General features: G+C 35.2%; 13 protein-coding genes across 24 annotated transcripts; 8 read left to right on the forward strand and 5 right to left on the reverse strand.

The window, feature by feature from the left end:
• Positions 1 to 14,924: 14,924 nt before the first annotated feature.
• On the forward strand, positions 14,925 to 17,047 carry LOC135841486 (deubiquitinase DESI2). The gene is made up of 7 exons (XM_065358461.1): positions 14,925 to 15,082; positions 15,270 to 15,393; positions 15,657 to 15,769; positions 15,966 to 16,038; positions 16,110 to 16,203; positions 16,284 to 16,425; positions 16,578 to 17,047. Exons 2-7 carry the CDS (start codon positions 15,366 to 15,368, stop codon positions 16,737 to 16,739), a joined length of 612 nt encoding a protein of 203 aa, XP_065214533.1. The 5' UTR covers positions 14,925 to 15,082; positions 15,270 to 15,365; the 3' UTR covers positions 16,740 to 17,047.
• LOC135841487 (serine/arginine-rich splicing factor 2-like) lies at positions 16,475 to 19,561 on the reverse strand. Of its 4 annotated transcripts, none has more exons than XR_010557929.1 (6): positions 19,452 to 19,561; positions 19,175 to 19,365; positions 18,953 to 19,099; positions 18,692 to 18,876; positions 18,553 to 18,617; positions 16,475 to 18,023 (listed from the first exon to the last, which is right to left on the reverse strand). XR_010557929.1 is itself a non-coding variant. In XM_065358463.1 (5 exons), exons 2-4 carry the CDS (start codon positions 19,360 to 19,362, stop codon positions 18,726 to 18,728), a joined length of 486 nt encoding a protein of 161 aa, XP_065214535.1. In that variant the 5' UTR covers positions 19,363 to 19,365; positions 19,452 to 19,561; the 3' UTR covers positions 18,227 to 18,617; positions 18,692 to 18,725. The 4 variants fall into 4 exon arrangements, 2 of the variants coding, with proteins under 2 accessions (XP_065214535.1, XP_065214534.1); XR_010557928.1 differs by having other exon boundaries at positions 18,553 to 18,621; XM_065358463.1 differs by lacking the exon at positions 16,475 to 18,023 and having other exon boundaries at positions 18,227 to 18,617.
• A 233-nt stretch (positions 19,562 to 19,794) lies between these two features.
• Positions 19,795 to 21,116, forward strand: Ski6 (exosome complex component Ski6). Its single transcript, XM_065358460.1, has 4 exons — positions 19,795 to 20,145; positions 20,217 to 20,423; positions 20,502 to 20,711; positions 20,789 to 21,116. The coding sequence occupies exons 1-4, from the start codon at positions 19,984 to 19,986 to the stop codon at positions 20,954 to 20,956; spliced, it is 747 nt and encodes a 248-aa protein (XP_065214532.1). The 5' UTR covers positions 19,795 to 19,983; the 3' UTR covers positions 20,957 to 21,116.
• A 610-nt stretch (positions 21,117 to 21,726) lies between these two features.
• Rok (Rho kinase) lies at positions 21,727 to 31,016 on the forward strand. Of its 3 annotated transcripts, none has more exons than XM_065354073.1 (28): positions 21,727 to 22,131; positions 22,647 to 22,770; positions 22,853 to 22,928; positions 23,000 to 23,100; positions 23,175 to 23,234; positions 23,323 to 23,458; positions 23,523 to 23,640; positions 23,715 to 23,799; positions 23,883 to 24,166; positions 24,247 to 24,338; positions 24,418 to 24,574; positions 24,662 to 24,704; positions 25,655 to 25,852; positions 25,924 to 26,082; positions 26,155 to 26,401; positions 26,485 to 26,721; positions 26,843 to 26,869; positions 27,142 to 27,302; positions 27,394 to 27,648; positions 27,738 to 28,007; positions 28,089 to 28,182; positions 28,297 to 28,514; positions 28,598 to 28,820; positions 28,901 to 29,060; positions 29,140 to 29,218; positions 29,315 to 29,531; positions 29,607 to 29,820; positions 29,891 to 31,016. In XM_065354073.1, the coding sequence occupies exons 2-28, from the start codon at positions 22,672 to 22,674 to the stop codon at positions 30,102 to 30,104; spliced, it is 4,224 nt and encodes a 1,407-aa protein (XP_065210145.1). In that variant the 5' UTR covers positions 21,727 to 22,131; positions 22,647 to 22,671; the 3' UTR covers positions 30,105 to 31,016. The 3 variants fall into 3 exon arrangements, with proteins under 3 accessions (XP_065210145.1, XP_065210146.1, XP_065210147.1); XM_065354074.1 differs by having other exon boundaries at positions 29,903 to 31,016; XM_065354075.1 differs by lacking the exon at positions 26,843 to 26,869.
• Positions 31,017 to 31,668: 652 nt separating this feature from the next.
• Positions 31,669 to 33,778, forward strand: LOC135840402 (uncharacterized). The gene is made up of 4 exons (XM_065356925.1): positions 31,669 to 32,133; positions 32,383 to 32,470; positions 32,821 to 33,051; positions 33,139 to 33,778. Exons 1-4 carry the CDS (start codon positions 31,904 to 31,906, stop codon positions 33,259 to 33,261), a joined length of 672 nt encoding a protein of 223 aa, XP_065212997.1. The 5' UTR covers positions 31,669 to 31,903; the 3' UTR covers positions 33,262 to 33,778.
• A 486-nt stretch (positions 33,779 to 34,264) lies between these two features.
• On the reverse strand, positions 34,265 to 38,725 carry RN-tre (Related to the N terminus of tre oncogene). Its single transcript, XM_065356929.1, has 9 exons — positions 38,241 to 38,725; positions 37,926 to 38,154; positions 37,608 to 37,827; positions 37,253 to 37,532; positions 36,986 to 37,146; positions 36,746 to 36,892; positions 36,498 to 36,671; positions 36,254 to 36,386; positions 34,265 to 36,182 (listed from the first exon to the last, which is right to left on the reverse strand). The coding sequence occupies exons 2-9, from the start codon at positions 38,078 to 38,080 to the stop codon at positions 35,743 to 35,745; spliced, it is 1,710 nt and encodes a 569-aa protein (XP_065213001.1). The 5' UTR covers positions 38,081 to 38,154; positions 38,241 to 38,725; the 3' UTR covers positions 34,265 to 35,742.
• Positions 38,726 to 39,006: 281 nt separating this feature from the next.
• Positions 39,007 to 79,308, forward strand: TrpA1 (Transient receptor potential cation channel A1). Of its 3 annotated transcripts, none has more exons than XM_065356926.1 (25): positions 41,444 to 41,778; positions 41,883 to 42,047; positions 42,117 to 42,227; positions 42,326 to 43,863; positions 44,425 to 44,592; positions 44,882 to 45,052; positions 51,594 to 51,750; positions 54,984 to 55,074; positions 55,611 to 55,806; positions 55,905 to 56,114; positions 56,222 to 56,458; positions 56,567 to 56,767; positions 56,863 to 57,041; positions 57,130 to 57,242; positions 57,321 to 57,487; positions 57,576 to 57,745; positions 57,864 to 58,008; positions 74,728 to 74,823; positions 74,921 to 75,148; positions 75,267 to 75,541; positions 75,639 to 75,765; positions 75,960 to 76,241; positions 76,326 to 76,485; positions 76,569 to 76,696; positions 76,792 to 79,308. In XM_065356926.1, the coding sequence occupies exons 5-25, from the start codon at positions 44,458 to 44,460 to the stop codon at positions 76,930 to 76,932; spliced, it is 3,609 nt and encodes a 1,202-aa protein (XP_065212998.1). In that variant the 5' UTR covers positions 41,444 to 41,778; positions 41,883 to 42,047; positions 42,117 to 42,227; positions 42,326 to 43,863; positions 44,425 to 44,457; the 3' UTR covers positions 76,933 to 79,308. The 3 variants fall into 3 exon arrangements, 2 of the variants coding, with proteins under 2 accessions (XP_065212998.1, XP_065212999.1); XM_065356927.1 differs by having other exon boundaries at positions 42,326 to 43,859; XR_010557738.1 differs by lacking the exons at positions 44,425 to 44,592; positions 44,882 to 45,052; positions 51,594 to 51,750; ... (16 more) ...; positions 76,569 to 76,696; positions 76,792 to 79,308 and adding exons at positions 39,007 to 39,241; positions 39,313 to 39,372; positions 39,446 to 39,554; ... (3 more) ...; positions 40,340 to 40,512; positions 40,595 to 40,713 and having other exon boundaries at positions 40,797 to 41,778; positions 42,326 to 43,557.
• Positions 41,641 to 42,496, forward strand: LOC135838925 (uncharacterized). The gene is made up of 4 exons (XM_065354750.1): positions 41,641 to 41,778; positions 41,883 to 42,047; positions 42,117 to 42,227; positions 42,326 to 42,496. The coding sequence occupies exons 1-4, from the start codon at positions 41,641 to 41,643 to the stop codon at positions 42,494 to 42,496; spliced, it is 585 nt and encodes a 194-aa protein (XP_065210822.1).
• On the reverse strand, positions 62,403 to 68,006 carry LOC135840404 (uncharacterized). The gene is made up of 2 exons (XM_065356928.1): positions 67,918 to 68,006; positions 62,403 to 65,124 (listed from the first exon to the last, which is right to left on the reverse strand). The coding sequence occupies exon 2, from the start codon at positions 65,080 to 65,082 to the stop codon at positions 62,983 to 62,985; it is 2,100 nt and encodes a 699-aa protein (XP_065213000.1). The 5' UTR covers positions 65,083 to 65,124; positions 67,918 to 68,006; the 3' UTR covers positions 62,403 to 62,982.
• DopEcR (G-protein coupled receptor DopEcR) lies at positions 78,629 to 93,741 on the reverse strand. 3 transcript variants are annotated; one of them, XM_065356931.1, is made up of 3 exons: positions 93,433 to 93,741; positions 91,891 to 92,231; positions 78,629 to 85,772 (listed from the first exon to the last, which is right to left on the reverse strand). In XM_065356931.1, the coding sequence occupies exons 2-3, from the start codon at positions 92,111 to 92,113 to the stop codon at positions 84,937 to 84,939; spliced, it is 1,059 nt and encodes a 352-aa protein (XP_065213003.1). In that variant the 5' UTR covers positions 92,114 to 92,231; positions 93,433 to 93,741; the 3' UTR covers positions 78,629 to 84,936. The 3 variants fall into 3 exon arrangements, with proteins under 3 accessions (XP_065213003.1, XP_065213002.1, XP_065213004.1); XM_065356930.1 differs by having other exon boundaries at positions 91,891 to 92,234; XM_065356932.1 differs by lacking the exon at positions 93,433 to 93,741 and adding an exon at positions 92,481 to 93,049.
• A 5,981-nt stretch (positions 93,742 to 99,722) lies between these two features.
• On the forward strand, positions 99,723 to 197,772 carry stet (stem cell tumor). Of its 3 annotated transcripts, none has more exons than XM_065358456.1 (12): positions 99,723 to 99,838; positions 100,581 to 101,105; positions 101,272 to 101,499; positions 102,184 to 102,207; positions 108,390 to 108,554; positions 177,897 to 178,009; positions 182,229 to 182,346; positions 191,269 to 191,408; positions 192,429 to 192,541; positions 192,756 to 192,856; positions 195,320 to 195,374; positions 196,099 to 197,772. In XM_065358456.1, exons 3-12 carry the CDS (start codon positions 101,326 to 101,328, stop codon positions 196,383 to 196,385), a joined length of 1,290 nt encoding a protein of 429 aa, XP_065214528.1. In that variant the 5' UTR covers positions 99,723 to 99,838; positions 100,581 to 101,105; positions 101,272 to 101,325; the 3' UTR covers positions 196,386 to 197,772. The 3 variants fall into 3 exon arrangements, with proteins under 3 accessions (XP_065214528.1, XP_065214529.1, XP_065214530.1); XM_065358457.1 differs by having other exon boundaries at positions 99,738 to 99,875; XM_065358458.1 differs by lacking the exons at positions 99,723 to 99,838; positions 100,581 to 101,105; positions 101,272 to 101,499; positions 102,184 to 102,207; positions 108,390 to 108,554 and adding an exon at positions 152,301 to 152,853.
• A 3,599-nt stretch (positions 197,773 to 201,371) lies between these two features.
• LOC135841484 (uncharacterized) lies at positions 201,372 to 203,548 on the reverse strand. Its single transcript, XM_065358459.1, has 4 exons — positions 202,946 to 203,548; positions 202,679 to 202,803; positions 202,432 to 202,593; positions 201,372 to 202,219 (listed from the first exon to the last, which is right to left on the reverse strand). The coding sequence occupies exons 1-4, from the start codon at positions 202,968 to 202,970 to the stop codon at positions 201,515 to 201,517; spliced, it is 1,017 nt and encodes a 338-aa protein (XP_065214531.1). The 5' UTR covers positions 202,971 to 203,548; the 3' UTR covers positions 201,372 to 201,514.
• A 4,751-nt stretch (positions 203,549 to 208,299) lies between these two features.
• LOC135840841 (uncharacterized) lies at positions 208,300 to 214,363 on the forward strand. The gene is made up of 3 exons (XM_065357561.1): positions 208,300 to 208,383; positions 208,988 to 209,061; positions 212,201 to 214,363. The coding sequence occupies exons 2-3, from the start codon at positions 208,999 to 209,001 to the stop codon at positions 214,142 to 214,144; spliced, it is 2,007 nt and encodes a 668-aa protein (XP_065213633.1). The 5' UTR covers positions 208,300 to 208,383; positions 208,988 to 208,998; the 3' UTR covers positions 214,145 to 214,363.
• The last annotated feature ends 932 nt before the right edge of the window (positions 214,364 to 215,295 follow it).

Genomic DNA, 215,295 nt, shown 5'->3' on the forward strand with positions numbered 1-215,295 from the left:
CATATAGCTATCTCTTTCTAACTTGCTCGACCGGGTAGTTTAACATTGGACCATATGCAGCGTAAGCGTTCCAGTGTAAGAGTATAGAGTTCAGTGTCATTTTGTGCAGAAATTTATCAGCTTTTCGATGATATGAAATTTTTTGAAATCCGCATAGTTTTTCATTGCTAAAATCGCATTTTTACGACTCGAAAAAGGCGAATTTGGACCATTTTGAACTTTGACGCATCAGAACTTTTAAACTAGATCGACAAGCCCAACATTTTATCGCGTCATTTTGTCCAAAATTTTATAGGCTTTCCAACGATATAAAATTTTTTGAAATCCCAGTAATTTTACGAGCGGATCGCCGGAACTTTCCGGCTACCAATCAGAGACGAGTTCGCAACACAACGTTAGTTTTCACTCGTTTTGTTTTCAATTTCTTATGAATTTTTATTTTTTACAGACATCTCACGCCATTTTTTCGATTTTAATATTTTTCTTTCAAATTTTTTTTTAAAGAAACACGCGGGGTGCGCGCTCGGCTTCGCCTCGCGCGTGTCCGTATCTCCTACTTTTGCTACGCGAGTACTCCTCGTGAATCGGGCGCACTCGGAGCAAGAGCTCGCTTCGCTCACTCTGCACTTATTCGGTCGGGCGCTTCGCGCCCTCCCTCAATATTAACATATCGGCATTTAACCTAACCTTAACCTAACCTCTCTTTAATAATTACAAAATCATGCCGAATACGAATATGCTGCTTTCTACAGCAGTCAAAAATTCATTATTCATAGTTTAAAAGCAAAAAATAATTATTAAATTGAATTTTCTGTGAAAATTGAACTCGTAAAAATAAAAATCGTGAAAAAAAATTTTGAAAAAATTGGTGCCCTGAGCTGGGTTTGAACCCAGACCATCGGCACAGGGATCCAGCACCTACACTATGTGGCTATCGAGGCCAGCTTGCCAAGATGCGTTTTTTAGCAGTATACATGTTGACAAACTACGACAAAAGCTACCCCCCCACGCGTACGTATGTATATGCGTACGCATGCCGCGATTTCATTGGTAGCCGGAAAGTTCCGGCGATCCGCTCCTGTAATTTTTCATTGAGAAAAAAGCATTTTTACGAGATAAAAAGGGTTGAAAATAAACAAAATGACCCTTAAATTGAGTAAAATTTATTAAAATTCATTTTTGAGGATACTGTATGGTAGGAAATATGTAGCAGTGCACAACGATACTAAAATCAGAAAAATTCACCGAATAGTTCGCCCAAAACTGCAATTTTTTGTCTTGAGCTTATTAATTTCTTGTTAAAATTACAACTTGACAAGGTACACCACAAATGTAGACCGGGAGGTTGCCTTTTGAACTTTGAGGCGTTAGAACTTTCGAAGCAGATCGGGGACCCCCATGTTTGATGGCGTCATTTTGTGCAGAAATTTATCCTCTTTCCAATGATATGAGATTTTTTGAAATCCGCATAGTTTTTCTACGAGAAAGTAGCGTTTTTGCGAGTTGAGAAAGGTGATTTTTGTCGATTTTGAACTTTGACGCATCAGAACTTTTAAAGTAGATCGACGAACCCAACATTTTATAGCGTCATTTTGTCCAGAATTTCGTCAGCTTTCCAATGATATGATATTTTTTGAAATCCGCATAATTTTTCATCGCTTAAATTGCAATTTTTCAAGACGAAAATGGTAGAAAATGAGCAAAATGGCAGTTATTTTGAATAAAATTATCCAAAATTTATTTTCGAAGGTATTGTATGGTAGAAAAACTCCACCTCGACCAAAAGGTACCAAAGTAATAAAATTCCACCGAATAGTTTGCTCAAAACTGAAATTTTCCTACTTAAGCTCTTCTTTTTTTTGCTAAAATTACCACTTGAATCACCCAGTAAGCATTGGAATGTCACAGTGACATCACATAATATCACCGCGGAGATGTGTAATATCACTTTGTGATGTCTCTGAGATTAACTGGTGATATAAAATGTACCCATCAAAATGGTCTCACAGACATCACTCAGAAGGGCCCAGTGACATTTTTTAATGTCACAGAATGTCACAGATATGTCACCAGGAAATGTCTATGCAATATTGATGTAAATATTTCTAAAATATTCCCATTGAATGTCGTTGAAATACCGATTACTGGGGTTCATTTGAATTGTGAAAATAATAAGATGTATTTTCTGCAAAAATATTCTCTTCTCTCAACTCCAGAAGTTTGGAGTTGAGATTTGAGGCTGTTGACTCCGCCACATTCGGCAAAGTCTCCAGCGCCCATCATTAAGGAGGGCAAATTCGTATGAGGCAGTATCTTCCTTATATACTAATTGTCAACATACTTTATCTGCGAGAAGTAAAAATGGTATAGTTTGAGGCAGAAATGTCACTGTAATATCTTTTAGTGATGTCTATGTGATATCATCAAAGTTATATTTTTGAGACATTGCAGCATTTGCAGCCAAATATTTCTTTTTCCATTCCAAAGCAATGTTGCAAAAATGTCACAGAAATATTACTTTGTAATGTCCTATACACATCACAAAATTACATCACTGTGATATTAATGTCACAGCATGCTTACTGGGCAGGTACACCGCAAATGTAGTCCGGAGGTTGACTCTTGAACTTTGAGGCGTTAGAACTTTCGAAGCAGATCGATAACCCCCATGTTTGATGGTTCCATTTTGTGCAGCATTTTACCAGCTTTTCGATGGTATAAAATTTTTTGAAATCCGCGTAGTTTTTCATCACTAAAATGGCATTTTTGCGAGTTGAGTAAGGTGATTTTGGGCTATTTTGAACTTTGACGCCTCAGAACTTTTAAATCAGATCGACAAGCCCAACATTATATCACGTCATTTTGTGTAGTATTTCATCAGCTTTGCAATGATATAAAAATTTTTGAAATCAGCATAATTTTTCATCTAGAAAAAAGCATTTTTACGAAATAAAAATGGTTGAAAATGAGCAAAATGGCCGTTATTTTGAACAAAATTTACCAAAATTTATTTTTGATGATACAATATGGTAGAAAAAATTCAGCGCAACATAATCATACCAAAATTGGAAAAATTCACCGAGTAGTTGGCTCGAAACTGCAATTTTTCGTCTTGAAAACTGCAATTTCTAGCTAAAATTACAACTGTGCAGGTACACCACAAATGTAGACCGGGAGGTTGCCTATTGAACTTTGAGGCGTTAGAACTTTCGAAGCAGATCGGGGACCCCCATTTTTTATGACGCCATTTTGTGCAGCATTTTATCTATTTTCCGATGGTATAAAAATTTTTTTAATCCTCGAAATTTTTCATCGAGAAATTTGCAATTTTTCAAGATAAAAAAGGTGACTTTTGGCTGTTTTGAACTTTAATGCACTACAACTTTCAAACCAGCTCTGGGACCCCCATGTTTTATGGCATCATTTTGTGCAGAATATTATGAGCTTTCCAACGATATAAAATTTTTGGAAATCCTCATAATTTTTCATCGAGAAAGTAGCATGTTGAAAATATGCAAAATGAAAATGACCCTTCTTTTGAATAAAAAATTAATTGAAATTCATTTTTGAGGAAAATTGAGAAAAATGAATTATCACGAGGGTAATTCATTTTGTGCTGTTTATTTAAAAGTACGTGTTGGTAACTGGTTAAATGCGTTTTCAGTAGTTTACTGTTAGTGCATTCATCCATTGTGCACTGAATGCAGAATGTGAATGGATTTAGACTATTGGCGCGACGCGACGCTCAGCGGGGTATCAAACAAAATGCAACGTATTTCTCCTATTGACAAATCTTGTTATTTTCTACATTGCTGTTAGACAATAAAAATACATACATCAAGTTCGAAATCGACCATTCGATTTTTCGTTGCCAGAGAAAGTATCTGCTACATTATTTTCAGTTCGCTAATTGCTGGGTAGGAGGACAAACCAGCGAATCTCTTCATGAGTAATGAAAAATTTCTGGTCAAAAAACAATCGCAATTGATCGTTTTAACCATCATCACAGTAAATGGAGTAATAAAAACACGACATTATCAAAAAAAAGTTTTGATAATTTTATTCAAAATAACTGCCATTTTGCTCATTTTCAACCATTTTCGTCTTGAAAAATTGCAATTTTAGCGATGAGAAATTATGCGGATTTCAAAAAACTTTATATCATTGGAAAGCTGACGAAATTCTGGACAAAATGACGCTATAAAATGTTGGGCTCGTCGATCTAGTTTAAAAGTTCTGATGCGTCAAAGTTCAAAATAGCCCAAAATCACCTTTCTCAACTCGCAAAAACGCTACTTTCTCGATGAAAAACGTTGCGGATTTCAAAAAATTTCGTATCTTTGGAAAGAGGATAAATTTCTGCACAAAATGACGCCATCAAACATGGGGGTCCCCGATCTGCTTCAAAAGTTCTAACGCCTCAAAGTTCAAAAGGCAACCTCGCGGTCTACATTTGTGGTGTACTTGCTTCAAGTTGTAATTTTAGCAAGAAATTAATAAGCTCAAGTAGGTAAATCGCAGTTTTGAGCCAACTACTCGGTGAATTTTTATAATTTTGGTGTCATTTGGTTGGGTTAAATTTTCTCTACCATGCAGTACCTGGTTCAATATGATTTGGGGTAATAAAATAATTTATTTCGTTAAAATTATCGAAATTATTTAATATTAAAGGATAAAATAAATTTAAATTAATAAAAATTCATAAAATTATAATTAAAGCAATTATATCTTTAATAATTGAATAAGGATTTAAATTAATTAAATCTAAATTATTTTTTAAACCTAATGGATTAGATGTTGTGTGGAAAATTTGCAAATTTCTCGATGAAAAATTATGCAGATTTCAAAAAATTTCATATCATTGGAAAGAGGATAAATTTCTGCACAAAATGATGCCATAAAATCATAGGGTTCTCGATCTAGTTTAAAAGTTCTGAGGTGTCAAAGTTCAAAATGGTCCAAATTGGCCTTTTTTCGAGTTGTAAAAATGCCATTTTAGCGATGAAAAACTATGCGGATTTCGAAAAATTTCATATCATTGAAAAGCTGATAAATTTCTGCACAAAATGACGCGATCAAACATGGGGGTACCCGATCTGCTTCGAAAGTTCTAACGCCCCAAAGTTCAAGAGGCAACCTCCCGGTCTACATTTGCGGTGTACCTTGTGCTCAGTTGTAATTTTAGCTATAAATTGCATCAATCAAGACGAAAAATTGCAGTTTTGGGCGAACTACTCGATGAATTTTTATAATTTTGGTGTCGTTTGGTTGGGTTGAATTTTCTCTACCATACAGTATCCTTAAAAATAAAATTTGGACAATTTTATTCAAAATAACGGCCTTTTTGCTCATTTTCAACCATTTTCGTCTTGAAGAAATGCAATTTAAGCGATGAAAAATTACTAGGATTTCAAAAAATTACATACCGTTGGAAAGCGCGTAAAAATCTGCACAAAATAACGCAATGACATTTCGGGGTTGTCGATCTAGTTTTAAAGTTCTAACGCTTCAAAGTTCAAAATTGCCCAAAATCAGCTTTTTCAACTCGTAAATATTCAATTTTAGCGACGAAAAACTATGCGGATATCAAAAAAATTTATGCCATCGAAAAGCTGATAAATTTCTGCACGAAATGACGCCATCAAACATGGGGGTCCCCGATCTGCTTTGAAAGTTCTAACGCCTCAAAGTTCAAGAGGCAACCTCGCGGTCTACATTTGTGGTGTACCTTCCTAAGTTGTAATTTTAGCAAGAAATTAATAAGCTCAAGTGGGTAAATTCCAGTTTTGAGCCAAGTATTCCGTGAATTTTCTTCGTTTTTGTATTATTGTGCGGTGCTGAATTTTTTCTACCATATAGTACCTTCAAAAATAATTTTTAGTAAATTTAATTCAAAATAACGGCCATTTTGCTCATTTTTAACCCTTTTTATCTCGCAAAAATGCTTTTTTCTAGATGAAAAATCACTAGGATTTCAAAAAATTTTATATCGTTGGAAAGCCCATAAAATGTTGGACAAAATGACGCGATAAAATGTTGGGCTTTTCGATGTAATTTAAAAGTTCTGACGCGTCAAAGTTCAAATTAGTCCGAAATCGCCTTTTTCGAGTTGTAAAAATGCGATTTTAGCGATGAAAAACTATGCGGATATCAAAAAATTTCATATCATCGAAAAGCTGATAAATTTCTGCACAAAATGACGCCATCAAACATGGGGGTCCCCGATCTGTTTCGAAAGTTCTAACGCCTCAAAGTTCAAGAGTCAACCTCCCGGTCTACATTGGTGGTGTACCTTACTCAGTTGTAATTTTAGTGAGAAATTGCATCACTCAAGACGAAAAGTTGCAGTTTTGAGCCAACTACTCGGTGAATTTTTATACTTTTGGTGTCGTTTGGTCGGGGTGAATTTTCTCTACCACACCAATACCTTCAAAAATAAATTTTGGAAAATTTCATTGAAAAAAACTGCCATTTTCCTCATTTTCAACCATTTTCGTCTTGAAAAATTGCAATTTGAGCGATGAAAAATTATGCGGATTTCAAAAAATATCATATCATTGGAAAGCTGACGAAATTCTGGACAAAATGACGCGATAAAGTGTTGGGCTCGCCGATCTAGTTTAAAAGTTCTGATGCGTCAAAGTTCACAATGGACCAAAATCACCTTTCTCAACTCGCAAAAACGCTACTTTCTCGATGAAAAACTATGCGGATTTCAAAAAATTTCACATCATTGGAAAGAGGATAAATTTCTGCACAAAATGACGCCATCAAACATGGGGGTCCCCGATCTGCTTCGAAAGTTCTAACGCCCCAAAGTTCAAGAGGCAACCTCCCGGTCTACATTTGCGGTGTACCTTGTGCTCAGTTGTAATTTTAGCTATAAATTGCATCAATCAAGACGAAAAATTGCAGTTTTGGGCGAACTACTCGATGAATTTTTATAATTTTGGTGTCGTTTGGTTGGGTTAAATTTTCTCTACCATGCAGTACCTTCCAAAATAAATTTTGGACAATTTTATTCAAAATAACGGCCATTTTGCTCATTTTTAGCCATTTTTGTGTGGAAAATTTGCAAATTTCTCGATGAAAAATTATGCAGATTTCAAAAAATTTCATATCATTGGAAAGAGGATAAATTTCTGCACAAAATGATGCCATAAAATCATAGGGTTCTCGATCTAGTTTAAAAGTTCTGAGGTGTCAAAGTTCAAAATGGTCCAAATTGGCCTTTTTTTGAGTTGTAAAAATGCCATTTTAGCGATGAAAAACTATGCGGATTTCGAAAAATTTCATATCATTGAAAAGCTGATAAATTTCTGCACAAAATGACGCGATCAAACATGGGGGTACCCGATCTGCTTCGAAAGTTCTAACGCCCCAAAGTTCAAGAGGCAACCTCCCGGTCTACATTTGCGGTGTACCTTGTGCTCAGTTGTAATTTTAGCTATAAATTGCATCAATCAAGACGAAAAATTGCAGTTTTGGGCGAACTACTCGATGAATTTTTATAATTTTGGTGTCGTTTGGTTGGGTTGAATTTTCTCTACCATACAGTATCCTTAAAAATAAAATTTGGACAATTTTATTCAAAATAACGGCCTTTTTGCTCATTTTCAACCATTTTCGTCTTGAAGAAATGCAATTTAAGCGATGAAAAATTACTAGGATTTCAAAAAATTACATACCGTTGGAAAGCGCGTAAAAATCTGCACAAAATAACGCAATGACATTTCGGGGTTGTCGATCTAGTTTTAAAGTTCTAACGCTTCAAAGTTCAAAATTGCCCAAAATCAGCTTTTTCAACTCGTAAATATTCAATTTTAGCGACGAAAAACTATGCGGATATCAAAAAAATTTATGCCATCGAAAAGCTGATAAATTTCTGCACGAAATGACGCCATCAAACATGGGGGTCCCCGATCTGCTTTGAAAGTTCTAACGCCTCAAAGTTCAAGAGGCAACCTCGCGGTCTACATTTGTGGTGTACCTTCCTAAGTTGTAATTTTAGCAAGAAATTAATAAGCTCAAGTGGGTAAATTCCAGTTTTGAGCCAAGTATTCCGTGAATTTTCTTCGTTTTTGTATTATTGTGCGGTGCTGAATTTTTTCTACCATATAGTACCTTCAAAAATAATTTTTAGTAAATTTAATTCAAAATAACGGCCATTTTGCTCATTTTTAACCCTTTTTATCTCGCAAAAATGCTTTTTTCTAGATGAAAAATCACTAGGATTTCAAAAAATTTTATATCGTTGGAAAGCCCATAAAATGTTGGACAAAATGACGCGATAAAATGTTGGGCTTTTCGATGTAATTTAAAAGTTCTGACGCGTCAAAGTTCAAATTAGTCCGAAATCGCCTTTTTCGAGTTGTAAAAATGCGATTTTAGCGATGAAAAACTATGCGGATATCAAAAAATTTCATATCATCGAAAAGCTGATAAATTTCTGCACAAAATGACGCCATCAAACATGGGGGTCCCCGATCTGTTTCGAAAGTTCTAACGCCTCAAAGTTCAAGAGTCAACCTCCCGGTCTACATTGGTGGTGTACCTTACTCAGTTGTAATTTTAGTGAGAAATTGCATCACTCAAGACGAAAAGTTGCAGTTTTGAGCCAACTACTCGGTGAATTTTTATACTTTTGGTGTCGTTTGGTCGGGGTGAATTTTCTCTACCACACCAATACCTTCAAAAATAAATTTTGGAAAATTTCATTGAAAAAAACTGCCATTTTCCTCATTTTCAACCATTTTCGTCTTGAAAAATTGCAATTTGAGCGATGAAAAATTATGCGGATTTCAAAAAATATCATATCATTGGAAAGCTGACGAAATTCTGGACAAAATGACGCGATAAAGTGTTGGGCTCGCCGATCTAGTTTAAAAGTTCTGATGCGTCAAAGTTCACAATGGACCAAAATCACCTTTCTCAACTCGCAAAAACGCTACTTTCTCGATGAAAAACTATGCGGATTTCAAAAAATTTCACATCATTGGAAAGAGGATAAATTTCTGCACAAAATGACGCCATCAAACATGGGGGTCCCCGATCTGCTTCGAAAGTTCTAACGCCCCAAAGTTCAAGAGGCAACCTCCCGGTCTACATTTGCGGTGTACCTTGTGCTCAGTTGTAATTTTAGCTATAAATTGCATCAATCAAGACGAAAAATTGCAGTTTTGGGCGAACTACTCGATGAATTTTTATAATTTTGGTGTCGTTTGGTTGGGTTAAATTTTCTCTACCATGCAGTACCTTCCAAAATAAATTTTGGACAATTTTATTCAAAATAACGGCCATTTTGCTCATTTTTAGCCATTTTTGTGTGGAAAATTTGCAAATTTCTCGATGAAAAATTATGCAGATTTCAAAAAATTTCATATCATTGGAAAGAGGATAAATTTCTGCACAAAATGATGCCATAAAATCATAGGGTTCTCGATCTAGTTTAAAAGTTCTGAGGTGTCAAAGTTCAAAATGGTCCAAATTGGCCTTTTTTTGAGTTGTAAAAATGCCATTTTAGCGATGAAAAACTATGCGGATTTCGAAAAATTTCATATCATTGAAAAGCTGATAAATTTCTGCACAAAATGACGCGATCAAACATGGGGGTACCCGATCTGCTTTGAAAGTTCTAACGCCTCAAAGTTCAAGAGGCAACCTCGCGGTCTACATTTGTGGTGTACCTTCCTAAGTTGTAATTTTAGCAAGAAATTAATAAGCTCAAGTGGGTAAATTCCAGTTTTGAGCCAAGTATTCCGTGAATTTTCTTCGTTTTTGTATTATTGTGCGGTGCTGAATTTTTTCTACCATATAGTACCTTCAAAAATAATTTTTAGTAAATTTAATTCAAAATAACGGCCATTTTGCTCATTTTTAACCCTTTTTATCTCGCAAAAATGCTTTTTTCTAGATGAAAAATCACTAGGATTTCAAAAAATTTTATATCGTTGGAAAGCCCATAAAATGTTGGACAAAATGACGCGATAAAATGTTGGGCTTTTCGATGTAATTTAAAAGTTCTGACGCGTCAAAGTTCAAATTAGTCCGAAATCGCCTTTTTCGAGTTGTAAAAATGCGATTTTAGCGATGAAAAACTATGCGGATATCAAAAAATTTCATATCATCGAAAAGCTGATAAATTTCTGCACAAAATGACGCCATCAAACATGGGGGTCCCCGATCTGTTTCGAAAGTTCTAACGCCTCAAAGTTCAAGAGTCAACCTCCCAGTCTACATTGGTGGTGTACCTTACTCAGTTGTAATTTTAGTGAGAAATTGCATCACTCAAGACGAAAAGTTGCAGTTTTGAGCCAACTACTCGGTGAATTTTTATACTTTTGGTGTCGTTTGGTCGGGGTGAATTTTCTCTACCACACCAATACCTTCAAAAATAAATTTTGGAAAATTTCATTGAAAAAAACTGCCATTTTCCTCATTTTCAACCATTTTCGTCTTGAAAAATTGCAATTTGAGCGATGAAAAATTATGCGGATTTCAAAAAATATCATATCATTGGAAAGCTGACGAAATTCTGGACAAAATGACGCGATAAAGTGTTGGGCTCGCCGATCTAGTTTAAAAGTTCTGATGCGTCAAAGTTCACAATGGACCAAAATCACCTTTCTCAACTCGCAAAAACGCTACTTTCTCGATGAAAAACTATGCGGATTTCAAAAAATTTCACATCATTGGAAAGAGGATAAATTTCTGCACAAAATGACGCCATCAAACATGGGGGTCCCCGATCTGCTTCGAAAGTTCTAACGCCCCAAAGTTCAAGAGGCAACCTCCCGGTCTACATTTGCGGTGTACCTTGTGCTCAGTTGTAATTTTAGCTATAAATTGCATCAATCAAGACGAAAAATTGCAGTTTTGGGCGAACTACTCGATGAATTTTTATAATTTTGGTGTCGTTTGGTTGGGTTGAATTTTCTCTACCATACTGTACCTTCAAAAAAAATTTTTAGTGAATATTATTCAAAATATCGGCCATTTCGCATATTTTCAACCATTTTTGTCTCGAAAATGTGCAAATTTCTTGATGAAAAAGTATGCGGATTGGAAAGCCCATAAGATGCTGCACAAAATGATGCAATAATATGTCGGGGTCGTCGATCTACTTCACAAGTTCTGAAGCATCAAAGTTCAAAATGGTCCAAAATCGCTTTTTTCGAGTCGTAAAAATGCGATTTTAGCGATGAAAAACTATGCGGATATCAAAAAATTTCATATCATCGAAAAGCTGATAAATTTCTGCACAAAATGACGCCATCAAACATGGGGGTCCCCGATCTGCTTCGAAAGTTCTAACGCCTCAAAGTTCAAGAGGCAACCTCCCGGTCTACATTTGCGGTGTACCTGCTTCAAGTGGTAATTTTAGCAAGAAATTAATAAGTTCAAGTAGGTAAATTCCAGTTTTGAGCCAAGTATTCTGTGAATTTTTTTCGTTTTGGTTTCGTTGTGTGGTGCTGAATTTTTTCTACCATACAGTACCTTCAAAAATAATTTTTAGTAAATTTAATCCAAAATAACGGTCATTTTGCTCATTTTTAACCCTTTTTATCTCGTAAAAATGCTTTTTTCTTGATGAAATATTATGAGGATTTCAAAAAATTTTATATTGTTGGAAAGCTGGTAAAATTCTGCATAAAATGATGCCATAAAATTATAGGGTTCTCGATCTGATTTGAAAGTTGTAGCTCATCAAAGTTTAAAATACGTGTATAATATTGTGATTCAAATAGACACTCACTCTTCAGTCTTCCTAAAATTCAAAAATAATGATTCGTAATCGTATTTTCTAAATTACCTTTTAAATAATTAAATGTAATGAAAAACAATTGTGAATAAATATCCGTGCGAATAATAATAAAATAAATAATCTGGAACTGAGACACACTACAGTCATGATAGAATTTCACCTCCGCATGAAAATAAAACCATCTTTCTTTATTTAATAGGAACGGAAGGACTTGTATATGTATTGAATTTGAAATAACCGGTTTTACAGTAAAATACGCGGTCTACACGCGGTGTACCTACGTAGACCAATACCACCTATAGTAAAAGGCCTGAGCGCTGTTTTGTGACGTCATCGCTACTTGGTAGTACTTACGTATCTAACATTATCATAATACACTATAGAATTGAATGAAAAATGCACTCAAACGAATTAAATCCTGCGAAAATTTTATTTTTCATATTTTATCTACATGAATAATGAATTTATGATCATGTAGGAATGATTTTAATGAAAAAAAATGAAGAAATTAGGTTATAAACAACACTGTTTTTCAACATTAAAGATGAAAGTTATACATAAACTTGACAAAATTATACCTTTTGGCGGATATTACAACACTCACTGGTGAAATATAATTAAATAATCGTCGAATCTTGTCAAAATCCCACTAAAATCATCTAATTGGTTTGAGATGTTGATGGTTTCTTGATTCTTGATTAGATAACCTTATCCATCCATTGTAGTTGGATGGTTGTATTCACAATGCAGATTTAAAACGCATTTTAGATTATATGGTTCACTATTCATTTCACTGCGATGTTATTCCAGTAAAACACAGGCACTAATACACATCAGTTTTCATTTTTATGCACTTCACAAGATATCTACACATCCGAATCACACAATGTCACAACACAAACAGATCGCGAAAAATTCACTTTTGTACAAAAATAAAGTAATCCAACACCACCAGTAGTTGAAAACAACAATATCTCATCCCTACACCACATTTTAGAACGAATATTAATTAAAATGTCATCATTTTAATAACGTTTTTAACGAAAGTTTTACTCTATTTCACGAACTCGCCATTAAATGTACGTTAAAATTCAAATGGTAAACACAATCGAGCCATCTACTAGTGGTGACGTCAGAAGGTGATAACGATTCAGCGCTCAGGCCTTTTAGGCCTGTAACACACTACTGCGATGCAATGCGATGCGATGCTTTCAAAAACGTAGCATCGCATCGCATTTCAACATAAGACAACACACTACATAATATATCTCCGTGGTGTGCATGTTTTCAACGTTATCATGTACCCATCACCCGAATTAGATTAACAATTTTGATCTTGTAAATAACGTAGAAGAATCATAAATTTGTGGTTTGTCACTAAAGAATAATAGCGAGAACTGTATTTCCATTGTAGGAAGTAATTTGGAAGTCAAATTTTGTGATCTTGGCCAACTCACTTGCACTTCAATCATTTGTCTGTGTGCTTAATATTCTCAAGTGTTGCTATTATTTTTCAATAATACTTATGTGATGAAGAAATCTTTTCAAAAAAGAATAGAAAATAAATCACAATAATAATTTTTCCGTTCATGTACTGCTAAAATTACAAGTGCATCTCTCTTATCAGATTATCACAATTCGTGGAGGTAAAATCAACCAATCACAGGAAAGCATCGCATGCGACGTCTCAGACTTTTGTACATCAACTACAAACCTTGCAACGCGTTGCAAGGATTTAGCCTTCTGAAAAACGTCCCATCGCATCGCATCTCATAGTGTGTTGTCCGCCATATACTTCAATGCAACTAACATTGCGATGGGACGTTTGAAAACGTTGCATCGCATCGCATCGCAGTAGTGTGTTACGGGCCTTACTATAGGTGGTATTGCGTAGACCGATAAGGTTGCTTTTATGGAGGCGCCTTCCCTATAATCTGACGGATTCAACATCAGTGTGGGATTGCGTATATGGATTCCTTACTTGGAAACTGGTCATGCTAAGAAATATAGCCCTATGATTGGCCAAAATGCCAGTGGGCGTTTTCTAAGCACTTAGTAATTTGCACCTTATCATTTTATCAATATCAATTTTAATTTTTATCATCTCGCATTTCTGTGAAGACTGAAGTGTGAAACGCAAATAATTCATATAATGAAAAATGTGTCATCTGAAATATAAACATTGGCAAATAGAGGATGTTTTTCTTTGTGAAAATTGAAAAAGGAATGCAAATTGCAAACACAACGTAATTATACGATTTCGGCGGCTCGATAAATCAATCATTCTTCATCCATCTCAACTCTCAATCGATATACGAATAATTCTAGCTTGGCAGGAAGCATTCTTATTTCTTTTACAGACCTCGTTTAGTTTCATATTTATCAACTTAGGTGAAATAAACGCATCTTATTCAAGTGCAATGTATAATGCACTAAGCAAGTAGTGTGATTGATAGCAAATAAGTATTGATAAGTATTGAGTTGAATTAGTGTGAAGTTTGAAGTACTGACCATATTTTATTTTACAAGTTGCTTTGCTTACAGCTTAGGATGCGAATCTCACGTATTCCATTGCGTTTGTTTTGTGTTGATTCACTAAATGCATTTAGCCAAACTTCAATAATATTATCTTGCATAGATTTTGATGACAGAACGTAGCACACATTCGCCAATTCTAATTCATCATCAAATTCTAGAATTTCTCTTTCAAATGAGCCATATAAGATAAGTTAAGTCTTCCAAATTTCAATTATTATTGTATTTTGATTATTGTTATAATTTACGCGGAATCCGAAAACAATTCATATTCGATAATCTGACTGATAACAGCTGAGCAGGTTGCTACAGCCAATCAGAAAGGCGTATTTTTCAGCATGACCAGTTTCCAAGTAAGGAATCCATATACGCTGTGGGATTGAAAAAAAAAACAAAACAAAACACTGCTCATGCTCATGGAAGTTACAGAAACAGAAACTAAACAGAAACAGAAATCAGGATCGTACCGTAGAACGAAACGAAACCGAAAAGACACCGTCACGCGGTCACGTTTCACGAAAGAACGGTGAACGGAACTAAAACGGAACGAAACGACGTCACAAGTGTCGATCGAAGTCGATTTTTGATTCGATCGATGATGATGAGACGAGGTATTTTTGAGATAAGTGCGGGTAACGAAAAACCTGGAAATAAATAAGATTAATAATAATTGATAAAAGAGTCCTTCTTAATTATTAATTACGATAGAATTCATTACAGGAAAAACTTGAATAATTCATTTTTCATTGTTAAAATTGTTTTCATCTGTTTATACAGTGACTAGTGAGTACGAATGTAATACCAACTTGATTGTTTATCCAATTTTATACTTCTCAAATCATATCTCCGATACGATTCTACGAACGTGATAATTTTGGATTATTTATTTCGCTTAATTAATATTAGAAGTTACTCTGTTGTTATCCGTGTCACTTTTTTTCAACTTGTTTTTCATATTTTTCATGTATAGTCGTACTATTGCTTTTTCAACTTGATCCGTTTTGTACTCAAAGTTGATTCGAAATGGCAAACACCATGTTCGGAATGGATTGAGGTGTTATATGGAATGTGGTCATCAAATTTCAAGAGATTAGGTGAGTGATTTCAGCGAACAAATTGATTTTGCTTGAGTTTTATGTACATTCTTCGTGACGTTTTGCTTTCTTCCTGCAACGCACATTTGGTTTTCTTGAACGAATTGATTTTTACAGAATGGAAATGCGATTATATCTTTGAGCGATTAACTACGCTGTTGAAATTGAAAGCACGTTTTTGTTTCGTTTTTGAACATCAACACGTGGTGATTCAACTTTGATTTCATGTAATAATCACATGTTTTACATCCATATGTTTTCAGGAATAAATCTTCAATTGTCCAGTTGTTTGAGAAACGTGAGCGAAAGCGAAGAATTATTGTTGTCAACCAGCGAAATGGCTCGAGAACCTGTTTATTTGAATGTGTACGATATGGTTAGTTTCATTTTCAGAATAATTAATAATTAAATTCATAGGATACAAATTATGCGGGAATAGTAGTTGCTCGTGAATTAATATTTCCACTCAACATAGTATATACATTTATTATTGATGCTAATGTTGCGTTTTTCTCTCTCACGATATCTTATCTATACGGTAATGAACAAATTTTCTTTCGATTTTCTTCTAGTATTGGATCAACGAATATACAACACCAATAGGATTAGGCGTTTATCATTCCGGTGTTGAAGTCTACGGCGTTGGTAAGCGGCAAATTCGCTAATTTTATGATTCACGATGTAGGCAATGTAAAAAGTTTACTTGTGATTTTTAGAATACGCTTATGGAGGACACCCTCTACCCTGTTCTGGTATATTTTCAATCACACCTAAAGATGTTTGCGAACTTGGCGCGCAATTTCAGTTTAGGTATGTATAAGGGTGATACCTATTACAACCTAAAACGTTTACTGGACGGTCTAATTTGCAATGTTTATTACTTTTTTTAGAGAAACTATTTTAATTGGTTATACTGATTTCGCCGAAGAAGATGTGAAAAGAATATTAGTCGAATTGGGTAAAGAATACAGAGGCGATCGATATCATTTGATGAATCAGAACTGTAATCATTTTTCCGGAGCTTTAACGCAGGTATTATTGATATTAATTGTCCGTTGCTTAGGAATTAGTGTCTTTTCAAAACGTTCGTCCGTTCATTTCATGTATTCGTGTATGTTATTATATCGATAATGTACGAATTGCACGATTTTTCGTAAATGAATCTTGATAAACTTTGTTCTTAGATACTGAGTGGACAAGAAATACCATCATGGGTGAATAGATTAGCTTATTTCAGTTCCTGTGTTCCATTTCTTCAGAGGTGCTTGCCTCGTGATTGGTTTACGCCATCAGCTTTACAGCAGTCCATTAATCAACATAAACCGGAATCATCCGGAACGTCTTAATCTAAGAACATTTTCGCATTTTCCTCTGTGTACGTTACAGTAATGTTTGTATGTATTATTGAATTATTTTTCGCTTACCTACCTGTAATTAAGTACCTATATACGTTTTGTAAATCTTTTGTATATACAGCTTTCTATTATTATTATTTTTTGAAGATTTCTTTTTTTTTTTTTAGTCTATATATGAGACTCGTTCATTGCGCGTATTTTTCTCAATTTTATAATTCTAATGTTAAGTTACAGTTTGTTATAGAACATTTATATTAATTAAATCAACGAAATATATTTTTCATTATTTTATCAACTCATTTATTATGTATTATTCGGATACAATAATATTAGTAAACCATGTGACATTTTACTCGTAATCAGAAGATATCATGCGATTCACAAACGTTTTCATTAGTACTTAAAATTAACCAAAATTATGGTAGGAAACATTCGGCGGCACAAATTTAGGTAAGTAATTGTCTGGCAAGAGATGAATGTGTCGCTGACGTTAACCAAATGAAAACGATACAAGATGGTGGTATCCGGCTGAGATGTAAATAATACTGCTACACGTAAAGGTTTAGCACAGCTACACAATAATCACCGACTCAGATAGAAAAAAATAATCAGCACATCTTTCTGCTCACAGCACTCCTATGTTTAGACAATAATTAATTAGTTGAGATGCCGAATGCTAGAAATTTTATGATAAAAGAACATAAACTCGAATAATTTTTTGGAACTTCATGTAGAGCGAAGCTAATGCATTTTTTTACTCGATCAACTTTAAATGCAATGATACATCAAAAGCTCATCGTTTTTAGCCGCGGTGCAAGATATCACTGAATAGGTATCTTTATTGGTGTTTAGCAACTTTCTTAGCATCAGCAAATTATTTTTTGCGTTTCGCACACGATGAGTTTGTAGTGATGGATTTTGCATATAAAGTTGTGAAATGTAATACGACTAAGTAAATAGGTAGGTACTTAAAAAGATATAAAACCTACGATCAAACATACATGATTAAGTTTCATACTTTAACACAAAAGACCCGCGTACTCCAGAGCTACCGGTACACCGCTACTTCAAAAATACACTCTCCATCACTGCTACATTTTATAAGGCTGCATATTCTGCTTACTGAGTACTAAACGGCCATTTTTCAGCCTGCACTCGTTCGTAATTTTTGTTCAAAAAAATAAAAATAAAAAAATAAACAAAAAACAAAAATTCAGCTAAGCAGCAAATGGCAGTCTCTGCGTTCAACGGCAGCAATGCAGCAGCATTCACCCCCTGCGGTTAATAAAATTAAAAAATACTACAAGTTTACGATACAATATACAAATAATACAATACCAAATAGCTTGACTACAAAAAAAAGAGCGTATGATCAACTTTTCTCATAATAATTCAAATTATACCATCTAAATTATTTTATTCGCAAAAAAATCTAAAAATATATGTAGTTTATCAAAAGACTGTCATTCTCACTTAAGTAGACTTTTCCATTGAACGTGTATTTTTAATAGCCTGCTTACATCCTGATTTATCACAACAACATCTATCTATTTGATGAAAATCTAAAAATAATTATGCGCCAAAAATTAAAAAGTCTACTGTCATGACTCGAAATTTTGATTGGAGATAAATTTTCAGTTTGATGAGAGAAGCGACAGTGGTCGGTAAAAATTCAATTGAAATAGCAGTAAATTTCGATTATGAAATGGAATTTACAACAAAATCGAGTCATTATGAGCAGATATGGGTATAAAATCTGTAAAATTCAAAAACTGTAACTACGCAGAATACATTGTAGGTATACCTTATCGACGAATGGATTGCATAGATTTTGTACAACGAATGTAACACAACAAAGACAACGAACAGCTTCCTAGAACACAATAAATAGTCAAGCGAAATTTACAAATAAACTAGAACAAAAATGAAACCTCCATTCTAACCCAGGAGAAAAGAACACGTATTAGTAGCTGAAAATTATGGAGTCTTGGAGCGCGATCGCGAATATTTCCGGGGTGGACTTCTACTTCTTGACCTCGGAGAACGTGATTTTGATCGGCTGTACGAACGCTTACGAGAACGAGACCTCGATCTGGATCGAGAATACGAACGTTGGGATCGTCCGTAACTGTAAATTGAAACATATTTTATAAGAAAAGTGGCAGTTACAACCAGCTAATGTGCAATGCAATGCTAAATGTTACCTCCGACGTCTATAGTTGCTTCTGCCACCATGTCTCGTTGGAGCGGGACGTCCATAACGTGCCATCTGCACCCTTAATTCCCTGCCGTCCATCATTCTACCATCCATAGCATCCAACGCATCTTCGGCATCTTTCTTGTCATAGAACCTGGAAATTGAGGACAGAAAAGTTTGTCGTACGAATACAATTTATTGAGGAAATTACTGATGAAAATTCTATTACCTCACGAACGCAAATCCTCGACTTTCATGAGTGAATCTATCACGAGGAATATAGATATCGCCTACTTCACCGCATCTTTCAAAAACACGTCTCAAATCCTCAGAAGTAGTGCGATAAGTGAGGTTATCAACCTTCAAAGAAATCATGTTTTCAATCCTTGGTGGCGGAGCACGACTTCCACGACTCATTTTCTTGAAACAATGAAATACAACTTTTTAAACAACGTTGCAATAGGAAAAATGAAAGAAATAAAATTTCAAAAATGAACACTACTCACGAGTTTCCGAATGATATTTCAACAGAAAATTAAAAATTTTAAGAAACTAAAAAGTTAAAAAGTTATCACTTCACTTCACAACTTCACTTCTTCAGATTTACCGGTCACAGACTCAATTCATCACATGCGTCATGCTCACAGTTAAAATCACAGCATTTTATTTTTCAAAACCCGAAACGGAAACGAAATTGAGAACAGAAAAGAAACGTGTACGTACGTCATGACGTGCCTAGACGTGACTACTCCCCGGAAGTCCGAAACCAAATAATTACTAGCCGGATTGGCCGGAACTAGCCGGAACGTATTCAGAAACCGTATTTTCTTATCAGAATTTTATTTTTTTTTTAAATTTCCTCAACATCAACAATGCGGCGTGATAAAATATTCCTTATTTCGATTTCGTTCAACTGATTTTTTCAATATTATGAGTGAAATCTGAAATGATTTTGATGATTTTGAAATGTGCGGTTGTAACGATTTAATCCAGCTCATAATAATTTCATAACATTTAATAATTTTCAATTTTATCGAAATGGATTTGATATCGGATCAAGGTCTCAGAGCTGACGGTAGGAAACCTCACGAATTGAGAAAAATTCGATGTAAATTGGGTGTTTTCAGTCAACCAGAAGGTAGCGCGTATTTAGAACAAGGGAATACGAAAGTGCTCGCAGCAGTCTACGGTCCTCACCAGGTAAAAGGATTGTTCTCTGTTTATGTTCAAAAAATATGGTCGTGATAATTACTTAGAAATGATGGTTCTAGATTCGAGGAAGCCGTTCCAAAGGTTCGCACGAATCAGCGATAGTGAATTGTCAATACAGCATGGCAACATTTAGTACTGGTGAAAGAAAAAAAAGACCGCGCGGTGATATAAAATCAACTGAGATGACTCTTCATTTGAAACAAGCATTACAAGCTAGTATTAAAACCGAACTGTATCCTTTTTCTCAGATCGACATTTTCTTGGAAGTATGTTCTACAATACTATATGAACTTTCCCCTATTGTTTTCTGTTTTAAAATTGAAATAAATTGCGAATTTTCGTAGGTATTACAAGCAGATGGAAGTAATTACTGTACGTGTGTAAACGCTGCTACTTTGGCTTTAATTGATGCCGGAATTCCGTTAAAAGAATATGTAATAGCTTGCAGTTCAAGTTTAGGAAATGGTGATGTTCCTTTGATCGATGTCAGCCATTTAGAAGAAACAATGGGAGGATCTAATTTAACGATAGCTGCACTTCCTTTATCTGGCCAAGTAAATATCGTAGTTATTCAAATTTTTTCCTTTAATTCTAAATTTTTGACTAATGATTAGTATTTTTGTTTACCTAGATTACTGTTCTTGAAATGTCTCAAAAATTCCACATCGATCATCTTCCTAAAGTTTTGAATGAAGCAATGAATGGGTGTCAACAAATTTATAAAATTTTAGATGATGCTATCAAAACTCATTTAACAGATGTAGGAACCGTTTCCGGTTGGGGAAAATTGGAGTTTTAATCGTTTTCAAGTCCTTCCCTCCTCCGTGATGATTTTTAAAATTTTTCTCCATGTTCCTGGTGAAAATTATGCAAGTAATTTTTGTATCGATTTTGTTATGTACGTTGTATTATATTTATGATTTCTCGAATTTTTCAATAAAGCCTTTGTCGATCATTAATTATTAATTTCCATTTTCATGCTTCGCTTACATGAGACTGAATTTCGCGTCCTGCGTTGGAAATTGGAATCGATTTATGTGTTTCTGACAGGGACTGATAATTCAGTAGGTAAAGGTATGGTAAAGAATAAAGATAAAGAAAAATGAAAATCACCGGCAAAAGCTCGAGGATGCCTCTGCCTACCTTCAATCCTTTTGGAGTGATTTTTTAGATTATTTTTAATATTTTCAATTTTAAAAAAATACGTTTTTAAAATTTTGAATACCTCCGGCTCCCAACACATTTTAGTTATTTTCCATGATTTAAAAATTCAAATGCTTTTTTGTGTGGTTTAAGCGTTTTTTGCATCGTATTTATTTAATTTAATTGAATGAATTTATAATTAATTTTTTCTCTCGCCTCCTCCCCCAATCCAAGAACAGAATCGCCAAAAATCATCATTAGTTTTGGTTTCTGGTACGTGCTGCAAACGCACCGAGGAAGGAACGAAACGGATCATCCGGACGGACGGAACCCTTGTTTCATGGCACGAACGAAACGAAACCTGAAACCGGAACCAGTACCCAAATTGAATATTTACAGCCCTTTCATTTCACATTCATCTATCTTCATTCTTCTTCATAAAACAAAAATGGTACAATCGTGATTTGAGTGAAGTGTGCATCATATAATTTTATTAAAATTAAAAATTATTCGAGTTTAAAAATGAAAAATAATGTAATGCGAAACATAATTGTTAGTGTAATGTAATAAAACAATGGGCAATGCCGAACGCTGTGTGAGTGCGACGCGAATGACGGTTGTTTCTATGTTCAGTTCTCGGTTTGTAATCACTAGTAAAGTTCAAAATACTGACTACTAGCTAGAACTTGGAAAAAATTACTTATAAATTCTCATACCTTTACTGACAAAATGTCCTACTTTTATTACTCAAATCATTTCTTTTGATAACGTTATCTGCTGCGTGGTTTATTGTATGTGCACAATCGAGTGATCGGCGATTCATTTGATCAGGTTCGTAGCTACATAAGTTTCATTGTTGTATGAATTAATCTCATTTAATGGTTCTTTCAGGTTTATTTCCAATTTACTAACCCTTCTTTAACATCTTGCCAAGAAAGTGCATGAGCATTAATTGCAGAAGACTTTTCCACCGTTAGCTTGGCAGCCGCTAACTGCTGCATACCTAAGTGTCATTTAAGATTTTGAAAATTTTGTTATATTGCTCCCTAGTATTCTACTGGAAAGATTTTCTGAAGATTATTTCTGTATAACGCTTCGAAGTAGCTTTGCGTTGAGTTAATTCCCAGTTTGAGTGTATACGATCGATGAAGCGTTTTTGTGTGACATGTGATGAATCGTGAAGTAATGAAAATAGTTTTCAAACATTTTTCAATCTTATTCGAGCCTTGTTTCGTAGTCGTAAGAATCACCTTTGAAACGACAACATACATTTTTAGTGAAACATTATTCAAATTGTCCATTTTTCGATACTTGAAATTTCACCGCGATTTTTTTTTTGGTTTCAGCTATTTTAGTTTTTAAAGGAATGAAATGGATAACATACACGATGAAGATCGAAGGAGCAGACTACGTCGACTGGAGGAGAGAATGTTGGACAAGAAAAGCGTATCCAACGTCGATTGCCTACTGGTAAATAAACCAAGCTTTGCGCTCGTTCTCTTGTGTATGCATTAGTCGACCATGTAATTAATATGATTCTTCTGCTTACCAGGACACAGTTCAGGCGTTGGTTGCGGATTGCGATTCGATTAAAAATTTGCGAAATATAGAAGCTTATTTGAATCGATGTGAGTATATTATCTATAAGTTGACGAATTTCTATTTTGTTCGAATCGCTAATTCGTTGTACGTATTTCAGATAATACACTCGCTAGAGAAATACATAGCTTGCGTATGAAACCGGATGATTTCACTCTGATCAAAGTTATCGGCAGAGGGGCATTCGGCGAAGTTCAGTTGGTATGTTATTCGTGTACTTCATCTGAATAATATTTCTGCTCGCGTACTCTAAACAATCGCCTACCATTTTCTAGGTTAGACACAATGTTACCAGACAAGTGTATGCCATGAAACTTCTCAGCAAATTTGAAATGGTGAGCTGAATAATTTTGGAATCAAATTTACCATATTGTGCTAAACAAAGAAAAACTATATGTTCCTATGTGTAAATTCTAATTGCAGATAAAACGTTCGGATTCGGCATTTTTTTGGGAAGAAAGAGATATCATGGCGCATGCGAATTCCGAATGGATTGTTCAGTTGCATTTTTCATTTCAAGATGCCAAATATTTGTATATGGTCATGGATTATATGCCTGGTAAATATAGCGAGTTCTCCGAATAATTACGAAGCGAATATTTAAACACGTTTGTTGTTCTCAGGTGGCGATTTAGTTAATTTAATGTCTTCCTACGAAGTGCCAGAACGATGGGCTAAGTTTTATTGCGCAGAAGTTGTACTTGCTTTGGATGCCATTCATTCGATGGGATTTGTGCACAGGTCGATTATCACTTTCTCTAAAACATCTATCTGCGTCGAATGTTTGCTAATGTACTTTCTATATCTACCCTTAGGGACGTGAAACCTGATAACATGTTGTTGGATAGAGATGGGCATTTGAAACTGGCAGATTTCGGCACTTGTATGCGTATGAATTCGGTTAGTTGGTTTCGCATTCTTCATTTTTACGTTTATTGGAAATCGAGGCGATAAGTAAAATATGGTTTTTTATTATTCCGTAGGATGGGTTAGTAAGGTCGGACACAGCCGTTGGTACACCGGATTACATTTCACCCGAAGTTCTTCAATCTCAAGGAGGTGAAGGTGTATACGGTAGAGAATGTGATTGGTGGTCCGTAGGAGTATTTTTGTACGAAATGCTGGTCGGAGATACTCCTTTCTACGCCGATTCGTTGGTCGGCACTTATAGTAAGATTATGGATCATCAAAATACCTTGAGTTTTCCTACCGACATCGAAATAAGCACCGAAGCCAAGGATTTGATATGCGCTTTCTTGACTGATAAGTGCGTACTTTCATACAGTCATTATTTTAGGTACAAAAACTTTTTCCATAATCGACGCGTTCGTTTTGAAAATATTTTAGATCCGTCCGACTGGGAAGAAACGGCGTCGATGAAATCAAAGCGCATCCGTTTTTTAGAAATGATCAATGGACTTTTGATAATTTACGCGAAAGTAAGATATACTTACCCTTTGGAGTTCGGTTCCCTGTTAGGGATGTGAGCTACCATTCAATACGTTTGATCTGATTTAGGCGCACCTCCTGTGACGCCAGAATTGAGGAGTGACGATGATACATCAAATTTCGACGATGTTGAAAACGAAGCTTCCGAAGAAAATTTCCCAGTTCCTAGAGCTTTCGCTGGAAATCATTTACCATTTATTGGATTCACTTATTCTAAAGATTATCAGTGAGTAAACACCGATGTGTTATGATGAAACTGCGCGTCGTCGTGATTATTTCGTGGTAATTTCTCTTTTACCTGTCTCATTTACAGATTGCTGAGCCAGTACAGTAGTGAACCATCAGTTGGCGATATGGTAAGTATTCTTATTCGTGACAATTTCTAACTAACAATGGTAGAGTACTAGACAAATGTGTTTTTTTTTGTTTTGTTCCATGTTGTTTTGTTTGTTCGATAATGGAAAAGGTGGACCATGTAAGTTATGCTTTTTGAAATGAAAATCCAACCGATCAGAATCCCGAGTTTATTGATGGCATTTTTTTTTTTTTTGTTCTTTTTTCCTCGTGTTTGGAAAGTCTTGGGCGATGTAATCGTGTATCTTTTGATTAGACGAAATTTTGGAATAGATTTATAAATAACTTTTTTAGAAATTTTCAAAATTTTATAATAATTTTACTGATTAGTTAGCAGTTAGCGTTGTCTCGTCGTCTTTTTATTTTTGTATTTTATGTACGGTTTAATTGAATTGTAGCCACAAATAAGGAAACCTTTGAAGGTGCTACGCCAGCCTCCCATTTAAACAGAACCGTGGTTCTTAGAAAGAGCATGGTCTGAAATCCACACACCCAATATTTCGGCTGGCCATGGAGGGGAGTGGAGGTTGATATTAGTTTCAGAACTAGTTTATTTTCATCATTTTTACTGAAGAAATATGTCGAGAAAAAAATGCATATAAATCTTAAAAAATTGTTGATTTTGAAGTCTTTCAAAAAATTCGTCAAAAATCGAGAAATCAATTTGCTCAGCTGAATTTTTGGATACGGGGATTTCAAACTACGGTCTTTCCAAAAATCTTGATTCCTTTCAAATCAGAATCAAACATTTCGAGAGATTCTTTTGTAAACAGAAAACAAGCGGATTGAAGATCCGAAATACATGAAATTTTTTTCGAATGAAACCGTCCAACTTTCTTTATATCGCTCGTCAGGCATTTGAAAATTTTTCACCAACGTTTCTTCGAGTTCTAATACTGTTCTTTGCAATCACCGTTGTAAATTAAATTCGAATTGATTTATCTTTGCCCAGGAAATGCAGTTGTATGATAACATAGATAGTCTGAGACAACAGATGGAAGAGAAGACGCGTCAAGTAGAAGAATTATTACAGAGACAGAGAACACTGACTGACCAATTGGACACAATGGTTTTACGCGAAAGATCTATCACCGAAGAAACAACGAATTTAGAAAAATCATTAGCTATACTGAAACACGATTTAAAAGAAGTAAGTATTCGGAATGATGACCAAAATTATTCGCGAAGCATCGACGCTAATTTTGTTGAATTTTTTTCTAGTCGCATCGTAAGATGGAAAACGAAACCGAATCGCGTCGCAAGCTAGAAACTCAGTTGGCCGAAACGCGCCGTAAATTAGAAGACGAGCAGAATAAACGAACTAGGGAGTTGTCGAATAATCAACAAGTCAACGATAAAATCAATATGTTGGAAAAACAAGTAAATATTACGTTATCATTTTTCGTTTCGAGAAAATGCGAAAAATAAACTAACCCATCTTGACCGCCGCAGTTATCAGAGTTGCAAGAAAAATTGAAAACCGAAGGCGAAACTAGTGCCAGATTACGTAAACAAGTTACTGAAGTAACGATGGCCAAAGTAGCCAACGAACAACTGGCCGCCGAATTGCGTCAAGCCATGCCCGGTTTACAAGCCCAACGTACTAAATTGGAAGAAGAAGTGAGTACGTTGCAGAATCTGCTTTCGCAAGAGCGTACTTCGCATTCGCACTTATCGCGTCGTCATGTTGAACTGGAAGGTAAGTTTCGCCGTTTTTGTGCGCGAACTGATGTAGCGGCGATGAAATAAGTTGATCTAATGCGAGCATCCGTATCTTCGTAGATCGTATCCAGTCTTGCCATATGGAATTGGAACGCGGAGCGGCTCGCGAAAAGAAGCTTTCCGAAGATAATAGACAATTGGCCGAACGTATATCGCAATTGGAAAAAGAATGCGCGTCTTTGGCTCTAGAATTGAAAGCCGTACAGAATCGCTACCAGCAAGAAATAAGGTCGCGAGAAAGCAACGAAAAAAGTCGTATCGTTGGCAAAGAAGAAGCCAACGTCGAAGTAGTCAAAGGTGAGCGATCGTTTACGCTGCTATATTCATCATCATATTACGTGTAATTCTTCGACTAGTAGTAGTAGTCTTATGTTATATTGACTTTGGGAAATAATGTATTTGCACGCGGCCGCCACAGTACTATGTTTGGAGCAGTTTCTCGAAGGTTGGTAATGTACCGGAGTGTAGTACAAACCGCAAACTTGCACATCGGTCTTAGGCACTCGTGCTATGCTATTCAACGCGACGGAAACACGATACACTAATCTTAATTAATTCGTACTTAAAACGCGAATTCGTTTTGTTAAATGTGAAATGTACGCTTTTATCGAAGATATAGTTTTCTTTCGTTTATTTTTCTTCGTTTTTCCCTCTCGTATCGACGTTTTCCCATCTGCATTGTACAATGTAATTGAAGTACTCGATTTATTATTTTAGCTCTTCAAACGAAGCTGAATGAAGAAAAAAATGCTAGACAGAAAGCGGAAATGGCTAGTCAAGAAAAAGAACGACAAATGTCAATGCTTTCGGTTGATTATCGTCAAATACAACAACGACTGCAGAAACTAGAGGGCGAACACCGACAAGAAGTCGACAAAGTATGCGATATATTCCTTTTTTTTCCTTTCTTTAAATTTATAAAAAGAATAATATTTAATATTTTTTGTATTATTCGTTATTTTTTCTCAGAGTAAAGCGTTACAAATTCAAATCGAACAAGAAATAGGCAAAAAATCGTGTTTACAATCCGAACTGAGTTTATTGATGACAGAATGTTCGCAACAAAAATCTAAAATCGAGCAAATCAGCGGAGATTTATCCGCTCTATATAAAGCAAAAAAATTAATAGAGGAGGAATTGCAGCGGTTACGAGCTCAACATTCAGTCGACGAATTGCAGCTGAAAGAATTGCAAGAGCAATTAGAAGCCGAGCAGTATTTCTCGGTGAGTTGTTATTACAGTAGTACGTATGTTTACCTGATTTTGACACAGAAGCCTCAACTAAAACACGACGAATTCGTTACAATTTTTAGACTTTATATAAAAGTCAAGTGACCGATTTAAAAGAAGAACTAGAAGACCGCAGTAAATTAGTCAACGAATTAGAAGAGGAAAGAAATTCACTCACGCAGCAGGTGCAAATCGCAGTGGCTCGAGCCGATAGCGAAGCGTTGGCTAGATCGATCGCCGAAGAAACGGTCACCGATCTAGAAAAAGAGAAAACCATCAAGGAGTTAGAAATGAAGGATATTATTAGTAAACATAGAAGCGATTTGTCAGCCAAGGAATCGTCTCTGCTTTCGGTAATTTTTTTCATCGATATTTGCGACTGGTGCGTGAACAAAAAAATGTAAGGAAATTACACGTTTTATTTGGGTTTTTAGATGAAGGAACGCGAAACCGATTTGAGAAAAATGGTAGAACAGTTGAAAAAAGAGAAGGAAGATACTAGCTATCAAATGCGTGTCTTGGAACAAGGTACGTACGCCGAGTGTTTAAAAGATTCGCGGTTATTGTTCGATATTCGTCGTTTCCATCGATTAAATTACCTAATTCCTCTTTTGTATCGTTATTTTATTTTACAATTTGCAGAAGCTTACAAAATCAATTCACTCGCCGAAGAACTAGAGAAAGTACAAAAACAACTGAAACAAGAACAGCTTCTCAAAGCTCAAGCTGTGAATAAATTAGCCGAAATCATGAATCGTAAAGACATGAATCATCCCCTCGGTAAAAATAAGAAAGTATCGTCGACTGATTTGAGAAAAAAAGAAAAGGAGTGCCGTAAGCTGCAATTGGAACTCACTCAGGTGATTATTACGAATAATTTTGGTCGTGTTTGTGATTTACTGTTAGACGAATATTTCTTTATTTTGTCGCGAAATTTTTATAGGAACGTGATAAATATAATCAGATGGTCAACAAACATCAAAAAGAAATCCAAGAATTGCAATCTCAATTAATGGAAGAGAATAGCTCTAAAATACGTCTTCAAATGGAATTAGATTCGAAAGATTCGGAAATCGAACAAATGCAACAGAAACTAACCATTTTTGGTAGCGAAACCGCTTCGCTTAGTAGCGCAGATAATGAAAACGACGAACATAATTCTCAAGGTTTGCTTCGAATCAACTTCGTTGTGTTCGGTTTCCATTTCTCGTCAATCTCCCGATTAATTTTTTTCTCCTCGTTTTAGATTATAGATTAGAAGGTTGGTTGTCGATTCCAAACAAGCAGAATATTCGTCGTCACGGATGGAAAAAGCAATACGTCGTTGTGTCGTCGAAAAAAATTATATTTTATAATTCGGAAAGTGATAAACAAAACACAGATCCGGCGTTAATTTTAGATTTAAAGTTGGTGGAATATTTCAAACCTAAAAACCAAGTTTTCCCGTTCCGTACACTAATTATATTTTTGTTTGTCCGTTCGCAGAAAAGTATTTCATGTACGTTCGGTTACTCAGGGTGATGTGATCAGAGCAGACGCTAGAGACATTCCTCGGATTTTTCAGGTAATTTACCAAGAATCACTCGACTGATTGAAGTACTCCAAATTTCAACATTTTATCTAATGTTTTTGTTTTGTTTTGTTTCGCGTAATATTATAGTTGCTGTACGCTGGTGAAGGTGAAGCCAGGCGTCCAGACGAGAATGTCACCGATACTTCGTCTTTACGATTATCGGATAAAGACGAAAAACCCGGAACAACTTCGTTAAAGGGTCACGAGTTCGTGCAGATTTCTTATCATATGCCAACGAATTGCGAAATTTGCCCTAAGCCATTGTGGCATATGTTTAGACCACCATCGGCGCTCGAATGCCGACGTAAGTCGAGTAAAGTTATTTTTTACGCGAGTTTCGCATCGGTTTTCTGAATGGTTTTTCCGGCTCTGCTTGTAGGTTGTCGAATTAAAGTACATAAAGAGCATTTAGAGAAGAAAGAAGACGCTATTGCACCTTGTAAGTTGCATTACGATCCAAATTTCGCTAAAGAATTGCTCCTGTTGGCAAATACCACCGATGATCAAAAAGTATGGGTTCAAAGATTGAGTAAAAAAATACAAAAATGCGGATATAAAGCGAAATCCGGCGGTGCCGATCGAGGATCTCCCAGGTAAATACCGACAGTATTTGATAACGTGTGAAAAATTCAACGTAAATGTACCTACGTATTTCTCCTTCAGGGAGACAACTAGACGAATTTGTTCGATGAAAATAAATTCGAGCAACGCGGCTGGAGCCGGAATGAATATGTCATCGGTCAACAGTGTACATCAAAAATGCGCCACGTTACCGCCTAATGTGGGTTCGTCGTCGTCGTCGTCGTCATCTTCGGTATCATCGTCATCATGCATTTCATCATCGAATAGCGCCGTAAATGTTCCTGTATCAAAATGATTCGCGATATTGGCAGTCAATCGATAAGATTTATGGTATTACGCTAGTCCAGTTATTTAAATTTTTATGCAGAATTTTTTTTTCTTCTTTGTACATACATATATCGTATGCGTATGTATTGAACGTACATCAACGTTTGTTGTATACTGTCCTCGTGTATTTCTCCTCCCTTTCTCGCGCCCAATTTTTTTTTTTTGTCTCTCTTTAACCCTAAGAAAAAAATCATAAAATATTAATCTTTTTACCCGCTACTTTTACCATTTATACCTATTGTATTGTTTGTATGTACTCGTACTTATAGTATACCTAAATGTGAATTCATTTTATCATCGTATAATAGTCACGCAGCTCGTGCTCATTTTTTTTCTCATTACATAAGTACGCGTATGTGTGCATTATGTATGTTATTATTCTCGTTAAATTCTGTTGTTTCGTTTTTTTTTCTCGCGTTCTTTCTTCACTAATTAGTGTATTTTTCATGTGATATATTACGCGTACGTGTATTATTTTTTCGTGTACCGAGTTACACACAATGATATTATTGGATGCTTGATGTCATCTGAGCTTGAAAATTTTTCGCGGCAGCTACGTATTTTTTTTTTTTTTTTTTTTTTTTTTTTGAAAAAGACCATCTCCGATTTATGACTGCAAAGTTGAAGTGTGCATTATTTCTTTCTTTCTTTCGTCCTGTCCCCTCCTTTCTTGTGATACCGTCTCGTCGACTACGTATATAAATATACATTACATACATGTAATAATGCTACATGTACGATGTGATTCAACATTTTACCTGTTATTTAATAAATAATTGTACGTACTTTTTTAAACTGTGAGATATTATGTTTTTATCAATTTGATTTCGCATTATTTTATTTATAATCTTATTTATTGTATTATACGATTTTTTTTGAACAGTTTCTTTTTTATTTGGTGTTGTTTTCGATGCGCCTACTTGAATTTTTTTACTCCATTCGAAATATTAGACGAAGTTATTTCGCAAATAAAGATGTCGAACTCGATGGATGGAAAGAATTAATTGTGTTGAAAAAATAAAATTTACCTATTTGGCGACGCTTTACTAATTTTTTAGTTTTTTTTATTGAAAAAACATATTTTGTACAGGTAGATTTCTCAATCTAATTCAGTAGGTACTAATATAAGATCATTTCAAGTTTTGTTCTTCTAATGTGACTGGCGTTGTTCTTGTCATTTGTTGATTTTCTACGACATCAACACGTTATATAACTATTTTTCTCACGAATGATCGAAAAATTCCGTTGATATTCGATACCTATCAAGTATCCGTTTTTTAATGTCAAAAAAAAAGCATTTATTTAAAACCTTCGAAGCACTCTCATACAGTATTTAAAAATTATTTCATTATTTGCCTGACCTACTGACGACTACTGTTCGAACTTTGAAAATTAATGTCAACATTTCACACACAAGCTCCAGCCCATCTAACGAGAGTTGAACTGAATTGAGGGAGTACAACTTTATAAAAGCATCAACGAGCAGCAGCATGTTGGGTTGGTGGTTCGCAATACCAACTTTGCAAGTATCGATCAACGTACCACCCCTCGAGTTGGTGAAAAATACTACATAGACGAAACGAAAAGTATACCACCATGTAATACACATTCAAAACTATAATCCGTTCACCCCATCGTGCATTTGCAATCATATTTTTAATTTATTTATTCGTGTACTGGTTTGTGTTGTGAAACCTGTGCAGTGAGCAACCTTATTTGTTATAATTATAATGCTTTATTAATCAATTTGATTTTTACCCAATTACCATGGAGACCTCGTTAACGTTAGTGGATAAAGTATGGAAAGATAACGTTGAAAGTCGCGGTTCAGCTCGAATAGCTGAAGAATGGTACGCCAAAATAGTCGCTCAATATAACGGTCAAGCGAGAAAATATCATAATTTGCATCATTTGGAGACCAAGCTGCAGCATTTTATCGAAGTTCAAACTAAAATAAAAGACAGAACTGCGTTCGTTCTGGCTTTATATTTTCAATAGTGAGTACAATTTGTATTATTAATATGTATTTATAAAACGCCAAGTTTTGTTGGAGTTAATTTATTATGTGGAGTTATATTCGAGTGTTTTTTTCGAAAGTTTATTTTTTGAACGATGCCTAATTGGGAGCGATGTGTACTTTCGTGAAAGTGCTTTATTTCTTACGAATTAATACATATCTTACGAATGAACAAAAGTACCCTACGTAGGTACCTGTACTTAATTGTCCGATTATGATTAAATTTCAGTTTCGAATACAATCCTAAAGCATCGACGTCTCACGAAATTAATATCGAAGAATTCAAAAAATTTGCCTCAGAAATGGGATATGATCAAGTAAGAAATTTTTTCATATTACCTATATTTTATGAGATGTTTCAAATACTTACTTCGATACTCCTGCACCAACTCACCAAGCATAACAAATACTGTATCCCAATTTTGCAAAAAAAAAAAAAAAAAAAAAAAAAAACGCTTACTGCAGCAGATTTTGACTTGGTAGGTAAATAATCTGAAAAAAATCACAACAAAATCTGAGTTGGAGTGCATCGAGTTGCAGATTTTTGACGAACCATTACTCTCTGATGGAAGTTGAGTAGGTGCAGGAATGATTACAATACTCACGTTAATTTGAATTTCTACGATTCTCGATGACATTTTTAACGCAAAAATTTTCTATCAAACAGAATTTGGATTTATGTGAAAACGTAGAACGTTTATTAGAAGCTACTGGAACCAATATAACCGAAGAACACATGGCAAATAATTTGTACGGTAACGAAGATAAGCATTATTTTTTAGACATCGATATGGCAGTATTGGGAGCTCCTGCTGACGAATACAATCTATATACTAAACGTGTAAGAGAAGAATACGCTTTTCTCTCCGACGAGTTTTACAAAAATCTACGACTTAAGGTGAATATTTCTTTCATCGTACTTTTATTTGTTCTACATCGTTTTTTTTTTCATTTCATTTTATTCGTAATGATTGTCTATTTACAGGTTTTACAAAGTTTCCTACTCATACCAAATATATACGCAACCAAAGAATTCAGAGACAAGTACGAAGATTTGGCTAGAGAAAATATTCAACGCGAAGTTGATACACTTTTGGAAGTACATTAAGTCGCACCATAGAGTCGAACTACCTATACCCAATTTACCTATTTCTTATTTTAAACTATTCAGCGAGAATAAAGCGTCCGTCGTTCATCGCATAAACTTTTACCAAACATACTTATTAACACATTCTTATTTTTCTCAAAATAAATGATATCTTTATAGTTTTAAATGAGGCTCTCCTAATCTGAAATGCATATACCTACTCTTAAACATTATTCATAAGTTTTTGCCAACGAAACACGAGTTTCGTGTAAGAGAAATACGTCTGCGACTACGATAGCAGTATTATAATTTTAACAGCAGACCAATGATAATTATTTTGATTTAAATGAACCTAATATAATATTTAATGTGGTATACTTACATACTTACCTTAGAATCTTCAATTAACCATGGGCAAATATTACAGGACGTAATTAAACATATAAGTATGTACCTTGCTTATTTTGATTTTGCCAATTTTTATACTCGCTATTTTTGTAAATAAACTCTTTGCTGGGCGATATGCAAATTAATCTGATTACTTTGTTTGATTGAAAGTTACAGGTAGGTACTTCTTGCTGAAAAATAATTGTAACATGAAAAGGAACTGAACCATACTCGCGATTTTTTGGCTGCGCCTTCGATGCGAGTATAGGCAATTCATTATACAGCATATCAAATAATTTAAATGTAAGGAGCAGCTTCTTTCCAGAAAGGGTGGGTAATTTTGCCCTGAAATTTTAATTTTTTGTTTCTGAAATTATAACAAGCTAAAAACGAAATTTGATTTCGTTGCATTTTTTTTTTTTTACATACGAATGTTGAAAATATTCGAAGATTTTACTGCTAACTTTTTCTCAACTCAAAAATCCTACGCAAGGGTAGGTAGGTCCTAGGTACTAGTAGTAATTTGATTAGCTTTGATAAAAGTTTGTATTCATCAAAATATACGTATAATGTCTAATAAATCCGCACTGAAGAGCGAAGTAATTCTTCCAATCAGCACCAAGGCACACTTATCGAATTCCTATTTCAATGATATATTTAGAATAATGATTTGTATCGAAGCGGATAGGTAATAACGAAAATCACTCTCAAGTATCCACACACCGTTTTATATGTAGGTAAAGATTAAAGTTAAGGTACACGTACACTACTAATACACATACATCAAACAATATGAAATATTAATTTTAAAGATTAACCAACGCTAGTATCACAGATAAAAAAGTAAATACCTATGCAATCATTCGTGTTACGCACACCATCTTTGTAAATAAACTGAACCGTTCAACTATAAACATTTAAAACAATGCAAGTATAGTATTTAGGTACTGTGATTAAGAAACGAAGAAAAACTATGCTCAATTGCATCAAACATGGAGAATATTTGACAAAATTACAAATTTTGCAATAATACAGGTAGTGCACGTTTGTGCGATCATTTTTATGTAACAATATCAGAGAGTATTTTGTTTGTATGTACATTATGTACATAAAGATAATTATACGTCGTACAGTCCATCAGAGCGGTGGTAATTTTAAGTCATCGTTGAATTAAGCTCAAGAAAATTACCATATTAAAAAAAAAAATGCGAGAAAATGAAAGGAAAATAGATAGACAAGTACCTAGAAGCAATACCTACGCATCTATTGGTACGAGTATAAGAGACAAGAGTATAGTATATCTTGAAAAATCTAATCAACGTCGCGATGAAAATGCAACACGTGAAATAATATTATCACCGATACGAATATTGGTGCGAAATGACTAAAATAACGATGGCATATTAACTTCATATTCTTTCAATTTGTTTAATGAAAAAGTTCGTTGTTGCAAAGATGACTTCAAAACAAAAGTAATCCTATAGTTTGAAACTTCGAAATGAATATATAAAAAAAAAAACGTATTCGTTCTACATCAGTCTACGACTCCGAATCGTAGATCAACGTTCTTTGATACGTTTTACGAAATTTTAACGAAGTTATCTTCCACAAATTCTTTTGGAATCACATCACTATCAAGTCCAGAATCCTACGTAATACAAACTAACTAAAAGCGATCCTCTTGTACTACTTGAAATCACGAATTTACCTTAAACTACATATTCGTAAAAAAAAAAAAGAGTAACAAAAACAAAACTAATGCACTAATACATAAAACAATATTAATAGGTAATAATAAAAGTAATTTAATAGTAATGATAATTGAAAATTGGAAAAAGAAAAGTAAAGAAGTACGATCGTGAAATTGATAACAACAAAGTAACAATGATAATATAATCACACAATCTAGGTATTATATACAAATATCGGCAAACGAGAAGAATAAAACGTTTTCATGGAATGATGTGTAGCGTAATAATTTCATAAATTAATACTGTTTCAATGGGAAAAGACGAAGAGAAACAAACGCATCAGCTAAGCTGATCGATAGCTAAGGATAAAAACAGTAGGTTCGTCCTCGAAAAACCTTCCAACATCGAGCTTCAGTTGGTCAACTCATTTTAGATCCACCACAGACGATTCGATATTGAAAATAGAATTTTGTTCAATAATAGGTGTTTGAATATCTTCTAAACTGGATTGTTCTTCGATCTTAATTCTAATCCTATTCTCTTGATTGAACAGATCGCCATTTTGAGGCGAAGACTGAACGGAAGAACGTGAAGTGTTCACGTACGGAACAAATATACGTACTACATCTGGACTAGGTGAATGTTTCGGTACGGCTAGAGGTGTAGCTAGACCGCTGGAATTACGATCGTCGTCGTCCGATTCTACTTCGGCTGCATTCAAACTGCCAGCATCGACGGCTTGCGACCTTGTGGCAGTGGAAAATATCGACAAATCGGCTGTAGACGTGATACTAGTACCGGCTAATGATTTATGAGATCCTTCTCCCAGTAATGAACTGCCGTCGTCAAAACTGGCTTCGGCAGCTGAAAATAAAAATTTCAGTTTTAGAAAAATCTCGCACCTAACGTTTTACAGGAATAGATGCGATGTGAACCTGATAAATCGGAATGTCTATTGTTATCTTGTTCGTTCGGAGAGCAATTGGCCAACGCTTCTTCTTTTCGGGAAAGTACATTGTCACGAGTTAATTTTTCAACGCTGGTGAATTCTCTTCTGCGACCAACAGTCTGAAATATTATTATATTATGTATCAGTATCAATCAACACTCAACCATAAAACTTTTTAAAAACTGTCTAGCAATAAGTAAATTTATTTATTTTCATATATATCCGCAAACCTTTTGTTCGAAAGTTTTGTCTGGTTTAAACAAACCGAAAGGTTCTTTGGGCAACTCGTTCGTTGGCGGTAGTCCGGCGTAATCTAATTTGCTTTTTCTTAAATCTTCCATACATTTTTGTAAATTCTCAATGACGATGTCATCACTCAAGTCAAAATTTTTGGGCAGTTTAACCTTTAATTTGAACAAAGAAAAAGGATGAATTTTTCACTTCAATTTAGCGCAAAAATCGTACAACTTTTCGTTACTTGTAAATACTGCAGAATGTCATCCATTCCTAATCGTTGAATTTGCTTTCGATGTAGCTTTAAAATATTAAATGCCATAGCGGTTAGAACTTTCTCACCTTCCCATATAAAAATATCCCACACTCTGAGCGTTAATTTAAACGGTATCTGAAAACCAACAATTATTCACACGTATATGAGATTAATACGTAATTGATTACGCAATTGGCGCTATCAATAAAAAAATACGGCAATACGCACTCGATCTAAGAAACATTGGAAAAACCATTTTAAAGTATAAATTCCTGTATCGACGCCGTTTCGATCTAAATGCTTCTTCAACTTGGGAAGAAATTTATTCATTATTTTATCGTGATGCTCTTGATAACGAAGCAACTTCGGGAATCCTGGTATATAGAAACCTACCGATGATAAAATATTGCTCATATTACAGGAATCTTTTTTTTTTTTTTTTTTTTTACCAGGAATTAAAAATTACTCATACTACAACACAATGTTGATTCATACCATGCATATTGAATTTAGAATCAGAAACGAGCGTAGATAGCGCCCAAAAGGCATCTTCTTCGTCCAAATACATGAGCAGTAAGGCGACGATCTGAGACATACCTTGGCAGTAGCCGATTTCTAAATTATAAACGCTGTACGCGCCGAGAACGTTGAACAGTTCACATTGTTTCGAACAGTATCGTTCGCGAAACATTATGTGTTCTCGATACGTTCTATTAACATCTAAATCGATCTGTCTGATATCTGGCGAATACTTCCAGGCTAGATCACACATTTCCTGAAACCATAACGTAATACCAGATTCATAATATACTAGTTCGAGAACATCTCGTAGGTGTTATTGCGATCTTACTTTATATTTTCCTCGTTGCTCTTCTCTCGTTTTATCTAAACCAAGTATTTTAGACCAGACTCGACCTCTGATAGCGATAGGAATTCCTTTGTATATGCGGCGTTTCAATTTCTCCGTATCAACGTTTTCCCACTGTTTCAACATTTTTAGCCATTTTTGCTCCCTTTCTCTTTCACGTTGGATTTCTTGTTTCGTTTCGGCATAAATGTCATTTTTCTCACTGTATAAACAGAACGTCGACAATTACACGTTACACGTATATTCACTTGTACGATATAAAGTGCGTGCTCTGATTCCAATTTGAAGATGGTTTACTACCGTCTGAATCCGTAACGATCCAAATATCCGTACACTTCCAACGTTGCGTCTTCCCACGGATCGATATTAGCACCATTTTGACGGCCACTCTTGTATTTCTCTACGATGGATCTTCGTTCTTCGACCGCTCGGGCTAAGAGATCTTCTTCAGTCATAACGCTTGCTACATCCCGCCAACGCGGCTTACATTTAAAGATCTCCAACAAGCATACGTGTTTTCATAATTTCACTGAAAATGTAATTCATCAACGTGAAATTATTATTATTGACAAGAAATAGCAAAAGTAATGTTATCGTGTTTCATTTCATACGTACCCGGTTACGATAAATACACGAGTAAGCCCATCGGGACCGTTGATAATAAGCAACAAAAATAGACGAATTAAGTTGCATTTATCTCATACACGCGAATAATTACAATTTCATACGCGGCGTAGTTGGCATATTTTGAGGTGCTAGATTCAACTGAATATTATGGTACGGTGCGATAATTTCGTCGAATTCGAGTCGGAGATATTGATATTTAAAAGTAACACGGTGGAAGTAAATAATAAGATCAATTAAAACGCTTGTGCTAAAATATCAATGTGATGTCTTTTCTATGAAAATCATGTTGAAACGAACCATTACTCGAATTAATTAGGGCAATTACAAGTTGATCATCTTCGTACAAATGAAATAACAGTCGTAAATCATTTTTAGTCATACAAAAATGATACACATTTCTTTTTCAAAAAAATGAACACTATCTCAGTTTCCGTAGAAGTGTATACAAACACACTGCAAAATGAAAAAGCTCGATAATTTTGAATGAAAACTTTATGGATCATTGCCCTATATTTGGACGCTGGAGCATAAAAACATGTCTTCAACATCATTATTTTTTTCCTGAGCACATGCGTTGTGCGCATGATCAGACTTGCAGTACTTTGGTCAAGTGTTCGGAAGGGTAAGGAAAATGGCTGAGGTGAAGCTGAGGAGCATGCGCAGTTACGCGCGACGAATATTTATGTCAGCATCGCTAAACTTTTTAGCTTTCTATCAGCTGCCCAAAAATTCAACGTAACATACCAACAAAGTTTTTTATCACTAAATTTTCCAAATTTCGTGCGGTGGATTTCGATTTTACAAATTTTCACTTTTATTTTCTCATTTATTTCATTATTATTTATGGAAAAGTGAAAATGGAAATGAGGAAGCTGATACCGATCGATTGATGAATACGTCAAGAAATACAATCGCACCATATCAATCCGAGGCAAATGGAAAACAGGATGAAACGTTATGAAAAAATTGCGTTCCTTGGAGAGGGACAGGTCAGTTGTGAAAAATTTTTCTGCTTCTTTTAAATAGTTACTATGAAATTATAATGTCTTGAATTTTGTAGTTCGCCACCGTATACAAAGCCAGAAACGTGGAAACCGACGAGCTTGTAGCTGTTAAAAAAGTATATTCGTCTGTTCAGTGTACATTCGTAAATGGTATAGGTCTAGTTATACTCACATGTTTACTGTTTGTAGATCAAAATTGGTAGTGCTCAAGACGCAAGAGATGGTATCAATAGAACGGCATTGCGTGAAATCAAACTGTTGCAAGAAGTCAAGCATCCGAACATCATCGGACTATTGGGTAAATTTTCTGAGCAGCTATGTTACCTAAACTTATCTATTGCTGAATCTAATTTCGTTTCTTTTACGGTATTATTTCAGATATTTTCGGATATGGTTCTAACGTTTCTTTGGTATTTGACTTCATGGATACAGATTTGGAAGTGATAATCAAAGATACTAGAATAGTATTCAGTCCTAGCCACATAAAGGCGTACGTTTTGATGACTTTGTTAGGCTTGGAATATTTACACGATAATTGGATTCTTCACCGAGTAAGTTCTCGGTTTATTCGCTAGAATTTTAATTTCGAATAATTAGCGTATTGATTGTCGTCTGTGCTTGTTAGGATTTAAAACCAAACAATTTATTAGTGAGTAAGCAAGGAGTACTGAAAATTGCTGATTTCGGCTTAGCGAAAACTTTTGGTTCGCCCAATAGGATATATACTCATCAAGTAGTCACCAGATGGTACAGGTAATGGCCGCCCATCAATCACACGATTCGAGTATAAATTTCCAAATTTTAACACCTAAATCGACTTCTTAGATCTCCTGAATTACTGTTTGGTGCGAGAAAGTATGGCGTTGGAGTCGATATGTGGGCTGTCGGTTGCATAGTTGCCGAGTTGCTACTCAGAGTGCCGTTTTTACCTGGCGAATCAGATTTAGATCAATTGACTAGAATTTTTCAAGCTCTTGGTTCGCCTACAGAAGAAACTTGGCCGGTGAATTATAATACTTGCGCAGTGTTCGTGAAAATAGACACTATGGTTCTAAATAATTTTTCTATGAAATGTTACAACAGGGAATGACGTTACTGCAAGATTACGTACAATTCAAACCGTTTCCGGGCACTCCTTTGAAAATGATTTTCACCGCTGCTCCCGATGATTTACTCGAACTTATTTCCGCTTTATTAAATCTGAATCCTTTGAAACGATTAGACTGCAAACAAACTTTGAAACTACCTTATTTCAGGTTAGAATGCGTTTTTGCGAATCATATTTTGCGAATTGTTCTCACTTTGTGATATTTAAATGTAATGATTTTCTCTGTGCAGCAATCGACCACCTCCTGCCAAAGGCAATCAATTACCTCTTCCAAGTAATTTATTAGAATCAGATACTGCGTCGCAGCGTTTCAACAATCGTAAACGTAAACTCAGTGATCCAATTGAAGGTAGTTTTTATTTTTAACTGTTCATTACGTCGCTCAATACCGTACGATTTAAAGTTTTAATCTTTTTTTATTATATTTTTCAGGTTATCAGCCAAAAAGATTAGCATTTTCTTAAAATGTAGCTTAACGTTATAGTCGAATCCCACGTATATTATTGTGATCGTTTCGTTGTTATGTCGTAAACTTCACTGTTGAAAGACTGGCTTTATATTTTTATTTGTAGTAATTTTCACAATTCGTTAATAATATGTAATTAATTTTGTATTTAAATTGGTATGAAAATTATTTTTAGTTTATTTCTATTTTTGTATACCTGTGGTAAGTTTTTCTGTTATAAATTTCGTAATAAAATTTCTGTCATCGAAGAAAATTTAGCCTAAATTTGAAAATTTTCTGTTTGCTGCAGGATTCTTTTAATTTTATGAGTAACAACGTGAGTTGAATATATATTGAGCGTTCTTCATAATTTTTGTTAGAGAAATCATTCGGCGATTCAAATAACGTCGAATTTCAAGCGTTGATCAGTTGATCATCTTGATCCTCAAAAGTCAAAAGTGCTCAGTGCTCTGCAGGAAAATGCATTGCTGAACATTTTTTAAAGAGTTTTTTCACACATTTGTGTTAAGTATTGAAAAAGTTATCGAAACTTTGAAAGTTGAAACTTGAAAGCTTTGCAGTCTGCAGAAAAAAGTTGTTGGTACTTCTGTTTTTTTGGCGCTCATTTTCTTAGCTTCTTTCGTAGTGAAACAGCTGGCAGTGGCAATATTGATCGCTGATGATAACAAACACTGACTCACTGATAACAGATCGAAATTTTGAAAATTTCTCAAAACACTCTCGTCTTACATAAAAATGAATCCAATTTTTTATACGTAGGAAGCAGTTTTGTATTTTTGCGAAATATCCTGCACTATTGTCATCTGAGCGATGGATCCTATTGATCAAGAAATTAGAAGACGATTGGATAAACTAAAAGAAGATAGGCCTCCTATTCCTTCGGAAGAAGAATTACGCTTGAAACTCCAGAAGCTGAAAGGAGAAACTCCCTCTGCATTAAGTAACAAAGTAACTCGATGAAATTTCTTTTACAAATATCACTAGACATAATACTCCTATACTCGTAGTTGGAAAGATACATAAAAATAACGCCATTTCGTATCGTTTGGCAGTATGTACTTCTCCCTTGTGTTAAATCTAACGAAGAGCAGATAAATGATTTGATGAAACAGTATTCCGAGGAAGCAGCCATGGGACAACGTTTAACTACGCCAATTCATGATATAGAACAGCGTTTGAACAATTTAAAAATGTTTCAAGTTTCTGGTGATAACAACGTTAGTGAAATATAATAAGCTTGATTTTACCTGCGAATACTCGCTACTGATATGATTTTCTCTGTACAGAGCTCTCAATCGGAAAAAAATACTAGTACTTCGCGAGAATCGAGTAGAAAAATTCCAACGATGATTGCTGATGAAGACGAAAGTATGGAATGTTCTGATTCTCATCCACAAGTAAGTCGATCGTTTTGTTTTTCCAACTTTTCAATTGCCTATTTTTCCACTGCAACTGCAATTTTGGGGTTTTGATAATTTTTGTATTTCTGCGTTAGGAATATTTTTGTTACATTTGCGATCGAGTACCCAAATGGATATGTTACACTTGTGATGATCAGTTATTCTGCCCTGCTTGTTATAAAGAATTTCACGAAGATGAAGATGAACCACATAGAAGAAAGCCGTTTAATGTTAAAAAAAAGTATCATGATTCAGATTCAGATTAAAGTGGTCGAATTGAATTATTTTGCAGTACATCTCACTATCTAATCAAGTCTCGATAAAGATCCTTTATTGAGAAGAAATATGTCAACGCCTATGTTGTTCCTTATTCATTATTCTTTGTACTCACGGTGTATTACATACTTAATACACTTTTCGGCGAAAAAGGGTTCACTTTCCATTTGTTCTGGATGAAAATTTCAGTCTAGTATTGTTGGAACAAAAATATGCTGTTGTTTCATAATATTGAGGTAACCTACCTACTCACTAAATGATAAAGTATTTTCAACCGATATTGCTACAAGAGCTATTGTTGGAAAATTTTCATCATCTTTCTATCCAATGATTGAATCTGTGAGCTCTTTTTTGTAGAACGATCTTTTTAAACTCATCGTCTCTTTTTTTAAACGATATTTTCACCTATTTTCTTTTATTGTAATCGTGATTTTATTGTCGGAGATTTATCGTTAACTATAGTCAACCGAACTGCAGCTTTCCTTTGTATTTTCATTGCCATGTAATATTATGTAATGTTACCAACGTGTTTCGTGTGGTTTATAATCAGTTTAGATCGCTGTTTTTATTTTATCCGAACAAAATTATGAATTTAAAACTACGCTATTTTATCGCAACCAAAATTCATTACCTATTTTGATTCTTTCAAAAGAATTGTGCAAAGGTGGGAGTGAATGGTCGTCAACCTTGTAGTATTTTGTTAACGTTACCATATAATGAGTAAACAACCATACAACACACAAACTACGCGAATGATTCGTAACCTTTTTAAATAGATGTATAACTTATATAAGAGTATATTGCATATTTTGCAGAAATTCAGAAACCTTATAAAATTTTCCAATTAATTTAACGCGAACAGAAGAGCGAAATTGTTAATTTATTTTCACTGCATTACTATGGCAGTATCAAGTCACACGTTTCAGTTTTGATTATAAAAACAAATTAATTATACGATTATTTTTAGAAATAATCAAGTTTTTGTAAATTATCACCGTAATTTTATATCGGAGAAAATTTTTCATCGAATAAATATTTTTTCTGTTCATAACTCGGATGTATGCTTTATTGATATAGTTGATTTTACAGATTTGTACTTTTGCGTGTAGAACGTGCTGAAAACAGCGCGCATAAATGCGCCTTTGGCTAAAGTCGCAATGTATGAAGGATTGCCATCGTCAAATACACAATATTCCGGCAGCACTCTTGTCGGTTTCGTATTTGCCGAATCTTGTGTTTTGTGCATTCGTCGATAGCCGATACGGTAGCGAGAACGATCTCTGTTCTGTTCTTGTTTAATGATGTGAATTTTCACTTCGATTTGCGGTAACGTGTTTCTTAGATTTTTGATAGGTAGGTAAGTGAAATTTGAAATTGTTTATTTAAAATTATTATTTCATTTCAGTTGAAATTGGTTATTTAAATTATCGACTGCTTTATTATTTTTTTTTAATTTTTAATTTTGAAACCATCTACTGAGATAAATTTGTAATTCAATGAAATTTTTTTGTAATAAGCTTATCAACGAAATCATTGAGTCAACTATTTAGGAAAAGAAATGCGGGATGATTTCGTTTTTATTCAAAAAACTCAGTTTTATTTAGAATCATGATTTGGTTCAATTGAGTATTTGAAAAAAACAAATTGAACTCGAAAGTCAAAACTTTCAAATGTTGAATTCTCGAAGATTGGATATGAAAATTAATATGGTAATCATAAAACAACGAATAAATTCAAGATAGCCAATGGCTATATTTTCTCTTGGGTGTCATAGTTCTGTAAAATTTGAATAGTCTACGTTTTTTTTTTTTTTTTTTTTTCAAAATAAGAGAGAGCTATACATATTACTTACATTACTAAAAGTAAGTGATAGGAATATCATGTAGTATTATTCCTTTTTTTAAATACTTTTATGTAGTGAGCTTCATGTAAAGAGACCAAAGCAGTGGGTATGCCTTTTGAACCAACGATTACGGCCCAAAAACCTTGGTATTGCCATTTACGAACGTTGATGTTACAATCAGTTTATTCTTCTCGTACAACGAGTTTCGAGCGTAATGAAAATAAAGAAAATGTCGCAGCTGAGGTTAGTAGTTACCTATTTCGTTATACTTATTTAAAAATACTCGATATTATTTTGTTTTGATTTGTATTTATTGTTATCGTTTTTGAAGCTGCGTTTTTTCTTCAAACCTATACCTATATGATCTAATTTTGATGAAATCCTTAATCGAAGTATTTGAAACGTCTGTTTTGTGCAGAGCTTTTGTTTCGCTTACTACCCGTGCTAATTGTTGAGAATGTTTGCGTATGAGCAAACATTCGCGTAGTTGTATACCTACACTTGTAATAAGCGAATCGTAAATTTATCGTAGAAAAAACATTTGTGGAATATACGAGGCGGTTTTCGTCGATTACTTTCGTCGAACAAAGATGACACCATTGATAAAGAACAATCTTTGTCTCTGAGTATTATTGACTGGCAAGCCAAAATGTTGGACGGTGAAGTGTGCCTGTTGAAAGATAGCCCTTTTCGAATTCTGCGAGTAAGTTTTCCAAACGTACATACCTATTAAGCTTATGTAAGTGTATTTTAGTTGCATATGCATTTACGTGTTTTTGCAAATACCCACCTACTTTTATGTATAATAATTATTGAACATATAAATCATGCGCTATTATTACCTACTCGCCTATAGTTGTTATACAAAACACATACTTATAGCCTATTTATTTTGGTTAATTTGGGTTTTTAAAAAAAATACGTGTAGCTAAGCTAGAACTTTTAAGCATAGACGCTTGAAATCGCTTAAAATCATAAGGTCGATAGCTTCGTTTTAATGCGTAAGTAACAACAACAACTCTGTACCTACCTACTTATAATTCAATTGAGGAGCTGAGAATCAAAACTCACATTTGCCACCATAAACGATTTTGAGAAAAACGCGAAAAACTGAGTTAGTAGTGTTGCCAGTTGAAAAAACTTATAATACCAAAATGAATCATTAGATAGCGCTACTAGAACACGATTCCCTGTGTTGACTGATTTTCACCTAGCTCCCTTCTGCTTTAATATCCAGACAAAGAATGGCAAATGTGAGTTTTGACTCCAAGATTTGCAATCAAATTTTTTTTCACTGTTTTAATTACGACGATAGGGAAAAGTTTGATAACAAGCAGAATTTTGGTACACGGGGGTTTTTTGATACGCTGAACACGAATTTGGGGTGTCCAGGTGAATCCGGTGTACGCTTCCCCTTTTTTTGTGGACCTTAAGCCCCCAAATTTGTTTTTTTGCGTTTAAGTCTGAAAATATGCAATTTTATGCAAGATTTATGTTTTTTGGGTCGCAGAATACGAATTTGACAATATTTTTTTTGTAGGGGTGGGGGATGAGGGGGTTAGGGGGGCGAGAAATTCAAAATTTGACTATAATGATGTGTGATATGTCGAAATGTATGTTTTTGAGGGTGTAGATCACGAATTTGACAATATTTTTTTTCGTAGGGGTCAATGGTGGGGGCTGAGGGGTGAAAATGGTTAAAAATTCAAAATTTGACTATAATGATGTGTGACATGTCGAAATGTACGTTTTCGTGGTTGTAGATCACGAATTTGACAATATTTTTTTCGTAAGGGTTGATGGTGGGGGATGAAGGGGGTGAAAAATTCAAAATTTGACCATAATGATGTGTGATATGTCGAAATGTATGTTTTTGAGGGTGTAGATCACGAATTTGACAATATTTTTTTCGTAGGGGTGAATTGTGGGGGATGAAGGGGGTGAAAACGGTGAAAAATTCAAAATTTGACCATAATGATGTGTGATATGTCAAAATGTAAGTTTTTGAAGGTGTAGAAAAGGTGAAGGGTGGGGGATGGAGAATTTTCTATTGGAGAGCCGTCAAAGTCCCTGGAAGAAAAAATTTGTAACATTTAAACAAAATTCACCATGATTTTTCACTATAATTGACTGTTGTCGTCGCCGGGGCATTCGGGGGCAAAAATGGCAAATGACATCTTGAAATACACTATCTGAAGTACTAGCCCCTGGGATTTCCCGTGCATCTACGTGCAAAAATTTGTTCTATTCCTATTTATGTAGCAGAATAGGCAAAACACGGAGTTTTAACGTAAATTAAACCTCTATAACGACTTTATAACAAACTAAAATCGAGTAAATTGATGAAAATTACTCACTTTCAGTTGAATTATTTATACTTGGTACATTTCGACATATTACACATCATTATAGTCAAATTTTGAATTGTTCACCGTTTTCACCCCCTTCATCCCCCACAATTCACCCCTACGAAAAAAATATTGTCAAATTCGTGATCTACACTCTCAAAAACATACATTTCGACATATCACACATCATTATGGTCAAATTTTGAATTTTTCACCCCCTTCATCCCCCACCATCAACCCTTACGAAAAAAATATTGTCAAATTCGTGATCTACAACCACGAAAACGTACATTTCGACATGTCACACATCATTATAGTCAAATTTTGAATTTTTAACCATTTTCACCCCTCAGCCCCCACCATTGACCCCTACGAAAAAAAATATTGTCAAATTCGTGATCTACACCCTCAAAAACATACATTTCGACATATCACACATCATTATAGTCAAATTTTGAATTTCTCGCCCCCCTAACCCCCTCATCCCCCACCCCTACAAAAAAAATATTGTCAAATTCGTATTCTGCGACCCAAAAAACATAAATATTGCATAAAATTGCATATTTTCAGACTTAAACGCAAAAAAACAAATTTGGGGGCTTAAGGTCCACAAAAAAGGGGGAAGCGTACACCGGATTCACCTGGACACCCCAAATTCGTGTTCAGCGTATCAAAAAACCCCCGTGTACCAAAATTCAGCTTGTTATCAAACTTTTCCCTATGGAATTTTGCAAACAAAACTAAGTTTTCATCAAAACTCACATTTGCCATTGGCAAATGTGAGTTTTGATTCTAACCCTTGGTTTTGAAGGTGAATTTCACACCAAAATGACTTTGATCCAAAAAAACCGAATATGTCACATTATAGAGTGTAAAACGGTATATCCAAATCTGCCATAAAACGTTTTTTTTTTTTTTTTGGCAAATGTGAGTTTTGATTCTCAGCTCCTCAATTAGGTATTTTCGAATGATACATCTTCGGTATTTTTTTTTTTTTATTATTTTGCGAATTTGGTTATGTAAAATATTCATCGGGAATTCTCCTGAGACCTGAGATTGCTGAAAATACAAATGTCATTGAATATCATCTGATCATACTACATACGTAGATGGTAACGTAACGTCGATGGAAATTCAAATAAGTTGATTCCTTGTCAAAGATTGTACATAGTCGCTAAGGAATTCGTGCTTACGTCACGCCATATTATGTCTTTCAGTGTTTCCTATTTGCAATTTTACGATTAGGTATTTTGTTTTTATAGTTACCAATACCATATACCTACGCCCGATAAGTGCTCATATACCACATTAAACTATAGGAAAAGTTTATTCAAAGGGTTATAAATCAGTTCAGTAAAATTCACCCGCAAAAAAGACATTATTTATCAACACAAAACTGGGAAACTTGAAAGGGCTAAATGAAATAAAGAGATAAATATTTGAACTGTGCGACTCACCCTCGAAAACCTAATAAACGATGTAGGTACGAGTTCGTTACCAGTGGCCATTCTAATTGGTAAAGGGGATAGAGAGTTCGAGGCATCAGCAAAAAGTGAGCCAATATTCAAACTCAGTGCATTCAAAATTGACAACCCTTATCATGCGACCTCATTTTTAAAATTATATTCGAATTTCGGTCAAAATTTGAATGTGAATTCATATACAAAATGTTGAGATTTCATTTCAAAAATTATCTAGTTCAAATTTTTAAATGGTATCTAGCGTTCAACTTTGGTACTCTTTATATCGCGTGACATATTGTTTTATACGATTTAAAGACGAGCGCCGAATACGAAAATGGAGATCAGACCTAAAATGAAAAAGTCATCAGGCGGGTTAATTTTCGTAAGATTTCTTACTTGATTTATTAATTTCCAAACGCGAATATGTACCAACTTGACTTAAAAATAGTGGGTAGGTATTAGTCCGGCATATGACAATAGGAGTAATTGCACCCCCCCCCCCGCCGATCATCCGGGACAACTTTTTTCTTAAAGGGGACATCCTAAGGAACATTTTAAAGCAAACTTTCCCCAAAAAAAGTTGGCCTTCGTTACAAAATGGCGGCCATTTTGATTGACAGGTTGGCCGAAATCGCAGATTTTGCGTTTCAACATAGGACTTGCACGAAATTTTTCAAACATTACAAAGGTAGATCGAAAGTTCGTGCAAAAATTTATCTCCTGTCAAAATTTCAAGTGCTAAAGTGCGTTTTACGATTTTTTTGGTGAATTTTTGAAAATCGAATTAAGGCCAAAAATGAGGGAAAAAATCAAAATTTTACCAAACTGACCAAGAAAGCTGAAATTTGGGATATACCCTATTCTAGACATGCCAAATCGATTGGAAACCGTTTCAACCCGTTTTGAGCTGTTCTGGAGCCTCCAGCAGATTTTTGAAACTCGAAATGTCCACAAAATTCCATCAAAATGGAGTTGTAAGGCTGAAATTTATTCTAAAAACTAATTTCAATACGCTACGAAGTACCGCAGGTGAATTTAAAAGTCGTTTTGGAGCCTCCAGCAGATTTTTGAAAATTTAAATTTTCACAAAATTTCATTAAATGGAGATGGAAAGCTGAAATTTACTCTACACTCCAATTTTAACACCCTCTGAAGACGACTTCAGGTGGGTTCAAGTCACTTTAGGGCCTCCAGAGACATTTTTGAAAATTACTGGAGCCTCCAGTAGATTTTTGAAACTTGAAATTTCCCCAAAATTGCATCAAACTGAGATGGAGAGTCGAAACTCATTCTGCAAACTAATTTTAACTCCCTCTGAAGACGACTTCAGGTGGGTTCAAGTCATTTTAGAGCCTCCAGCGACATTTTTGAAAATTACTGGAGCCTCCAGTAGATTTTTGAAACTTGAAATCCATGTAGTCTGCGAAATAAATTTCAGCTTGCCAACTCCATTTGATGAATTAATGTTGGGAAATTTCAAGTTTCACAAATCTACTGGAGGCTCCAGTAACTTTCGAAAAAGTCGCTGGAGGCTCAAAAACGACTTGAACCCACCTGAAGTCGTCTTCAGAGGGTGTTAAAATTAGTTTGCAGAATGAGTTTCGACTCTCCATCTCAGTTTGATGCAATTTTGGGGAAATTTCAAGTTTCAAAAATCTGCTGGAGGATCCAGTAATTTTCAAAAAAGTCGCCGGAGGCCCTAAAGTTACTTGAACCCACCTGAAGTCGTCTTCAGAGGGTGTTAAAATTGGAGTGTAGAGTAAATTTCAGCTTTCCATCTCCATTTGATGAAATTTTGTGAAAATTTAGTTTCAAAAATCTGCTGGAGGCTTCAGGAATTTTCAAAAAGTCGCTGGAGGCTCCAAAACGACTTGAAATTCACCTGCAGTACTTCGTAGCGAATTGAAATTAGTTTTTAGAATAAATTTCAGCTTTACAGCTCCAATTTGATGGAATTTTGTGAGAATTTCGAGGTTCAAAAATCTGCTGGAGGCTCCAGAACTGCTCAAAACGGGTTGAAACCGTTTCCAATCGATTTGGCATGTCGAGAATAGGGTATATCCCAAATTTCAGCTTTCATGGTCAAATTGGTAAAATTTTGATTTTTTCCCTCATTTTTGGCCTTAATTCGATTTTTAAAAATTCACCAATAATCGAAAAAAGCACTTTAGCACTTGAAATTTTGACAGGTGATGAATTTTTGCATGATCTTTCGATCTATCTTTGTAAAGTTTGAAAAATTTCGTGCAAGTCCTATGTTGAAACGCAAAATCTGCGATTTCGGCTGACCTGTTAATCAAAATGGCCGCCATTTTGTAAGTAAGGCCAACTTTTTTGGGCATGTTTGCTTTAAAATGTTCCTTAGGATGTCCTCTTTAAGAAAAAAGTTGTCCCGGAGGATGGTTGTGGGGGGGGGGTGCAATTACTCCTATTGTCATATATGCCGGACTATATATAGGTAGCGAAAAAAAGAATCGAAAATTCTACGCAGGTAGGTACCTATGCGAAGTTATAAGAACGACTTTCGATATTTTATTTTTCTCTTTTTTAAATCTGCGAGTAAATATTGTATTTATATTGGGGAACAGAGCAACAGTTAATCAACTAGCCTACGCATTTCGATATATTTTATTGCCACGTCCAATATACCAGCCATTTTATAGGTTTCACTCGAAACCGAAACGAATGTACGCATTTGAATCCTTATTTGTAATATCGACGAGACGTATAATGTTAATTAATTCAATTTTGAAAACGTTGCTCGAAAAACGAAGAACATTTTTGTGTAATGATAGACTACACCTATACAAATACAACACGTAATATTCCCACATCTGATCTGAACGACCGTAAAGCTGTTAGATAAACAATTTCAAATATGCGTGCAATTTGCAACCTTTTGCAATATAGGTACCTATCCATACATGAGTATTTTTCGTCGCTCAATTTGCCCAGCTAATTCGTAATGAAAATTAATTCCACACCAAGACCGAATAGTACCTACTCGTAATAAGTAATAAGGGAAAAAACATTATTACGAGGACTAAACACGCATCATTGGTAGGTACCTAATTCATCTAAATTTTTACTCTAACGACAGGTCGTCGACGCAATATGATGCTTGTTTACAAAAAGTCTAAAACTTCTCCCCACACGCCACACAGTATGGTCATTTGAAAAAATTATCCATTTCGATACATTTCCTTATTACAATCGCAAATATCGCGCAAAAAATTGAATTAAAAGGACACGTAGGTACCTATGTTAATTAAGTAAATTTGTCAGCTGAGTTGCAAATACGTAGGTATTTACTCGGTGTAAATTTGTCGAGCGAAAATCGCGAAACAAATGCCGAAGGATTTAGCCTAATTTAAATTACGAAGGCGAGAATTACGAGTAGGTACCTGTTACACATCGATGAATTTTGTTTTAGGCGGCCGAAAGCGGTAATTTGGAAGATTTTAACCGATTGTACCAAGCAGATACAACACGACTTTCGGTCCGAGATTCGAAAGGACGAGCACCAGTTCATCAAGCAGCTGCTCGCAATCGTGTCTCGATTTTACAGTTTATTAAGAATCACGGCGGAGGTAATCTATAATCATATGGAATTTGGCCTATAAGAGCTAATTTTTCTTTTAAAATAACCGAGGGGTCTTTCGGTCACTTGACTATAGATTTTAATACCTACTTTTTTTTACAACCAGAGCATTTTTAGTTTCCAAACAAGAAAGTGCAGTAGGATACTCAATTTTTCGTTGGGGCACTTGAAATCTCTTCTGGAATGTACCCTACATGAGTACCTCTACCTATCCATGTTTTGATGAAAAAAATAAACAAAACTGATGACTGAATGCGCACCAAAAGGTTCCTTTAGGATGATGATAGAAAAAATCAGTTGGGTCACTAGCGAGATTTTCCAATTTTTCCAGAATTTTGAATTTGCTCCAGAAGGCGTGAATATGCCGTTGGGCAGCTAAAAATCGAGGTGTGTATCATATCTACATTTGAGCTGATTTCGGAAGGGACACCTCAAGAGTGGTTTTTTGACCAGCTTTTTTCAAAATTAAAAAATCCAAAAAATCAAAAGATAACCGTTTGTGAGGAAATTTTTGGAATTTGTGCAAATTGCAGTATTTCTTCAAGAACTAACCCCCGGAGTGCCAATTCTACCATTTCCAGCCGTTTTGGAGCGAGAGTGACACCTCAAAAAAACACTGGCTAAAATGTGGGTAAACTCGTTAAGCAGGTCGAGTGTAATATACAACTCGATTTTTAGCTGCCTAACTTCATATTCACACCTTCTGGAGCAAATTCAACATTCTGGAGAAATTGAAAATCGCGCTGGAGGCTCCAGAATGGCTGGAAATTGTAAAATTTTGATTTGGGGGGTTAGTTACGGACAAAATACAGCGATTCGGGCAAATTTCAAAAATTTTCTCACAAACGGTCATCTTTTGATTTTTTGGATTTTTTAATTTTGAAAAAAGCTGGTCAAAAAACCACTCTTGAGGGGTCGCACTCAAAATCCGCTGAAATGTGGATAAACTCGTTAAACAGGCCGAGTATATTACACAACTCGATTTTTAGTTGCCCAACTTTATATTCACACCTTCTGGAGCAAATTCAACATTCCGGAGAAATTGAAAATCGCGCTGGAGGCTCCAAAATTTGCTCGAATTGGTGAAATTTGGATTTGTGGGGTTAGTTTTGGACAAAATACAGCGATTCGCGCGAATTTTAAAAATTTCCTTGCAAACGGAAAACGTTTGATTTTTTGGATTTTTCAATTTTGAAAAAAGCTGGTCAAAAAGCAACTTTTAAGGTGTCACTCTCAAAATCGGCTCAAATGTAGATAAACTCGTTAAACAGGTCGAGTGTAATATACAACTCGATTTTCAGCTGCCCAACTGCATATTCACGCCTTCTGGAGCAAATTCAAAATTCTGGAGAAGTTGAAAAATCGCGCTGGAAGCTCCAGAATGGCTGGAAATCGTAAAATTTGGATTTGGGTGATTAATATTAGTTTTGGGACTTATTTCGACCATTTTCCATTTTTACTGATCAAGTACGTACTTTTAAAAAAAAAAGCACGAATCGCCAAAAACAGTCAATTTTGAATTTTCAAAAATTAGCCAAAAATCGAAAAATGAACTTGGGCAGCTGAAAATTTGGTTTTGGGGGTTTCAGACTATGCTCTTTTCAAGAATCGCGGTCCCATTCAAATAGGAGTGTGACACCTCAAGAGGTTCCCTTGTAAGCCAAGTTTTGGATTTGGGCCTTTTTTCTTGGAATTTTTTGTAAATTGCTCGAAACTGCCGCAACTCGGAGAACTTGTTTTCGTGACGTTTGAATAAAGGTGATTGAAATTAGGTACCTATCTAGTTTTAAACTTATTCGCCAAAAATTTCAAAGGTTCAATGTCGAGCTTTTCTTTGAAACTCAATTTTTCAAATCTTAACTAAATTTTAGTACATTTTTATGATATTTACAACACTAAAAACCAGGGTTGAAGGAACTTCTTGGAAATGAATCAACTCTTCGTTCCGAGGTCGCATATTACTGTCCAAAAATCGTATTTTTCGGACAAAATGAAAATTTTTCAATAAAAGAACGACAGGTGGGTACGAAAAACAGATGTCGAATTCAGACTCGGTGACCTCGATTTAGTAGGAAATCGCCTTTAAATAATGGAAAAAATAGCTACTTCCGACCGAACCAGTCAATTTAGAACGTTCGTTGAATGAGCAAAAGAGGTGTTAATAAAATTGCATAACCAGTTTGCCGTAAATACGTACGAAGTGTATTTCTACTGGTAATCTCTCATTTCAACTCTGTGCAATTTTTAAGAATCCCCCTTAACTCCATGAAGAAGTTCAAAGAACCTACAAAAGAGAATTTAATGCTTCAAAACACAGCATTTGATTCCTTCTTTTTTTTTGGTAATTTGGACAGCTGGCGAGGAAAAAACAAGGTCAAAATGTTGGATGGGTTTTTAATTTTGAAAAATTCTCGAAGCCTTGTGGACTTGAATTAAAAATGGATAAATTTCAATTTTTGATCGCTTTTATAAAATTATTTTTGGAATTGAACTTTGAAAAGTTGGCGATTTTTAAATTTTTATATCGAAGTGAGATGCTTGATCTCATTTTCCCTTTCAAATTTTAAAATGAAGTAGTCTAATTTTTAAATTTTTTGTTCATTTTCGCTCCACAAAAAATGTTATTTTGCCCGAAATGGAAATGTTTCCTATTTTAGAAAGGTAACATTTTTTTGGGGACAATTTTTACGATCTGATCTTTTGAAGCTCCGTTTCCCCCTTCCCTCCTAATTTTTTTGCGAATATCGTCATGAAAAATTCGCAGTTATATAAACGAGTAAAATATGTATTCTTCCTGCATTTTTTTTTCAAATTTTTCAAGTGTGTGTAACTCCAAAACTTATAGCAAGATTTTGAAAATTAAGTTTTAAAAAAAAGCTCAACTTTGAAGTTTAGATATGTTTAGCAAATAGGTATTTTAATAACTGCTCATAATTATGTACCTATATAAAACATCGCAAGTAGATTTTCTCCAAGTCACAACAAATGTCGAGCGATAAAAATTCCAACAAACCACCACCCACCCCCATGTCCCACCACAACAGCACCAAGGGAGGTTGAAGGATCAATTATGGCAATTTCCCTCTTTTTCCTGATGTCAGTTAATGATCAACAAAAAAATTCTGAATAAACTTGAAAATGGCCGTCCCAATTTGATGTGGAATGACCCATCTGCTTTTTACTAATCTGTGATCTGATTAGCAAAGCTTATTTCTTTCGTAGATTTAAACGTCCAAGATGCGGCTGGAAACACTCCATTGCATGTTGCAATCGAAAATGAAGCTTTGTGTGCTATCGAATTTCTTTTACAAAAGTGCGTACTGCTAACTTTGTTTGTTTTAGGTATTAGGTATGTGTTATTGTTTTAAGTAAGTACCTACATATTTAAACAGTACTTTTTTTTAGTGAATTGACAAACGCTGACTTATACATAATATCATAATGAATGATAGGGATGAACCACTCGAGGTGTTCTTCCCCAATTTGAACGAGAATATTATTATATTTCTGGAAAAAGCATCGTCTAAAACCCTCATAAGTCATGATCATAATTTCAACCATCAAAATTGATTTTCGAAAGTTATTGAAACCCTGAAAATAGTTGGTAATTTTCTGAAGTTTATGTTCTGATTTTGGAACATCTTCATCCTTATTCTATCAGATTCGAATAACCTCAAGTGGACTGCATCGTTGCAATTTTTCATTTACTTATTATGCGATACCTGATGGTGTTATTTTCGCTTTTCAATTACCTATCATAGGAACCATTATTCACGATCCATCGTTATTATTAGAAATTATTGATAGTCTCATAGAGGCACAAGTGTAACTTTTTACGCGTGATTTTAGTAACGTGGACACTACGATTCAAAATAATAAAAAACAAGCGGCTCTGCATCTCGCCACCGAACATAACAAAATCAGTGTTTTGAAAGTTATGTCTTCGTATCATACGAAATTCAATCCACATCAAGGTGGCGAACATGGCAGGACAGCGTTGCATCTCGCAGCCATCTACGATTACGCCGAATGTGCCTATATATTAGTACGTATCAGTGCCTACGAGATCAAATTACACAAACATATTAGGTATTGCGTTGGTAGCTATAGGTAGGTTCATGGTACATTTTAAACTTTCCACAGATTACCCAGTTCGGAGCAAAAACTCGACAACCTTGCAATAACGGCTACTATCCGATTCACGAGGCAGCAAAAAATGCCTCGTCTCACGTAATGGAAGTATTTTTACAATGGGGCGAAAGCTGCGGTAACACGAGGGAACAAATGATATCTTTCTTCGACGCCGAAGGAAACGTCCCTTTACATTCGGCCATACATAGTGGTGATTTCAAAGTAGGCGTATTATAACTGCAGCGACCCCCATCGCATCACAAGTGTAAAATTTCTCAAGTTGGTATACCTAGCTGTAAAATTAATACCTTTGTTTTTTTCTTACTCAGGCAGTGGAACTGTGTTTGAAATCGGGAGCCAAAATTTCTACCCAACAGCACGATATGTCCACTCCGGTGCATCTTGCTTGCTCTCAAGGCGCCATCGACATCGTCAAATTGATGTTTTCTCTGCAGCCCGAAGAAAAGAAACAGTGCTTGTTTTCGTGCGATGTTCAAAAAATGACACCTTTGCATTGCGCTGCCATGTTCAATAGATGGGAAATTGCCAAGTACTTGATCGAAGAGGTTGCGATTCGTTTTATTACCTACCTACTCATACATATTTCTTAATGCTCTACGAAGAAAAATGTCGATGGTTTTATTGATGAAATTGAATTCCGCAATATTGTTTAGGGAGCAGATATAAACGCCATTGATAAAGAGAATCGTTCGCCTTTGCTTCTGGCTGCATCTCGTAGTGGTTGGGAAACGGTCAGAATTCTTGTACAGCTCGGCGCTAATATCCACTTGAAGGATGCCAATCAACGAAATATTTTGCATTTAATAGTAACCAAAGGAGGTAATATCGAAGAATTCGCCGAGAATGTACGTCAGGTGAGTGGAAAAACTGATGAATCGTCCTTGGTCATGCACATCCTCGAGCTTTGCATGTTTCATTGTTTTCAAAATACCTTTACCTGTTCATATAGTCTCAAAACATCGAAAGTTTCAAGCAACTACTGGACGAGAAAAATAATCAAGGTTGCACGCCGATGCACTGTGCGTGCGAAGGAGGATACATTAAAAGCTTGGAAAGTTTGTTAAAGTACGGAGCATGCATCAATTTGAAAAATAATAATAAAGAAACGCCGTTGCATCTAGCTGCTTGGTAAGTAACGATACCAACACCTATAGGCATATGTTAGTCAGTCTGGTGGCCTTTTATAATCCGATTTACTTATAATATATGTACTTAGGTTTGGTCGAATGAACATTTTAAAAAAATTACTAGACAGTGAAAGGGGAAGTTTCATTATAAACGAGGCCAATGGAGAAGGTCTGACACCACTTCATATAGCTTCCAAGCAAGGTAAATACGAGTACACGTCGTCATAGGATTGTCTGTGACAAATTACAACTACCTACGAGTACCTATCAATTATTTCAGGACACACCAGCATGGTACAATTGTTACTCGATCGTGGAGCTTTGCTTCACCGAGATCACAATGGAAGAAATCCACTGCATCTCGCTGCCATGGCTGGATATATGCATACCATGGAGCTGTTACATTCGGTTCATTCTCATCTTTTAGATCAAGGAGACAAAGATAAAGTACGCGTATAATCGAGTACCTAGTTATGCACTATTTCAGTTCTCAACGCCTGCAAATTCACTGAGAAATATGGTTATTTTTTTATAGAACACTGCTTTACATTTGGCAACTATGGAAAATAAACCGAACGCCATTTCTTTATTGCTTACAATGAAATGTAAATTGTTACCAAATATTCAAAACCTCAGCGCCATCGATTACGCGATTTATTACAAATTTCCAGAAGCTGCTTTAGCAATGGTCATTCATGAAACTAGGTAAGTCGTTTAGACAGTATAAATAGGGACTTACGTGTAAGTACCTATATACCTACTAGCTTATTAAATTCTGATGTAGCCTATACCTAATATGTATTTGTTTGTATATCCGTTGCAGAGGAGAAGAAATAATGGCTTTGAAATCGGATAAACATCCGTGCGTTACTTTGGCTTTAATAGCTTCGATGCCCAAAGTATTCGAAGCAGTTCAAGACAAATGTATAACCAAAGCAAATTGCAAGAAGTATTCGAAACTTTTTTATGTAAGTGGTACAGGCAGCATGATGAAGGAGTAATTGATATGACTGGATTTTACTTTTTAAACCATAAAACGAAGTAATGGACTTTTTTTCTCTTGTCCGGTCGGCAATACTAAGTATCTAAATTCCCTTCTTGTCCCAATACTCGGGGAACTTCATTCCCTCGTCATCAATTGTCCGGTCCAGTTTGTCTGCGTCAAAGTCACCATATAATCGACACCTGAAAAGGTGTCTATCATCTTGTACCTCGCCACATTCCCACAGATCATCATCAGCCAAGTACCATCTGTGAGCATGTTGTTCCGCTTCTAATTCTATTCAGCGTTTTCCAGAAGCTGTACTTCGGTTGGTTGCCTTGGGGCAATGATTCGCTTATAGTATTGCTACTTGATGCTGTGTTCCAGATTTGACAGCGTTCAACTTCGGCAGGAGCACTCAATTCATTCACTGTTCTCAGGAAACTGTGTCTAGATTTTAGTCTGCTCTCTGGTTATTTGTTGTAGCCATGCATGGGGTGTAGGGGGTTGTGTGTTGCTTTAGTTTTTTCTGCTCTGGCAGCCACCTCCCTATGCACTTCCAGTGGTGCAATCCCTGCAAGACAATGCAGAGCTATGAGTGGAGTTGGTCTGAGGTATCGTGTCACCAATTGGCAGGCTTCATTCAGGGGCACATCTACTTTTTTAGCATGTGCTGATTGTTCCCATGCTGCGCAAGCATATTCTGCAACTGAGTAACACAGCGCTAGTGCTGATGTGCGCAGGACCTGTGGTTTAGCTCCCCATCTACTACCTACCAGCTTTTGGATCAGATGTAGCTGCCACATTCATTTTGGTTTTTTCACAGTGTTGCCAAGGACACTTCCCTGCCGCAAGCCATTCTTTTGCCTTCTCCAAGTGCTGTTCTTTCCATCTAAAGTCACATAGAACCTCCGGTCTTTAAGCAGTGTTGTGATGATTTCTGTAAATTTGTAGTTCCTGGTCAGTTCATAAATCTTGTATCGAAGTAACTGATGACACACTGTGTCAAACACTGCAGCGAGGTCCACAAACATAGCACCAGTGACCTTGCACTGTTCAAAACCATCCTCAATGTGCTGTGTTAAACTCAGGATCTGACCAGTTCAAGATTTCCCAGGTCTGAAACCTGCCTGCTGACTGATTAGGTTCTTGTCAATATGCTCAGCTACTTGATTTAGGACCATTTGCTCAATTATCTTATATAGGTGGCATAGTAACAATATAGAGTGGTTACTTTTAGGGTCATTTGGGTCTTCGCCTGGCTTCTGGATAGCAATGACATGGGCCTGCCTGCACGATCAAGGTATTTTTGATGTTTCTACACACGTGTTGTACAATCCCTGGATCCATAGGCGTGACTGGAGCTTTTCTGGAGGTAGTGCCAAGATGATGTGTGGGAGACAGGGGAGGGATATTCAATGTTCTCACAAGTTCTAAAACGTCACTATTCATGAAAGTATATCAAATATATAATTACTTATTTGAAAAATAACACATTCAAAACATTAAAACAAATTAAGAAAATAGGTACCTACTTGAAATGTAATCAAAATTTATTATTTAAAGTTTTATTTGGCGATCTTTTTTATTTTTAAAATCAGTGATGACGGACTTCACATTCACATTTTTGGCTAAATCTTGTTCTACATATGGCAGCATCAAATTATCAAGCCTTTCTTGTGACATCCTAACACGTAATTTTGATTTTACACGAGTGAGCTTACAAAAACATCGCTCACATGAGCAACACTAGTCACCTGAATAACTGTGAATTCTTGTAATAACGTATCAAAGGTTGAAAAAGTTGCACTTCTGTTAAATTCACTCATCCATTTGATCCAGTTGTCCACAAGGTATATCTTGAACTCTTCTTCTGGCTCACAAGTTTGGCAGGTGAATTTTCAACTCTTTTGAGTAGGTAAGGCTAATTCAGCTCCAAGTGTCTCAGTTGAAAATTCAAAATTTTCTGATAAGACTTTCAATTTCTAAGGAAGTTATAGTCAAGTGAAATAAGTTTTCCATAGAAACTATAATATTATTCGTTTCTTGAGAAAAACGGTTATCTATTCTGGATATGTATTAGAGAATCTAAGAAAGGGTAATATGTGCAAATTCTCGTTTCCTGTTCTTTACTTTCATAAGAATTGATTTTCTGGATTTTCATCGATTTTTTTGGAACACACCTTGTATTTGCATGTATTTCTGGGATTTCAATACCAAAGCTTTCACATGTTTGGACAACCAATCAAAATTTATTTGGAAAACTATCAACATCATTTGGGTCATCTTTGTTTCTCAGTTTAAGTGGTGCACTTCAGAGGAGTTTTACATTATAATACTCGTACTTATGCTGTGCTGAGATTTGAATCAGGATCTTGGAGAGATTTACTATGACTAGTCAGCAAAATTGAATTCAACTCTGGCGATGCTGTTTCTAAACATAATGAAATTACTTTTTAAATTTTTCTTTGATAAATTGAAATTTTTGAATTTTACTTTTTTTTAAAGTGAAAAATGAATAGGAATTTTTAATTTTTTTTTATTGAGAAATGATAATCGAGAAAGAAACTGGAAAAAGTAGGCAGTGCCAGAACATGCCTGGCATGCCCTGCAGTCACGCCTATGCCTGGATCCATGTAACAGTTTTTGGCCCAAAATGCTTTATCTGCTCCACATACATTTTATCAACACCTGCTGCTTTTTGATTTTTGGCTGAGCATATAGCTGCTGCGGCCTCGGGACTTCGGGAGTATGTGAACAGTGACAAAAAGTTATTCACTTCCACTGCTTGATTACAAATAATTTTCTTGCTTTTAATTCTACCATTTGTCTTTCCATTTATGAGCAACTGGTAAGCAATCTGGTTTGCTGTTGACTGAGTGAAACTCCTTGCTTGACTTTTTTCTCCATTCAGTCTCTTGAACAGATGCCATGCTGTCATGCTCTTCGACTGTCCTTGCCAAAATTGAAATCTTCTACCAGTCCCTGCCAGTTCTCCTGCCTTGACTGAGCTATCTCCGCTGCAAGTTTATCTCCAAGCTCTATGGTGTCATCATCAAAAGGATTTTCATTAAAGCTGCTCTGACCTCATAGATTATTGGCCTGTGCTGGGTATGAGGTATAGGATTGGCAACCAGTTTCTGGCAAAGATGTGACATTTGCTCTGACACAAAGATGTTATCTGGGTTATAGCCACGTTTCCAACGCCCACTGTTGAATGAGGCTGGTAATTTAGGATCAAAGATAAGGCGCTGTTGGTTTTCATCAGGCCATTTTCCCACCAAATCTTCATTTGAGTCATTCTCAGTGTACCCCCAGCTCACTCCATGGCTGTTAAAATCTCCAATCACAATATGTTTTTGCTGGGTGCCTATGTTAGGGTTGTTTGGCCTTTTGAAATCAGCATTTGGTGGTTTGTAGATTGATGTTATCAGGCAGTCTCCAATGTCCACTGTCAGAATCTCTATATCATCATCATTGGTGCAAGAGGCAGCAAGTATCTCCACATTCTGTTTGACTGGGATGGCACTACCATATTTCTTGTGTGGTCTGTTGATTGCCATCTTCATTCCAGTGATTTTTGGCTGGTGTGCTGTATGAGGTCTGTGCGTTTCTTGAATAGCAACTATGTCTACATTTAGGTCCTTGACCATTTCTAATAGGATTTGTTCCTTCGCCTTAGTTTTACCTTCGATATTGACTGATCAAATTCAGAACGGAGTTATCATCCTCGTCAGTGTGTGATATAGATTGATTTGAAAATAGGAAAATTTTTGGACTAGGGAACGTAAGTGAGTAGGAATAGGTATAGGAATTTTACTGTTGAGATAACTGGGGTGAGTTTATATAGGAAATAATAACCTACCTATATCAACATAAATTAATGCTCTAATTAAATGGAGATAGCTTTCGAGTAATCTCAAACCAAAACAGGGGAACATATCTATTTACAAGGTAGACAGAGTCTACAATCATAAACCATTTCCGGACAATGTCCTAGTTTTATCTAACTCGAATTAGTAATTAAAAATTACGTACATTTTAATTCCAAAGAATAAAATGAGATGGTTACATATTGAAATCTTTCACTAGATTATCTAATTTGAAAACTAGGCGAATTAAATCCTTAACTGGATTATCTAAATTGCAAGCTTAAGAAAAAACCATCTCCTTGATTATCTAATTAATAAGTTGCGACTACAATTCTTAGCTGAATTATATAGTAGCCTAGTTTGAGAAAGCCCTAAATACTGCCCGGAACTATGGCATGAGGAGTTACCTCAGCCTAGCCGGTTTGCTCGAATTAAGAACTTACTCCATTTGATGCATACTCAGGAACTAAAGTTGAAAATAAATCATTTGAAATAATTCGAACTCGTGTACCGAAATATTACACCATTTAATAATTGAAAAAAGAATGTTCACTTATTACATTATCAAAAAGATAAAATACATTCGAACAAACACGTTCATATACTCGAATTACCGAAAACATACTGACGTTAGGTAGGTAAGTACCTAACGTCATAAGCTATCAATTTTCCCACCTATGATTTTAACCTTGAAGAGGATCGTCGAATTTATGCCAATGTAATTGCCTAACTATTTCTATTTAGGCATCCTTACATGACATAAACTCTCCCCCCGACAAAAAGAAAATCGATAGGAGGGGAAAATTGACACTATACAAAATTTTGGAACAAAAACATTCTATCTAATATTACATCAAACATTCGGTTAACAACATATTTACATTTTTATCAAAAAGATACAATTAAACGAGTACAAAATCAAAAAGATATGAAAAACGATTAATAATCGGAAAAACACATCATCCAAAAAACAAAAATACACGACAATTACAAAAAGTTAGTACATAGATTCAAAACATAACCGAAAACCGATACAAATCACTCGAGTACTAAACGAAGAAAAAATCTAAACCATTACATTTCTTTGATTATCGACTGCCACGAGTCTGCTTAATTAGGTATCTTTCTATCGGCTGAAATTCGAATTGTAGTTGGTCTCGAGTCATTAAGCTTAAACTCCTCATTATGCCAATTGATCGAACTTCAGGAATCTTGACTTTACATCGAGCTGATCGAGACAAAGGGTTTTGAGGAGGTCCACTCAGGTTGAGAATTACCGTTGATGGATCGTAACTAATGATGTACGGTTCAAGTTGCTGCCGGCCAATTATTACAGTACCATGGTGAGCTTCATGTTTCCTACGAGTTTGGAAATCCACCACATGACACTTAATACTGTGGGTTTCATTGACGTGAAAATGAATATCCGGTGTCAACTTTATCGGCACGTCAGTGGTTCTTCGCGATACCAATCGGAATTCATCTAGCCAGGGCACGTATATCGCTTTGGCATGATCGAGCACCTCAAAGTTGAAAGAGACGTATGGATCGAAGAAAGTCAAAGCAGCATCGTTGACCAGAGACACTTCGAGGGTAGGATCGAAAATAATTTCCAAATTATCGTTATGTATCTTCCCCAAAATCGTCAATAAGAAATTAAAACTCGAGTCGCGATTATAAGACCATATCGGTGGTACAACGTGAATTGCTGGAAAAATCTCATTTTTGAATGTACGTCTAACCAGGTTCAAATGATTCCGCCAAGCTACAGCTTCTATGTGAATTCGAGGCCATTCGAATGTCTGCCTTTGTCTATACAAATGGTAACGAGGTATGACTATTTTAAAATGCACGTATGTTCCTCTCGTCATCGCATTCCACAACCTTAAATAATGGTTCGGGAAATCTCGGTCGGATGGATTCCAGTTAATCGTAATTCGTTGATATTCAGCTGGGAAGTTATGTGGAATGTAGTGTACGATTTCGCAAATTGGAATTAATTCACGATCCACCAAGTCATTTGAAAAAATCTGTGGTCCATCGATTTCACCGTAATTCAAATTTGGGAATCTCACAGAGAGGTATTTTGGCGATGGTTGAATTGGAACAGCCGCAGGTACTCGAATTGGATTATCCGTATTAGTAGCTTCATCATTAGTCGATTTCGATTGCGAAAAAGAAGTAGTAGGCTGACTTGACGTAGAGGCGACCGGTTTGATGGACAATTCTTTATTCGCTTTAAACTTTGCCACTACTTCGTCAATGGTCATGGTGCTCGAAATTGGTGCGTGTGAAGGAGGTAGGAGCTTCGTACTATTCTCAGGAATTTTGACAGCTGGTATACTCGAGTGTTCTTTCTCTATAGCCGACTTTTTCGGATTTGGAATACCTTCATCGGGACTCTTGAGTTGGTTTACTACTTTTCCATCACATCGTGTTAATTTGACTTGTAATTCACGAACGCAGCGCTGATCATTGGTGACGGTGACCTTCAAATTATCGATTTTTTGGCAAGTTTTATTCAGGAGCTCGATTACTTCTTCAGACTCAGAGTCAGTGACAAAATCCTCGTCACAATAGTCGTCGTAATCACCGGGTTTTGTATCGTCCGTAAATTCTACTTTTTTCTTCTCTTTGCTGTTCGTTTCAGGTGAGTCTACCGGGTATTCAATTGCGAGCATTTTGGCTGGAATTTCGGATTGCAAATTGGATACTGATTCGGTTGAGTTATCCGCTCCATGACTTACGTTCGAACTCGTAGGCTCTGGATTCGGCGTTACGCCGTTTACGGACGGTTTCCAGAGGGTTTTGATTGAATCATCGATGAAACTCGCAAGACCCAAAATCTCGAACGTGACAGATGATATAAAATTCGAATAAGCAGGAACGTCTGAAGTTAGGATCGGTTTTAACTCCTCAAATTCTCCGGCGGCGAGTGACATTGCGATGAAATCACGTATATAGAGTTCGATACGATGGAATTCACTTTCTACGTAGACTTGTTCGATATCGGCAGCTAACTTCATCTGTGCAATAGCATTGCGTATTTTGTATTCAATTGGGCAGTCGACTTTGGCGAAGATCATTCGTAGACGGCGATTTTGGTTCGAACGCGTAAACAAAACTCGAGTCTCAAGATTCTCTGGCATACATTCGAAATCACTGTAGCTTTCTTTCGTCGTCTTCATCGGATGAACATGATTCCGATTACAAATCGAATACGCTTTATTCTGTGAACATAAAAATATTTACAAATGTACAGGTTAGAATAATTCTATGAGGCTTGTAACGATTTACAATCTATTCAATTTACAAATAAGATAAAATAAAAGAGAGACAAGAAAGAAGACTCAGACAAGAAGGCAAAGACTCCTATTCTTTTGGTGGAGGCTTTATATCATCAGTTGTGTGGTCATATTTTTTTAGATGTCGAATATTCTCTCGTATTATATGACCTGGTCGATTTTCGTCTTCTAGTTCATATACGTTAATGAAAGGTTTCTTAATTATTTTATAAGGACCTTTCCATTGATGACATAACTTTGCAGCGACACCTTTAGCTTTTGATGATCTTGGATGATTTCGTACAAAAACTCGTTCACCTTTCTCCAAAATAATAGGCTTACGATATCGACTAAAATAATCGAGTTTTCGGTCTCGATCTTTTTTCATATTTTCTTGAATCTTTTGAAGAATATTTGATGGTAAAACTCGCTTTTTTACAATGTCGACCAATGGATCTGGAACTAATCTTCTCTTCACAGCTTCAAATGGTATATAACCTGTTACAGTACTTTCTGTATAATTAAGTTTCTTTTCAATATCAGGCAATATTTGAAACCATGATTTTTGTTTGTCACTTAAATATTTCCTGATACTCGAACCAACAGTACTCATAATTCTTTCAGCTGGATTGCTATTTGGAGTGTAACGTGACGTATATCGAACTTTAACATTCATATTTTTCCAATAATCTCGCCAATAATTTGAAGAAAACTGAGGTCCATTATCACTTAGCACAATTTTCGGAATTCCAAATTCATTCATCCATATTTTAACTTTTTCGATCAAGTTAGTCGAGTTATTGGCTTTAATCGGGTACAATCGAACATATTTTGTAAAATGGTCTTCTACTACGAAAATAGTATCACATCCAGCTGTACTAGGAGGTAGTGGACCAAAATTATCAACGCAAATCATTTGATTGAAGTACTCTGAAGTTATAGATTGAATTGGTCCATATAATCGAGTTGAAGTTTTTTGAGAAACTTGGCATGAAATACATTCGTTCACGAACTGATAGACCTGAGTAGTCATTCCAGGCCAATCAAAATGACGTCGTATTATCTTAATTAACTTGGTAATTCCAACATGGCCGTATTCGTAGTGATAGTGTTGGATGACTTCACGTTGTAAACTTTTGGGAATAAATATTCTCCAATCATAATCATTTTGGTTCTGATACACTACTAATTTCAATTTATCATCAACTCGAGTTTTTTCTGGAAATTTCAAAATGTAATGACGTACTACATCATCATTATTTTGAACAGCTCGAAGACGTCTAAATTCAGTATATAAACACTTTGGTGGTACATAGTCAAATAGAAACACCGTGAAATTCTTATCATTTTCAGTGATGTTGAAAGAATACCTTGAGAGGAAATCTGCGATCGAATTTTCACATCCAGAAATATGTTGAATATTCACTCTGAAGTTATCTAGGTATAATAACCATTTCATAATCCTATTTGGTAATAATTCATTTTTCTTCAAATAGGTTACAGCGATATTATCTGTATATAAGTTTACTTCATTTCCAGCTAATAGGTAGTAATTTTTGGCTAATAAATGTACCACTGCTAGTAACTCGAGTTCCATCACTGAATAGGATTTTTCATATCCTTTCAAAACTCGAGATGTAAAGGCAATTGGCATCATCCAATCAGTTTCATCTGCTCGAATTGGTTGCATAACTACTCCTGCGATGGCCTTCGTTGAAGCATCAGTATAAACGTAAAAAGGCTTTGTAAAGTCTGGATATGCTAACAACGTTTCTTTCGCCAATTCTTTCTTCAATAACTCGAAATGCGCAATATTTTCTTTCGTCCAAACAAATCCACCTTTATCAGTTGTCATCGCATAAAGGGGAGCGCAGAGTAGACTGATTCTGGGCATGTACTCTCGGTAGTATTGAAACATGCCCAAGAATTGCTGGAGGCTTTTTACGTCTTTTGGAAGCTCAAAATTCAGTATAGGCTCGATTTTTTCGGGATCCACCTGGACTCCCTCATCAGAGAAAATCATTCCAAGGTATTTAATTTTACGACGACACCATTGCGTTTTTCGAAGATTGAGTGTCATTCCAGCGGCTTTTACTTTTTCTAGGAATATTCGAATGTGTTCAAGATGTTCTTCGATTGTTCTTGAATATATGATAACGTCATCGACGTATACTCCTGTGAATTCTTCACATCCACGAAGTACCAATCGTAATGCATATACGAATGCTGCGAGACTATCCTCAGTACCAAATCCCACAACGGTCATGACAAAAGGAATACCGTCAATGGTAAATGATAGCACGCATTGTTGGTCTTCAGCAAGTTTAATTTGTAGAAAGCCATTGTTGAAATCGAAAATTGTGAAGTATTTCATGTCCTTGAACTTCATACGCATGTGGTTAATATTCGGAGGTTCAGTCGAATGTCTCAAAATAAATTCATTCAAAGGACGACCATCTAGGCAAATTCGCACTTTACCGCCACCTTTATCGACAAAAACGAGACCTAACTTATAAGGAGATTGACGTTCTACTACCTTACCCTCTTTTTTCCATTTTCTTATAATTTCGGCTACACCATCTTCATATCTATGAGGAATCGGTCGAGTCTTACACCATACTTTATGAGGTGGTGGCAATTTATTACCAACGAATGCAAATCTATGTTCATAACAATTGCATAATCCTATCCTATTCTCAAAAGGCTCACAATTGTTATAGATATGTTTACGCAACGTACCTTTATGCTTAGTTGAGATCTCGGTGCCTTCAACTGCTTCTTCTATTTTGTACTGCAGTTCTGTCTCGATAACGTAAGCTGGATTCTCACTGATCGAAAATATTTCTTCAGGTTTCATCAATGTAATGAACTGGACCTCTTTGAGTGGCTTCTGTTTAGGATCTTTGTTTAACTCGAAATTAGCTGGATTTTTGTCAGCATCTTTGTAAGGAATTTTAAACGTTCTATTTTGCATAATCGTAACATTTGGATCCGTGACTTCGACGTAATTACCAGCGGTATGGATTACCATTTCGAATTCGCTCATTAAATTTCTGCCAATAATTAAGGGAGTATTCAGATCTTTCACAACGAATACTTGAATATTGTAAACTCCCTTTTGTGGCTTTTGGCATGGAAAACTCATTGGTACGTATGCCATTTTGTTGATCTTCGGATGAGATTTCGTTGCGGCCAAAGAGAATTTTTGTCCCATCCCTTCAGCTCGAACTTCGCTTTTCCTCAATTCCGGGTACTCAGCTACTATGCGTTCGAATACATTTTCATTCATCAGTACGTGGGAGCACCCATTATCAAGTAATGCATCTACATCGATTTTGCCAAACTGGACAGTAATTTTCGGTGATACATCTTTGTTTTTATACTCGATCTCGATAGGATTTAAGACATCAATTATGCTATCGTTCAAATTGAATGAAACTGGCTGGTCACTTTTTCCATAAGTTCCATCGAGTAGATTATCGCGTTCTTTTGATTCTTTGTCTCTTTTTGGAAATAAATTTACTTTGCAATATTTCTTGAAAAAACTACACATTTCGTAATGCAGTTTGCTAAGTTCACAATATTTCCATTTTGCATAACCAGGTAATTTCGAACTCGATTTTCCGCTATCATATAATTCTCCTTTAGGTTCATAGAGAATTTTGCCTTCAGCGACGTACTTGAACCATTTATTTTCAGAAGGAACCAGTTCATTTCTTTTAACAAATGGTGAAAAAGCATTCCAAAAAAGACATTTTTCTTGATTTCGAGTTGTAAAATAAATAGTTTTATTTATTTCCTCAAGAACATCCCAATAATCTTTTGTTGGTGTAGGAAAGTTTATCGGAGGAATCAACGCTAATACGATATTTGGTATTTGATAATAATCTCTAAGTTTTGATACAAGTTTATTCAATTCATTCTGGAACATTGAACTGTCGAATTTCTTGAAAATCGATTCTTGCAAACCCAGATGAACTAAAGCGTGATCAGTTCCAAAAGGAATATCGAATGTTTTTTCTTCAAGCAATTCATTAGCTCTTTTCGCTGTTAAAGAATCACCAACTAACAAGTATTCTTCTTCTTCTTTTGCGATGTTGGTATTCTCGTGGAATTGTAAGAATTTGAACATTTGTTGACTGCCAATATATAATACACCTCCATTAAAAAGAAATACTTTTTCTTTTTTAGGTATTTCTGGAACAACTGGAGGTATCACTGGAGTATCTTTTTTGTTAATAATCGCAGCCTGATGAGAAGAGGTCGACTTTGATCGATTTGAGGTAGCACCGCGACCGTTGGTGTTACCTAATTCAAGTTTAAATCATCGATCGATATTTCAATTTCATTACATTCGAATTCTTCGTCAAAATTTGGAGGATTTTCGACATCGTAATCTTTGATATTTTTATTCGCGTCGACGTAACAAACTGAAACTCCTTCTTCTTTCATATCGATTTCATTAACACTGCCAACTGCTTTAAATCGAGCTTTTCCATCACGGTCAGTACGCTTAAAAATTTGACCTTTATCAAATTTCTCAAAGGGATTAAATTTCTTTGATCGATTATCACTAGAACTACTAGTTCTATTCGAGCTACTTGAACGAGAATCGTCATTAGTTGAAGACGATGAGCCAGATTTTTTCATCTTACTAATTAATGGTTTTACAGCTTGGTGGTAATATATAGAAGCGTCCATATCTTTTTTATTTGATATTCCACCATCTTCCATTTCACGAATTTCTTCGATAATATCTTCAATAGTATCACTGGCCGTGCATTCTTTAAAAATTTCGCGATACTCTGGTCCAATTTTAGTCAACAAAACTTGTACGATCCATTTTGCTGTGACTGAGGTATTCCACCTCATTCTTCTCAACCAAAATGTAGAAAAGTCGACGACGCTTTGTTGAGGTTTCTTCTTGTCTTTCTCGAAATTTCGGATATCTCGTTGCTGATTGTTGATTGTTGAGAATTGCTTTACTAACTTTATAGCATTCTCGTGCCATGGACCGTCAAATTTTATGGCTTTTTTGTAATTCAATAATTCAGCGTGTGACAAGAAAAAATCGAGTGCTAGATTATACTCCTTGTTTGTTCGTACAAGTTGGCGGATTTCATTCTCGAACTCAATTAAAAATTCCTCGACAGTTCTATGATCATCTGAAGCTTTCCAAGGAGTAACTCGAGCTCCTTCACAAATCACTTTGATCGATTTATTACTAGCTGAATTATCAGTACTCGAAAATTCCACTTCATCAATTATTAGTAATGATCTCGAGCCAGGAATACCAATCTCAAACTCTTCTTGTTTGACGTTCAAATTAAAATTCCGTTGTGGAATTGTAATACAAGTTGGTTGTGGAACAAAATCTCGACCTCCTGCTGAACTTCGATTTGGTTTGTTATGTATAGCAAATTGCATAGCTACAGATTCAGACATTCTTTCATTCGTTATTTCTAAAGCATCAATTAATTGTGCCGCAGTCACATTATTCGAATTCTGTGATGTTCCTGCTTCATCAGCACCGGGTAGTAACGATAATCGTTTACGATTAATCTCTTCTAACTCCTTTTGTCTTTGTTTCAATCGAGCATTTTCAGCAATCACGGCTTCGTATTCTTGCTGAGTATGAGACATTTCTGCTGGTTGATATGTCTCGTCGAATACTTCGTTATCTTCCGGTGGAATCTCGACTGGAATTCGTATCACGTCACTACTCGTAGAATCGTGCGTTTTTTGCGAGCGTGGACGAAATTTCGATTTAGTTTCTTTATAGAAACCTACTGGCAGTTTCTTTGGTCGCAATTCACGTTCGGGGAAAAATATTTTGGCTCGTCGACGTTCTTTCTTCTCGGCTGAATTTAAATCGAGTTGTTCCGAAGAAGTCGATAAAGATGATGAATTCGAAATTGTTCGAGCTCGATGGTATTTTATATAACCGTCGGAAAATTCAGGATTGTAAACAGTTTCGTTGAACTGGTCTCGAAAACCACTTAATTCTTTATCTATCGAACTATCTGCTTCGTTGGATGTAGTTGTAGTATCGATTTTGTCGTTTGGACTGATAGACAACTCAAGTACAAAACTATCAGATATCGAATACTGGAGAACTGCAGGGTCAGTATAATGAATACTAACAGACGGAGATTTCGTATCTTCGTTGATCTGGATCACAGGCTCTTCTTCGTTATTCACTATGGAGAATAATCAATAAGTACAAACTCGAGCGTTTACACCGACTTGTTCTGGGCAGTATTTTCCTAACTATCTCTAAAATCCCTAACTGAACTATTTCCCTACTTCAATCAAGGCGATGGTCTAACACAAACATTTTAAAACTAAAACTAACCTAAATTGTCCAAAAACACCTTACGTTGCATGAAAAATTCCGAAAGGGATTCATTACCACGTCAGGCGCCAGGTTACATTTTACATAACCAATTTTGGCAAGTAAAATGCCTTTGGACAACTACACAACACAATAATAGTATAGAAAAATCAAATTCAAACGGTTTCTAAATCTTTACCTCTACAAACGCCATGATAATCGTAATGATAAAAATTCCCAAGTATACAACAGGATCGGATTGATGGAAAATAATCGAATTCGACACAATCTCGCGAAATACTCGAACCACACTTCACTTCAAAGAAACGAAAATTCAATTAAAGATTTACTCTCAAAAGTTCGAAATCGATCGCAAGCACATTACTCGAATTAAATTTCAAATCAAAATCAAAAAACCGCATAAAATACAAACAAATTGCACGTAAACGCAAATACATACGAAGACGAGATGTTTACATTACAAAAGCGAGACAAATACTTAGTAGTAAAACTCAATGTTGCGATCGTTGGAGACTAGAAAGATAAGAAATATAAAATGGCGATCTAATACAATAGAGAAACGAATGCGTACGATTCTGAGAATTTAGTCAACACGATGTTGATTCCTCTATACTCATATTTTTTTTTTTTTTTTTTTTTTTTCGATGAATTTTATTAGAAAAACATAAACTTAAAGCTAAGGCGTATTTCTTATACTCGGGTACACGAAAATACGCAGGAGAGGGGAATTTAATTTCGTGGCCTTTACCAAAATCCTTCCTAGCCGAGGCTATACAAAGTAATGTATGTAAAACTACATGTATAAGCGTGTTTTATTATACGTAATATGATGATCGATTTCTGGTACTTTGTCGATGAGGTACAGATGGTTCGAATTATACGTGTCGTTATCTAGTTTGATTCTGGTACTCGAATGCTGGTACTTTACAAAGTTGGTACAACGAAAAGACTTGTATAATTATCGTTGCTTTCTGCTTGATGTTAAATACACTCTCTCACAAACTCGTTCCCTAAGTAGATAGGTACCTACCTATTCAGTACCTATCCACATGCGGACCGTACTTCACTATCAGGCGAGAGTGTCTCACAATGGAATATAGATAACGCGAGTTATAATTCTATTATCGGCCATATTTTATTACTCGAAACCTATCTTCATGCCTACATTTTGAACACATGTTCGAAGATGAATTTTGACACAAAAAATTTCGAAATTTAAATTTTTGATAGGATTAATTAATACCTATTAAACACACTAAGCCCTAGCCCCACGTTGGGCGCCAAATTAATTTATGTGATATAGATTGATTTGAAAATAGGAAAATTTTTGGACTAGGGAACGTAAGTGAGTAGGAATAGGTATAGGAATTTTACTGTTGAGATAACTGGGGTGAGTTTATATAGGAAATAATAACCTACCTATATCAACATAAATTAATGCTCTAATTAAATGGAGATAGCTTTCGAGTAATCTCAAACCAAAACAGGGGAACATATCTATTTACAAGGTAGACAGAGTCTACAATCATAAACCATTTCCGGACAATGTCCTAGTTTTATCTAACTCGAATTAGTAATTAAAAATTACGTACATTTTAATTCCAAAGAATAAAATGAGATGGTTACATATTGAAATCTTTCACTAGATTATCTAATTTGAAAACTAGGCGAATTAAATCCTTAACTGGATTATCTAAATTGCAAGCTTAAGAAAAAACCATCTCCTTGATTATCTAATTAATAAGTTGCGACTACAATTCTTAGCTGAATTATATAGTAGCCTAGTTTGAGAAAGCCCTAAATACTGCCCGGAACTATGGCATGAGGAGTTACCTCAGCCTAGCCGGTTTGCTCGAATTAAGAACTTACTCCATTTGATGCATACTCAGGAACTAAAGTTGAAAATAAATCATTTGAAATAATTCGAACTCGTGTACCGAAATATTACACCATTTAATAATTGAAAAAAGAATGTTCACTTATTACATTATCAAAAAGATAAAATACATTCGAACAAACACGTTCATATACTCGAATTACCGAAAACATACTGACGTTAGGTAGGTAAGTACCTAACGTCATAAGCTATCAATTTTCCCACCTATGATTTTAACCTTGAAGAGGATCGTCGAATTTATGCCAATGTAATTGCCTAACTATTTCTATTTAGGCATCCTTACATGACAAGTGTTGGTCCTGAGAAGGACCGTTTTAGCCTGCATGTAGGGTGCATAGTCGACCGGCGTTGGGATGATTGGCCAGCAAAGTTGCTGTTTCGGGGGGGGGGCACCAGCTGTTTTGTAAATGCTTCAAACTATAAAATTAATAAATGTTCTTAAAATATACAGCATGCGTGGAGGCTCATCCATTGCCCCCCAAGTAATGAATAGAATGCACTGATAAGGCGAGAACCTCTCGAGTTGTCTGCCCCCGATTAGAACAAGACCTCGATTTTTGAAAAGGGTATCGTCAGTCTAAAACCCATATAATGCAATCAAATTTTAATTTTTTGAAAAATTGTAATTCTTAAACCATCGTATTTACGGCGAACTGGTTAGGCAATTTTATTAACGCCTGTGTTTCTCGTCCAAGAAACGTTGTTAATTGGCTGGTTTGATCGGAAGAAGCCATTTGATTTTTCCCAAATCTGAAAAATATTTCGAACTGATTTGAGTTCACTAAAATTTGAACCAGTTGCTCTTTCATTGAAAAATATCCCAAATTGTAACGAAAAATACGATTTCTGCGTAAAAATGTTTGACCAACGATGCACTAAGCTCATTGTGCTTAGCGACCCTTAAATTAGTCAAAAATCACGACGAAAAATACGTACAATTTTCGAGAATGGTGGTTTTAGACCATGTTTTTTCCAGAAGTTGGGATGGCGTTCAAATCAAAGGCGGATACTTCGAGAGTCTCCTTCGTAAGTTTTCGAAAAAAGGGCAAAACAATCTGCATTCTGCAGGTTATGGGCTCGAATGATTGCGAATTTACGTTTCATAGTACTATAAGCTGATAACGTTTCAGTTTTCTCCCTTATTGATGAATATCTATAATTCAAACTCTATGATATGACTAGTGAAGGGTGAGGGGGTGTTGAAAGCGCTGTACCCAATATATTGAGAATAAAAATGCTTAGTTAAAAAAGAATATTTTTACTTACACCTATAGTTTGGCATTTCGAAAAATTACAGATTCATTACAATTTCTCGTGCTTACAATGTGTGACCGAATCGAATGAGACGTCAACTGGAGCTCTGCCGAAACCCGAACCATTACCCGCATTAAACGTAAGTCTTTGTGATTTTGTAATTTCGAGATCTGTTTGATATTATGAAACCGAAATTGAGTTCTATATTTACAAGCACAAATATCGTGTTTATATAGGCAATGGTAGCCCATCGAAGAGTCGAATTATTAGCCCATCCGTTGAGTCAAAAATACTTGGAGATGAAGTGGAATTCGTATGGAAAATATTTCCATTTAACTCATTTATTATTGTACAGCATATTTTTAATTTTCGTCACATTTTTCTCTTCGAATTTGATGAGCAATGATGGCGAATCTGTATTATATAAGAACAACTCTTCCACTTCGCTTCCTCCAAACGATCATGTAAGACGTATAATCAGAACTTTTATATCCAATTTCGTACACGAATAGTCCAATTTTTTTCAAATGGGATATGATCCTGCGATTTAATAAATTTTATTTATTCTGCGTAATTTTTCAGTTGCAGAGAGTTCAACAAACTCCATCGATGATTATAGCCGCGTCGGTTATTTTAATTTACATCATTTTAAATCTTATGAGGGAATTGATTCAATTTTATCAACAAACTTGGAATTATTTGCTGGATCCGACGAATATAGTTTACATTTTGTTATACATTTCCACAACTATTTTGGTGACTCCCGGATTAGTTGGACGTTCCACCGAATTGCAAATTTCGTGCGCTTCGATCACCGTATTTTTATCTTGGTTTACATTACTGTTAAATTTACAAAGGTGGGTTATTGTAATTAGGTACCCACTACCCATGCGGAAAATGGTCGAATATCATCAGATCTGGACATTATAATTAGGTAGTTTTGATATTTTGCAGATTTGATCACGTTGGAATTTACGTCGTGATGTTCTTGGAAATATTACAAACCCTGATCAAAGTTCTAATCGTGTTTTTCATACTTATCGTAGCGTTTGGTTTGGCTTTCTACATTTTACTATCTCGAGTAAGTACATATATAGACTAGTATAGGTACACTTGACTTGAACCACGGTCACATATGTCATATACCTACCCGCGTGAGAATGAGAAAAGATTATCATTCTGTGTATTACGTACCTATTTGTATAGCTAATAAGTTGAACTGTTGAACACTCATGTAAATAGAGAAAGGAACAAATCGACGTTAAATTATTTCAGGGAAATCACCTGGCATTCAGTTCGGTACCAATGTCCGTGTTACGAACTTTCGCCATGATGCTGGGAGAAATTGATTTCTTGGGAACCTACGTATATCCTTACTACGCCGTGGAGAATGAGAATGATCGTAAATCGATTCCGTATCCGTTGCCTGTGTTCTGTATACTAGGTGTATTCATGATCCTGATGCCGATTTTATTGATGAATTTACTGATCGGTTTGGCCGTTGGCGATATCGAATCGGTGAAACGAAATGCCAAATTGAAACGATTGGCTATGCAAGCAAGTCGATTTACAATCAATGATGACTTTAGTTAGATAGGTACCTACTCGAATATCTACGTATTCTATATCGTTCGTTTTTAGGTATTGATGCATTCGGAACTCGAACGAAAATTACCAAAAATATTATTGGAAAGGATCGATAAAAAAGAATTGATCGAATATCCGAACGAACGAAAATCGAAAATCGGATTCTTGGATTTCTTGTTCAGAATATGGTTTCATCATGCATTCTCCGAAGAAGGTCAGTACCTACCTATTTGCATCACAAACGATCAAACGTAGTACGTGCCTATTAGATACTTACTCGTCAAATTTATCAAGTAGGAATTGAACATGTGTTGGAACGCAAAGAAGATAATGAAATGAGCGAGCTTCAAGAAGTCAAGTCGAGGTTAAAAAAAATTTGCGCATCGTTGGATAAACAAAGAGTGCTCATCAAAACTATGACCGAAGTAATAATTGTTAATTACCACAGTTTTATACACGTCTCTTAATCGCATGTATGTAGGTAATCATTGATCGTCATTTTCTCCGTTAATAATTACAGAAAATGGGAATCAAAGCAGAATGCGAAGAAATCGACGAAGGTGTCTCTTCTGACGAATGTTTGCAGAATAAAGTTCATCCGTTTCGATTACGTTACAAATTGAAATCTGCTCAAAGCATGAATAAGTCAATTTCGAGGTAGGAAATTCCAATACTTGGGCAATATTTGTTACCTACCTACCTACCTACCTACCTATATAAATACTTATTCTAAAGTTTGTCATAGGTATTTGCTAATAGAAATTAAAAATGATAACGCGCTCGTATTGTTAGGTTTAGATACCTATATCTAAGTACCTACTTAAAAACTGTATTCAGTATTCACGTTCTGTATAAAAAATAATGTCACGATTCTCACAATTTTACTTTGAAATTTTCTCTTCTTATATAGCCTGTAAAAGTTTTTAAAATATAAAGTTTTATAATGTAGATATGTCGAACTGGTGCTCAATATTAATTACTAAATCAACATCTATACCTATTGGATGAAGAATACATTCGTGTTAATAAAATTGCATAACCGGTTCGCCGTAAATACGACGACGAGTATTTTTTCGGAAAACAGAACCCTTAAATTTGCAGATGGCGAATCTAGTAGAAATTTCGACCACGAGTTATCATGAAATGAAAAGTGTGAAAATATTATTTCAAGGTAGCTAGTAAAAATCATATTTTTCAAGCTGCAGGACTCAAAACGTTGCTCCACTTTGTGAATTACCTACTGATTTAATACCCGTCTAATTTTTCTGAATGAAGTGTAAATATAGGAAACTACCTACCTAAAATGCATCACGATGCTTTGTATTTAGCTCATATCGTGGAGAATAAATTTTTGATTTGATTCCAGGGAAAGACAAATAAGTTCAAACGAATTGTGAAGTGTTGCATATTATTGTACGTTAGAAAGATGGTCGAGGATTTTTTATATGCCTGACTGTTTATAATTTGTTATTTAGTGGTATTATTATTATTATTATTATTATTTGAATATTCGCGTAAGTAATGCAGAAGTATACCTACCTGGTGCCATCGATGAAAGAATAACGAAGTAAAAAATGCAGAGAGTAAGTAGGTAGGTAGGTGCAGATATGTATCATTATACGTACTTTCAATGGGTAAGTACATATTATATTGTCGATGGTAAAAATTTTGCTTCAAAGTCTGCGCATAAACATCTTATTCTTGAATTTATACCACTAAATAATATTTTTATTTTCAATTTCGATACTTTATTGTGCGACTTGACTACTTGTGTTTATTTCAACGGTTGATATTTAAGCAGTTGTAATATTTTGCAAGTACTTAGGTACCTATCAAAATGAATGTGATTTTTTCAAGTAGTAGGTAGTTATTATGTAAGTATTAAGGTATTTAAATCTTACTTGTGCGTTTCGTTATTTTTGGTTTCTTGTGACCACCAAATTAGATATAGGTAGTTTATATTACCAAGCGCTTGAATTCTTTTAAAAATGATTTGCTAGAAATTTCGTATGTATTATAGATATAAGAAAACAATCAGCTATGTATAACTCAAAGAAAATCAAAGACGATGTTACAGGGATTTCAGTCGATCGTCAAATTCATCATTTATAGGTACCTATATACGAGTAGTCGTAGTTATATACCTAGGTAGAGTAGGTACCTCGTAAAAATATACGCTGATAAAAAAATACCCTCGTAATCAGTCACCAATAATATTTTATTTTTCAACATTTCATTTCTCTAACTAACTAATTAGGTAGTCGTACATTTTAAAAACAAAACACTCCAAAAAAAAGTAGTGTGAATAAAACTTGAAATATTCAAAACATTATTTTGAATAATAGGAAAAAACTCGATAAAAACCACAAAATAAAACAAATTTATTACATAAATACATAACGAGACTGTAAAAACGTAATAACATTTATATTATACGTTGGTAGGACTACGGCGAGACGTGAAAACTTGAAACTTTCACGCTCACATATCTACCTTTTTTCACTTTGAGATTAATTATTATTATATGCTTGAGCATGCCTAAATACATATGAAAACAATTTTAAAAAAACAAAACAAAAGGAAACAACAAAATTGAATCGATTTAAAAACAATAGTATATATCTTCACACAAATTAAAAAGGAAACATCGTAGATGCTATAATTATCGTTTTTCTACGAACAAAAAATTACCTATGGTATATCATATTAAAATGTGTCCGCAAAATCAATCTTTTATTTTATTACACTTTTATTGCGCTTCAACAAATATACCATACCAACAATAAGTAGGTATCTTTCGTAGGTAGTAAGGTAATTTTACAACGTTATTATTTATGTACAATTTAGAAAGAGGGAAAAGGTATCAAGTGTGAATAATACCCAACTAAATTATTATTTATAGGTATCGTAATGATTCGTATGCATACCACATACATCTTCATAGGTAGGTATACGATTTTATTTTTAGTAATTTAATCATTTTTAGGTATGGGAATTTCATTAAAAAAAAAAAAAAAAAAAAAAAAAAAGATTTTTAGTAGGTAGGAGTTAATAAATTATTCGTTTCTATCTCAAATGTAGATTTTCAATCACTAATGAAAAGTCTGTATTCGGTTCAATAAAATGAAATAATAATATGTTTAATACATATATTTTGAATGGGTAAAATTGTACTAGTCTATCAAACTGAGCTTCGGGTTGTTTAACCAAAGTTGCTAATTTGTGAGCAAAATGAAAATAATTGGAACAAAAATATTTCCGGATCTGATCTGGTTTGATCAATCAAGTATGATCAGATCCCCCTTGTGAGGAATGAGGACAATAAAAAAAAAAAAAAAAAAACTGTTCAGATCTGCCCTAGTTTGAATTGAATTTAGGAACATAGTCTGCTAATTTGAATTCATATACCTGCATATGCGATGCATGCGTTGCCTACTTATCTTTTTCCATTTAATCATTTCAATTATTACGAACACAAAATTATTGCACAGTGCAAAACACACGTTGACAAAAAAAAAATCATACCTTATCTACATACATTAATATACCTATTAGGTAGGTACCGACATAAATTAAGTACATAAGTTGCGTAGGTATTTTTACTTAATTAATACAAGACTTTAGTACGGTATCGTTAATTGTAAATATTTTTATTTTTCCGCTTCATTATTCACTAAATAGTCTTAAGTATTGTAAAAGTAAAGGTAAAATTTAAAAATTTTAAAGAGTTAATAATTAAAAAATAGAAAAATCCTTTGAAATAACGTCGCTGTATAATTATGTATTTTTCTTAATTGAAAAAAGAATCACTCGTATACCTACATCTCTACGAATGTTGGATCTGAACGAGTAAGTATACATGACACGACACGACATCGACACCCCCATGAACGTTATCGCTATCTACGCGCTTATTTATGAGTAAAAAAAATTTACTTAAAATATACAATAGCTAAGCTTAAATATCACCCGATACGCGAAGAATAGAAAAATTCATTCGCATACATTGTGATTGCCACGTTGCGTCAGTTGAAAACACAGAAACGAAAACATTTATTAAAAACAAAATTCTATATAGTCGAGTATTATTATTATTATTAGATAATTAGGTATTTTTATGTACGTAGATTTATTGAAAATTAATCGTAAATATATAAATAGGTATTACCTATAGGTATATCATCGAACGGCTACAGGTACGGAGCTTTAATTTTTTTTTCTTTTACCTATTACAAAATTTATACAACGTTAGGGGTACCTTTGGACGGAAAAGAGTAAACCGTTTGAAAAAATTTATGTTTAATTTAAAAAAAAAAAAAAAAAAAAATGAGTAAATAATTTAAATCGCGTCGAGTATTAAGAAATAAAAATAGGTAAGTAATAAGTAAAAACAAATGTAGGAATTCAAAGATTATAATTTTACATAATACTAGGTATAGTATAATTCTGTCTAGAAAAAGAACAAGAAGGAAAAAAAAGTCAAAAATACTGAAACAGAGTAGGGTACGTACGTTGGCGAAAACATGTTGAGAAATCATTTTCTAAAGTCCTCGCAAAATTACTCGTAATTTTAAGAGAACAGATTTTTACCGAAGAAAATAACAACGAAATAACTTTTTAAAAAACATGTTTCTAAAAGGCGTGTAAAATAATTGAAAATAAATGTTTATACTTTATAGATATCGGAATTTAATTGAAAATGATACAGAAAAAAAGATTGCAAAACCGTGGTACGTACGTACTGGCTACCTACGTTACTGTTGCAGACATTATACGTAGGTAGGTAATTTACAATGCACAATGCGCATAGTATAGGCAATTATAAGCTGGTAACAGTTAGATTAATAGCCAGAAATTATATTGCTGCGATAAGAATAATCATCGACAACAATATTTCCAACAAAAATATCAACAATATAAGTAGGTAGGTACCTAGTGACTTATCTACTATGTTCGTTTTGCCTAAAAAATTATAAATCGAACTCGAATTGTTGTTTTTTTCAAATACCAATACGCGACGATTTCAATTATCGTATTACTCGAATACATATGTAGATGAATCAGAAACATTTTTCAGACAAAGCGAATTTAGCTAATAACAAACGACAACAACAAGAACAACAACAACAATAATAGTTAATAATAATAATAACATCAACAATGTTAGGTATGGTATAGCAGCAGTGATAGTAGTGGTGATACAGATTTTAGGTAAAAGATGGGAATTTGTGCGCTTTGGGCTTTGCTTGAATCATCTGTCGCGCCTAATAATCATACATTTCATCGAATTTTGGAACAGATCTAGTAGATTTATGTGGTTATGAAACTATTTGTAGAAAGTTCGCGCTGTGTCGGAATCATTTAATAGGTATTATACTCGCGTAAACAGGTCGAGATATTTTACAAAAGAAATTAAACGTACTTACAGCTTTCCTAACTGAAACTTCAGTTTTTAATTTTTGACAAGTTTTTTGAAAAGTGAACGTTATTTTAAATTAAGTACGCATTTCCGTACTTGAATTTTTTTCGAAATTCAAAAATGAAGTCAAAACGTGATTAAAATTTATTGTAAGTATTGAAATCTTTTCCTTTTTTTTTTTTTTTTTTTTTTTTTTTTTTTGATTTACAGATGTTGCATTTTTTAAGGTCACTAAATCAAATTTAAAATCACACTCGATACCTGTGTAATAAAGGGAAGTTGACTTGGAATCGACTGAAAAATACAGAATTTTCGGATTATTTGTCTCGAACGCTGTGGTATATCTACCCTATTGGAAAAATTGTCGAATGTAATCGAAGAATGCACATTCCAAATATTAAATTCTCAGTCAAGTCTGAAAAATAATGCTTTTTAATTCGTTCAACAACCCGTAATTACGAATATTTTCCTCGAATCCGAATTAAACATGTACCTACCTACACAACATATACGCGGATATCATAAAGTAATGATGAACGATTGAAACAATATTGCAATTACAATAAAAGATCTTATAAATTATAACAATAAAAACAACAGCAACAGCATGAATAACGACAACAACAATAACAACGACAACGTTAAAGAAAATACAATGAATAATAGGTCTACATACGTACTACAGATGTTGCTTCGTTATAAACGGGAAAAAAATTAACGTGTAACTGTGTAAGCAAATATTTAACGTAATATCGCTGCTCAAAAAAGTACATACAAGATTTCAAAATTCGTCTTTATAATTTGACAGCGTGTAAAAATATCTAATGCGATCGATTTAAGACTTTTTTTTTTTTTTTTTTTTTTTTTTTTTTTGAAAGACTGTTGATATTTACTCCTTGTGATGGAAGTCATTTCAAATTACCTATCGAAGAACTTATCTGTTTCGTTGAAATAAACCTAATATGTTGGTACTAAATTCAGAAGTCGAAGTAGTTTTCAGTAAGTCAACGTTTTCCAAAATCGCAACAAGGTTAACAGTATCCAATATCCATGTTTATAAGTTTCGTTACCTAAATTACATATCATCTTCCAAGTTTTTATATTTCTTTTTCGGTTTTGAATATCTTTACTTTTTTTACTCCAATGCTCAAAAACTTGTTAATGAATCAAAAAAAAAAAAAAAAAATAGTAAGTATTATTCAGGCAACGTGTTTTTTTTTTATCAGGTAGACTCAAAAGGGAACGAAATGATCTCGTCAATATTAATTCTATTTATTCGAATATTGAAAAAAAAAAAAAAAAAAAAAAAAAAGAGGAAGAAATAATTAAATTAATGTTCAAGTGTACTACTACATGTACCTTCAATACAAAGCGTATAGTGACTTGTTTCTCATCGTTGCACAATTATTTGCCTAGCGGTGAAACCGAAGGATCATTAATTCAACGCTGAACGTTGAAAGAAAAAGATGAATTAGAAAAATTGAGTCGCGTTTTTGTTTTTTTAGGTCATATTTGTAACTCGTTCGAAATCTGCTCCTCATTTCTCGAGTGAATGCAAGTCGCAAGTGCCAATTAAGTGCGTGAAAGCAAGCCAAATATGTAAATTTTCTATCTATATGGGTTGATTGCTACGTTAGAGGAACCTTTTTCAGCTTCGTAGGTAATCACTTCGTGTACGATGACATTTCGACTGAAATTTTTGTCGTAGAATCATCGAGCGTTAATATGTAGATGTACCTAGTTTGGGTATTTTTTAGCGAGTATCTCGTATGTATGTATTAAGCGTGTGTTTCAAAAGTTACTCGCCGAAAAATTAATCGCGAGGAGAGTAGTTGTACGTGTGTGAGATCTTTAGGCCTACTCTTAATTTAAATAAAAGCTTACCTATATAATCAGGTAACCATCTATATATATATAATTGAAAAAACAAAACGATAAAAAACAAACAAACAAATGTTGTATCTATATAAACAGATACATACCTAAATCTATAAAAGGAAAGTCTATCATACAATAATGAATCGTAGTGATCCGAATTTATTAAATTTTATCAATTTGTTATATTTCGAGTCGTACGATATTGCATTTTCAAATAGAAATACTTAAGGTAACGGACAGTCTTTCATTTTTTATTTGTATTAACGCCATTTTTGTAGATACCACTAACCACCGTAAAGTGAGTTAAAAGTACGATAATTATTTTTGAAATGAAAAAAAAAAAAACGAAATTGAACCACGCGATTATCGAGAGTTGTGCCAAAAATGATCGATATCGTTGATCTAAGTTCGCAGGTACCTACTAAATCTCGTATTCATCGACATAAAATCATAAAAACTACGTCGTCGCAGACTCCTGAAAAACGTGAAAAATACACTGTCAATTTTATTTAAAAATATAAACAGAACGTAAATCAAATTTTAGTAGGTGTTTCTCGAGACACTCAATTTTACTGGAATTTTTGAATTTCGATAAAAATCAGTACCTATATGAAAAACACGCCGATTCGTCTAAAATAATCTCACTTTACAGTAGTTAAATGAACTGGTATCTCTAACTTACCTACCTAGCACCTTACCCACCAACTTAATGTAAATCTACTCCTAAACCTATTGCATTGAAGCAGTCGGCATTGCACAATGTTCACCTCCATTCCTATACTCCCAGACACGCGTGTAGAGCATTCATTTTGACTTTTGAACACTTTGGAAAAGCGATGATTCGCATTCTGATCATTTGCATAAAATACGAAGCATAGATGACCGACGAATAGACTCCCAAGGGACGATTTCTTCGCTCTGTTCGACGTTACAGACTTTTCCCCCCAAGTTACTCGTATTCGGCGTAATACTCATTACTCGACGACGTACAAGAGGGCGATAGAGGGCTATAAGTACATTGCAAGCACTTCTGACTTCCACACGACCCGAGTGCGTAAATTTCTTAAGTATTAGTTATATATAGGTACGTATTGCGATTGGATCAACGAAGAATTATAGATAGGTACATAATATAATATACCTTTCCAAAACGTGGGCAAAGGCATAGAAGCGGCGCGGCAGGGCGGGGTAATGTACAAGTACAATGAAGACATTATATTTTTACGTACGGTACGGTATGGCATGGTATCGGGTATAGCCTATAAATGTAGGTATAGGTATAGTGTAGACTCGATGAATCGAAGGATTAAAATTAGAGTATAGGAGAAGGAGCGAAGAGGTCGAAGAAAGAGAAGAGAAGAAAAAAAATCAGTCTTCTATTTCCATATTCATTAATTCGATATCGTGCGCGGTTCTTTGACGACAGCATAACGTTATACACAACAAACGTAACATAACTCTGAATTGCGGACTGTACGTGACTAGTATGAAAGCTTTCCAAGCGGAATGCGAGAACCCTAACCAAACGATGACGAAATGCAGATGCGGTATGGTTATTTTATGGCCGGATAATTGCTCGTAGGTTTTAATCGCCAAAAACGGAATCCACAATATCCAAAACGTAACGATCAGTATTATGGACAAGGTGTGATTAGGGTTGGCCAAGGCTTCCGTTAACGCGGTCACGTATTCTTTATCGTGCGATAAGTCGCCTTGCTTGAGTCGTCGTACGATCACGAAAACGTAAGTGTACGTATAAACGATGGTAATTAAACTCGGACCTAAGACTAGTATGATTAAGGTGGCGGAGTAAGCTATCATACGTTCCCAGTTGAGCACGCAGATATACGAATCTTTGTCGAACAACGCCGGACTGTACTCGAGCAGCGGCGGACTGCACATCATCGCCGAAGAAATCCACGTGAAAGCCATCCAACATTGGCAGCGTGTCTTGGTCTGCACCGTGTCGTATCGCAGAGGCTTGCGTATCGCTATGTATCGATCAACGCTGATCCACATCAACGTGTACGCGGACACGATCCATACGATGGATTCGGTGTATCCGACCACTCGACACATCAAGTCTCCGTACACCCATTGGCGCACCAAAGCTGGATACACCGACAGAGGTACCACCAGCAGACCGCACACCAAGTCAGCTATCGATAAAGATAGTATGTAAATGTTCAATACGTTCCCCGTTCCTGCAACATGTCAAAAATCAAATAAAACCCTAAATACGTACGTACCTATGTAGGCACCTATCGTACCTACGTCTACGTCTACGTCTACCTAACACTTATATCTGCATACGAGTATGTGCCTACGTAAGATAGGTAACATTTAGTTAGTTTGGCTAAAAAATTCAAACCACCATCATAGTCAACTTAACCAGGGAATGGAGTTTAGAGATGACCATGCCCTGAGTGAGATCCTCCCCTCTCCCTTCCCCCGACATGGCCAAGTATGAATCCAGTATTATCATACACCATACCAACCCTTAAACACCCAGGTAAATTCTGAAATACGATGTAAAAATGCTTTCAATTCCTTGAATTAGATCAACACAAGTATTACTTTGACTCATATGTACAGTTCATCCCTCCACCTTTCAAAACCATTTCGGAAATGGTGGGCTTATGTAAGTATTTGATTAATTTTCAAATCCGAAAAGTCAAAAAATTCTTTGGGAACTTATTGATATGGTTTCATTCGACGTAATGAATCAGTGAAAGCATACTTTGAGTGAAAACATTGATTAAAAGCACTTTTTCAAAAAAATAAATATATGTGTAAATTTGAAAAAATCTTATTAATCCGGCATATGACAATAGGAATAATTGCACCCCCCCCCCCCCCCGCCGATCCTCCAGGACAACTTTTTTCTTAAAGGGGACATCATAAGGAATATTTTAAAGCAAACTTGCCCCAAAAAAAGTTGGCCTTAGTTACAAAATGGCGGCCATTTCGATTGATAGGTCAGCCGAAATCGCAGATTTTGCGTTTCAACATAGGACTTGCAAGAAATTTTTCAAACCTTACACAGGTAGATCGAAAGATTATGCAAAAATTTATCACCTCTCAAAATAATTTCAAGTGCTAAAGTGCGTTTTTGAAAATCCAATTTAGGCCAAAAATGAGGGAAAAAATCAAAATTTTACCAAATTGACCGAGAAAGCTGAAATTTGGGATATACCCTATTTTCGACATGCCAAATCATTGGAAACGGTTTCAACCGTTTTGAGCAGTTCTAGAGCCTCCAGCAGATTTTTGAAACTCGAAATTTCAACAAAATTCCATCAAATTGGAGTTGTAAAGCTGAAATTTACTCTACACTCCAATTTTAACACCCTCTGAAGACGACTTCAGGTGGGTTCAAGTCATTTTAGAGCCTCCCGCGACTTTTTTGAAAATTACTGGAGCCTCCATTAGATTTTTGAAACTTGAAATTTTCATTAAACTGAGATGGAGAGTCGAAATTCATTCTGCAAACTAATTTCAATACGCTACGAAGTGGAATGCTGGTGGAATTCAAGTCATTTTGGAGCCTCCAGCGACTTTTTGAAAGGTTGTATGGCGTTTTTTTGGAAAATTTAAATTTTTCTAAAAGTAGCTAAAAGCTTCAAAACCATTTTGAAACCACCATGTAGTCTGCGAAGTAAATTTCAGCTTGCCAACTCAATTTGATAAATTAATGTTGCGGAATTTCAAGTTTCCAAAATTCTGCTGGAGGCTCCAGTAATCTTCAAAACAAGTCGCTGGAGGCCCTAAAATGACTTGAACCCACCTGAAGTCGTCTTCAGAGGGTGTTAAAATTGGAGTGTAGAGTCAATTTCAGCTTTCTATCTCCATTTGATGAAATTTTGTGAAAATTTAGAGTTTCAAAAATCTGCTGGAGGCTTCAGGAATTTTCAAAAAGTCGCTGGAGGATCCAAAACGACTTGAAATTCACCTGCAGTACTTCGTAGCGTATTGAAATTAGTTTTTAGAATAAATTTTAGCTTTACAACTCCAATTTGATGGAATTTTGTGGGAGTTTCGAGTTTCAAAAATCTGCTGGAGGCTCCAGAACTGCTCGAAACGGGTTGAAACCATTTACAGTCAATTTGGCATGTCGAAAATGGGGTATATCACCAATTTCAGCTTTCTTGGTCAATTTGGTAAAATTTTGATTTTTTCCATCATTTTTGGCCTAAATTGGATTTTCAAAAATTCACCAAAAATCGAAAAACGCACTTTAGCACTTGAAATTTTGAGAGGTGATAAATTTTTGCATAATCTTTCGATGTACCTGTGTAAGGTTTGAAAAATTTCGTGCAAGTCCTATGTTGAAACGCAAAATCTGCGATTTCGGCTGACCTATCAATCAAAATGGCCGCCATTTTGTAACTAAGGCCAACTTTTTTTGGGGCAAGTTTGCTTTAAAATGTTCCTTAGGATGTCCCCTTCAAGAAAAAAGTTGGCCAGGAAGATCGGCGGGGGGGGGGGTTGCAATTACTCCTATTGTCATATTCCAACATCGGGAGGGACGAACTGTGAGTCAAAGTGCTACTTGCGTTCGAAGAATTTCGATTAAATTCAGTGTATAGATCTCCATTTTGAATTGAATCTTAAAACAGAAAGTCTCCCAGAAAAAACTTCTACTCCAGCGGTGCCTCAGGAGAGGAGATATGGGTCCTAAAACAGGAGGAATTTCTGAAAAAAATCTTTTGCTCCAGATCCTAAATTTTCTTCTCACTTAAGGTGAAGTGCCTATACTTGATCGGGGTTTTTGAAGCCCCCTGGGGGAGTCTGTGGTGGTGGGGGGGTAAATTTTGAACTGCCATACGAAAATTTCATCCTTTTAGAACATTTTAAGGGTGGGAGGGTGCGATTTTTTCAAAATTACCTCTTTCCCTCCCCACCATCGTTTGAAAACACCTCCAAAAAACCAAGATTTGGCACTGGGTACCAAATCTTGGTCACCCTCCCAATTTGGCGATGAAGAAAAATTTAGAAATGGCAAATTACGATGAAAATCATTTCTTTGATGTATCTACATACATCATAATAATCCATAAAGATAGTCAAAATAGTGATTTCACTTTTTTTACACATGCGATTTTCGGGTGGTTTTGAAGTACCAATTATCAAACTGCGATAAAAAGCACTCAAGATGCATTATTTTACCCGCCGGGTGGTTTAAATCAAAGATAAAGGTCTCCTCTACTACATAGTTAAGGTAGGTAGCAGTACCATCAGATCATTAGGTGTGACGCCACAGCTTGTTGAAAATGTGACCAAGCTTTGGTATCTCGATTAAGTATTTGCACTTTACCTTATATCGAAATATCGAAAAACAGTGTTTCTAAAAGCGAGGAAATATTTTGGAATACAATGCCCTCAAAGAAAATTTCAAAAATGTCGAAAAATGCCATAAGAATGGGGAAAAAAATTAGAGAATACCGGGGGGGGGGGGGGGTTAAAATTGACCAAAAAAGATTAAGCTTTCAAGCAATTTTGTAAAAAATAGGACTTTTGTTTTCCAAACTTTAAAACAAAAAGAGGAAGGACTTTTGACAAAAATCAATGCTTTTTGGACGTTTTGGCGAAAAAACACAAATTTCTTAGTAAGTATTGGCAAAAAAAATTACATCCATTTGACTAAGTATTTTTTTTTTTTACAAAAACCCATTACGACTTTTCGACTATCGAAAACTCGCCAAAAATTGTCAATCTCCGGCAACTTTGACATGAAAGGGAAAATTTTTGACAATTTTGGCAAAAACAGAATATTTTTGGGAAATCTTGACAAGAACGGAACTGTTTGACAATTTTATCAAAAACGAACGCTTTTTGACATTTTTTCCCAAAAATGAACTTTTTTTGACAATTTTCCCAAAAATTGACACTTTTTGACTCGGGCAAATTGGACTTACAACTTTCGAGAATCAGCATGGCCACTAAAAAGAAGTGACCAAAAAAAGTCTGTTGGTAATAATTTTTTGATCATTATTGTCGATTTTAAAAAATTAAAAAAATATATCCAAAAACTTATCAATTTTTTGGTAGTTTTTCGAAATTAAAAATAATGATAGAAAATTGGCTCCAGTGTATTCCAAAATATTTCCCCAGTTTCAGAGAAGATATCTTTCAATTTTTTGCCCTCAAAGAGGAAGAATTTCCGAAAAAAAATCGTGGTTTATTCGCTTGTGACGCTAAATTGCTTATTTTCAGATACCAATTTATGTTTTGAAACTTTTCTCTTGACAATTATTTCGCATTAATTACGCCAAAATATTGAAAGATATAATTCCTGAAACTAGGGGAAATATTTTTGAACGCAATGGTGTCAATTTTTTTATCATTTTTGCCAATTTTTAAAAAATCGAAAAAATTTCATAAGTTTATAGTTTTTGGCTATTCCCAATGATTATATATCTGGTCAGATCCAATTGAATCTGGAGAATGCTCGAATCTAATCTGATCTGATCTGAGTAATCTGGTCCATTATTTAATAGATAAAAATTTTTATGGGTCAAATTAGATCCATGGGATGTCCGGATACGATTACATCCAATCAAATCAATATTTCCACTGGGAAGGATACTGAAGGATGTGTACTATTGCAAGTGTGCATCAATCAACTTGAATAATAATTTTTAAGCATCATTGTCACGTATTTTGGAACTGAATTGACCAAGGTCTAGAAAAAATCGAAACGATTATTCAAGGGCCTGTATATAACGAAATGAAACTTCCTACATAAAGTATGTACCTACGATTAATTTTACTATGTACTAAAATCAAAAAATCGATCGGTCTATTAATTAAAGAGATGAGTTCTTCTTTTTTTGATTTTCCTAGCGTTATACGAAGCTCTCATATTCAAATTCCTCGCGATTATTTCAACTTTTAAAAAATAAAATCGTCGAACAAATGTAAAATGGCAAAAGGTGGCAATTTTTAAAGGTAGAAAACGACGAAAAACAGTAACATAATATGGCAATCTATCCATCTCACTCGAGACTCGAAACTATATGACCTGACATTTCCTACGCGGAATTTATACCCGTGCTTTTTGAACAATGCTTCGATTTTGTAGGGATTCGTAAGCCGTGATAAAACGTGATAAAGTACGACAAAAAAACCACAAAATACGTAAAACAATGATTCCGACACGAGAACTGACAAACTACACTAACCCAGTGATTTTTTCCCTACATCGTTTCAATTCTCAAATTACTATTTCTTCATTCGAAATAGGTTGATGATTAGATATTAGATTTTCAATACGATTTTCTAGAATTTAATTGTTACCTCTATCAAGTTCATACAGAGAGGTTAACATTATAAATGCTCAAAAAGGAATACCTGCATTTTTTTTTCGTCATTAGGTATCTGCTGGGAATCGTAATTATCTGATTGACACAAATATTAAGCCATCTAGTTGACAAAACCAAACTAATAATTTACATACTGCTCAAAAAACCGGACAAACAAGTTGCCTGTTATGAAAACTTGAAGGGGAAAATGGTTTTCGAAGAAAGGCCCATTTTATACGAGTTTTCAGCTATGGAATTATTGATAATGTAGGTCGAAAATCTGGGAGATGTTCCGCTCAAATATTTTTCAAAGACTTTGCCAACCTTTGCATTCCTCATTCCTATAGGTACTCGAGTATGATGGATGCATTCTTTGGAGTTACTACATTAGAATTTCCATCAAAGTAAGCTAGGTCAGTACATCAGTAAAACATTCCTTTTTTAAAGGAGAATATTTTGAACTCAGTTCCTTTCATATTCTAAAAATAAAGAATGCGTCTAAAAATAGCAGGAGTCCGTTTCACCCCTGACCTCCCTTCTATTCCTTACAGGGCATATGTACCAAGTACAGCAAATTTCACCTCATTTATTCGAAAGAATTTGCAAATTTCTATGTTTTCTCAAAGTGGCTATAAAAAATAACACCCTTTTGAATATCGTGCATCAATTTTAACGGAGTGATAATGTTTATACCTTCATGAAGAATTCGAAAAAGTTTTCTATTTCTCAAGGATTGCACGAAAATCGAAAACACGAATGACACGAAAGATGAAATAAGACCCTCCAACAATTCTACTCCTACCTCGAGTCGTCAGTTGCAAGCGTTGCTAGTCATGAACCCTCGATGTCAACCTAAGCACTTTTTTTTTACGCTAATTACAACAGCGAAGAGTTATGGGTATGAGATGTACTCGTAAGCATTTTGTAAAGTAGGATTAGGCGATACACACACACATATTCGCAGGTATCTATATACGTAGATAGGTAAAATGGGAATACATATATAGTGAAAATTTACCTCGAAAATTTGAAAAGCTAGTTATAATGAGCGTGTTGAGAACTATAATGATAACAGCGATAGTGAGAATGATAGTCGCTTGAACGGACGCTTCCAATGTGAACACAGCTTCTTCGTGGTGATGATTGTGATCGTCGTTGGATGATTTCAGACGATCGACATCCACATCATTGCTGGATGCGACAACCGTTAAGACGACCGCCTCCACCAATAGTAACAGCATAATGATCTCGTGTCGTCTTTCCGTCTTTCTTCTCTAATAATTCGAAGGGTATATACTTTGAAAATGAATTTTTTCCCGGCTTCAGCATTGCTATCTACAGAGCATTTCATAACCACTTCTGCTACAACAAAATACCACACTCTTTAAATACACCAATACGAAAACTAATGGTAAACTATGAGTACTTATCTAATAGTATACGTTAACGTATGCATACTATCCTATCCTATATTCTATCCCTGTATAGACTGTAATGTACCTACTACGTATACGTATACGTATACATTGGCAATGCACCAAAATCGATCAACTATGCAAGTACATTACATATACGCGTTCGATTAAGTACTAATCACCACTAAATTACCTATGTATACGAGTACCAGTGTCCTACACGAACCGAAAGTTTGCTATACTGGCTCTGTCGTCGCCACGATTTCGTACAAGTTTACGAAATTCTTTCAAATTTGCACGAACGTATTGTTACACACGTAGGTACTTACTGCATATACGAGTAATGTACTCGTAGCTGCCTACTTATCAAAAGAAACCGTAAAAATGGTCGACTGTTTTGTTTGCGGATGAGTATCGAGTAAAATAGAATATATGCACGTGTAATTACAACGTTACTTCGTATCGATCCGATTATTTTTTTTCCTTTGAAATTGATTGTGGAACGGTTGTATACTTGTAATTAATTCTAAATATCTAAATTTAGATACAGGTGTACCTAGGTATGTCTAACTACTTACTATACCTATTCCTATTTTCTAATTTACTATCTGACTATACGTACAAACCGACCCACATTTCACTTTAATAAATTTCTGTCCTCGAGAAAGATTTGCAAAAATATTGCAAGTACAAATACGAGATTGATTTCATCACGATTGTTACCTAAATATATTTCACTCGACGTGTAATAAAACGCAGATAACAACGGATGCTTATTTTAAAAAAAAAAAAAAAAAAAAAAAAGATTTATCGTACGAATACATTGGCTAATATATACTTTGTATCCGTGGTTAAGGAACAAATGGAGGAAATAGATTCCGACACGAAGTAAGTATAAGAACACTATGTATAAGTATACCTAGAAATATTACTAATAAATTGGATAACTTGACTAAATGCGTATCTCTATTCGTAAGATACTGTATTATTGTACCTAACAACTAATACCTAATACCAAGATAATATAAATAATATATGTATAATATTACAAGCTGTAGCAATAAAACAACATTATTCAGCCCTTTATAGTGAATGACTAAGTACGTATGTAAGAAAAGAGAAACACTCGTTTAAGTACTATTTACCTGCGATATATCGACGACTTATTTATCAATAAAATTTATTCGCGATGTTAGTGTTATTAAGCTACGCATTTATTTTACATGATAGCACAACATCGATAACGTAATAAACATTTTGATGGAAACCATTCTGTAGCACGTAAATATTTAAAAATTTCACCAACTGCGCGCAAGATTTTCGGGTTAGGTGTATTTTCGAAAAAAAAAATAATAAAAAAAATGCTTATACAAACAAAATTTTTCATTTAACACAACACCGCATCTCCACACGACGCTATTCTATCGTCATTTGAGTCCCCCCTTTTTTTTTGTTCATAAAGCTCGAACATTGCTAGGCCTTTGCGCCCGCGCGTCTGTCCGATCGTTGACTCGGCAGTGTAAGCTGTTTCGATGTTCGCTTTCTTTCCATGAGGGAAAAGAACAAAAGAAGCGCGTGGATCCGTTTTTAGTAAATCGTTTAGCATGGCTGGCTCAATAACAAGAACATGTACCATCTCACACACACTCACACACACACACACGCAAACCATGCACAATTAATACTCATTCATAAATATATAGGTAGTCCATACGTGAACCTATATTTGAAAAAATGCAGCTCAGGTTCTTGAAATTTAAATTTCAGCCGTTTAAATGGCGAAATTTTTCGTCATCTTGTTCCACCATTTACATATCACCTCGAAATCAACCGAGTCTTTTTCGCAGCTGCCGAGAAGGTTGTATACTCGAGCGTTTTGCCAGGCGCCCAAAATCTCTAGGCATTTTCTCCTTGAACGTTTCGTTAGTACCGTGGCGCCAAGACTTTTTTCAATTTTTGTTCGATTGTTTCGTTGTTTGTCTGGTACTTTTTTGTATTTTTTTAGTCGTTTAAATTCGTACGGATTTTTTTGGAAATTTTTTTTCAGCTACAAATATATGTACATATTGCTTTCGTTACGAAAGTTTTTCAAATTTAACATGGCAGTCAAATTATCTACTTAATATGGTACTAAAGTATTCTCCTATAATTTCAAGTACATACCTGAAATGCAAATAGGATTAGTATAGATATTTACAAACAAAAAAAAATTTTTTAAAATAGATTTCAAACGATATGATGCGTACATAGGAACGAACTTCTTGACTGAAAATTTTATTTTTTTTAATTTTTAAAAGGGTGCCCATTTTTTAAAAAAAAGTTGTCCTCCTCAATCTTAAAACTGTTCAGTAGGCAGAAAAGTATTAGTCTACATCTACATAGTATTTATTACTTGGAAGAAAATGTACCTAGTTATTTCATTAGAGAAAAAAATATACCTAACGATAACACAATTAATTTATTTAAGTGAATTTTATTAACTGCAAATGTTATTATTTTTAGTGTAAGATAATTTTTAAAAAGGTATATATATTTTTTGATAGCTGTTGTCCTTCTATCAATTTTAGAACTGTTTAGTTAGCATAAAAGTATCATTAGTGTAGTCTAAGTATCCTACGTAGGTATGGAGAAAAAAAGTAGAATTTTTATTTAAAAAAAAAAAAAAAATAGAACTTTCCTATATATCTGCCTAAGTTGTATTTTTTTCTGTTATTCTTCCGGTTCAGCGAATTTTATTATTTGTTTATTTATTTATTTATTTATTCGAATTATACCTCCTTCAACCTTTTCGAATAATTTCGTCGATAATCTGAACTACTCAGTTGTAGGCCATATAATCCAAATTAGTGAGTAAATAAATAGTTACGTGACGAAATTGAAATCACAACAGAGAACACACGAATTGAACATCGATTAGACGTTCAACTTGGATACCTATTAATTATATAATCAAGTACCTATCTTAAATCTATACTTTCGTATAAAGAAAGCTTCAAATTAATACAGACACCATCAGTAGGTAATTGCTAGAAAAAAAAAATGAAATAGACTATCCCAATAAAATGCTACGAATTATTTTGATTTAAATTTTTATTTTAAATTCGTAATTTGTAACTTTTTTCTTCGTTCGGATACAAAATCGGAACAACTACCTGTCATTAAATTGAATCCCGTAATCTTTCGTCGAATGTAAACGAAGCGTTACTTTAACCCTTTTAATGACGTCATCCGTGACGTCGTTTGCCAGTTGAATCGATTCGATTTGTTGGTACGGAAAGCAGAACTGTCCACTATTCGTCAACAAAAGTAGGGCAGTTTATTTTGAGATTATTTCAGTTTTTTCACTCATGACGTCATTCGTGATGACCTACTATTGCATATTCTTTGAAGCTTGTTTTGTGTGTTTGTTTCAGTCATTTTTGAGGTCTTACGTGGTGTTTTTTCATTAATGAATTGGGGCAATTTTTTTCAGAAAAATCGTCTGAGAAAACCTATCTGTGTTTTTATAGCTTGAAAGTGTCTTTATTAATAAGAGGTTCGTTATGATGGTGCAGCATTTCCCCAGAAATGTACCATTTACCTATTTATCTTAAGTATGTCATTTTTATGAAGTTTTTACTTAAAGTTATATGTACCTAGGTCTACCTACAAAAGGTTTGCTAGTCTGTTTTTTTTTTGTTTTTTTTTTTGTAAGTAAAACTTAAAAAGTATAACCTGTCAAGGTTGTAGAGAGAGGTGGGAGGAGGAAATTTGACCGAGCACCGATTTCCTGGAAAGCACCAGAAATTCATGAATAAAGGATCTACGACAAATAGGTAATGAGTGAATAGGTAGTAGGTACCTAATAGAAATGGTAAACTTTAAAAATTCATCGAAACATTACTTAGTCTAGGTACCTAGGTATTTGAAAACATCTGTAGCAGAGTACCCTCACTATGCAGAGATAGGTACCTATTTCAATAAACCTCGTTAAATTTTTCAAGAAAAGTTTTTTTTAAAAATGCATACGAATACTCCAAAAAATGATTTCAAGTTTCAACCTTTACGTATATCTGGTAAAATATCACGAACAAGACCTAAAAATTATACTAGCAAAATTTCCTGTGATGTCTGAATATAATAGGTATTAAGTATAGGCTTCAAGAAATTTAAATTAGGTAACCGATTTCATGTTCGCTATTCGCACTAACCATTATACAGCAGAGCATAATGTATACGGGGAAAAGGAAGAGGAAATTTGAAATAGGTAATATTTATGCTATGCATATCGATTGTATGGACGATAGTCTATAATGTTTCCAAAAATACAAAGTATCCTCACCGTAAGCGGGTTAATGTTTCGTGCCATGCAATTCAGCAATAAACCTTCTACAACTAATTCAATTTTTGTGTGTATTTTGAGGTCAGTTCATTTATATGATCAAAAGTACTCGATATAGATGAGCCGGAACGAAGGGCATCTGCAATTGCCTTCACTCCTTCATCTCGAAAATTGAAGAAAAATTTCAGAACTGGTGAAAAATCGTGTAGCATCTTTAACGATGAAGAACGAAACGGATCAGCGATTGGTATTTTATCATGACGATAATAGGTACAATTTTTTACTCAATAATTACAGTCAAATTTCATCAGTTTTGAGCGATTTACCTATACTACGTGCAGTTTTTTTTTAAACCTGTGTTTATTTAGAATAATATGTTTCAACGATTTCTGTGTAACTTTTGCTAAATTTTGTCCTTTTCATCATTTTACAATGAGAATTTAATTTTTTTTCACGATCAATTTCTTGGTGTTTTTTACATTATTTTTAATGCTTATGCTCGTTATAGTCCGGCATATGACAATAAGAGTAATTGCATCCCCCCCCCCGCCGATCATGCGGGACAACTTTTTTCTTAAAGGGGACATCCTAAGAGATCGAAAGATCATCCAAAAATTTATCAACTCTCAAAATTTCAAGTGCCAAAGTGCATTTTTCGATTTTTGGTGAATTTTTGAAAATCGAATTTAGGCCAAAAATGAGGGAAAAAATCAAAATTTTACCAAATTGACCAAGAAAGCTGAAATTTGGGATATACCCTATTTTCGACATGCCAAATCGATTGGAAACAGTTTCAACCCATTTTGAACAGTTCTGGAGCCTCCAGCAGATTTTTGAAACTCGAAATTCCCACAAAATTCCATCAAATTGGAGTTGTAAAGCTGAAATTTATTCTAAAAACTAATTTCAATACGCTACGAAGTACTGCAGGTGAATTTCAAGTTGTTTTGGAGCCTCCAGCGTCTTTTTGAAAATTCCTGAAGCCTACAGCAGATTTTTGAAACTTTAAATTTTCATAAAATTTCAGCAAACTGAAATGGAGAGTCGAAATTCATTCTGCAAACTAATTTCAATAAGCTACGAAGTTGAGTGTTGGTGAATTTCAAGTCGTTTTGGAGCCTCCAGCAACTATTTGAAAGGTTGTATGACGTTTTTTTGGAAAATTGAAATTTCCTAAAAGTAGCTGGAAGCTTCAAAACCATTTGCAACCACCATGCAGCCTGCGAAGTAAATTTCAGCTTGCCAACTCCATTTGATAAATTAATGTTGCGGAAATTTCAAGTTTCAAAAATCTACTGGAGGCTCCAGTAATTTTCAAAAAAGTCGCTGGAGGCTCTAAAATGACTTGAACCCAGCTGGAGTCGAGTCGTCTTTAGAGGGTGTTAAAATTGGAGTGTAGAGTCAATTTCAGCTTTCCATCTCCATTTGATGAAATTTTGTGAAAATTTAAAGATTCAAAAATGTGCTGGAGGCTTCAGGAATTTTCAAAAAGTTGCTGGCGGCTCCTAAAGAAGTTGAAATTCACCAGCAGTCAATTTAGTAGCCTATTGAAATTAGTTTGCAGAATGAACTTCGACTCTCCATTTCAGTTTGCTGAAATTTTGGGTAAATTTCGAGTTTCAAAAATCTACTGGAGGCTCCAGTAATTTTCAAAAAAGTCGTTGGAGGCTCTAAAATGACTTGAAATCCACCTGAAGTCGTCCTCAGCGGGTGTTAAAATTGAAGTGTAGAGTAAATTTCAGCTTTCCTTCTCCATTTGAAGAAATTTTATGAAAATTTACAGTTTCAAAAATCTGCTGGAGGCTTCAAGAATTTTCAAAAAGTCGCTGGAGGCTCCAAAACGACTTGAAATTCACCTGCAGTACTTCGTAGCGTATTGGAATTAGTTTTTAGAATAAATTTCAGCTTTACAACTCCAATTTGATGGAATTTTGTGGGAATTTCGAGTTTCAAAAATCTGCTGGAGGCTCCAGAAATGATCAAAACGGGTTGAAACCATTTCCAATCGATTTGGCATGTCGAAAATAGGGTATATCCCAAATTTCAGCTTTCTTGGTCAATTTGAAAAAATTTTGATTTTTCCCCTCATTTTTGACCTAAATTCGATTTTCAAAAATTCACCAAAAATCGAAAAACGCACTTTAGCACTTGAAATTTTGACAGGTGATAAATTTTTGCATGATCTTTCTATCTACCTTTGTAAAGTTTGAAAAAGTTCTTGCAAGTCCTATGTTATAACGCAAAATCTGCGATTTCGGCTGACCTATCAATCAAAATGGCCGCCATTTTGTAAGTAAGGCCAATTTTTTTTTGGCAAGTTTGCTTTAAAATGTTCCTAGTTGTCCCGGAGGATCGGCGGGGGGGGGGGGGTGCAATTACTCTTATTGTCATATGCCGGACTATAACGAGCATAACAAAAACAGGAGAACAAAACAGTTCAGATCACGTTGGAAGAAAGGAAGAATAAAACTAGAGATGATAGGAAATTTTTCACGGAAATTTAAAAAAAAATTTTGGGGAAAACATCTGAAAGGCGAGAAAATTGTAAAAAAAAGAGCGTTCAATTTCTGCAAAATATTGATAGAATTGTTTAAAATAAAGGAAATTTCAAAAATTTGTAAATAGGAATGTAATTATTGGAAATTAGAAATTTATTAGTTGTCGATACTTAGTTGATAAATGACAATTTCAAACGACATTTTTTCAAAATATGAAGTATAAGGCCCACCCCACATTTTTAAGAAGTATAAATTTCCTGGGAAGTTTCCGCAAGTTTCTAAATTTTCTGGAAATTTATTCATCATCCTTGAGCAAAATGGCGTCTATGCGCTTGCGCATACCTATTTGAGAATCATATTATGCTTTAGGATAAAATTTTTAAAACTGATTTTTTTTCTAAAAAATAAAATAACCTAATACACATTTTACAATGAATTAATTTACTCAATAAAAATAAATTCAAAAATTTAATTTTTGGCGCTGTTTTAAACTTGCATCAACGAAATGTGACGAACAGTTCCGAATAGTTCCGGGGAAAATTGCTCCGTTCGTGTTGATAGACGTTCGTTTTTGTTGTCTCATTTGCTAGTCTTTAGTCGTTCCTTATCAATTACGAAATTGGAGAGGGCGAAGTAAAGTGAAGTAATGAATGAGTCATAGAATAATTAATTAATATTTTAAGTAATAACGTGAAGCAATTATTCGTAATGGAATGAAGCATTCGTAACATCGTAAGTACCTGTATAAAAATTGTGATTGATCTTCTTAGTAAGTCGTTTTATGTTTGATTCATTAGAATCACATTGATGATTATTTTTCTCTAAACTACAGATAGGATTGTGTTCCATTTTCGTAACATCTGTTTCATTTATTGGTCTTATTTTGCTTTAAATGCTGTGAATTTTTCTGGCGTTGCTTCGTTTGCGTATAATTAGCGTTACAGTATCGATAGAGTTAGAATGATTAGTACGAATTCGAGTTCAATTGGTAGAAATATTGCAGTTTTAAATGATTAGGATCGCAATCTCGACCTGGATCATGAAGTGCCTTTCTGTTTGTATCACTGTATTCAACACTGTTGAAAAGAAAACGAAAATTTTAACGCTTATGTCTGGTTAGTGGCTGCAAATTCGATTCTAAAATCCAAAATTCTACGTAATTCGTGCGAGTATCAAGAATTTGATGCTATTATCTAAATGTCTATACCCTCGAGTGACCGATTTATACCTAATCAAAATATTGGAATTGAGCAGTAAATATGTCTAGGTATATGGTAAAATTGAATAATCATGTTCAAGTATAAATTATTACTACGGTTTCTCGAATCGAAATTTATGTGAGAGAGAAACGAAATCAACCGAAGATAGCTCAACTTTTTTCTAAGCGTTAAAAATTACCTACTTTTAGTTTTACTACGTTTATTTTATTTAGCTCATCGAAGTATTCAAAATTAAATTTTTGTTCATTTTTCAGCGGTTAAAAAAAGAAGAAAATCTCGGTTCTTAGACGGGTTTCAAGATTATGAAACGATGAAAATATTGCGATTCCGGAGTCCGGACTATAGGCGCATATTCACCGCATGACTGCATCGCACTCGAACGAATGATATAATTGAGAAGCGAGTTAGGAGTAACTCGTACTCGTACATTGAAGACTGAAGAGTTACGCTGCTTTGCTTATATGTATGAGAAGAAGACGAAGTAGAGTAGAGTAGCAGAAGCATCAGCATCAGCTAGAAAAGTGAAAGAACATGCCTACCCCTTCGTAATGAAATTTTAAATCGGGGGAATAACTCGGTGGTGACTAACCGTTACCATGGATACGAGAACGCCGTCTAGTGTGATGTTATGCCAGACCCTAAATGAGAGATATGCCATCATTGCGGAAGTGCATTTCTCTTTTTCGTCAGCGCAACACTAATAATTGTATGTGTAATTGTAAGCTGTGCCGTGTTTATAGTACCGAACCGATCATTTTTCTCACTCGGACAAAATGTCAGTAAGTACATCACGGATATTTGTATCATATTTTTTAATACTTAACAGAGCCTGTACATATGTATTACTTTCAACTAGGCCTCTATGTACTCTTAACACGATGGATGAATGTAAACCAGTAGCTACTGGCCTGATCGTATTTGTACATTTGTGTGTTCACGTTTCAGCATGTTTCTAACGCGGTAGTACCTTCGTAAAGAAAACGTCGCTGGCATCCTGAGATGTATTTTGTCGATTATAGTCATTTTGCATTAATGGCAAATGTTATACCTTCGATTTTACGGCCGTCATCTTTGATACCACCTATAGCCACCTTTGATTCTCCTGGTTCCGGTTTGGATACGTCTACCGCTACGGATCAAGATCACGATTTACGCAAACAATTGCTCAACGATGTAAGCTAATTTGCATACCTACTTATTACACCGAACGTAGTCGTATGATTAATTGATTATTTATTATTGTGACTTTTGTTACGTTACTCTCTGATGAAGATATTGGACGATATTTTTTCAATTGCTTCCCTACCTTGGGCAATTTACTCTGAAAAGTCGCCGATACTTCGGAAAATTTCGAACGAGTAATTTGATTAGACGATAAAAATATTATTTCGTTCATTTCTTCGATGCTCGGTCAGTTCTTATCGTAAAAAAGGATTTTTTTTCATGGTATGACTTCGTTGGATACGTAGGAACAGAAACATAATTAGTATATTCAACTTTTCCATCGTTTTTTTTTGCGTTTTCTGAAATGTCACAAATTATTTAATGCTGCGCATTTTTAGCTTAAAATTATCGAACTAAAATATAGGCCTACTCAAATACTTGTCGTGCTGTAAGGTTGAAATTACGTACGTTTTGTTGTCTCACGCAAAATCCCTTAATAAATCATTCGGATTTTGGGAAGCTTTAGCACTTAATACGTGACTGTGTTAATGTAATTATCATGAAAATGAAACCTTATTTTTCCCCATTCAAATCATCACTTACGTTACGTATAGGTAACTAGGTATCTTATAATTTCATTCAAATGTTCGAGTAAATTATTAATAAATTTTTTTTTGTTTTGTTTTCTTACAGAAATGGCGACAGTTGTTTGACAAGGTTGGTACGACGTTTTATGATGTGTAATTTGTATGTACATACGAGTCAGACACTCTATTGCATTTTTTTGATGTAAATTAATGAAGTAAGATTTGAAACGTTCTAACGCGCCAAGCCTATGTACGAACAACGATTGTTGTTTGTTAGCCATTGACGAGTTCACATTTAATCCTTAGTGTAGGCTAGTCATCAGATCCTCACTATATTTACAATGGATCTTGAATAGATGAACATAAAAGATATCATAATCCTCCCTATTATGGCATATTCATCCACAAAATATAACGAAGAATAATTTCAGTGTGCGAGTATATTTCTGAATAAGTATCTAGTTGTTTAAAAAAAATAAAAAGTTTTCTTGTATGTACTGTGAAAAAAAAGAATCGAATGTAGTGTAATGAAATAGAAGATATGAAGGGGAAAAAAATTCGTACAATTTTTGGTGATTGCTCACATCACATCGTATACGGTTACAATATAATTTGGTGAGCATTAAAAATTGATATTTCATCGTTTGAAAAACATTTTCTAAAGTCTCATTACAGAAATTAAAAAATTTTCCACGCAAGTATAATCAAATTGTCGTTTACTCGTTCTGTTCAATTTTCAACACTTGAAATATTAATTTTGAAAGAAATTATCGTTAAGGTCGGTCTGCTCAAAGTACCTGAAACACGATGCCAAGTTCATTTTGATTTCAATGAGCTCTGTATGATAAGTACCTACATAATTATAGTCCGGCATATGACAATAGGAGTAATTGCACCCCCCCCCCCCGATCATCCGGGACAACTTTTTTCTTAAAGGAGACATCCTAAGGAACATTTTAAAGCAAACTTGCCCAAAAAAAAGTTGGCCTTACTTACAAAATGGCGGCCATTTTGATTGTCAGGTCAGCCAAAATCGCAGATTCTGCTTTTTAACATAGGACTTGCACGAACTTTTTCAAACTTTACAAAAGCAGATCGAAAGATCATGCAAAAATTTATCACCTGTCAAAATTTTAAGTGCTAAAGTGCGTTTTTCGATTTTTGGTGAATTTTTGAAAATCCAATTTTGGCCAAAAATGAGAGAAAAAATCAAAATTTTACCAAATTGACCAAGAAAGCTGAAATTTGGGATATGCCCAATTTTCGATATGCCAAATCGATTGGAAACTGTTTCAACCCGTTTTGAACAGTTCTGGAGCCTCCAGCAGATTTTTGAAACTCGAAATTCCCACAAAATTTCATCAAATTGTAGTTGTAAAGCTAAAATTTATTCTAAAAACTAATTTCAATCTGCTACGAAGTACCGCAGGTGAATTTCAAGTCGTTTTGGAGCCTCCAGCGACTTTTTGAAAATTCCTAAAACCTCCAGCAGATTTTCGAAACTTTAAATTTTCACAAAATTTCATCAAATGGAGATGGAAAGCTGAAATTTACTCTACACTCCAATTTCAACACCCTCTGAAGACGACTTCAGGTGGGTTCAAGTAATTTTAGTGCCTCCAGCGACTTTTTTGAAAATTACTGGAGCCTCCAGTAGATTTTTGAACCTTGAAATTTCCGCAACATTAATTTATCAAATGGAGTTGGCAAGCTGAAATTTACTTCGCAGACTACATGATGGTTTCAGGAAAATTGAAATTTCCTAAAAGTAGATTTCAATTTTCCAAAAAAACGTCATACAACCTTTCAAAAAGTTGCTGGAGGCTCCAAAACGACTTGAAATCCACCAGCAGTCAACTTCGTAGCGTATTGACATTAGTTTGCAGAATGAATTTCGACTCTCCGTCTCAATTTGATGAAATTTTGTGAAAATTTAAAGTTTCAAAAATCTGCTGGAGGCTCCAGTAATTTTCAAAAAAAGTTGCTGGAGGCCCTAAAATTACTTGTGCCCACCTGAAGTCGTCTTCAGAGGGTGATGAAATTGGAGTGTAGAGTAAATTTCAGCTTTCCATCTCCATTTGATGAAATTTTGTGAAAATTTAAAGTTTCGAAAATCTGCTGGAGGTTTTAGGAATTTTCAAAAAGTCGCTGGAGGCTCCAAAACGACTTGAAATTCACCTGCGGTACTTCGCAGCAGATTGAAATTAGTTTTTAGAATAAATTTTAGCTTTACAACTACAATTTGATGAAATTTTGTGGGTTTCAAAAATCTGCTGGAGGCTCCTTAACTGTTCAAAACGGGTTGAAACCGTTTCCAATCGATTTGGCATGTCGAAAATAGGGTATACTAGACACTCGGTAAGATCGCGCATAAATGCGCTACCTTTGAACGGATTCATAAGTAAAAATAATTGGATATTATCTTGTAAGGTTGAATGTTACTGAAATGTTTTATGAAGAATTGAAGACACTACATAAGAATTATGAAAAATAGAATTGGAAGGAACGATGTAAAAATAAGTATGGAGATGATTGGTGACAGTTAATATTTTACCTTAAAAGGATTGCGAATAAATGACATAAGTACGTATTAAGTATAGGTACATGACAAAAATCGAACAATTTCACAAAAAATGTCGTTTTCAACTAATCTGAGGAGTGCAATGAAAATTAACACTCAAGGGAGAGGAAGTGACATTTTTTATCCCAGGTTTGCAGCGATCTATGGTGAGTGCATTTTACTGATTTGAATTTATTATTGCGGTTTTGCTGTGAATATTGATCTATACTGATAAGGTGTTGATTTTATTCCAAGAATTACTTTAATCATACCTACCTTATTTTTCACCCCCCCCCCCCCCCCCAAACAAAAAAAGTTCCATGTCGAATGAAACTCAATCAATTGATTTCAAAGGTTGAAATGTTGAAAAAGTGTACCAACGTCAGCTTTTTACGATGGAGATTGAAAATACATATAATTGATCAATTTAAAACTATGTACTATACCCTCCTTATTTTTCACCCCCCTCCCAAAAAAAAGTTCTATGTCGAATGAAACTACAATCGATCGATTTCAAAGGTTGAAAAAGTGTACCAACATCAGCTTTTTACAATGGAGATTGATCACCCCCCCCCCCCCCAAAGTTCCATGTCGAATATTTAAAATACATATAATTGATCGATTTCAAACTTTAACAGTATCCTCCTTATTTTTCATCCCCCCTCACAGAAAAGAAAGTTCCAAACTACAATTGTAAATTACATACCTACTTCTTAAAATTACTTTAATTATACCTACCTTATTTTTCACCCTCCCCCCAACCACAAAAAGAGTTCCATATGGAATGAAACTACAATCGAAATACATATAATTGATCAATTTCAAACTTTAACCATACCCTCCTTATTTTTCACCCCCCCCCCGCACCAAAAAAAGTTCCATGTCGAATGAAACTGCAATCGATCAATTTCAAAGGTTGAAAAAGTGTACCAACATCAGCTTTTTTCAATGAAGATTGATCACCCGCCCCCCCAAAGTTCCATGTCGAATATTGAAAATACATACATATAATTGATCGTTTTCGAACTTTAACTATACCCTCCTTATTTGTCACCCCCCCCCCCCCCCCAAAAAAAAAGAAAGTTCCAAATTACAATTGTAAATTACATACTTTTTAGAATTACAATAATTATACCTACCTTATTTTTCACTCTCCCCCCCACCAAAAAAAAGTTCCATGTCGAATGAAACTACAATCAATTGATTTCAAAGGTTACCTAATCCCCCCCCCCCACAAAAGAAGTTCCATGTCGAATGAAGCTACAATTGATCAATTTCAAAGGTTGAAAAAGTGTACCAACGTCAGCTTTTTAAGCTTTTTACAATGATGATTGAAACTACATACATACAATCGATTGTTTTCAAAGATTGAAGAAGTGTAGGTACAAATGTTTAGGCTCAAAGCTTTCTTCAAAACTTGGACGAAAATCAATTATTGAGCTTTTTGACGAATATTGAGCTTTTTTGAGCTTTACAGCACTACTATTTTTGTTTACTTTTTTCTTCAACATACCACTTCTTTTGATGCTCTTTCAAGATATAATATACATACTTCTTTGTACATGCCAAATGCACTGTGTATAGGTTAAAATCAATTATTGAGCTTTTCTTGAGCTTATGGTGCAACTTTTCTGTCAACTTTTTTCTTCGACTTTTTACTTCTTTAGGTGCTCTTTCAAGGTATAATATACGTACTTCTCTGTATAAATCAAATGCGCTACGTATAGGCAAAAATCAATTATTGAGCTTTTTTGAGCTTTATGGTGCAACTTTTAGAACTTTTGATAAACACCTGCATATCTACAGTTCAAAAGCTATTTTTTGAGAGGTCACTGAGCAAAATCGGTGCAGCCGTTGCTGAGATCTCAGAGTCAAAAGAATTTGGTCATGCTATAAGCTTTTTGATGAATATTGAGCTTTTTTGAGCTTTACAGCGCAACTATTTCTGTTAACTTTTTTCTTCAACATTCCACTTCTTTTGATGCTCTTTCTAGGTATAATATACATACTTCTCTGTATACATCAAATGTGCTAGGTATAGGCCAAAATCAATTATTGAGCTTTTTTGAGCTTTATTGCACAACTTTTTTGTAAACTTTTTTCTTCGACATTTGACTTCTTTCGGTGCTCTTTCAAGGTATAATGTACGTACTTCTCTGTATACATCAAATGCGCTATGTATTGGAAAAAATCAATTATTGAGCTTTTTTGAACTTTACGGTGCAACTTTTAGAACTTTTGATAAAAACCTGCACATCTACAGTTCAAAAGCTATTTTTTGAGAGGTCACTGAGCAAAATCGGTTCAGCCGTTGCTGAGATCTCAGTGTCATAAGAATTCGGTCATACTATTAATATATGGATCCCAAATTTCAGCTTTCTTGGTCAATTTGGTAAAATTTTGATTTTTTCCCTCATTTTTGGCTTAAATTCGATTTTCATAAATTCACCAAAAATCGAAAAACGCACTTTAGCACTTGAAATTTTGACAGATGATGAATTTTTGCATGATCTTTCGATCTACCTTTGTAAAGTTTGATAAATTTCGTGCAAGTCCTATGTTGAAAAGCAAAATCTGCAATGTCGGCTGACTTGTCAATCAAAATGACCGCCATTTTGTAAGTAAGGCCAATTTTTTTTTGCCAAGTTTGCTTTAAAATGTTCCTTAGGATGTCCTCTTTAGGAAAAAAGTTGTCCCGGATGATCGGCGGGGGGGGGGGGCAGGCAATTTTACTCCTATTGTCATATGCCGGACTAAAAGTCTCGTTGTAGAAATTAGGAAATTTTCCACGCAAGTATAATCAAATTGTCGTTCTGTTCAATTTTCAACGCTTGAAATATTAATTTTGAAAGTAATTATCATTAAGGTCGGTCTGCTCAAAGTACCTGAACAACGATGTCGAGTTCATTTTGATCTCAATGAGCTCTCTATGATAAGTATATCAGGAATTTCACCAGAACCCCAAAAGAAATTTTTAAAGCGCGAGACTACGAGAGACATTCGAGTTCGAGGGCAGTTCAAAATTTTGTTATCTGGCCGTTCTTGAGATCACTTTCATATAATTTAACCCCACCGTGTTCGAAAATATTATTTATTCCAAGTTCCGAGAAGGAGAAGTGTCTCTTTGAGATTTTCCAACTGAAAATTTTCATTTTTTTCACAAAAATGGCCCACAAATCTATTTTTTTTGAACTGACTCGTCTTTGCCCCCTCCACAATATTGCATCTCCTTGAATTTTACAAAATAAAAAGATGAAAAAATTTGCTAGCTGATTACCTATAATTTTCGAATTTTCTAATTAAAATCGACGAAATATTGTTCTAATGTCAACCTCTCCATCCCCATCTCTTCGTGAATGGGGTATTGGAAGTGCCTTCAGGTGTAAATTTACTGTTTTGCTCGTGCTATGTACCCCGCTTTGAACCACCCCCCTTTGTAGTGAATACTTTCCCAGCGTAACAAATTTTTTTAGGGTCCTTGTTCATCGTACCAAATTTCTTGCTTCTATCAAGTTAGACCTAATGAACTGGAGTAATTTTTAATTTTCCATAACTTAAACGAATAGAACTCTAATTAGTCATTTTTCTTCAAGTGACTACCAATTGATCTTATTGACCTTTCTAAAAACAGTTTGATACCTCCTCAGTCAGTTGAACGTATTAATTAGGTGCACTTTATTTATATTTTTAACAACGCGTTGTACTTATATTGTATAATAACATTTGTAAATTTCAACATTGTTTGTTTACAGTATGATCCGGAAGGATTTGGTGAAATACCATGGGACGAATTTATTCGACTGCTCGATATTCCAGAATTTGCGGCTGAAATAACACCCAATAAGAAAGAAATTCTGATCGAACGTGCTTTGGAACGAAAATCGCCCGCTATTACGTTTCAAGATTTCGTCAACATAGTAAGTAGACCCACGAATGAAAATATTAGATTAAAATTCACAAATGAACGACCCACCTATGTACGAGTAGGTAGAGGTACCTGGACCTGCTAATGGTAGATACAAATATAAATCTATCCCTCGCAGACCTACCTGAAAATGTTAAAAGATCAAAATAAGAATTGACGAGTACATAGACCTACCGTTTGGTAGGTAATGATAATGATGAATTTATAATAAACATGGTTGGTTGTATAGTTACTTACTTATGAGAAATGCGTATATACGAGAGTATTAAGTTGATTAAGGAAAAGATGAAAAACATAATGTGTTTGTGTCGTCACGAGATGGCAATAGCGCGTAATCCATCTTGCGGCATTAATAAATAATAAAACATAAAAAACTCCAAATGACAGATTGTGACGGCTTCATTTCTTCGTAGCTGTTCATCAATTTTCCCCCTCTTTACCAATTATGCCGGTCTACTGTGTGGTTCTATAAGTTTAGTTTCTCACAAGACTTTATTTCCTAATACGATCATTTGCCATTGCCTTTGAGATTCTGATATTTTTGATTTCATTTTTTTCTCACGAACGATATGTGGTTTACGGATCAAAAGCATATACCTACCGGTACCGATTTTTAGAATTTAATTAATCCTTGCCGCTGGAATATCTTCCAAAATGCGACGATAAAAGTGGTATCATTTGAACTTAATTCTTCGAGTTTTTACAAATTTAAACAAACAGAGACCTGCATAAGTGCCTACGTGTGTATTTGAATCTTTATAAAATGGAGAAATCCTCGTTTTTAAATTTGAAAAAAAAAATCTGTTCGCCGAACCAATTTTTAAAATTTGATTTAAACAATTTTCAAAATGTTTGTGAAGTTTTTTGAATTAAAAAGATTTTAAATTACATTATTATGTAAGTATTTTTAAAATTTTTGTAGAAATAAATCATTCAAAGTTTTCTAATGAAAATTAACATTCGTTTTTATAAATCGTTTAAATTGTTGAAAGTAAAACAGTGTGAGAATTTTTGGAAATTTACAAAATTTTTTTTCCAACTTCGTGAGAATTTTTTAATAAGTAAGATATTCTTCATAAATTTAGTGTGTTTTTTAACCTTTTATATCGCACGCATTCAACGGCTGGAAAAATTTTCTTCAATTTTCCTTTTGTGGTAAAAATTTGAAAAAAATTTCAACTCGAATTTCAACAATAAATATGACCATTTTTTACTGTAAAAGATTATATTTAAACTTTCATCGTCTTGTCAACTATGGGATTCCCTTCAATTAGATTTTTCGTAAGTAGATACAGTACAATATCAAACCTTTATCTAATTTTTTCATGTTTCAGGAAGAAATTATTCAGTTTTTTTCCATTGAAACGCTCTTACTACATGGAAGATATTCCTTTTGGCTAAAAACATTTTGGACCGGGCAAAAAAATTCGTTAGGGAATATGAAAACATGTCCCAAGATGTCGTGAAAATAGTCAAAAAGTAATTAAATTAAGTATTCAAAATGACCAGAAACTGATGTATGTAATTTCAGAAAAATGTATTAAAATTTCACGGATGAAATTTCAGCGAAATTTTACAAAAATGCTAAAATAAACGTTGTAAAATGCGGTTAAAAACCCCAATAAAATGAAAATACAAAAAGTCTTTAAATTAATTCCTTACAAATCACCAAATTAGTTTTTCTCCAGCACTGTGGAATTGCTCCTGAAAACGCTGAAATTATTTTCGGCGTTTGAATTCGAGTTTTTTTTTTATTTTTCACTAATTTTAAATGCTTAATTTATTGTAATCGTTTTTTTTTTTTTTTCGAAATTTTCTGTTCCGATTTCAAAATTATTTCCTTCAAATTTCGTAGTACTTCTATTTTTGTGCACTCCGGTGCAGTTTATTTTAATTAGTTTTTAACGTTTATAGATACGAGTAGAAATTGAAATGTGTAGATATACGTCGACCTTCTTACGGAAATCGGCAACTGATGATGTATTCGTGTTGTATGATTTGCCTAACTTCTGGCTGAAGCACTGGTATTGATTTATCGGATCGAGAGTACATACCTAATTGATAAAAATACGAGTAATTATTGGATTGTCGTTTTTGAGAGATTTCTTTCATTGTTTTTTCTTTAGAAATTGGAGCTACAAATTTACTTTTGAACCGTCGCGTAGTCGGCTCTGAATAGGTCACCCGCTCGCTAATTTTGTCAAAAGCAATTTTATGATTGAATATTATTATTCTATACGTCGATCTTAAGAAGAAATTTAGCTGAGGTGCCCATTTTTCCGAGGATCCATATGCTCTTTCGATCAAGTTTAGTTTCATTAAAATTGGAGCATATGAGTTCAAAAGTGTTGTACCTACATGTACATACATATGTAATATTTACCTACGTGAAATTAGAACTTGTAAAAATAGTTCTCTGAATATTGTACATTCGGATTGCAACAGTGATGTTGATGATTGTATCCTATGTCAATGTCGCCTTGGTTTGTTTCCTTTTGGTAACGCTTTCTTGTTCTTATATACGAATAATTTACGAGCTTGAAGCATTACGTATACATGATAAAGCTCTAATAATTCGCGTTGCGCGAAGAAAAGCAAAATTATAACCGCAATTAGACGAATGTTATGAATTTTTTTTCCACGAGAATTAATCTAATACAGAGTTACCTGCAACCTGCAAAAATAAACTCAACAAACGGCGTGACAAAAGTGAATTAAATATCTTGTAAGGCGTTAAAAGCAAACCCACGTTCCAGTTGCACTATATGAACGGAATTTCACACGCTTGTCCTGTGAAGGGCTTCGTGGATGTGCTGGTTGTGGTTGATGGTTGATGTTCATCTAGTGTATCATTCGAGTGTCAAGTGCATGTAATTGTACTGGTATAAACCAACACATCGATAAAAATAACGCGTGTATTTATATGCTAGTTACGCGTACTTATTTTTCTACTCATCTTGTCAAGTTTGAAATTAACGATTTCATATCGTAATTAACCGTTTATGAGATACAATATGGTTGGTAGGTAAATGTACCCGGTGCGAGTGCGAAGCGTTTTTCATTTAAATTGCTCAACACCTTCGAACAGGTGGAATTTTCAATTTCTCGTTTATCGTTACCAGCTACGCACATTTTTTATTTCCTGCCAAGAAACACTTTGAATTTTCCAAAAATTCACCAAAAATCCGAAAATGAACTTAAGCATGTGTAATTTTGGTTAGGGGGAGGGGGGTTAGTACATGTTCTTTCTATGTGGCTTGGATTCGTTCAAATGGGAAAATGTGAAAATGTGAATTTGAAAAATTTTCCTTGTAAATATCTCACTAGAAAACCACTCGAGAACTTCTAGTCCGGCATATAACAATAGGAGTAATTGCACCCCGCCCGCCGATCCTCCGTGACAACTTTTTTCTTAAAGGGGACATCCTAAGGAACATTTTAAAGCAAACTTGCCAAAAAAAGTTGGCCTTACTTACAAAACGGCGGCCATTTTGATTGACATGTCAGCCGAAATCGCAGATTTTGCGTTTTAACATAGGACTTGCACGAACTTTTTCAAACTTTGCAAAAGTAGATCGAAAGATCATATAAAAATTCATCACCTGTCGAAATTTCAAGTGTTGAAGTGGGTTTTTCGATTTTTGGTGAATTTTTGAAAATCGAATTTAGGCCAAAAATGAGGGGAAAAATCAAAATTTTACCAAATTGACCAAGAAAGCTGAAATTTGGGATATGCCAAATCGATTGGAAACGGTTTCAACCCGTTTTAAGCAGTTCTGGAGCCTCCAACAGATTTTTGAAACTCGAAATTCCCACAAAATTCCATCAAATTGGAGTTGTAAAGCTAAAATTTATTCTAAAAACTAATTTCAATCTGCTACAAAGTACCGCAGGTGAATTTCAAGTCGTTTTGAGCTGTTCTGGATAGCCTCCTGCAGATTTTGTAAACTCGAAATTCCCACAAAAGTCTATCAAATTAGAGTTGTAAAGCTAAAATTTATTCTAAAAACTGATTTCAATACGCTACGAAGTACTGCAGATGAATTTCAACAGCGACTTTTTGAAAATTCCTGAAGCCTCCAGCAGATTTTTGAAACTTTAAATTTTCACAAAATTTCATCAAATGGAGATGGAATGGAAAGCTGAAATTTACTCTACACTCCAATTTTAACACCCTCTGAAAACGACTTCTGGTGGATTTCAAGTCATTTTAGAGCCTCCAACGACTTTTTTGAAAATTACTGGAGCCTCCAGTAGATTTTTGAAACTTGAAGTTACCCCTAAATTTCATCAAACTAAGATGGAGAGTCGAAATTCATTCTGCAAACTAATTTCAATACGCTACGAAGTGGACTGCTGGTGGATTTCAAGTCGTTTTGGAGCCCCCAGCGACTTTTTGAAAAGTTGTACATATGACGTTTTTTTGGAAAATTGAAATTTCCTAAGAGTAGCTGGAAGTTTCAAAACCATTTGAAACCACCATGTAGTCTGCGAAGTAAATTTCAGCTTGCCAACTCCATTTGATAAATCAATGTTGGGGAAATTTCAATTTTCAAAAATCTACTGGAGGCTCCAGTAATTTTCAAAAAAGTCGCTGAAGGCCCTAAAATGACGTAAACCCACCTGAAGTCGTCTTCAGAGGGTGTTAAAATTGGAGTGTAGAGTAAATTTCAGCTTTCCATCTCCATTTAGATGAAATTTTGTGAAAATTTAAAGTTTCAAAAATCTGCTGGAGGCTTCAGTAAATTTCAAAAAGGCGCTGGAGGATCCAAAACGACTTGAAATTCACCTGCAGTACTTCGTAGCGTATTGCAATTAGTTTTTAGGATAAATTTTAGCTTTACAACTCCAATTTGATGGAATTTTGTGGGAATTTCGAGTTTCAAAAATCTGCTGGAGGCTCCAGAACTGCTCAAAACGGGTCGAAACCATTTCCAATCGATTTGGCATGTCGAAAATAGGGTATATCCCAAATTTCAGCTTTCTTGGTCAATTGGGAAAAATTTTGATTTTTTCCCTCATTTTTGACCTAAATTCGAATTTCAAAAATTCACCAAAAATCGAAAAACCCACTTTAGCACTTGAAATTTTGACAGGTGATAAATTTTTGCATGATCTTTCGATTTACCTTTGTAAAGTTTGAATAAGTTCGTGCAAGTCCTATGTTGAAAGTGAAACGCAAAATCTGCGATTTCGGCTGACCTGTCAATCAAAATGGCCGCCATTTTAAGCCAACTTTTTTTTTGGCAAGTTTGCTTTAAAATGTTTCTTAGAATGTCCCCTTTAAGAAAAAAGTTGTCCAGGAGGATCGGGGGGGGGGGTGCAATTACTCCTATTGTCATATGCCGGAATATTCCTAGAATTTGCTGAAATCAATTCTATGTATTATTTTTTTTAGCACTTTCAGGCTAAAATCATTAAAGATTCTAACGTAGAAATATATTTGGATTTTTTGGGAAAGAAAAGTTACGAGAATTCTTTTCAATCTAAAATATTGTTCTGAAAACAATCAAAAAGGTTGATGTTGAAAGATGAGTAAAATGTTACCAAATTTCAGTTATAGAGAGAAGAGGGATTGCCCCACCCCCGCCCCCACTCACCTAAAGTTATACCACGAATGTATATTTTCTTTCTTTCGCTTTCGAATAAAAAAAAACGTTGGTAAGTCATTCACCGCGAACTCTTTTAAACAATTGTGAAGATGGTAAAAGAATAAAATACAATCAAATCAATTGCATAAGATAACACGATTAATTAGTCTATACCTAATTTTTTGACCGTGAAATAAATCATCGTACTCGTGTAGATGGGTTTGTACTTTGTACACTGGGAAGGGTAATCGCGTTTCTAGACTGTAGGTAGAGTTAAGGAGATACCTGTAGTACTCCGTCTACTACTTACTGAAGACTCGCTGCTCGGTCGCAGTCGTAGTCGCATTCATTAAGCGAATATTTCAATTCGTGAGAAAATCTCGGATGAAGCGCGACAATGCGCGAGAAAAAAATATACCAAAAATGTTATCTAAACTAAAAAGGTGATTTACCGATAATTATTTTTGACATGGCAATAAATGACATCCTGTACAAGCATTTTTTTTCCTTCAGGTATCGCGGTGGTCGCCGCAAACGTATCGCGACTAAAAATTATGATAAACGACGAACGAAAGAAAGACAAAGTAAAAAAAAATCTTTAAAAGACTAGATGAGGAGGGGACATTAGGATTTTCTCGGTTCCCTAATAAATTAGTTAAGTGTGAAAAGATTAAGTAAGAAAATGAGCGTCCGCAACAAACAGCAAATAGTTACGCGCGTATCGTAGTTTAATTCTCATTTAGTACGTTAAAAATACTTGTCTTTTATAGGTACTATCGTTTATGTATTCGTCAGGTAGATAAACTCGGCAGGATGATACCGAACGAGAGGGAGGGAGGCAGTTTAACTATCGCATCTCGCATAAAAAAAGCTAATTCTTATAGTGGAGCTAATTTGTACAGGTACAATTGTGTCTCATCGTCAGCGCGAACCGCGAACCACGAACAAAACACCACAATAATAGCATTATATTGTCAACTGCTTTTAACTGCCAGTCACTATACGAGTAAATAAGTGGTTACTACTGCCATTCGCAGAAAAATCAGAAAAAACGCGCCACCTGTGGCAAAATTCCAAACGTTGAATTTCATTTTTTGATTTTTGACGATTTCTTTAAATTTCAAGTTTCTTACTTTTTACAAAAAAAAAAAAAAAAATCAAAATCAAAATTTCATCCAATTGAAATGCAAAAGCTGAAAATGGTTTATGCCAAGTCATTCAATGTCAAATCAGCTGGGTTTTGGGTTTGGGTCCGCCGATTTTATTCCACAATTTTTTTCGGGCATTCCTCACATCCGGAAAAAAGAAAATCGGTTAAATCATTGTCCCTCCAACCATCTTTTGAGGGGGGAGGTGGGGAGGGGGTGAGATTTGATTCTTGTCAGCCGTTGAAATTTCTCTTTATAATGCGCAAAATTAAGAGCAGTTTCAAAAATATTCGTCAAAGATTTCAAGAAAACCCCTTTGAAACTATCTTTGCAGAGGAGACTTAACCTCCATTCCAAAAAAAAATCAACTTTGTGGATCTCTATCATTTATGTAGGTAGTGAGCATTGTAGAGGGGACTGAGAAAAGGTTTTTCAGGACAAAAAAATTTTCTAAAATCATTCTGCGCAGAGATGAAAAATGTTCACCTAATTACGAGTACCTATAGACATCAATTTTCATCTTTCCCAAATTTTGGGGGTCTCATAAAAATGGACCACCATCATTTGGAGGACAAAAGGGTGCTTTTCTTGAAAAAGTAGTTATCTAAAAGTACTCTGCTCAGAAATGAAACATTATCAAAAAATTTGTATAGATATGAATTTTTAATTTTTTTGTTGATTTTTTTCAACTTTGAGGGGCTTTAAAGGTAACCAACATGATTTGGGACACCGGGGGGAAGGTTTTTCTTGAAAAAGTGCTTATTCAGAAAGATTCTGCACATAAATAAATAATTTTCAAAAAATTTCTACAGGCATCAGTTTATTATATTTTTGTTATTCTTCCCAAATTTGAGGGGCTCCATGCAAGAGAGCCAAAATCATTTGGGGGTCCAACAATGGTTTTTTCTTGAAAAGGAGCTTATGTAGAACAATTCTAATGTGGAATTGAGATATTTTCATCAAATTTTCCATAACTTTGATTTATTATCATTTTTTGTGATTTTTTCAACTTTGAGGGGCTCCTTACTAAGGGGCCAATATGGTTTGAAGGGCCGGGGAAATTTTTTTCTTAAAAAGGGGATTCTTTAGAAACATTCTGGCTCAGAAACAAAAAATGTTCACGAATAGAACTTTTTTTTGATTTTTTCCCCACTTAGGGGACCATGCCACTGGCACCACTTTTTTTACAGATAGGGGAAAAATAAAGAATAAGGAATTATTTTATCACCTGAGGTCATGTTTGGGGGGTGGTGGGGGCTATAAAATTCCAAATTTTCAAAATAAGGAGCACCCTAGTAGGTATACTTTTGAAAATTGATCAAGGTCACTGACCTACCTGTTCAGCCTCTCATGGGTGCCAGTCTGTCTGAACTATCAAAGTTGTCTGCGTGCCTGTTTGGCCTCTCAAGGTCATTGACCAGTCTGTCTGGCTTCCCGATGTCGTCCGTCTGACTGTCTGGTCGCTCAAGTTTACTGACCCCTCTGTCTGGCCTCCTAAGGTCGTCTGTCTGTCTGTCTGTCTGTCTGTCTGTCTGGCCTCTGAAGGTCATTGACCTTTCTATCTCGCTTCCCAAGATTGTCTGTCAGCATGTCTGGTCTCTCAAGGTCATTGACCCTTCTGTAAGGCTGACCCGTCTATCTGCCTATCTGTCCACCCGTCTGACCTTTTAAGGTCATTGACCCATATGACTGGCCTTCCCAAGGTCGGATCGTCTGTCTGGCCTCGTAAGGTCATTGACCCGTCTGTTTGGCTTTCAAAAGTCATCTGTCTGCCTGTCCGCCTCCTGTTTTCACAGGATCTCGATTTTCAGAAAGAGGTTGTCCTGAAACTCTCGTCACTAAAATCTCACCTCCTAATCGCAACATTCTTCAAATCATTAAAAATAGAAAAATTGCCATTGAAAAAATTAAGAATGTGCATTTCACCAAGAAGATAAGCTTGAAAAAATACTCGCAGTGTTCAGCATTTCTGCAAGTTCGAAAAAAATTGATTAAAAACTGCAAACGATGAAAATTTTCAACAGAAATGTCTATTTTATTTTTTTTAGAAGACTCGAGGGTGATCTAGCAATCTGAAAATTTTGTCGTAGATCTTTCAAGCGGTGTGGCCGATTTGCCCCCTAAATTCGCCCATGCTTTTTGGATTGTAGTCTTAGGTAGTACATAGATACCTACTTACGTATTTGTACATATGTAGAGTTGACCCAACATCTATAAACTAAGAGAGGTTTATAGATGTTGGAGTTGACCTAGTAGGCATACTTACTCGTGTGGGACTAGACAGGTCGCCGTCTCGTGGTAATAGGCGAAGAATTAAACCATTCTAGTGAATTTTTTCGTTCGCCTATCTATGGTAAATGATCGAAGGAGTAATTACAGCTGTTAGTGTTAACTACTCGTATATAAGGCAAATGAACGCGACCGCACTGCCGCGGCCGCAACTATACCTACAAATTCTTTGGTCCGAAAACATAAACGCATCAAAAACCTAAACGTAGGTAAAGAAGAAGAAAAGAATATCGCTTATTAGTCACGCATCTGTTAATTATTTTCCATGTTTGCGCGTTTTCCATGTAGTTTTCCCTTTGTTGTTCATTAATAATCTCGCTCTTAGCGTTTTTTTTGGGGTTTTCTTTTTCTTCGTCGTCGTCGTTGTCGTTTCTTTCCTCCTCCTCCTCCTCCTTCTCCGTCTTCTTGTTTTTTTTTCTGTGTACTTTGGCGGTGTGCGGGTGGCGGGTACCTATGGTATAGGTATCAGGTAGTGTATTTTTTGTTTGGATGTTGCGATAGTCGATGACATTTTCAGATGTCTGACAGAGAGAACGAGCGAAGAAGCGAAAAAGAATAAGCGTAACTGCTGATCGCGCTTCTGTGTTTTTATTGTTGTTATTTAGCGTTGATTAATGCGTTCTGCTTCAATACCCCATACTCGAACTTAACACCATCCGCATCATCAGCTGCTGCTACTATACCGCACTGGCACTGGCACTGGCACTACCAGTAATATTATGTGTATGTGGTAGTACTTCTCTCTCTACGAGTACTACCTAGACCTACCTGGACCTATCTATACCTGTATTAACTACCACCGCCGCCACCGCCGCCGTCGTCGTATCTTCGTGTGATCATCAAAAACTTAAACACCGCTCTTAATTTCGTTTCTTCAGGTTAATTTTCCATCTGGCACATCCACGAACTGCCTAGTGCCTACTGCCTATCTAACCTGTTCTCGCTCTTACACATTATCGATCATATTTTCTCAACCTGTTCAATTAAAAAACAATGTCTTTTTTAATCTTCGCTTATCCGAGTATTTTTCCCCATCTTTTTCTTCTTCTGTAATACGTATCCTGACTCTCAACTTTCTTAAGCGTGAAAATTAGTCGCGCGTTTGTTTTATGTACTTGTACTAATAAGAGAGATTTTTCTAAAAAAAAAAAAAAAAATCACGCGATGAACCAAAATTATAATGTACGTATAATGTGAGAATTTTATCTACTCGTTGAAATTACTTTTCCCCTTTCTTTATGGATAATTATATTTGTTCGTGTTGTTATTTATATAATATTTTTTTTTTTTGAGTTGGATCTTTATGCTGCGGTTGGTCTTATATAGTCCTTTTCTCAGTTATAGAACCGAAATTTCATGTCATAGCCTTATTTTCTTTTCACTGAAATTTTTTGAAAGTTCACCTCTTGAAAATATTGTGTGTAAATTCTGATCGAATGTTATCAGTTTTTGATATTTTTAATTTTGAATGATTTTTGTGCTTTTAAAGCGTTGTAACTTTTTTTTTTGTTGCGATTTTCAGTTAGAGCATGCAAATAGCGGTTTTAAGAAGGAAAACATTGGCATGAATTTTTTCTTCGGGAATGTGTTCAGATGAACCCCGTGACCTACCAAAAAAAAACTCGACCCTCCTATAACCCTGGAGCTAATTTTTTTTAGGGGGCTAAAACCGGTTCCGATTCACGTTTTTTGCGATTTACTCCGAAAATATTAGGTTTACGAGAAAAACTACCATGACTGAAAATGTTCCCCTTCAAATTCTCGACAATTTGATACTACGCTCGATACCCATTCCTCAAGAGGGGTGTCTAAAAAAAGGGGTGGAAAGAGTAGGTGTTTCAAAAAAAAGTCAGTCCAATAAATTGGTCAAAGTTACCACTTAATATTATTCGTTTTCACTCACATTTTTTTACAAGGTCTACTCACCCAACTATTAATCACACCACCATTGATTGGTCTTCAAGCCTCCCTAGGGGTTGGTGGGGGATGCTTGATTTTCCAAGTAACACACAACTGAATCATATAATTTGAAAAAAGAATCTGGACATGCGATATATCGAATAGTATGTTTTAGAGGTCGCTGAATACGAATACCAACTTATTTTCTGGGTCCAACGCCTCAAAACCCCTCTGTGCCGTAAAAAGGGGATTGAAATTTTGAAAAATCGTGAAAAGTCGAGTGATATATCGAATGGTATGTTTTCGAGGTCGCTGAGTACGAATATGAACTTATTTTTCGTGTTCAACCCCCCCCCCTCATGGTCCCTCTGTGCCTCCACAAGGGGACCAAAATTTCAAAAAAATCATCAAATGAAGTCGAATGATATATCAAATGGAATGTTTTTGAGGTGGCCAAGCACAAATATGTACTTATTTTTTGGGTCCCACCCCACATTGTACCTCTGTGCCCCAAAAAAGGGCCGGGGCCAAATTTTGAAAAATCGTGAAAAGTCGAGTGATATATCGAATGGTACGTTTTCAAGGTCGCTGAGTACGAATATGAATTTATTTTTTGGGTCCCACCTCACAATGTCCCTCTTAGCCCCCCAAAAAATGGGATGAATTCCGAAAAATTATGAAAGTCGAGTGATAAGTATATCGAATGGTATGTCTATTTTGAAATATCTCATCAGGAATTTTCAAAAAGTCGCTGGAGGATCCAAAACGACTTGAAATTCATCTGCAGTTACTTCGTAGCGTATTGAAATTAGTTTTTAGAATAAATTTTAGCTTTACAACTCCGATTTAATGGAATTTTGTGGGAATTTCGAGTTTAAAAAATTTGCTGGAGGCTCCAGAACTGCTCGAAACGGGTTGAAACCGTTTTCAATCGATTTGGAATGTCGAAAATAGGGTATATCCCAAATTTCAGCTTTCTTGGTCAATTTGGTGAAATTTTGATTTTTTCCCTCATTTTTGGCCTAAATTCGATTTTTAAAAATTCACCAAAAATCGAAAAACGCACTTCAGCACTTGGAATTTTGGCAGGTGATAAATTTTTGCATCATCTTTCGATCTACCGCTGACCTGTCAATCAAAATGTCCGCCATTTTGTAAGTGAGGCCAGCTTTTTTTTGGCAAGTTTGCTATTTAAAATGTTCTTTAGGATGTCCCCTTTAAGAAAAAAGTTGTCCCGGAGAATCGGCGGAAGGGGTGTGCAATTACTACTATTGTCATATTCCGGACTATAGTGAAGATATTTTTTTTCATTACGTATAGAAATAAGTATAAGCTAATTGTAAGCTTGCAATTGAATGAGAAATATTCAGGAAATTAATCGACGGTTTGTTTTGTTTCTTTGTTTCAGGTGAGTAATTTATCGAATTTTCGTGCTATAAAAATCAGAAAAATTGATAAAAAAAGTAAGCGATTCATGGTGAATCTTTCTAATATTAATTGATTAAATTGACGACGCGTAAATTTGAATTTTTATTCATTTTGAAATCAATCAGAAAAGAAGTCATCGATTTCGTACTGCTTGCACTTGGAATAAATTTTGGGGTCTTGATTTTTTTTTTTTACTGTTTTTAAATGTTTACAATTTTTTCCTATTATTGAGGATGTAGCCGTAGGGCAGGTGTGATTTTGTCGAGCAGAATATTACACCTTATTGTCTTGTCATTCTGTTACTGATACCACGGTTGACTAATGAAACTACTGGAATGTATTTCGAGAAAAATTCTATTGAATTTTAGAACTTTGCTGCAGAACAGTTGACCATTGAATACTCGGCATACCTATTACCTACACATACAGACAAAAAAAAAGTGTCAAAAGGTGATAATAGAGTTTGGTTTTAATTCAGCGTAGATGGAGAAAAATGAATTGTACTCTTATCTATACGAGTTGTACGGATGGGAAAAAGGCTACTAATATTCTAAATTGGTGGAAGAACACGTAAGAGAATTTGTTGTACGGTGTAAAAGTCACGCGGTTACGACAAATACCTACATAGTAGTAGGTAATAGGTATACAGTGTAAAGAATGGCATTTATAAAAGAGAGGTGAGATCGAACGATGAAAAGATATACACGTCAGAGTGAGAGCGATTGAGGGGGAAAGAGAAACAGAGCGAGCGAAAAAGAAGATAAAAAAAAATTATAAGGCACACACGCACACACAGGTGTTTACTTTTTCACGTCGGGAGTATTTTGGGTGTGAAAAGAAAATTCTTTGTAAAAACCTTTCATTCTGCGCATTTTTGTAGCGATAAGTTTCCTATTCATTAACACCTCCCATGTTGAAAGGGCCGAGTTTGGCCGTGTTGACGCGTCCGCGTCCGCCTGCGCTGCATAAAGGCTCTTTATCGGCCGTTCTCGATCGTGCGTAAGACAAAGTATCGAAGATTAGAAGCGTTGCTTATATTTTTATTTGTTTGTCAGATTTGTACCTTTTTGTACGCTATTATAACAGCCAGGCTACCCATTTAACCATTTAACCATTTAACCTGACGATGAATTCTTCTTTCAACCGGACTCTTACTCGTACGGTATACGAGTATATGCGTGCAGCGTGCACTACATTTATACGAGTATTTTTCAAAACGCCACAAAGGTGAGATTCCATATCCATACTACTCGTGTACGAGTGTACTCGTATCTCTCCGTCTCGCTTTTATTATCTTATTTACCTAGTTTTATATTTTCTTTCTTCGTCTGTTGCCACCGTCGTCGGCGACTTTGTTGGCACAAATGTGCCCCGATGGCCGATGGTCGAATTTACTATTCTCGTACGTCGTCGTATATTACGATACGACCTAGGTAGTAGGTACGAGACTACGAGTGTCAGTGTACGTGTGTCGTGTATGGCTCTTTTTCTACGTGTGTAGCATATTTTTGTGATGACAAATGGTTATCTCGTAGTTCGCCGAAGTCGAAGCCGAAGCCGAATCACCCTTGTATGTGCATAACTGCATACATATGTACGAGTATGTGTATTATGGCAGTATTAGACGTATGTACATTGTAATAAGGTACACCTACAGCCACACAAAGTGCCGAATCCGTGCCGCAGCGTTAATTTTTTCATTTTGAAAATCGCCGCCGCACCGCTACAATTCGATTTCAATTCATTTTGTAGAATTTGCTTTCAGTTTACCTAGGTATATTTATTCTTTCATGTATTAAAGTCACCCCAATATAGCGTACGTCCAATTGCGCCCGTACAAAAACCATCGAAAATGATGGACGTGTCTATCGGGGTAGATTTCAAGTCATCTATTATCACCAAGTATGGGTGGTTGCCCAATCTAGGCTATCTTGTACTTGACAGCCTAAGTTAATCGATTTCGATAGTTGATTATTTACCAGAAAAGCTCTCGAAAGGCGCAAAGTGAAACGAATACCAAAGTTGAACTGTTAAAAATATTGGATGATTTTTTTCAATTCTTCCCCCCCCCCAATTTAAAAATTTGGAGTATAAGGTGACAAAGAAAGGAAAGGTAGAAAGAAGGAAAATGCTCTAAAATTCTGAAAATCGCTATTTACCCTATTCGCGTACGTTTTGTTTGAGAGTTGACTTTCTTATAGCTCTAAAATTGTGGGTGGAAAGTTATTTGCCCCAGTTTTTCAAAAATTACAAAAATGCTCTGGCCTCAGTTTTCTGAAATTACCGTATATAGATCGATGAACTTTGAATTTCGTTCACTTGTTATTATGATCTTGTTACGAATAGGTCAAATGTAAACATAAGTCAATTGTTTTGTTAAAAGTTCGCAATAATTTTATTTATCGTTAAAATTTCTTAAAAATTGCTTTCACAGCGTACCAATTTGTTTTTCCAATAATTACCCAGAAATTTTCAGTCTTGCTTTTTGCCAAAAATTGTCGCTTTCTCAAAAAAATAGGAAAGGATTTTCGTTTTTTTTTGCAGAAAATAAGAAAATTTCAAAAAAAAAAAATTAAAATTGTCCGAAATTCCCATTTTTTGTGCAAAGTTGCGATAGAGTTTTATTTTTAAAATATAATTATTCTCATTAGTCCCACTTCTTGCTAAAATTGTAAAGTCTTGCTATTTGATCAAACATAATTCTAGAAAAGTTGCTAAAAAATGTTACTTTTTCCATACATTTCAGTTTAGAAAAAAATTGTGCAAGTTTAGCTTTTTTTGCCGGAAATTGTCAAAAAAATCTTTCCTTTTGCTGAAATTGATTTCTGTTTGTTAAAAATTCTCGCTTTCTCAAAGATGTTGATTTTCAGAAAAATGGCTACCTATACCTAATTTGTTGTATTTTTTCAGAAAATTTCAAAAAGTTTCACTCTTTTCCAAAAATTGTTCAAAAGTTTCGTTTTTTTGACAGAATTGCGAAAAAATATTTTCTAGCTTTTAATCACCTAGGTAACTAAAAGTTTTGCTTTTTGCTAAAATTGTCCAAGTCTAGCTTTTCACCAAAAATTGATAAAAATAAAAACTCGCGTTCTTGTAAAATTTCTGACAAAAATTTCACTTTTTCCCAAAAATTCCGAAAGTCTTTCTTTTTAATAAAACAACTGTTTGAAATTGTAGCTTTTTTGTCTATGATTGCAAAAGGCCTTTTCTTTTGCTAAAATTGTCGAAATCTTGCATTTTGCCAAAAATTCTCAGAAATTGTCGCTTTTTCAAAAATGACAAAAATTTTTGTTTTTAGCAAAACGACCAATTTTTTGGAGAATATTACAGAAACCTCACATTTTTTCATGAATCGTCCTAGTCTCACTTTTTTGACAGAAATTGCAAAAAAAAAAATAGGTATCACTTTTTGGCTCCTTAAGTATACATAACAAAGGTCCCACCTTTTTTCTAAAATGGTCATAGTTTGGCACTCTTGCTCTTGATTTTTTTTTTACAAAAATTCAAACTTTAACTTTTTAGCAAATTGCAAAAAATTTGATGAAAAATTTTTCTTTTTCAAAAATTGCCTAAATGTTATGCCAAATGTCTTGGTTTGTTCTCCAGAAATGACTAAAAGTATCACTTTTTTGCTAATACATACGTGTAATTAATTCCCAAACGATCCTGCTTTTTGCTGAGATTGTCAAAGTTCTGCATTTTGGAAAAACTTGTGTTATTTTTTCACTTTGTTGCCAAACATCGCCAAAAAGTTGCAAAATTAGTCCAAATTTTTAAAATTGATAATCAGACTGTTGTTTTTTGGTCATTTTTCTCTACATTAAAATGGTTTTTTTGGAAAAAATTAAATGCGAAGAGGCTTTTCTTTCAGTATAGCTTTATTTTGTTTCGAAGGGTTCTTATCTGGTGTTCCTAACCCTATTTTCTGATTTTAGGCGTTTTCAAAAATCGTTCCAGGTTTCCTTCTCAACTTACCATGATTTCCCAAATGCCCTATTATCTCAAAAATTAAAGGGAGGCCCCAGAAAGGCTGGAAATGGTGAAATTTGCTCTCGTGGGGTTAACTAATGACAAAATACAGCGATTCGCACAAATTTCAAAAATTTTCTTACAAGCGAGACATTTTTGATTTTTGGATATTTTTATTTTGAAAAAAAGCTGGTCAAAAAATCACTCTAGAGGATCCCCTCCAGAATCGGCTCAAATGTGAATAAACTCGTTAATCAGGTCGAGCAGAACACATAACTCGATGTTTAGCTGCCCAACTTCATATTCAAGCCTTCTGGAGCAAATTGAAAATTCTGGAGAAATTGAAAAACCGCGCTGGAGCCTCCAGAATGGTTGGGAATGGTGAAATACGCCCTCGTGGGGTTAGTTCACGACAAAGTACTGCGATTCGCGCAAATTTCAAAAATTTTCTCGCAAACGGGAAATTTTTGAATTTTGAATTTTTTTTTGAAAAAAAAGCTGGGCAAAAAACCACTCTTGAGGTGCCCCCTCCAGAATCGGCTCAAATGTGGATAAATTCGTTAAACAGGTCGAGTATAACACACAACTCGATTTTCAGCTGTCCAACTTCATATTCACGCCTTCTGGAGCAAATTAAAAATTCTGGAGAAATTTAAAAATCGCGCTGGAGCCTCCAGAATGGCTGGAAATGGCGAAATTTGGATATGGGGAATTAAAATCAGTTTTAGGATTTATTTTGATCATTTTTACCGATCATGTACCTACTCTTTTGAAAAAAGTATAAATCACCAAAAACAGTCAATTTTGAATTTTCAAAAATTCGCCAAAAATCGAAAAATGAAGTTGGGCAGCTGAAAATTTGGTTTTGGGGGTTTTAGACTATGCTCTTTCAAAAAATCGAGGTCCCGTTCAAATCGGAGGCGGACACCTCAAGAGGTTCCCTTGTGAGAATTAGATATTAGGTATCACTATAGTAAGACAGTTCGTTGGCAAACGTGTGTTTCCAAGAACGAATGTGAATTTAATTAAAAGGATCTGCGCTTGTGGTAAAAGCAAACTAACTAGGTATAAGAATGGATAATGTATATGCAGCGAGTTTTAGATATTCTCCCTTTTTTTTATTTTGGAAATAATATACGACTTGGCGTTTTTAAAAATGTTACTATATTTGAAAATTTATCGTAACGTATCGCACGCGTCTGACATTAATTATTTGCGCGTTACGACATCGGTATCGCTGGCGGGTCTTTTTTTTTCCTGATGGTAAACAAGGTGCCGCTGACGGGAAGAGGTGGTGCGGTACACACGTCAATGTGCGTTTTCCCGCATCTTTTTTTTTCAGATGAGGCGCCGAAAAGGAAATTAAAAAATAAACTGGAAATGAGAAGAATTCGGTGTTCTCGACACGATCTGAAGGTAAAGGTATGGGTAGAGGTACGACTATATGAGTACGTGGTATATTTTGTATGTACATCTGCTTGTATGCGAGTGCGAGCTGAACCGAATGAACCGAACATGGAATGCAATACCTATAAATGTAATAAGTTGTGCGTACGATTAGGTAGTGATACTTGCAGATGACGATTACGTATACTATAGGTACATTGGCAGTGCCTAACTAAAAGGTCTTGGTGCATGATGAAATACCAAACTTTGATATTGCAATTGAGAGTGAGGTAGAATATTACGAGTAATAAATAGTTGGTACCTACTACCTATACTTTGTTATGCGCCAAAATGAGGAAAAACGTGAAGGTACGCGAGATACGATATAACTTATGGAGAGATCCGTTCGACGGCGCACTCCTCCCACGCTCACATACGATACGTGTACTGGCACAGTGCAATGTGCATTGCTGCATTTCACTCTCTTTCTTTCTCTCGCCGCGCCGTACTCTTACCTCTACTTACCTTTTACCCACAGCTACCTATATTACACCGTCTTGGGCAACGCGACGCATACGCGTACGCGTACTGCGTGTACAACGTTTTTATACCATAATAGATTCCCCTAATATACTAATTTAGGGAAACAACTGTCTAGTTGTGTGCAGCATTGGAACCTTATGCGTTATGACAAGTTATAGCGGGACGTGAATTAAAAACAGCGGCTTATGCCAGAGCCAGACAGATGCAGAGAGCATCCACCCCCTGAATTTAAAATCACCTGGCCGCAGCCTTCTCTCCTCTTCACTTCTCTTCTCTTCATCACCATCTTCGCATAAAGTGCAAAACAAATTCTCTGCTGTATATGCTCTATAAATGTATGTAAGTTTCCAATAATTGCCGATACTTATTTACTTTATCTTTCTCTATCCGTCTCCCTGCGTCAATTCAGATATACCTTCGTCAACTCTATGGTAGAGTTGTGTACTGAGATGTACATCTCGAATTCCACCACCGCGCCTGGAGTTGGAAAATTCATTCTAGTACATATAGAATGATTGGAAACTAGGAAACTCGGAGGAAATTAAACTACAATAAAATTTTGAAATGCAACACGAATCATTCGTGAAAAGGAAAGTTGACTCGGCGATTCAGAATTTCGCATCAATTACAGTCAATTTGCAATCTTTGGCGTGATTTCAAAAAAAAAATTTAATATGCGTATAATTTTACAGGGTGTCCACAAGCTTGGAAAACCTGGAAAAGTCAGAAATTTGGTCGGTCTGGAAAAGTCAGGGAATTTTGGAACTTTACAGCATTTTTTACTCAAAAGTTAGGGAATTTTGTGAAAGGTTACTTCGAACAGATTTTTCTATTCAGCTTCGCTTTACTCGGGCAATTTTTTCGCCAGTCGGTTTTGTCATAAATTGCCAAATTCCCAAAAAGTCTTGTTTTTTGCAAAAATTGTCGACCATTTAACTATTTCATCATAAATCTAATTTTTAAGAACTGTGACAAAAAAAAAAACATTACAAATTTTTGCCAGCTTGCCAAAAATTGACACTCTCTGACAATTTTGGCAAAAAGTGGGAATTTTTTGATAATTTTAGTAAAAACAGATTTTTTGAGCAATCTTTGCAAGAACAGGACCGTTTCATAATTTTGGTAAAAATTGGCACATTCTTCACAAGGTATAGGTGTAGGTACCAAAAATGGACAATTTTCAACAATTTTGACAAAATTGGATACTTTTTCGACAATTTTGACACAAATGAACACTTCAAACTGACATTAAACTGAACTGAAAAATATTATTATTTAAAGACACCCAGCATCCAGGCTTTTAGCATCTGCAGTAATTACATACATTAGAACACATAGATTTAAATTTTTAAACTAATTAACAAAATCACCAACATAGACATAAAGAATTAAAGAATAAAGGTAAGTGTAGCTAATTATGCCACACTAAGGTTTGAGGTCATTTAGTGGGGTTAAAGTGCATCTTTGGCAAAAATGTGAATGAACCACCTCAAAGTACATCTTATTGGCTACTTTTCACAAACAAATTTTTTTCCTACCCCTCCCCCAATAACGCCCATCTACTCCTGAAAATTATTCACAAAAGTAGCGTAATTAATTATCAACACGTGCAGGTAATTACGCCGCCACCCCAAAAAACTATTTAAAATCAATGAAAACATTAGTAAAAATCATTTGGCATTTTAGGCATCTTATTGGCTACCTTTCTCTAAAAAAAATTGTCCATTACCCCTCCCCCTATCCCACCCCTCCATTTCTAAAAATTATTCACCGAAGTGGTGTATTCATCAACATATGCAGGTAATTCCGCCACTCTCCCCCTCCCCCTCCCCCTCCCCCACCCCCTCAAGAAAATTATTTAAAATTATTGATAAAAACATAGCTAAAAATTATTTCTTAGCATTTTGGTCAAATATGTGAAAGTCCTGAAAGAGTTTTGTTAAAGTGGCGTAATTTTTAACATTGGTACTTTTGTATAGCCTATTTTTCAACATTTGGATACTCACTTCGAAAAATATCAAAAAACTGTTTATCGCATTAAAATCGGCATTAAATTTATACTACACGAAACGTATCATCTTCAAAAATTTTTTTCACTCCTATTACAAATTACACCACATTTCCAAACTGTGATCAGTCAAATTTACAAAAAAGCTAGCCACAGATCAAATAATTATCTGGTCTGGTGATATTTTTGTTTTCCTACCTTGGCTTTAAGAGTACAATCACCTAAAAATTGTCACACGGCGTCATCTACCCATTTACCATGAGAGCTGCGGACGTGGCGTAATTAGCTGCACTTACCATAACAATGATAAAGGAAAACATACTTGTAATATAACAAATTAGTAACAATTAAAGAAAACAAATTTTCAAATATCATTAAATAGGTTGGAAACTTTCAAGAAAGTGAATAATTTTTTGCATAGGTCTTCATCATCTTCTTTCAAGTCTTCATATTTGAAGCCTATTCCCAGTATATTTTCAACATTTGATTTGTATAAATTACAGGAGTCCAATATGTGTTGAATCGTTATGTTTATACTGCAACATGGACATTTTTAAAGAGATTTTTCTGTGAAGAGTGAGCTGTGGGTAAATTTTGGACTAATAGTAAGGCTTTGACAAAAAAAGATATATACGAGTAGAATCTTGTATAAGCAAGTTTGTCGTGAAAACCGGACTTTTGTTGCCAATTTTGGAACAAAAAGAGAACTTTTCAAACACATATGTGTAGGTGAAAATCAATTCTTTTTGAATGTTTGGATAGTAGAAGCGGGTACAAAAAATTGCGGATTTTATGTTTTTCGAGAATTAACTATATAGCGTACCCCCAGAAAAGAAGTGACAAAAAAATAAGTATTTTTCAGTTGGGAACAAAGATGCAAAAAAGAGTATAATAGAACTACCCCATGCTCTAGTAGTAGTAGTACATAAATTTGGTGCACGCCTTTGGCCTTCATTTCTGGATGTGTGGGCTGTAGTGGACAGTAATCCATCGTGCAACTCTCATTGTGTAATTAGTAAGTGTGGACTTGTTATTTTTGCTATGGAGTTGCATCGAGTCGTTACAGATACTCGTACATAATAATATAATAATATTTTTTATGGTCACGGATGTAGGTAAACGTATTATGTCCCTGTTGGTTACTTGCCACTTTATAAACGTTATAGTAGTAGGTTTATGGTGTATTCTGTGACAACACATGATACCTACTCGACACTCGTACTATATTATAAGTAAAGTACATAGACTTGCTGCATATATGTTGCATACGTAGAGTACCTACATTATTATGGTATGTGTACATAAGCGTCAGTTCTGTCATTATACGAGTACACTATGCAGATATGCTACATCTATGATTGTATGTAGTATGTGCAAGTGTAGACATATGTGATGTACATTATGCGTCTATTGCTTAATACCAATACTTACCTGGCTACTAGCATTGTTCTTTTCTTTTTTTACGTGTTGATTTGTTTAGTATTTTTCCTTCTCACCTCTGTAATTCCCCCTTCTAATAGAACGTGTTACATGTGTACCATCGCGTCACCGTCGTAGGTATTACTACCATTTGCTAGCACCTTATAAAAGCGGGTTTGCTTTTTATTTATTTTTTCACGCTACCATTTGTACGAGTATGTAGTATAACCGTATAAACTGTCGAACAAGTGTTTCAATTCAAATTGACCCTAAAGCAAATGCGAGTGTAATGAAAACTTTTTCGATGCTGGTATGGAATAACATTCACATACCTACCTATGATATAAAATTTCTGCGTATTTTTTGCTCGACAATCGACATGCGACATCAACATCGTAGGTATAGTCCGGCATATGATTATAGGAGTAATTGCACCCCCGCCCCGCCGATCCTCCGGGACAACTTTTTTCTTAAAGGGGACATCCTAAGGAACATTTTAAAGCAAACTTGCCAAAAAAAAAAAGTTGGCCTTACTTACAAAATGGCGGCCATTTTGATTGACAGGTCAGCCGAAATCGCAGACTTTGCGTTTCAACATAGGACTTGCACGGACTTTTTCAAACTTTACAAAAGTAGATCGAAAGATCATGCAAAAATTTATCACCTGCCAAAATTTCAATTACTGAAGTGCGTTTTTCGATTTTTGATGAATTTTTGAAAACGAATTTAGGCCAAAAATGAGGGAAAAAATCAAAATTTCACCAAATTGACCAAGAAAGCTGAAATTTGGGATATACCCTATTTTCGACATGCCAAATCAATTGGAAACGGTTTCAACCCGTTTTGAGCAGTTCTGGAGCCTCCAGCAAATTTTTGAAACTCGAAATTTCCACAAAATTCCATCAAATCGGAGTTGTAAAGCTAAAATTTATTCTAAAAACTAATTTCAATACGCTAAAAGAAGTACTGCAGGTGAATTTCAAGTCGTTTTGGGTCCTCCAGCGAATTTTTGAAAATTCCTAAAGTCTCCAGCAGATTTTTGAAACTTTAAATTTTCACAAAATTTCATCAAATGGAGATGGAAAGCTGAAATTTACTCTACACTCCAATTTGAACACCCTCTGAAGACGATTTCAGGTGGGTTCAAGTTATTTTAGAGCCTCCAGCGACTTTTTTGAAAATTACTAGAGCCGCCAGTAGATTTTTGAAACTTGAAATTTCCCCAACATTAATTTATCAAATGGAGTTGGCAAGCTGAAATTTACTTCCCAGACTACATGACGGTTTCAAATGGTTTTGAAGCTTCCAGCTACTTTTAGGAAATTTCAATTTTCCAAAAAAACATCATACAACCTTTCAAAAAGTAGCTGGAGGCTCCAAAACGACTTGAAATTCACCAGCAGTCAGCTTCGTAGCGTATTGAAATTAGTTTGCAGAATGAATTTCGACTCTCCATCTTAGTTTGATGATATTTTGGGGAAATTTAAAGTTTCAGATATCTACTGGAGGCTCCAGTAATTTTCAAAAAAGTCGTTGGATGCTCTAAAATGACTTGAAATCCACCAGAAGTCGTTTTCAAAGGGTGTTAAAATTGGAGTGTAGAGTAAATTTCAGCTTTCCATCTCCATTTGATGAAATTTTGTGAAAATTTAAAGTTTCAAAAATTTGCTGGAGGCTTTAGGAATTTTCAAAAAGTCGCTGGAGGACCCAAAACGACTTGAAATTCACCTGCAGTACTTCTTAGCGTATTGAAATTAGTTTTTAGAATAAATTTTAGCTTTACAACTCCAATTTGATGGAATTTTGTGGGAATTTCGAGTTTCAAAAATCTGCTGGAGGCTCCAGAACTGCTCAAAACGGATTGAAACCGTTTTCAATCGATTTGTCGTGTCGAAAATAGGGTATATCCCAAATTTCAGCTTTCTTGGTCAATTTGATGAAATTTTAATTTTTTCCCTCATTTTTGGCCTAAATTCGTTTTCAAAAATTCATCAAAAATCGAAAAACGCACTTCAGTACTTGAAATTTTGGCAGGTGATAAATTTTCGCATGATCTTTCGATCTACCTTTGTAAAGTTTGAAAAAGTTCGTGCAAGTCCTATGTTGAAACGCAAAGTTTGCGATTTTTGCTGACTTGTCAATCAAAATGGCAGCCATTTTATAAGTAAGGCCAACTTTTTTTTTTGGCAAGTTTGCTTTAAAATGTTCCTTAGGATGTCCCCTTTAAGAAAAAAGTTGTCCCGGGGGATCGGCGGGGGGGGGGGGTGCAATTACTCCTATTGTCATATGCCGGACTATAATAGCAAAGAAAAACTTAATTTCAGTTTTTTTAAATGAGTTTTGTATTTTTTTTTTCTGGAATACTTATTTAAATTCATTTGTAAAAATATTTATCAAATTTTTCCGGCCAAGGACAAATTTTAAACTGATTGTTTTCACTTCTCAAACATTATCTTGAAATTTCGTGAAATGAAAAATATAACGAGGTCTGAATTCGACACAATAAAACGTAAGTTTACATATAAAAGTAGGCGGCAGAAGGAAGGTTCCAAAGTTTCTGAAGTGAAATTAAAATGGAAATTTCCGCCTGGTTTTTCCTTATACATACATGTAGTTTTCAACTTACCCCTCTGTAACTTGCGCTTGATTTAGAGGTTGCTAAAGATATCTCAATTCTCATTTCAAGGTTTCTGAGTTTCTAGGAGAAAGAAAGAAAGAAAAATAATACTCGTTCTATGGCGCGATGGCGATAAAATTTCAATTACGAGTAGCTTCTAATTTTGCTTTGTAAGCTGTTCTATAATACAAACTCAGCAGTGGCAATTTTTCCTCTCTATAGAAGATAAATGTATGGTTGTGTAAATTTTTAAAATCTAACGACTTTCGAAATAATTTTTTCGAACGGATTTTTGAAATTATTAATAATTTTGTAAATTACTTTTAGCTTACGTTTTCTAACTTTTTCGATTTTTCATTCAATTTTACAGATTTATTCGAGATTATGCGACTTTAGGAGCCGTGTATGAAATTCTACCAAGTTTTCCCAATAATTTACCTACGTCATAAGAACACGACTGTCGGCTACCTATTCAACAATGAGATGTCTTTGAGTATCAATAATGTAAGAATCGAAAGATCGTCAAAATGCACCCATCGTATAGAGGTCAAATTACTCGACAAGACTACTTTAGGGTGTAAGGTTGTGAAAAAAATTGGAATCCGTTCGTTGTGTATGTAATACATATAAAAGAAAGATTACAAACTTAAAAGAGCGTAAGGTAATTTGATTGATTGGGCGATTGAAATGGCGCGTGCTGTGGACTATCTTGATCTGATTATGAGGGTGAAACGAAAGGAAGACTGTCAAACGGTAAACGAGGAAAGAATACAAACTATTTAGGAAGAAAAAAAAGAAAGAAAGAAGGTGAAGAAAAGAAAAAAACAAGTTTTCGCGCCCCACACATACACATTTGGTTCGTGCAAGTTGCGGGCTATTTTGGTCTTTCTTTTTTGCTGCCTATATGCTCGAGCTATTTCATTCTTTTTTTTTTCCTCCTCACCGTATTCCGTAGGAGTAGGTCTGGATGGCCAAGGTACCTACATACGCCGCGTACGATATTTGGAATGCAGTGTACTTACGTGAAAAGCGTAAAAGGAGATGAAACGAAAATCGATACTAAAATTGCAATATCGAATTACGTTAACATCTGGAAACGCTTAAAAACCATCGTTAATATTTAATTAGAGCAACAACAAACCGCTATAAAAATTTAGACCTAGCTGTGCCTGTGCGGTGTGCGTATTGTTTACTTGCGCGCTGTACCGTCATCCTGAGTCTGTTACAAATTGCGGCCATCGGCATCGCCATCGTCTTATTTTACCTAGGTACTTGTGTGTGTGTGTGTTTTTTAAATCGCTCATAAGCGTACGAGTATACGTTCGTACGTCGTCAGTATTATACGTTTTTCGCCAAAAATTCACACACACACTACGTAATACGAAGACTATTCGCGTAGGTATAATTAGATACCATAATACGAGTATTCACACACAGACTAACCAAATATAACGAGGTACTTGGATTTGTGTTTACGTGGTGCCAACCTTTTTAAATTGTGCATATACTCGTGAATAGTACTCGTATACCTGCCTGCTGCTTCTAATTCCCGAATAAAGCTAAATACCGTATCGGTCAGAGACACAGAGCATAGCGCACTGCATCTTCATCTACTCGTATGTGCCTATGTGGTTGCTGGTTGCACACTGCACAGTGCCTACATTCTTCTTTCCCTTTTGGTACTCGATGAACTGGATTTCAATGTTGATAAGTTTCCGTGAACAAAATCAATGGAATTTGGCACTATTCGTTTATTTAGGGTGTAACTTGTGCATATTATTATGGTAGGTAGGTATATCGAGGTTTGCCACTCGTGACGTGTTGTCAGGCGGAAAGAAAGTGCAAAGGGTGACAGTTTGCTTGCTGGACACCAGATCCGCGGAATTTGCCCAACCGCTAACGTTTCGATACCATATTGCCACTACGTCTAAGTGTGTTGCGAATGCCAGTGTCATTTACTTAAATTTAGGGGGTGATTCGAATTCGAATCGTGAACCCTGATATCGAAATATTCCGATTATTTTGACCGAAGGATGATATCTACGTGACTGAAAAAAAATTGTTTTTTGGTACTCTCTTATTGACATTTTGTTGCAAGTGCTGAAACCCCGGTCAAGGCGAGTGCATTTTTTGATTTTCGTTCAATTTTCAAAAATCACATTTTGGCCACTTCAACTTTTAAGAAATCTGCTAGAGGCTCCAGAACTGTTCGAAACTGTTTCCAGTCGATGGGGGGGGGGGGTGAGGGTGTCAAATATAGGGGACCTACCAAATCTCAGCTTTCTAAATCAATTTGGTAAAATTTTGATTTCTTCAAATTTTTAAGGCCGAAATTTGATTTTCGAAATTTCATCAAAGGTCGAAAAATTTACTCGAGCTCCTGAAACTTAAGCTGATCTGAAGTGTTTTTGAATGTTATTTCGATTTAGCTTCGATAATTTCAAAATTTTTGCTGTCAGTTGGGATACTTACCTACTTACTTCTCTCGTTAGCGAATTAAAATTTGCAAATTGTTTATTTTTGTGTAAATTTAAATTTTGAAAATATTTTTTTTCTCAAATATTATATTATGCATAAACGGATCAAATTTTTCAAAAAATATAGACACACAGGCAAAAACTGATCAAATTAAGATTTTTTGAAATTTACATCAGTGGCTAAAAAAATGGCTTGTTTCAAAATATTCCTACGTTTCAGTGAGCTGATATCTTTCGAATTTCGATGTTTTGTCATAATCATTTATCTACACGAAATATTCCAGAAAAGGATATTTTCAAAATACTTGTCCAAAAATCAACTATTTGCAAATTTTTAATCGCTCAGTAGAATCCTGTAAGTGGTCAATAAAATTTTTTCTGCTAAATTTGAATTTCTTGAGTCTATTTCCTGGGCGATTTTTTGATTTTTTTTTCATTTTGGGTCGTAGAGGACCTCCTCTTACACGTTAAGTGGTCAAAAATTGTCTAAAACGATTTTTATCCCCTCCCCGCCATTTCTAAATTTTGTAAAGTATCTGAGAAATGGCCGAAGTTGCGTTTTTATTTAATGGATGAAATTTTTTCCACGAAATTTGATGTGTCGCACGAAAAAAACCATATTTTGAACTTTTACCCCATTTGGGGAGGTGCTGGGGGGCGTGGATGAGGTCCAATCAAAAATTAAACGTCGTATTCGTGTTCAGCGTTACCAAAAACATACAATTCGATGTATCACATGCCCAAGATTTTTTTCTCGAAAGTTTTGCCCCAAATTGGGGGTGGAGGTGCTTCCCCTCCATCAAGAGATCCTATCTCGAAACTTAAATATTTCAAAAAAGCATCGAAAGGTACATCTATGGAAATTTTTTCAGAATTTTAAATGGTACATCAGACCTACAGCGCCATTTTGATATTTGAACTTTCAATCTGAAAGTTCAACTTTCAAATTTTGAAAATTTCAAAATGCTTAAAATGTTCAAAATTCAATACCCTTTCGAACTGTGAAATCAGTTTTGATCAAAGTATCGTAGTTTTGGAGGAATGCGTTGCTGAAGTTGAGTACCTCGAGACAATGTGAAAATAATGCAAGCCCCGCCCCACTCGCCCCCTAAGGGAGCTGGGACCAAACTGGGTGGGTAGATATTGTAAAAAAAAAATTTGAGATAAATCGAAATGCATGACTCAAAAACGTTGGTCGAATTGACAAGGAATGACCCAAAATGAAGATAGACTTGAGCTCTTCTACCAACTTTTAGGAGCTTTTTTTTTTGAAATACCTAACATTTTTTATGAAAAAAGTGATGCTCTGATACTAATACCAAATTTCATGAAATGACTGAAAAATATATCACTCATCAACATTTTAGATGCTGAAATAAATTTTTCAATTTTTGGTAAATTTTACTTACTTTTTACTCATTGAATTAACGTGCCATCAAATTTTTTCCAAAATTGCGAAAAAAAAATCAAAATTTTACCAAAATGACGTAAAAAAAGTAAAAGTTGGCACGTATCCAAATTTTTCACTCCCTCTCCTCCCCTCACCTCCCACTCGAAGTGTATTAGAAACAATTATGAACCGTTTTATGCGGTTCTGGAGAGTCTTGCAGATTTTTGAAAGTCAAAATTTCTACAAAATTTCACCTATGTATGAAGTAGGAAAGCAAAAATTCACTCGATACTTCAATTCCAACTCTGCTGCAGAGTAGACTGGAGCTGTTCAAAGCCGTTCTGGAGCCTCAAAAATTGACGATTTCCGTATTTCCAATCGCTGAATGGAACCCTAAAAGTGGTCACTGAAATTTTTTCCGGCTTACTTTCAACTCAAAGTGAAAAGCTTATCGCTGAATTTCGTCAAAATATTTTTTTTCGAAATCAGGATTTTGGTGAAAATACACACAATTTCCGTAGAATCTTTTCAAATTGTGAATGAAATGTTTTCGTGGCAGAAATTCTCTGCCAATAAATGTTGGGAAGTAATTAAGGAAGAGAGATTTCAAATATGGTACTTACTAAGTAAAAAAAGTTTGTTTTTCATTTTAAAAAATTCTCAAAAAGCCTTGGTTTTTGAAAAATTATCAAAGTCTAACATACCAATTCATTGTCCGAAATTGCCAAAGCTTCCCTTTTTTGACAAAAATTAATAAGAAGCCCTCCTTTTTAATGAAATTATCGTCGAAGTCTCGTTTTCTGCCAAAAATAAATAAAAATGCTAAAAATTGTACTTTTTTCTAAAAAGTTACAAAAAGTTTCATTCTTTAAAAAGTTCTCCTAATATGTCGTTTTTTTTTTACCAGAGATTGTTTAAAAATCTGTTTTGTCGAAATTGTGAAAAATGTAGCTTTTTGCCAGAAACAACTAAAATTCTCACTGTTGAACATTTTTGGTGATAATTTCTAAAAAGTCCTGTTTTTTGCTAAAATTATCTTCCAAGTTTCTATTGAGTTTCATTTTTTTTTTCGTATTAAAATGGTTTGCCTATGTTTTGTTACTTTTTTTTTTTTTACTTTTTTAGTTACCTACTAAAGTTACCCTACCTATTTTTTTTTTTTTTTTTTTTGAAAAAAGTTGGTCAGAAATCGATTTTTTATTGAATGAATTTTCGCAACAAAAATGACGCTCAGACTTACGTTCTGCTACCAGCTGGCAGCTATCACAAGTTTTCAGTTTTTTAGGTTTTCTTTTGACAGTGGACTTTTCTGTTTTTAAATCAAAGGATTTTGAGTTGAGCATAAGCAAAGTTATAGTCCTAACCCCAAGCTAAAAACAACTTCTAGGATACGAAGATAGGAAATATTAAAAATGATTCGGATGCCGAACCGAACCATTGGTTATACCTTATTGCCACACACAAACAAGTAGTGTAACAGCAGACGTGTGTCATACTCGTTTTAAACCAACAGACTCGCTTTCTATGCCGAAAAGGAAGTAACCGCATAGGTAGGTCTAGGTATAAGCACTAAGCAGTTAGGTCCTACATACCATCCCATTTCGTACCGGCTTATTGATATCGATTATGAATAGAAAAAGAGTAAGTACCGTATACCTATAGTCCTAGACCCAGTCGAATATGCCTAAATGTTGACTGAAAGGTGACGCTGATAGAGGAAAAGTACCAACTACTTCCTCGAGTATATAATTAAACAAAAAAGAAAACAAAATACGCGTTCGCAAATGGTACGATTATGCCTAACACAACAATAAAGTTGAAAAAAAAACCTATGCCTATAATACATACAAGTATAAGAGTATGTAGATGTACCTATACTAGTATGTAAAAGAGGATGAAAAAAAGAAAGAAAGAAAAAGGGTGGAATAATTTAAAGGAAAACAGGAGCGGTAACGGTGGCGATGGTGCGTACAAATCGCGAACACGCATTCAAACGATGAATATCTCGAAAGAAATCAAAACTTGTGATTGCCAGAGAGTCGTGTCGTACTTCTGTGGATACGGATACGGATACGGATAGGGATAGAGGGATAGCGATAGCATATAAGCACACGCTTTCAAGAATACCACGCAGCTTAGACTTACTTATGCTTAGGTCTATAGGTACGAGTACATCTACATACACTCGTAGTTATATAGACACACTTCTGCATACTTTGTTGTAGTATACGAACGAGACGAGTAAGTATATGTTAACGCTGCATATACAGGAAGAAGGGAAGAAGAAGAAGGATGGCCCCAGTTTAATCTACAAAATACAAACCTTTTTGTATATATTTCCTGTCACGAGCCTCCTAACTTTCTAGCCACGTGCTAACGACACAATTTTTTTCCTCTTCTTCATCATCGTCATCATCGTCGTCGTCGTCGTCGTCTTCTCTATCGCCGCGTCTTTTTCATTTTTATTTACTACACATCTGTTTCCGTCCTTTTACACACACCAAAATAATAAACTCGAAAGGTGATACAAAAAAAAAAAAGAAAGAAAAAAAGAAAAAAGGTATTTAACCTATGGAACATTATGGATATTTAAAAGAGTACCGAAATAACAACAGAGGATGTACGCCAGTTGCAATAGAAATTACAATTATACTATTGCCGCACGATTTAGCCATGTACCTATACTCGTATTCTGCTTCTCGCAGAGTGCAGTCTGTAGGTGGTTCGGTAATACAATGAAAAACTATCCTAGATGATTACCTACTCTTCTTATATACCTACTTCGACAACTTTGTAGTGTATCAAGTTAACCATGTCGCTACATAATAACAAATCAAACTCGCCAAGTCGCCAACTCTCCTCCACGCCTCCGCAGACACCAAACATAGTACATAACTCTACCAATAACTTTAAATGATCTAAGAAACGAAAAAACACTCATTTCATCAGGAAATACGCGAGAAACGAACGCATCCGCAGCGGAAGTTCGATATGATAATTTCGAGTCTTTGAAAAATTTGCTGCCATCGAGGTCATTTTACTTAATATTGAGCCAACTATATAGCACCGAGTAACTAACTGTGTACTATTGTGGTCCCTCGGGAGAACAAACATTCACCGAAACAAATTGATAATAAATTCGATACTACGTTCACAAATTGCAGGATTGCACGCCGGATAATGAACAGTCTTATCACTTGATTTCGATCAAAAGTTTATTAGAAGTGAAAAAATTCAGTCACAATCTTTGTCCGGAGTGAAAAAGGTCGGTTTTTTCCTCAATAATCAACCCTCAAGGTGACGAGAATTACAGCAAAATTTTGAAATTTTTACAAAAATCTACCCAATAAAATTTTAAAACTGAAATTCACTTTATTCACTGATTTCAATCCACTGAACATGCTATAGCTTAATTGGACGGATTTTAGTGAGTTTTTTTTTAAAAAGTGGAATCTCCAAAAAAGTTGCCGGAGGCTTCCAAATAGCTCGAAAACATCCACAATTGACCCATCGTGTTGAAATTGTAGCTTTCCAACTTCAATTTGGATAAACTTTTGCGTAAATTCGATTTTTAAAAATCTGCTGGAGGCTCCAGAACTATTCTAAACAGTTCGATAGAGTCTTCAATCGATATTTTGAGGGTCGAAAGTAAGATACACACTTTTCACCTGTCTGGCTCAATTTGGTAAAATTTCGATTTTTTTTTACCCATTTTTGGCTCAAATTTAATTTTCAAAAATTCAACATTCATCAAAAATCGAACAATGCACTTGGACCTTGAAATTTTGACTGGTTATATCGAACTTTTGCACGCAAAAATTTGTCTGACAGTTGGAGTACTCCTACTTTCTGGAGTGAGTTGTTTTTCAACTTTACTCGAATTTTGATGGAGCCTAGCAAAAAATCATGACCAAAAAGCCTCAATAAGGCGTGAAAATTTTTTAAATTTTTTCGTCAACGTTTGGCACCCTCCCCCCTCCTCTTTTCTCATGCGACTCGAGCTTAAAGTTTTAAAAAAAATTGAAAATTTTCAACATTTTTCATGTGTTGAAAGTTTTTTTTTGCTCAGATGATTTAATATAGTGCCTCACTATGTGGTATCTGCGTAAATGAGTTCTTCAATTCCAATTGTACCTTCTTAATGAGTGGTACTATTTACAAAATATAAGTATATTATTTTTTAAAAAACTAATGTTTTGAGAACTCCTGAATTTGAAAAAAAAATAAAGTTTAAATTTTTTTGATGACCCAAGGTCGATCTAAGTAAAGAAGACATCTATTTCTTTTTCCCGCAATCTTTTTGTAGTTAATACGGAATTTTTTCATTGAAGATCGAAATTAAAATTTGACCAACAGGATCGTAATTGGGTTCATTCTGGTTTTCTTTGATGATTGATAAAAGCACAGCGTAATGTTGTTGATAATTTGCAATTAATGTTTTCAATTTAACTTTTTTATGATCCATTGATGAGTGTACATTGAGTGATTTCAAATGCGTCAACAACTGCTTCTTTGGATCATTGTAATGCGACAAGATGATGTTCCACGCCTTTTTGTAATTTAATTTGGAGATTCTCTCAGGCGGAATCTTGGTATTATTATGGATATTCTTCACTTGGACATTTAGGAAATTTAACCAATCTACATCATCGCTGTTGAATTTGGGTATGTCGAGCTCTAGTAATTTCAAGTCTTGAAGATGGTCTTGTTTTTCTGAATTAACGCTTCTTATATTTCAATATAATGCATTGAAGTTGGATCAAATATTTTCAATGTTATCATCTTCCCTGGAGTGTGCTAATAAATTTCTGGCAACTTCATCAAATTTGATTTTCAAGTCGTGTATGTCACACAGTTCTGCATCAATGATTTCCGGGGTTGGTGTAACTGAATCAATGTCAAAGCTTTTGAAGATTGCTGAGTAAGATGTACTATGTGTTTCAATTATCTGTATTAGGTGCCTTTATACATTGTCACCTTAGTTGCAAAACCTCTTATCTCCAACTCTTGAGATCACACCTTGTGTAAACTATTCTTTTTGCACTGTAACGCTCCCTATTGGATTTGAACGCTCAACTAAAAGGTAGGTAAGAGAGGGTGGTCCCCCTCTTGTTACCTATCTTTTAGTTGAGCGTTCAAATCCAATAGGGAGCGCTACAGTGCAAAAAGAACGGTTTACACAAGGTGTGATCTCAGAGTTGGAGGAGATATGAGGTTTTGCAACTAAGGCAACTACATCATTTTGTAAAATGGCTTAGAAATAGGTAAATACATACAATATAATATGTATATCACATCTTAAACCTTGCATGGACCACCAAAAAAAACAACTGGGTGCCAAAAACGGCACCACAGTGTAATTTTTATTTTAAAAAATACCGGGTGCCAACAATGATACCACAATGCATTAAAAAATTTTAAAATACATTAGGTGCTGTTTTTGGCACTGGTGGTCTATGCAGGGTTGACCAACATCAAAAGACCACTTGAACTAAAAAAAATATATATATAGGTATTAGTATCCAGACTTGTCAACTAATGAATGGGTTAATTTTACTATACAAGTGGACTGACCAACTTCTCAACTATAGTTGACAAGTCATGTCATGGGTTAATTTTACTATATAAGTCAACTATGAGTTTTCAGAAACTTCCACCAGAGGGCGCATGGCTTAGAAATCAAGGCGCGAGGACGAACGCAGGGTCTACAGTCAATTTGTAGTGAGTAGAATGTGATGCGCTGGTGGAGATGTATGTAAATACATCGAACCTGAGTGTGCACAACAACAAATTTGACTTGAAATTTTTCAGTATTTTATTGGCCTATGGAAAAATTAAAAACGTCAAAAATGTTTAATATGCTGTTCGAGCTTTCTTGTGGTGTCTTAACTTTCTTAAAATTTGACTCCATTTTCAAATTTTTTCTCCAAAATTTAGCCTAAAAATCGGACTACTTTTTTCAACACATAGATTTTCTCAATATTAGATTGAATCTGCAAATAAAATTTTGGTAAGTGATTTAGAACAGAAATTATACCAATTTTAAAATTTTGTTCATTTTCCAGCATACATGCCAAGCAAAGTTGACATGTCTGGTCGTAAGCAAATATATATATTGAAAAAATTGTTGAAACCATGTTTTTTTTTTCAAAACAAAACTTAGAGCTCGAGCTGGGGGGGGGGGAGAGTTAAACGTTAACCATAAAATTTGAAATTTTTCCAACATCTTTTCGATGAGGTCATTCGACCATGCTTTTTTGCTGGGTTCCATCAAAATTCAAAAAAAAAAAAAGTTGAAAAACAACCCACCCTAGTAGCTCCCTTTGCGAGTAAATTTAGGAATAAAATTTCAAATGGCGTTTGATCGCTCGAGTAAGTCATCCACGAGCACCAATCTCGTTTCTCACATGTTAAAGTTGATTCGTACTGTTTTATGACACTTTTTGAAAATCCGGAATTTCTGAAATGTTACTGAGGAGCTCTACAAAAATAACTCGAAACACCTTCTAATCAACTCAGTGTGTTGAAATTATGACATACAATAAATTATAGCTTTCCAAAGCCAATGGATAAAATTTTGTGGAAATTCCAATTTTCAAAGATTTGCTGAAAGCTCCAGTAAGTACTGCTCAAACCGGTTCGAAACTGTCTCGGGTTGATAAAGGGGACGGGGGAGGAGTAGAAAATGAAATACATAGCAAATTTCAGCATTCCGGGAAAATTTTGTTCATTTTTGGCTCAAATTTTGATTTTTTAAAAATTCACCAAAAATCAAAAAATACGCTTGAAAGCCTAAAATTTTGGCTAGTGATGTATTTTTGTGTTCTTTCGATTCAGCAGTGTCCAGTTCAAAAAATTTTCCGCATATCGGGACACTTCACGTCACTTCACGTCACTAAAATCCTAAAAATGATCTTGTAACTGTGATTACTTAGCGAATGACGCCGAATCTTGAATTTCATCCTTTGGAAACTGGGTCATTGTTTCCACAATAGCCGGGGTGGGATAGATCGAAAAAGCCACGGTTTTTTGTTGGCTATTGCTCTTCTCGAGAACTCATATCAGCCCTTCAGGGATACCTTCGAGGCTAATTTTTTTTCCAAGTGACTTGCAACTCAAAATAAGGTCAGAATCTTCTGACATTAGTTTTTTTTTTTTTTTTTTTCGGAATCCTCTCCAATGTAAGTATCTAATCACGCTGAAAAGGATCTAATTGGCTGATTGTAAGTCGCCTCGGGTAAAGGTGACACTATACTGCTGTTGTTATATGTACAACGAATTATTATAAGTGCGAAGAAAAAACGATGACACTGACAGTGTTATGAGAAGAAAAGGGCAAAGAGTGAAAATGGCAGTTGTTCGCCGTTGTCGCGTACTGTACGAGACACGAGTAGGTACTCGTACGTTTTGATCACGCTCACGCTGAAACGTCGCAAGAAGAGAAGAGGGAAAAGGTAATAAATCGTGCACGAATAAGTCATCGCTTGTTCGATTCGATTAAGAAGTAAGTATTAGAAAGAGGACGATTATCTGGTAAGATTATCACCTGTTTTTCTGCCGTAATTACCCTCATTTGTGAGATATCTTCACGGGTAAGCTGTTGACTTTTTTGTCTTATGACCGGGCTCTCTCGATCGTCTCGTAGACAGGTGATAGAATTGTGCTGTGCTGTGCTGACTATAGCCAGAGCCACCACACAGTGACACTGACAGCGAGCATAGTGTCGACTTTATAGAGGCTGTGCGGCGGCGATCAAGAAGACAGAGGTGGTCGTGTCGTGTTAGGTACTGTTAACGATGAACCATCAAACTAAACGCTGTTAGGCCTACCTATCTGTTAAATTGATACTATATTTATACGTATTACGTAGACGTACGTACGTAGTATGTTGTGTCTTGTCTATGTCTACGTCTACGTATGTTATACCTATAGTCGTAGATCAAGCCGACAATTGGTGTAGATTTCATATTGTATAGTAAGTAATACTCGTAGGTACGAAGACATACATCTACATACGTACGAGTATCGTATAGCACACGCAGTTAGGCACTCTTATACAATACACATTACACACCCACGTACTACATTTATGATTCAACCATCAACCATCAACCATCACCCTTTACACCCCTCCACCCCCTACAAGTTCCATTATAAATACACTGTACAAAATAGCATTTATACACATCGCATGGTACCTCTCTCTACCTATGTACGAGTATTATTGCCTAGACCTACTAGGTATAGTACACCTACTCCCTCTGTAATCTTGTAAATCGGATATTATCGCGTTCGCGTATACGAGTATACGAGTATTATGGTACCTCGCGAGTCTGACGTGTAGCGACTTGCCAGTTGCCGGCTGCTGACTGCTGACTGCTGCCACAGATACCGCAAAGCACAGATTGTATATTTATTGGTTACACAGTACACAGTCGTATACATTGTGTGCGTGTGCGGCAAGCCGCGTACGTGGTACGTGCTAGATCCGAGGAGTGTACAAATACGCATTAACCCTTTTTCTACGAGTCATCCCAAAAGAATAAATTACGAGTGCAGATTTTTTACGCGATTAACAGCTCTTACCCGGCCACCCTTGGTCTTTGGTCCCTTCTGCCTCTGCCTTTGCCTCTGGCTCTGCGTGTCAGGTGATGCGGCGCGGTGAGGAGCTGCATATGAGGTGTTGAATTCGTTAATCGTTCGTGTTGTGAAACTGACAAATTAATTCGAGAGTAATTAATGGCCTGCCGCGTGTACGAATACCTTTGTTCAAGTGGGTCCTTTTTTTTTTTTTTGATAAAGTTGGCGATTAATTTTTACAACGTAGGTACTTTGAAACCGAGCCGTATGAACCTTTCTACATATTATAAATTTGGTTTTGTATACAGGGTGGGTCCGTGTGAAGATATAGCAACACTAATCCTAGCTTCTGATCGAATATCTCGCACTCCAGTGGCGGTAAATGGAAAATTTTATGCTTTGCAAATTTCAAGTCACTACTTTTTCACTACGTTTTCACTATCTTCTAAAAAAGAATTTGGACTCCATAATGTTTTACATTGGAGTAGCATAAGTTTTCATCGATTTTTTTAATTTTTAAAAATTTTCAAATTCATCCAATTTTTTATGAAAAATTAAAAATTTGATCAAATCAACATTTATGAAGCTAAAAATTTGCCTGATACTGTATTTTTGACGTCGCAAATCGATTAGTGGTGGTTTTGGACCACTTGATGCCTGCAGTGAATTTTTGATATTTCCAATTCTGAGATAATCTCCATAACAAAGAGCTGCAATGAAAAATACAAAATGAACAAACTCGAAAAATAAACTAATTGAAAATAGAACAATTTTAGGTATACATATGTTGCACTTTTTTGTAAATATCAATTGAACACAAAATCAAGTAACTTACAAAATATAGGTATAGGCAAACACAATATTATTAGAAATAAAAAATTTAAAAATCTAAAATTTGCAACAAAATCAATCTTCCATTTTCTTTCTTCAAATTAGTATGTAGGTACTTGATATTTTGATCATATTAATTTGAAACTTTTTCTTCTTTTTCATGCATCAGCTTTTATCTTTTTATTTCTAATACACAAATTTCTTCTTCAAACGTTAGCTTTTGGCATCAGATTTTAGTTTTAACTACCCCCACTCCACCCCATCCAATAACTAAAATTATTTCAGACGCTAAAAATCTGTTTCGGAATTTTGGTGAATTTTTGAAAATTTAAAAATTAGAAGAAGCTGTTTTAAAGGCAATTTTTGAACTTTTTCATGACGTTAATTTTTTGAACAAAGGTAAGTAGGCTATTGTGAATAATTCTTCTGATATTGACAAGGGAACCTCTTGAGGTGTCCGCCTCCGATTTGAACAGGAACGCGATTTTTGGAAAGAGCATGTTCTAAAACTCCCAAATCCAAATTTTCAGCTGCCCAAGTTCATTTTTCGATTTTTGGCGAATTTTTGAAAATCCAAAATTGACTATTTTGGTGATTTATGCTATTTTTAAAAAAAGTACGTACTTGGTCAATAAAAACGGTCAAAATAAGTCCTAAAACTGATATTAACCCACCAAATCCAAATTTCGCCATTTCCAGCCATTCTGGAGCCTCCAGCGGTATTTTTCAATTTCTCCAGAATTTTCAATTTGCTCCAGAAGGCGTGAATATGAAGTTGGGCAGCTAAAAATCGAGTTGTGTGTTATACTCGACCTGTTTAACGAATTTATCCACATTTGAGGCGATTCCGGAGCGGACACCTCAAGAGTGGTTTTTTGACCAGCTTTTTTCATACTTAGGTAGATAAGAAATTCAAAAAAACCAAAATGTTACCGTTTGCGAGGAAATTTTTGAAATTTGCGCGAATCGCTGAATTTCGAACACATCAAACCCCCTGAGGCCGAGTTCCGACATTTCCAGCCATTCTGGAGCCTCCAGTGCGATTCTTCAATTTCTCCAGAATTTTCAATTTGCTCCAGAAGACGTGAATATGCAGTTGGGCAGCTAAAAATTGAGTTGTGTGTTATACTCGATCTGTTTAACGAGTTTATCCACATTTGAGTCGGTTTTGGGGCGAACACCTCAAGAGTGGTTTTTTGACCAGCTTTTATCAAATAATATAAAATCCAAAAAAATCAAAAGTTTTACATTTGCGAGGAAATTTTTGAAATTTGCGCGAATCGCTGTATTTCGTCCACAACTAACCTCCCGAGACCGAATTCCCCCATTTCCCACCGATTTGGAGCCTCCAGCGCGATTTTTAAATTTCTCCAGAATTTTGAATTTGCTCCAGAAGGCGTGAATATGCAATTGGGCAACTAAAAATCGAGTTGTGTGTTAAACTCGACCGGTTTAACGAGTTTATCCATATTTGAGTTGCCCAATTGCATATTCACGCCTTCTGGAACAAATTCAAAATTCTGGTGAAATGTAAAAATCGCGCTGGAGGCTCCAGAATGGCTGGAAATGGTGAAATTTGGATTTGAGGAATCAATATTACTTATTTTGACCATTTTTATTGGTCAAGTACGTACTTTCTTTTAAATAGTATAAATTGCCAAAAACAGTCAATTTTGAATTTTCGAAAATTCGCCAAAATTCGAAAAATGAACTTGGGCAGCTGAAAATTTGGTTTTGGGGGTTTTAGAGCATGCTCTTTCCAAAAATTGCGGTCCCGTTCAAATCGGAGGCGGACACCTCAAGAGGTTCCCTTGTGAGCCATTTTGAAGCATCCTGCAAAACAATAGATAAGAATGACTAGACATTGATAAAATACCTAACTAAGTACTCGTATCTTAGAATTTGTGCAAAATTTCGTGAAAATTATGTAGATTTTATAAAATACATAAAAATAGATACCTTTTAAAATTAGTCGAATATCATCAATCATCATCAAATTGGAATCTGGCAATAATTACGTAAAATACATATGTATCATAAAAACTAAAATAACGAAAAAATAACAAAAATTGATGAAATTTGAGTAAGTAAAATTGAGGTGAATTTTTTGGAAACATTCGTTTGAAAAATCATTTAAAATTGATAAAATATTCGAAAATTTGCATGGTGAAATGTTGTTTAACGAAGAGAACTAGGAGCAAAAAAAGATCAAAATCTTGAATCAAATCGTGGCATTTTTGATTTGAACGATGATTATGAAAAAGTACCTGAAATGAAACGTCAATTTTAGTGCATCGATTAAGGTATACTCGTACTATAAGGTTCTTAAGAAACGGCATCGGCATCGTTTTGTTTATACTGTTGTTCAATTTAAAAACCAATACGCTGGAGGGACGACGAAGGGAACGAGCGAGGGGTTGAGGGTTTGTTATACTTAGTTTGGTAGTTGGTGATCGAGAGGAGGATCGAACTCGGAAGACCTATGTCTATGTGTATGTACTCGTATAGCTGTAGCACGCGTTCTGCTTTGCTTAATCTCTGGCCACCTGTCATTACTAGATGCACTTTATCGGGTCTTGAAAGAACGCGAACGGGAACGCGCCGCCGGCCGCCGCCGCCGCCGCCGTCGTCGTCGTCGTCGTCGTCGAACGCCGAAGGTCTTGCGAATTATCATCACCTGGTTTCAGCTTCAGCTTCCAGACATCTGCTAATCTGCCGCTCTGGTTGTTGCTACTGCTGCAATTAAGCTTCTCTCGCTCTCTTTTCTGCGTTGCGCGTCCGTCGCTCCTGTTTAAATTTCTTTATTGGCCGCACACGCCGATACCAGTTGTTCGATGGCAGAACTAGGTATGTCTATATGTACCAATACCAATACCAATACCAATACCAACGCGTTGTGGAGGTACTTAACTACTTATATATTATGTGTGTAGCATGGGTCCTACATACATGTACCATAATTCCATTCCATTCCATCTTGTTACCTCTATATCGATTTGTAATCGTATACTTTCTCCACACGCTCTCATTCTCGTCTTTATAGCAAATGCTGCTGCCTGCATTTTCCTTTTGTTATACGAGTACTACAAAACTAGGGGCTGATGCAAATTTCACAAAAATTTACTCTCGAATAACGAACACCGGAGTTGTAGAGGAAAGAGGGGCTATTTACCCTTCGTCTCGATTAGGTAATTACTTATTTACTACGTAAAAATAAGACATATACCTATTACCTACTTTCAGAAAATCATTGAAAAATTCCAATCTAAATTCTTCTCAAATGAATAATTTTGATGAAAAAATGGAGCTGTCTCGAGTTTTCAATCTATAATAATTAACCAAAAGTTACCTTTTTAAAAAAAATAATACTCGCGAAGAGAAGTCGAAATCTCTCTTCATTGATAATGGAACAGTCATGCCTCCTGCTGATTCGAATGAGCCTATAACAAAGACCTTTTGGCCTATAAGCTGGAGGGTGTCTAAATTCTTGAAAACTAAATTTGTGACTTTGGTCTCTGGCACGGTTTTTTAACAAAAAGCAAGAAAGGTTCTCTTCCAAAAACTGACCATTTTATGAGAACTTTTTTTACCCACAATCACCAAAATAAACTGATGACATTTTTGAAAAATTTCACGAATTTAGAAAACATGATTAATGCATTAAAATTACTACAAATCAATAAATATTATGTAAACTTCATTAAATTTGTCAAAACTGCATTTGAAAAATGTTAAAAAATAGGTGTAACGTGAAAACACGAAACTCAAAACAAGAATCTAATAAAATCTTCGTAAATCACTCTAAATGATGGATTTTTCATGAAATTTAACAAAACTTCCAATTAGTGAGAACTGCAAAAAACATTATTATTAAAATAATTGCTTGAGCATTTTTTGATCAAAATGATACTAATTTCGGTGTGTAAATGAAGATTCTCAGAAGGGAACCTCTTGAGGTGTCACACTCCGAATTGAACGGGACCGCGATTTTTGGAAAGATCATAGTCTAAAACCCCCAAAACCAAATTTTCAGCTGTCCAAGTTCATTTTCCGATTTTTGGCGAATTTTTGAAAATTCAAAATTGACTGTTTTTGGCGATTTATGCTTTTTTTAAAAAAAAGTACGTTGATCAATAAAAATGGTCAAAATGAGTCCCAAAACTAATATTAATTACCCAAATCCAAATTTCACACTTTCCAGCCCTTCTGGAGCCTCCAGCGCTATTTTTAAATTTCTCCAGAATTTTGAATTTGCTCCAGAAGGCGTGAATATGAAATTAGACAGCTAAAAATCGAGTTGTATATTATACCCGACCTGTTTAACGAGTTTATCCACATTTGAGTCAAGAGTTGTTTTTTGACCAGCATTTTTCAAAATTAAAAAATCCAAAAAATCAAAAGATGACCGTTTGTGAGGAAATTTTTTGAAATTTGCCCGAATCGCTGTATTTTGTCCAAAACTAACCCCCCAAATCGAAAATTTCACAATTTCCATCCATTCTAGAGCCTCCAGCGCGATTTTCAATTTCTCCAAAATTTTGAATTTGCTCCAGAAGGCGTGAATATGCAGTTGGGCAGCTAAAAATCGAGTTCTGTATTATACTCGACCTGTTTAACGATTTTTTCTACATCTGAGCCGATTTTGGGAGTGACATCTCAAGAGTGGTTTTTTGACCAGCATTTTTAAAAATTAAAAATATATCGAAAAAATGAAAAAATAACCGTTTGTGAGGAAATTTTTGAAAATCACGCGAATCGCTGTACTTTGTTCAAAACTAACCCCCCAAATCGAAATTTCACAATTTCCAGCCATTCTGGAGCCTCCAGCACGATTTTCAATTTCTCCAGAATTTTGAATTTGCTCCAGAAGGCGTGAATATGCAGTTGGGCAGCTAAAAATCGAGTTCTGTATTATACTCGACCTGTTTAACGAGTTTATCTACATCTGAGCCGATTTTGAGAGTGACACCTCTAGAGTGTTTTTTTGAGGTGTTACTTTGGCTCCAAAACGGCTGGAAATGGTAGAATTTGCGCTCCGGGGGTTAGTTCTTGAAGAAATACAGCGATTCGCGCAAATTTCAAAAATTTCCTCACAAACGGTTATTTTTGGATTTTTTAATTTTGAAAAAAGCTGGCCAAAAAACCACGCCGCTCCTGCTACAAATACACAAGAGGTTTGCTGTGCATACGTATAGGTAACCCTTTAAGGCAATTTTGGATATGGTCAACCCCGCGAACTCGATTTTTAGCTGCCCAACTTCGTATTCACGCCTTCTGGAGCCAATTCAAAATTCTGGAGAAATTGAAAAATCGCGCTGGAGGCTCCAGAAGGGCTAGAAATGGTGAAATTTGGATTCGGGTAATTAATATTAGTTTTGGGACTTATTTTGACCATTTTTATTGATCAGTGTACTTTTTTTTAAAAATAGCATAAATCACCAAAATAGTCAATTTTGAATTTTGAAAAATTCGCCAAAATTCGAAAAATGAACTTGGGCAGCTGAAAATTTGGTTTTGGGGGTTTTAGACTATGCTCTTTCCAAAAATCGCGGTCCCGTTCAAATCGGAGTGTGACACCTCAAGACGTTCCCTTGTCAGTAGATACAAATATGACCAATTTTTTTTAAATCTATTTTTTTAGAATTTTTGACTTTCAGAATTGATTTTGAAATTTTGAAAATTACAGTTACCTACTAATATTTTTCTTCATCGAAACATCTATGTGTAACTTGTCAAGTTTCTCCAATTTTCGCAGATTTTGAAACGATTTAGCTCGATTTTATTATTTTTTTAAATAGTTCAACACGCCTATTTTTAGCTTGTTCATTTTTTTATCCAAAACCTCAACTAATAATCTTCCAAGGGTGAAAAAATATGCATCCAAGTTGATTTTTCTCTCTCTTGCGAAGCGCTATAGTATATAATGAACCTATAATTATAAGCAAGCAGTAAATAATTATGTATGAAAAGTAACGAGTGTAAATATGGAATTTATTAAAAGCATCGAATCGACTTATTGAAATATGAAGAAAAAAAATCCAAAATTTTGTGAAAACCCATTCAGGAGAGACCAGACCACCGGACACGAGAGTTGTACCGATAGAATGCGCTAATAGTGTGTGGTCTCCCCCCCCTTAGCAACGGCCAATGTTTGATAGGAATACTTGCCACTGCCACTTGCCACCCGCCACCGTTGTTTATATTTTCATGCATTGGCAATCTAGTCACTATCGTTAGTCTCGAGTTTTACCTTTTTACCTTCAGGCCTTTGCTGCAGCGCTCGTAATCGTCGACTCGACTCGACTCGTAGTATTTTTCGTATTTCTTTCGAACGCGATTCAACACGTGCTTCAACTTACTTCCGTTACGTTTTTCTTTTTTTTTCTCTCTTCCTATTCGGTTTTGTTTTCAACTTTTCTTCGTGAAATATACTTAGTATTCGAATCGTTCGTTATTATCGATTTATTTTTGAAATTACCTGATACTTAACGTATGTACTCGTAGAGTGTACTGTTTCTCTTATAAATGTAGTTTTTTTTGCCTGCCATTACAAATGGTACGAGTTTTTGCAAATATCGCCCTGTTAGCGTAACTCGAATTGGTTCTATTTGGTAGTTTTTTTGGACTGTGTTTGGTTCGATTATTGTAATCATTCGAAATGACCATGTTTAGCAAAAAATCACTTCGTTGGAATAATTGCGAATTTATTTTCTTCGGTGAGTACGTCTTACTGTATTTTTTTAAACTAATATTTTATTCGCTAGGTACTCGATTCGCTTTTTATATTTTTCTACGTTAACCTAACCTAACCTAACTTTACTTTCTTAATCTACCAATTTATCGTTTTCACCCTCCTATTCGAGTGTACGAGAAAAGAAAACGTTATAGATGTTAATGCGACGATAAGCTATACGTATTGTACAAGGGTCGTACGAGAAGGGTGAAAAAAACCTAACAAATTTTCCGAAGCCTTGGCAGGACAACGACACGACCGAAATTTCTTTCAATGCCACCGCGAGGGTAATAAAAATGTAACCGACTGAATTTTAAAATTATATCCACCAATGCCGCCGCCGAAATATTGACCTTTTTTTTCTTCTTCTTCGTTCGATATACTCGTATAATCGTCGTACATAAGATTGTGAGCTGAAAAAAAATTTTCGGCGCCGCTATTATAGCATTTTGGCGATGTTAACTGAGAAACTCTTTCAAAGTAACGACAAGTTTTCTGCCTATGAGCCGCGTTTGTGCGTGTGTTGGTGTTTTCACGCAGTTTTCTCATTTTCTTTCTGTCTCTTGTGCAAATATACACGACACTTAATCTAATATATTTGTACTGTCGCGTATAGGTCTCTGACTATGAGTCAAGTTTTAAATCGTATAAGTACGTACATCTATAGTATACATAGTATCTATGTATTATGTTGGTTCTATACAGTGAATTTTTTCCCTTTCGTCGATGTTTAAAATCTAGATATTACTACCTCGAGTATATAATTCATTTTTTATGCTGTCGTTATCGTAAACGCACGACACAAGCTCAATATTCCGAAACTCAATAGCGTGTGTTCGTTTAATCAGATAGGTACACATACATACCAATTCAACGAGACGCGTATTTTATTGCATTTTTTCACAATTTTACTTTCAACTTTTTCTACGTGCACTTTTTTGATACACTTATAGTCCAATAACTGACATGCTAGAGCTCGTTTTCGTCAACTTTGAGGTCTTGAATACATCTTTTTGATGTGGAAATGAGGTTATCAGTCATCGAAAGAAAATACTCGTAATAAAAATTCAAAAACTCCCCTCGTATCATAAGCCCAATGAACCATACCTACTCTTGACGATTTGAGAGAAAATGCAATGTAAACGTCTGAAGTATAGCCTACGCATATTGAGGTTGCTCTTATTTATACTTTTGATTTTTTTTGTGATTTTTTATTCTGTATTTTCACCTTTTTAAGTGTTTTTAGGGGGAGAGGGGATTCTGAAAATTTTAGGCGCCTCCAAGTCGTATCGAAAAGACTTCCAAGTTCTCAAAAAATGAGAAAGATTGAAATTTTTACTCTTTTACTTTCCAATTCTTGAATTTGGTTTATTTTCATGAGAAAAGTACCACTTACGCATTCAATAATTTTGACCCGACCCCCCCCCCCCTCCGCAGGGATAGAAAAGTGCATCTTGAACACTTTTCTAAAAATGAGGGGAAAAAATAATTACTAAAATGAAAAATTTTACGTTTTTACCCTTGAATTTTGATCCACTTGTGACCCCCCCCCATCCTCCTTCGTCTCTTCACCCAAATAATGAAAAAGTGGAACATGAGCCCTCGCGCTTGAAAAATCAACAAAATCAAAAAAGTTTTACAATTGACGTTTTACATTTCTATTTTCAGTATACGAGTAGTTTTGACTCCTTCTCTTTCCTTGGATGATGAAAAAATTGAAATAATTGCAAGATATAGGTACGACTGGACTTTGTAGAGGAAATTTGAAAAAAATTGACCAACATTAATGATTTTTTATTTTATTGGATTTTTTTTTTCGCTTTAAGAACCTCCCAAGTGTTTGTACGTAGAAGATAATCAACATTGCCAGAGGACCGAGTGTACTTCTTATGGAGTTAATTAGAAGAATTCTGACACAGAGATTGGAATTTAAAAAAAAAATACCCACCATGCATCTTCATCATTTTTACTCCTTTTATTTTTTCCCAACTTTGAGTCTCTATAATATAAAAGAGGGGGAACGTTTGTTGGTGAACCACTGATCCGATTTTTTTTTTCCTATTTAAGGTTTTGACCAAAAACAGACTAGTTTACGAACTTCTCATTTTTGATTTTTTTCAGCTTTGGGGTTCTTTATGTAAGAGGTGCAATATTGTTTGGGGTACTGAGGGAGGTTTTTTTCTTGGACATTGGGCCATTTAAATGTATTCTGACTGAAAATAAAAAATTCTTAAAATTTTTTTACAAACTTGTATCATTACTTGTGTTTTTTAAATTTTTTTTGTCAATTTTGGAGGGCTGGGCTCCATACAAGAAGATCAGCAGTGATTGGAGGGGGGCAAAGCAGTTTTTTTTTGTTTGAAAAAGAGGTTATATTTAGAAAAATTCTAATACAGCAAGCGTTTTATATTCTTCCAAATCCTAAAAAAAAGTGTTTGAGGTTAATGTAAGTTTCCGGTATTACCCAATTTCATGGTACCCAAAAGTAAAAAAATGATTTTAAAAGATAATGAAAAATGTTCATTAAAAATTCTCAATTTCTGACGTATAATTTCCATATAAACAACTCTCTTCAGAATAATACCTTTCGTGGTCTCACGAATGATGTTAGTTCCATGCACAGTGCTCATAAAACGAGAAAATTAAAAAAATTCAAAACGAACGATTTTTTAATGTTAAATTGCTGTCCTAAAAAACCCTATTTTCAGAAAGAAAAGTCTGTCGAAAGATGTCGGACCTCTTGAACCATACCACCAAAGTAGAAAAATAAAGAATGGAAAATTTTTCAGAAATTTGAGATTCTGTGTTGGGGTTCCTCCAAATATCAACCCCCGGCCCGCCTCATCTCTTAGGCAATGTTGTTCTCTGATATTTCCTTTTCAAAACGAACAATCTAAAATTATTATTTTTTGAGAGTGTTATATGAGGAACGTTGTTTGGAAAACTGAGGGACAATTTCTTGGGGGGAAAAAGTTGAAAATTCAGTCCAGAAATTAGGAATTTTCAATAAGAAAATTTTCATCGCGGTTTTTTCTTTTTTAAACGAATTTTCGAAGAGCTTTTGGCAGTTTTTTTGAATTTTGTAAAAAAAAAAATTGAAGACAAGAAATTATTTTATCATACAATTCAACAATGATGCATTCGTCCAATTCCTATAGTTGAATCGTTTTGGCATTTTATCAGTTTTTCAAAATATCCTGAACATTACCTGCAGATGGCAGATTTCAAGACCAGTTAGAAGATTGTAAAAGAAAATTTTCACCCCATCGTTTTGAAATATCGGTACAACTTTCATACAACCCCGTTTACTCGTCACTCGTGTTAGAAAAAAAAAATCATTAAACTATCACCTTATGGCATGTGGGCTATCTACGTTCTACCTAATTACCTATGTACATATCTATTTGCACTCTTCGTGTGCGGCGCATAATTAGAATAATATACGACTTACGGCCGTGATAAAATACATTGTATGTATTTAATATTATACCTACGAATACAAATAGAGATACTATGAGAACCTAGGACACAGTACCAGGTACACACGCGAGGAAAAAAACTAGCGCCACGCCATCGCCATCTCATGCCACGCTGGTGAGAACCTCCGCGCAAGATTTCTATGGTACTCTTTCTCCCTACTTGGCGATAAAAAATTTTTAAATGGTACATTGTACCTATAAATACAGTATGTTTCCAAAATCTACGTGTAAATTAGGTTGCGACTGCTCGAATGTGTTAAAAAAAAATACCCCTTCCACGTTTTCAGAGGTCTGACTGAATGTCTGTCATGATTTTAGGAATTACTTTACAGGGTTTAAAAAGTCTGAAAAAATCTAAAAAATTTATTTTCAAGAGTTTGACATAATTTTAGCAATTTATCGATTTTTTTTTCTTCAAGTTCTCCTGAAGGTTTACTTTAAAAATTTCTTTCCAAGTTTTCAAGTCAGACGAAATGTTCTGAGATCAGATACGCTTTGAATTATTGGTAATTTATTGGTAATCAAGATACAAAATTTTCTCAAACTTACCCCTATTTTTTCAAAAATCTTCAACACAAATATGACATTCTTTCCATCAATCCCTTTCTCGTTCCCTAGATTGATTTTATTCCGTTCAAAATCTGAAATCATCGATACATTTATTTTATGCTATTTCCTTCCATACTTCCAGTATTTGAGTTGGGAACTCTTAAAGAGAGCGGATGTTTTCCTTTAACCCCCCCCCCCCCCCCCGTTGCCAACCCGAATCAATCATATTTGGCTGTTGTTTAGGTCGTATATTTTCGTGTCTAATTCATCTGAAATTATTTTAGATAGTTTAGTTGATTTTACACGCACTTTTACCCCCTCCCCTTCACCCCAAAAAAGGGTTACAATTTTGTAATGAAAAGTGAGACGTGTTACCTGTTACCTGTTGGTTGGTCACCCTGCCATGTACAGCTACAAGGCTAGAGGCACAGGTCATTTTATGCTGTTACATTAATGGAAGGAGGTTGGATTTTTGGAGAAAGGAGAGTAAGACTGAAGGGTTATGAGCTATTTCAGGTACTTAAGAGTTTTAGGGAGGTTGAGTGAGTTTCTTAAATTGGTATGATCTTGATAGGTGAGTGAGATGTGGGAGATAGTGAGTTGGACTTCGCATGTAGAGCATATTGGAGGGGGTTCTTTTTTGAGCAGATGAGAGTGGGTGAGGAGGGTATGGCCTGTACATACACAGCATAAGGCAATGACCTGCTTCTTGGGAAAATCTTGAATGTTGGTGGTGTGTCTTTGGCTGGGAATTACCCGTGAACACTTATGGCTTCCATCACATCAGACTCAGGGACAGGTGTTTCTGGTACAGGTGAAATTCTTAGTGACTGCTTTGCTGCTAAGTCTGCTGTTTCATTTCCCAAAATTCCTGAGTGGGCTGGAATCTAGGCTATGGTAACATCCATGGCACATTGGAGAGATGAGATTTCTGAGGCAATTGGACGTTGCTTAGATTTAAATCTTAGTTGTGAGATGGAATTTAGTGAATCAGTGAAGATCACAACTTTGTTGAGTCTGCCCTTAATTCATCAATTGCCATGTTTAAAGATGTAAGGATCACATAAATAGTTCACATGAAAGAATACTGAACAAGCATGGAAGTGGAAATCGCAAAACCTCACAATCAAGAACGACCGAACAACCATAGTGATCCACAGATTTTGACCCATCGGTGTAAAACGAAATGAAATCATTATACTGAGCAATAAAGTTATTGATGATTTGAGTATTTAGTTGAGTGTGTTCAAGCAATGATGTATCAAATGAGAGAATATTATTCTTAGTTTTTATAGGATTTTCTGGATAGAATGGTGGAAGAGGATAATTTAAGGTACATTTTTTTGCCATTCATTTTATGATTTTTTGCGATTTTTTCACTTTTTTGAGTTTTGATTACAAATTCATGTATTAAAAAAATTATATAATTATTGTTCTTGAAAAATATATATGACCCTCCGCTATAAAACTGACCATCCGTGCGCGTCGCAAAAAATTGAAAAAAAAATTTTCCGCGAATTTTTGTCCCCTAAACCATTTAGGACCCAAAAATAGGCGAAAAAACATTTTTCGATTTTTGCGATGGATGGTTGGTTTTATCGCGGACGGTCACATATACTTTTTTAGAATTAATATGAAATTACTATACTTTGTTTCCTGAGATTGAGAAATTTTGAATTGAAGATATTTGAAAAAAAAATTATGTAAAACAGAAAAAAACTGAAAACTGAAACTGAAACCAAAATTTTTGTAAATAAGATCAAAACTGAAACCGAAACCCGAAATTTTGAATTTCAAAACCAAAAGCAAACTGAAAACTGAAAAATTTCAAGGAAAAGTTGGAGTGAAACCGTAATTGAAATTAAAATAATTAAGGTTAGCACCCTTGAGGATATATCCGAATGGAGTTTAGAATGGAAGAGGCTTTATGGAGATATGAGTCATAAGCATATCGTCGCCTTAGTTGCAAAACCTCGTATCTCCAACTCTTGAGATCACACCTTGTGTAAACCGTTCTTTTTGCACTGTAGCGCTCCCTATTGGACTTTAATGCTCAACTAAAAGATCAGTAATAGAGGGGGACCACCCTCTCCTACCTACCTTTTAGTTGAGCATTCAAGTCCAATAGGGAGCGCTACAGTGCAAAAAGAACGGTTTACACAAGGTGTTGATCTCAGAGTTGGAGATACAAGGTTTTGCAACTAAGGCGACGATATGGAAGATTGGGATCAATTTTGGAGTCTATGGTGAGAGGGAGACTGTCAACAGTTTTAAGGTGAATGAAAAATTTTGAAAGGATGAGTTTTGATCGTATATAAGGGAGGATTTCAGATGCTTCCTGATATAATAATAAGTGTATAGGAGTAGTTCTGAGGACTCCAGTTGCCAGCCGAAGAGCTGTGTTGTGAATAGTGTTCAGTGATTTGAGTGTTGACTGTTTAGCTGATGAGTAAGTTGGCAACCCATAATCACATTTTGAGCGAATCAGAGCTCTATAAATTCTGAGAAGAGATTGAGTGTCTGCTCCATATGCTGTACTAGATAGTTTTCTCAATAGGTTTATTCTATTGTTACATGCTTATTTTAGATGGTTGATGTGGTTTTTCCAGTTTAGTTTGTTGTCAAAGCATAGACCAAGATATGTGATATGGCTTTTGCATGTAGTGGAGTATCCTTGGTAATATCGAATGATACGTTTTTGGAGGTGCTGAACGCGAACTTGAGCTCAGATTTTTGATTGGTCTGTATTCAAAGCCCCCAGCAGTTGAAATTGAAGCAAATGGTTCCAACAGTGCAACATACGTCAAATATGTATTATGTGTTTGAAAACATCGAACGCGCATATGGCGTTAGTTTTTTGATTTCGCCCATTTAGGACCCTCTATTCTGACTTCGTTACCTAAATTTGCCAAAATTTGAATATAATTTTAAAAAGTTCGAGTGATGAAATGATTTATTTTCAGTACCTATGGCGTTAGGAGTGCAGGGGGTTGAATTCTTTCGGAATGAGTCGATCGTTGTGCGTAGTGCGTACATTTGGACGAAAGCTATTGATGGCGCCAGGAAGGACTTTTTAGGCGCAGTGTACACGTATTATGGTATCAGTGTCCCTGTCCATACGTACTCGTACTGGTATATCGCATGAAACGTGTATACGAGTATGTAATACGTGTACAAATGTGTAGGTTTTTCGATTTTGGTTGTATTTTTTGTGGTACTGACCGCCGCTGCGCCTACCCCAGCCTTGTTTCGTTTACCGCCGTACACGTAGGTACCTAGGTATACTTTTATATACGTAAGTTATTTTTTATTTAATACATATTGCCGAAAAAGGAGTTACATCGGCTGTTTTGAAACGTTTATGTAAATGAACGGAGGTGGAATACCTTTCCAACCGGGTGGTCTTTATAAACGTACAACAGTTTCTCATGGCGCAGCTTCAACCTCTTCGATTTATTCTCGGCTGTGTATTGAAAACTTATACTATTACTATACGCTGGCGAATGGCATAGGCATGGCATGGCATGGCGTGTGTAAGTGCCAACTGGATGGCGTTGTAACGATGGTAAATATAGTAAATTTTCGTCTCATGTGTATAGGTACACAATTGGTACGAGTACTCGGACTTACTGGTTTGGTTTTATCGATCGCTGCGGCGACAAACGATCGACAATTCTTGCCCAATTTTTACTCGTATATTATATGTGTGTACTAGAGGCAGAGGTAGAGGCAACGACGACGCGACGCGATTTCCATTTCGAAAAGAAGCTGGAAAAGTGCATCTGCTGCGCTCTCCCCTTGTCTTCTGTTGCCTATACCTGGTTGATAGGTCGCGTTGGCGGCGTCGTCATCGTCGTCGTCGGCAAGCAGCACTCACAGACCGCACGGTAATCGATTAACGGTGATTTGTTTTATTTGTTGATAAATTTTCACGCCGTATTATAAGGCCACCGCTACCGGGGTGTATTATATGTATTCCATCTCCCAAGTATTTACTTATAAGGATCACACAGCTTACATCGAAGCGTATAAACTACGATTTAAACGCGATCCAATACCACACACCCGATGACGAGGGGGGCCGAGTAAACGATGAAAATGATGCGGTAATAGTCACACTCTTCATACGTATTTATTGCCGCCGCTATAACTAATAGATTCACCTTTGCGGTACATTGTACCAGTACACAACTCTACACATACCTAATTAATCGCGTTAGATGGTACTTTTTTTCCACTCTCGAGTCTGTTTAATGTTTGCCTGCTCGCCGAGCCCAATTTTCTACCCTTTGAAGAGAATGCGAACCGTATATACTGTACGAGTAGTACATATAAAGTTGAAATAAAGAATAAAAATAAAGGAAAGGTTATTAAGATCAACCAAGCGAAGCGTCATCGTTCGTACGAATTATAAGAGGGTGGTAAGTCGCACGATTATTGACGGTATACCTGAATTACCTATAACTCTCTACCTGTCCTCTGTACAGTGTATACCAATATACCATACCTTTAATACGTAGTACGTACCTACGAGTAGGTATGTCTATTTTATTTCTACACTATTACTATTAGTATTAGTGCAGCTTTGCACGCTCGTCGGGAGGTTTTCTCCATTCTGGCGAGTGTACCCCCTCTATGCCTCCTGTCTGCTGGGTACTCGGTAGCCCAACAGAAAGTTTTTACGATTGCGGTATTACGATTATTATTATATTGCTGGTAAAAGCGAGCGAGGTCGTAAAGTGTGAGAAAATATTTTCGCAATCGATATCGTCGCCCGCCTTCGTTAATAAAATTTAGCTATAGATATAAGTACGAGTACATTATACGTATCTAACTGTGCTTTTAATCAGCTCGACTACAATTTGTTTTCTTTTTAGCTTTGCTTTTCGGTGGAAAGTTTGCGAGCGAGAAAGGACAATAGGTAGGGGGTATTGAATCAAATAAACCGAATGAACCGCTATGGCTATGGCACCTTGGCAGGGTAGATATACGCGAATTATTTTTTTATAGTTTCATGTCGCGTTTCAACGTACCTACTCGTATTTTTTTATTTTTCCACTTTTTTACGTGCGTGCGTGTGTTTTTTGCATACTGCCATGCCATAGACTGCGTGCTTCGTACTCCGTCGCACACCTTCGGCTTCACCTATAATACTCGATAGCCAGATATTCTCTCTTTCTACCTACGGTGGTGGTAATGAACTCGATATTGTGCACAGCAGTGCGAGGTGAGAGGTAAAAGTGTGGGTAATATGTCCAGTCGTATACATATACTCGTATGTTTACGTTTTGTGTCAAATATCGTTGCGAGAATTTTTTTTTGTTGTAATTTTCAATTTGTTTTGGAAATGGGCGAATTTCTCTGTTTTAAAGGGGGACTTATTTTCTGAAATTTACGTTTTTTGAAATTTAAAAAAAAAATTAATCCTTCAATGTTCAAAATAGCTATAAATTTAAGGGATTAATTTCAAAAATTTTCATACTAATTGGACTAAAAACTTGGATTGTGATTTGGTATTTGAGAAGAGTAGAATTTGAGCCATTATTCATTTTGGAAATTGAGGATTCCTAAAAACGACCACTTAATGTGAATTTCCAAAGTCAGATTCAAAGCTGCAGATAAAAATAGTAAAAAAATGAATTGATCGAAAGGAGGAGTCCCCACCTAGTTTTCCACTCAATCACTCTAAAAATGTTGTAATAAATGTCCGAAATACGAATCGGTGGTTGGTTAACCCAAAATGACCATTTTTTTGGGCTCCAGGGGTTCCCAAAGTTGTGATTACAAAAAGGATTTTAGGAACCACTGAGTATTATTTTCAAAAACTTTTTTAGGGTAAAATATGTGTTTGAACTCGATAAACGTTATGCGAGGTAATTTTCCTATTTTCGACCCTCGGGGCCAGAAATTGAGGGGGTTTTAATGTTTGGAAAATTTTGGAACCACCGTTTTGAACCTACCCCTTTGAGCACCCCTAGAAAGCTTTTTACAGTTTATTAGTATCTGAAAGACCTTCATCCTACCAAATTTCGAGCTCAATAAAATTTTCCGCTGGTACTCAAAAATCCAGTTTTCCATTTTTTCGCAATTTCGAAATTTTGGGAACTCCTGGAAAACTAGAAACCTACGATTTGCGCCAAACGTAACGTTTTGAGGTATATATTCATTTATTCAATTATCTTGATGAAAAAGTTTAATTAGTCTCCCTGTACATTCGTAATTTTGAACCCTTTTTTTTAGAGCCCCCCACTTTGGGCACCCCTTAAAAAGGTGTTTAAGCACATTTTGTCAAATAAATTGAAGAATTTACATTTGAACCTCACTGGCAAGTGCTCGATGATTTTTCATTGTTTTTTTCCTGTTACTTTCAAAATTAAGCTTTTTTGGGTCAAATTTTGATATTTTACTCTTGAAAAAAAAACGCCAAAATCACATTTTCACGATTTCAACGAAGTAAAATCTCAGAATTTGGCCAAAAGAAGCTTAATTTTGAATGTTACAGGAAAAATCAAATGAAAAATCATCGAGCACTTGGCAGTGTGGTTCAAATGTAAATTCTTCAATTTATTTGAAAAAATATGCATAAACGCCTATTTCAGGGGTGCCCAAAGTGGGGGGCTCTGAAAAAGGGTTCAAAATTACGAATATACAGGAAGCTTGATTAAACTTTTTCACTAAGATGCTCAATTCGAACTTCATTTTCTCCTTCTGATTCCATAATGAAATTTTGACAAATTTTCAATTTTTTTTGCATTTTTATTTGCATTTACGTAATTCAAAATGGATTTCACCCCTTATTACTAATCCCTCCCTCCTCCCTCCTTTACGCACTACTCACTGTGGGTCTCAAATGTTCCTATTGTCTCCTGCAGATTTTTCTGATCAATTTTTTAATCGAAACAATTTTGTTAAATCAGATGAATGTTGACCATTTTTGAAAGTTCTGGTACGCATAAATCCCTTCGACATCGGTGTATTGTGATTAGAATTTATTCGATGTTTTTGAGTGTCTGCGAACTATCTGGTCTGAAGTTGCCAACCCTCAAGATTTGTCGTTGGATTGAAAGTTTTTTTATGTCTTCTCGCGAATACCTACCTCAAAATCTCAAAAAATCCAAGATATTCCGAAAAATCTCAAAAAAAAAGTGATGAAAATCCTCAAAAAATGTATCAAAATTTGACTGAAATTACTAAATCTTATGATGATGATGGATCTTAAGAGTCTCGAGATTTTTCAACAAACATTCTCGAGATTTTCGAAAGAGGGGGGGGGGTCAATTGGAAACGCAGACAAGTTTCTCTTATTCAGGCTTTTTTGACGCTTCTTTTTTGGCGGCATATGCTAATTCTCGAAAGTTGTAAGCCCCTAATTTTTTGTACCCTTTTCCTACCCCAAACATCCAAAAAGAATTGATGTTTGCCTCATCTGTTCAAAAAGTCCTTTTTTTGTTCAAAATTACCCAACAAAAATCCTGCTGTTTGCCAAATATGATTTTGTTTTTTTTTTGTCGTCAAATTTCCTTAAGCCAAATAGCACCAATTTTTGGCAAAATAGTCAAGAAGTGGCCACTTCTGTAAAAATTATCAAAAATTCCCATGTTTGGTAAAATTGCCAAGCAGTTCTGTTCTTGCTAAGATTGCTCAAAAAATCTTGATTTTTTGATGAAATTGTCATAAAAATTTCGGTTTTTTGTCAGGAGTGTCAATTTTTGACAATAAGTTGACAATTTGTGGTTTTTTTTTTTTTTTTTTGCTAGTTTTGGGTTGTGATTTTTGCCCAAACTATCTAGAAATGTGTGTTTTTTTTTTTGCCAAAAAATCCAAAAAGCATTGATTTTTGCTTTGCCTGTTTAGAAGAAGGTTCTCTTTTTGTTTCAAAGGTTTTTTTTTTTTTGTAAAATTGCTAAAAAGATCCTTTTTTTGTCAAATTGAATTTTTCCCCTCAATTCTTTGATTTTTTTCCAAGTTTTTATGGCAATTTTTCGATATTTCTGAAATTTTCTTTCCCACAAAAAGAGCCTTTTATCTACTCATCTATTTCTTGGCAAAGGTCAAGAAAATCCCAAGTGCTTTGGTTGAGGCCAGATATCGCTATCGCCAGTGCCAGGCCCATTTGCGTATACTTATGTAGCACATAGGTACGTCTATACGTATTGTATGTACTCAGATCAAATGTTCACTGCATTAAAATGTTCATAGTTGTTATTTCGTATAAGTGTGTATACGCATTATGGGCTCTGGTACGTGTACAAGAGTGTTTTTATTGTCGAAAATAGAAATGTTTACTAACGTTAACTTCACGCTTGGCCGAATTGCATTCGCTGTTTGAGTTTGAGTGTTACGTAGTCTCATTTTTGGTAAACTCGCGAGTGAGTAATTAGTGAGTGATGTGTGCTGGGCTGCTGGGTGCGTGATCGATCGATGCAGTCCAGTGCAGCGGAGTGAATGCAAACAGCAAAATAATATCGAACCGAATGGAACGGAATGCGAATGCGAATGCGAATTCTCCAGTACGAGTACGTCAATCGTGTTTCGCGATTCGCGATAATCACGCGTGATTTAGCTGCGCGATTGGGCGGCATGAAACCGGTTGACCGTTGTTGCCGACGCAGACTGCACACACACTGTGGCCGCAGCAGCCGGAGTGGGTGCGCAATGCGCGTCCGCGTATATTGTTGATTGCTTGTAATTGGTATTGACAAAACAGTACCCGAGTAGGAGTGGCGTCTATTCAATGTCCATCCTCCTCTTTTCTTGCAGTCTACCACAGTTCGCCTATAGTACTATATGTATTGCATATGCTATTAGGTAATAGGTAGGCTAAAAGCTATACATGTGGTTGTTGAGTTTACCTTCCGCACTCTTCCAGAATATGAGCCTTGCTGAATGATCCATTTCAATTTGCAAAGTTTCAAAAAAATCATTCGGAAAAGTTCTGCTTTTACATACGTTTTGCTCGAAATATTACCATTGACTGGGATCCTAGAAAGCTGGAATTTGGTGTGTATGGTACTCTATTTCCGACCTGCCAAATCGATTGGAAGCAGTTTCGAACCCTGCTGAGCAGTTCTGGAGCCTCCAGAATATTTTCAAGTTGAAATTTCCACAAAATTTGTATCCAATATTTGGGAGTCGAATAATTGACTATTATAATCATTAATCTTAATTTTAAAATTCTGAATCGACTGAAGGTGCTCCCAAGTCGTTCTGGAGCCTTTGGGTTTGGGCATGTTTTGGAAATTCCAGATTCAGCTCGGATTCACTTGCAATCGACTTAAAATGTCGAAATAATATTAGAGTATAAAATCAGCTTCAGCTGTCCAACTTCACTTCAGCTTACAAAAAAACCTGCTGCGGGCTCCAGAAATACTGAAAACGGTTTCGAACCCGTTTTTAATCGATGGGGGGGGGGGTAGGATTGAAAATAGCGCGCACCTAATTTCGCAGCTTCCCAGATGAATTTGGTAAAAATTTTGATTTTTTTTTACCATTTTTGGCTCGATTTTATTCTCAAAATTTCAACAAAAATTGAAAAACATACTACAGATAGTTCTTCGAAGAATAACTAGGGCTTTATGTGACTGAGTGAGGCTCTCATTCAACGCATCCTAGTATGAAATTATTGTATACGTGTGTAGTATGAGTATTTGACATTCGTATTACGTATTTCGTCTTGTTTATAAGTAGAGATAGATAAGTACGTCAAGTGTGTATTTCTATTTTCTACTTACTGCAGTAAGGTTTTTATTATTCATGCGTAATGATCAGTGATGGCTTAGGCTATAAGCCGGCTATTATTCTCGTTCAGATATCTCGCGTCACTGCGTCTGTTTTATGAAGGGAAAAAAATCATTTTCTCAGCATTGGTATATACGAGTATCATTTCCGAATCGAAGACCTGCCGCGAAGACAATCGCGTCTTATCTCCTCGAATATGCTCGAACCCCAATTTTATTCCTACGCGCGTTTCATTCGAATTTCATTTTCAGCTTCCTGCTCGTTGTTGTTGCCCATCGTCATCTTCGTTCGCCATTTATCAGTTAATCCGAACAGGGTTGATAAAAATCAGAGTCTCGGGTAATTTTTCTTCCCGTATGGGTATCGAATTCGAGTCGTGTTAGTTGCTGTTGTTATACTGTTGCTGTCAACTTCTTGTTTTTATATGTAACGAATACTTAATACTTTTAAAATCCAAAATAAGTGATTTTTCAAAAAAAAAAAAAAGATAAAAATTAGATAGTTTTACAAAATCTTGAGTAGGTAAGAAAAGAAATAAAAATTTCGCAGGTCAGAATTTTTTTGAATTCAAAAAAGCACATACGTGTAGTTCAAAATCACAAAAATATCTCGATTCTGGATTTCGACAATAAATGTGTACGAACCTTGTTAGAGGTTGCGTGATTTTTCTTTGACAATTCTCTCGTTCTTTTGAATAAAATGATGGGAAGAGAAGGGAGGGTAAGTGTATCTTGAAATCATATACGTACCTTCGTGGAGAAAAATATCCAAAAAATGTCCTATTTAGAAAATTTTGAAAATCAGAAGAACCCTGGCCAGATTTTTTAGGGGAGGGGGGGCTATGGGTAGAGCTGGCGACGTTGACGCTTTAAGTACGAAATTTCATTTTGGAAGTAAGATAAAGGCAAGTGAAAAGCACGAATTTGGCTTTTTGGATTTTGGTAGACGTTCTGAAATTTTGCTCACAAGGGAACCTCTTGAGGTGTCCGCCTCCGATTTGAACGGGACCGCGATTTTTGGAAAGAGCATGTTCTAAAACCCCCAAATCCAAATTTTCAGGTGCCCAAGTTCATTTTTTGATTTTTGGCGAATTTTTGAAAATTCAAAATTGACTGTTTTTGGTGATTTATGCATTTTTTTAAAAAAAGTACGTTGATCAATAAAAATGGTCCAAATGAGTCCCAATACTAATATTAATTACCCAAATCCAAATTTCACCATTTCCAGCCATTCTGGAGCCTCTAGCGCGATTTTTAAATTTCTCCAGAATTTTGAATTTGCTCCAGAAGGCGTGAATATGCAATTGGGCACCTAAAAATCGAGTTGTGTGTTATATTCGATCTGTTTTACGAGTTTATCCACATTAATTGAGTCGGTTTTGAGAGGGACACCTCAAGAGTGGTTTTGTGAACAGTTTTTTTTTTCAAATAAAAAATCCAAAAAAATCAAAAGTTTTCCATTTTCGAGGAAATTTTTGAAATTTGCGTGAATCGCTGTATTTTGTCCACAACTAACGTCCCGAGAACGAATTCCGCCATTTCGCACCAATCTGGAGCCTCCAGCGCGATTTTTAAATTTCTCCAGAATTTTCAGTTTGCTCTAGAAGGCGTGAGTATGAAGTTGGGCAGCTAAAAATCGAGTTGTGTGTTATACTCGATCTGTTTAACGATTTTATCCACATTTGAGTTTTCCCAATTGCATATTCATGCCTTGTGGAGCAAATTCAAAATTCTGGAGAAATTGAAAATCGCGCTGGAGGCTCCAGAATCGCTGGAAATGGTGAAATTTGGATTTGGGGAATTAATATTAGTATTGGGACGTATTTTGACCATTTTTATTGGTCAAGTACGTACCTACTTTTTCCAAAAAAGCATAAATCGCCAAAAACAGTCAATTTTGAATTTTCAAAAATTCGCCAAAATTCGAAAAATGAACTTGGGCAGCTGAAAATTTGGTTTTGGGGGTTTTAGAACATGCTCTTTCCAAAAATCGCGGTCTCGTTCAAATCGGAGGCGGACACCTCAAGAGGTTCTCTTGTCAGTACTGCAGTTAAATGTTCTAATTTCAACTTTTCGAGCCCGCTGAAGATGATTTTTCAAGCCGCTGTAAAGTCTCCAGCATAACTTTTTGAAAATTCCAACTTTAGAATTTTTTCAAATTTTCAGTAGAGTGCCGAGTAGAAGTGAGTTTACAAGAATCTTGTTAATCAGTTGTTCGCTTTCATCTTTCTTCATCTTATTATGCAGGCATCGCAGCGCAGAGGCGGAGTTGAATATACCTACCTCGTATCGTTAAATGTACTTAGGTACATTGCGTTAATTGCAACGCGGAATTAGCTGTTAATTTTTGATATCCTCGTAACGACCTAATCATATCCGCTTGAAACGAACGTAGGAAGGTGTACCTAATACCGCGCGATGCTCGTTGATTTATTATGCATTTTTAGGTTTTTGAAGATTTTCTTAAATTATGGCGCGCCGTTGATTAGTCATTTCCGTAATGCGTAATTTTTTTTTCACGGATAAGTTGCAGTGTTGTATATAGTCATATTTTCACGCGAGCGACGCAAAAATGTGTGCTTTATGATTAGATAGGTCTCGCTCATCGCTGATAATATGTGCATCGAGAGTCGAAATCATTTCTATAGTCTTCTCTTTTCGTTTTCCGGCATATGTATACTCGTAGTATGGGCTCGACGCGACGCTCGCGAGAAAAAATAGCTTTTAATTGTACAGAATTAGCTGACGAGTCTAAGTACTGTATACATAGATATAAGTAAGTGCGAGTATTAGGCTAATACATATGAGCGGAATTTAAACGACTTATTCGTTTGTTAATACAGTCTCATCTTCAACTTTCCTTCTCCCTCCTTTCGTATATAATCTAGCTCATTGTTGCTGCTCAATTGATAATTAAAAATAGGTAGTAGGTTAGGTACATATTACATAATTACGAGTACGTAAGTATAATGAGTGGAATAAGTACGTACGTTTGCACTCTTAATAATGATTAATGACTGGAAAGCCAATTTAAGACTTTTTTTAGACTTGACGATTTTGAAATTTGTGAAAAAAAAATTCTCAATACTGACGAATCGGGGTTAACGACGATAAGGCACAGTTCTTCAAAGTTGGAGATTTAAAAAAAAAGTCCAAAAAGTACCCACCTCTCTCGAAAATTTTCCTTGTATTGTAATTTTTGAAAAAAAAGTCAACTCTGTAAGAGGATTGTATCGCTCGATGGTTTGAATTTACTTGGTCGTTTCACGTACCTAACTAATTTTAAAACTATTTGACAATTTTTCTCGAATAGATATACGCGAGAAGCTAAATTCTTATGCGCAAGGTTCATCAATGACCGTGGTGTAGGTGGTATTTTTAATATGGATAGACTATAGTATCTGTGTATTTGCCTATCTGGTATCTCTATACGAGTGCATATTTTGATATGGTGTTCGTGGCACGCGCGATAGACGTTTTTTTTCCTCCGCGCAATGCTATAGTAAGATTAGTGGGCCGTGAAAAAAAGAAGAAAATAAAATAAGAACCTACTTAAATTAATAGAGTGCGAAACTCGCAAACCATGCAGCTGAGGCGTTTTATTGGGGTTATTTTCACATACGTACAACACCGAACACGTACGTCTACGTACATCGCCGAGTTAAATACGTAATAATAATTTATTAGTTAAAGTTGAATTTATACGTTTATCTATTTCCTTAGAAATTGAAGTATTTACTTAACGCAATAAGAATATAAAAGGATCGTTTTGCATTTCAAAGATTTTTTTTTAATGATTAAAGTGGAACTTGGACCTTTTCAAAAAATAAATAAACTCGAAATGTTCAAATTTCTATTCAATTGTTTTATCCCCCCCCCCTCCTTAGACGATGAAACAACGGAAGTAGTCTCCTAAATTTCTAAAAATAATTGGATATACGCTGTCGAGTTGTGTGGAGGATTCTGAATTCTGACACAGAGAGATTGAAATTTTTCAGAAGTTTTTACCAACTTTGATTTATTTTATTTTATTTTTCTCGACTTTTTACGTATATAACTTTTGGGTATGGGGGGGGGGGGGGTTCCGTACGAAAAAAAATAGCTATATAGCTCGAGCCTGCGGGATTAAGAAGGACGATTTCGTATTGGAAAAACGATTTTTCAAAAGAATTATGACGCAGAAATGAAAAACTTTTGTACTTACATATTTTCCTTCCCTCACCCCTCCCTATTCAAACTTCAGGTTTTCTGTTCGTTCATTTTTCAAAAAATATATCCATTGTTAGCTCAATTTTTCTGGTTTTTGTTGAAATTTTTGACGTGATTTTGACTCGATTCTCTCCCCCCCCCCCCCTTCTGAATAATTGAGAAATTCCCTGTTAAAAGTCTCGCGTTTTTTTCGAGACTGGCAGAAAGTGTGTTGCTCATCTGCCTGAATTTTTCTAGCTTCATTTTATCTTTTTCAATCGATCTGTTTATTTGCTTTTTCTCCAAATACTTCTTTCTGGTTCTCTTTGAAAATCGAAAAATTTAGTCTGGAATTAATCCGATTCCTTCTCCATTGGACTTCACGAATAATGGAATAATTTCTATTTTTCATTTCAAACCTCTAGTTTTTTGTTAAAACTGTCCTGTTTTTCTGACAGAACTACCCCAAAGTTCTGTTTTTCGCCAAGAATTCCGAAAGAGTATGCTTTTTCTATTTTTTTCTGTCAAACTTTAAATCAAATATTTTGAAGTAAGTTTGACTGGAATAAATTTTTACTTGATTCCTTTTTCGTTTTTATCGGAAATTGCTTGAAATGTTTTCTATTTTCTGCCATAATTTTGAAAAAATCCTCATTTTTCCATTTTTTTTTTTTTTGGTTTTTGTTTTTCAAATTTGAAAATAGGGTCATTCCATGTCAATTGGACCAAAAAATAGTAGGTGGGTTTGGCGATTTTTTTAAAATTTTTCCTGTGGAAAGACCTTCCGAAGGGATGACCAATGGCGCAAATCGCAGTCCTCTAGCTCATTTTTAACGGCACCCAGGGGGTGTCAAAGTTTTCAGTGAACCTAAAATATCATCCATTTCAGCAGTGGATTGCTCGATAACCGCGATACCTACCAAAATGCAACTTTTTCTCATAGTTAGGGGTTTTGAAAGGCTTTTTGGTGATATTAAAGCTCTTTAATACAAGTATGGAAATAGATTATACTCTTAAGAAAGTCATAGGATTTTACGTAAGTTTTACGTACTGCGCAGTGCGCGAGCAAGCATCAAATCAGCTGTTCACGTACAACGTTGCACCGCAATGGTTGCTCCACCCATCTCCACCGCGTGACGACACCAACCTGCCATGCGCAGTACGTAACACATACGTAAAATGCTATGACTTTCTTAAGAGCATACTCTATTTCCATACTTGTATTAAAGAGCTTTAGGTGATATCATAAAAATCAGTGTTGCCACTTTTTTTCGTACAAAAAATTAGCTCAAAAAGTTTCGAAACGTAGTTTTCATGTCGTTCCGACTCTCAAAAATTCTGAAAAAAATATATTATGGACAACTGTTAATGCTGAACAACATATTTTGAAATTGGGATGGTAACTTGTTGCAAAGTCGATTTTAAAAAATTCAAAGTTTGCGAAAAAATGCGATTTTTTGATTTAAAACATGAAAAAAGTTTTGATTGGTAAAGTTGACCCATTTGACCCCTATTTTTACATATCTGTTGAAAAAGTTGTAAAAACTCCTTTCACTCAATAAAATAAACTCATCACAAAAAAATCAAAATTCGAAAAAATTCAATTTTCAATTTCAAACATCAAAAAAAGTTTGAATTTATTCAGTTGTCTTATTTTGACCACTTTCTGACGTATTTCATGAAAAAGTTGATACAAATCACACTCACAGCAAAGAAATTAAAATTTGCTTATTTTTTGAATTTTTTCGAATTTTGATTTTTTTTGTGATGAGTTAATTTCACCGAGTGAAGGGGTTTTTTCAACTTTTTCAGCAGATATGTAAAAATATGGGTCCAATGGGTCAACTTTACCAATCAAAACTTTTTTTCATGTTTTAAATAAAAAAATCGCATTTTTTCGCAAAGTTAAAATTTTTTAAAATCGACTTTGCAACAAGTTACCATCCCAATTTCAAAATATGTTGTTCAGCATTAACAGTTGTCCATAATATATTTTTTTCAGAATTTTTGAGAGTCGGAACGACATGAAAACTACGTTTCGAAACTTTTTGAGCTAATTTTTTGTACGAAAAAAAGTGGCAACACTGATTTTTATGATATCACCAAAAAGCCTTTCAAAACTTCTAACTATGGGGAAAAGTTCCATTTGGGTAGGTATCGTGGTTATCGAGTAATTTACTTGCTGAAATGGATGATATTCTAGGTTCACTAAAAACTTTGACACCCCCTGGCTGCCGTTAAAAATGGGCTGGAAGGCTGCGATTTGCGCCATTGGTCATCCCTTCGGAAGGTCTTTCCACAGGAAAAATTTCAAAAAAATCGCCAAACCCACCTACCACTTCTTGGTCCAATTGACGTGGAATGACCCAATAGTAAAGTTTTAGATACTTATGTTGAATAAATTTGTCTGCCCTATTTGTTAGACATCTTGGTTTTAGTCTACATTTCTTCCAAAAGACCCCCACCCCCTCCTCACTACTGCATTTGAAGAATTTTATCGCACTAATCTGTACCATACTCGTATATTGTATAAGATGGCGTTATAGGGATAGTAAAAATTGCGTTCGCTTTGGTGGCGCTCGCAATAAAACCCCGTAGAAATCGAGTCAATGAGTCAGTCAGTCAGCCAGTCTGGTCTTGTTTTGTGAAAAACTTGGCTCTGGTCGACGAATCGTCGCGTCGGGTAAACTTTCATTGATAAAGAGCTTAGTTTTTTTCCGCACGTCTAATGTCATTGAGAAATACGGATACGGTATTGTACGTAATGTCGGTACCGAACAAGTACATTGCTACATACGAGTATCGTGAGTAGATATGTAGGTAGGTAGGTACCTATAAATGCAACTACGAGTAAAAAGTATACATAGACATACGTAGAGTATAGAGAGAAAGGAAGCCGACGAGGCGACGCGATGCGATGCGGACGCTATGATTCAACGTCTCGATGAGTCTGGATGGCAAATTTCCAAAATTGACGGCGCGCCGCGCCTCACCGCAGGTCGTCTGGCCGCCGCCGCCGCCACCAGCTCTTCGGTGAATGAGTTGGCCGCGGTGGCGGTAGACGTCGTTGAACTTGATAATGTAGCCGACGTACGAGTATATCCATGTAACTTGTACTTAAACTTACATAATAGCGTGTCCAATCAAAGGACGCCGTATCCGCCTGCTCTTCTCGCACCTCCTGCCTGGCTCCGACTTGGAGCAGAAAATTTTTTCACCCGACCCTGCGACTGCGACCCTGGCCCCCGGATGCTGGCTCCTGCCGCAGACGTGGACGGATCGGATCGTCCGCATCGTCGTCGTTCTTCGTCCGTCGTCCGTCGTCGCCATCGCTTTCATTCTTGCTGGTTACGTTGCTTGGGGTTTCCGTTTCCGGCGCGACGACGAGCGACGCGTCCAACTCTTTTTTCGTCGTCTTCTTCCGTTCCATGTTTAATTCTTTCCCTCTTGCGAGTATTTTTCAAGAATAAATATCAGATTATCTGCATAATTTCGAAAGATAGACTCGTAAATGCGTCATTTATCATTCGTACAGTACGAGGACTGCAGGACTCGAGTCCGTTTGTAAATCCTATGCCTATCGACCTCTTTTAGCTCTGCCATAATTGTTCAAATGGTCCTATTTTAAACATTAGCTTTACGAAAATATACATACACCTTTACTCGATAAGTAGGTACGTAAATACGAGTACGTAATATTATGTTCTCGTATAATCGCACATGATTGTACACGAGCAACTAGGTCTTTTGGTATAATTTGATAAAGTATACCCAATTCAAAATCGTACCATCGTCCATCGCTGCAGCTATACATTTATTATAATGAATAGCAAATCTCATTCGTATCTCTGCTTATCAATACGATGCAGCGATTGCTCTAGTAATAATAATGTTGTAAGGACGAGTACCTATAGTGACTAGTGAGAGGTCGAATCGTGTCGATGCCGTTCGATAGAGAACTATTCGCTAATCTCTGCGAATCTGATACCTACAACCACCTACTTACTCGTATATGCTATATAATTATGCTTACTCCTATGTTGGTAAATCCCACATACCGCAGTGAAAAAGTGCGACTTCTATCTATTTATTCGACGATTAATTTAATAGTGTCCGTATAAAAATACACACGCTATCAGTCGTCGTTTTGTCGCGATTTTTTTTCTTTTTCGTTTATTTCAAATACAATTTTGGGGAAATGCATACATAAGTAGTTCATGTTTGTATATAGATTGCGGATACCAAGTAGCTCTGCAGGGTGTCAATTGCATATATACGTGTTACCTACATTTTAACCCAAGTTAGATCATAGTTTTTTTTTTCTCGATCTCGATCTGGTCACCTCCACTTTAATGTATTATCGATGCTAAAAATCTCCGTTATGCGACCTACACGATGCATAAGAAATCGAGCAATTTTTTTTTCGCAAAGTGACAGATTATTTTATGTAAAAAACGAGCTGAAATACTGTTTCCTCAAAGATGATATTTTTTCAATCTGCATAGTAATTATTTTGGGAGACAAAATGAGGAGAAAATATAATTCTTCGACAAAATGTTCTATCTGAAAAACTCAAAGAATGAACAATGTGTTTTGAGCGCTTGAGTAGATTTGGGGGGGGAGGGGCACCCCTCAGAATGTGCTATTTGAGGTTATTTTCAATCGATTGACTTGAAATTTGGTCTAAAAGATAGGGGAACTGGAGAGCAATGCTTTTCAAATTTTTCAAAAAAAATTTTTTGACCTAAAACCGAACTTAAAATTGGCGTTAAAAACTTGAAATTCTTGAAAAGAGGTGTCTAAATTTTGGAAAAAGTCCAAAAAAAATATTTTTACGTTTTTTAATGTATTTTTTTCAATATTTACTTCTAATAGAATTTCTCGAGTGGTGGCTGCTGTACTATTATCATAACACCATAATTTTTTGGTCAAATGCATGTTACTTACTTATTGGATTCTTGGCGAATTTTCGAAAAATTCAACAAAACGATCGTGGCAAATTTTCATTTTTTTTCACTGAAAAGATCTCAAAAAATTCCGGATCTTTCTCTTCCAATTTTCTCCAAAAATTTAAAATCAATATCAAGTTTTTTTTTTCATTTTGATTTTCTCAGAATAATTTTTTTTATAATTTTGAGATTCAGAAAAAAAGTACTAAAAAAAATTGAAAATTTTAAGAATTGACAAAATTTTAACGTTTTTGAATTTTTGATGAAAATTTCATTTTTAGATAGCTATTAATGTGGAAAGAACCGTACAAAAATTTTGAAAATTTGTTGAAATTTCATTTTGGAGTTTTATTGATTTTGACCAGCATTGGTTGCAAAAAATCCTTTTTTTTTTTTTTGGTCAAAATTACATAAAAAAGTCTTGCTTTCTCGATAAAACTGCGAAAAGCCCTTTTTTTCAAAATTAACGGAATGCACAAATTTTTATCAAACTTGCAAAAAGGGTCCGGCTTTCCTTTCAAAATCAGCAAGAAGTAGTTGACCTATTTTTTTCCACTTCATAAATAGCTTAAAAAAGTCTTGTTTTTTTTTCAAAAATTGCAAAAATGTCTTGTTTTTTGTGAATTTTGCAAAGAGATGGCTTGTTTTCTCGTCAACAATTTTTTCTTTTTCTTTTACAAAATTCCAAAAAAAAAATGTGTAGAAATGTCCTTTTTTTCTTCAAGACTACCATTAGGTATAAGATTGTAAGTGGTTCTGCTGTTTCGCAAAATAAAAACTAAAGACTGCTTTTTCAATCAAACCTTAAAAAGTTTTATTTTCACTGTTTTTCTGAATTTTGATTTTTTTTTTCATTGACAAAATTTTTTCCTAAATAAATTTTAATAAAAAAAAAAAAAATTGAAAAAAGATTGTTGCCGAATGTTTTGCTTTTGTATGGAGGTTCTGTTTGCTTATTGATACTTACCTTATGATTTTCAAAATCAAATTTCCAAAAATAAAATTATTAAAGAGCTCAACCAAATTGAAAATTTTTTTCATTAGGAAATTTTGATACTGCATAGAAAATAACGGTACTTAGTACTTACCTATAAGTTTTTATAATTTACTCAAAATTCCAAAAATTCCAAAATGCACTTTTTCCAAAAAAAAAAAAAAAAAAAAAAAATAGAATAAACTGCCATGTTTTACTTGAAGCCAAATTTTTCTGGATCCAAAAAAAAAAACAAAAAGAATGAGAAGAGAATCGAAAAAATTTCAATTAGGTAATGAAATCTTGAATCAAGTTCTTATATATCAATTCGATGTTTTGTTTTCATCTGTATCTTTGAACTTGAATTCTAAATTTCCAAAGTGAGTGATAACTCAAATTCATTTTTTTTTTAAACTATCGCAGTTAATTTTTCAGTTCTCACATGAAAATTTTTGAAATTTACCCATTGAACTTATACTCTGGGAATAAAAAAGCTAAACCAATACCTATTCAAATCGATGAGATTTCAAATACAAATCATAAAAATCTTGGTTTTTGGTCGGCTGGAAAGAAATGAAATTTCGTTTCTTCAAAATCAAAAGAATTTAATTTTCTTAAGAAAAATTGGTCATTTTTGAAAAATCACTATTTTTAGATCTTAAAAAATTATTCAAAGATCTAGAATCTGTTTTGCTTAAGTTGAAAATATAGGTACCGTTCTTTTCTGTCTTATATTGACGATTTTGTCATTTCCCATTGCCATACCAACGCCTTCATCGCCGTGCAGAAAAGATGACTGTTCATCTTCTTCGGAATATCCGTTTGGGGATCGGCTCCATCATTTCCATTGTTTACTCATCAGTGTAACTTGCAAGGTGATCGATGATATAGTCATCGTGGTTATTTTACCTTTTACTTTCAAAAACCTGATGATAAGTAATTAAATTATTGCTTGGTATTTTTTTTTCTTTTTTCGAATTATGTCATAAATGATACGTGATGGTATTCGTTAAAATGTTCGATGTAGACGGACAAAAAAACCGTATATAAATATTTAATAAAATAATGATATTTTTTTTGCAACGCATCAACGCGACATGGGACGACTGCATTATTGACTAACGTATCCTCGTTTGTTTTGCGTGTTGCAGATGAGTGGAAAAAGAAGGCGCAGCTTTAAATGTGCCGTTCATCAAAGAGATCGAGAAATAAGCAGCGAAAACGATTTTCACATCATCATCGAAAAGCCTACGGTATTTCGCAGGTGAGTTGTCTCAATACCTACCTAATATTTAAATTACTCGTAGTTCTCAAGATGGAACTCTAAATTACTTTACCAATAAGTACAGCATGATTTACTCGTATTCGTATACTCGTATTACGTAATTACTGGTATGGTATACGATTTACATTCATTATGAGTGAATCGAGTCAACGATACCGGAACTCTGCAGCGAACCCCTGGAATCCGGACACGCTAAAACAATGAAGAGTCGACGACGACCATTTTGAACGTATTGTGTTGAAATTTGAAATGCCATGGCAGTGGCAATGGTCGGATCAGAAATGAAAGGATATTTCGCCACGTCGCGTCGATTTAATTGTTCTACGACGATAATGTCGTAATTCTTGACAACAAATGCAGATTCGTATAAAGTCTTGGAAAACGTAACCGCAGATTAAGGTTAACCCTAATTTCCAACGAAAACGGTTAGCTATATACAGCTACACCCTCGGTGGGGTGGCGTTTTTGTTTTTCTGTAATTTTGCGCGACTGATTCCGCCAGTGACTGTTCTATTTCTCCTTATTTCGAAAGCGAACACCGAAATCAAACTTAGTCGAACAAAAAAAAAAATCTCTGTGTGACTGTGACATTCCATCGACTGGCAAGTGTGTTTTTTTGGCTAACGCTAGAACGCCACTTACGAGACGATGCGACGAGTTAGTGGCCCGATGCGATTGCAAATTCCATTCACGAAATATGGATTCTAATGACGGTAACGTACCATGTACGACGCACGTTGTTTGTACGTATATTTGTCATTCATCATACGAGAGTTTAGCTCAAGGTCATACTCGATATAGACACCTCCTTATTTAACTTTTTCTTTCATTAAAAATGATCATATTATATTTTACGAGCATCAATAAAACATACGTAAGTAACACCTATAAGGTTTAGGGTAACTTAATCATACCTATCACAATTCTTTTGCGGTTTTGTCGTTGATGGTTGTGATGGGGAAAACAATTCCATGAATTTTAGTCTCTCAATTGAAAATTAAATCCTACCAAAAACCCCTTCCTCTCTCAGTTTCCAAAAAATGAAAGAATCCATCTTTTTTCCATTTTTTGAATTGGACACATTCTCATGAAACAAATGTTGTCACTCCCCCCCCCCCCCCACAAATAATATCTAAAAATGTTAGACTCGTGATTTTTCGAAAAACGAGAAACAATATATTTTTACATTCTTATCTTTACAAGGGTAACTGGAAGGCAAAATTTCGAACCGGGTGAAGCTAAATCGAAAGAACATACATATGCCAAAATACATTACCCAATTTACCCACCTACCAACCTATATTTCAGAAGCTAAATTGTATTTTTGCTTTTTGAAGACTATTTGAAAATTTTTGGGTTTAAATGGGGCAAAAAATTGAAAGCTTACCAAATTTGCCTTGAACGTTGGGATTTGATTGTATGTAGTGTATTATTTTTTGTACCCCCCCCCCCCGCCTTCAATTGCAAACAGTTTCAAACCGTTTTATTGAGCTGTTCTAGATCCTGCAACCGATTTTTGAAAATTGAAAAAATTGCTACAAAATTTCATCTAATGAAGTTAAAAAGCTAACATCTTTCGCCTCAAATTCTGATTTCAACATGCTGAGTAAAAGTGGGTTCAGTGAGTGTAAACTAAGCACAGCAAAACATTGTGAAGACATTTTAATTTTTTAAAGCATGTTGGGGGCTCCCTCCAGTTTTTCTACAATTTTTAAAAATTTTCAACTCTCCTAAAAAAAAAAAAAAAAAAAAAAAAAAATACCCGAGATAGAAAATATTGGATTTAGAACACATGCGGCAATACAAGGGAACTTCTTGAGGTGTCCGCCTCCGATTTGAACGGGTGCACGATGTTTGGAAGGAGTATAGTCTAAACCCCCCAAAACCAAATTTTCAGCTGCCCAAGTTCATTTTTCGATTTTTGGCGAATTTTTGAAAATTCAAAATTGACTGTTTTTGGCGATTTATGTTTTTTTTTTTTAAAAAAAGTACGTTGATCAATAAAAATGGTCAAAATAAGTCCCAAAACTAATATTAATTACCCATATCCAAATTTCACCATTTCCAGCCCTTCTAAAGCCTCCAGCTCCAGCGCGATTTTTCAATTTCTCCAGAATTTTGAATTTGCTCCAGAAGGCGTGAATATGAAGTTGGGCAGCTAAAAATCGAGTTGTGTGTTATACTCGATCTGTGTAACGAATTTATCCACATTTGAGCCGATTCTGGAGCGGACACCTCAAGAGTGGTTTTTTGACCAGCTTTTTTTCAAAATAAAAATATCCAAAAACCAAAAATTCCTCGTTTCTGAGAAAATGTTTGAAATTTGCGCGAATCGCTGTATTTCGTCATTAATTGACCACACGAAAGCGAATTTCGCCATTTCCAGCCTTTCTTGGGGCTTCCTTTAATTTTTGGATACTTTTATTATGAAAAAAGCCGGTCAAAACCTCACTCTTGAGGTGTCCCCTCCAGAATCGGCTGAAATGTGAATAAATTCGTTAAACCAACTCGATTTTTAGCTGCCCAACTTCATATTCACGCCTACTGGAGCAAATTGAAAAATCTGGAGAAATTTAAAAATCGCGCTGGAGCCTCCAGAATAGCTGGAAATGGCGAAATTCGCCCTCGTAGGGTTAGTTCATGACGAAATACTGCGATTCACGCAAATTTCAAAAATTTCCTCGCAAACGGTAAAATTTTGATTTTTTTGGATTTCTTATTATGAAAAAAGCTGGTCAAAAAACCGCCTTCTGGAGCAAATTCAAATTTCTGGAGAAATTGAAAACTGGCGCTGGAGGCTCCAGAATGGCTGGAAATGGCGAAATTTGGATTTATGGAGTTAATATCAGTTTTAGGACTTATTTTGAACATTTTTACTGATCAAGTACATACTTTTTAAAAAAAAGCATAAATCACCAAAATAGTTGATTTTGGATTTTCAAAAATTCGCCAAAAATCGAAAAATGAACTTGGGCAGCTGAAAATTTGGATTTAGGGGTTTTAGAACATGCTCTTTCCAAAAATCGCGGTCTCGTTCAAATCGGAGGCGGACACCTCAAGATGTTCCCTTGTCAGGTTGGGGTTGGGGTTGGGGTGGGCAGTCGAGTCAAAAAAATGTTGAAATGGTTTTAAATCAAAAGTATCAAAACTAACCTATTTCGCTAAATTTGGAAAGAGTGTGTATCAACTCTCGCGAAAATTCACCAAAAATCGAGGAATGCACTTCAGCACTTGAAATTTTGAAACATGCATTTTTGCATACTCGTACCTACATACTTTTTCGATTTAGCATCGTCTCATCTTTTGATTAACGGAAAATTTGATGGAAAAAGTTTCGCTGAAACTTGGAGGAACTTTTTTCATGGTGATTCGTGCCCTATGCACAGTTTGTAGTTGTGTAGGTACTAGGTAGGTACTTGTTGGTGAACGGTGAATCATTTTATGTGTATTAGACAGGCACGTCATGGTCTGAAAATCGTCAAATTACGCGAGAGTCGAAGCGTAAATTTAAGGTTAGTCGATGCAGCACTGAGCACAGTGAAAATCCAGCTGATATTCGAACATACGAGTAAGCTAAGGCTACGAGTATGCTCGTCAAATTGGACGAGAGTGCCTTATACGATGACGTGTGCGAAAAAAACAACAACAACAACAACAACAACAACAACTACATACAAAGTACAAGTATCGACTTGTTACGATTTTTGTACTTTTTAAATTATAAAAATTGGCATTTCTCTCTTCCATTTACACAAATAGAGTTGGTCTTTTTAGCACGTCGTCATATATGTATTATCGTATGTCTGTCTAATGAAAGTATGTAATAGGTATATAATAAGTGTGCACTATGCAGACCTAAAAGTACTCCACGAATGATACTCGTATTCGTGTACATGTACAATTCGTATGCAAAATCAAGAGTAGTCTCCACTACTCACCACCCACTGCCGAATACCTACATAAACCCTATACGTTTACGTACACTTCGTACTCGTATAGTTATAAGCCTGCTGAATTGTTTGAATTGCAGTGCGGTGCTCGCATCTCCCAGTCGAGTCAACATACTCGTAACATAGGATTCACTTTTGACTTTATACTGTGCTGTGAAGTACATTACTACATAGCTTTAGCATAGCTTTAGCTGCCAATCTACATACCATGTAATCTAATCTTATGTTTCATCTTGCGTTTGTTTCAGAATGGTGCATTTAATAGCGGCCGAAATTTTGACCGATGAACGCGATCGGAAATATTATGCCGATCATTACACGTGTTGCCCACCTCCGCTATTTATTATTTTGATTACATTTATTGAGGTAAGCTATATGCGATGATTAGATTATCATTTTATGTTAATATCATCCTTATTTTAACTTAATTGGTTGCACAGTCGAATGGGAATGGCGAGGGGGGGTGTCTTATTACACATTTTACTTACCAAAAAAAGTTGTTGCACACCGACAAAAAAAAAATTCATTCAAAATTTCAGTATTGAGAGTTCAAATTTTTAATCACTTAGGTAGGTAATATAAATTCGGTTTGTAAAGAACATCAAAATAATTATATACCTATGTACATAATCTTAATGAAAGTCGATCATGACCTTCACAATTTCGTAAAAAAAAACAGAAGTTTTTGGCTAAAATGCGAATTTTTTGAGCAATTTGTAGAAAATAGTAAAGATTTTTAATGTTTTTTTTGTAAGAAGTGACTTTTCAATATTTTTTGGAAAACAGTGATTTTTTTAATAATTTATTTCTAAGAAGTAGTTTTTTAAACAATTTATTTCAAAAAAGTGACTTTTTTTTTGACAAAAGACTGCATTTTTAACATTTTTTTTTTACAAAGAAGTGATTTTTTAGTAATTTTTTGCAGAAAAGTAAATTTAGTATTTTGTTTGCACTTTTTTGATGAAAAGTCATTTTTAAATAATTTTTTGCACAAAGTGATTTTAATAGTTTTTTTTTTTTTTTTACAAAAAGTGACTTTTTAGCAATTTTTTGCTGGGAAGTGATTTTTTAGCAACTTTTTGCAAAAAAAGGGCCATTTTTTTACAAAAAAAGTGAAGATTTTTCATGCTTTTGTAACAAGTGAGTTTTCAACAATTTTTTGCAAAAAACTGAATTTTTTGGAAAACAGTCATTTTTTAATAATTTTTTGCTTAAAAATGATTTTTTTCAACATTTTTTTGAGACATAGTGATATTAGTATTTTTTGTAAAATTAAAAGTACCTACCTAATTGTTTGCCAAAAGTGACTTTTTAGCCATTTTGAGCAAATAAAAGTGTATGCGAACAGTGCCTTTCGGTTTTTTCTTCTTCAAAAAAATGTGAATTTTTGGTAAAATCTGGTTAAGAAACTTGAGATTTTGAGCAATTTTTTGGAAAATGAGTGAGATTTGGCAATTTTTACAAAGGTGATACATTTTACTTTTTTGGTAGAAAGTGATACTCGATCGATTTTTGTTCAGCAAAAGTAAATGTTTTTTTAAAGCAATTTTTAGCAATAGAGTGTGAGACTTTTCATATCATAAAAAACGACAATTTTTGAGAATTTTTGGCAATAAACGAAATTTTTTATTTTTGAATAAGACGAGATTTTTTGCTTATTTGTCAGACTGAAGATAAGACTGACAATTTTGGCAGAAGGCAAGGCTTTAGGTATGAAAATATAAAATTGGATTTTCTTTAGCAAAGTGGTCTGACTTTTTATATCTAATGTAACTGGAAGAAACACTGACATCAGATTTCGCATCATGCTGTATTTTGAACTTTGCAAGTGTAAGGTTGGTGAAGGTCTTGAATTGGTCTAAATCTAAAACTTTCAACATTGAGAAAATTTTCAGCAGTTTAGCAATTAATTTTTGAGAGAGAGAGAGAGAAAGAGAGAAAAAGGAGAAATTGAGATAGGATAAAGAAGCCGAGTTAAAGCGCAGGTCTATGGTTTGCTGTATGCACGCGATGCACTCGTAAGTTTTCTTTGCTACGTACACGTAGGGTGACGGTGCATTAAATGCATACGAGTGCAGGGTGCACTGTGTGGCCGCGGTGTCTCTGCCTATGTTCCAACTTTCAAGTACACGCATATTATCTACGTTATTTGCATACTATACTCACTTACTCAGTTCTTACTTCATCGCAAGTGTAGGTAGGCACTAGGCAGTGTCATTAATATCTCTTAATAAAGGCAGGTATTTCTCAACCGACCTGAAAGACAAAGAAGAATCGAAAGAGGGCCTCCAAAATACGAGTACTTCCTCAATTCCAGCCCAAATTTCACTCGAGTATTTAAATTAATTTCTTGATTTTTGAAAAAATTTTAAAATTTAAAATTTGGTTCATGTCTACAAAAAAAAATTAAAATCTGATCAAATTAAAGTACCTATACATATAGGACTGGAATTTGATTTGTACATATCTTGTTTGCAACTTCCCAAATCGTAAGGTGATGATTCGAGCTGCAGTTTTGAAGCCTTCGACGAATTTTCCTATCCTTCGGAAGTTCCCTTCGAGTGATGGATTTTTTGTTTTTTTCGGCACGATGTTGTTTTGTCATTTTTTTTTTTTACCCTTCGAGAACACGAATCACGATACGAGAGTATTGTTTTTCACTTTTTCGTACGATTAATCACGTATTCGAGCCCGGACTCTTTGCAATAGTGCTTTGCATCGCATCGTATCGTATCGTGTCGTGTCGCATGTCGATGGTTTTTTTAATTTGATTCAATTTTATTGTACTATTTTCTGTATTCTGCGGCTGTTTTTTTCTTTCGACTCAGGAATTGTCGATGAGAGGTGAAGGGGTGAAAGAGGAGAAAAATCGATTATTGTCAAAAAAAAAACAGCCTATCTTCGTATCACGATTCAAACTGGTCTCACGAAAATACAAATATACACGTAGTCGCTTCGACGGCCTCGGTTTACTTACTTACGTGTATGTGTATGTGTATTATCGATCAATCTTCTCGGTTGTGGTGGCGGTGGTACGCGGTATGAATTTGATGGAGTAAATTTTGGCCCTGTTACCTTGTCTCGAGTCGATGCGGTATAAGTATTCGTTTTTCGTTATGGGCTATGCTGGTGTGTCGTGTCCAACCTAGCGTAGGCTATACACTATACAGCTACGAGTACACGAATTTACAGTGGCTGGCTTTCGGTTTTCGTTAGACTGCGATGCCAAAAAACCGGCATCGGCACGCGATCGTTAAACACCGAATAAGTACGGCGAATAATTAATTTTTGTTTTTTCTAAAATAAATACGGCGAATAGATATACCTTACCTATAAAGTAGATACCATACTTAATAAGCTGTGGGTTGTGAAAATATTTGACTGGTATTTCGAACGTGACACAAATTTATAATGAATTTTGAAAAAAAAAAACGAACGACATGATTGTAGAGCGATTTGTTGAAAGAAAGCACGAGTTTTGAGAAGTAAATTTTTTTCAGAAGGCCAAAGTAACATGAATGCACATTGCACCTTTTTCAAAACTGAATAAATTTCGAAATGAAAATGTTTAAATTCTGACCAATCAGGAATTTATAAGATCACAATATGCTCTGGCTGTGACAAACTAAGAGAAACATCATAACCAGATACAAGGAACATATGCACAAAGCTATATAGATACAATATTGAAGGAAAATCAGCACCAATTTTCGTTATTGTTTCAATAATTTTGTCTATTTTTTTTTTTTTTTGCAATATTTATTGCTTCGTTGCCTTTTTACCTAGGTACTATTAAACCCCATGCCCCAGTAATCTTTATTGAAAATTTTTTTGATTCTTTTTTTTCATCTACATTTTATCATGTTCTTGATCATTTTTGATTTTTTTAACCAACTTCATCGATTTTTTGTCTTGTCTGATTAATAGTTATTTGTTTTGTCAATTTTTACTGATTTTTCTCCGTCTAACTGAATTTTAGAGATTTTAATCATCATTCTTCATAATTATTCCTGTAAGTCCATCGTAATTCATTTCGTCGATTTCAATAGATTGCCCTACTGATTTAAAGTCCTTTGCATGAGATCTTAAGTAGATTTCAGTAGCACCACATCTCCAAATTGGATATTTTATTTTCACATTCCTCATGGTCCATGTTTCACAGAAATACTTCAGAATGGTCCATACGTAGCATCGCGCAATTCTCTTCCTCAGACTTAGATTCATCGTTCGATTTCCAAGCACATTGATGAAATTATTGAACGCGCTTTTTGCCATTCTGATCCTTGGTTTGATCTCCTTTTTTGATCTCTACCATCATTATTTATCAGCGCTCCGAGGCATCTAAACTGATTTACACTTTCAATTTCTTGTGTTCTAATGTTGATTTTCACCTCTTCATCGTCTTTCTTGGTGAATTTCATAACCTTGGTTTCGCCCGCGTTTATCTTCATTCCATATTTTAATCCAGCGCTGTTTATTTGGTTGATCATTACCTGCATTTGAGCTTCAGTTCCAGCAAGAATCACTTTGTTGTCTGCTTAATTTATTTCATTGATTCTTTTGCCATTGATCTCGAGTCCCATTCTCTCAATTCTTGCTTCTCTCATAATTTTGTCTAGATACAAGTTGAACAGCCTAGGCAATTGCGTGCCCTGCCTCACACCTCTTTTTATAGCACATCCATTCTCCAAGTAAGTATACATTTCCAATTTTGATGTTTGCACTCTGTTTCCAGTACAGATTCCTTATTATTTGCAGGTCTTTGTCATTGACATTGTATTTCTTTAGGATCTTCAACATCCTCTCATGGTTAGCACGATCAAATGCCTTTTCATAATCGATAAAACATGCAATTATTTCCCCTGTTAGCATTCAGTGATCTCTGAATGATCACTTTCACCCACTGAAAGTGATCATTCAGAGCAGGGCTGCGTACCAATAAACATAAATAGTATTGGTATCCGCCCTGGTATTGGTATTTAGCATACAGTTCCCAAAATGGTATTGGTATTTTGGTATTCTCCAATACAGATGTCACACTTTGGTATTTTGGTATTGGTATTTTATTATTTTGTGGCTTTTTTTCAGTATCTGGTATTGGTATTGGTATTGTACCAATAAGTATACAGTGGAACCTCAATAACTCAAAAACCTCTATTAGCCAAACCAACCTCCATTCCCCTTGAAATCTCCATAACACTCGATGTTAACTTTACTCGGATGAGTCAAAATTGACTATGTAACTTGAAGCCAAAATTTTGCCAAAATAGTGAGAAAGCCTCTATAAGTCGAATATTTCAATTCATACTCTTATGCACTTACAACGAGTACATATCTCTCAATTCATTCATTTTGTAAGATCTCTATAACTTGAACACTCTCAAAATCTTACCTGCATAACTCAAAACTGATTATCTTGAAAACCTCTATAAGCCAAATGAATGACCATTCCCTGTGGATTTCAGTTATCATGGTTCCACTGTAATAGCAAATAAAAAGTGTGTTTTTAGGCCAAAATTAACAAAATGTTTTCAATTTTTTTTTTGGAAATTACACTTTTTTCACACCTCAATTTGCGAGTTCAAGGTTCATCATTATCACGTATAAGTTTTTCAATATTCGGACCGGACACTCACATAGGGGCGCTAGTGAGCTGGCCAAAATGTTTACATTTTTCAGACGGGGCTTTCTTATCAGCGTTTACGAAAGCATTAATTTCAAGGGTTAAAACTGAAAAGTTAATTCGATGTACATTATTTTTACGATTACTATTGCATATCAATCATGACCGAATCATATTTTCATTTTTAACTCGTAAATCCAACGTTTTGGTAAAATATGACAGATAAGAAAGGGTTAAGAAAAAAGCCCCGTCTGAACTCCAGAACAATGGGCACACTAGCGCCATCTACGTGAGAGTCCGGCCCGAATGAGTAATTTATTAGTTATTTTATTTATATCAAGGTGACAAAAGAAGATTGATGAGAATCTCAGTGAAACTCAATATGGCTTTGTAGCTAGGGCTGCATACCAATATAAATACCAAAATACCATACCGGCAAATTTTGAAAAAATTTACAAATACAGTAAAAGCTCGTTACAACGCTCTTCAAGGGACCGGAGAAAAAGAGCGTTATAAGCCAAAGCGCGTTATAACCAAAAGTCTCATTTTAATGCTGATTAGCGTTATACCTCGAATTCTCGTTTCAAAGCAAAAAAAGCGTTATAAAGGAAGTGGAAACGAGAACTTTATTTTGAATTTGAACAACTGTTCCTGATGGAAATGAAAAAATCTGAAATTTCACTCTGATTTTGAGGTCTGCTATAATAGTATAAATGATTTTTTGGCAAAATTTTGTCATAAAAGTTTTTTTTGCTTTCTTAAAAATTAAAACTACAAAAATTGCAAAAAAACCTGTTGTTGCGGCCAAAATTTTCAGAAAGTGATAATTTTTTACACATGAGTAAGCTGTTTTTCGCAAAAAATTGGGTTTTTGTTGTTAAAATTATGAAAAAAATGTGATTTTTCCTGAATTTTAGAGCGTTAAAACGCGATTTATAATCGCTCATGAGTAGAGCCCTGCGCCGCCGCGCCGCGCCGCCGCCGCCACCGATTTTTCAAACATTTTTCAAGCCGCCGCCGCCGTTTCAAAAATTACTTCAGCCGCCGCAGCCGCCGCCGAGTAATCTGCTCGGCTGAGCCGGCTCAATTCACTCAATCAGCAAATTTCAGGAGGATTTTTCGAATATTTTGACTTTTTCAAAAACAAAAATCAAAACTTTTCGTCATTAAAAACAGCCAATCTTTTCAGCTCGGAAAAAATTGGTATTTTCATTTGAGAAGTTGAATTTGATTTTGCTTTCCAATTTTTATTTTGGGGTAATTTTAAAATTTACGAAAAATTACCCCAAAATTTCAACTTTGTAGCCGGCTAAGCCGCCGCCGAGCAAAATTTTGGCAGCCGCCAAGACCTTCGGCTGGAATCGGCTCCGCCGCCAGCCACAGTGCTGCGCGTACTGTAGCCGCCGCCGATCATTTCGCTGTCGGCGCAGGGCTCTACTCATGAGCGTTATATCGCAATTAATTTTACATTGGTTTAAATGGGGATGTCAAGGGACTGGAAGGAATCAGCGTTATAACAAAATCAGCGTTATATCCGAAAGCATTATAACGAGCTTTTACTGTACTTACCATTTTACCAATACCAATTAGCAGACAGATGAAGTCCCAATTTACAAAATACCGATAAAGTTTTTGAAACGGTATTAATACTTACCGAAATACCAATACAAAAATAATTTTCAATGGTATATTTTGGTATTGGTATTTTGTGGTATTTTGAATTTTTTGATTGATTATAAAATTACTTAATGCCAAATCCGTGTATGTCTGTACAAAAATGGTACGATTTTACGCAGCACTGATACAGTTTGGATATGCTCAGAAGGGTTCATTGAGTTCTGATTGAACATTGGTCAGCTTTGTGCATCTTCCACGGTGCACTTTTACTGCACGCAGATGCAAATTTTTCAATTTAGGGCATCCCAGAGTCCTATAAGTGACCCAGAAAGACAATTTCTTTTGATCGACAAAAGGTAAAGTGGGGTAATTCAGATAGCAAGCCCTAGCTTTGTTGCAAAGCACATTTTGGCACAAATGATGAAGAAAGTATGCCAACCTACACCCATTAATGATCAGATGGTCCATCTGCTCCGTTTTGTCATTTCTGTGCGGTGTTCAAAATCTAAATGCCCAAAACCTTTGCTGCAAAAAACAGTGCATTTTTGAAACTCGTTTTTATCGTTCAAAACTTGTTGAAAAATTCTGTTTAGAAGTTGAAATTTGATGGATATGTGTTGAAGTGTCAGTACCTCTTTTGATTTTGCTTTTATAATTATTTATTTGGTGGCATTGAATTATTAGACATGTTGATCATTTTTCATGCCGTGGGATAATTCCAATAGCCCTAGCAAAATTGCCTTGTAATGTTTTCTTCTCAGTTTTGATGTAGTATTTTTTTTTTTGGGGGGGGGGGTCAAAATTATCAAAGAAAACCCTGAAAAGGAGGCTTTTTTCTCTAGTTAGTTTGAGTTTTCAAAAATTATGCCTCAAAAATGCATACGTATTTGTAAAAAAAAATTTAATTTTTGTTCTAATGATTCAATTTACATGAAATAAAAACCTAAGTATGCAATAAATGGTATATTTCAACATTACTGGCTCGGAATTACCCCGGGAGAATTACTTTCCTTATAAAACTCGTTATCGGAATTACCCGAAATAAAAAATGGGGTAATTCCGATAACTCGACCTTCCAAAATGTTTTTTCAATTATATGTATGAAGCCTCCGCACAAATCACTCTTCAATATAGTCAATGTGTAGCTGAAGGATGTAGGAATAAAGTTGTTTTATCATTTTTGCCCCAAAATGTACAGGAAACCCAAAAAATGAGAAATTGCTAAAATTTTGAATTTTGCCATTGGAATTACCCCCACTTTACCTTACACGGATTTGGCTTTAAGGTATCGCTTTTCTATTCTTGCATTTATGATGGAAAGTAGCAGCTCTAATGTGTGGCTCATTAATGGGATGGTTCTGTACTCTGAGCATTTTTGCGTGTTACTCTTTTTTGGTATTGGTACAAAGTTCACTGCTTTGAAGTCCTTTGGTAGCACACCTTCATCAATAATTCATCATTAATATTTCATTTATCATGTTCAAAGGTCCTTTTCATACCATGGTGTTATGTTCTTGATCAAGTCTGCTGGCATGAGGTTTTCTCCCACTGCCTTGTGGTTTCTGGCTCTCTTCACTGAAGTCCTTAGCTCCCACATTTCTATTTGTGGTGCCTCCTCAGTAGATGTCACTTCAATTTGAGCTGGTCGTGTATCATCTCCATATTGTTCTTCTACATATATAATCTATCCAGACTTTCTACATTTCTTGTTTATTGACGGAGTATTTTCCATCTTGCCTCCGTATAATACGCTATTCCACTTCTTTTTTTCTTGTGAGCAGAGCAGCCATCATTTTTTTTACTTTAGTATGCGATTCTCTGAAAGTGATTTTTTACTTTGCTGATTTCATTCTAATTTCCCCAATTCTCTTTGGCTGAATTTTTAGTTATTTTTTCCACTATTTTGGAGAGTTTTGTTCAGTAAATTTTCAGTAATGTGTCTGCAAATAATTTTTATGCTATATGTTTATGCATTGACGATTGACATGTTTTCATATTTGCCACTGTCTTGATATTCGTGCTTAATTATTGGTAAATTTTGTTTTCAGCTCGGCGTATTCACATATTACACGGTGACAACGGGAGAAATGAACGCTTCTGGTCCAGTTCCTGACAGTATATTCGTGTACAGACCCGATAAAAAAATACAAATTTGGAGGTTTATTTTTTACACAGTACTACACGCCGGGTAATTGAACAACCATTATTACCTATACAATATACTTACCTATAGCTTTAGCTATTATTCGAGTAGTATAAGCTCAGTTCATTTGTTTGTATTCGCAATCGAATCACGTGATATTAGTGTTCGAAAGTCGTCAACATGCACGCACACCGAAAGTACCTCGTGCCGCGTCCGTCGTCTCCCCTGTGCCCCCTTGTGCCCATTTTTCATTTGTCGTATAGTCGTCGAATCTAGAAAGAAGTCTATTGTACTCGTATTGTACATAGGTAGAGTAGGCTACTCGTACCTATCTTGCCTTGAAGGTAATACTGCGAGATTACGAGTCGGTAATCGAGTATCGTACCTTTGGAATAGTTGCGGTGTATTTTATTTTAATGGTTTAGGCACTCGTTATGACGATCGACCAACCAACAACGTCGCTGTACACTGTACAGTGTACAGTGTATTTTATTGATTTGCAATGCTACGAGTACTTATATTTGTAGTATGTACTTACGCTAGCAGGTTTTTAAGCATCATGCCTGAGAAAAGCTGTATAGTTTTTGTTCAAAAGAGTTCATTTTAGACCCTGTTTAAGTACCTAAATCATTATTTTTTTTGTTATTTCAATTTAATCAGTGATTTTTTTTTACATTAATTCGTTTTGAAAATGACTAAAAAGTATTGAAAAATCTTTTTCTTCTATTTTTTGAGCTAGATTTTTTTTTCTTTTGATACTTCACCAGTACGAAAATCACTGCCAATGATAATTTTTGGTTGACTAATTTCCAAATCCATTTTTCGAAATTTTGGAACAGTCCAGTCGAGGAATAGAAGGGGGGGGGGCTAGGATGAAGACGAGACGCGACACGACGTATATTCAACAACGATAGCAATAATTATTCCATACCTTAGATTTGGTGGAAATTTTCATTTTCAACATACTTACGAATCGTATCTTTAATCATTTCAATAATTGTATACTCGTATGTATGTAGATGAACGTATCATAACTCGTATCGTATTTGTTTGTTATGTTCGCAGTTGGCTGCATTTACTTTTTAATTTGTTAGTACAATTATCGGTGGGGCTTCCGTTAGAAATGGTACACGGCTCATTAAGGATAGGAGTTGTATACATGGCCGGAGTTTTAGCTGGTACGTACCTACAATATCCTTACTAATATTTTTATTACTATTTTTTCACCTTCTTTTCTTCTTTCGTGTTCCTATTTCCGTGTATGGTACGTAGCAGACATATTCGATGTCTGTGGCGAAATCGTGCCTACAATTGTTTTCCTACTTCTTTCAATATTTCATATATGTACTCGTACTCGTATTTATATATTTTTTCCTTTTTTCTTTTTCGCAGGCTCATTAGGCACTTCCGTTTTCGACGCAGATGTTTGCTTAGTCGGAGCTTCGGGAGGCGTTTATGCTTTATTAGCTGCTCATCTCGCTAACGTATTGTTGGTAAGTACCGTCGAAACACCTTTTATTAATTATTTTCTATTTTTAATTCGCCTTTCAGTAAACCAACGACCGAATTTACCTATTCACCAGTGATGCCAAGTGCGAAAAAAATGCCCGAAACCGGCTGCCTTTGGAGGGGTTTGAAAAGGTTAAGGATGTGTACCTATTCAACACGTTTAGGTACCTTTGATTGACGGGGTGTTTGTGTTTGAAAAATTATGGCATTTTTGAGTTTGATTGTTTTCAATGGGGTGGGGGGAGGAAGGAAGACAGGTAAAACCATGACGTTGATTGTTGGTGGACAAAAACATTGATAATGCTGACTTTGCCTGTGTTTTGGGAGACTCTGTCCCCCCTGCACCCCCCTCAGGCTTCGCTCAACTCTCTTCTTCCTCCTGCAAAAAGTATGGTAACAAACCTGTCTTGACCCTGAAACAGGTCAAATGGGGTTGGAAGGTTGAAACCGGCAAAAGGAACTTGGGGTACACCCTCCCATTGTACTGTGGAAATTTGAACCCTCTAGGTCAATTCGGAGGTGCTGTAGGCTTTCCTAAACATCGAAAAACTCATTTGACCCTGGGGTTGGAAGGTTAAAACATGCAAAGGGCCTTCGGGTACACCCTCCCATTGTACTATGAAAATGTGGACCCTCTAGGTCGATTTGGAGGGGCTACAGGCTGTCTGAAAAATTGAAAAACGCATAAAATAGCAAAAAATCCATGTTTTTGACCCTGGAGAGAGGTCAAATAGGGTTGGAAGGTTGAAACCTGCAAAAGGCACTTCGGGTACACCCTCCCATTGTACTGTGAAAATTTGGACCCTCTAGGTCAGTTTGGAGGGGCTACAGGCTGTCTGAAAAATTGAAAAACCCGTTAAATAGCAAAGAAAATCCACTTTTTTGATCCTGGAGAGAGGTCAAATCCGGTTGGAAGGTTGAAACCCGCAATAATCACTCATGGGGAACCCTCCCATTGTATGCTGCAAATTTGGCCCTTCTAGATCAATTTTAGGGGCAAGGGGGTCAAAAATTGGGGTCAAATGTGGTTTTTCCCACCTTAATCTGGGTGGAGATGACCTAGGAAGCTGAAATTTGGATATGTTGATCACAATGGCGGTACTGACGAATGGTATGATTTTGGATCCTTTTCATCGATTTGGGGTCATATTATGCCCCTCCAAAAAAATGACCTTTCTGTAAAAATGGGGTTGGCAGGTTGAAACATGCAAAAAGCATTTCGGGTACATCCTTCGAATGTACTGTGAGAATTTGGACCCTCTAGGTCAATTTGGAGGGGCTACAGGACAGGCTGTCTGAAAAATTGAAAAACACGTAAAATAGACCAAAAATCCACTTTTTGACCCTGGAGAGAGGTCAAATAGGGTTGGAAGGTTGAAACCCGCAATAATCACTCATGGGACACCCTCCCATTGTATGCTGAAAATTTGGACCTTCTAGATCAATTTTAAGGGTGAGGGGATCAAAAACTGGGGTCAAATGTGGTTTTTCCCACCTTAATCGGGGTGGGGATGACCTAGAAAGCTGAAATTTGGATATGTTGATCACAATGGGGATACTGACCAATGGTATGATTTTGGACCCTTTTCATCTAATTGGGGTCATATTATGCCCCTCCAAAAAAATGACCTTTCTGTAATTTTCAACTTTGACCCTTCAAACTGCGGGGGTCAATTCTAGGTCCTAAAAGAACCATATTCCCTAAGTTTGAGTTGATTTGATCAATTAGAGCAGGGTCCAGGTCATAAAAATGTAAAAATCTCGATCGTGCTGAAACTTATAAATATATATCATATCCTAAATATGTACTAGTAAAAACTGACACACCGGGAATCGTCTAGTTTGAGCTCAAAACGTCGAGAACTATCAAAATTTTTGACCCCCGACCTTTTTATCCAAAGTTGGACCTACCGCAATAGCCATCATTTTTTACAAAAATTTGGCTAAAAACGATCAAAATTGTTGAACTATTTCAGAATCTGAACTAAATTTCGTGAAAATCGCGTAAATCAACAAACATTACCAACAAAATTGATTAGTGGAATAAAATTTTGGCAAACATTGCTTAAAGTCTCGTAAATACTCCAAGATGACTGCCAAAAATTGATTTGGGGTTAATATTTTGTCAACTAGAAATTTTGAACAATGAAAACTGAAATTCCCTTCTTCTCCCCCCTCCCTCCCAACAGTTGAAATCGTTTTTTTGTTGAAAGAAGTTTCACCCAAGATGTACTACCGATTATAACGTATTAAAAATCACGTTAATTAAATTGCCTAACTTGTTCGCCGTGTATCGGAATACATTTTCAATTATAGCCGGCGAACTGGTTATGCAATTTATTCAACACATTTTCGTCCGCTCTTATTTTAGTGTAGTTCACGTCGTGTACAGTAAACGAATATCGTTGAACGAGAAATACTAATTAATAAATTATGTTATTTTTCAGAATTTCCATCATATGCAGTTCGGTATCGTTCGCTTGATCGGAATATTATTCGTCGGTGAGTAGGAGTACCTACTTGATTTACAGTAGCGTAAGCGTAGCAGTAATTTCGAGTGGAATAATTATTGTTAGCTGTCAAGGTCGTAGCAAATGTAACAAATCCTCGAGAAATTGCCGTTCAATACCTACTTGTTTTTCATTTTTTTCTTTTTTTCTTTTCGAAAATTAGGTCACAGTTTATTGAACGTGTGCGAACAAAGGTCGTACAAGTTTACAAATAAAAAATTCATCGCTCCTAGCTCGAAATTTTTTTAATGCAAAAATCGATACGTATTAAAATGCTTGATTATTCCGAGAAGTAATTTAGAACGGCCGAGTCGTAAAATAATTTTTTTTTCATCAAGTTAGAACCATCAAAAACAGAGTTTTGAAACGACGTTCGAAGAACGCCGTAAAAGCTGGAATTTTAAACACGATTATTTGAAATTTATTTTCGTCATTATTTTAAAAATTTTCATGACTCGATGCCGAAAGCCAAATTTTATTCATTTTGAAGAATGAAGTTGATTTTTTGAAGATTTTTATGGTATCGAAGCGTTGTGAAGTGGAGTGGAGGTGGCTTTAGATTCGAATTTGAGTCTATCTTCAGTTCTTCGGTTGCTCTTTCAGTACGTTAGTTTTACAAAAGAATGTTTTTTTATTCCACTCGAATGATTTATGTAGACTAGAAATTTGAATTTTTATTATTACTATTATTATTAATTGGTATTTGTGATTTTCAGCCAGCGTCGATGTCGGTCTGGCAGTTTACGATCGCTACGCATCGGCTCAAGATCGGTATTCGGCGAGTACACACATGTCCGAAGGACCGGTGAGTTACGCTGCTCATCTAATGGGCGCTTTTGCCGGATTAACGATCGGCTTAGCCGTGCTCAAAAACTTCGAACAAAAGCTACACGAGCAGCTGATATGGTGGATAGCTTTAGCGTTGTATGTGATATTGGCCACTTGCGCTATTATTTATAATATTCTGCATCCTTATCCTCCTTCCTACGAAGCGACCTATTAGTAGCCGCCAATGTGATATTTTTACGCCTATTTGTATTTTGTCCTCTGTTTTTTTCCTTTTCTTTTCTTTTCTTTCTTTTTTTTTTTGATTTTTTCTCGTTTTTCGTTCCTTTTGAATATATCGTTGTGATTTTTGTTCGTCTGCGCTATATGTATGTTTATTGTTCGTAAATATTCATTTATATGCTATTAGAGATAGGCGGTTGGTTTATTTTTATTTTTCAATTCGGCCCCCTCTCCCCCGCCTATTAAATCACTGCCCGAATATAATATTATGGTACGCAGCAGTTTTTTTTCACTTCGTCGCATCTGCATCGTGCAGCTATATAAATTAACAAAATGAAAATTGACCGAGTTGTTTTTTTTTGACATTTTTTTATTTGTATTTTGTTTTTTTTTTTTTTATTATTATTTATTTGTTAATTTGTTAACGTTCTACGTATTTTTTCCCCTTTTCGTAATCGTGTTGTATTTTTTCCCCTCTTTTCAACGCCGCTGATTGAGCTTTTGGCATTCGTTCGTTAGGTACGTTTATCGCCTAAATTATTACTAATCGAGTAAGGAAAAAAAAACATGTAAAATTTTTACATTTGAAATGTTTCAGTCGTACGTTACAAACTTGGTATTTACCGCAAAATTATTACGATAATCGATGCGAGTTTTCGTTGAATTTTTCATTACTTATTTAATTAATTAGGGTTTTTCACCGCAAAAGCGATTCAAACTATTGAAAATATCGTTCGAAAAAGTGAATTAACGAATAATAATTTCGATTACAAAACGAATGTAATTTGAGTTCTTGAAAGTATACTCGATTCGTGATTTGTAATTTGTATTTTATTCGTGTCCGAGTCATCCGTTTAAATACAGTATAGCTTTGTTTATTTCGAATCTCGCTATTTTTTGTAATACATTAATATTCGTCGAGTGAAAATCACGTTGTATCATTTTTGAGTTTTTTTTTTTTCACAAGAACCTTTTTTTCCCCTATTCATCTGTCATCAAAATGTTCTAAATTTTTCGTTGGCAGGTCCGAAATTGATTCTATTTCCGATTCGTATTCGTAAAATTCAAGATTTAAATGGTGAAAACGTATCGCACTATGAATTATTTTCGAACTCGATACACGAGCATGTAAACTTTTCAAAAAAGCGATGATTTTAAATTCAGTACCAACTTCTATTTTTTTATTTATTCATTTATTTATTTATTTTTTTTTGGTTCGAATCCGATGAAAATGCTCGTTACGAGTATTTTTCCTGTTCGTGAATCTATCGTCTATGTATTTTCTTTGGATATGTAGTATACATATTTTGTGAGGGACGAACAATCCAGACTCGAAAGGTAGAAAATTTCTAATAATTTATTTAGGTATAGTCGATATAAGGCTAGAAATTTAAATACCTCGATGAATTAATCGAATTCATTTTGTTGATACGCTGTTGTTTTTTTTTTGTTTTTTTTTTCTATTTTTTTCTTTGTACTGGTTTATTATATTTTCTAGTCACGTAAGTTAAAATTCAATTTATTTATTTATTATTTATTTGTACATATTTTTTTATGTATTTGCAAATTACAATATTTGTATTTTGTTTGACAGTGCGAGCGCTGCGACTTGCATATGTTTGCTCGTGTTACTACTCGTGTATTGTTTTACTCGTATACCTATGCTAAATTTTTACGTGTACGCGTCACTTTTTGACAAAATTTATTTTGTAGTAGCAGGTTTTATTAAGATGTGAGCCTATTGATGATTGAAACAGTGCCTTTCATAAGCATTGTGATATTTTGTTTCACTGTTCACTACAAACGAACCAGTTTTACGTCATTTTACTGTTTTTAACAAAATTTTACTTCACTTTTCCAGATCGTGGCATTGGCATTGGGAAAAGATTTTTCTCATTGGCATTTGCTGATTGGTATTTTTCATTATGTAGCATTTTTCACAGTTCAGAAATTTTATAAAGAATAATGTTGGATATTATTGTGGTCGTTATTTATTTATTAATTAATTGTGTTGAATCGCGTACCTACGTATTACGTATATGTAATGTACGTATGTGTAATAACCGTTTGTTATATGTGTCGGGCAAACTGTACTATTTTTTTACTATCCGTTTTATTTATTGTAATTTTTTTGTCCTTTTTTTTTATTTTATGTATACAGACTGAAATGTATTTTTATTTATTTATTCTTTTTTTTTTCCTAAATGTAATAAACTATTGGAAAAAATTTTGTAGTCGATAGTTTCACTTGTTGAATTATTCGGAAACCTAAATATCGATACTTCTGTCAAAATTACTCTTGCAAATGAGGGTCCACCCCCCCCCTCAAGATCACAAAATGGATCAAGCAGTCCGGTCGGACTGCCCCGCCAAGCAAGAAAAAAAAAAACGAACACAAAAAAAAACAAAAACCGATAATACCAAACGTGATGACAGTCCGGCCACTTACTGCTTATATTCCCTGAACAACTAAGCGTATTTTCGATGATGAATTTCTCGCGAATAAATACACGCACGAATCTGATTTTTTGATATGTTGTTGGCATCAACGAGAGCTTTAATTTGGTATGCTTACAAACTTTCTACGGTAAAAAATGATGTAGATTGGAATACCCAAAGTTAGCATTTTGGGGTAATTTTTGAAATCACTAATCTTCGTGTCAAGAGAAAACTACTGAACCAATTCAAGTCAAATTTCGTACACTGGTGTAAATTAATGAGTTATTTTTAGATACAACGTCAGTTTTGAAAAAAAATTATTTTTGACCCCCTTTTTCTCAATTTTAAAATTTCTTTCCCCCCTAAAACACCCTCAAAATGAAAATTTTTCGCGGTACCGTAGAAAAGGGTCATCTACATTATATTCGCCATCATTGTGCAAAATTTCAAGCAAATCGGTTCATTTGGAAAGGCTGTAGCCTTGTCAACGGAAATTTAAGCATGAAATTTCGTGATGACTATTTCCATTTTTCATCCTAAACCACCCAAAAAATGAAAATTGTTAGCTGTATCATAAAAAAGGGTAATCTACATCATATTCACTATCAATGTGCAAAATCTCAAGCAAATCGGTTCATTAAGAGAGGCTGTAGCCTTGTCAACGGAAATTTCAGCATGAAAATTCATGACAATTTCCGTTGACAAGGCTACAGCTTCTCCAAATGAACCGATTTGCTTGAAATTTTGCACAGTTGTATTAAATGTGATGCAGATGACCCTTTTTTATGGTACAGCAAACAATTTTCATTTTTAGGGTGGTTGAGGGTGAAAAATAGAAATATTCATGAAATTTCATGCTTAAATTTCCGTTGACAAGGCTACAGCTTCTCCAAATGAACCGATTTGCTTGAAATTTTGCAAAATGATAGCGAATATAATGTAGATGACCCTTTTCTACGGTACAACGAGAAATTTTCATTTTTGGGGGGTTTTATGGGGGAAAGCAATTTTCAAATTGTGAAAAAGGGAGTCAAAAATGATTTTTTTAAAAAACTAACGTTATATTTTTAAATAATACCCTAATTTAAATCACTGTACGAAATTTGACTCATATCAGTTCGGTAGTGTTCTTCTAGTGAGAAACTTTGTGATTTAATCAACAAATTATTCTAAAATTGTTGGTGTACCCGAATTCCCATTAATAATTTATAATAATGTACATTATTTTAAAAAAAAAAAAAAAGTCGTGATATCAATCGAAAATACTTTTAAAAAGCAAAAATTCCGCCAACCAAAAAAAAAAAACTTACCTACAAAAAAACAAAAAGAATTGTCAACAAAAATCTGATATTCTCAACGTCTTGGAGTATGTACCCAGATTCGCATTAACAATTTACAATATGTACACATTAAAAAAAAAAAGTCGTGATATCCATCAAAAATACTTTTAAAAAGCAAATTACCGCCAACCAAAAAAAAAAAAAAAAAAACTTGCAAAAAGAATTGTTAACAAAAATCTGTTCATTAAGTAACTTTAATGAAAAAATTCATGATATCAAAACATCGCCAAGCAATTTTCATTCAGCAGTTGTGATCAGGAATTGATATGGAATTTCAAATTAATTTGGTACTTACTGAAATAAAATATCCATAAGTTTGAGAACTGAATTGAAAAACCGGGCCAAGCGCCGGCGGAATTTATCGGTCCGGTTTTTCAATTCAGTTCTCAAACTTATGGATATTTTATTTCAGTAAGTACCAAATTAATTTGAAATTCCATATCAATTCCTGATCACAACTGCTGAATGAAAATTGCTTGGCGATGTTTTGATATCATGAATTTTTTCATTAAAGTTACTTAATGAACAGATTTTTGTTAACAATTCTTTTTGCAAGTTTTTTTTTTTTTTTTTTTTGGTTGGCGGTAATTTGCTTTTTAAAAGTATTTTTGATGGATACTAAATTCCGATTCAGAACCTTTGAAAGTTTGAAAACATATATACGGATGCGCGTGTTGAATTTAATTAATCTTAGTAAAAATCCCCTTCAAAATTCGCAACAAGTAATTTAAATAACAAAAAATATATACTCAAAGGTGAAAGGTTCAATATTTAATTTTTAAAAAATACAAAAATTCCTGCAAAAGTACAATATATGCAACTATAGTACATCAAAATTCAAAGGATTGAATTTCAGCGAGGCAACGGACACACAGCGCTACTTAACGGAAAAAAACGAAAACTTCATTCTGTTTTTAATAAAGCGAGATTGAAAAAGTGAAGAAATGAATAAGATTTTTTTAATAATTTTGACAAAAACGAGACTTTCTTGATATAATTTTGGCAAAATCAGGAATTTTTGGCAAGTTTGCAGTAGCGATTTTTCGCATTATCAGAAAGTGCAGGTACCATAATTAATAGGTATGTACCTCGCATCTCATGACTTTGCAGCAAAGATTCGGAGTGTGCGCCAGCTTAGTTCAGTAGATGAGCGTTTTGACAACCTTTTGACCACGTTCTCTTGGGTAAAAAATCCTTACGACTCCAAAAAATAAATGAAAGTTTATTAATGAAAATATACCGACATTTTGTGGTGAACTGATTGATACGAAAGACAAAATTAATGATTAAATTGAAAAAATATCACAGGTTGAGGATTATCAACAATTTACATTATCACCGAATTTTAAACGAACTTCACAGTAGCAGTTGCCAAACATTTCCCTATCTCGACCATCATATCCATAAATTGCGCTACACGAATATCGTTGTCCACGTCAGAGGGGTTCATTTGCACACGAATCTCGATGTATTCTTGGGGAGTACCTGTAAAATTCTCGATTTTTTCTATCTCTTTAGAGCAAACTTGGTATCCATCGTGAACACTTTTCGCCATCGTCTTCACTTCCAGTATTACTGTTTGATAAATATCGCTACTAAAATCCATTTTCATAGTAGAATAGAAGAATTCTCTCAACACTTGGATTGGTTTTAAAATCGACGAATTCGCCACCTTTTTGTATTCACGAATTACAAGAGCTTCGTTGTTTTTCAAGAAATTTCTGATCGCGTTCAGCTCTTCTTCAAAGTTATCACATTCGTCGGGTTCACTCAATTTAACAACGTCCGCAACGAAAATCCACAGTATAATTATTCTCCACTTTTCAATTCTCGTTAACTCATCTCGGAAAATACAATTCTTCGGTTTACGTGTATCAATAGCTTTTCTGTTTTCCGATTTTCTTTCTATAGTATAAATTGGTATTAGAAGATCGAGACAACTGCCAAATGCAGCGAGCTGACGGTAAGTGTCTGCTTTAGCGAAAATTATTTCGTACCGATCGATTTGCATCCGATATACGTTGCAAAATCTAATTCTATCCAAGATATTCTGGAAAAATAGTACAATCCAAGTATTATAAATCGACTAAATTTAAAATTAAAACGAAAGAAATAAAAAACTAAAACTAGTTCGGTTCATAATATCTCAAGAGTTGAGGAAAATGCATTTTGTAACTCGAATAATAGGTACTTGTCACACCATGTTTCGTCGACAAAGGAGTAAAATAAATGATACGATATATTGAAAAAAACGTTTTTCACCTTATCTCGCTCGACTGACTCCAATTTGGTTTTGATATCATCGATGTCTTCTTCTTGTAAGAGCCGTTTGAGAATGTTGGATCTCAGATCTCTTTTGTACAAATCACGCAGTACGTTCACGTCCGTTATTTTATCGACGAAATCTTCCAATTCTTTCACTTCCTTTACAAATAAGACGTATTTTTAAATGTAAACTAGCAGTATTATAGAAAGATGCGCGTAGTACAAACATTTCGATGCGACTTACTTCGTCTATAACCTTCTGTCGTTTCTCTTCGGGCGAATCTTTAATATTAGAACAGGTCTGCGATTTCACTTCTGTCGAATCTTCTGCATTAGATTTTGTCTGGCGTTTCTCTGGCGAATTAGGATCTAAACAAATAGAAAATGAAACCTAGTGAATACACAATATGACGATCGATTTTCAACACTGAAGTCAAAGATCTGTATTTTCCAACGATTATGTAACTACAAACACACAAATTATGCTACGTTACGAAACACTAGAACTTACCATCGTTACTATTACCCATTCCCATTATGGGGAATTCAAAACAATCAGCCGCAAGAATAAATTGAACCAATTACCAAGGAGTCCAGACCAGGCAGACAAACGGTGATTTATATGAGGAGCTGAGAATCAAAACTCACATTTGCCAAAAAAAAAAAAACCGTTTTATGGCAGATTTGGATATACCGTTTTACACTCTATAATGTGACATATTCGGTTTTTTTGGATCAAAGTCATTTTGGTGTGAAATTCACTTTCAAAACCAAGGGTTAGAATCAAAACTCACATTTGCCATTGGCAAATGTGAGTTTTGATTAGCGATGTCGAATATCCGGATGCATCCGGATACAAACGAATTATTAATCCGGATCCAAAGTGTATCCGGATACCCGGATTGCACTCGGATATGCCAAATACAAAAGATAAGGTTGTGAAAAATCCACAGAATGAATTTTTTCAAAATTTAAAAATCGCTTATCACTTCATCGCAAGAGAAAACTCGGAATGATGGCGACAATCCGGATGCATCCGGATATCCGGATGATGATTTTGGAGAAATCCGAATTTCCGAGTATCCGGATATTCGACAACGCTAGTTTTGATGAAAACTTAGTTTTGTTTGCAAAATTCCATAGGGAAAAGTTTGATAACAAGCTGAATTTTGGTACACGGGGGTTTTTTGATACGCTGAACACGAATTTGGGGTGTTCGGGTGAATCCGGTGTACGCTTCCCCCTTTTTTGTGGACCTTAAGCCCCCAAATTTGTTTTTTTGCGTTTAAGTCCGAAAATATGCAATTTTATGCAAGATTTATATTTTTTGGGTCGCAGAATACGAATTTGACAATATTTTTTTTGTAGGGGTGGGGGATGAGGGGGTTAGGGGGGCGAGAAATTCAAAATTTGACTATAATGATGTGTGATATGTCGAAATGTATGTTTTTGAGGGTGTAGATCACGAATTTGACAATATTTTTTTCGTAGGGGTCAATGGTGGGGGCTGAGGGGTGAAAATGGTTAAAAATTCAAAATTTGACTATAATGATGTGTGACATGTCGAAATGTATGTTTTCGTGGTTGTAGATCACGAATTTGACAATATTTTTTTCGTAAGGGTTGATGGTGGGGGATGAAGGGGGTGAAAAATTCAAAATTTGACCATAATGATGTGTGATATGTCGAAATGTATGTTTTTGAGGGTGTAGATCACGAATTTGACAATATTTTTTTTGAAGGGGTGAATTGTGGGGGATGAAGGGGGTGAAAACGGTGAACAATTCAAAATTAGACTATAATGATGTGTAATATGTCGAAATGTACCAAGTATGAATAATTCAACTGAAAGTGAGTAATTTTCATCAATTTACTCGATTTTAGTTGTTATAAAGTCATTATAGAGGTTAAATTTACGTTAAAACTCCGTGTTTTGCCTATTCTGCTACATAAATAGGAATAGAACAAATTTTTGCACGTAGATGCACGGGAAATCCCAGGGGCTAGTACTTCAGATAGTGTATTTCAAGATGTCATTTGCCATTTTTGCCCCCGAATGCCCCGGCGACGACAACAGTCAATTATAGTGAAAAATCATGGTGAATTTTGTTTAAATGTTACAAATTTTTTCTTCCAGGGACTTTGACGGCTCTCCAATAGAAAATTCTCCATCCCCCACCCTTCACCTTTTCTACACCTTCAAAAACATACATTTTGACATATCACACATCATTATGGTCAAATTTTGAATTTTTCACCGTTTTCACCCCCTTCATCCCCCACAATTCACCCCTTCAAAAAAAATATTGTCAAATTCGTGATCTACACCCTCAAAAACATACATTTCGACATATCACACATCATTATGGTCAAATTTTGAATTTTTCACCCCCTTCATCCCCCACCATCAACCCTTACGAAAAAAATATTGTCAAATTCGTGATCTACAACCACGAAAACATACATTTCGACATGTCACACATCATTATAGTCAAATTTTGAATTTTTAACCATTTTCACCCCTCAGCCCCCACCATTGACCCCTACGAAAAAAATATTGTCAAATTCGTGATCTACACCCTCAAAAACATACATTTCGACATATCACACATCATTATAGTCAAATTTTGAATTTCTCGCCCCCCTAACCCCCTCATCCCCCACCCCTACAAAAAAAATATTGTCAAATTCGTATTCTGCGACCCAAAAAATATAAATCTTGCATAAAATTGCATATTTTCGGACTTAAACGCAAAAAAACAAATTTGGGGGCTTAAGGTCCACAAAAAAGGGGGAAGCGTACACCGGATTCACCCGAACACCCCAAATTCGTGTTCAGCGTATCAAAAAACCCCCGTGTACTAAAATTCAGCTTGTTATCAAACTTTTCCCTATCATCGTAATTAAAACAGTGAAAAAAATTTGATTGCAAATCTTGGAGTCAAAACTCACATTTGCCATTCTTTGTCTGGATATTAAAGCAGAAGGGAGCTAGGTGAAAATCAGTCAACACAGGGAATCGTGTGCTAGTAGCGCTATCTAATGATTCATTTTGGTATTATAAGTTTTTTCAACTGGCAACACTACTAACTCAGTTTTTCGCGTTTTTCTCAAAATCGTTTATGGTGGCAAATGTGAGTTTTGATTCTCAGCTCCTCATATAGTAACAAGTGTTGGCAGATCGCCGGTATTTTATTCACGGTGTAATTTGATTTTAGAAAGATTTCTGGGGCGCGTAGATGTCCCAGAACACTTTAAGATAATTAATAAACTCAGAGCGAAGAGAAATTAATTACCTTTATTAAGGGACTATAGCTTCACTGCCTTACATTTATTTCATGTCAATATCATATTCAAAATTCATATTTCATTATCTATAGCTGTTTTCTTTTTGCATGCTCGGAGTTAGCTCGGAGTTACTCGGGTGTACTCGGGTGTTCTAAACACGTTTTCTTGAGGTAGTTCTGTAATATTGCGAGAGATAGCGCCACGCGCATATCTAGCTCTCGTTTCGCCACTTTCTAAACCTCGATTTTTTAAAAACAGAACGAAGCTTTCGTTTTAATCCGATAGATGGTGCTGTGTGTTCGTTAAAAATGGGAATTCGAACTGATTTTATAATTCTTCATAAATTGAAGGGCCTGATGGAAGAAGTGCCTCCTCGAAAAAACATAGTTTTGAGAAAAACGCGTTTAAAGTTTTACTTTTGTTGCCAATTAAAAACTACTCAACGTATTGATTTGTGGTTGGTGTTTTTTTTTTATTTGAAGTGTCAACAACAAAGTATTGACCATCACCTGCCAAATAATTTATCCACATCTTCGAAAAAAATGAGATTTAAAAACTCGCGTCGGAGGCCCTTCTTCCATAAGTTGATTTTGATTTTCATTAACTTCATCTTTTAACGTGATTAAATCGAAACTAAGCATTTTAGAAAAAAACTAATGACATTATGTCGATTGGAAATTTAATTCTCTACAACTTTGAATACTTGAAATTTTCGTATGATGCTTCCTTTCACCTCCAGATCAATTTTTTTCTATAAGCTGATTTTGATTTTCATTCAAATTCATCTTTTACGTGATATAAATCAAAAACTAAGCATTTTAGGAAAAAACTAACGTCATTATGTCGATTGGAAATTTAATTCTCTACAACTTTGTACACTTGAAATTTTGTAGGATGCTTCCTTTCGCCTCCAGGTCAATTTTTATGAAACTGTAACAGGTATCTACGGTATGGCATGGCACTGGCAGTACGCCGATTGAGATGTTTTATTCAAAGAGATATGAATAAAACATCACGTAGCTTGCTCTAGGAACAAGATCATGAACTGAAACTCACACCAAAGGTAGTAAAGACTTCAAGGAACTCAAATCATCAAAAGGCGGAAAAAGGGCCTACGGCCAAGGAGGCCCTTCTTCCATCAGGCCCTTCAATTGTAGAGAATTTTGTCCTCTTTCCAATGGTACTACATTTTTTGAAATCCTCAAAGCCTCAAAGGTCTTCCTGGAGAAAATTGACTCGACAAACTAAAAAAGGTAGCAAAATTCAACTTATTGTTCTGTCAACATTGCACTTTGAGGGGGCAAAACTTTTAAACCATCTCGAGGGCCCCATTATTTTATGGCTCAAAATTGTAGAGAATTTAGTCCCCTTTCCAACGGTACTACAGATTTTGAAATCCGCGAAAGTCTTCCTTGAGAAAATTGACTTAACGAGCTGAAAAGTAGAAGTGAACAGCATTGTTTACAGTTTACAGCTATACTTGTAAGGTTTAGCCTATGATTCACATGGTACATGTATGCAACCTGAAATGCGCGTTTTGCCCTTTGCTGAGGCCCTACAATGCCTCGTTCACGACACTTCCAAAGAGCATCGCGATGCCGATGCGTATTTGGAATTTGGATTCCTAAACCTGTCACGAGAAAACCAACGTGTCCAAAAAATTGATATCTATTTTATGGTGGATATTAGTTGTACTTAAGGTGCTGAATCCGACTGTGGGGGTTGAAACGTTCGCGAACGATTCTCTTGACCCTAAATTTGAGGTCAAAAAAATAGAGCAACTACAGTAAAAATAAAAATTGAAAAAAAATTTTTTTTTGATTTTCTTGAAAGATATGTTCTGGGGAAGTGGGGAGTCGAAATGCAAATTTTTGCAACAATCGGCCCACATTTGGAGGCTTTGTGCCATATTTTGAAATTTGAGTAAGGCTTGAGTTGGAAAAATCAACTCTTTTCACCTTGAACAAATTTGTTAAGAAACGTGATAAATTTAATGATAATAAGAAGTACCTACTTGTAAAAGACACATTTTGTTGAAAACAGTTTTGGTGCCCAAAACCCTTTAATTCGGAGCTGTGGCGGTTCAAAGTTTTCTTTTGTCAATTTTACCTCCACCACTACGATAAAAATTTTTGAAAAAAATTATATTGAAAGGCCCACTGTTCCCCATTTTCTCCCCTCTACTCGGATACACAATTTTTCTTGCAAAAAAAGCGTTTTTTGGCTATGCTGACCAAGGGGGGTGGGTTGGGGGGGGGCGGAATTTCCGCTCGAAAATTTTTATTGAAGGTACCTAACAATAATCCATCATGATTTTCCGAATCTGGGAACAGGGCCATTTCACCTATCTTACCCGGGAAGTGGGAATACCCTTTAATATCAACATCACTATCAACACAATTAATTATCTAAGGTTGTGATAGAGATTAAGACGAATTGTAACCATCTCATTTCATTATACCGAGAAAAATATTATCAGCAGATATTTGAAAATTAATTTTAAAAAAATTATTTGATCAAGAAATTGATTCCGATGGTGCGATGGGTACTTATAAATGGCCAAATAACTTAATTTGGAATTGATTCAATTTGAATACTCGTACAACTGGTGTACGGATGTATACGAGTATATTTGATCCGTTTTTGTGCTGCGTTTTCTAGGTAAGTACAGTACTCACATACTTATTTTTTTCGACGCTTTTCAAAATTTATTTGCTAGGTAGTACATAGGTACCTAGACCTACCATCATTTTACAACCATTCGAATTAGGTAAGTATCGAAGAAAAAATATTCGTATTTGTAGTTTGCGTACATGGATTTGTATAAATGCAGTCTGCAGTTTGCTTATTCAATTTAAATTTAAAACATCGCATTTAGTTTTTCTTTCTACAAGATGACTGCCGGGTTTGGGGGGGGGGGAATCTGCTCCCTGATCACAGCTGCTGAATGATCATTGCTAGGCGATGTTTCGATATCATTGAATTTTTTCATCAAAATTAGGTACTTAGCAGATTTTTGTTGACAATTCTTTCTGTATTTTTTTTTTTTGGTTGGCGGCAATTTTGCTTCTTAAAAGTATTTTTGATGGATTTTCAGATTTTTGTAAGTACTTTGTGCAGCTACAAAACATTCTTATGCTAAAATATATATGTTACACTGGAATAAACACTATAAGGGATTACAGTTGTTCATTTTTTTCAATGAAAGGGCCAATAAAATTATTTTGTATTATTGAAAAATATGCTCTGTTTTTTATTTTCACAGATCTGTTCGTCATGATAGAAGACGTGGTTTTCATCTTCTTGCTGGCTATGCAACCGAGCATCGTATTGCTTCAGGTAAAATAAATAGTACAGCTAAAAATTAAAACCTAACTTGAAACATTAGGTGTAATGAATTACTGCTACAAAATTACAACGAGGCCACGCGATACGTGAATATCGAATTTTAGCAGACCTCAGTATAGGTTCACCATAGGCGTCACAGAGGTCAAGTTTCTGGATGAGGAAAAGTCCCTTTCTTCTAACATTGTGCTTTTTTTGTTATACTGAGGTCGGTAGATTCGAATAATAGGCAGGTACATGATTTTAGTTTGGTACATGACGAAGGTATTCGTTTTTGCATAAGAATGATTATTTATGCAAAAAATAAAATAAAATAAAATGAAATACACTGCAATCAGCGTATTTTCCACCCCCCCCCCCAAATTGATTGATGATGGTTTCAAATTGTTTTGCGTAGCCTTCAGCAGGTTTAGATTTTTTCATTTGCGGAAAAAATATTGATTTGGACCAGCCACAAAAGTATTTTGAAGATACGAGGGACACTCAAAAAGTAAGGTTCTCACCCCTGGCATTTGAGTAAAAATGAATGAAAACAAAATGTTAAAAAATCGTTTGATTCTCTGAACTTTCTAGATTATTTTGATATAATCACTTTTAAAATTTAAGCTCTTTTCACATTTGAAAATCAGCTTCGCGATGATCGTCCTGGATAAATGTTCCATCCAACTTCTATAATGTTGTTTGAACTCGTTTTTTCAGCATCATTCTCGTCATCTTGGCATTTCCCAGTCCCCCGGAAAATCCGTTTTTCAGATGAGAATGATGCTGAAAAACCGAGTTCAATCAACGGTATAGAAGTTGGACGGCAATTTATCGAGGATGATCATCGCGAAGCTGATTTTCAAATGTGCAAAGGGCTTAAATCTTGAAAGTGATTTATATCAAAACAATCTGGAAAGTTCAGAGAATCGAATGATTTTTTAAGATTTCGTTTTCATTCATTTTTACGCAAATACCAGGAGTGGGAACCTTACTTTTTGAGTGTCCCTCGTACGTCCATAGGCCTCAAGATTTGTTTTGTGTAGTTTTTCACTTGAAGTAAACTTCTTCATCTATTGTATTCTTCCTCTCACGCTATCTTATTATACATTATTTTCCCAGAAGTTATAGTCCGGCATATGACAATAGGAGTAATTGCACCCCCCCTTCCCCCGCCGATCCTCCGGGACAACTTTTTTCTTAAATGGGACATCCTAAGGAACATTTTTTAAAGCAAACTTACCCAAAATAAAGTTGGCCTTACTTACAAAATGGCGGCTATTTTGATTGACAGGTCAGCCGAAATCGCAGATTTTGCGTTTCAACCAAGGACTTGCACGAAATTTTTCAAACCTTACCAAGGTAGATCGAAAGATCATGCAAAAATTTATCACAAGTCAAAATTTCAAGTGCTAAAGTGCGTTTTTCGATTTTTGGTGAATTTTTGAAAATCCAATTTAGGCCAAAAATGAGGGAAAAAATCAAAATTTTACCAAATCGACCGAGAAAGCTGAAATTTGGGATATACCCTATTTTTGACGTACGGTTTCAACCCGTTTTGAGCAGTTCTGGAGCCACCAGCAGATTTTTGAAACTCGAAATTCCCACAAAATTCCATCAAAATGGAGTTGTAAAGCTGAAATTTATTCTAAAAACTAATTTCAATACGCTACGAAGTACTGCAGGTGAATTTCAAGTCGTTTTGGAGCCTCCAGCGACTTTTTTGAAAATTCCTAGAGCCTCCAGCAGATTTTTGAAACTTTAAATTTTTACAAAATTTTATCAAATGGAGATGGAAAGCTGAAATTTACTCTACACTCCAATTTTAACACCCTCTGAAGACGACTTCAGGTGGGTTCAAGTCATTTTAGAGCCTCCAGCGACTTTTTTGAAAATTACTGGAGCCTCCAGTAGATTTTTGAAACTTGAAATTTCCCCAAAATTTCATCAAACTGAGATAGAGAGTCGAAATTCATTCTGCAAACTAATTTCAGTACGCTACGAAGTTGACTTCTGGTGGATTTCAAGTCGTTTTGGAGCCTCCAGCGACTTTTCGAAAGGTTGTATGGCGTTTTTTTGGAAAATTGAAATTTCATAAAAGCTGCTGGAAGCTTTAAAACCATTTGAAACCACCATGTAGTCTGCGAAGTAAATTTCAGCTTGCCAACTCCATTTGATATATTAATGTTGCGGGAATTTCAAGTTTCAAAAATCTGCTGGATGCTTCAGGAATTTTCAAAAAGTCGCTGAAGGCTCCAAAACGACTTGAAATTCACCTGCAGTAGTTTTTAGAATAAATTTCAGCTTTACAACTCCATTTTGATGGAATTTTGTGGGAATTTCTGGTTTCAAAAATCGGCTGGAGGCTCCAGAACTGCTCAAAACGGTTTGAAACCGTTTCCAGTGGATTTGGCATGTCGAAAATAGGGTATATCCCAAATTTCAGCTTTCTTGGTCAATTTGGTAAAATTTTGATTTTTTCCCTCATTTTTGGCATAAATTAGATTTTCAAAAATTCACCAAAAATCGAAAAATGCACTTTAGCACTTGAAATTTTGACAGGTGATAAATTTTTGCATGATCTTTCGATCTACCTTCGTATGGTTTGAAAAATTTCGTGCAAGTATTGAAACGCAAAATCTGCGATTTCGGCTGACCTGTCAATCAAAATAGCCGCCATTTTGTAAGTAAGGTCAGCTTTTTTTTTGGCAAGTTTGCTTTAAAATGTTCCTTAGGATGTCCCCTTTAAGAGAAAAGTTGTCCCGAAGGGTCGGCGGGGGGGGGGGGTGCAATTACTCCTATGGTCATATGCCGGACTATTATACCTACTTATTTATACTGAATCTCTCTTCCAAAAGATTTCTGGTCCACACGTATTTTGGGTGTTAGGATAGCACCCTTTTTTGTATGGTACACTCGGTGGAAATGTTTTGTATTGAAAATCTAATCTCTAATATTTGTGAAGTTGAATGCAAAGTTGGAGCGAAAATGTGATATGAGTGTTAGGATTTCACAAAGGGGGATGTACCTACCCCGTCCAACGTTATTCTCACTCTGCCAAACATTCTCATCACTACAAAGTACAAGTAGCAGTACATTACAACATACAAATGCGAAAACGAAAACTTACCATGTTCTATTTTTTCTTACACAGGCTTCCAGTAATCCAAATCGTAATGCATCTGAAACTTCTAAAACATTTTTTCTGGATAAGTCGTATAGTTTTAATGAGTTTGAAGAGACTTTGATTTTATACAATCACATTTTTGTGGACAAGACTATGTTCATTGTGGAATTGATTGATCGAATAGAAAAATGCGAACTAATCAGTCGTCCTTCGCGGTGGGGAAAAACCTTCAATATGGCAATGACTGCGTCATTCTTTGATATACCCCATCACAAAAATGGCTCAGTTGATGAGGAGAAACGAAACATAGTTAAATCATTTTTTGCAGGCGGAGCTAAAATTGTGTTGCAAGATATGGAATCTTTCATAGAAACCAAACCATTGAAAGTTTCTAGAATTAAAAGTGCAATGGACGAGATCGGAAACCACCCAACAATACTCATCTCATTTGGTAACAGTGGCAAAACATACGACAAATTTCTAATGAATTTTGCAGCTCAAATAACAGAATTAATTGAAAAAAAAAATTACGCCACGTTTTTACCCCAGTACTGTGAATTTTATAACGATCCAGAATTGTGTAAAAAATTTCTAAATAGTACTGAAGAAGAGCTCAAATCTAGTCCACATGCAGCCTTAAATCAAAGCATAGAAATATTAACTTGTCTGCTAACTTGCCATTTCAAATCTCAAACAGTGATCCTAATTGATGAATTTGATTACCCGTTGAATCGAATGACATACGATAGTGAGGATTTCAACAAGACCACAGAATTTTTGAAAAGTTTGATCGGTTGGACATTCAAAGGTAGTGCAACTACAACCTCCAACATATACCGTGGTGTCATGACTGGCGTGCTTCAATTTTCCAGAGTTGGAGTATCATCAGGGCTGGCAGTTTGTCGCGATTGTAGCGTGCTGCAACCACAATATAGCGAGCATTTTGGTTTCACCGAGGAAGACATTCAAACACTATATGAAAAGAATCCTAGCTTTCCACTTAATCTGAGCCAATTGAAAAACTGGTACGATGGCTACACATTTGGGGAGAACCGCTTGTATAACCCTGTGGCCATTCGTAGGTGCTTCACTTCCGGGCGTGTGGGCAGCTATTGGATTGAAAGCGTTCCAATGGGCCTCAGTCCACGATATGGGGAAAATTCGCTCTATCAACCATTTATGGTGGATTTGTATCAAAGTTGGGTCCAGAAATTGTTTGTTAATGTACCAGTGGAAGTTGAACTGGTATCCGAGATTGATTACAAGAATGTTACAAAATCCTTGGAGTCTTTTTTATCCCTTTTAACATCACTCGGATATTTGACGTATGAAAAACCATCCGAAAACCAACGATTTAAGGTCCGGATTCCAAATAAGGAAGTGCGTGACTTTGGGTTTAAACAAAGTATCAATGTGTGGACAATGAAATATGTCTGTGATGAGGGGTCTGATATAATACACGAAATCCTTCATAAAATTCTGACCGGCTTCAGAGAGAATGAGATTGCTGCAGTTCAGGGCGATTTATCAAAGCTGCTTTCAAAAATCAAGGAAACAGCTCCTGCAGAACGCCATTGCGACATTATTTTTGGATTATTGACTGAATTCGACGATGAATGGGACTTGGAACGTAGCTTTGATGAAGTAATTACTATTTACGAGCAAGTGACATTTCAATGTAGTATTACATTGCGATTAAAGTTGGATAATTGCTGCAATACCAATCCGATAGCGATAAATATTATAATAAATGGCGATTCTACTATGGAACAAAACATCACTGAAGCAAAACATACTGGAGATATAAAAAAAATAATCAAAGATAAAGTAATGGATTATTCGAAAAAAAAGGTTGCCGAGCTTATGGAGAAATCCAAGATTGAAGCTGCAGAGCTTACAGAGAAATGTAATTTCATCTGGCATACCTGCATTGTAGCTGGGAAAAAGATTCTCGGGATGTTCCCCCATTAGAAATAGGTACCTAGATTAAAGATATATTATTATGTAGTAATTATTACTATTATTCTATTTTATTTATTCATTTATTTTAATTTAATAGATTTGTTGCAGGGTAAAAGCAGGTAATATGGGGTTGCCAGTAATACGTGGTATACTTTGTTTAACCTTAAGTATTTATGTAATTGTTTATTTAAAACAATATACTTTCACCTTTTGATATCTTTCATGATATTCACCCTTGTTTTATTTTATCTTTGTTTATCTGTCCGAAACATCGATGACGAGGCAGTAAATCGCCATTCGCCAGGCATTGATGGAAGTCCTTAAAGCATGAATTATTCAAAAAAACAAAAATCCCTGCAAAAGTACAATATATGCAACTTATAGTACATCAAAATTCAAAGGATTAAATTTCATCGAGTCAACGGACACACAGCGCCATCTATCGGATTAAAACGGAAACTTCGTTCTGTTTTTAAAAAATCGAGGTTTAAAAAGGTGGCAAAACGAGAGCTAGATATGCGCGTGGCGCTATCTCTCGGAATATTACCGAACTAAGTCGAATTCGAGTGTTGTAAAGGAGTTTTCTCGATGTAGTTCCGTAATATTCCGAGAGATAGCGCCACGCGCATATCTAGTTCTCGTTTCGCCATTTTTTAAACACAGAATGAAGTTTCCGTTTTAATCCGATAGATGGCGTTGTGTGTCCGTTGAAAATGGGAATTCGAACTGATTTTATAATTCTTCAAAATTATACGAGTGATAGTGATTTAAAGTTGAACCAATTTTAAATGATACATTACGATTATTCGAGATGCGATTTTTACTAATTTGAAGTCGCTGATCACGATTTTGAAGTCATTATTACATGATAAGCGCCACATTTGCGAGAATTTCAACCTCGAAGTGATGGAATCTCGATATTTTGAATTTTTGAGGCCAAATTGATCGTACGAAGAGTCGAAATCGGAGTTTTTTTTGACACGATGAATTCAATGGCGATGTCTATCGACTATTTTAGCGTTTGATATTCGTAAAAAAACCCACATTAATCGGCGATAAGTTCTTTTATAAAGAAAAGTTGTCGAAAACCCCCACATTTCAAACAATTTTTGCGCCTTGAGAGTAGGCAACTTCTTTGACACTTGAATTAAATTCAGCGT

The sequence above is a fragment of the Planococcus citri genome, chromosome 3 (genome assembly GCF_950023065.1).
Source record: "Planococcus citri chromosome 3, ihPlaCitr1.1, whole genome shotgun sequence".
Taxonomy (NCBI): Eukaryota; Metazoa; Arthropoda; class Insecta; order Hemiptera; family Pseudococcidae; genus Planococcus; species Planococcus citri.

What these genes read in the sequence shown, in the direction of transcription:
- LOC135841486 (XM_065358461.1), top strand. Translation starts at nt 15,366, where the DNA reads ATGTGGTCATCAAATTTCAAGAGATTAG. An exon ending in ATCAAATTTCAAGAGATTAG is followed by an intron (nt 15,394 to 15,656) that starts GTGAGTGATTTC and finishes ATATGTTTTCAG; the next exon opens with GAATAAATCTTCAATTGTCC. An exon ending in TTTCCGGAGCTTTAACGCAG is followed by an intron (nt 16,426 to 16,577) that starts GTATTATTGATA and finishes CTTTGTTCTTAG; the next exon opens with ATACTGAGTGGACAAGAAAT.
- LOC135841487 (XM_065358463.1), bottom strand. Translation starts at nt 19,362, where the DNA reads ATGAGTCGTGGAAGTCGTGCTCCGCCACCAAGGATTGAAAACATGATT. An exon ending in CGAGGATTTGCGTTCGTGAG is followed by an intron (nt 19,100 to 19,174) that starts GTAATAGAATTT and finishes CTCAATTTCCAG; the next exon opens with GTTCTATGACAAGAAAGATG. An exon ending in AGCAACTATAGACGTCGGAG is followed by an intron (nt 18,877 to 18,952) that starts GTAACATTTAGC and finishes TTCAATTTACAG; the next exon opens with TTACGGACGATCCCAACGTT.
- Ski6 (XM_065358460.1), top strand. Translation starts at nt 19,984, where the DNA reads ATGGATTTGATATCGGATCAAGGTCTCAGAGCTGACGGTAGGAAACCT. An exon ending in AGATCGACATTTTCTTGGAA is followed by an intron (nt 20,424 to 20,501) that starts GTATGTTCTACA and finishes GAATTTTCGTAG; the next exon opens with GTATTACAAGCAGATGGAAG. An exon ending in CACTTCCTTTATCTGGCCAA is followed by an intron (nt 20,712 to 20,788) that starts GTAAATATCGTA and finishes TTGTTTACCTAG; the next exon opens with ATTACTGTTCTTGAAATGTC.
- Rok (XM_065354073.1), top strand. Translation starts at nt 22,672, where the DNA reads ATGGATAACATACACGATGAAGATCGAAGGAGCAGACTACGTCGACTG. An exon ending in CTTGTATGCGTATGAATTCG is followed by an intron (nt 23,800 to 23,882) that starts GTTAGTTGGTTT and finishes ATTATTCCGTAG; the next exon opens with GATGGGTTAGTAAGGTCGGA. An exon ending in ATCGGCGCTCGAATGCCGAC is followed by an intron (nt 29,532 to 29,606) that starts GTAAGTCGAGTA and finishes CTCTGCTTGTAG; the next exon opens with GTTGTCGAATTAAAGTACAT.
- LOC135840402 (XM_065356925.1), top strand. Translation starts at nt 31,904, where the DNA reads ATGGAGACCTCGTTAACGTTAGTGGATAAAGTATGGAAAGATAACGTT. An exon ending in CAGAAATGGGATATGATCAA is followed by an intron (nt 32,471 to 32,820) that starts GTAAGAAATTTT and finishes TCTATCAAACAG; the next exon opens with AATTTGGATTTATGTGAAAA. An exon ending in ACAAAAATCTACGACTTAAG is followed by an intron (nt 33,052 to 33,138) that starts GTGAATATTTCT and finishes GTCTATTTACAG; the next exon opens with GTTTTACAAAGTTTCCTACT.
- RN-tre (XM_065356929.1), bottom strand. Translation starts at nt 38,080, where the DNA reads ATGACTGAAGAAGATCTCTTAGCCCGAGCGGTCGAAGAACGAAGATCC. An exon ending in ACAAAACTTTCGAACAAAAG is followed by an intron (nt 36,387 to 36,497) that starts GTTTGCGGATAT and finishes ATAATATTTCAG; the next exon opens with ACTGTTGGTCGCAGAAGAGA. An exon ending in TAGACATTCCGATTTATCAG is followed by an intron (nt 36,183 to 36,253) that starts GTTCACATCGCA and finishes TTTTATTTTCAG; the next exon opens with CTGCCGAAGCCAGTTTTGAC.
- LOC135838925 (XM_065354750.1), top strand. Translation starts at nt 41,641, where the DNA reads ATGGATCCTATTGATCAAGAAATTAGAAGACGATTGGATAAACTAAAA. An exon ending in CCTCTGCATTAAGTAACAAA is followed by an intron (nt 41,779 to 41,882) that starts GTAACTCGATGA and finishes ATCGTTTGGCAG; the next exon opens with TATGTACTTCTCCCTTGTGT. An exon ending in GTTCTGATTCTCATCCACAA is followed by an intron (nt 42,228 to 42,325) that starts GTAAGTCGATCG and finishes TTTCTGCGTTAG; the next exon opens with GAATATTTTTGTTACATTTG.
- TrpA1 (XM_065356926.1), top strand. Translation starts at nt 44,458, where the DNA reads ATGCCTTTTGAACCAACGATTACGGCCCAAAAACCTTGGTATTGCCAT. An exon ending in ATGGTCATTCATGAAACTAG is followed by an intron (nt 57,746 to 57,863) that starts GTAAGTCGTTTA and finishes TATCCGTTGCAG; the next exon opens with AGGAGAAGAAATAATGGCTT. An exon ending in CGCTTCCTCCAAACGATCAT is followed by an intron (nt 75,149 to 75,266) that starts GTAAGACGTATA and finishes GTAATTTTTCAG; the next exon opens with TTGCAGAGAGTTCAACAAAC.
- LOC135840404 (XM_065356928.1), bottom strand. Translation starts at nt 65,082, where the DNA reads ATGAAGACGACGAAAGAAAGCTACAGTGATTTCGAATGTATGCCAGAG.
- DopEcR (XM_065356931.1), bottom strand. Translation starts at nt 92,113, where the DNA reads ATGCTGTTACTATTGGTGGAGGCGGTCGTCTTAACGGTTGTCGCATCC. An exon ending in TAGCTTTTCAAATTTTCGAG is followed by an intron (nt 85,773 to 91,890) that starts GTAAATTTTCAC and finishes GACATGTTGCAG; the next exon opens with GAACGGGGAACGTATTGAAC.
- stet (XM_065358456.1), top strand. Translation starts at nt 101,326, where the DNA reads ATGTATTTTGTCGATTATAGTCATTTTGCATTAATGGCAAATGTTATA. An exon ending in TACACAGTACTACACGCCGG is followed by an intron (nt 191,409 to 192,428) that starts GTAATTGAACAA and finishes TTATGTTCGCAG; the next exon opens with TTGGCTGCATTTACTTTTTA. An exon ending in ATCTCGCTAACGTATTGTTG is followed by an intron (nt 192,857 to 195,319) that starts GTAAGTACCGTC and finishes GTTATTTTTCAG; the next exon opens with AATTTCCATCATATGCAGTT.
- LOC135841484 (XM_065358459.1), bottom strand. Translation starts at nt 202,970, where the DNA reads ATGGGAATGGGTAATAGTAACGATG. An exon ending in AATGGGTAATAGTAACGATG is followed by an intron (nt 202,804 to 202,945) that starts GTAAGTTCTAGT and finishes CTATTTGTTTAG; the next exon opens with ATCCTAATTCGCCAGAGAAA. An exon ending in GACAGAAGGTTATAGACGAA is followed by an intron (nt 202,594 to 202,678) that starts GTAAGTCGCATC and finishes TTATTTGTAAAG; the next exon opens with GAAGTGAAAGAATTGGAAGA.
- LOC135840841 (XM_065357561.1), top strand. Translation starts at nt 208,999, where the DNA reads ATGATAGAAGACGTGGTTTTCATCTTCTTGCTGGCTATGCAACCGAGC. An exon ending in CGAGCATCGTATTGCTTCAG is followed by an intron (nt 209,062 to 212,200) that starts GTAAAATAAATA and finishes TTTCTTACACAG; the next exon opens with GCTTCCAGTAATCCAAATCG.